Below are 288,358 nucleotides of genomic sequence, written 5' to 3'. Positions count from 1 at the left end.
CTCAGTTAACATTTGAGGAATACGTGACTGTATTATCACAAGTAGAAGCAATATTAAATTCCCGCCCAGAGTATTGTCAACCGACCCACGTGAGTATGACGTTCTTACACCTGGACACTTCCTAATAGGGCGTCCACTTACTGCCATACTCGAGCCCAGTACTAAGAAAATTCGCTTAAATCGACTTAATAGATGGCAATATTTACAAAGACTACGGGACGAATTTTGGAGTAAGTGGAAACGAGCATACCTTCAAACATTGCAAGTGCGATCTAAACAAAAAACATGGCGAATTAACATTCTTAGAAGAGAAGGATTCTCCGCCCCAATCCTGGAAATTAGGAACGATTACAACCCTAGTAACAATTGAGGTTTTATGGTAGTTTTATAGTCACTCATAAAACTTAGATTGCACTTGTAGCATGCAAAAAAACTTCAATTGTTACTTGGAAAGCACCCGATGGATTGGTAAGGACAGTCGCCATTCTCGTCGGTGACACTACCTATAGACGTCCAGTGGACCCTACACGAGGCAGCAATATTGTCAATAAATATACTGATAAGACTGCTTAAATCTAACAATCCCATTTAAATTCTACAGAATCAATATTTTCAAGATGACCTTACACCATCAATATATTGATGAATATATGATTTATTGTCAATATTTCTGCTCGTGTAGGGTCCGCTTCCGATTTACAACATTGCCGTTTTGCCTATTATTGATAACAACTATCAGTCTTCAGAAAAATCTCAACTCGGGAGGAGTATGTTCGCTACCAGCTCTGAAAATATGCATTTCATGTGGCAGAATAAATAAAAGGCCCAGAAGGTTCACGAAATTTGACGAACCAAAATTAGAAACCACTAGAAGCATCGCGTATCACCAGCATTCGATTATCCGTGATTCGATTATCCAGGGAAAATGATTCGATTATCCGGGTGTTTTGAAAAAAAAAAATCAAATTTCAACTAAAATGTGTTATTATAGTACTAATTCGATCATTGCAGTCAATAGAACATTTTTTTCGGGCAATTGGGGGGTCTGGTGTTAACCTCCTCTCAAATTTTAACCTACCTCAAAAATAGCTTATATATGGGTCATTCCGCGCAAAGTGACCTAAAAACAAAACTTGGAATCAACCTTCATGGATTGGAACCAGTTTTGCAGAAATTGTTCGTTTAGAGACAATATATAATAACCTAAATTGTTGTGTCGTTTAAACAGCCCCTCAGTCCATGGGAACACTCTTAACCGTTATGTGTCCGACGCGGTACCCGGATACCTTTTTAGGTTACAAATAATGAAATTCCGATGTTTTATCTGTAGCTGGAAATTGAAACTTTGTGACAACTTAGAACTTCACTAAGTCAAGCTTTTGGGATAATAATGTTTTTGATATAGTAAGAAGGGAGTGAGGAGGGGCTCCTAAATTTTTTACTATGTCACAGGCCGACGTGGATACCCGGGTACTAATCTAAAACATCTAAAAGTGTCAAAATCGGTTAAAGGAAGCCATGAGTATTTTAATTTGTGGGTACCCTTACCCTCTTTGGCCTGTTATTGGTGTTTTTTTTGTTGGACACATAACGATTATTTTAAACAAATTGTTTAAAAAAATGTTTTCTTCGGATTATATCTCTGGTACTGTTTGCACTGGAAGCAATCAGCGAGATATTTTTTTTAAGATTGGTTTCGGGATTCCAAAAAAAATGAAAAGTTTTTAATGCAAATATTGCCAAATATGCAACTTTTTAATTTTACACTAAAACTAAATTTTTCTCGTAATACATCGGTTACTGTAGGCCACATAAAACGTCATTATACCTACATTGCTCGGTCGGTTTCTGGCTATCTCTTGGGATAATGATGACATGCTTCTCAGGATTCTGTTTGGGTACTTTTCAAGATTCTGATCGAAGTTTTCTTAGCATCCCAATGGAATCTATTTCAGAACTTCGATTCAATATTTATTCGTATTTCTACGGTTTTTTCTCTGAATTTTGATGCAGGATTCTAGAGAAAAGCTTCTTAAATGTCTGATGGAATCCTTCTCAAGATAGAATTTCGCTGAAGATTATGATTTATTCCAAATACTGATAGAATCATGGTCGTATTATCATTGGAATCCGGTATAATGTTCTGATGAATATCCTGCTTTGAGTTCCAGTGGACTTTGACACAAACAATATTGCTCTTCTCCCATTATCCCCTCCAATAAATGATTCCTGCTCAGAATTCCAATAGCATCTTTAACCCGTTCGTGCCCTTCTGGTTGATGAACAACCATGTTTCTATATGACTATAACTTTTGGTTTACACAACGTCAAGTAAGGCTAATAACTGCGACTAAGATCTTTCATTTGAGCACTAAAAGTTATAAATATTAGCATTAGAACAGAAGTTATTACAATTAATCTGATTGGGTTCCGCTGAAGCAGTGCTGCCAGGGATAGTTTCTGTCAATGACGAAAATGAAATTTTGGAATATATTCTTAGCCTGGGAATATTATTGAAAACTGCTAAAACTTTCTAATTTAAATTGCCCTCAATTACCTTTTTTATGCAATCGGAAGGTAAATATTGAGCAGCTGCAAAAGAAGCACCTATCTTTCTTAAACCAGGTTTTTCGTGTTTCTTGACGCCAACAGTTTTAATGAAAAATAGTTTTGGGACCCTACACGCGGTAGAAAAAAGTTGGTTCAAGAAATGGTTAACGAGGTTCTGAAAAGAGACCCGGCCGTCACTGGAGATGATTTCAATTCTAGGGTAGCTCAAGCTAAGATGGATGATAGGCTATGTAAAGAGGGCGCCAGCAGTACTTCTCGCTGAGGCGCCCGGGAACGTGGTAGTCCTTCGCTAGTGACAAGTATGAGTGGGCTAGTTTGCGAAGACTACACGCGTAGTTATTACCTGACAATCCAGTATTGGTCAACTAAATGATGCTACAAGGACAAGGATCTCTTTGTGAGTGCGCAACACGCACTCTTCTAATTAGAATGACTAGACCTGTTAGCTGTGATATGTGACACTGCACGTAAATTAAACTGGAGCCAAGAAACAGACGACCCCCAGTTTACTTACTAACTTTATTTTTTCTGGTATTCGAGTAATCGAATCAGTTAACTCGGAAAATCTAAGCCCTGGGTAATCAAGTTTGACTTGTATTGCAAAAGACACACCTAGGGTTCGTCGCGGTTGCGGTAATTACTGCGGTGCGGTGAGACACTTTCCCGCGGATGCGGTGCGGAAAATGAGCCTTTACCGCGCGGTATTACCACAACCGCACTTTATTAAAATAATTGATAAAGTCTGCAGTCTGCATTAAAAACTACAAGGGGCAGCCCTATGGGGTTGCACGAGCTGTAGACGTAGGACTATACTACTTAATGTAAAATATTTATTTTTTTAGTACATTTATAGTAATAATAAATCAAATATATTTCTTACGTATGGTTTAATCACAATCAATCAACATCGAATATTACATATTGATCCAAACCTTCTTGGTCATCAGGTCCTTTAATTTGTAGTAGGTGATCGAATACGATTAAACTTATTTAAGAAGATCTGAAGAAAGAAGACAGAAAACTGTGACCGAACAAATATCTGGAATTAAATCTTTATAGCATAAGATTAGCTTGTAAAAACTTTTCGATTGTGTGTGGTAAAAAACCCGGACTAGTGAAGAAAAACCAAATTTTAGACAATATAATCACATTTCATGTATAGACCAAGCATTCTAGTTATATTTTGCCATTATTGTAACTTTCCTAAAGTACGCATACAAATATTGCGAAAGCAGTGGTCTTAATCATATACCGAAACTGTAAATATACAAGAATCGAAAATAATGTTGTATATGGACAAGATGCGTTTTTGCAACGGTTTTTCAAGTTGCAGTGTATTCATTCATAAATAGGCTTTGTAGTATGTACCTATTAGTAGAATCAAAATACTATAGGCTGAGTGAAAATGAATCACGTGATGGGGAAATGAATCAATGAATTGATCGAACGTAAATAATAAACTTTCGTTGTGCAATTTAGTAACAAATTAGATCTACCTACCTACACATTCGCCTCAAACATTAAACGCAAGCGCACAGAGCAAAATGAATAAACGCTGATGATGATGGGTAGAGCGAAAGAGACAACTAATACCACGACACTATGTTAACCGTGTTTGCAAATGGAGCTCGCATGTACAAACTATTTTGTGTACGAATAATTATACATAAAAGTGTGCTAGAAACGAGCACAACACAAAAGATAGCGTAGTGTTCGAAAGGACAACTGGTCTGGCGAAATCCATCTGTTTAAATAGTCGATGATGACGTCATTCATAGAAGCGTAGCGCGCTAGGTACACAAATATGTCGTGCTGGACTAGGGAAGCGCTAACTTATGTGTGTAAATGCGCGATATTTTGACTAGGTTGTTCATTATTTAAATTTTTAATGCAATGATATCAAAAATCTTTGGGTTTATCTGTTGGAATGTATTCTTAGAAGTATTTTGGGACGATATGCACAAAAAAATTGAAAATTTATCGTGAGATGGCTGAATTATATGCGTTTAAAATTGGACCACTTTTCGTTACATACCATTTTTGTAGAATTTGCAACGTGCACCCCTATATCGAAAATAAAGACGTAGTCCTACGTCAAAAGTGAATTAAAACTATGACTTTTACCATTTGAGAAGGACGCAACTAGATTTATTTTCAGAACGAATGCTTAGCAATGTCATTGTTAGGAACATCTCTCTGTCAGAACGTTCGAGTTTTATTTATTACCCTACAATAGAGAAACATGATAAACTTTTAATCTGCTCTAATTCCCATAGACTTGACCATGATTTGAAAAGAAATCCGAATATAATCTGTATTCGATCTATCGCTACTTGATTTTTTTTACATTCTGGTCATTCAAATATGATAAAACTTACTTTTACTAAGAAATAAAAATGTATAAGCTGTGTCCAATATAATTTGGCACAATTATTTTACGACATATTTTGAAAACTATTTATTTTATACTTCAAAGAAAAAATACAAACGAATCTTTTCAAATACATAAAACGCGAAATTCAATCATCGAAAAACAATTGAATTTTACTGCCAAATCCAATTACAAAATGCATCAATGCATCATTTCTCCTGATTCCTCTTGGCAATCGAGGTATTATGAATCGTTTTCGATGACATTTTCTCAACAGTGAATTTTGATTAATTTGGAGAACTTAGAGATGAACTAATGATACTTAGATTTAAAAACAACCTACAGAATGTAATCATCATCATCAAACCAAACGAATTAAGAGGAATTTTTTTTCGCGGGTCTCCATTGTTCGTCCAACAGGGAATATTTTCTACCAAATTAACAGATAATATTTTTCAGTTAGGAGTATTTTGTAACTTTTTGAAAGTGAAGCTTTCGAAGTTAGTGTAGGGCATTGCGATTTTTTTTGTGTTTCTCAAAGTCTCCCTCAAGGTCTTCCTTCATATTGTGACAAGTGTCAAAGTTAGCCCAGATGCCAAATTTTGCATAGTTTGGACAGTTTTTGTATTAATTGAAAATTTATCTCGAAACTTCAACATAAGGGTTAGGTATTTTTACATAGAATCTGTATACAAAGTTTGAAAGAAATCGGTTAAGTAGTTTTTGAATGGCAGGTAACACCGCAAGTCATGTTTTTCCAGAGACGTTCTACAAAAAGCTTCGTCACCGAGTCGTTTGTCGATATTTTTACATGGAAAAATTACAGTTATTGAAATGAAACACTATAATGTACAGAAGTTTTGATCAGTTCGCTTCACGCAAAGTTTAAAAAAAATCGAGAAAAAGTGTTTTTTCATGCCAAAACACTTACCCCTCTTAGTAAAACTTGCAAAGTTGAATATTTTCATAAATGTTACATTCTGAGGAGTCCGTCAAAGATAATTTTCGTGTAAATTAGAATAACATTTTTCTATAAATGGCTATACAAAATAAATGAATAATTTTTCAGCACAATTTTTAAAACATATGATTTTTACCGCATTTACCGCATTACCACGCGGTGCGGTGCGGTAAATGCAATGCGGTTGCGGTAAGCGGTGCGGTTTTATTTTTTTTTTTGCGGTTGCGGTGCGGACTATCCATTTATCGCCCACATCCGCACCGCGACGAACCCTAGACACACCTTATTAACAAGTTTATCTTAGACATCTTGTACAAATAGCTATAAACAACTGATACATATCGTTAACTCCTTACCAATATGAATAATAAATGAAAACCAACTGAAAATACAAATCACACCCTGAAAGTCTGAAAAATCGACTAGGGCCAAAATAGGTACATTTACATTTACCATAATAGGAAAATTTGTCCTGGTCATTGTATTTCCAATTTTTCCATTAGCTTATATTCATGAAATAACGCAAAAAAAAGTTTGATTCGATTATCCGGGTGATTCGATTATCCGGGGTGAGATTTTTTTCAAATCCCCGGATAATCGAGTCCGACCTGTACTATTTTTACCGGTTTTCTTCATTTTTAATATCGAAATTTAGTAGGTTTAGCAGAAATTTTAACTTCTTACTAAAACTAAACAACTTATGCTGTTTAGAGCCGTCCCTCTAATCTTACGAATTTTATATTATCCCCTCTTGTATACGTATAAGTTAGCTGTAAAGTTTCAGCGTGAAATAAAACACTTTTTTGCGAGCTTTTTTTAGAACTTTGCGTTAAGCAAATTTATCAAAACTTTTTAACATTATATGCATCATTTCAATAACACGCTGTAATTTTTCTATGCAAAAATATTGACAAATGACTCGGTGACGAAGCTTTTTGTAGAAGGGTTTTACACGAAAAAATACTAAACCCCCTTCAATGAAAAATTATTCCAAAAAACTCAACGTAGGGGTTCGGTATTTTTAACATAGAATGTGTATACAAAGTTTGAAAGAAGTCGGTTTAGTAGTTTTGGAATGGCAGGTAACACCACAAATCAGGTTTTTTCCAGAGACGTTCTCCAAAAAGCTTCGTCACCGAGTTATTTGTCTATATATTTGCATAGAAAAATTACAGCGTGTTATTGAAATGATGCATATAATGTACAAAAGTTTTGAAAAAATTGCTTAACGCAAAGTTCTAAAAAAATCGCAAAAAAGTGTTTTTTTTCACGCTGAAACCTTTACCCTTAAGCCAGTTTATTTCTTTATTATTGTTGTTTTCCTGGCGTACCGCCAAATTACTCCACAGCCGGGATCAGGCTATGTATCTCTAATACTGAAAAAAATTTACGCAATGTGCTTTATTTTGAACGATCGACACAAATCAAATAGATACAAAATTAAAATCCAAAAGCACACATTTAGCTACAATGACTTACATTACGAAATCAACTAATCACCATCACAAACTCGATTGATTTGCAGTTGATACCTAAATAATTCAAAAACCGTTCGGATTTGTGGTTTGAATCCAGGTACATTGACTCCCGTTTTGAACGCAGCAACCGCATTTTCATACGTAACCAGCGCTGCCCACGTGCTTGATGTATTTTCTTTAGTCTATCCTGTCTGAGTCTGCTCATGGCATGCTATGTACATGGTAGATTATCCTGTTCACTAGACTCATTAGAGAAAAATAGTCAGGTTGAAATATCAATCTTCTTCTCTTGTTAAGGAGTTAAGGACTAGAGCGACCGAAAATGTTTCATATTTGTCTCATATTGAAAAATCATTCTGTTCGAGTTGATTTTAACATACAGTCCTACGGCTGAGACAACTGCTTTCCAGCATCTTTGTTGGCTAATATGATGGTGATAAATAACAAATGATTATTAACTGATTCCCCAGAAAAAAAAGTTAGCCAAAAAGGTACATGGGACTGTACTGCTGTCATGGGGCAGTACAGTAATGAATTCATTCATTCGTAAAATCATTAGCGGCGAAATCTGAGCCAGAGGAAAAAAGACTCACATTTCCGGCAGCGGGAAAACCGTTTTCCTCAAGATGAGGATTTATGTTCGGGCTTTTGACACACGACGATGCTCCACCCGCCTCCTGTTGTAAAAGTATCCGCAAGTCGCAGCAGCACGCGGCGTGATTTATTTACGAGGCCTTCTCTGTTAATTACTTCCAAGAAAGTTGATTCTTTTGAAAGCCGTTTTGTTTTTCTCTCTTCAAAACAAACATAATGCGACATTTGAAGACGGATCTCATTAAACTTCTAAATCAGCAAGTACTAAGCGGTAAGGGATCTCCGTTTTTATTTCCAACCGGATGGGATACCACCGATCACAGTGTAATTACTGGCGATTAAATATGGATACCACACGATGATGGGGAGAGCTGTCAGGCGACATGTATTTTCTGTTTCCATTTTTTTCATTCTGGTGCGTTCCGATTCACAGTGAGTACTTTCCATACAAAAGGTGGGCAAAATCTCCGAGTTTGATACCGGTACAATATTTATACAAATAGAGCTCAAATTTTCTTGTTATGTGATAGTTTTAAATGACACCCATAATTAATCAATTGATATCCATATTGATGTTGAATGAATTACTTTTTCCCTGCTTCGTGGCAAATAGTTCCGAAAATTACTATAATTTTCGAGTATCATAAAATACAATCGTCTTTCTAATGGATTACATAAACTCTTTGAACATTAGGGACCAAATTTTTTTGCACTATTTTACCCATTTTTGTGAATGTCTAAGAAAAGAGGAAAATATAAAATAAATAGAACGGCTGACCAAAGACAAATTAGCATGAAGCATTTTTGCCCATGCTGTATCGTCGAAACCGAAACAACCGTGACCTTTTCATGCTCCAAAGACGACCATGGGACTACTTGTTGAATTATAACCATTTTGTCACATTTTATTCTGAACGGCCTTCTTATTAGTTGAATTCGGTTCATCAGTTCTTGGTTTCCCACAAATTGAACAAAATCTTTGAATGGTGACGCCAACGCCTACTGAGAACATTTGATCGGTTTATAAACATTCGTTTCTCGCTTCTGCTACGGTTGATTCGAAACTTCCGTTACCCATCAACCACCGGTTGTTTTGTTCAATTAAAGCAATGCTCGGTTCCGAACAACGGTTCAAATCTGTCCGCATCCGCTGTATCCATTCATCCGTGACGTTACTGTTGCTCTTTGAATCCCATTCATTGCTTGGAACCCACCCAAATCATCGGTCGTATCAGCACCGAAAAAGTATCCCATTGTGGTGTTCCCATCCTCCCCTGTACTGGTGGGAGTAACATTGGAAACACTTTTCGGTTGAGGAAAACCCATTCGTAGGGACAACAATTCCTAGATGTAGTAACCATTTCCGAAAATTGTCGACACTTCATCGACGGTTCCACGCACCCCGTGTGCCCTAGCGCAGACACAAATCTACTAAGGTTCTGAGCTGTTGACAAGAGTGTTCGATCAATTTGCAAATTGTGAGCGCTGTATGTGAGAATGAAAGAATGTTTGTGTGTGTGTGGGAGTGTTTGCCAACAAACGAATAGAAGGGTTTGGCCTTCGGTACCCTCTCCACCACGAGGACAATAAAGGGTGGAAAATGTGATTGAAAATAATAACCATTATACCTAAGTTCTTGTTTTCGGATTTAGAAACCCATTGACAACAGAACAAACAAACCCGGATAATAGATATTGAAGTGGTTTCCATTAGCGGATATGGTCGAATAGGGTGGTTCTGCTCCTTTTTTAATCCTATTAGTAAGTTTAACATCTTGGTCTTATCAATTATTTCGGAATCGATTCGTGGTAGAATGACGAAAATGATTGCTTAGTTATAGGTATTCAGAATAAATATCTGTCATTGATTGATTTCAGACTGCTACTGCCAAAAAATCGTAATAAGTTTGATCTACGATTAGTTACCTGTCACATGCACCCTCTCATTTTTCAAAGATCGCAGAAGGCGATGACGCCCTGACGACAGTTGTCAATCGATTATATGTGCTCAGCGGATTCATGGCATGAGATAGGAACAAGTTTCATATTAAAGTGTTACCTTTTCCCAGCAAATTTTCATCACTATCCATAATACCTTGAAAAAGGACCCCGTAGCATTGAATGAATTTAACATCAAAAACACGTATTTATTCATTACATCCAATGCCAGGCACACGACAACAATAAGTAGCTTTTTAATCCAACAGCATGATGAATGATCAACCGTTATACATCCTGCAAAACCCCTTCTCTGTGCTGTACAATAGCCAATTTCGGCATCATTTCCTGAAGCTGAAGAGCGCCACTTGAATTCACCGAAACCGGACAAAAGCTTTCTCCCATTGCATTATTTCTGCTTGTACACTCGACATTGGTCCAGGTTGGCCTTGACTTTTCCAACGCGCGCGCCTGGCCGAGCTGCTGCTGCCAGCTCTCCGAACACACAGCATAGCAGCTCGCCCTTATTTTTTAATTCATTTCCATCTCATCTGAACGAACTTGCTGCCTTGCCATGCCAAGACTGCGACGGCTGGCTGCGCGACCAACACAGGCATGTGCTTAGTGCCGTGCCGGCTCACTATGATTGGAAATGTTTCTGACATTGACTTTCAGAAAATTAAGAAGCTTGACTATCTATTGCGAAGGAGGAAAAATGACAATGACGATGGAACCGGTTCGAGTCAAGTGGAGGGATGGGATGGACGTGATTTCTCTTTATGATTTCGCGAAAAAAAAAGATTTCGCTTGTGTAAATGAGTTGTAGACAGATCATCAGTCGGCTGTTTGGTTGCTTCGCAAAGAGAGATTCAGATCACTGAACTGTCAATGTAAGTTGAGCGGTTTTATTTGTACATAAATACTACAGTGAAACATCTTTCAATCGCTGTTTTTCCAACGGGCTCTGGACTATATTGTTCCAAATCCCTGATGAACAAAATATACACTTTTCGAATACCATATCAATAGCAAATTAAGCGGAAGGTTCTGTAAAATATGTTTTGCATTCACAATGTTTATCAGCGAATTTATTTTCTGAACGAATGTATTATAAGCGTAAGTATAATAGACCGTCCGTGGTTGCTACTCCGTTATTGCAAAATGTTAATTGGAACAACATGCTTGGGAATAGCATGATGAGCCACATTGCACAATCTATATTGATCCCTGCATCATGATCAATACCGACGCCGGCAGATTGCAGATCTTCTGGGAAAGGAAGGAATGTTAGTCCGACACATGTCGCTGCCAGAGACCGAGAAATTCTCTACATCTCCAAATGTATCACAGGAAGGGGAGAGTTGTTAGTAAGTGTACCAATAGCGTGAGCATGCAATAATTGCTCTGGGCAGCCAGCTGTCGAGAATTTGAGAAATTCATAATTTGTCGTATTAAACATTGCTTCTATTTTAATAAATCGGAAACGTTCACTTTGCTATCACGCAACGAATTTTTCGTGGTTCCTATCGTGTTGGTTCTGATTTTACCCGGCGATCGCTTGAATAAAATGTGGGATCTTATACAAGAGGTATTTGTGCGAGTCTTTATTTTTTCTTGTATCAGGCACTATTCTTGTGGATAGTTGGAATTGCACATATCACGGTGTGTTTGGTAGAACAATTTTATTCGAAAAAAATCGACGTCGCTAAAACTTCAGCATGTGATAGAATGGGCTTTTCTCTTTCATTTGAAAGTAAAATTAAAATATTCTGTCGGGAGCTCCAGAAAAACTTTTTATTTTAAAGTTTCTTTGTTTGAAAACTTAGGTTTTTCAATGAAACTGGTTCACATTTTCGCCCATAGGTAGTACCTTAGACATTCGAATATTACCAAAAGTGAGAATCTGATGGACAGTTTCATTGTGTACAACTTTGTAGAAAACTACATCGCGATCTAAAATCGCCAGAGAAAGCTATTATTTTTTTTATCAAAGTTTCTAGATTCGCACGGGGCCTTATTGGTTAAGAAGCTTTATTCCAAAAATATTTTCATTTGTGAAAAATTGGGTTGCCTTTTTTAACAGTGTGCTCAGAAGAACCTGAATGCTGGCAAAGTCCCACCTTTAAGCGGAAAAAACATAATTCCAGATTACACCGTTTTATGCGCACCAATGATATTTTAGGAGCAAAGAGATATAGGAAGAGTAGATAAAAATTGAACGAAATTAGTAATCTTTTGAAGGCGCTGGGTAATACAGCAAAGTGAAACAGTTTTTTTTTTCTGTCACAGATATATTTGTTTCTTCATTTTTATTTCTTCACTCATTCTGGAGTATGCTTGATGTAATCTTGAATCAACCTTTTTGCTCGTTACCATCTTGTGGGATATATTTGGCCTAAACTTTCACTTAATATTTGATCAACCTTGATTAGATATTCAGTCATTTGATTTGATTTCGATTGAGAATCCTGATTGACAGTTTTATGAAGGATGGAAAAATAATTCAATGAGATTTATGTTCAAGTTTGTTAACTTTTGGGGATCGCTGTACATTGAACCGAAATCGCAATAGTAAATGAGAAATAAAGATTTTGTCTATTGTACGAAGATTGCGATCTCAATATAAAAGTAGATATAGAAAGTATCACCTTTACCCGAAAGACGTGTTGCTGTTAATGTCTCCAGATTCTGAACTGAACTTGACATGTGGTCTGTGTTCTTTTCCCATATTATAAGTGAATCTTGAAAGCCTGATATTTTGTTGTTCGTTTTCTGTAGTGATCCGTGTTAAACGACTAACGAATCCGGAATTTCTTCTTAAAGGAAATTATGACATTTGGTTTTGTTCATTTTTCTAAGATTGTGTGAAGTGTGTTCGATTTGGAAATAAAACTTGAGGACAAGCAAAACTCTGCATCTTTAAATCTGATGAAATGAATCTACCCCAAAAGATAACAAACATGGATCCAAAACTCGAAGAGCTTTTTTCTCTTTCAATCATCTTTCTTCTAATGTTGATAAACACAAACATGATTCTCAACCCAAAGTTGCAATAAAATCCGTCGTTTATTACAATGACTCGAACTGTCTACTTTAGTTCATCAAATATAAAGCTTTGAGTTAAAGCCAATTGTATTTTACCAGGCAGGATAGGATCAGGAAGAACGATCATTCTAGTTTACATTAGCTATCTCCTAGAGCGCGAAAAGAAATGAAAAAGGCATGATAAAATCACCTTGACAAGGAAATTATCGAATAAATTTGGACAACACCTTTCCACACCTTGTTCATAAGTGTCAATGTCGCCCAAGAACCGGAAGAATCTGAAAATATATCTTTTCTGCTGAGAATGGGACTTTCAAAACATTGAAATTTATCTGAATTTACTGTCTATTTAAACCCTACATATTTTTGTAAATCCTTGTTAATCGACTTCTAAATCCATAGGCCCCGCGCACCCCTAAAAACTGATTAAATTTTAAAAACTTTTTCGGGTGATTTTATATCGATTTATAGCTTTCTACGAAGTTGTAGACAATGAGATTGTTCATCAGATTCTCATTGTTAGTATTTTTTGAATGTCTACAGTACCAATTAGTAGCAAAAATGCGAATCAATTTCATTAAAAAACTTAAGTTTTCAATAAAAAAAACTTTAAAATAAAAAGTTGTTCTAGACCCCCCCACAGAATATTTTAATTTTACTCTCAAACGAAAGGAAAAAGTCCATTCTTTCATATCCCGAAATATACAGATGCCGAATTTTTTTTGAATAAAGTTGTTCGACAAAGACACCGTGCATATAGAATGGTCTCATAATAAAAGAGGCTTTCATTAAACTGCAAAAATAATAGGAGGGGAATGTAATACTGAGTTGTTTTCGTAGCAATAGTATAACAAAATGCCGATTTTAAGCAATCACTTCCACGCGCGATTTATTTATTGTTATGATAACTACAGGGTCTGCCAAGTAAGTACTACAGAAGTATAAAAACATGAGATAGTTGACAGTTCTACAGTTCTGAGTGAAGGCATAATATACAGTTAATTCAAAGGTTATTCCTACATAAGACAAACCAGCAAAAGAAGAAGCAACAAAAATCTCGAATGGAATAAAATTTTAAAAAAACGAACTAACCGTTTTCGCGACAAGGATATGAAAAAATTTCTTCGTGCTGGTATGACTGAGGAAAATGGGTAACTGGCCCCCAACCGATCCCGCGAATGGTCAAATCTGAACCCACATGCAGAACTGAAGTCATCACTCCACTCAAACAACACCATGCATCCTCCCCACGCATACCTAATGCCCCGTGGACTAGTTCCCTGGTTGGTCAAACAAGCATCAAATAGACACAGAAATCAGTCTGCTCAGTTCAAAGCAATGTCATCATCCGGAACAGCCTAAACACGTTGCATTATAATCACCATTGGTGGACTAGAAAAGCTGAACCTGGGATATGCGAAGAATCAAATTTCCATTTCGATAGCGCTATCCAGAGAAATGGCATAATACTCCGACCGTGATTGAAATTTTTTTAAGTCACTTTAGATCAACTTTTGGCTGTGGCACGAAGAAATACCTCAACTCAGGGACGCCTTCTGTTGTTGGTTGCAGCTAACGTGAGATAATTCTGGTCTTTTTGTTTCCACGAGCTACGCTCCCTGCTAGCTCCAATATTTTGGCAACGAGATATTCCATAGCAGCCGCCAACTAGACGTATGCTCTGGCACCGACACGCTCGGCGTAGTAGCCCTTTCTCAGCAGACGGTGGATTCGGCCGTCAGGAAACTGGAGACCGGTACGAAACGATTGGGTTAGGGTTTTACCTTCACCTTTCCTTCTTTACCGCATCCATACATAGCGACTGTATGTGTGGTGTAACCTGCACGAATGATGCCGCCCTCGCATACGACCCCCGGTTTTGTACTCGGTTTAGTCTACGTTCGAAGCCAAATGGGCTGGCCTTCGAATGAAATCAGTTTACTTCCCTTCGTCAAAGAGGTGGAGTTTCGAACAAAAACTGTTCAAGATTTACGGCTCGGTGCGTGTATTAGCAGGAACCAATCAGGAATGAACTTCAGTCACAGTCTGCTTCTTCATCTCGTACAGATCAGAAGCCAAATAGCGCACCGCTTGCGAACAGCACACAAACAAAAAATACTATCCGCGCCGCGCCGTTCTAACGTGTACGTGTAACATATAGACACAGGAAAGTTCCGTTGCACCTAACTTCGAGTGAAATGAGTGAACAACAAAATAAATTTCGCCCATTACGGGAGAAAACAATCGCGATTGATTTTTCGCAAACCCGTCTTAGACCTTCAGGGCGCGAGGTGGAACAGTTGGTCAAGGTGAAAATGGAACTTGATCTTACAGAGGTTTCACACGTCCAGCTTCACCACACCAGGAATGTAGAACTAAGCTTCGTAGCAAAGAACAACATGCAACATGACGTTGAATATAAAAACGTCAAAACCAAGATCCCCGTGTATATGGATCTCGATCTAACTGAAATAAAACTCCATGATCTGGCACCTCGTACTGGCACGTAATATATTAAAAGATTCATGTCGAAGTATGGAGAAGTGGAATCAGTCTCTAACGACACATGGAGAAACTTTTTCCCTGGCATTCCCAACGGTGTTCGGGTTGTGCGAATGCGACTGAACCAACCTATACCGTCTTATTTAGCCTTCGAGGCCAGATCATCGCAAGGTGTTAACTACATACAAAGAACCCTTTGCACGTACCCTGGACAGACGCCCACGTGTCAGTTTTGTAACAAGACGGCACACTACGGAAAGATGTGCCAAAACAACTAAAGAAAATTCATCTACTACAACCCACACCACCAAACGGTCTTGGACATCTACTGATACACCACCGACAGCCGGTCAAAACATGCATGCCGGACAAACAATATTCCACGGTACCCCAAAGCCAATAGTTAACGTACGCAAGGAGGAAATAAACAAAAAGGAAGACAGCTATACCAGAGTCACACTAAAACACAAAGAGCTCCAAGAATCTAACAGCGACGAACAAAGCTCCAACGATGTAGACATGAACGTAAACACGAGCGACGGAGAGGGCAGACGGACTGAGCAGCAAGCGACAGTAGGTAATCCTGACCATTGCTCACCACCAAGGAAGAAGAGAAACACGAGAAGCGGAAAGCAGTGCGACCAGAAAAGCAGCAATAATATTTGATTATTTTTTTTTAATATTATTTTTGAATTGTATACGAAATCAAAAAGGCGAATAACCTTAATAAAAAACGAAGAAACAAACAAACAAACAAACAAACAAATAAACAAACAAACAAACAAACAAACAAACAAACAAACAAACAAACAAACAAACAAACAAACAAACAAACAAACAAACAAACAAACAAACAAACAAACAAACAAACAAACAAACAAACAAACAAACAAACAAACAAACAAACAAACAAACAAACAAACAAACAAACAAACAAACAAACAAACAAACAAACAAACAAACAAACAAACAAACAAACAAACAAACAAACAAACAAACAAACAAACAAACAAACAAACAAACAAACAAACAAACAAACAAACAAACAAACAAACAAACAAACAAACAAACAAACAAACAAACAAACAAACAAACAAACAAACAAACAAACAAACAAACAAACAAACAAACAAACAAACAAACAAACAAACAAACAAACAAACAAACAAACAAACAAACAAACAAACAAACAAACAAACAAACAAACAAACAAACAAACAAACAAACAAACAAACAAACAAACAAACAAACAAACAAACAAACAAACAAACAAACAAACTAATTTATTTTCTAAAGAAAATGTTTTCTGTGTGGAAGATTTTTGTTCCAATTGGCCCTCGTTAGCCGTACAAACTAATTATTACAGGCAGTCCTAATAATCACCTTCTCTTTCGACGATGAAATTTAGTCTCCGGCCATCCAACAAGGTTGACTAATAGAAACCGACTAAAATCAATAATTTCGTTCAATTTCGGTACACGAAATTAGCGGCAACCGGTTTTTCGTTATGAATGCTACTTTTTAATTATCAGAAATGAAAAAAATTGCCTCCGCTTGTAGTAGGTAACGACAATAACTGATTCATCCACCAGTCGTGTACAGCTCACAAATCTCGGTATTTTCACAATACTCTTTGAGGAGACGCCGCATACGTTCTAAATAACTCAACAAGAATGATAATGAAACAAATCAGTAGCGGACCTATATTTAAAACTTTTCATGATTCAAGTGTTCGGTTGGAGCACCATATTGATGGCTCTGACCGAGATGAGCTGAAAAGTTTCACCGTTTTCGAGTAGTTTTTAAAACAGTTTTTCGTTATTGATACATGTCTTATTAGGGCATTGCAAAAAAAAAATTTTTTTTGAATTCTCTAAGGCCCTCCCTCTCATATTATGACAAATGTCAAAATAAGTTCAGATGCCAAATTTCACATCATTTGGACAATTTTAGACCCCCGCCCACTTCGCTTGAAATTTTTTGAAATTGGTACTATGGGAAAATATAGAGTAAAAATACATTAAATGCTATAACTTTTGAAGTAGCAATCAGAAAATTACAATTTATACCTCTTTTGAAAGAAAATAATCTTAGTATTTGAATGGATGTATTTTAATTTCTATGAAAATACGGGAAAGTGGGGTACCGGGTCATTTTGGACCCAAAATCCCATATATTTAAAGATTTTTCTGCTTCGTGATGCAAATCATACATATTTTGTAGTTTTTCTAATGTGAAAAAATCTCAGAAATCGATCGGAACCCTTTTGACCTTAATCCGAATACGAGAAGTTGGGGTTATAGGGCTTTTTGTCATTCATATTAAATTTTATTATTTTCTTATGCATATATCTCTATTATTCTTCTATCAATTTCCATAAAATGTAACTTGTTGAACGTGTAAAATTCTGAGGAATAAAACAAAATACAAATGTTAAAGGTGAAATTCAGAAACATCAATCTTTTTGATATTTACTCTACAAATCTCATTTTTTTCATTATTTGTCCTAATACCCCAACTTCCCTTATTTTTCCAGAAATGAAACTTTTCTCATGTGATCCCTGAGCTTATTTTACACTAAAAGTATTAAATTAAATAAGAATTTTGTTGTTAAATGGAGTTAATATGTGCGATTTTATGATAAAAATGTGAAATCGACACTATATGTCAGATAATTTGATGTTCCTAAATTTTACCGGTAACTGATCTATTTTTGTTATAATCCTAAGGATTTTCCACGTACAACAAGGTATAGTTTATGAAAATTGAGTGAAGAATAATAGAGATATATTCACGAGAAAATGATGAAGTTTAATATGAATGACAAAAAGCCATATAACCCCAACTTCTCGCATTCGAACAAAGGTCAAAAAGGCTCCGATCGATTTTTGAGATTTTTTCACATTAGAAAAACTACAAAATATGTATGATATGCATCACGGAGCAGAAAAATCATTAAAAATAGGGGATTTTGGGGCCACAATGAACCAGTACCCTACTTTTCCTTATTTTCCTAGAAACAAGAATATACTAAGATTATTTTCTTCCTTCCTTTCCTTCCAAAAGAGGTATAAATTGTAATTTTCTGATTGCTACTTCAAAAGTTATAGCATTTAATGTTTTTTTCCTCTATATTATCCCATAGTACCAATTTCAAAAAAATTCAAGCGAAGTGGGCGGGGGTCTAAAATTGTCCAAATGATGTGAAATTTGGCATTTGACATTTGTCACAATATGAGAGGGGGGGGCTTAGAGAATTCAAAAAATTTTTTTTTTGCAATGCCCTAATGTCATATATACCGAATACCTAAATACAACATTGCTAAAAAAATATTTTCGCCTTCATGAAAGAAATTGATTAAATCCGTGCAGTACAACAAAAGATATAGGCGTTCCAAACCTTACATGGATTTTCTTCCTAAGTTTTGAAAAGTGGTCCCTATATAGAAAGGTAAGTCGTTAGTCACGCCAAAATGCCCAAGTGATTCAAATAAAATTCTCAAAGGATTTAAGTGGAATCATTGAAGCATTCAGAAAGTACATTACAGTCTTCCAGTCTTCCAGGTCTTCCGGAGTCTTCCAGAGTCTTCTAGAGTCTTCCAGAGTTTTCCAGAGTCTTCCAGAGTCTTCCAGGTCTTCCGGAGTCTTCCAGAGACTTCCAGAGTCTTCTAGAGTCTTCCAGAGTCTTCCAGAGTCTTCCAGAGTCTTCCAGAGTCTTCCAGAGTCTTCCAGAGTCTTCCAGGGTCTTCCAGAGTCTTCCAGAGTCTTCCAGAGTCTTCCAGAGTCTTCCAGAGTCTTCCAGAGTCTTTCAGAGTCTTCCAGAGTCTCCCAGTCTTCCAGAATTTTTCAGTGTCTTCCAAAGTCTTCCAGAGTCTTCCAGAGTCTTCCAGAGTTTTCCAGGGTCTTCTAGAGTCTTCCAGAGTCTTCCAGAGTCTTCCAGTGTCTTCCGGAGTCTTCCAGAGTTTTCCAGAGTATTCCAGAGTCTTCCAGAATCTTCCAGAGTTTTCCAGAGTCTTCCAGAGTCTTCCTGAGTTTTCCAGAGTCTTCTAGAGTCTTCCAGAGTCTTCCAGAGTCTTCCAGAGTCTTCCAGAGTCTTTCAGAGTCTTCCAGTGTCTTCCAGAGTCTTCCAGAGTCTTCCAGAGTCTTCCAGAGTTTTCCAGAGTCTTCCAGAGTCTTCCAGAATCTTCCAGAGTTTTCCAGAGTCTTCCAGAGTCTTCCAGGTCTTCCGGAGTCTTCCAGAGACTTCCAGAGTCTTCCAGAGTCTTCCAGAGTCTTCCAGAGTCTTCCAGAGTCTTCCAGAGTCTTCCAGAGTCTTCCAGAGTCTTCCAGAGTCTTCCAGGGTCTTCCAGAGTCTTCCAGAGTCTTCCAGAGTCTTCCAGAGTCTTCCAGAGTCTTCCAGAGTCTTCCAGAGTCTTTCAGAGTCTTCCAGAGTCTCCCAGTCTTCCAGAATTTTTCAGTGTCTTCCAAAGTCTTCCAGAGTCTTCCAGAGTCTTCCAGAGTTTTCCAGGGTCTTCTAGAGTCTTCCAGAGTCTTCCAGAGTCTTCCAGTGTCTTCCGGAGTCTTCCAGAGTTTTCCAGAGTCTTCCAGAGTCTTCCAGAATCTTCCAGAGTTTTCCAGAGTCTTCCAGAGTCTTCCTGAGTTTTCCAGAGTCTTCTAGAGTCTTCCAGAGTCTTCCAGAGTCTTCCAGAGTCTTCCAGAGTCTTTCAGAGTCTTCCAGTGTCTTCCAGAGTCTTCCAGAGTCTTCCAGAGTCTTCCAGAGTTTTCCAGAGTCTTCCAGAGTCTTCCAGAATCTTCCAGAGTTTTCCAGAGTCTTCCAGAGTCTTCCAGTCTTCCAGAGTCTTCCAGAGTCTTCCAAAGTCTTCCAGAGTCTTCTAGAGTCTTCCAGAGTTTTCCAGAGTCTTCCAGAGTCTTCCAGGTCCTCCAAAGTCTTCCAGAGACTTCCAGAGTCTTCCAGAGTCTTTTAGAGTCTTTCAGAGTCTTCCAGAGTCTTCCAGAGTCTTCCAGAGTTTCCCAGAGTCTTCCAGAGTCTTCCAGAGTCTTCCAGAGGCTTCCAGAGTCTTCTAGAGTCTTCCAGAGTCTTCCAGAGTCTTCCAGAGTCTTTCAGAGTCTTCCAGAGTCTCCCAGAGTCTCCCAGAGTCTTCCAGAATTTTTCAGTGTCTTCCAAAGTCTTTCAGAGTCTTCCAGAGTTTTCCAGGGTCTTCTAGAGTCTTCCAGAGTCTTCCAGTGTCTTCCAGAGTCTTCCAGAGTTTTCCAGAGTCTTCCAGAGTCTTCCAGAATCTTCCAGACTTTTCCAGAGTCTTCCAGAGTCTTCCTGAGTTTTCCAGAGTCTTCTAGAGTCTTCCAGAGTCTTCCAAAGTCTTCCAGAGTCTTCCAGTGTCTTCCAGAGTCTTCCAGAGTCTTCCAGAGTCTTCCAGAGTTTTCCAGAGTCTTCCAGAGTCTTCCAGAATCTTCCAGAGTTTTCCAGAGTCTTCCAGAGTCTTCCAAAGTCTTCCAGAGTCTTCCAGAGTCTTCCAGAGTCTTCCAGAGTCTTCCAGAGTCTTCCAGGTCTTCCAGGTCTTCCAGGTCTTCCAAGTCTTCCAGGTCTTCCAGGTCTTCCAGGTCTTCCAGAGTCTTCCAGAGTCTTCCAGAGTCTTCCAGAGTCTTCCAGGTCTTGCAGGTCTTTCAGTTCTTCAAGGTCTTCCAGGACTTCCAGGTCTTCCAGGTCTTCCAAGTCTTCCAGAGTTTTCCGGAGTCTTCCCGAGTCTTCCAGAGTCTTCCAGAGTCTTCCAGAATCTTTCAGTGTCTTCCAAAGTCTTACAGAGTCTTCCAGAGTCTTCCAGAGTCTCCCAGAGTCTTCCAGAGTCTTCCAAAGTCTTCCAGAGTCTTCCAGAGTCTTCCAGAGTCTTTCAGAGTCTTTCAGAGTCTTCCAGAGTCTTCCAGTGTCTTCCAGAGTCTCCCAGAGTCTTCCAGAGTCTACCAGGTCTTCCAGGTCTTCCAGGTCTTCCAGGTCTTCCAGGTCTTCCAGGTCTTCCAGGTCTTCCAGGTCTTCCAAGTCTTCCAGGTCTTCCAGGTCTTCCAGGTCTTCCAGAGTCTTCCAGAGTCTTCCAGAGTCTTCCAGAGTCTTCCAGAGTCTTCCAGAGTCTTCCAGAGTCTTCCAGAGTCTTCCAGGTCTTGCAGGTCTTCCAGTTCTTCAAGGTCTTCCAGGACTTCCAGGGCTTCCAGGTCTTCCAGGTTTTCCAGGTCTTCCAGGTCTTCCAGAGTTTTCCGGAGTCTTCCAGAGTCTTCCAGAGTCTTCCAGAATCTTTCAGTGTCTTCCAAAGTCTTCCAGAGTCTTCCAGAGTCTCCCAGAGTCTTCCAGAGTCTTCCAAAGTCTTCCAGAGTCTTCCAGAGTCTTTCATAGTCTTCCAGAGTCTTCCAGTGTCTTCCAGAGTCTTCCAGAGTCTTCCAGAGTCTTTCAGAGTCTTCCAGAGTCTTCCAGAGTCTTCCAGAGATTTCCAGAGTCTTCCAGATTCTTCCAGAGTCTTCCAGAATCTTCCACAGTTTTCCAGAGTCTTCCAGAGTCTTCCAGAGCCTTCCAGAGTCTTCCAGAGTCTTCCAGAGTCTTCCAGAGTCTTCCAGAGTCTTCCAAAGTCTTCCAGAGCCTTCCAGTCTACCAGTTTTCATTCAAGTTTGTTATACCAAATTCGTTTCTGATTTTTTTGCATGTATGAGGCAACTAGTTGGAAAATTGGATTCTGAGATGATTATGACTTTCATTGCTTTAGTTTTTGAAAAAAAATACGCTGAAAAAAATCAGTGTGGGCAAGGAAAACTTTTTTTCAAATAACTTATTTTGCTTGAAAGTACCCAACATGAATTTTTGACGGTAGATAGGGTACATAATTGCATATCTTGAAACAAAATTTCATCCAAATCAAAGATGAGTTTTTTTGTAAATCAACTTTAAATTTTTAAAATCGATTTTTTTTTTCAGTGTAGGAGTCGTTGAAGAATTTTTTCAATATTATTATTCAAAAATTTGATTAATTTTGGGAAAAAATGGTAAAAAAATGTTGACTCTTTTCAAACGGTTTTTTGTGACAAAGTACTCATGTACAGTAAGTTTCGTTAAAATCTGAGAGAGTGCTGCCAACATTTGTTCGAGTTGGCGCGAAATTCGTCTATGGGATGAGAGCGAATAGTTAATCCAAACTTACTGAAATAGGTATGAACAAAATGGTTTCAACCCATTATCTCCTTATGGAGTGAATTGTCGAAGCTAGCTCACTTGCTTAATCATTATAATCGAAAATGTCTTCAACTCCTGTTCGATAACTTGATATTTATATTAAAGAACTGTTTCCACAATATCATCTCGAAACCATGAGATGACTGCCCGATTCCTATAGTCATTATACGTACATTCCCAAGCGCCCATTGTACTCTACCTACCATGATTCAATATGGCAAGAGAATTTCCCTCATCGAATTCGGAACGGGAAGCATCTAATTCGATTAATACGCTGCCTTCCATTGTCAGAATGCCGAAGACAAATTCCGCCGGACGGAGCTATTGTGGTCTGGATGTTTTCTTCCCTGCGGGCAGCCAAGCAACTATGTATATGCAAAGAGCAGTCACGTCGCCCCCAATGAAGCCACTGATGAATAATAAATTCACTATGCCTCGCCCTAATCTATTTTTCTATCCCCCCCCCCCCTTTTGGATAAGGGGGCCTGAAATAGCAAAACAAAACTTCCTTGCCATAGTAGTAGTAGGCATTGGTTGCAAGGCACTGTATGATTGATGCGCGGGATGGATGGGCGCCAAAAGTTTTGAGCTGACTGAGCGCTTGGCATACTGTGATCGTTCACGCGTGTCCTAATTCCCTCGTCGGCAGTTTCGCATCTCTAGTTTATTGGTTGAAACTTGAGAAACAAGACACGTGCTACATCTTTTCCTAAAGCGCAAAGCAAAGGTTTATATCAATATCATCGTTCTACGGTTGATTGACAACTTGTGATTTTTCCGGCATTTTCTTTGATATCGAAACAAAGACTAAGTTACATACCTACCGATTTGTTCACTCTATCAAACAACTCAATTTACACAACTGAAAAGATGCTCTCTTGCTCACGTACAGCGTCTTTACCGGATTCCAGTCAATTTATTGGTTGCTATCGGATGAACATGACTGAAAAAGGGATAGAAAAGAAAACTTACTTTCCACTTTGCTGCCGGCTGTAAGTGATGGATGAACTTACACTCGCTACAGGTATAGCGGGTGGAAAAGTCCTTGTACATTCAAATCTTGTTTCGTTTTCTTTGACTAGAAGCTTTTTGCTTCATTATTTGAATTCGATTTACTGGCATTCGATTCCTATGGTAGACTACTCTCTTTGCCAAACGAAGTATGTGCAGGCATCTATCAAGTGGATGGCATACACCAGGAAATATTTCAATTTTTATTCGCATCCAGCGAATGGAATTGTGCGAGAGTTTTTGAAGGGAAACTCCGAAGAAACAACGCATAAAAAATGGGAAAACGACTCACGACTCGTTTCAATTTTTTGAAACGTAGTAAATTGATCTGAAAAACGGCATCGTTCGAATTCGGTTTCATCTCGTGCTCAATGAATCACGTCTATCACAAAATAGCAGAAATTTCTTTGCTCATTTGGCATCACAGGAAAAGGAATCAAATTCAGTCAAAAATCAGGAAAGTTTCAATTATTAATACGCTTTCACCTTCCCCTAATTATACTGTTTACTCGACCGATTACTCGGAGCCCCTTCCGTCCAATAAAAGTTTTCTTCGCGAAAAGGATAATTGAATTTAGATTACGATTCTAGCAAACTCGAAAGTTTTTATATTTCAACAAACTGAAGCGAAGTTTTTCGATGGAAAGAATCCAAAGATTAAAGCGGGTTGGTTTGAGTTTTTACAATCCCCCTCTTGCTTTCCGCCGCCGAACTTGTCTATGGAAGATTCCATCAATGAAAGGCGTTATATGGCTGGTGTTTTGCGTGAGTTTCCAACCATCCGAACTGCGTTATCTACGCCTGAAATTACCTATTATTCCATTATGTATTATATATCTAATAAACACTCGTTCGCAAGTTCTCCAAGCGCCGGCAGGCTCAGTACGACACGCTTCGTCGTAGGAGGCCGATGATGCTGCCATTGTTTCGATGATGGACAATGTTTGAGTAGCTGGGAGTGTCACGAAATTGTTCTCAGAATCATTCCGACAGACACCATGCAATATAATTCATTCAGCTGCTTCAGGGTGCGAAATTAAAGGTTAGGAGTGATTCGATTCACTATTCAAGAGATCCGCATAAATTACTCAAAAATATGATCAATGACAAAGTTTGTTTCCTAGCTCTGGATCAACTTAGGGAAAATGAACAATAGCTCTTTTAACTTCTGGATAGGATGTTTAGTTAACGCAAAGATCGCACTTTGTTTTAAAAGGATGGAAAATGTAATCATATGGAGTGATTTTTGGCCCTCTGTCGCTTACTGGCTTCTATCACTCCTTTCTTAGAAAGGAACCCTTTTGGAAACAATAATGTATTAACTCGCGTCCGTTCGGTAACCGGCAACCGCAACTCCCCTGTACGTGCAATCAAATCGTTATACCACGACTCCATTCCCCATTCAGTTATGAAAAACCTACCCGAGATCTGCGCAACGTTCAGACACCGTCCAGCTGTACCAATGGCCAACTCACACGTAAGAACGTCATTAGTATAAATAATTAAATAATTATAATCACTTCACCGTATACTATCAAAATGTAGGAGGCATTAACATACATATTACCGACTACGCTTTAGCTTGCTCCGACGTTTGCTACGACGTCTATGCTTTTACCGAAACGTGCCTCAATCAAAATATCTTATATTCGGCCCACTGTGCTCCATTATCCAATTGGATTGTTTTGAGGAAATCAGCAACAAACGCTCTGGTGGAGGAGTGCTACTTGCAATACCTTCAATTTTCAAAGCCTCTCAACTATTTCCTCCGAACTGCAGTCTTGTTCAACAAGTCGGATGAGTGTGGTATAGCTCCCTAGTTGTGCTTTATTTATAGGTTGGATTAATATACATCCAGATCAAACAAACGATGTAGAGTTGTTAGATTCCTGTTATGAGTAACTACAATAATGAAGTTGAACGACCGCATGCTAGTTTTTAGAGACTTCAATTTATCCAGCAATAAATAGACTCGCGGCTTCTCGGATAACTTTTTTTCCGGATTCATCAATATCTTCCATTCGCTCATGGACATCAGCTCTTCTAGATACCTATAGTGTTGCCGGAATATGTCAATTGAACAGCGTATTCAACAATACTCAACGCATTCTCGATCTTTGTTTTGTGAGCTACGACATGTTTCCCTATTTCTCAGTTTCCACAGCTCATTCTGAGTTTGTAAAAACTCGTGCCACCACCTACCCCTTATGATGACACTCACAGAAAGTGCCTAGTGTATGTCCCATGATATTTCTGCTTGGACTACAAAGCTTATTTTCAATCCATGAATCAATCTCTGGAATTATATACATACTATCAGATGATGACGTCTGCTGGGCACCGTCGGACTTTTGAAATGTTCTGCTTTATGTAGTTGATCAATTTGTACCAAAGAAACGGCGTAAATCTGTTGTGTATCCTTCCTGGACCAATCCAACTTTTCAAGGATTGAAATCTTATAAAATGAGTTACTAAAATCCATCTATATTTCCACTAACAACAAATATCAGAATTTCTACTCCAATCATCTGCACCGTGTCCAAGAGGAACTCGGGGGTTTTTGAAACTTTGTCACCGAACAAAGGGAACAATTTGGACTTACCATCCTTAATGGCTCTTGTCGGCAAGGAATGCTGCATAGAGATGCAGTTTGTCTCGTGACCAATTCAGCAGTGTGCTCGTCAAGTACACTTTGGTCCATTCGCGAGTTATATTGGCTGCCAACAATGTCCCTAGGTACACCCTTGTCGGACTTCATCCCACGAATTGTCAGTAAAGACACAAAAAAAATCCTGGTCCTGATGAGGTACCCTCAATCGTAGTCCAAAAAAGCTCAATAGTTTGCCGCTGCCCTGGTCTTAATTGTCCTTTAGCGACCGAAATAGCAATTGAGTTTTTATGGCACTCTTGAAGCCCTTCTTAAAACTTAGAATGCACTTGTAGTGTGTTATAAAACTAGAATTGTTACTTGGGTATAGTGTTTTCCCAGCTTGTGGGAAAAACTATTCTATATTTCCTGTATTTAACCCCTTCATGCCCATGTTGTTTGTGGACGACAACGTTTTTGAACAGCTATAAATTTTGATTGAGGCAAGATTTACTCACAAAAACAAGTAAGGCTAATAAATTTGACTATTGCCTTTCATTTGAGTACTAGCAGTTACAAGGATCAGATCTAGAACTGAAGTTATTGCAATTAGTCTGGTTGTATTCCGATGGAGTAGTGCTGCCAGGGACAGTTTAAGTTGACGACGGAAAATGATTTTTTCATATATCTTCGTTATGTTGCAATATTATTGAAAACAGATAAAACTTATCAATTAAGACTTTCTTTGGCTACGTTTTTCACGTAATTGGACTCTTGTAAATATTCTAGGAGAATTGTATTGAGCACTGCGAAGGAAGCACATATCTTTATGAAAAAAGGATTGAAATGTTTGAAAAAGTTCAAAAACAATGTTGGGAATTACTGTGAAGTAGCAGCATTATGTGCTTCTTCAAAACTTCTTCTTGTTAATACTCGCTTCAGCTACATAGTAACTGAACAACAAGGGTTTGTTTTCAACATGTACAAAAGATAATGTTTCATCGTTTATAATTATACCGCAACAGGAAAGCCAACAAGTTGATACTATCTACATAGACCTCTCAGTAGCGTTTGATAACATTAACCACCATATTGCTATTGCCAAACTTGAACGGCTAGGTTATAACGTTTCTTTCTTATCCTGATTTCGATCAAATTTGATTTGGCGTGAAACGTGTGTGAAAATCAGCGATAATATATTGATTCCTTTCGCCATATCATTTGGAGTTCCATATTTGTCAATAACTTCGAGTGTACTATAGAGATTTTTGGTCTTCAGTAAAAATGTTCGCAAAAACAGGTTCTTTGGCACTTCTAAATACTTTATCTTATTTTTCATACTTTGGAAAAAATTGGGCCAAACATCTCGCTTCAAGGGAGTTTAATCACTATGACTATATCGTCAAAATAAAGATCTTGGATCATCTTAAAACATTCTAGAAGACATCATTGCTGTACGCTTTACCGTTTTCGCGTGAATTATTTTTCGCACGCTTTTGGCGAAAAAATCACTGTGGGATAGTAGGAAAATATATGGGGCATTCCACGCAAAATTTGCCACAAAATTTTTTTTGCCCGGATCAATTTTTTTCTCGGTTTAGTAGTCAAGAATATTCGCCATGTATTTTTTTATTTCAACATAGTAGGCGAGACTTTCGAGATTTTTTGTGTTGAATTTCACCATTTGAAACATTGAGCATTTACCGCACACTCGGTCGGTAATGAAGTGAAACTAGGACCAGTCTACTTATGCTAAGCTTTGTACATGACGCAATAATTAGTCTACTGAAAAGCCGTGAGTACAGATCTTTTAATAGTGATCTTTATTGACAGTAGTTCGCTTGAAACAGCCTCCGTTTTGTGATGATTTGAAGATTTTTTATGAAGAATGCTTCGGCATGGAGTATGACATCGCCATTTCGGATCCGGTGAGAAATTTCCAATTGGAATTTTTAATATATTTTTCAAGATGTAAACGACCTATCGTCTCTATCCTACTGGACTCTTTGTATAGAATGTGAATGTGTTCGGGTGCGCTTCGTAGCAATTACATGAGTCTGGCCGAAGCTGCACCGGGTTTAATAAAAGGCGAACAGGCGATGCGTCGGCTTCAGTCGACGCCAACGGAGCGTCACCATTCCGTCAGGATAAGTTGAATGCGTTTCTCTTGTGCCCGTTCACATGTGCCGTACGTCAAGACGTTCCGTGCCGTTGATGTTGTGTGTGAATGCCTCCATCTAAATGCATGTAACTAATCTTGACGTCCCGTGCCGGTGACGGAAGCCTGATGTATCGTGTGAATAATCGTACTTAATGCTGAAAATTCGTTCGGATCCGCAGTCGGGCTAGCTCAGTGCAGGTTTGCTGTCTGTATTTTCGTATATCATCGAAAACAACACAAACACAGGTTTATTATTCTCGTGTAATATATTATACCTTATGCTGGGAAAGGGCAGGGGTATATATTTATTGTGTTTCGTTTTGCGCTTAGCCATGCATCTTGTTCATATAATATAGGTTTTAGCAAATGAGGGAGAAAAATCGTAACTGATACTGAATGTGAATGAAGTGCGTCGGTCTATCTCTTTCAGATATTGGGTCCATTGGGGTGACATTCGGTACTTTGAATACATGGCCGACTATTGAGCCCTGGTGTACTGGAGCGAGATGAACGATTGAGAACAGTGCTGGTTGTCTAGTGTTGCTTCTAGCTGATATTTTAACATTGGGTTCTATCCACAGCTGGGGAATTCTCTTTGGAGAACTACTCGGTCGCAATTACGTTTGCTCCTTAACTCATTACATAATAAATAAGTTAAAGACACAGCCTTTCAATATTTATTGATAAAAACCATCTAAAGTTTTTTAGAACCGCAGTGGATTTCTAAAGAGAGGGTGGATAGTGAGAAACCTAGCAGGGGAAAAATCTGCATGTATTTTTTATATTAGTACCACACAATTCATTTCAAACAGGCCTTACACGATCGTGAATATTTCGAGAATATTTAGTAGCCGGCTTGCTTGGTTGTATTTTTCAAAAACGGATGGTGGGGGCGTAGAACGAAGCACAAAATTTGTTTCTTTTTCATTAATAATTCCGTTGCGAGTGTCATAATATTAACTACATTATTAAATGTTGTTTTCATTCATTAACAAGTATATGTAATGCAGTTATGCACTATTTTCAATATATTCATTACATTTTTTTCTCCAATATATAAATTACCTTGTCTTTATTATATCCATGATGTTATTAATTTAAATTATATTTAAGATATACATTCTACTTGATAAGTTTATTATATATACACATCGCAATGATTATTAAAATTTAATCTATTAAATTAATTAGACACGTGGGTATTATTTTCATTATTTTCATTACATGCAGATATGTTCAAAAACCAAGAATGGTTGAATACGGTAGCAATATTGATTGGGACTATCGAACATTAATAATTGTGTTATTATGCAGTTTTGTCAGATAAATGAATCGCAACAATTTGATTATTTCTATTTACTTATACTCTATTACATTCATTTTTTTTAATTTATGGTAATAATGATGATAAATCACTCTTTTATAATCATGATTCATTAATTTCTCTAGAATTCATTTTCAGATTTATATACAGGCACATATTACTGCATGTAATCTTCGTTTGGTAGAGGAGATATTTTTTCATTTCATTTATTCCTTACTTTACTTATAGTTATAATTAAAATGTCGGTATTTTTTACATATTTTACAGTGATGCTGAATTTATTGAATGCAATATATTCATTATATGCCTTTAGTATATTGATTGCATTCTTATTAAACTATATATTAGCATTATATTTTTTTATTCGCCATTACTTCTGTTATATGTTATATATTTATTACATGCAATATATTTATTATTTATATAAACATTAAATACCATTGACTGGGAAGGGAGCATCAGGATATCATTTAAGTTACATCTTGGACTAGATGTCGTGGGTCGCCAGCATCTAGTCACAAGATAAGAATACTCTCACTCATCATATAATTCATCGTAATAATGTTGTTGCTGTTGGTGTTCTTATCCGATAAGTGGTAATAAGATTGACGCGCCCTTTTCGCACAAATCATCAGGTAGTGCCTTAAGAAGCACTGGAAATTGCTTTATTCAAATAGTTGGAACCCAGCCTGTATATATTATTTAAGAATAATATTTTTTCAGTAGAAGTGTTGCCGAAACATACAATATAAAACATATATTTTATTTATTACGTCACATTATTATTCTTATGAACAATTCAGTGAAGACCCGATTTAGTCAACCCCCTCTCCAGATTTGTAGGCCTCACATCGAAATCTGTTTGATGGGTTCCGGCAGGCGAGTATTATATTATATTATATTATATTATATTATATTATATTATATTATATTATATTGTATTATATTATATTATATTATATTATATTATATTATATTATATTATATTATATTATATTATATTATATTATATTATATTATATTATATTATATTATATTATATTATATTATATTATATTATATTATATTATATTATATTATATTATATTATATTATATTATATTATATTATATTATATTATATTATATTATATTATATTATATTATATTATATTATATTATATTATATTATATTATGCATATGCTTTACGGGGTGAGGAGGGTGCATCAGGGCATCATTGAAGTTGCAACTGGACAATGAAGTGGAAGCCAATCGGAGTCAAGGAGGAAAAGTGTTCGTCGTTCGCGACAGATAAATTTCTCTCCAACAGTTGTAAACAATTTGACGCGCTCTTCTTCAAACAAACCATCCCGTGGAAAGCTTGACATGTATCGCGAAATTCGTTATTCAATCTGTTGGATCTTATTGTTGGAAGGAGACTCTTTGATTCCCGCGGATACTGAGTAGGTGCAATTGCCTACGGGTCTGCCACCCCCCTTTTGGCCCTTTATACAGCGGTATGCTGAATTCAGAATGGTAACGAAATTTGAGCGTACTGTTAAGTGGAGCCGCATGCAGAGCAAGACTCAAGCTAGGATGGTGGCTACCCACATACATACAATTTCACCATTTGAAACAAACCTACTTTTTTCAATCGCTCGTACTGTCAAAAGTAAAGAAGATACCAAGACACAAAATGTGCGCCTTTTTCACCGCTTTCGAATGATGTATACTAAGACTTACTCAACGTATTGGTTTCATGGAAAATATTGAAAAGTTTAAAACAAATCGGTTTTTTTCAAACTTGGACATGATTTTTTTTCCTTTTTTATTGTATAAAGTAGTAAAATCATTTTTCTTGATACCATAAAAATTTCGGAGTGGGTAGTTAAATACTTACGGAGATATGAATTTTTCAATCGCGCCTTGCGCGCGAAAAACGTACCGCCACGCGCTTTGCTCGTACTCCGACTTGGCTGTAAGAAGTTTTACACACCAGCGCGTTGTGTAAAACACACTTCCGATTAACTTTACTATTTATTGCATTTAGATGTACCTTTAATTTCAGATTTATATTGACTTAATCATTTAAAAGTGTCACCGGAAGAAAAGATCTTCAGTTTTAATTTCTCGACGAACATATGATTACGGCCTAAAAGCCACCTTGAATAGAAATTCCATACAAATCGTTACTAGTCGAACACAGTTCACAACAGTTTATGAAAGAGAAAACTTTTCTCTTTCGTTTACTACCAACATTTGTGATTGGCGTGTAACAGTTTGTCTGGAATTTCCATTCAAAGTGGAATTTTGACAGTTGGCTTTTAGGCCGTAATCATATGTTTGTCGATATTTGAAGTCCACGTTCGTCTCAACATAGTGAAATGATTGTGTTCCAGGTATGGTTTGGTATTTTTCGAAACAATTCTGTGGATTTTTCCCTGCTCTTGCATCAGAATAAATTGGTTCGATTGGCACGTTTCCTATGTTATTCTGAGATTTGAACTTGAAACATTGCGTAACAAAGAAGCTTTCCTTGCCACATCGTACGACTCAGTTGCGGTCGACATTTGATCATCATTGATCATTTGTAAACTGGCTTCGACAAATAATGGCTTCGTCGCAAGCACCTTTTCCATGGACTGTTGCGCGAAAATGCCACCGTGTGGGGTGAATGCAGTCAGATTTGCGATGAAAAAAAATAGTACAACGTTTGACATTTTTAAAATGTTGACGAACACCATCAGAAAAATTAACGCAAACATTCAAGGTATTCAAAAAGAATGGAGTTAAGAGTACGATGTACAAACGATACGCAACTAAACTGAAAACAAGATTTAAAAACGTCAGAAACTTAAAAAGCATTCGTCTAACATTTTGCAAGAATCTCTCTTCAGCAATCATTTATCGCCGGAATGCAAATATCACATATTAAAAATTTTAAAATTTTAAAGATTTTTAAAATTTGGACTAGGAGTTAGTCGATTAACAAAAAAAAATTGTAAATAGGAAAATAGCCTTATAAAATCTGAAAAATCTGACATTTTTTAAAATTCACTCACTTTTCTTAAAAATAATAAGAGAAAAAAAATTTATTCAGTTTTCCGTGGTTCATCGACTGGCTACACATATTATGTATCATCATAAAAAATCAAGTCAATCCGTTAAATAATTATTATTTATTTTTATTTATTTCTAATAAATAATAAAGTTAATGCAAATGTGTTTTACATAACGCGGTGATGTGTAAAATCTCATACAGCCAAGTCTGAGTACGAACAAAGTGCGTGGCGGTACGCTTTTCGCGCGCAAGGCGCGATTGAAAAAATCATATCTCCGTAAGTATTTAATTGCCCACGTCGAAATTTTTATGGCATCAAGAAAAATGATTCTACTACTTTATACAATAAAAAAAACCAACTTAATCCACCTAGCAGTGAGATTAGACATTTCTTACGCATGTCACTGTTGAATCATTCATGAATTTGCAGATCTCGGTTATTAGTTTGCAATCAAATGAATCAAATGAATCAAATGTTCTTTTCTTGGCGGCGTCGTTTAAGATTATCTGGTGTTTCTACCTTATTGATGGACCTTAATTAGTTATCAGGAACATGGAACGTTCAATTTCTTTTGGAATTCAAAGTTGTCATTTTGGTCACATATTCCCAAAAAAAAAAGATTTTTCTGCAGAGTACATAAATATGCGCAATTCGAAATAGCAAAGTAAGACAAGGTGACATATGCTTTCAAACCCCTTAAACAGCGTGCGACTGAGAAAGAATGCGATTCGTGAATGAGACAGGTAGAATTTTCAAAATTTTCATTTGCATTAATGTAAATAGTGTGAAGTTTCTAGGCCATGTCTATAGGACAAAAGCCGTGCATTCAGGTGATAATGATGTACAGTAGGATTCCGTTTTTGGAAACAATTTTATTTTTTTCAGTTGCCAAAACCGGAACCGTGCCAAAAACGGAACCTTATTTTTGAAGTTTGGAATTTTAATTTTCTAACAGAGGAAAATGTTGAATCATGAAAAATCCAAAATAAAATTTTGAGGTTTTGTACGGCTAGGCGACACTTTGCGTTGTCCAGTAGAATTATCACAATCTTCGCGCACTTCTCGAGTACAATGCCCAGTGGCGTAGCCAGGGGGGGTTTTGGGGGTTAAAACCCCCCCAAACCAAAATTAATTGGATTGAAAAAAAAATTGATGCTGGCGAATTTAATTTAATATTCCACAAAATATTTTTGGAAAAATATTCTCTGATCACTACATTGAGAACTGTGTTTAAAGCGTCATGAGAACTTTTGGAAAATTGTGGGAAGGGGATCTTGTAACTTATCTCTTAGCCAAAATCCCATAGTTGTCAAATTACTTCAATGTAAAATAAAATAACTGTCTGAATTATTATGAGCTCATTTTTGGAAAGATGCTTCAAAATATGGACTAGAGACAATTTTTCGAATGGGAATCTAAATTTGAATAGGTTGATTGCATATTAAATATAAGCTTATTTACCGAAAACTTACATACATTTCAACATTTGCTGAAAATGTATTTTTTTAGATTATGTAGAGTTTAGACAACAATTCAATATGGTTAACAACAAGAATAACATTTCAGAAACTAGTTGAAAGCCGATGTAATTTTGTCTTTAGCAGGTCAGGATCGGTTTTATGAGCATTGGATTTTTGTTGTATTATCAACTATATGAATAGCCTCTTAGCAGGATGCAATGAATGGCGTACTAAAATTTTGTGTGCTACGTACTAGTACTGCAAGTTGTGAGGTTGACTAATGAAGAAAAGTAAAATTAATGCTCGATAAATTTTTAACGGTCACGATCACATTCATTCGAAACTGCCAAATTTCGATGTTAAGTAACATTGAAGAATTTCAAAATGTAAAACTGTTCATCTGCTGATAGAATAATTTTGATGGTTAATCCTTCTAGAAGTAATTATAGAGAAGAATTACTCTTCTAGCAAATTTGAGTCGAGACATAATGTCTCCAGCAAAGTTTTCGAAAGTGCTATTTCAAACCACTTTGTCAAAGACATAAATATCCCACATATTCAGAGTATCGAAATATAGTAGTAGAAAACCTTTTCAACAAGCTATTCTGAAATTACTATATTTGATAAATCTCTTCTGCGGTAATTAAATAATAAATTCACATTGCGTTCAAGGTGCCTTTGAAGCTTACAAAGAAAGTAAGGGAACTGGATTTAAAACAAATAATTCCCAGATATTAAAAGGACTCAAAAACACAAAGAGTGATTCCATTTTCAGGAGCTAGCATCAATTCGGCGCTAGCTTAGTCCGCCCACCAAGTTAGTGTCGGATTCTGATGAGATGAAGTTGAAACGCAAGTTTCAGTTCCATCCATCCATAATTTATAGGTTTTGTGTTCTCAACTCGCAATGATTGTTTCAAACAATTTTATCCGTAGCGCAGAAAAAAATAGTTTTCACCTAAATTTTTCTTCACTAAGAAGAAATATAGCAGGCCCAGTCCATTTAAATCCCTATATGTTGAATTCATGTAGCCTTCATATTTTCAATAAAATTGTTTGAAATGACATTATCAAAAATTTTGCTGAAGGCACCATGTCTCTTAATATTTTTGAAAAATTAATTCACCATAATTACCTCTATGATAGTTAATCACTAAAAGTTCTATATCAAAGCAGGCGCTGTTTTATGTTGATATCTTCCCGAAGTTGTCAAACCTTCAAAGTCAAGGATTATTATATTAGGTGATCTTGAACGTTGAAAATTTTTTAGATCATTTATCCCACTTTAAAAGATCGCAATTTTTGACTTCATTGACATATTATACAAGAAAATAATCTATAGAGGTTTGAAAACTGTTCTATGTTGATCCTTCTTGATTGTAGACTGGAATGACATCTGTTAGACTACTTATGTTTTTGAGTTTTCAATAATTTATCAAACTCATGTTAAATTTTTGCATTTTTTCAAAAAAAATGCGATTTTCATCAAAACCCCCTCCAAACCAAATTTCTGGCTACGCCACTGACAATGCCCCTCATTACGGATGTGTAACATATCATTGAATTCGAATCGCTTTTCTTCGGCCCACCGGACGTAAAAACTCAAACAATTCACTGCATGGTAGTGTTGATTTCGCTACTGGGGCTGTTATCTCTTCTTTCTGAAAATTAATGAACAATTTTTCAAGAGCCACCCTACCCGAAATCTTTAAAAAAATCATAACAAATTAAACATTATAGATAGCCATGTTTATTCAGCAAACTTGCTTCAATCTATTTTTGTTATTATATTGTAGGGCATTGCCCAAGTAAACTTCACACATCTAAACAGTCGATACTTTGAACACCCTAACCACAAGGACCACCCTAAATCCATTCATTTGAAAAAAAAATCGCCAAAAAACTAATAAATTTGCCAAAGACATCATAAAGCTAAAACAAATTATTTGGAAGCTATCAGTAGTGTACTCCTAAATATGGGCTTTCGATATGTCCTGAAGATTTAGATTTGTAGTGACCTCGTAATAATCGAAATAGAAAGAAGCTCACAATGTTACTAAGGTTCTATTGAAAATTTTCTCCATAACTAGTCTTATTATGCAGTGTAGCGAATTCCTCTGTACTTGACGCTTAAAGTGCACAGGCTCTAGGTCTTACTATAAAAATTGGTTCCATTAGACACTAGTTACACTGTTATCAGTTATATTATACATAAATACTTATTGTAATTATTAATTACGACACGTATAGTGTAAAAAATAGTTAACCCTTAAATGTTTAACGCTGTTTTAATACAACATTGCAAAAACATCTCAAAATTATCACAGTAATGTATTGAATCTACGAGACAATTTTGACAAAATTAAAAAAATTGATTTGCGCCTTTGAGGGTTAACATGACTCCCATGCTTGGAAATAAAGTCAAATGTGATGTCAATTGATACGAAAAAAATATCTACTGCACATTTGTCAAAGACTTATTATGTACAACAAGAATGTTGCCAAAAACGGAACCCATTTGTTGCCAAAATCGGAGTGTGCCAAAATGGGAGCATGCCAAAAATGGAACGTGCCAAAAACGGAATCTTACTGTACTCTCTTTCCAGTCATCCTTATAGCGTGTATATTAGACTGGTTCAATTTTTGCCTTTCTCAATAGAAAGGTATTGCAATTGCTCTGAAAACCGACTTTTTAACGGAGGCCCGGAGGGCCGAGTGACATATACCATTCGATTCAGTTCGTCGAGTTCGGCAAATGTCTGTGTGTGTGTATGTATGTGTGTGTGTATGTATGTGTGTGTGTATGTGCGTCTGTGTGTGTGTACGCGAACACAATCTCACTCACTTTTCTCAGAGATGGATGAACCGATTTTTACAAATGAAAGGTGCAACGTTCCCATAGGCTGCTATTGAATTTCTAATGGATCCGACTTCCGGTTCCGGAATTACAGGGTGATGAGTACGATCACGCAGAAAACGTCGATTTTAAGAAATTCTGCAATGAATGTATAATGGTGAAAAATTTTCCAAAATGTGACCACAACTGCTTCGATTTGTAGTACTAGGTCATTAACAGCCATTCAAAGTCTCTTTGGTCACATTGGCCACCATCATCGGTTCCGGAAGCCCCGGCGGAAGTATCCAAATTCAGACTAACAGTCACGTCGGTTTCTCGGAGGTGGCTAGACCGAATCAACCAAACTTAGTCTCAAATGAAAGATGTTGCGTCCCCGTAAATGGCTATTAAATTTTATCCCCAACCGACTTCCGGTTCCGGAGTTACGGGTTGTGGCGTGCGATCACATAGCAAATTGTGATTCAAACCGATACCCCGATGGAAGCAAAAAAGGTAAAAATTTCGCTAAAATGTCTCTCAAATAACTTAACTTTGCAGTTCTAGGTCACCTACGGCCAAACAAACTTTCGTTGACTACATTGACCACCATAGACGGTTCCGGAAGTGCCCGGGAAAAGCGGCCATCTTTCATAACTAGCAAACTCATATCAGTTTCTCGGAAATGGTTGGGCCGATTTTCACAAACTTAGTCCCAAATGATAGCTCTATTATCCCCACAGATGTCTGTAAAATTTCGCACGGATCGCTTGTATGGTTCCGGAAATATAGACTGAACGGTCCGGTCACACATGAAATTCCCATAAAGGCCGGAACTCAAAATTTTTTTCAAAGGGGGGACCCCATGAAATTTCAAAAATCGAATTCGTATTTTTGATGCCAAACATCTTTAAAATGCATGAAACGTCGAGATTTGATGTTATCTCGAAAAAATTTTTTTTTATAAAAATCGACTTTTTGGGACTTTGCCGATTTCGCACCTTTTTTCAGTTCAATATTACCGTGGCTGTTTTTTCTTTTTCAAAATTTTAGAACTCGAATAATGATTTATTTTCCTGTATATAGTTGTCATGTGATGTATAATAATAAAATGTAATATATGCATTTAAAAGTTTTTAATGAATATAAAAAACGCACACATTCTCGTGATTCATGATTGAGAAAGGCACAATGGCACCGCTAGGTGGATTGAAATAGGTTTTTACTTTTAGCTCCACCAGGCTCCACTGATTCCTTTTATGGCCCTTAGTAATTGTGCAAATTTTGGTACCGATCGGTTGTGTCTACGGACCAGGGATGCCAAAGGTACTGGTAAACTACATTTTTTTCGGTATATTTACATTTGCACAAGCCGTACAGCCCGCTACAGCGACACATCACTACAGTTCTTGCCAGAACGGTAGCCAAACCGAGTACATTTTCCCTTAGAGTAGTAGAATACATTTTTGTTTTGCTGCTGTACTCCGACTGCTCGGTGAGAGTGTGGCGTAGTAAAGTTTGTTCTCTCGCTTTGAACACTTTTCTCTGCGTAGTCAAAGGGAGAGGCCCGCACACGAAAGCGATGATGCCGGTCGTGGCGTAAACGAACCGCATTTATTGCCGTCGTTTGTGATTGAAAATATTGAATAGATTAAAAATATTAAAAGTGTAAAATAAGGAAAGAGAAGCTGTACCGCTCGCGTCTGGTGGTTGTAGTGGGGGCAGTGTTTCTTTGTCATGTTACTGCTTTGCTTACAGACTGCCATACAGCGCTGGGCGTCCTGCAATAGCGAACGACAGCAGCGTCAAAAGAGAAATGAGAATGTAGGCAGAAAAATTACAGCCGCAGAAAAGGTAGGCATTTGGCATCCTTGCTACGGACCCTCCAAAAATTTCAAAGTTTATATGGAAATTAGTATGGAAAATCGGGTTAAATTGAAAATAAATTCTTCAAAACTTACCTCATCAATCAATTCATCAGAACGCTATATATTTCTAAAGGTATTCGTCTACTGAACACATTCGTGGAACAGTGTAAGTGCATGACTTTAAAACAAGTGGATTTTATTATTAATCATAGCAACCCTGTTCGAATAGTTCCATTGTTATACAAGTGTAAATTAGGCTTATCACCCACCGCTCCCGCATGGCAGATGCAGCTATTCAAACAGGGTTGCTATGATTAATAATAAAATCCACTTGCTTTGAAATCATGCTGCTTCTTTAGTTAACAACTTTTCTCAATGAATTTTCACAAACTTACAATGTTCCACGAATGTGTTCAGAAGACGAATACCTTTAGAAATATATAGTGGTCTCATGAATTTATTGATAAGGTGATTTTTTAAGAATTTATTTTCAATTTTAACCGATTTTCCATACTAATTTCCATATAAATTTTGAAATTTTTGGAAGGTCCGTAGACACAACCGATCGGTACCAAAATTTGCACAATTACTAAGGGCCATAAAAGGAATCAGTAGAGCCTGGTGGAGTCGAAAATTTATCCAGTCTAAGTGTATATTGTTTCGTTCGGAATTCTCGTTCAGGAAATGTGGATAAATGAGTCCTATACAAACCAATACTACGAAAAAGAAATGGTTCAAATTTTCAGGATAAGTATTTAATTTGTTGGAAACGCAAGCGCCATTGAAAGTGTCACTTGATATAAAACTGCTCTTGATGGAGGGGCATGCTTGACATTACAAGACTTCTTTTCTCGGATCTAATTCGTGGATATTTTTGGGCTTTGATTCGTTATTCTTCATAATAGTTCATACCAATACAATGAATATTTTCAATAATTTCATCACAAAAAAAATGTTCTTATTTTTCACATGACATATTTGAGCATATTTATTTAAAATTCAATTCAGATATGAAAAGTTTAAATAACGCATGTTGAATGTCTGTTCTTAAAATGTTCATCTTCAAACATCCATATTACCCAGTTAAGTCAAATATTTTTCTAGATAGCCATGAATTTACTTAATTATAGTGTATATAAAAGCTCTGAATAGAACTGATTTAAATTAGAGTTGATGTAGTTTTCGAATTTTGGTCGCCTGCCAACCCATAGTTCAACATTTCAACTTGCGGGTGCGAACGTTTGAAAATAGTTATAGTTTTCTCATAATACAAACATTTTGCAAATTTTCTCAGTACTATAAAATAATTTATTTACCAAGTAGGATGTAATATTAAGCTTGTTTTCATACACTAAAATGTAAAAATCTATTTACAGAGTAACGGCAGACAAAAAATAGTATTGTCTTCTTAAACCTCCACACATGATTGGACATTAATAAAAATTTCAGGTTATCAGAAGATCTTATCACACAACTTAGAAATGGATAGAGAAACAGCAAGAAATGTGTGAGTCGTGACAGTTACCACGAACACGAAGGAAGGGAGAGAGAGTGAGAGAGTAAGTGAGAGAGAGAGAGTGAGAGTGAGAAAGGGGGAGGGAACCTGTGAGAAATGGAAAATGCTGTTATGTGACCTTTCGTTCACTTTTCGCAGGTTCACTGTACTTTATCATGACCTTACGGATTAATTTAAATATATATGGGGTAAAACCACTTAATATTATTTAACTAGATAGGATTAAAATAAATATTAAAACAAACTACTAGATATATATGTCAAATTTAAAATCAATAATAATAAAATAAATTAAAAATAAATTCAAATAATAAAATTGCTTTAGCTAGATAGACGGCACAACGATCAAATTGAAAAAACTCTACACACACTAGGGTTTATAATCAGCTCATACAACACTACACGACACAAAACACCCACTAACACCCATACTCAAGAGAACTGAAGTTGATTCGGTAACCGCGGCTGGGAAATCGGAGGCAAGGTTCCGGGAAACTCGGCAACCGACTCGATCGTCACTTGGAGTTGGAACAGCAAACCATCCACACGACTCAAACTTGGACTCTGCTTTCGGAAAAAAAGTTTATAAGTAAAACCCGCTATCATCGATTGGTGGCAATAAAGTGAAAATCCACTAAACCGTTAAAGTCGATGCAACCGAAATCAATCAGGTTTCGCAACGTTCGCAGTATCGCCAACTACGGGTCATATTTCGGATCGAGACCAGTGACGACGTTCTCCGAAGTCCAGGAGACCTACCCACGTGCTTTTCCGGGCCAACGAGCCGACAACCGGCCATCCGATTCAACGCGGTTGAGCGTCCGAGTTCCAGAACGTACGACTTCCATTAGACCAGCAGGGATCCGGAAGAAGATCGCCTTGGCTCGAGTTACAGTCACCGGTAGAGGACATCGGCATCGGCAGGTGCGCAACGGGCCCTACACTTTACACACCTACAAGCGTAAGTCAATTTCTTTGTGATTTTTAGTAGGGTATTAGGGACGTCAGGGACCTTCAGGTTAGAGTACCAAATAAAGGATCAAAAAAGTGATTTTCCCCCTTTGCACATTGAGAAACCACACGGCGAGGGTTGTGCCGACCCTGGGGTTAGGGTAGAGTTTCCGTGCTACTGAGCGGGCGGTAACGAAGGAAGTTACAGTTTAGTGCCGTGACCTTATATTTAAAGGTATATTATGTGATATATTGATTCCTTACATCGTTATTATAAATAACAAAAGTAATAATTTTTACGCATAACCAGTAAAAATAACCTAAATCTTGCAAAAGAGCTAAATTTTCGCTAGAGTTTTGGTATTTAAAAATACAGTTACTTTCGGTGATGCCGCGAGTATATTTATAACAGAAATCTTTTATCTCACTACTAGGTGAATTACTTGATGATCTATGTATTAATATGCCATCAACATTTACCTCACGATTGAATGCAACGTCTAATCTAAGGGATAAATACATACATAAATACAACTCTAGAAAAAAATTGTCTTTGAAATGAACTTACATATTAATTTTTGCGAAATAGTTAATTTATTATAGAGGTAATTCACAAGATTTTTTCAATATCGAATTTCTTGAATCACGTAGATGTGTTTTCATACCCCGATATTCAAAATCGGTTTAGTTTTGCCCCTAGAACACCAGTAAACTTCATACTCTGTATGAAAAGGTCTTCTTTCTAATTAGTGAAAATTGATAAGCGAGAAATGAAAACACAAAATGTTTAATATCTTCTCCACTCGTGAACGGATTTTGACAATCTATAGCTTGTTAGAAAGGTATTTTCATAAGCTTTTTATTTCTATTTAGTTTGAGCAATGTGCACGATTTGTTCAAAAGTTATTCGCTAAAAACCTGTTTTGTTTTGACAAGATCACTCATATCTCAGAAAGTAAACAACATATCGAAAAACAAAAATAATAGTGTTAAATGGTAACGTTAGACCTTTCATTTGAAACTAGTTTCATTAAGATCGGTTCAGCCATTGCTGAAATTACATGACATTTTGTACATATATACATACACACATATACCCACACATACAGACATTGCCTCAATTTGTCGAGCTGAATCGATTGGTATATGAGACTTGGCCCTCCGGGCCTCGGCAAAAGTTTTAAAAGTTTGAGCGAATCCTATACACTGAAGTTTTTTTTTATGTGGGGGATACGTACCGCATAAAAAACCGCATAAAAAACCGCATAACTTTGAAAATCCGCATAAAAAACTGCACAATTTTGAAAATCCACATAAAAAACACATAATGTATGAAATATTTTTCAATATTAAGAGCCATAGTACTCAAGGAAGAGCAAGGATTTGAAGTAAGAAAGTTTAGAGAAAAGCGTGGAGTAGCGTCATATAAGCAAACTTAGAGTTTCATGGCCACTTAACTCTTTTTCTTCTGCAACACAGGAGTCAGGATCTTTTGGCATTAAATGCGAATCACATGAGTCTGCGGCATGTCCAGACAAGCGTAAAGTCACTTAATGACTTATACTGTCGGAACCGTGACTCCTTGGAATCGCAGGACTGACCTCGGCACCTAACCGACCAGCATCGAGATAACGATTTTGGGAGAAATTTCAACGTCGGGAAATTTCTCCGTCGGAGTAGACTAGGTCCACCGCCGAGGACTAGTTCGAATAGATCAGGAAGTAGCTCCGGTAGATGCTCGTTTGGGGCGCCTGTCACCTGGAAGTCACCCTCCACCCAGAATCGCAGGACCGACCTCGGCATCTGCCCGGGTAGTATCGGTTTCGGAAGATCTTCCACTGCCGGGGAACTCTTCGTCGGAGTAGGAAAGATCCACCGTCGGGGACTATTCCGAGTAGTCCGTAGCGAATCGCCGGTTTGAATCATCGGGGCACCAGTGAACCGGACGCAATCCTCCGCCGGGAATCGCTGGACTGACCTCGGCATTCTGCCGGACTGCATCTAAGGAAGAATAACGCGTCCGTCAACGGTAGCGTAAGACGGGGCACCAGTGAACCGGAAACCACCCCCAACCGGAATCGCCGGATAAGCCACGTCATCCAACTGGTCAACGTAGAGAGGAGGGCATGTAGGATATAATGCCGTGCAGGACTGATATGACGGTTATGAGACAAGCGAAATCTAGCACGACCAGCTAGACCTGGAATCAAGTGAAGTGCATTAGCACGCCTTCCCCCAAAGTAGTCATGTCAAATGGAATCCGGGGGATCAGGCAAATGTCGGACTTCTTGGTGGAGTTTAGAGGAATGGGGTTCAGAGTTATCTTCTTTGTTCAGAGTCCCTCACTCTGGCACACGATGGACGAAATCGGTAGTATGGTCTAACTACTGAACGTGTGCCGAGTCGGTGTAAAAGCTTTTCACCAAGTAAAAAAAATACACGCTCAGAGACTTTTTTCCGATCTCGCCGAACTGAGTCAAATGGTATAAGAGATTCGGCTCTGCGGACCTCGGTTAAAAAGTCGAAATTCCGACCTATTTCATTATGAGAAAGGTAAAAAGGTATTCAGTCATTTTCTGTTTTTATTTTCACTGTATCAAGAATGCTTCTCATATCCTTAACCCAAAGACTAGTAATTTATAACCTAAAATAAAAATATGAACATTTTATGTCTTTTGTTTGAGCATGTGCATTCACGAGGATCTATCTTTCGATAAAAGTCGCTTCAGGTGATGCCCTAGAAATTAAAAGGAAGCTGCACAAAAGAATCGCATAACTTTGAAAATCCGCATAAAAAACCGCATAACTGAAAATCCGCATAAAAAAATCGCATAAAAAAACCACATAAAAAAACTTCAGTGTACATTTCTTTTGTAAGAAATGTAAAAAGAAAAAAAATCATGTCCAAGTTTGAAAAAACCTATTTGTTTTAAACTTTTCAATATTGACCATGAAACCAATACGTTGAGTAATATACATCATCCGAAAGCTGTGAAAAAGACGCACATTTCATGACTTGGGCACTTTTTGGTATCTTCTTTTCTTTTGACAGTACGAGCGATTGAATAAAGTAGGTTTTTTTCAAATTGTGAAATTCAACGCAAAAAATTTCGATAGTCTCGCCTACTATGTTGAAATAAAAAAATACGTGGCGAATATTTTTGACTACTAAACCGAGAAAAAAATTGATCTAGGCAAGAAAAAAATTGTGGCAAATTTTGCGTGGAATGCCCCATATGTAGTTTAGCGGCATTACCTGATTCCACGGCTGGAAACTGGTTGCCTCTATACGAAGCAATTAGTTCCAAATCGGACATTTCGAAAACACAAAAAATGTAAATAACACTACTTGTTATGAAGTAAGATAATATTTGCACTGGAACGCAGCAATGGGGATCAGTTTGCGGCCATATTCATAATTAAGATGTAAAATGACCGCATACCAGTCCCATTCAGGTTTATTTTCAATATAAAGAAGTGCAAATTTTAACGCTCATTTTCTCAGCTGCAGGGAAACGCAAATAGGACTGATATGCGGTCATGGGCAGTATAGGCCAGTCACAGCACATACAAAGGCAACATGCTGAATCTGCTAAGCCTTGCAAAAGAAGGAATGCATGATATAAATAAATGAAGCATGCTATTAACTTCATGAAAAGGTGCGTATGGCCGTATAAAGTGCGTTTATATGAAAACAGCTCAGCAATACTTTTGCTTGATATCATCTCAGTATTCAAAGGTACTTCGTTTTATTTTGTTTTGCTAACTAACACTCACTAAAAATTCATCATTTAAGTGCTTTTTATATTCACTAAGCACGAAACAGTATCATCGTTTGAATCCAAACATCTTATTTGTAAAAACAAGGACGAGAGAGAGCGAATGCACCGTTCGTACCACGAACCAGAGGAATAATTGTTAGTCTGAACAGGATTCCACAGAGGTAGAACTTTCAAGCCCACCGGCAATACATTATCCACTGGCAACGCATATGGTTACACCTGTTGGAATATGGTACTTCCTTGAATTGCTGGTGCTTACTGTCCCGATATTTCGAACCGAGTACCCAAATTTCCCCCCACCCAGAGCAGTTTCTTAGATACCGAACACACCCGCACTCGCAGGCCTCTCATTTTCTGCTCAGTGCGCAGCAGCGCTCACTGTTTTCCATTCCCACGCGGAAATGAGTGGTGCCTCCATCTGGCTGCTGCTGCTGCTGCCGAGCGTGATTTCAGTAGTAAACATTGGACACTCAGCAGCGCGTCGTTTCGTTCCATACTACTCGGCGCCTACTATGAATCGCGTCGGAGTCTTTCTTCTCAAAAGCAAGAACTACCAGATGGACCCGCCATCAGTCGACTTTGGTGTGTTATCGCGAACGCACGGAAAGTGCTGAGATCGCTTAACCTTCGGTTTCTATTCCTTCACACAAGTTCGGTTTTTGTGTGGCTACTGGTGTGGTTTTCCCTGGCGTGGGAGTGAGTATTTGAACGAATTCGGCGAACGCAAATGATAGCCAGACCTCGAGTGTATCGAATTGATTTGTCTGCTACAGTTTGATACGTTCGCCGCAATAAAGGGGGAATAAAGCGTTAACTCCGGAACGGGGGTGGGGAAGCGTGGTGTTTTTCCCACGCTTCATAATCCGGTACCACAACCGACGCCAATTAAGACTGTGTCCGTTAGGAGTGGCACAGCGCAGCGGAACAATTTATTAGGAACAAAAAGTGACGAAGATGAACAGTGTTTAAAGAAGAGTGAAAATTAGTTTCGATGGGCGAGCAAATAGTGAACATGCACAGTAGTGACCATGGCATGCAACGGCCGGTGGTACAGTAGGCGAAGACGGCATGGCACTTTATGCCCGTATGTCCTGTGTAAACGATGGTAGTGCGAATCCCGACCGGCAATGATGGTGATAACGATGAAAAATTGCATTTGCCTCTGGAAACTGTGTCTAGCATAACGGGGAAGCTTTTAGAGTAGTAGCTAATAGCACGGCCGACGCAACGGAAGTTGATTTTGCGAAACAAAACTATGCAAGATAGTTGGGAATAATTGTGTTTTGGGCCGGGAACGCATGGTGGTTTGTAGCACATTTGCAGTCGGAGTAGGCTTTAATATACTGGCTGGAGCCGATCAGATGAGTTAGTATGTGATGACACACCGCATGCTATTTCCGTGTAATGTCCATCAAAATAACACATCAGTGACAAGCAGTGGTCGCAGCAAACATAAAAATAACCATTAGTTCGCATATAGGAACGACGTTTTCTTTTTTCTGCTAAGCTTGAGAAAGTAAACCGCGTTAAAAGTGTGAAGTAAAATTGTTGTTTTACGTAGAAAAAGATTGATCTTAACCAGAGCAAAACATCAGCTGAGGAGTAAAATGAGGTGAAAACATCAAGCGTTGAGTGTGTGCCGACTTCCCAAATAGCGCATTGGACGCGGAGTGATTTTTTTTTGCAATACCACAGACGGTATAGGTATTATTTTTACGGATAAGACGATCAACGCGCAATAACGAATCAGAAAATCACGGCCAACTGCAATCACGATCCGGGAATCGACAGGCAAACAACAGGGGTCAGCCAACACGGTACGGCACGAGGGGTGAGTATGTGCACATTTGTGTACCAAATATAAATAATCCCATTTTTATGACCCCGAAAAAACATTTCTGTGCGTCTTTGAGTCACGGAAATCGGCGGATGCTGAATATCTGAACCGTTGTAACGTCGTCGTCGTCGTCATCGTCATCATTGCCGTCATCGTAGCCATTGGCCGGCGAAACACGAGGAAAAGTAATAAATTGCTTCAAGGGGAATTTTCTGAGCCGTACCTACCAGTAATTCAAATCGATTGGATCGATTCGATTCGGTACATAATTTCGGCAACCGACCGATACTCCGACTAGCATTTCGTATGCCTCGTTATTGGCGTTTGCAACCTGTCAACAGACGTTCGGAAATAGAAAACGAGTTGGACTGTCGTTTCAGAGCGACACTAATTAGTTGCTTGGTGGGGCCAAAATTTGGTGAGAATTGGCTGCAGTCGAACTTTTGACAGTTTTGCTGAAATTTTCGTTTCCATGTCCAAGCCGCAAAAATTAATCCAATTTGTATTTGTCGTTTTGCTTAATGGGCTATTCGAGGAATGGCTCAAGTAGAATGTCTTGAGGGGAGCTTTTCTTTATCATCGTTTGCCTGGTGTTGATAGATAATATAATAATAAAGACAAAGTTACCACATCACAAATCTGGCCACGTTGGTTTTTAATTAGAGACTCTAGGTGCCGCAAGCCTAGAAAAAAAAGACACCAAAATGTAATGAAAATGCTTATATTATATTCAAATTTGAGGTGGGCAAACTTCGCCCAGACGTGTTGACATTTTGTTTGAACGTAAGAACAGCACGTTCCTGCCCACACGCCTACACCGCAATAAAAACGGGCGTTGGTTTTTTGTCATTTTTGCTACGAAGCATCCATGTTAGCGTACAGAGTGCGCCACGCTCGAAAACTCCAACGAATTCGTAGAACAGTGCTTTCTTGTTTTGGGAACTATTAACGCAACTTACGATGCTTCAAGAAAACTCACCACAATCACAAACAACCAGTCGTCTCCATTCAATGGAGTCATATCTAAACATGAGCAACTGATGTCTCTTTTGTTCAAGCAGTGAGTGGATGTTGTTCTTTTCCGAAATGGGTCGCTAGCGGATTGTGTGAATGGTGGAACAAATCAGTCGTGTGGGATACGTCTAATTGATTAGCAATCAAATTAGGAACAATCAGAAAACAGAACTACGAAAAACTATTTAGTTGATTTGATTGGACTGTCCAGAATTCGAATGTCAGTTAAATTGAATTATATTAACAGAATACAATAGTGGTTAATGATCCATCCAAGGAATAAATTCTGTTAAATTCGAAAAATTTTGGCTCACCAAACAGGCAACAACTTTGCCAACCCTATGCGTCTGTTTCAGTGTGACATGCTGGTGTTAATGAACAACAATGAAACGCGGTGCCGCGTTCTGATCGCAGTGTGCTGAGCTTTTATCATCATAAACATTGACAGTACACCATTTCAAGTTTACGATTTTTTTTACTGGCGAAGCCCACCATGAATTTGCTTAGTTATTTGACCGCTGTCCATTCATCAACAGTTGGAAGTCATTCTGTGTATATCTGGTACGTATTTCTTTGATTAAAAAAATGCAGATAGCGCTAATTTAATCATAAATCCGACAGTACCCATGTCCATCACGACAGGCTAAAATGACAAAAGATACGAAAGTTTACAGCTTTTTACGCACCGTGAAATTCCCCTGTCTCACGTCTAAGCCCCGCATTTGTGCTTCCTAAAAGCTCGAGCGGGTGGTAAAATCTCCTTGGAATACCCGTTAGTTCCCCACTGGAACAAAGACAAAGTGTGTAGAGATTGTGACTAAAAAACGAGTGTAAACTGATTGAGTTTATAGGAATGGTTTCGAATGGAGTCACTGCTTGAACAGAACCGCACAAGCGACAAATTAAACAAGGGGATTGCTATATGAATTCAACACATATGTTCATTAGACCGGCTCAAAAATTGTTTTTTTTTTCGAAATACCACTCAAACGAATAGTAATTGGCTCCAGAAGCCCCATTTCAAATACAAACTTGATCGGATGCTTCTGGTTTACTCACAAGATTTTTTAAGTTTGTAGGGTTACTGTGCCCTAGTTCATATTAGCTCCTGTATTCATTCCACCCATTTGAATACATTAGTTAGTGCAGTGTTTGCTATCACTATTCAACGCATTAGATCAAATGATTGGATGAATAAGGGTGCATTGTGCTGAACTTTTTGTTTAGCTCAAACGCGAGTATTTTACTCTTTCCAAACCAGATTTTTTATGTTACTGCTTCTTAGGAACGAAGCAAGGATGCCGATACCTATTTACGCGAAATCTAATCACTGTAAGTCGAGTTACACTCGAAATTGTGTGACACTCTGACTAATGAGACGAAATAGGGGCTCGTCTACCCTATGTAAAAATATACGAAATAACGGAAATGGAAATAACTAATTCCATTAAAAAATGCCAGCATAATCTTATGTATACTAAAAACTTTAAAGACGTCGATAAAGATGAACGGATCAACACTACAGAAAACAGCAAATTGAACCAACTTTGTGGTAAAAAGACATTCCAATATAATGTTATGTGCTGCCTTTCTTTCTGGCACATGTTTAGAATAGGACATTTTCAAAAATTCTTTTAATTTTCGAGGTTAAATAACCTTGTTCGCCAACCTCCAATCATTATGCAACTCAATAAAATTGTTCGCAATTAAAAAAGCTACACTACCTTACGTTTTGAGGTAAGTAGAGTAACTGTAGGAGTTTTTATTGGTTTTTTAAGTGCACTTCCGATTTTCCATAAATTTTGCGATAAAAACTTTTAAACTCTTGTAAGTAAACTGGAGACGAAGTATTTAGATCTATTGTGGTATCATAAATTTGCTTATATGCAAGGCCGGCGGAACACCTTTTACCCGAGTGGGTAGTAAGATTCGAAATGATTTCTCCCCATACTGACAAAAGTTCAGATATGGCGTGTGTAAGTGAAAATGAAAATTCCCTGATAATATCTGGTGGCTATTTGGAAACACTCTTTGTTAGAAAGGCTGTATGTCCAACGGCTTAGAAAATTGAGTTTGTTTCAATACTACACCCAAAATCCGACGGGCATGTTTCTATTACTTTTGGGTAAGATTCTATTGCCTTTTTGATAACAGACCGCACAATTGCACATTGCGGTATTACCTCATATTACCGCAACGGTGGAATTCCGGTAGCTGTTCATGTATGTGCATCAAACAACCAAACACTTTTTCAGTATGTGTCAACTTCGGCTCTGTTCTTATATAGGACAATTTGGTCGATTTCTATAATAGTATTAGTATCGAGTCAAATCAGCCGAAATTCCGATGGATTACTGCCCGAATTCAGGCTGGAATCTGCACCATTATTGGCAGAAATAGGTGGAATTACGGATTTTCTTGAAGGGTAAGTTGGATAGTAAAACAAAAAATTTTAGTCAGTTTCCGGATCCGACGCAGCTCCCAATACGGACCAGTTCCCAAATTCGGACCTCCCAGATCTGGATCAGTTTCCGGATCCGGACCAGTTCCCGAATCTGGACGAGTACCCGGAAATGGACCAGGCCCTGGATCTAGCCCATCCCAGTGTCTAGATCCGGACCCTCGGTTCGGATGCGTGGATCCAAATTATATTCCGAGTCGATTTTTTCTGACTGTGTTTTGAAGCTAGCCGAGTGTGAGCCGATTGGTATCTCCGGCGAACGACATCCTTTCAGGTTTAGTGGAGGTCGATTTGAATATTTCTCCGATGGCAAAAATAATACCGATAAGTCTCATTTTCGATAAAAATTATATCTAATACAACCGGCCCCTGGATGGTTTACTTCCGGTCCAAAGACAAGCCATTTCACGTTATCGATATATCGCGTGATCTAACTAAAGCACACTCGACCGTGTACAAAAAAGAGTTTTGTCGACGTATCCGCCCGGGAAGTAGAGATTGATGGTGTAATCTCCGAGAAGGGCCTTAATTGTGGTGGCTCCTTCCAGATCCCTGTGCCTCAGTCAGTGTAAATTCTGATATGCAAGCAATTGTGCTCAGCAAAAATCGAAGAGTATTAGGAAACTTATTTTCCATCAGCCTCATTTCGAGCCATTCGCCGGATTTGTTCATCCAAAATTTGTTCTTTTGAACGGGGCTCATCTACTTGTTCGCCTTTTTGCACCGCGGGGCATGAACTGCCGTCGTTGTGAACAAGGAGCCCAGAAATAAGGCGCGGTATGCAAAATGCGGAGAGGATCAAAAAACTTTTTCGTCTGTGGAGAGACTTCGAATGAACTATCGACATATCCCGCATATAAATTATACGGAGAAAAATTGAAGCATTCTTTTGAGAAAGCACCGGCCACGACTAATTTCTACGCTTCCTTGTTCACTAAATAGCGAGATTCTGAAAATCCCGTTTAGGAAACATTTTCTAATGTGCCTAATAGTTTTCGAAAGAGAAGAATCATTTCCTCCGCAAAATTTAATCGTAAAGGCTTGAAAATGTACCTTGATAGGTGCTGTTACAAAACCGAAGTAAGTCTCGGAAAATCCACATGGGACATCCAAAACTTCAAGTGTCTCTATATTTTTGTCATATTATTTTTCTAGGTTTGCATTGCATTTGCATTGTGTAAAACCTAGTTTACTTCCGACGTAGATCTTCCTCAATTTTAGCAATATTCGCCATGGCCGAGAAAACAATATTGAGGATCGTTTTGGGGATCAAAACGTGCTATTATTTCAATCGGATTAGCCTTTGCTCGATACCAGGTATTGCAGTTGTCGTTTGTTACATCCGAATCATAGTCAAAGGTTTATTGATATTCTTTCCATATACATCGCATACCTCAACTGGTTCGAGAAGATTTCAACTCCCACGGTATGTCATGGGATTGTCTCCATTCTGATAACCGCTCTGTCTTACTGCATGATATTCGCGACCATTTCAGTATGACCATCTTGAATACAGTGGAAATGACACGAATGCCTACCAGCGCGGCCAAGCGCGTTAGATTTACCGTTGTACTTTACCTCATTGATTGAAAGAGCTACGCGTCCACTATATCCGAAACAATCGAATCAAAATAATCTTTCGGTGGCAATGTACAACGTTTTGACTGGCTTGTTTCTTTACACTGAGATTAAGGGTAAGACGAAACGAATACCCGGTGCGAACAATCGTGGACGGTTTCCGACTCCGTTGTGGGCAGAGAGTGCTCAGAATTGTGTGCGAAAAGGTCCTATGAGAACTTTTTGAACGTCAGATCGCCCAAATTTTTCCGAATATACGCGACGTTAGCAACGCAAATGAAACTTGATGGAAACTGAAAAACACGGTTATTGGCACCGGTTCGTCAACGGATTAACGAGAGAAACTATAGACAAAATATTTGGAAATACGTCTAAACTCTAGATTTGGTTCCAATGATTACAACAAATAAAATTGCAGCAATTTTGTTTAAACGCTTATCTTCTTAGGTCATCTTAGACAGTTTAGTGTAATATATTCGCCGGCGAAACTTAATTCTGAATCCTTTAAGCCACAAGAAATTTGGAGAACTTCTACGTTTTCGTGTTTCATCTAATATTTTCTTTACGTTATAATCAATCGAATGAAGACCTAGTAAATTTAGGGGCCACTCTTTGCTGGGAAATAATCCCGTAACATGAAATTTGCCACCTCGTTCGAGTAAACGTTCCGATATTACAATGAAGACGCGTAACAGAAAAAATATAAATGCTGCGATCCTAAACGATATTAACATCATGCACGAATCAAACACCCCCCGTTTCCAAATAGTACGTACTTATTCTTAGCTCAGTATAATTGACTGATGAGTTAATGGACTAAAAGTAAAGCATTAAATATGACCATAAAACATTTGTTCCTCGTGCTGAAATGATTGCCGCAAATTGGTAATTGGATTTGAATTGATCTTTCGAATTGTCAATTCTACACCCTCATACATAATTCAAAAGTCATTCACTCAGACAAGACCATGCGTATTTACCACCCGCATTAAAGACCCAGTGGATTCGTTTCCTAGTTGCTCAAATAAACACTAAACAAACAAATAAATTAGTTTGCTCAGTCTAAAGAAATGTCAGCTCGATTGGCATCAACCGACGGATACGTATTCCCTTACAATGCCAACAAATGAATGTACATTTCAAATTACATACGACAAAATATGTGCAATTCAGAATATAACGAAAAGAAGATTGCTTTATTATCTGCATTTAAAAAAAGATCGGAAAAAATTAGTTGCATAACCAAGGTGGTTCATTTTCAAAGATAGCACTGCTGATGAATCACTTTATAAAAATTGGTGATGAGGTGCGCGGACGAAAATAGCTCACCACCGCCAAAACATTATACATCTCCTATGTAAGGTTAATACTAGAACGTTGAAGTATAGTGTGATCATCTTTTCCAATTACACATGAAGAAAGAATAGAATCAGTACAAAAGTTTTCAGTAACGTGTCCAATGGGAAATAGACAAAGAATGACTGGAACGGTGAGAATGAAGATACGTTGAAAATTCACTTTTTTTATTGGACACACTGAGAAAAAATGTCCTCAAGTATGAATGGAACCTGCGATCTCCCAGTCGCTAATTGAGTGCGTTAACCACTCCGCAATCAAGGAACTGTTATGACGCCATCACAAATTCCCAGCAGTATCATGATCCTAATGTCTCCTATAAACAAATCGTCACCGCCCCTTCTCTTCGATCGGCCAAATCTCTATTTTTAGCTCCAGTTAATTACATTCAGGCTTGAAATATTATTATCACTGTTTGCGTCCCATTAGCTAGTTCAGACACAACCTGACTTTGGTGGTAAATAGAGCTATGGAGAAGCATATTTTTATTGTTTACAATTCACAAATAAGGCTCGACTTGATTTCCTTTCCCATCTTATAAAGCTCGTTGTATGCTAATTAACATCCAAGCACTAAAAGAGCGCCGAGAATATGCAATGGTCTCATTTGTGAACCATATCGTTTCGTGTCGTAGCGATTCAGTTGAACTTCTATTTTAATTTCTATATACCTTTCCGGCAATTACATTTACAACAAACAATTATCGCACAATTTTTTCCAAGTTTAGACCATTAAATCAGATGAAGGCAACTTACAACATGTGAAGCTTTTGGCTTAATTTAGTTGAATGATGAAATCTTATTGAGGGAATCCTGCTCATCTCTCAAATGGAATTTTAGTCGTGAATTTGATAAACTCATGCCAAGAATTCTGATAAAAAATCTATTCAAAAAATAGCGAAAGATCCTAAGGTTAAAACCTTTATAATCGGAATTATGGTGGAACTCGACTAAGAATTTTAACGTAGCCTTCCCAGATTTAGATGCAAGTCTGCTATTGTGATGTCAATTTGTTCCATCAGAATTCCGATAAAAATTCCTTCGAAATTCGGAGCAGAATTCCATGAATAAGATAACGTCAAAATTCTTACCAGGGTTCCCTCACAATGTTGAATGGCAAAAGCCGGATTACGTTGATATACTGAACAGAATTCTTTATCCAAATCATGCTGAGAATACTTCCAGAATCCGTCGGAACTCTAAGCAGCATACCATCATGAGTAGAATTCTTTTAAACATTTTATGTTTCAAAAGGGCTGATCGGCTACACGGTTAAATAAACGTATTCAAACCCGCGAAGTTATAAACACACTAGCATACGCGACACAGAAACGTCCACGCGATCAAACACGTTAGCATACAAACGCTCGTGGCTTTCGTGATAATACAAAGCTGGCCAGGCATGCGATAATGTATGCATAGAAACGGCTCGGTGATCAAGTCAATATGTTAGCACTTACTCTTAAGTGCGATTATACTTAAAGCCCTTTCCTATGCCAGCATGAATTGGTCACACTCGGAAGCCTCTGTATTTGGTCCTAGCAGCCTAGGTCCATGTCTTCTAATATAATCTCAAAAAAAAAAAAATCAAACCCACCTACATTAGAAATCTCATGGCGCCAATGATGGATACCCTAGTGATATGGGGTACCTTCCTTCCTTCTTTTTCAAGAAGATTCAGAGTGGATTTCCTCATAGAATCTTGCATCGAACAACCGCTTCAAAATGTCAGTGTCTGATCAATTTATCTACTCGTTTATTAGTCCGAATTTCTGCTAAAGCCAGTTACAACTCTCATTCTTCGGAGAGAATCAGACGATGCCATACCGATGCGTTTGAAATGGGCACAGAGAAGAGAAGAGTTTAGGCTATATACGCAAAGTTACATACACGCGATAATACAGACACGGTCTCAAACTCGAACATTCAATTCTTATCATTCACGCAAAACTACCCTCGCGATCGGGTAAACATGAAAACATCCTTGTGATCAAGTGAACGTTTCCATATCAACATTTGAATAGGGCTAATAAGATTTGTAAACAAACTTTTGTTTTGCTGATTTCTCTTAATTTATTATAATTTCAACACAGAAGATATTTGAAATTGTTTCTACCAAGGGTAAAGATGTTGATTCATGTGAATCTTTCATGAAATTCAACTCGACAACGGAATAATGAGCGAAATAAGTTTGTTTACAAAAATCTCATTAGCCCTTTTGAAGAATTGATATTGGTTTATCACCTTCAATCCATAAACGCGGTCGCAAGTGCGATTATACAAACGCGCGTTCCCGCGCCATCATGCATAGGTCACTTCTGGAAGCCCCTACCTTTGGTCCTAGCATACTAAGTCAATACCTTGTAATGATTCGCGCTACGAGTCCAATTAAATGTTTGTCTACTCAGCGGCTTAAGCGGCGCTCTCGCTATCGAGAGATTGTCGAGAGGCCTGAAAATTGATGTTCATTTGAAATTCAAAATTAAGAACTTAGACTTAATACGGCATGCTTTGCGTCACAAAGAATCATCTGAAGCGGTGTAAATTGAATATTTTTGCTATGGAAAAATGTTAGGAACTTTGCAAGTTTAACATTGATATCAACTGCTGTGCAAAGATACCGGTACTCAACCGGTTTTTTCACACCTCTGAGGTTCACGCGAACATTCAAGTACACATGAAAATATGCGAATGGCCGTGCAGTTATAAAATCGAATTTATACACGCAAAGTTACATACATGATGGCACACGCGACATACAAACGCCCAAGCGATCGTTAACATACAATCGCTCGAGCTCTTCGCGATGATACATCAAGACGAACATGCAATCGCGATCATCAACCCACAAGTACGACCAAGATTTCACCAACACCGAAACTTCCCGATCATTAAGGGGTACTATACAAAGTTGTGGCGAAAAAGTGAGTAAGATCTATAACTATAATAACGACTAACTATAGTAAAGGCAATCTAGTTGAAGTTCGACATGTTTTTATCACAATATCTTCAACGTCTTCTAGCGAGGGTAGATTCATAGTCTGTCCGTCATTGTCAATCTTTTTTTCTGTGTTTTCATTCTCTGTTTGATTGCCCGTTCTAAAACAACCCCTGGCAGTTGTCTTGATTTAATCTATCAACAGATTTCTCATTCCGATCCAATCTGATCCCACAGAACTTTTCTTTTTTGTGCTGATAATCGTCTCATCAATTTTTTGCAAATCTTTCCAGGAAAAGTTTACCTCGGAAATCTGTCGTGTGGAACACACGATTCTTACGTCGGTGAAATTTTATCCCGGCTTAGGCTTGAATGTGTAAGTTGCCTGTGTAGCCGCTGCAAACATTCGACTCATAGCCTGAATATTCTCGTTTATCGCTATTGATTATTTAACGTTGATCCAGCCTTTCCACAGATGCCCTTATGCGGTACTTAACAGTTTGTATTGTAGTATTGACCGACTCGTGAACCTGACACCTTGCTGTATTTCGTTTATCTCCGGTCAGTCGATCGTCTATTCTTTCGTTGAGCTTTTCAGCATATTCTTTTACAGCATCCTAATTCAACAGTCACTATTTGTCCAGGAACTACTTCCTGTACCAGCACATCATGGTCCGAATCGATGGTGTCCGGAAGATACTAACATCGATGACATCAACCAAATAACTTCTCATTATCTTCAACAAGCATCGCTATCGTCTGGAAACGGACACGCGATCATTCTTATCTTACCTCGGTTGCAATCAGCTATTAGATCAACGTTGATTTTTAGTATGACCTTCGACCACAGTTGACTGTTAACGGTTCCACTCCGACACTCGGGTTGCACTTAATGGGCAATTGTCAGAATTTCCTTCTACTTTTGAATCACTCGAATCAGAATTTTTTCCAGCTTGATGAATTTTTGAGTAACTGTGCATTATTTTTTCTTCTCCTACAGGAGAAATCTGGATAAACATGTGAAATGGGAATATTGCAAATGAGAGCCTCTCTGTGTTTACTTTCTCTTCCGTCATTAACTAGGCCGCTTTTTCGTTTGCTCCTTAACTCTTAGCATGATATGCTAGACGACTACAGAGTCTTTATTGAAACACTGTTGGAAAGTTTTATGATGCCGCCGTAATAATCGAAAGAGAAAGTAAACACAGAGAGGCTCTCATTTTCGTTATGCCCTTTTCACATGTTTATCCAGAAATATATTGGAGCTACTGTAAAATAAATAGACCGAGCGGAACTGTTTACAAACATCAAACAACAAAGCTTTCCTATTCGACCGCTAGAGGCGCTGTTATCGCCAAAATTAAGTTTCCCATTTCTAAATGATCTAGCCCAGCTTTTCGATCTAATGTAGATTGTTTCAAGTGCAAAGATCATATAGTAGTATTCGAAATAGTGCTGATCCAACCCAACACCGTGGTCATTGACTTCAAATTTGTTTCAATATGACTAAATCTTCGTGAGTTGGAGTATTTTTTAACGGTGGAAAAACTGAAAGATTAGTTTTGCAGAAACTTAAAACACGTGGTTAAAAGTGATAGCGTTGCAAGTAGGATTTTCGTGTCTATGGAAAATGACAATTCGGAGAAAATGAATGCGTTACTACTGATACTAGGAGAAACTTCTTCCCGGGTATGGTCCTTGGTGAGGATGCAGGTCGAAAGACCTATTATCACCTACTTCATCATAGAATTCTAACGTCACGGAACTACTATTGAACAAACTATGCTACGCACTATTAAAAGCAGAATCCGAATCATGAGGCGAATGCATCACGACCGATTGCCCACTCATCTAAGATACTCCAATTCAGAACACAGACTTTAATACCATTACTAGAACAACAAACGGTTGCCAGCTTTATGGCAGCTCTTCAGGTTATAACGTTGAGTCCAAACGCAGCATCCAGCACTCCAACTTCAACAGCCAGCACTATTATTGAGTAGGCGACTGAACGAATGTTGTCCTATTGCCAGAAGCGTAGTCGAAAGCTGCGAGCCGTCGAACATAATATTTGTTTTTATTTCTTTATATTCTTAGTAACGTATTGTACATATTGTAAAATTTGCGCGTGCGGTTTCAGTTTAGTTCATACGGTAAATGAAACCAAATCTTCAGCCGAGTCTCGGGTTCGAAAACATATTTTTATGTGGGCACCAGTTTCGGTAAAACTTATACATGCAGCTTTCAACAATATTTTTACAAGCAGTCTTCAACAATAATTTAATTTATACATGCAGTTTTCAACAATATTAGGGGTTTTAATGCCTATACATTTGTTTGAAACATGATTTGCACGAAAAGTCACAGTGGAAAAAGTTATTTTAAAAAAAAAAACTAAATTTAAGAGTGTTGCCATGGAAAACGCTTTTTTATAAATCGATAACTTTAAGTTCAAGTTGTTTAACAAAATTCCTCATTACGAGCATTTCTAAAACTTTGTCGAAGACTTTCTACCTCGTCAGCATTAATAGTTTTTTTTTAGTTTGATCGTAGTAAGTCATGCCACATTTTAATTTTTATCAGGTTGTGGGAAATATTCTTAAGAACAATTCGTTCAAAAATACCCTGTGAATATATTTGATGGTTTGGCATCTAGTGAATTAAGTTCACGTTTTTGGGGTTTCCGACCACTATGCAGCGGTATCTTTTGATGACTCCTTCTCGATAACAAACATTTACCCAATTTGTTGAGCTGAGTCGTTTGGTTCACAAGACTAGGTCCAGGCCTCTGAAAAAATCTTGAAAGTTTGAGGGTTACTGTACATTAAGAAATCAAACCCCCTTGAGAATTTTCTGCGCGTGGGCCTGACGGAGGCTATTAACCTTTGTTGTACTATCGAGTTTTAGACAATTTCATTTTTCCAAAATACTCATATTACATATGATATCCTGTGAATAAATAACCGGGATGTGGCGGCTATATTGAATTAATATCAGTCATTATTGATTTTGAAATGACAACGAATATCAAGCTTGGGTACAGGCAAGATGTCTGAAAACAATGTTTAAACAACCTAAAAAATACTCAATATAGCATCCAAAGAAAATTATCTAAGAATTTTCAATTAAAATACTGGTACCTTTAGCACACCGATTAATATCAAACCGAATTTCCAATGGTAACACAACCGAAGTTTGGTTTCGTATTTTTTGTGTCTGTGAACACACGCAAATATGCGAATGGCTACATAGTTATAAAATCGAATTTATACACGCGAAGCTACATGGCACACGCGACATACAAACGCCCACACGATCGAACACGTTAACATACAAACACTCGAACTCTTTGCTATGATACATCAAGACGAATATGCAATATGCATCTACGACCAAGATGACAAACCCTGAAGCGCCCCGATAATTAAGTGAACGCTATAGCACTACAATCTGATCAAGGCGGCACGACGCGCGAACAAATAAACGCTCATTCCCACGCAATCGTGAAGTTCGTACGCCCGCACATCTGAACCGTACACTCAATATCACAACCAGAATCACGGCCCGCTGCAATTGACTTTAAGCGGTGTTGTAGTGGGTGAAATTTCCCGTCTCGTCTGCAATTGTAGTGAGTGATGCTGACAAGGAGCCTTTCCAAAAGTCAAGCTCTACAGCTCGCAGAAGTATTTTGATGCAATCAACGAATTTCGAGCTACGCAATTTTTACGTCGTCGTTTTTTTTTTCATTTTCACATTTAGTATTTCCAGTTTAGTAACAGTCAAGAGATTATAAACTTCATTGGATTTAACGTGTATGGAAATATATTGTTGTTACGAAACGAAAGAAGATTAGAAAAAAAACTCTTTTGCATTTTCCTTAATGCGACAGCGATTTCGTCAAATTAAGTCAGACACAGATCAGAAGATTCTTTGGCATGTACAGTTTCGGAACACCTTGATTTGATAATAAAAGTTCGTTTATGATTGCAATATGAAATTAATAATCGGTATAACATAACATTTGGCTATGATACTAAAACAAGTTCTGTTAAAAGAGAACTCCTGCCGTGATGATTCGCAATGATTCCAAGTTGCCACAGGACTGGAAACATACGAATCAACTTATATTTTTTGAGTTAATATTCATGCCATCTGAAAAAATACTAGAGATTGATTTAGGCATTTTCCAGTCATAACCACGGAGCATTTTTTACACACGATCGTTGATGAATGAAGTAAAGATCAGTTGAGCGAGCGATGCCCTTGAGTGAAACCTACAGGCATTTTAAGAAAGATTGACTCTTGTAAAGTCTGATAACCCTACTGACATGTTGTAACACTATTTTATATCGTAACTAAGGTAGTCTGAATTTACGGCATAGAATGGCCAATTGTAATATACGATGGAATGGGTTTAACACGTATCCTAGCTACATACATGCCAAGTAAAAACGCCAAGAGCTTTTTTGGTACAACCACACCAACTGAACTGGCTGCCGTTGACACAGTAAACCATGTTTGCATAATTTCTCTATCATTGCAAAATATGCACGCAAAACGTCAGTTGGCAGTGAAATACATGGTAACATTGGATTTGATGAAAATGTAGTGGAAAAGCTAGAAGGCGTCCATTGTAAAACACTTCCCGACAGTGTGTCGTTTGAGTATGAAAGATGCTGCCGTACGTGGCAGGGATTAACTTTTCCTATTATATTTTGTTCACCACGTTTCAAAACCAAAACTTTTCGATTGCTTTTTCTGAACTCATTTCAGTATTCGACCATTTTGTTATGCATCTTTTGATTACAAACCTAAAGTTTTATTAAAATCCTTTCCCTACTGTATAGTACCCAAAAAGTGACATCATTTTTTTCACGTCCACACAGTAGCCATTCTGCCGATATGCCAAGTAGAGTAAATAAACTAGTTTATACCGTATAATACATTAAAGTGGAGTCACTTCTACAGCTAGCTACGAGCTAGCTGAAGCTGCATTCACGCCATCCGAGCAAGCTATCTTGTACCTCTGTCTTCCAGGGCTGACTTCGTTCGATCAACCTGGCATAGCATGCTACGGTTGAGAAGCTGGTTTATCGTCATCATTAGCAACGGCTGGCGCACTGGTAGAGGGTTGTCTATTAAATTAAATTTGATGGAATTTTCAAGTCTATTTTCTGATCCATGAGTTTTTGCTTGTTTGTAAAAGTTAGCAAGAAAAATACCGTGCTGGTGATTGGATTTAGCTGGCGGGCTTGTTGATTGTTTTGCGAACGAAATGACTTTCCATTTAGTTTATTAGTGAAGTTTTTCCATTGTTATAAGTACGAGACATTACGAATCTAATTAGTGGATTAAGACATGTTCGAGTCAAAGTTCAACATTTTATGTTAGTAACCTTCAGGTTATGCAAAAACTTTTCTCGATTTTCAATAATGTTTTATTAAGGGTATTCATAATGAAAGAAACCTCATTATATTTCTGTAATCAACACTGTACCCTCCGTACTATCATTATTAACCTGCTATTCATACTGAACGGTCCGACGGGTATACAATTTCTAAAAAGTTTTTAATCTAAACATAATTATTGCATCCAGAAACTCAAAAGGCTCCAGGAACTCTATCGACGATAAAGTGAATAATCCTAATTTAATACTCTGATTGGCGCCTAGATGGCACGTGGAATGATAAATTTGTCGTAGCAAATTCAGGAAGCCAAGCATCATAGCAGGCGCCACCGTGAAACTGTATAATCACCGCATCGCATCCAGCTCCACTGATTCTATCGTCACGTCTCTATTAGCAGCATGATACCAGGTCGCCCACACAGTAGTAGGCCATGCCATAGTGACAACCATACTACGGAGCCCGAGGGGCAATTGCCCGTTTAAAGCCCGAAAAGCGTCTTCTCTAATAGCCGCCCTGATGGGTAGGGCGAGATAAAAGTTTGACTAATGTTTATATTGAAACCTGCAACGTAATCTAGTGATGTTTCAGGGTGTAATTTTAAACGTCTTTCGTGAATGGAGTGTCATTGACCAACTGGAAGGGCATTACGTGTTGAACCCTTTTATTAGGTAAAATTTGCGGTAGTTTGGTGTCATTGGTTTTTAGGATTTTTGAGATTAACCGAACTTTCTGGCATATCAAAAAAAGTTTTTCTTCTAGTTTCTCCCAACTATATCCTTAAGTTTAAAAACACGAAGTGTACTACCTCTTACCGAACTCCTTTCGGGGTGAAGCACATTCACTCCCATTAAAGACGAGCTGCCTCCCCGGTTAAAGAAAAGTGCCATTATTTCCCTCTCTGACAGTAGCCTCCTCCCGTCCGCAGCTGCTAAAAGCCTTGTGATGCATCCGACACTTCCTCGCCGCCTCGCGCCGTTTCTCCCCCATTGAACAAATCCGACAAAACTTCCGACTCGAGTTCTTTTCCGGGGCGGAAGTTGCAGAACAACAACAGCAGCAGCAGCAGCAACACAATATGCAGTGCGGTGGTGGCAAAAATGTCCTGCAGCGACTTATCCGACCTGCTGTGTTTTTGTCTCCCCTCGCCGTGTCTTATCCGGTTTTAGTACGCAATCTGGCACTTGAATGGACATTCTTTTTCCCACCGTCCAGCGTTGTCCAACCGCTAGGATGTGCGCTGCACTGACAGAAGCAGAAGCAGAAACGGGCAACGGCTCGGATGAAGCGAAATAAGAAGTGCTGATCATAGCAAGCTGTGTCCGTTGTTTTATCTCGCCATAGCCGGAAGGGAGTAAAGGTTTTTTAGTGGACCGTGTTTCTTTGAAATTGGAACTTTTTCCACGATGGCAAGGTGTTTCATCAGCATCAAGTAGCAAATTACATTTAATGTGTTTAGCTTTTTTGTAAACTACGGCCATTTGAAACATTAGTAACCATCCGGTTATCAATTCGGTACGGTTGAAGGCACGATTTTTTTTTTCGTTTCTAAAAGTTTTCCATTTTTCAGCGTGGATAGTTGGGGTTGATAAAATGCCATTTTCTTGTCGCTTCTGCGGGCCCTCGAGCACTCATTTGGACTTTCCATGGCGGCAAGGCTTAGATTAAAAATGAATTTATTCTCTGCATAGTCAAGCTTGCATAATATCTCCCAGAGGCGGTGAGAGCGAAGTGTTTGATTAATTTTTTTCAGAATGCTAAATTTATTTTATTTGGCTGGTCATTTTATATCATTCGTCATCGCTTGAATGAATGTATGCAAGTGCAAATACCATTAGCTGATTAAATTTTTTGTCGTTATATCACGCTCCAATCATGTCGTCTGTGGAGAACGTGTTTCCCAGTTTTTTTTTACTGCAAGCGTAGATTGTAGTTTATTTTCAGTTTCGTAACACATTTTTTTTTCTTCCAACTTATTAGTTCATCAGAAGGTTCTCCATTAATGCGGAAGTTCGGAGAAGCTCCTGACCAAAGAAATTTATCATCAATTCTTTAGAAATTTCCAGCACACGCTGGTCACTGCTTGTCTATAGTTTCCTACTTACTGATAAGTTAGCTGCAAAGGAGAAGAGCTTGCTGCAGTAAAACTTATCGTGACTAATTAAAATACCCTCAGAAGAGAGTTTTTAAGTTTTTTTTCTATCTTAAAAGGAAGATTTTAATAAAACTGTCACCGGTCAAATTGAAAACTTGGCACGAGCACAAAAATAGTTGAAACATTTTGCCGCACTTTCTGCTGGTAAACTTTCCAGCGCAGTAGAATAAAGGTGATGAGACGCCGCAATGACGTTTTATTTATGAATTGAACGTGTTGAATAGAGAGCAGCGCCTACTAGTTGTGGTGTAGACAGAAAACTTTTGGTTTGTAGGCAGTGTGGCCACTTTTACCAGAGGTTAGCTCCGTAGATTTTGAATCTATATCTACCAATATAAGTTTTGAATTTCTATGTTTTTCTTCATCGATTTCATTTAAAACTTTGCCTTTTCACATCATTAAATCGTTAACATTTTGTTTTTGAATCAGGAATAAATTCCGTACAATTCATTATATGTATTACCGCGATAGTTTGGAAAAATTCCCTTATATTTTCAAACGTGTTTTCAAAACTCAAATATTTGCTTCAGATTCCTGAATTAAAAAGATGGGTGGGTAATGTCTAGGACATAACCGGAGTGTCGTGACTACTCGTTTGACTTGTAATTCAAATCGAATGATACTCAATGAAATATGTGGGAATGTTTCAAGTTATTCTTTATAATAATTATGGTGGTTTTGAAAAGAACCTTTATTGTTGGCGTCTGCGTTGATAGGGGATGCGCTGGATTCTAAGCTGGTTGAGACATTCATTCATGAAATGAACAATTTTCTTGCTTTGAAATATCAATGTTAAAATCTCTCGAAACAACCATCGGAATCTTTTTCGTACAGAAATGAACACACTTAGCAAAAAACTAGGAGCGGGTAATGTCCGGGACATAACCGCGATGATCATATTCTTAAAATTCTTCTTGTATCTCTTTCAAATGGCTAAATTTTACGCATTAAGTTCGATTCACCGGGCTCAGCGAAATTTTCCTGGGGATCCCGTTCGTTAGTATATTCAGCAAAACAATTTTATTACCGAGTTCTCCGCATTGAATACAGGTCAATAATTTCATATAATGATTTCAACAAGCAGACAATGTGCATGTATGACAGGTGGGAGTGTTCTGAAGTGGTTTTAGTGGAGGTAACAACATAAAATCATGTATTGGACATTTTACAATGATTCTCCTTAACCCTGCAAAACCACGGGGTTGGCAGCAGAGGGTTAAGTTGTTTGGAAGAGATGACAGTTAATATATGATAACTAAAAATATAAAATTGTTCTATAAATTGCAAAGTTATTGCCGCGTTGACCTGAAAATTTGTCATTTCATTCATAAAGGAACAAGCATTGAAATTATGTCAATTTATGCTTTGCAAGATTTGAAATAACTTCGAAGTGTGGTCACGACACCCCTGTTATGTCATATACATCACCAACCCATCTTTTCATCATTCGTTTTGGTGTAGCTTTCGCTTAGTGGCAGAGTTGCGACATTCACTGATTTTCTTGGAAGGATTTGCAAAAACCTTCGGGTTTGTAGATTAGAAAAACATTTTCTTATGATTCACTGGTAAAAGTACAGAATTACCAAGCGCAAACTTAATACTAGTTAATAAAAGAAACTTTCTAATTAAATTCTTTTTCCATTTTGCATTCGTCCTGATAAGGACGGTTTGTCTATGCTAATACAAGACGGGAATCTTTTAAAACAAACATACGATCTTTCCCCTTTCGCAGCTCACACCGAATGAGCACAGTTTTCATCATGGTGTTCCTATTTATAGACTTTACAATGCAGATGGAAGGCCGTCCTTTTGTTCGATAAATGAAAATATTTTCATCATTCGTTTTGGTGTAGCTTTCGCTCAGTAGCAGAGTTGCCACATTCACTGATTTTCTTGGAAGGATTTGCAAAAACCTTCGAGTTTGTAGATTAGAAAAACATTTTCTCATGATTCACTGGTAAAAGTACAGAATTACCAAGCGCAAACTTAATACTAGTTAATAAAAGAAACTTTCTAATTAAATTCTTTTTCCATTTTGCCTTCGTCCTGATAAGGACGGTTTGTCTATGTTGATACAAGACGGGAATCTTTTAAAACAATTCAAACCTTGCCGACGATTGTTTTTACTGCGTACATACATCTTTCCCCTTTCGCAGCTCACACCGAATGAGCACAGTTTTCATCATGGTGTTCCTATTTATAGACTTTACAATGCAGATGGAAGGCCGTCCTTTTGTTCGATAAATGAAAATATTTTCATCATTCGTTTTGGTGTAGCTTTCGCTTAGTAGCAGAGTTGCCACATTCACTGATTTTCTTGGAAGGATTTGCAAAAACCTTCGAGTTTGTAGATTAGAAAAACATTTTCTCATGATTCACTGGTAAAAGTACAGAATTACCAAGCGCAAACTTAATACTAGTTAATAAAAGAAACTTTCTAATTAAATTCTTTTTCCATTTTGCATTCGTCCTAATAAGGACGGTTTGTGGATAACTATGTTGATACAAGACGGGAATCTTTTAAAACAATTCAAACCTTGCCGACGATTGTTTTTTTTGCGTACATCCATACGATCTTTCCCCTTTCGCAGCTCACACCGAATGAGTACGCTTTGCAGTCTTCGATGTTTTGGTGGCATTTTTAGTGGCAGTTACTACCGCTTTTTCAGTGACTGCGTTTCTTAGCCTTTGGCTTTTTGGCCTTCTCACCGCCACCACCTCCACCAACGTTTTTCTGCTTCTCTCCGATAGTAGCTGATTTGATTGGTCGTCCGATGCAGCTTCTCACGACCACGCACGTCTGTTATGCACTGCGTCTTACACACGTCTGGTTTTGAGAAAAGCTGCGACACCCCTATTTATAGGTTTTATCATTAATGTTGATTCTCATTTAAAGTAGTTTTTGAACTATTTAAACAAATTTTATATAGCAAACAACGTATCGGTAGCAAGCGTTGAACGTTTTCCTTCCGATTTATGAAACAAGATTGGCAATCCGTTTAGTAGAAGAAAAGTTATTAAGGTTCAAAATGTACGTAACGCTTTCGCTAATATGCACTACTATCGCTTTCTCGCTCGTTCTCGTGGCGTGCATGAGCCTTTCCTTTCCGTCCGGCTTCTAACGGCATAACCAAAACTAATATGCCGGCTTTCCCCCACCAACTGCTCTCGTCAAGCAACCCAATACGAATAATCAAAGGAACAAACATGTAGTGAACCTATATATAAACTTTTCATTATTTTATTGTTCATTTGCTGCACCATTTTGACGGCTCTGTGCGGGATGGGCTGAAAATTTTCACTTTTCCGAGTCGTTTTCGAAAGATTTTTCAAAACACTATTTTTCCGTTGATAATGAATGTCCTACATATTCCAAAATTTAATACAACATTGGTACAAATATTTTCGACAAAATGCCGAAGAAATTGATTAAATCCATTCAGTACAACAAAAGATATAAGCGTTCAAAATCTTACATCATTTTTCTGCCGAAATTTTGAAAAGGGGCCCCTATATTGAAAGGTAAGTCGTTAGTCACGACAAAAAAAATAAATTTAAAAAAAGCAATTTCAGCAATTGACAAGCGGTTCAGAATGAAGATAAATGTAAATTGTAACCATTGTACTGAATGGAATGACCTTTTTCACTATTCGTTCGTAAATAGTTTGACAAGTATGCCAACTTTGGGCAGTACCTTGGCTCCATATCGAATTATCCAAAAAAGACCTAGCATCAAGAGATTCGGCACACGACCAAACAACGTGCTCGATATCTTGGTAACCCTAGCAAAGATTTCTCTCAGTCTAATACTAAAGAAATAAGCGGCGAACGTAGAACGTAGAAATAGGATATTTCATTGCGAAAGGCGTAGTGGTATATTTTTAAATTTCTTATAAAAGAAATGTATAGAATTCGCTCAAACTCAGCTCGACGAATTGGGACAATGTCTGTGTGTGTATGTAACGGACAAACTCTCATTCGTGTTTCTCAGCAATGACTGAACCGATCTTACCCAAACCAATTTTATATTAAAGACCTATCAGCCAGACAGAACGCTATTAATTTGTTTTTGATTATAATGTTTAGTTTCCAAGATATGAATGCTTGAATGTATGAAAATGGCGTTTTTTACAGTTTTTTTTTTAAATTATCTGCCGAAATTGACATCATAGATTAACGCTTTATACATTTTTAGACAGCTTTAACGAATGCCCTTCGAACAAGCTGTAGATTGTTGACATCGAAGTATTATCAAAAGAGATATTTAACATTAAACACGGGCGAAATTTTTTTATCATTTCGCATTGCCAGAAATATGACCAAAAATATGTAATCTATTATTAACGCCAAAACGGCTAATTTTACCTCAATATTATCTTCGGAGAATTTAGTGGGGGCAATATGCCCTTTCTGATTTACTGATTAATCCCTCTACGAGTGAGATATTTTCATAAACTTTCTTAGAAGTGATTGTATTGAAATGATGCCTTCAGCAAATTTGTAGCTCTTACTTTTGCGAATAACTTTACTTTATTAGTCTTATACACCAACAGGCATACCAAAGACCCAATGGTGTTGGTCTTAATAGTTAACTTATTACTAACAGTCAAGTAATATACACAAATAGTGGTCATACAATAATTCACAAAAACGGTAAAAAAGTCAAATGTGGTTAAAAGATTGATTAAAAAGTCTAGAAAATCGCTGACGCAGAGTTTGTCTAGACACGTTAAAATCGAAAGCTGAAGCAACCTGGTTGAAAATCCTTTGTAGACCAGTGATGGCTCCATGCATACTATAATTAGTGCGTCTGAACGGTAATCGAAGCATAATATTGTTGCGTAATGTTCGTGGTGCGACGTTTATATTAATTTGTTCTAATATAGCTGGGGCATCTATATGACCTTGCAAAGTGTCGGCGATGAACAAAGCTCTTGCTGTATTTCTTCGAACATAAAGGGGTTCCAGTTGAATCAGCTGACACCGGTTTTCATAGCTAGGTAATCGGACAGGATCTCTCCACGGCAATCTACGGAGCGCGAAACGTAAACGCTGTACGCTTTCAATTCTCTCAACGCCGTTATTGTAGTTTGGGCTCCACACTTCAGAGCAATATTCTAGGATTGATCGGGATAAAGCGCAGTACAGCGATTTGAGACAATAAACATCTGTAAATTTTTTGGCTATCCTGAAGATGCATCCTAGCGCTCGAGACGCTTTACCGACTGCATAGGAGACGTGTTGTTTGAACGTAAGTTGAGAATCCAGAATCACTTCCAGGTCCTTCACGTGACTGACGCGTTCGATTTCTGTTTCTAGAAGACGGTTCTTAAAATAGATCGAATCCTTTTTCCGTGAAAACGATATTATCGAGCACTTCTTCGGGTTTACATACATGCGGTTCATGGTACACCAGTCAACAAAGGCTTGAAGCTGTTGTTGGAGAAATCTGCAATCTTCAATTGTACGAATCATGCGAAAAATCTTGAGAACATCCGCGAAGGACAATCGGGGAGTCTTCATAATTAGATGTACATCATTGAAGTATATCAGAAATATCAACAGTCCCAAGTGGCTTCTTTGAGGTATTCCTGACATAGTAGTGAATATAGGGCATTGGCAATCTCCTATGACAACCGCTATCTCTCGGTCTGTGAGGTAAGATTGAAACAACAGCAAAACACTACCATTTATTCCAAATCTGTCCATTTTTGCTATTTTGATATCGTGGTTTAGCTTATCAAAAGCGGCAGATAAGTCGGTGTAAACGACGTCAGTTTGAGCGCGACATTCCATACTCTCTGTTATATAGGATGTTAAGCATAACAGGTTAGATGCAGTTGACCGCCCAGACGTGAAGCCATGTTGATCGTCACTTAGGTACTGCTTACAGTGAGCCTGAAGTGGTTCCATAATCACCAGCTCGAACAACTTCGAGACAGCACTCAATGAAGTTATCCCACTGTAATTATTGACGTCTCGCTTATTGCCCTTTTTATGAACTGGGAACATGTTCGCTGATTTCCAGCAAGATGGAAAAATACATCTAGTAATAGATGCTCTAAAGATCTGAAGACTGAAATATTTATTTTGAATACTTTAACAGTTATGGCTTGTTGTTTGTGGATTACCTTTTGTCGCCTATTTATTGCTCAACATAGTAATCCATTTAAATAAGCCAAATATTATTTCGATAAAACGAATTTTCTCTTCCATTTTTTATCTACAACCGCTAACAATAACCACCGAACAATTCCAAGTTGTCTGGATGGAACTTGATTACTTATCGGTGCAAACATTTTCATTTGCGTGAATCTTCTGATTGCAAATTTCCTAGCTTATAACAATTGAATCGATCTGGAACATATCTTGGAAAATGAGAAGCGAAATAAATAACTACAAGCAATGGCGTAGCCAAGAGGAGGCTTTTGGGTTTAACACCATACCCCCCCCCCCTCGATCAAAAATTTTGGATTGAAGTTAAAAATTTATTGTTGCAGACTGATTTAATTCAATACTACAATAAGAATTATCTGATTCGTACATTGATAACCTGTTGTAAACATCATAAGGACTTTTGAAAAATTGCCGGAATGGGATCCTGGTATGTTACTGATCTATTGGTCTTGATTTCACAATGGTCTAATAACATCAATATTAAATACCTGCCTGAAAACATTCCAATAGAAAATTCCAGAGTTCTAAAATCAATCATAATCCTCAGATTTCCTTTTATATTGAGCTCGCTTTTGAAGAGATGTACTGTAATATGGGTCTTGATCTAATAGGAAGCGAAGTTGGAATTGATTTAATGTCTATGAAACATAGAACTGCTCACCAAAAAAATTGCATAACTTTCAACATTTGCTAAAAAAGTTTTTATTTTTTTAGGAATGCGTCGAGTTGAGATGAAAACGTAATATGATTAATAACGAGGATAACACTTTCCGAATGTAGAGAGAAATTTATGAAAAATGGCGTTTTCCATTCGACTTTAGCTGATCGATTTTGATGAGCATTTGATTTTTGTTGTATGACCAATTATATGAATAGGTCAAATCAATGTTCCTAAACAGTAATTTAAGGTCAAGATAACATCATTTTGAAACGCCAATTTTGGAGGTTTAGTATCTCCGATGAGTTTTACAAACGTTAAACAGCACATCATTTGATAAAATAATTTTGACGTTATATTCTCCAAGAAGTATTTATGGAGAATTTACTCAGGTTAATATTCATGTCTACAATAAAGTTTTTTTTAAATGATAGTCTCAACAAATTTGCTAAAGACACGAACTCTACTACTTTTTGAAAAATTATTACTCTGTTACTAAAATAACAATTCTATTTCTATTTTTTGAAAAATTAATTCTGTATAATTTTAAAGCTTAAAAAATTACGGTTTCGGAATCAAGCCGTTTGGACAGTAAATTCGATTTTCACCAAACCGAATTTCTGGCTACGGCGCTGACTTTAAGTAAGTAGAAACAAAGTCGTACTACATTCGTTCACAAGAAACTTCTTCGAATACTGAATATCTATTATAATACATTGAAAACCCGATTTTATCAGCCAAATATAAACATATGTTTGATGGGCTCTAGCAGACGAACAAGACCCAAGTAGCAATTGCAACTTGTTGAAAGTTTAAAATGTTGCACAATTGCTACACAATATTTTTTATTGTTGGATATATTTGAAAAGAATTTCCACGGGTTTTTAAACTGATTGTGCAATTATGTAACTATAGAGCTGACCAATAGTGTTAAGTATGCAAACATCAATAACAGTTGTGAAACTAATCAGAAACTTTGCTACCTTGCACAAACAGTCTAACAAGTTGCAAATATCTCTTTGCTTACCATTCCACCCTAAAACAGAACTATCCAACTACCCAGTGCTCGACAAATGGCACAGCTATTGTTTTCAGTATTTTGTTGCAATTAGGAACATGTTGCACAACATACAAACAAAGTGCGCTTTTTCCATAACACAGTTGTTACCAAGAGAGTTACAAATACTATACAGTAACAAAGTGTGCTACTTGGGGACTGAATTCGAGTAAATCCTTTCTTGAGCATGTTTTCCTTATCATGAAGATGCAAATAGGCAAAAATAAAAAGCTCAGATTTTTAGTTTTATGCTAGAAAAACTCTTGAAGAGAAATTTATATTAAATAATCAGAAATGGTTATCAGACTACATCAAGGGACGGGAAGAATATTTTAACAGCTTCAGTTCATTACGAAGAAAAAGAAAAATTGCCCGATTTAGTCAATGTTGTCAATGACCAATAAAAACGGGTCTTTACTGTATGTATTGTTCACTGTGTCCCACATTAATAGGTACATTCCATTTTGAGTTTTCTCATATATAAAGGTTATCACTCTAAAAATCGTCAACCTAATCCAGGCGATTTTTTTGACTTTTTAGGCGTAGGTAGAAATATCCAATTGAAACTAGTTCAAAATTTCTTAACAAGTTGAAAATTTTCGGCTGGGTCCGGACCCCCCGGATCCTCTTCCTTGATCCGCCGCTGGTTTTAAGCGATGTTTCAGTGTCGATACATAGCATCTCGAGATCGTGGCTGTCGATCCATTGTATGTATGTGCAAATCGTACTGAATATGTAATATACATTTCCACCGTTGTATTGAACATAACCAGCCATGGAATCGTAGTTTAGACAAATGCGAAAGGCATAATTGTACCACTAGGTGGATTAAAACAGGTTTTTTTTGTCGTGAGCTTTAAACTTGCTGCCTAAAACAGTGTTCCATTCAAATATTCAGAAACTCCATTCGAATTGTCCTGAAATCTTAATTAATATAATTGGTGTGATTGGTGTGCATATTGAATTTGATTTTTATTCTCATTCCCGGGATAATAATCAAAACACATGTTACTATCCATCCATGTTGTTTGTTTCGAATTAATACTGACCCAAACTAGCAATTTATCTTCTAAGGATCTAAATCTTCAGTCAGATTTTCCTCGAGTACGGGGTCTGCACCGAAGTCGATAAGCTCTTCCAGGTCCTCTGCTGAACATTCTTAAGCTGGTCTCCCTTTCAGCATGAGCGCTGCATGTCCATCCCTCTAAGTGACACCGTTCTTTATTCACATTGCGATGTCAGCATATTTGTACAGGTGGTACTTTTCGTGGTTCATGATGTGTCTGTGCCATTATCCGTGGTACCGCCGAGTACTGAACGCATAATCTCAAACACATCGAGCACTCGATAGGTTGTATCCTTCAACGACCACGCTTCGTGATCATACAAAGCACCACGCAGTATCTGCGAATTGTGTAGTGCAAATTCTGTGGAAGTCCGCTGACAGCGCAGCTCGTAGAAAGCCCTATTAGCAGCCGCAAAACGCCATTTCACCTCGCGGCTAACACATGTAACTAGTGTTCTTAAAGTTATGAACTCGTACGAACTGCCTCGTTCTCCACCAGCTACCAATTTTGGAACTTCCCTTTTAAAGGACACAGATACCTTGCGCGCTTCTCCGAGATTGACTCCAATGTTGTCCGTAAGCGCGTGATATCGCGTGATGAAAGTCTCGTTCCTTCAAACAACTCACCTTCGTATCGTATCCATCAAACCAGTCGGATATCTCTTCGGCTATTCTGACACAATTTTGAATCCATCCAGTGGCATCAGTTAATCAGTCTTGTCGGGAAGCTATGTCCAAGCATTTTCTATCACCACATTTTTTTCGTTGCACTGAATCGTACGCTGCCTTGAAATTAAGAAGCAGATAACCCGAGCAGAGTCTGATAACAAATTGAGAACTAAACTTTATGTTGTGATGTAGTAGGGAATGATTGCTCAGGTTGTTATCATTTTGGTCGTTTTATTGGTTAAAAGATCAAAATCGAAAGCAGAAAAATTGCACTATGACATCAAACAGAAAACTAATTATGCTATCAGCGAAAGCAAATTGAAAACTTATTGAGATGGTGAAATATTTCATTGATAACAAAATAAGTAATCAATTTGATGTTTGTCAAAGAAATAGAAACAAACATATTTTTTCTAAAAATGTAAGCACATCAAATCGAGATCAAAATATGATGTCATATCTGAAAAAGTTTAAACTGATATCAAAATAAGATCTCAATTTGATGCTTGATATCAAAATATGTTGTCTATTTGCTGTAATTTTGATGTTGGACTTTGCTCGGGAAGGCAAGCTATATTTCCAAAATTTACTCAGGACATGCATTCTGAGGAGAATCTTTTGAAACCGAGAGCCATGATCTTGTTGTATTCTTCTTTATAAGGTGCTATAATGAATATCCAAAACTGTTTTTGCTATATATCATCCTAAGGAGAAAAATTGGGTAAACACCAAAATTTCTCACTTGGGCGAAATTTTTTGGTAAAACCAGTCTTTTTACATGAAGGGCACAAATTCTAACTTATTAAAGTCACGGGTGCGTTTCGACTTCGGCTCTTCAGAAACCGACATTTTGATACAAAGACTCTCTTGCGCAACTGAAATGTCAGAAATTATCAATTTTCAGCGGCTTATTGATTGGCTTTTACTTAATTAAGAACTCTTTCCTAAAAAGTGGCAGCATTTGATAAATTTGCAATATTGACAGACCCCTTCTTTGCATTTAAAATTTCCAAAACTGCATTTTGCTAAAAATTCTTTTCTGAAAAGTTGAAAAATTCACTATTTTACACTTAGCGAACCTAGTTTTTTAAGCGCATATGCCTTGGTGGATATCGATCTGTCCCTCGAGACAAATTTTGCAAAATCGGACGAAGTGGCGACTGTCTGCCAGTTAAATACCGCTCTTCAGGAGGAAGTCAAAATTTTGTGCATGTGTGTCTCAAGAAGTGTGATGTTCTTTAATTTGTCGACTTCTAAAAAATGTTCTTCTGTCAACGCGTTTGAGTCGTCTGTCTCTAAATTTGATTAAAAACTATTTTCCTGATATTCAAAAATACGCGATTTTCACACATTGGCGGACCATCTCCATTTGCATTGCAAATATCCAATACCATTTTATTTCAGCTGCTATTACTAAATGCCTATTAAAAAGAATATTTTTTGGCACGGTTTTTCTTCACGGGATGATCGTATTATTAAACTGGTATATCGAAATAGGTATTTTAAATACAAAAAAGTCATGCAAAAACAGAATCCGGTGTATAGCATTGAAGAAATTATTCACGATGGCAACCAAGAGAAAATATATCTTGATCAGTCCAAAACGGGTTACAACAGATTTCACCATTTATTTTCTCGAAAGAAATACTGCACCGAGCATTCTAGGAAATCGAGTTGGTTTGTATTACAAAATAACATGTATCTTTTCGAATCGTACCTTGACAAAAATTCCAGTAAAATCCCGCTGGAAAAAAATTTCGAATTCTGGTTCATTTCTATCCAATTATCTGTTTAAATGTTTTGACCGATTCCGACTTAATTGGTTTCGGATCCGGTACTTGCATTGGACATTGTACCTTCACAGAAGCCCAGAGAGAAAGCTATGACTGGAAGGAAACGGATACTAGACCCTCAGTAAAAGTAAAAGCCAGGCCGAATAGAATTTGAAGAATCCGAACGAGTTGAGCATGCGTGAATGGCTACTTATAGTCGTTGTTAAGGAACACCATGAAAAGTTGATCTATCTTGAGCGTGAAAAAGATCAGTAATTATTAGGCTGATAGAAATTCGACAGAAAAAATCGATTATGAATAAGTTTTGCTAAATTTCCGCTGACTTCAGTAAAAATAATAAAAATCCGTGGATTCCATGAGTTATTCTGAAGATCCGAAGAAAATATAGGAATTCGTAGATCTACGGGAAAATCCTTAGGGTTGACCACCCTGTTTGTTGATGCTATCGAAAATTGATGGCGCAGATCGTGCATATCCCTACACATTCCATATCCCTACACATTTCAAACCTGCTCTGACTTGAATCCAAGAAAACAACAACACCGTATCAATATTCCATTGAACTATCATTTTCATTTGCTAAAAAATTTAAAATTGCAACTTGCGATCGGAAACTTTTTAGCATACGTCCTTTCATGAATATCACTGCATGGAGAAACGCCTAATCCCACCTACTGAGAATTCACAAACAAATGTTTGAAAACCGTCCTACACGGGTCTCAACGGAAGTCCTTCGTCGGACCACTTTAAAACAGACATAGAGGGGAGACGTAAAGAAGCTGAAATCAGTGGTGCCAAAAAAACCAATATGGAGATTGTGATAGATTTCCATTTCATAAATTTGGTTTAATAAGCTATAGTTAACAATCAAAATTTTCTATGGGTCAATTATCGACATGCTGTTGGAAATATTTGTCGGAAATCAACAATCGTATATATCGCTATGGCAACATTGTGCGTGCTTTTGAGTGTGTGAAATTAGTATTTTGAGATGAATTTAGGAAAAATCGAATAAAAATTTAAAATCGATCTCATTTTTTTAGCATGAAGAAACTATATTAAATTGCTGAAAAGAGTGATTAATTCGGAATTTAGTGAAGAATCATTCTACGGAACAGTAGAAGTGTTTAAAGTTTCAATTGTTGTGCCCTTAGGTAAAAGATGTCGATCTGTATTGCGAAGATTGTGCTAGTAATGATAAAGAAATTCGTTTCATCGCTATTTTAAGGTAAGAAATTTAAAAAAAATAATGAGTGCTTTAATTTCAAATTACAATAAGTTTTCAAGAAAGTTATAAATGCTAAATTATTAGTTAAACTCCAAAAAAAATGCTGTTGAAATGATTGATTCTGTAAAATCGTGTTGTTGTATTTTTTGTTCAAAGTTGAGCAATCAGGAAATGAGATGAATGGAAGAGTTGAGATGAATTAGGGAGCGTGTACCCTACAATGTTTGGAATCCCTGAATTTTGTTCCATTTAAAACGTTCTTCTTAACGGACCACTTCAATGAAAACTGTGGTTATGTGACGTCTCCGCAAAACAAATTGTTTCTCCGTTAATATCGCTCCAAGTTCGTTGAAATCTTCTTACTACCTAAAATGAAGTTGAAACAATATTTAGGAATTTACCGAAAAGCGAAATATGCATTTATTACAAAAATTTCCTGTCCAGAAAATTGTTGGTCCTGTAAAAATCCAATCAACATGGCTCATTTCCGTAGCTCAATTTTCTAGTCAGGTTATCTCCGTAAATAAATAAAAGAGAATACTGGACTTACCTTGATCCCTTTGTGACATTCCAAAGAAACCTTTTCAATTCACTGCTTCCACAAAAAGTACTCAAAAATCGGAATTTCCTGTCCGAAAGATTTGGGTGAAGGGATGTTTATTTACATCCTTATCGGCAACACTATGGTATTTGCAATAGTTTGCATGCACAGCGTAAATGTGGATAATATATGGTCAAAAGAAAATGTTGAATATTGTAAAATGTGCTTATAAGCATATAATCACATATCTCAATAAAATAAGCATTGTATCTAGCTTATTTCATTTTGATCATCAATATTGATATGAATTTATCCCAATTTATAATGTAGAATGTTCTGAAAACATCGTTCCATAAATGACCATTCGTAACCGAACATTTGTTACATTGTGAAAACATTTAGCGTATGATGATATTCCATGGCCATCTAGCTTCAATTTGGCTCGTTTGTTGACTCAAATGACATGACTTCATTGACATCAATGCTTTTATCTAGCATGCTAATTGAAAAGTGTTTATATCAATTTTATAAAATATACACTGCGAAAAATATCGAAATGCTTGATATGTTGATCTTTCCCATTCTTCAAAAACGCAATACTGAGTAGTGAACATGAACACTAATGATAGAGTATATTGAAAATGTGGAGCTGTTTTCAAGATAAATTAGTGTCAGAAATACAACTGTTAGCAGTTGATTATTCGGACCATCCACATCCGTCTTACTATCCGGTCAATGACAGGCGGCTTTTAAATCTGTCTTCAACAGTCGAAACAAATGTCCAAATTCAGTTCAGCTAACAAAATGTATTGAACGCAACTTTCAATATCGATGAACACCTTTTTGAAAACATCTGCATTTTACCACGAATAGTTAATCTTTTTTCACTAAAGGTGTTCAGTTCAAGGTGAATCAGGAATCAGAATTTATTGGCTCAAATGCTCTGTTCCTTGCCGGAGATTTGTGCCTAACTGTGAAAGTTGTTAAATTACGTGTTCAAATTTATGTTACAGCTATTATTGCAACGTGATTTCCCCTATCACCAGTTCATAGGACAATATCAAGTGGATTTCATATAGTGTCTTTTATGAATTTGGATGTTTAGTGGGTTCTAGTTCTCAAAATGTTCAACCAATTTCAACCAAACTTTCTGCAAATCATCGTGCATTTATTCATGTTGCAAAAACTCTATTTATTATGGTCAGCTCAGACATAGAATCGATGGTAAAGCTAGAACATATTTTTCGGGAAAACCTGTGTAAGCATTCGTTACATGTCAACATTGCCTTATATGCAAGATCCGTCTGCCGATTGCCGGAAGTCTGCTAGCCGATCGTAGCACTGGTAAGTTGATTTTACTGATGCCATTTAAAAATGACAGATATATTCCTTACACACATTGAAAGCTTCATGTTCAGTTATCAGTACCTCCGGTATCTGGTTTCGGATTTACACTGAAATTTTGTAGAATCATGTTTTTCCAACGTCTCTCAGGCATTTGGTAATATTGCAACATGATCATAGTCAATCGTATATACAAACGCTTTGAATTCATTTCGAACCATATTGATCAGTTTTTTATTTAGATTCTCCAAGAAGCATTGTAATTACTTTACACACAACCACTAACTAAATATCAATGGGCTTCCACTGAACATTATCTAAGAAAGCATCGATTTTGTAATATAAATTTTTATTTTTATAGCAGGGTTGAAAACCAAACTTAGTGGATGAGTTCCATCGTAGCAACCTTCGATGATGAAAGTAAAAATGTTCACTGCCATCATGGTTGTTTTGAAAAAAATTATATGTTTGAGATTGAAAATATGAACCCACAAACGTACATCTACATCAACTATAATTTGTAATAAGTGCGTACGGTATTCAAATTCTGATGGAAAGTCTTCGATGACTCCGAGTAAACTAGGTAGCAACATGTGTGTCGAATGTTTTAAATCGGTAACTTTCCAGCTTTCTGATGCCGTAACATACGATTTTCCTGGAAATTGGAGACTGAAACTGAAGAGTTCAAAATAGATCCGAAAATTGTTATAAAACCTGGAGAGCGGAAGTACAGGAACAACAACCACGTGACAACTGAGCGTATTACTTAGCCGCAAGTTGGAATATCGGGAGACCCGAGACTACCAGCATTTTACTGGTAGTTATGAAGGCACCAGGAAGTTGTCAGTTAGATTTTTCCATTTTATTTTAACCATATTGTTTTCAGGATGGCTGCGTCTATATTAGTAATTCTTATTAGTATTAATATTATATAATATATATATATATATATATATATATATATATATATATATATATATATATATATATATATATATATATATATATATATATATATATATATATATATATATATATATATATATATATATATATATATATATATATATATATATATATATCTATATATATATATATATATATATATATATATATTCGCTTCGCCTTTTGTTATCTCCGTCGTCTATGAAAACTGTTTCGGTTTCGAGCGTTTTCATGAAGTGGCTGATCGGCCTATTATGAAAATAAAAATGCTTGTAAGGACGACCAATTTGTATCGCAATACCGACAAAAATGTTCCCCAATTCGGAAATAAAGTGCCATGAATTCTGAAATAATCGTGTTTCTACGTTCGGAAACAAGAAACGGAAATTCATGTGTTTTATAAACGTGTTCATTTTCCCATAACGCCTGCTTTATTTTTGGAGACATTTGATTTTTTATGAGCATCACGGGTTCCGCTTAGTCATTGATAAATCGTTTTTACTGTCTGTGAGCTAGTTGATGAACATTTTTTATAAACCATGTGTTGATTAGTGAATTTATTCACAAATTTAAGAACATTGTTCATGGTTTGACGTGAACTGATTAATGATTTATTACATCTTGATCATGATCAGGTTTTGTGGTTGTGGAGGAGGTTATAAAACTACTGCTTTAGTTTCACGAATTAATATTCATGGATCCCTTCAAGCTTCGTAAACTGATTCCTGATTCCGAGTATGTTAGTCACGATAATCCCTTCGTAAAATAATTCACAAAATCAAAATACGTTTCCAATTTCATGATATAGTTCATGAAATGTGCAATTTTGTGCATGATATGATTCATGCTTGTGAAATTTAGAAGATATCTCTAATCATTTGCACTTTCATGCAACTCTGCACCAGGTCTGGAAATTGGCACGTGGACAATTTCACAAAATTTTGGAATATTATAATTATAAGTATATAATAATTATAAATTGTACATATAATATACAACGAACGCAAAACGAATATTAAATTTGTGACTAAGCTCCTCAAATTATAAACGTGAGTGACATTATTATGCCCGAAAAATCAGATAAAAACCTCATCAACTAATATAACGAAAATGTACATAGTAATTGCGAAAATCGTGACTAACCTCTTGACATCATGAACATCGTTCAATATTCAGCTCTTTTGGTCAAAACAGTGTTTCTTTAAATTATGAACTAGATTTGTATGATAAAACTAAACATATTTGGCACACAACCGCAGTGATCTTACTAAACATTTGAGTGGCCATATGATATTTGGCGTGAAATAGTTTCAGGGCCGGTGTTGGGCTAAAAGCGTGGTGGGACTAGAAAAATACCGCATTTCTGCAATACTCATACTAGCATAACAATCTGATAAAATTACCTGCGGTGCGTTTGTAGCACCTGATTTCAAATTTGAGATTTGTTGTAAAAATTCCAAGTGGGTAATTACTCTCTCAGATATATTCGAGTGGGTAGTACTACTTATACTACCTAGGTCATCCGCCATCTCTACCTAGTTTTGTGAAAAAATTCTATGCAGTAGTAAAATACAGAATTAGAATCATGCGTCACCGTAGTTATCAAATAGAGATTACCTCAAAACGCCATTTATCTATGCATTCACTGGTTGAACAATCTGTTTCGCTGCGGTATATCTGATTTCTTTGTATCCACAAAAATTATTGTCAAACAGGCGAGGTTTCGACCAGTGTTTGCAATGCCACTTTAGCAACATTCTCTCTAGAGGTTGTAATCTCTTTTTTGCAAACCATTCCAGTAAAGTTCAGCTGGAAAATACGCCGGCATTATGGCTGGTTCTGGTAAGTATTCCGACACCAGTAACAAAACGAATACTAATTAGAATCGATTGTGTCCCTGGAGATTGAAAACTAACCGGTCACCAACCAGAATTCCGGCTCATTTTCCGGCTGGACTTACTAGGGTGTTCAGTATACATAATATACTGAAACTTTATTTAGTCATCGATAGCATCTTGCCTCTTCACCTGTGAATTGCTCTTCCCGTCATTGAATGCTTCCTAAAAGCACATGCTAAAAATGCATAAAAATTACAGCAGAATAAAAGAGACGGAAACAGGAAATATGCTAACTCTGCATATCTTTTTTCTCAGTGTACACAAATTTGTAAAAAGTAACTTTTTCAAATAAACCGCTAGATTTTTGCTTGGTCTGTCTTGTCAGAACCATCAAAGTAATCAACAGTGTTCCTAAAATATTTTCCGTGACCAAGCATTTTTTTCCATTGATGTGGTCCCTTAATTACTGTGGTGTCTCAAGCTGTCATGGTAAGAAACTAATGACAGCGGTTTGATTGAAATGGCGGTTTACTCAGTGTTTTAAAATTCATCACGCTTCATTCAATAGTTGTGACATAGGTACAGTCTCCTTAATCAGGAGAATCAGTTGCGGAGTTCACTATTTTCCCAAATCGATTGTTTTACCACATTCCTTCAATTTTCGATTGGTAATTGTCCAAAATTTTTCGATTGGATAACTTGCTATTTTTTCAATAAAATCTACATTATTTTTATACTATTCTATGTAAGACATCCCAGTTGTAATTTTAGTGTACTAAGTCGGACCACCAGATTAACAAAAAATTGTCCCTCTATTAGATCGTCAGTTTTATACTCGCCAAAAGTGTCAATTGAATGCACACGGCACGGCTTGATGCCAGCAGAAGAAGAAAATAACGCCCACTTAGCAGAAGGCAAAGTACTCTTCACATTTCGTTTGGATCATGTCCATATGAGCCTGCCTAGTCCTAGTTTTCCGTTCTAAGTTTATAACTAATTCACTCTAGAATACCTATCCGTCTTTCAATTTTCATTGCTTTCATAGTCTTAAATTTTTTCGAATATGGCCAACAAAATCGAAACAAAAGTGTAACTAGTATTTCTCCCTCGATTTTTGCTTAATGCAATTGCAATCCAAAATCTTAACCTGACCTGTTGAAGTGAGGGGTCGTAGAAACAGCCAACCTCGTGCTTCAACAGGTTTTCGCAGCTTAGACTCAGTTCAGATACCTCGCCATCAATCTTCACTGCCACTGCAGGTACTTAGACTCGAAGACCGGGACCTTCAAAAAAGCAATCTAAAATTGTGACTTCAAGAAGCATCGCTCCTAAGAGCCAATGAAATCAAAAGACTTTTTTTTGTTGTAGTTTTATCAGTGAGAGAATCGTAAGCCTGAAAACGTTCGATCATTTGTATTTCAAATTACAAGTTTATTGAAACTAGAGAACTGTAACTAGCTGAAAGTTAAGCTGATATCTTTCATTTTGAAAACATTATATCTAGATTTGAATAAGACGTTTTGAGTAGTGATAAAATTAGCTAATTGGTATGTCGTTGGAATCGCTACCCCATGGGAAAGATAAAGGAATAATACATTTAAATCTTTAACATTGAAACCCGCTATCATAAAACCCCAATTTCTCGTACTCTGATATAGACGAAAATACTTCCTTTTTCTCGCTAAGGTTCTTTTTACGGAACAGTCGATACAATTCATGTATGATTTCCAGCGTGAATCAGAGATGTAAGCTGTTGCGAGGCTTTGCTCGCTGTTTTTCTGCTTCAGCGGGCTTCTGATATGAAACAAACGCACTGTTCTGCGTATCAGCTTAGAATGTCATTATTTTGCGGATTTGATATGAAGAAGATTCGTAAAGAAAGCGGCGATAGATTTTGGAAAACATTGATGACATTGAGTTTTATGTTTGCGCGCATGTGGAAACAGTAACAATGGTTTCAAAAAAAAAAGGGAAAACGGAAAAGATTTGCTGCCGACTGTGAGGTCGTAGCTTGGATTATCAATTGTGTCGTAAAATATGGGGTACAGGCAAACAGAACATGCTAACATGAAGTATGGGAATACGTTGGGTTTGAGATATTTTCGAATCGACAATTCCCATTAGGCTGACCGCGATTTTGCATACACTGTGATTGGCTGTATACTGCACCATCTACTGATGAGGCTGTTTGGGAATTGTCTCGCTTGGTTTTGGTGGGGATAACCACGGGTATCAATTCGTGTCCCGCGGTAGTTATCGTTATACGCAAATGGTCTTTTATTGTAGCGTTGATTATTTTGAAGGACGCCACGGAGTGTGAAATTATTACCGCTATGATTCATGCCTCGTCCCCAATTTCCTCTTTTCTGACTTTGATTTTGATATTTTCTTTGATTAGAGTTTACGTTGAATACGAAATTTTTATGGTCGCTATTTTCTGTACCATTAGGTAGCTCGTTCAGTTTTTAGATTGCCTTTTAGATTGATGTAAATGAACGGGCTTACAGTATAATTTTTGTATTTTCGTTGGGTACGTGACTAATCAACATATCCAGACCGGCCTAGTTTCTAGTTTTGAGCGAATCCGTGGGTTACGTTCTCCCTCACTTATTGCAGTATTTTCCTCAGTTTCGCAACTACCTACTCTGTGGATATTTTGCTTTCACAGAAAGTTTTACTAAGTTCCAACATCTCGTCAGTTGGACAGCTAACGTCATCATCTGGCAAGGTAAGGACTCTTCCAGATATTCTTGTTGTTAAATATTATTTAAGGGTTGGATAGTGTTCGTTTTTGGATACAGTTAATAAATATTTTACGCAATCTTAAATTTCCAGAAGGAAAAATTGGACTGAACAATTTTGCGCATTAAGGGCACAAAACCTAACTTAAATTAAGTTTTATTCTCGTGTTTCGAATTCATCTCGTCAGTAACTACCGCCGTCTGGGTGTCTAGTTAGACGATGTATCTAAACTAGTACCCAAATTAGCCGACTTGTCCCGAGTGATGACCCGGGAAGCAAATACAGAAGCTCAGGTTTGCTAATAAGAAAGCGAAAACGAACTTTTGTCTTTTGGCTAGGGAGCCAAACGCCTGGCATTATGCAATTTTAAATTTCCATAAGGGAAAATTGGACTGAACCACTTTGCGCATTAAGGGCACAAAACCTAACTTAAATTAACATCGTCTAACTAGACACCCAGTTGGTGCTAGTTACTGACGAGATGAATTCGAAACACAAAAAAATAAAACTTAAAATATTTTACTCCAGCAACGACAGCTGACAGCAACAACAACAAATGGTATCGAGAAAAAAGTTTTGATAGCGCGAAATTATATAGATCAAAGATAGTATTTCCTTTTCTTCATACCGGTGTCGAGGGGACGAAAAGATTGAAGGGCAATTCCTCCCAATTGACTTATCGACCCCCAATGTCTCCTATAAGCAGATTGTCACATCTCCCTCTTATCGATCGTGCAAAATCTCTCTCGTTATCTATTTTTAGGTCCAGTGGACTGCGTTCAAGGCTTAAGATATTTGTTATCACTGTTTGCCCTCTACCTAACTCTCCATAGCTTCTACCCAATGCCAAAGTCTGGTGGCGACTGAGTTATAGGTCAATTGGGAGGAATTGGAAGCTGCAGCGGTGAGCACGATACTATTGGGATGTGATGACCTCATCACAGTTCCTCGATGGCGGAGTGGTTAACGCACCCAACTAGAGACTGGGAGATGGCAGGTTCGATTCCTGCTTGAAGACATATCTTTTCTCGGTGTTTCCAATAAAAAGGTGAATTTTTACCGTTTCTTCATTCTCACCGTTCCGGTCATTCTTTCTCTGTCTGTTTTCCAGTAGACACGTTCAGGTTCAGTTCAGTTGAACGATAATTTCAACTGTAACTGTAGCTTGTTGGACCTCTGCTTTGCCAAAGACGCAGAATTCTTGCCCCCCCCCCCAGCTGGATATATTCACCAATTGGTGCTATGCCAATAGGATGATGTTAAATGCCTCCAAGTGCTCGGTTATATCTTTTACTCGCAAACACTCGAAGGTTCATTGCGACTAAAATATCTCATAAATCGTTTTCAAACGGGAATCATCCGTTAAATATTTGTGATTCTACTTAGATCCCAAACTAAACTTCAAGCACCACATTGTGTACACTATTTCTAAGGCCTCTAAGCAATATAGTCTGGGCACCTTATTACCAAAATGATATTCAACGCATTGAAGCTATTCAGCGCAAATTTGTTCGCTTCGCACTTCGTCGATTCCCATGGAGGGACCCACTGAACCTACCGAGCTACATAGATCGCTGATGTAAGCTTATTGACCTCGATCTCCTGTCTGTATGCCGGGATTTTTCGAAGTCCGTTTTTACTGCCGATCTACTGCAATCTCGAAGCGACTACTTCGAACTTCTACAACTTTTGAACATCGACATTCGTCGTCGTAGTCTTCGAACCCATCCTTTCTTTCGCATCCCGGTAGCCAGAACAAATTATGGTTATAACGGACCTTTCGTCAGTATGTGTCGTCTTTTCAATCGTCTTCGACTTCCATTTGTCCCGTAACGCAGTCGAGAAATCGTTTCTAAGATCATTATCTTGTTAGCTGTAGTCTAGTGCTAGTTCCTAGTGATTAAGATTATGCTATTACTTTTAATTATAGTTATAAGTGTCGAAATGTATCATTTGGATGTCTGTTATCTGTTGATATAAAAGATTAGTAGATTTTATGCCTACTGGAGAGAGAGAGTTAAAATAAAATTCAGCTTCAGTGTGTCTTTTCCTGCTCCCCAACTAAACAAATAAATTATGGCATGGCCTTGGAGAGTGAAAATGCCAACTCCCGGTTGATAACGTGTAACAGAGAGAGGAAGGGCTCTTCTCCCCATCTATTGGGCTTGTTCACCACTTTGACGGCTTTTATTAAAATTGGTTCTCACGATCTAGCCTCTGGGAGGAGATTCTCAATCTCCTAACCTGCTCCCTCCTGCTAACCGGTCATTCTAATCCTTTTTGGCCTTTCAGCCAGTTGATAGTGAAAATCCTCGATGTAAAACAATTGCATATTTTTATTCAGATACAAATTTCTTTGCTTTGCAGTTTAAATTACTTGAGAATAATTAGGATTTGTTTGAAATTTGAAATTATATATTATAATTATACTTATGGGAATACATTTTGACACATCTTCATCTTAAAACAAGGAATTGAGATCGTAGATAAAAATATTAATGCATACAATTTTATGCAGATTAATGGATGCAGTTAGAAATACTTTTAAGGACAATATAAACAAATTGTAATTTTTCAACATGAATAATCATTGGATTAAAAAGCAAGGAGAAACAATCACTAGACTTTTTATAAGGAAGCCAAAAGACTGTTGATTCCAACATCAGTAGCAGAGACCTATCAGAAAACAATCAGAGAAAAATGACAGGGAAAAAATGAATTTAAACTTGTAGCTTTGTGGCAAACGGAAGATCACTATCAGGACATTCTGAACCGGATCGCCAACTTGCTTCCTTGAATCCGCTGGGAACTCTTGGGATCACATTTGCAGGTATCTGTTAGTAAGTCAACAAAAAGAGTAGATATAAATAAATTTGGAGGATAACCAGCATATTTCGGACTAAAACCAGAATGAAGGGATTCGTTTAACGCAGATCTGGCGCTACCCGACAAAGTCGAACATCAAAATTACAACAAGTAGAAATCAAATTTTGATAATAGCATCAAATTTAAATCTTATTTTGCTATCCTTGTTTCTTAGAAGAATTTTCTATGTTTATATTTCTTTGGTGAAACATCAAAGTGAATACATATTTTGTCATCAAAAAAAAATTTGAACATCTCAATGAGCTTTCAATTTACTCTCACTGATAGCAGAATTAGTTTTCTGTTTGATGTCATAGGACAATTTTACTGTTCTCCATTTTGATCTTTTAACCTTTAAAACGACCAAAACGACAACATCCTGAGTAGTCAATTGCCGAACATCACAACATCAAGTTTAGTTTTTATTTTATTGCCAGACTCTGCTCGAGTACACAACTAGAAAAATCGTGTAAATTTACGTCTACTGACCATGACATATACGAGCATCAAAAATGACATAGTTTTACGTTTGATTTTAATTTTACATGTCGCTGAATTTTGCGAGTCACGTTATTTTATTCAGCATATGACGTTTGTTTAAATGTGTAATTTTAAGACAGTGCGCTTGGAAAGTACATCTTTCATGTAAAATTAAACAGAACACGGTTATATTTCGTCGTTTCGTCAATTACGATTTGTTAGATTGTGGCAAGTTTTGAAATACCTCAACGGTAAAATTCAGTTTTGTTTGGTGTGTAGAACACTAGGCGTACGATCAGACAACATGTTTAATGTCGTGATAGCCGTCACCGCAAGCGCAGAGAACGTTCTATACGACCCCAATACGTCGAAAATGCGCATTCAACGTATAATAAGTCCGAAGGAAGTCACGACGTTCATCCTTCCTTGTTACCCAGGGTTGGTTGATGCCTTTGGGATTCCTAAACATCCATTATCCCACAAAATTTGCCAATTTTCGAGCCTCCTCTAACAAGAAATACTGAAAAATTCGTTAAAGCTGTGCGATCTTCAACAAATATTACCTTCTAATGCCTAAGTGTCCGTCTTCTTATTACCATTTTTATCTAAGTGTTACATTCTTATTACCCGGAATAGAATAAGGCGAAAGAACTTAAACTAATATTTGTATCATGCAATTCGGAACGATTTCAATATAAATAATCTAGGAACACCCATATTCTCTCCGGGAAAATTAGGAGTGCTTTCCATGCTCCATCGATCGAAGTGCTTACTTGGAACTGAAACGATGTGGACGTGGTCGTAGGTAAATATAAAACCTTAAGTTTTCTGGGGAAAATGCTTAGCGCGAGTATCTTTGCTGTCAGATAAATTTGTATGTTTGAAGAACAATTATTACGTGTATATACATTATTACAATTTCATTGCGAAATGTCATTTAAATGTGATTCTACGTGGAATGCTGTTGTCACCAAAAAAGGATTCTTAGTTCCATTTACTCCGATCAAAGGTCGAATCGAGTACACAACGTAGGGCTTAGCTACTAGACGAAATATTGTTTCTCTCGTTAATCCGTTGACGAACCGGTGCCAATAACCGTGTTTTTCAGTTTCCATCAAGTTTCATTTTTGAATTCTAAAATCGCGTATATTCGGAAAAATTTGGGCGATCCGACGTTCAAGAGGTCCTCATAGGACCTTTTCGCATACAATTCTGAGCACTCTCTGCTTACAACGGAGTGGGAAACCGTCCACGATTGTTCGCGCCGGATATTCGTTTCGTCTGACCATTAATCTGAGTGAAGAAAAACAAGCTAGTCAAGACGTTGTACACTGCCACCGGAGGAATTTCTTATTTTGATTCGATTGTTTCGGATATAGTGGACGCGTAGCTCTTTCAATCAATGGGCACACAAATGAGGTAGAGTATGAAATGTACTTTCATTTGATGGCATTGTAAGGGAACACGTATCCGCCGGTTGATGCCAATCGATCTGACATTTCTTTAGACTGAGCAAACTAATTTATTTATTTGTTTAGTGTTTATTTAAGCAACTAGGAAACGAATCCACTTGGTCTTTAATGCGTGTAGGAAATACGCATGGTCTTGTCTGAGTGAATGACTTGAATTATGTATGAAGGTGGAGAATTGACAATTCGCAAGATCAATTCAAATCCAATTACCAATTTACGGCAATCATTTCAACACAAAAAACAAATGTTTTATGGTCATATTTAATGATTTACTTTTAGTCCATTAACTCATCAGTCAATTATACTAGCTATGAATAAGTACGTACTATTTGGAAACGAGGGGTGTTTGATTCGTGCATGATGTTAATATCGTTTAGGAACGCAGCATTTATATTTTTCTGTTTCGCGTCTTCATTGTAATATCGCAACGCTTGTGATTATTAGGGCATTGCAAAAAAATTTTTTTTTTAAATTCTCAAAGGCCCCCCCTCTCATATTGTGACAAATGTCAAAGCTCAGATGCCAAATTTCACATCATTTGGACAATTTTAGACCCCCGCCCACTTCGCTTGAAATTTTTTGAAATTGGTAGTATAGAAAAATATGGAGGTAAAATACATTAAATGTTATAACTTTTGAAGTAGCAATCAGAAAATTACAATTTATCCCTCTTTCGAAAGGAAATAATCTTAGTATTTGAATGAAAATATTTCTGTTTCCAGAAAAATACGGAAAAGTGGGGTACTGGGTCATTTTGGCCCCAAAATCCCATATTTTTAATGATTTTTCTGCTCTGTGATGCAAATCATACATATTTTATGGTTTTTCTAATGTAAAAAAATCTCAAAAATCGATCGGAGCCTTTTTGACCTTTATCCAAATACGAGAAGTTGGGGTTAAATGGCCTTTTGTCATTCATATTAAACTACATCATTTTCTCGTGCATATATCTCAATTATTCTTCACTCAATTTTCATAAACTATACCTTGTTGAATGTGGAAAATCCTTAGGATTATAACAAAAATAGATTCGTTACCCGTAAAATTTAGGAACATCAAATTATCTGACATATAGTGTCGATTTCACATTTTTATCATAAAATCGCATATATTAACTCCATTTAACAACAAAATTCTTATTTGATTTACTACTTTTAACTTAAAATATGCTTAGAGATCACATGAGAAAAGTTTCATTCCTGGAAAATAGGGGAAGTTGAGGTATTAGGACAAATAATGCAAAAAATGAGATTTGTAAAGTAAATATCAAAAAGTTTGATGTTTCTGAATTTTAACTCTAACGTTTTTATTTTTGTTTTATTGCTCAGAATTTTACACGTTCAACAAGTTACATTTTATGAAAATTGATTGAAGAAAAATAGAGATATATGTATGAGAAAATGATAAAATTTAATATAATTGACAAAAAGCCCTATAACCCCAACTTCTCGTATTCGGACCAAGGTCAAAAGGGTTCCGTTCGATTTCTGAAATTTTTTCACATTAGAAAAACTACAAAATATGTATTTTTTGCGTCACGGAGCAGAAAAATCTTGAAAAATATGGGATTTTGGGGACAAGATGACCCAGTACCCCACTTTCCCATGTTTTCCTAGAAACAAAAACTTCTCCATTCAAATACTAAGATTATTTCCTTTCAAAGGAGGTATAAATTGTAATTTTCTAATTACTACTTCAAAAGTTATAGCATTTATTGTATTTTTCCTCCATATTTTCCCATACTACCAATTTCAAAAAATTTCAAGCGAAGTGGGCGGGGGTCTAAAATTGTCCAAATGATGTGAAATTTGGCATCTGAGCTTACTTTGACATTTGTCACAATATGAGAGGGGGGGGCCTTTGAGAATCCAAAAAAAAAAATTTTTTGCAATGCCCTAGTGATTATACCAATAAGGACCATTTATAAATTCTGCCACGCTATTAGGAGGAAGAGATATGACTAATTGTGACATAAATGGGAAGGAAGCACGTCAGGTGCTTTGACGCAATCGGCCGTTTTACGCACGATTGCGCCATGTTTATAGGAAATTCCATAGAACATGAACACTTGCGAGCAGCGGCATAAAAGTGCTACTGCAAAATGAAGGAAAAACTAAAAAGAATTTTATTCGTATTAGACCAAGGTGAAAAATAACGTAATAATATGACAGAGAGTTAGTATTGGGTACTCTTTGCGTGACATAATTTATGAATGTTCCACCATACCACTTTTAAACTCATTGTTTACGGTCCATTTTACATTGTCGACAACACTCCCGACAGCCGGCTGTCCGGAGTTCAAGTTGTTTTCGATGAAACAATCTCGATAAACGATTAGCCAGAGTTTAAACGCCTAGAAGATTTACGTATTCTACAGTCAATCAACTATTCAAACATGCACGAAAATATATTCTCAGTCGCATCGCTTGCTTGAAGCGAATCCTGACTAACAACCCACCCACTATCCAATCCGTGGTACTTATGGAAGTGTCACTGAGTCGGGGCCTTCCGTTAAGTAAGTACCACATCAACACTTCCTTTCTCATCCCAAGTTACGGTAAAGATGGTCGTGGCCCGCAATGGGCTCTCAGGCGAAATTCTTGCTTGGACTGGATTCATTGTTATTCCCAAACAATGCGCCTCAAGTAGTCTGGCTGGAAATGAGAGTCATCAGTCTGCAATCTATGAAGTATACCGTGCTTACGCAACGCAACGCAACGCAACATAGGGGATATATAATGTTTTAATTGCATACGGATCATTAGAATTGTAGCTAAAATGTTTTATAAATCCAAACATCTTATTTGCTCTGTAGATGATTATGCTATAACGGTCTGTGATCTAAAATAGCTGCCGAATCTTTGACTCTTTCACACTTTTGTACTAATTGATTTCTTAGAGTGATTGAAATATTAGGTGTATTTCGTTTCCTGTTAAAAGTTATTGCATTATATTTTTTACGTTTAGTCGCAGAAGGCTTTTGATATACCAGATATAGAATTTCTTCCTGTAACATCTTTCTTGTACGGTTGCTTATTTCTAAAAAGAGCTTCATGTAGTCGGCATAGATTGTAACTTTTATATTTTTAAGAATGAATGAAATGTCATTCACGAATAATATGAACAAAAGAGGGACTAGATGAGAGCCTTGAGGGACTCTTGATGAAACTTAAATAGAACTCGATTTCTACCCTTTGAGTCAATTTGTTGGCGGTTAGTTGAATAAGCTTCGAGACATTCAAGAAGTCCTGGCTCTATTACCAAGTTTTCTAATTTGAATTATAGCAAGAGTTACGATTAAATGGCTTTCTAAATACTGTGAAGAGAGCTTCAATGTGATTTCCATTCTCTGTTGCAATCAATGAGTAGTTGACCAATTCTAGTAAATGTATACTAGTTGAACGTCCTTTGAAGAACCTATGCTGCATGTTAGTAATTCTGTTCTTGATTTGATAGAACAGTTTTTCATTAACGATTGCTTTAAAGAGTTTAGGCGCACAAGAATGGTAATTCCATCGTAATGGATACTATCAGATTTTTTGTCATTTTTTAAAAATTAGTACTAGATAGGAGCTTTTCCGTAAATTAAGAAAAATGTCAGATTCAAGCGACATGTTAAAAAGCCAACGAGGAGCTGTGAATTTTAACGCTAGGCTCTTTATAATTACTAGCGGAATCCAGCCAGATCCAGAGCCTTTGACGCTTTTTATATATTTAGAACTTTCATAATGTCCTGCACACTGACGACAATTTGTATGATAAATTCTGGGATGAAATCAAAATATTCGTGATCACAATCTTTTTCGGCAAATGTGGTAGAGATTTCTTGAAAGAAAGTTGCGAAAAGATTGCAGATTTTGCAACATTTTTCCCCAAAGGAAAACAACATTGGATAAACCAATTTGCGCATGAGGGCACAAGACCTAACTTAGAAAAGTTGAAGTGTTCCACTCATCAGTAACTGACGCGAACTTGCTGCCAGATAGACGATATATTCAAACTAACACAGCGGAATTATCCAAAGTACAAATTTCACAACTCATGATGTTTATAGTACACAAGCGAAAGCTGAGTTAATAACAACTAAATAAAATATCTCACGCGGACCCCAGGGAATGAACGCGTGAGAATTTATCGGCAACTTGAGCCGTTCTGTAATCCAGTTTAATATGTTGTGTAATGATATGGTATTACATTGTCTCATATACCATTGCAGAAGTAACTAATATCTGTACAAGAATGGACGTAAGACCAGTACCGTCTTTACGCATTGGCACACTGGGCCAGGGGCCCCGTGACTTTGGGTGCCCCACAATAAGTACCAGACAAAAAAATTTAGAGAAACTTAATTGTAAATTTTAATTTATTGAAATCATTCGTGGATCATTCGGAGCAACACTCAACAAGTCGTTCAACGAATGATGTTCGTTTGCTCATGTTTTTTTGAAGGATAGAGAAACAATACGATTTTAAAATCCCTCTAAGAAAAAATCGTTCAACGAAGATATCTTCATTTCCACTAAAATATCTGTCAGAGTTCCAGCTAATACCAAATTTTAAAACTAGTATCAGAAGTACAAAATTTATCTTTAGATTCCAGCGGTCAGAAACTAGGTGATTTTCGATTAAAGAACTGAGATGATTATACCCATTCGCTGCACCCGCTCAGTATAGGCAAAATGGGTAAAACATAGTTAAGCTTATAATGGTTGAAAAACAGTTTGCGCTTTTTGAAGTTTTAGTTTGTGTGTATATTGCAAAGTCACGAGGTATAACACTACTTGTTTAGTGCTTTAACAAAACGGTCAACTGGAGTCTTCAGGTATTAATATTAAACATACTTCAATATATCTTAAAAAAATAATTCCATTTAGTCATTAACTTGCGGGTGCTTAGCAGTTTACGAAGGTGACAAAAATATGTTCCGATTCTAGGAACACGGGTCCAAGTCCAATAAGAATGGAAAACAGGAGAGCCGTCTCAAAATGAATATTTTTCGCCTTTGAAAGTTTTTATAAATGAATTTCTACCCATTTTCGTCTGTTTTTTATATATCAGTCCAGTTAATTATTTCCTATTTCTGATGTATATAGGTTGTACTCAATCTTGAATATGTGATGCATACCCAATAAATTGATTGTCCCAGTTTTATAGGAGATAGTGTATTACTATACTTATTAATGGGTACTTTAATTGAAGCGTAAAATGTATATAAAAGGAGCGTATATCCAGTAAGTGTCCAGTCAAATCCTTTCGAAGTTATAGCTTTATTCCGCCAGAGTTAGGGCTAAAATGGAGCAACCGATTCTGACCATGAATCGATTTTTCAATTCTGGAGGAATTAACGGGGTTGCGACTTTTTTCTGCGTTCATAATCTTTTTAAACCGGTTTTGGATTTCTTATAGTGCTACGGAATTTACAATTTTTGAAGTTTTGATGTATTTCTATGAATTAATTCAGCGGAAATGAAGCGAAATTATACCAGCGAAGCACAAAAAAGAAAAAAAAGCTTTAGTAAAAATTAAAGAATTAAAAAGTCATCCAAAGCTAACTACTTGGTTTAATTCAGAATTATCTTTGATCGATTGTGCCAATTCGTTAGATTCATCTGAATTACTACCATTGCACAGTGGTCCAGAATGCAAATTTAGCAGGAATTTTGAGATTTTACTAAAACTAAATAACTTAGCCTTATTAAGTTTTTGGAGAAGTTTTCGTAGTTTATGAGCCCCCTCTTTTTGTTAAAACAACAGTTAGGGCGGTTCTAATTTTACCAAGATCAAAAAATTAACATTTTAATCATTCTAGCTAGAGCCAAACGGCCTTCAGCGAAGTTTTAGAACGACAAATTTTGGAAAAGTTTGCTGAAGACAGGTAAGCTCTATCTGTCATACTTTTTATTTTACAACAAATTTTAAGTCGGAGCTAAGGGTGTTTACAGTTTTATTCCAATAACTTTTGCTGTATTCATTTAACACTGAAGTAGTCTTCAGACAACTTTAAGATTGTTTCAAGGCGAATAATTTGTTTCATGGCACCATATATCTAGCTATTTCCGTTTAAAAGTTATGAGCACTTTTTCGCCAAAAATGGGGTTGTTTGGAATAACAATATCACTCATTTGGGGCAAATAAAAGATAATTCTTTTTGAACTATAAATAAGGTCATGATTAGAGTTATAATTGAGCAAAAAATGGCGAACACGATATTTTTTTAAAATTTCATAAAAATGATTTAAAAAAATCTATTTTTGAAATATGAAGTGCTTATATCTTCTGAACGATAAAAGCTAGAGTTTTGATGCTTTAGAAGAAAATGTTCGTCTTCAAAAACTCTTTTCATGGATTGACTCGTTGTAATATGTTTAAATTACTTTCACGGTGAACAATATAAAAAATGTAGTTCCGTTTTCATGATAAAATATTGCACTTTACAATACTTTTCTATTATTTTAAATAGTGGGTAAGGTCGTTCTAAATTTTTTAAAATCAGAAAATTAACTTATTAATGGTTCAAGAAAGAGTTTCGCTGTCTTCCAGAAAATTGAAGAAAATGAAATTTTAAAAAACTTTGTCGAAGGCACTTAAACTCTATGTCGCGTACTTTTCATTTTACAAGAAATTCACCAAAAAAAATTTAGGGTGTTTCTTAAAAAATGGTTTTCTTTGTATAACTTTTGCAGTTTTGATTTTTCATTAAGATCACTTTAGAAATACTTTCAGATATTTTGAAGGCGAACAATTTGTCTTAATGTATTGAACCTCTAGCTTCGCTCGTTAGAAAGTTGTATATACTTTTTGCTAAAAATAAACTGTTTTTTGAGTAAATATTGCAAGATATAAAAAATATCCTATTTGCCATTTTTGGTGATTTATACTACAAAGCACGCTATTTCATATGAAAGCAACAGTATTTAATGTTCAGTGCCCGAATCGAAGATAAATCTAATTGAAAAAGTTATATTTTTATATAAAAATTCTTATAACTTTAAAACGAAAAAAGTTGAGTAGTTGGTGTTTTAAAACAAATTATGCACCCTAAAATAATCTTCAAGTTGTCCAAAGGGTACTTTAGCGTAAATTAAAAACTTCAAAAGTTATAGAAATAAAACCGTTTTTTTAAGGAACACCCTAAAGTTTACATTTGAATTTCTCGTGCAATGGAAAATATAAAAGCTAGAGCTTGCATGTCTTCAGCAAATTTGTCTAAAATATGTTGCTCTTCAACTTCATCGAAGACAGTAAAGCTCTATCTCAAACCCTAGCATCGGTTTAAACAAAAAGCTTTGCAAAGTACAACAACTTTGCCAAACATGTTGTAAGGCTAAGTCATTTAATTTTAGCAAAAAGTTAAAATTCCTGCTAAATTCGCATTCTGGACAACATTCAACTTAGAAAGTATCGTAAGATAATTTAGTGGGTGACTCATCGAAAAACGTGAATTACAGTACAGGTTCTGGATTATGGGACGTACAAAACATCAACACTGTGGATTATTGGATACGTGCCGGACCATCTTCTTGACAGAATCTGAACTATGATTTTTCGGCCTCGCAAAGAGTTTGTACGGGAATCAGAGGTGAGATTAAGAGACGGTGTTTATCTAAAAAAGTTTTCAGTCGTCAAATGCATAACGGAGAAAATGTTGTACGTGAATGGTTATAAGACCGGCAATAATTTCGACTTTTCTTCGGAACACTGTTAAATCAAACGGAAAATGTTAAATAAATATGAGCTTTTTCTGAAAACTCAAGTTCACTCACAAGAGTTTTAAAGTTTGTATGTGAAAATATATGAAACACAGGCAAAAGAAATTCAGTATAAAATGCCAGTATCATCTTATGCATCCCATAATCTGCAGGTATATAGCTTAGGATCAATATTGCGGAAGACTGCAAATTTTGCAGTCAAAAGATATTCTCATATAAAGTTATATGTGGCCTCTCTTTCTCGCACATGCTTAGAATACGAAATTTGAAAAAAATCGGTTGGTCTTCAAAGTTAAATAACTTTGTCGGGGAACCTCCAATCAATATGCAACCTTCGACAAAGCTGTTCGTTACGAAATTGATTTTAAGGTTTTATTTTCGAGTTTCCATATGATCGGTGTTAAGTCAGACCGGACTAAGTGACAAAATATTGATTTTGAGAAAAATGAGTATAAAGTTTTGAATCGCAGCATCCTTAACATTATGATTGGAATTAATTTTTGCCATAGTTCTTGTTTATTGTTATATATTTCAAATCTGGCCAAAGTCGAATGTAGCTGACGATGTTCTATATTCAGTACTATCATTAACTCATTTTTGATGTTTTGCGACTTAGTCCGGTCTGACTTAACACCGACCATATATATAACTATAGAAACTTGAAACCTTTTGTGGGTGAATTAGAGAACTCGGAGAAAGCTTATATTTTGCATATGATTTGTACATCCAATTACCATTTGAATAAGCAGTGTTCCCAAAAAAAAGTCAAAATTGTTGCCGGTCTAATGATTATTGTATTCCCCATCCCAATGTCGCTTGTATTGTTACGCATGTCGATTGTTATCCAAAGGAAATTGTACCTTTACTACTATTGGTTTCAATGATTTGAAACACACTAATTTAGTAGCAGAGCATGAGAATAGTACAGAGCATAACAAATGTATGGCATCATATATAATTCGTCATAAGGAAATAAGATGCGTAGATTCTCAGTTCGTCAGTAATTATCATACAGAGCGACAATATTGGCGTACGGTGTTAGCACGTATAGTTTCTGTAGCGCGGTTTTTGGCGTATGGAGGGCTTCCATTTCGTGGAGAGAATCAAATCATAGGGTCGTTAAGAAATTGAAATTTCTTAGGTCAGTTCTATTATTTTTGACTACAACGAAACTTACAATTTTCATATTATTCTTTTAGGAATGTTGGAGTTATTGAGTGAATTTGATCCCTTCTTAGAACAGCATCTCAAAACACATGGCAATGCTGGTCGAGGCAATCCACCCTATTTGTCCGCCAATATTTTTCGAAGAATTCATCGAGCTGATAGGGCAGCATGTGCTCGACGTTATTTTGAAAGAAGTGGAAGAGTCGAAGTATTTTTCGATCAGTCTAGACCAGGAACAGATCCAGAAAAAAATTTCGGAGGGGGTCCGAAATTTCGATTTTGAAATGTTCGTTGTACAATACGTAATTTTTAATAACCTCATTTAATTAAAATCAGTTTCGCTGGTTGAATCTGATTTGGAATGATTTTGAATTTAGAACGAATTTAAAATAGAAACTATTTTAAAATCAATCAAGAAGTTAAACATTTTCGGGGGGGTTTCACACGTCGATCAATTGACATTTATCATACATTATGTTCAGAATTGTCATCCTGTAGAACGATTTCTTAAATTTATTCTGATTTTTTTCTCATAAACACGAAGTGTGCGCGTTACAAGATATGATGGTTCAGGAGACGAAATAATTCTGACGAAGAGCGAAAAATTTAAAGTGGAAACATGTGTTGTTGTCTTGGACTCCCTGATTTCTGAACTCAAACACCGTACGCAAGCATACTCAACAATAGGCGAACGGTTTTCTTTTCTAAGTGAACTTAAAACAATGCTACTTGACGAGGTAGATAAAGTGTGAAAATTTATCTAAGATATATCATGAAGATCTGAACCACAAATAATTAACAAATGAGTGTATGCATCTTAAATACTTTATTTCTGGCGTTGAAGAGCGGAAGAGTTTGCCAACGTTATACAAAAGGATTGAAATCTGTATTCCCCAATGTTGAAATCGCACTCAGGATATTCGCGTGCATGATGGTTACCAACTGTACCGGAGAACGTTCATTTTTAAAACTGAAGCTAATAAAAAGTGAGCTTCGCAGCACGATGAGCCAAAATCGTTTGAACTGGTTGTCACTTATGTCAATTGAAAAGGATATTTTGAAATCCGTAGACTTTGAACCAATCATAAATCGATTCGCAGCTACTAAACTATTAAAACAGCCAATGTGGTGAAGTATATAAAATATTGTTCTCAATAAACTCTTCCTGTATTAGACTGAAACTCGTACAAAAATTTGCTCTTGGCAATTTTTAATATCCATGTAAATATTAGAGGTCCATTCACAAAGTAGTGCCCAGGGGCCCCCAGTTGGGTTAAAACGGCCCTGCGTAAGACTACGCAATAAGGGCATCGGGTACAGCATGAATCGAGATTTGTCCCTCTTTAAAGCTCAACCGATGCTGTCAACATCAATCACCTCTATGGCTACACTATGGCACTCGTTGAAGACCGTGACTTACTGCCTAAAATCAGTATTAAAATAGGATTGTGTCCCTATCTAGTAGTACCATCATCGAGACTGGGCAAAGCAAATTTTTCCGACCCATAAAACAACGGAGTCGATGCGATCGTAAAAGTCACATTCTGCTCTGAATTTGGGTCTTGATTTAGGTTGTTTCTTTTTTGCTCATCTCCAAACGTCATATTTAGTCACACAGGTTCACAGGAAGGGCAATTCTTCTTTGCCACCGAACGAAGACTGACCAACCGACCGGGGCTAATTTTCAATTATTGACCGGCGTGGGTTTTTTTGTCAGGCAAAATCCTCAAGCTGCGCCTACTTTGACGATGATAAAATGAGAACAAAAAAAGGCCGAACGTGCGTTGGTTTTGTTTTCGTGCGTGGGTGTGTTCAATTCGTACGTACAGAGCACAGAGAACGGTCAGAATTACCGCACACTTTGATGAGTGACAGTTTCATGTTGCAAACGTGAAGAATAGGACTATAATAGCAACTTTTGTCATGCATTTCTTAAGCTTCCATTTTTTTCAATCCCATGACGTTATCTGAATCGATATGTATTAAAAAACAGTGGACCTTCGAACGTTTGAATGTCTTCTAAATTTCGGTATGTTTATATCTAGAACAAATCATTGAAATTAGAATAAATTATTGAAATCATAAAATTGATTTTAACTTGAACATTCTTCGATCATGTTGAAATGGAATGATTATTATTCAACCATTTTCCAGAGTTTAAACTCAAAGAACTTCACCCGGTTTACAGCAAGAAAAATAAATTACTATGAACACAAAAATCACAAGCAAAATCTTCGCAACACCTCTCACGTTGAATATCTTATATGAAAAAAAACAACCAGCTAAGGCAAGGTAAGGCGACTAGGAGCAAGTATTTAGGTATTAGGTAGAATTTAAAATTTTCCCACCATCCTCACTCACGGTATAGCAGAGTACTGCATTCCACAATGTTATTACGCTACCGATGAAAGAGAAAACCATTTCCCAATAGGGACCATTCATAAATTACGTAACGCTTTTAGGGGGGGGAGGGGGTACGACAAGTTGTGACAAGTTGTGACATAGGGGGGAGGGGGTGTTAACTAGATCGTTACGTAACATGTTTTCGTCGAAGAAAAAATTTTTTTTCTTGGAATTTGTTACGTAACAGGGGAGGGGGGGATGGAAAAATTTGTGACAATTTGTTACATAGGGGGAGGGGGGGGTCAATTTTGGGCAATTTTTGCGTTACGTAATTTATGAATGGTCCCATAGAACCTCCAACCATTTCTCTTCCAGCTGTTCCACATTCCACGTTAAAATCAACTCCATGGCACTTTTCATCGTTTCAGTATGTACACAAGCAATTCATTGTGAGCAAGGCAGCAAAAAAATAATCCTCCCTCCCCCCATCTACCCGGGCAAACTGTCAACACTGGTGCGACCGACTGATGCGCAGAGAAAAATTTGCTTTTCAATGGTTGCTATACGATACACTAGGTAGGTAGGTAGGTACCAGTCGCATCGGTTGCTGTGTAAACACTACTCCATGTATGTATATCGAAGAGATTGAATCTTCCCTCAGGCATCCTGTCCGTTGAGATAAGAACAACTAGAAATCGAAGTGAACGTTGGTGAGGGGGGTGGGGGGGGGGGCGTACTGTCATGATTTCAATCGATCCCACCATCATTTCCATAACCAACGTCAAGGATAAGTGGGGTAAAACCCTCCCACTATATAAAAAAGCCGCATTCGCAATAACCATTCGGCGGAAATTCGGACAGTTTCCGAAAATGCGTAGCGCACTAAAAAGCGATGCTACTGCCAATATCTATGTCAGCTGATTGCAGCGATTGAGGAAACGATCCGTTTTAACTGCCATTCCTTTCCGTATAGATAGCATGTGGAGCGTACAGAACAACCGGATTCGATTCGCCCTACGTTCAGCACAGCCTGCTTAGTTTTATATCAAGTTGTGATAGCGAGCGCGGCGGGAAAGTTATTTCATGACGCGACACTTGTTAACCTCGTTGTCAAATGGAAATTTGATTCGAGTGCTAGCAAAATTGAATGATTCGTACTTGCCGGGGAATGTATTTTACGGGGAAATGCCAGTCTGTTTGTTAGCACCCCTCCCCCCTCTTGCTCGGTGGAGTTATTTTTCATGACTGTCCACATCGTTTCCTTTATCTAGTGATTTTATTCAGGAACAAGCGTTAACGGTACAACTTGATATTTTGTTTCGAACGTCACTATATTCTGGACGGTCCGCTTCATTGCAAGTTTTTGATTTAGTTCTATTATTTGTTTTGTTAGTCGTGCGTCATTTTCGACACGAATAAACTGTTTCTCCTTAACGGGTTCGTAGTGCCTCAAACTGACTCCCCGATCTGATGTCCTCCAAGCCCGCTGCATTTCGGATAAAGTGATGATAAACTGTGAGTTACAAGTGTGTCATTATTTTATTGTTTACGTTAAGAATTTGTAATTCTTATAAATTCAGTACGAAAGTCTGCGCATAAGTTAATCGCAGTAAACCATTTTATTAAATATTACGCCGCCTCAAACCGCTCTCTCTTTTAGGTAAATTACCCAATCTAGTCGCCGATCAAACAAAACTTCCGAATACCACGTATTTGTATCATTTGTATGCGTGCTCCGCAATATGGGTGGATAACGAAAGAACAATAGCCTACAGGCAAGTGCATCAACACAAGCAGGCGGTGCCAATTCGCAAAATCTGATTCCACCGGATCTGCTGTAGCAGGTTGGGTGAGGAAAATATCAGATATTTTCAGCACGGTTGAATGTTGTTGAGATTGCACATGAATGGCAGCCGGGTCGTGATTTATCATCAATTAGCTGTACAGTGTTACCGATCGATATGGGAACTATGGTTTGCGAAAGCCGAGGTATTTAAAAACGATGTATTTTCGTACCGGTACAGGCCAGCATTTAGAAAAAAATGCTAATTTCCAAATCTATTCATGCTTGTGTATTAACAAAATAATCTTTCAACACCACAAGTACAATACATGTTGCATTGTTATCATTTGGAAAGCTGAGATATTTCTTTATCTCCTATCTTTAACAAGGAAATTCCAATCTCATTGACAGTATCAATGGCCAAATAAAAAAAATAAAGTTAAAAAAAATTTAAAAAGTTTTCAATATAAAATGAAGAGAATGATTAATATACATCAAATGAGTAAAATAAACCAAATTAGATTAGCTCATTAAATAAAAAAATAATCAATATTTAAAAAATAGATATAAAGTTAATAGAATAAATTAAATTGACCCCAATTGACTAACAAATTGAACTAAATAAATAAAAATGACTGAACATGCAATGATTAGAATGAAAGAAATGAATAAAAATAATCAAACGAATCAAATGAATCAAATGAATCAAATGAATCAAATGAATCAAATGAATCAAATGAATCAAATGAATCAAATGAATCAAATGAATCAAATAAATCAAATGAATCAAATGAATCCAATGAATTCAATGCATCCAATGAATTAAGGCGAATGGCCTATGAGGTAAAGCCTTTAAGGGGGGTAAGGGCTTCAGCGTAAATTTTTTTTTTGCGATTTTTAGTAGAACTTTGCGTGAAGCGAATTAATTACAACTTTTTTACATGATAGCATAGCATTTCAATAACTCTGTAACAAACAACTCGGTAACGAAGTTTTTTGTAGAACGTCTTTGGAAAAACATGATTTGCGGTGTTACCTGCCATTCCAAAACTACTTAACCGTTTCCTTCCGAACTTTGCATACACATTCTGTGTGAACAGTACCTAACCCCTACGTTGAGTTTTTGAGATAGATTATCAATTAAGGGGGTTTCTTACTCATTTTAGTGAAAAATTATCTCAAAAACTCAACGTAGGGTTTAGATATGTTTTACATAGAATGGGTTTGCAAACTTTGAAAGAAATCGTAGTAAGTAGCTTTTGAATGGCAGGTAACACCGCAAATCATGTTTTTTGCAGAGACGTTGTACAAAAAACTTCGTCACCGAGTCGTTTGTCGATATTTTTGCATAGAAAAATTACAGCGTTTTATTGAAATGATATACTATAATGCACCAAAGTTTTGATTTATTCGCTTCACGCAAAGCTCTAAAAAAATGAATCGAATGAATCACTTAATAGATAAGCCACCACATTTCCTTTCCAGAATTTTCTGCCTTCGTTTGTAACAGATTTTGCAACATGCAAGGCTGATACTACTGACACCGAAACTCCTTCCTGGGTGAGGCTCGACCACACGACGAATAACAAGATTAGAGAGTAACTCCGCCATCTCCGCGTCCAAGCGATGCAAAAAGTTTGAATCATTCGTATGATAAATATTGTTGACACACGCATCTTCATCTAGTCTAGTCTACACATACACAGCCAATACATGTAGAGAACCTGGAAAATTGAAGACGTTCACCTACAATTTTCCTTATCTATATTAATGTTTGTGGCACATATGGTATGTGACACAATCATTAAATCGGCCAGGCCAACTGTGCAGCGTACAAAATGAAGATGATCAAAAATTATACGGCAATCAAATTATTCATTTAATGAAGAATTTAATCAACGAATCATGTTGAACCTTGAATAAGGAAGAACCGTGGACAACCGTACCGACCATTTCACTTTGATAGGGGTTTGATAAATCGTTGCGAGTGGCTTGACTAAGAGGGTTAATGTCACTCTTTGGTCCTCCAGGGATGGGACAGAGGTATTAGCCTTGTCCATGCTAAACATGAAGACAAAAAATCACCTAACCAGCTCCAAGAATCGAAAAAATTAAAAATCTAACAAAAGTTCTTACATAAAACAAAATTGCAATGATTTTGCTGTTTAGTGGGTGTTTGCGGAATTCCCGAATATTGAAATAGTTGAGTACGTAAATACTTGCATATTTGAGCTGGACGAAAACTGAGAAGCTTATAAGTTGGGAGACGATTTATTGTCCTCGCCACACTCCATTTTATCACCTTGCTTTTGACAATGAACTAGGGACGATAGCGATAAACAAATCAAAACCGATTAGTTGCTGCAACCCGAGCCCATCTCGAACATGTCTTGCTATCACAATGACGAACAACAGTCAAAGTTTCGTGAAATTGATCAAATAAAAATATTGAGATCATGCGCAAAATTGCATATTTCATAAACTAAATCATAAAAGTGGAAACGTGTTTCATAATTTTGGAAACTATTTCAGGATCACGAATCATGCACCAGTTCACAAGTTGATCCATGATTAATATTTCGTGTGTCGAGAAATAGTTCATGAGATTAATTAAGTTTTTTGGTCCAATTCAAAACTACGAAAATGAAAACGATTCGTAAATGAGACAGGTAAATATTTCAAAGTATTGATTATTAAGTTGATAGCAATGCAGTCTCTTTCCAGTCATCTTCATAGCTTGCGAATGGTTTCGTTCGGAGTCTCGTTTCGAAGATATGGTTAAATGAGTCCTATCAGGCCCGCGTGCAAGAGGAGAGTTTTGGGGGTTCAAACCCCCATCATGAGGGTTTTGAATTAATTTTAAAAATTTATTAAGCTCCTTTTCAGGAAAAAAATTCAGCTCATAAAATGCCATTTGAGTTCCAGTCACTCTAGCAACAAGTCGATGGAGAAACCAAGAAAGAATCTTTTCGAGGGTGGCTGGAAAGGGATGTATGCTAAGTTAATCGACTTCTCTGGATCAGTTCATGTTTCGATATCAGCGATAATTATGAGTATACTAGTTACAAAGCAAAGGACGTTTAGCGGGCTATAGCAACGGAAGTTAAGGAGGAAAAACATGAAGTCGGAGAAAATCGGAATATCCTTGGTCTGCTGCAGAAAATTTACCGCCGATGATTTCTTCGTCGACGTGGCTGCCACTAAATGGCTCATGAAAATGGGCATCGGTATCGGGAGAAATACTGCCACCGTGGAACTCTCAGCACCAACTGGGAGATAATGGCCGGATATGTGCAACAGCATGTCAGGTATACCTCGAAGGCTAGACAGCAAGCAAAAAAGCAGCAATGGAAAAAACATGTACGACTACCACAAAATAAAAAGCGCAAGAGGACAATCTCTACTGAAGTACTACCTAACGGAAGGATGAGTATTGCGAGATGCAAGAGGTTTAGGTTTAGTCAGTAGGCTTAACTACAACAAACCAATTGAACTATACCACGAGCCAGCCGGCAGCGATGTCTGTTGAAGATTCCTTCTCGATAACATGACATTTACCCAATCTGTTGAGCTGAAAAGATAGGTACACAAGACCTTTCTCTTATTAGAAAAGTGAAAAACTCAAAACCCTGCCATTGAGAATTTTCTGCGCACGGGCCTGAGTTCTGTACAAACCAATACTAGGAAAATAAATGGTTCAAACTATGAGGATAAGTATTTTAATTCCTGGTAAATCAAGTGGCCTTTGAAAATGTCACTGGACATATAAACTGCTTTTGGTGTTTGAAATTACAAGTGTTATTTTTTACGAATAAATATGTTTCTAGTCACATTGATCATGGTCATGAAAAAGGTACGTTGGTGTTTTCAGTGTCATTTGTTGCTACACAGTAATATATATATGGCAAAAATATCGTCAGATCAACTATCAGTCCAATGCATAAAATCTGATAGTAATCCTCGCTAATTTATTTGTAAAATTCGGAAAACTCGAACAAAACGTATACTAAATTATCCATCGCATCTCTACTAATTTTGACTACCATTTGCGTCCCACCCCCTACCTCATCCACGTCGTTTGCCAGAAACTCGCAGCGACACTCCTGATCAATCACCACACGCGTTAATTTATTCGCTTTGTCCCGGAACCGTTTTTACACATGGGCGCGGGATTTTGGGCACCCCAAAATTAGGATGAATATGAAATCATTGTAATGGCTGTATACAAAAATAGTTGCACTTAAGGGAGTCCTTTTATATAATTGTGGCAAAAAGTACCTAACTTTTAATATTTTTTTTGAAGAAGTAAAATGACTTAAACATGTGCGCTATTCTGCAAAAGGTTTATTAAGGTTTCATCTAAAAAAAATCCGAGTGTAAGGTGTCAAAAATGGCGTCCAAAATGGCGGCTTTCTCGGAGCAAGATTTTTTGAATCTGCGGGCATTCTCGATTTTGAACCATTCAACCAATCAACTTCGGATTTTTCCCGCCTAAAAAAAGACAACATCCTCGGGCGCTGTGACCTACAAAATCGCAATATTTTGATCATTAACGATTTTTTACAGACCTGTTTCGTGCCCGCAGATGAGGTATCTCCTTCCCAAAGTGATCGAAATGGTGAGTTAAGCGAAAGCAATTATGTGAAAAAAGTTCCATCAGAAGCAGGATGCGAACCTGCAACCCTTGGGACTCCCGCCCAATGTACAAACTCTTATGCTCGCGCTGAATAGTTGTCATGTGATATTTGAGTTTGCAGTGGCCGGTTAAAGCCCTGGTCAGCATGCCGCAGTGGAGCTTCGAAAAATGTAAGATATTTTTCGAAATCACTGGGCACGGTTGTTCTAGAAACGCCTTTGTTTGGCGACACGTTTGTAGATTTCTCCAATAATTGCGGTGCTCGGACGAAGCCCAGGACCGCATTTTTTTCCCTTATCCAACTTGTCGAAATTGGCAGCGCGATGATGGCATCTGAGAAAGAACACACGATTATCCCATTGGTGACAATGATCGTACCCTGCCTCTAAAGCGAGATCGCACACAACCGCAGTTGTCACCCAACACATTTGATCTATGTAATTTCCGTGTTTATTATTGTCTGGTGCTAATTTTAGCTCATTAGCCATCGTACTTCGGCAGGTGACAGAGCTAATGAAGACTGTCGATTTCTGGTTCCTTGCCCAGTTAACAGAGGTGTGGGGGAGCGAACCCGCCTTTCGAATTAATCATTTAAAATTTCTTTTAACGGCTTTGTCAATTTTTTGAGAAATAACAGAACGAATTTTAATGTTTGTCCGACGTTTCGATGCTTTTTAGCATCATCTTCAGGAGAAACTAGTTTATAATGTCGTGATTAGTTTGGTTTTGGGTTGTTACATAGCTCTTGTACTTAAAATATAGTTCGTCCTTTGTCTGAATGCTTTGATAAGCTGGATGTCAGAGATATTGTTTGTTGTTCGTACATCTGTGCAGATGTGAATAGACACTAATATGAATCTTATGTAATATATGACATAAGTTGTAAATTTTTTTTTTAAATATTACTTAATAACGTTACGTTATATCGACTAATTATCGATGTCCAAAACCATTACTGCCATTGCACACACAGTATAGATACAACAGGGCGCAAAAATTAGATACAACAGGGTGCAAATAATTTAAATAATAGGTTCACCCAAAATTTGTATTAGGTGACTCGTAAGCAATATTTCAAAATTTATTTTTTGCAAATTACGGCATATATTACGTAAGATTTATATTGTTGTCTATCCAGATAAGCTGGATGTCTGAGATATTGTTTGTTGTCCGTACAGACAACAAACAATATCTCAGACATCCAGCTTATCAAAGCATTCAGACAAAGGACGAACTATATTGTAAGTACAAAAACTATGTATCAACCCAAAACCAAACTAATTACGACATTACAAACTAGTTTCCCCTGAAGATGATGCCAAAAAGCATTGAAACGTCAGACAAACATTAAAATTCGTTCCATTATTTCTTAAAAGACTGACAAAGCAGTTTAAAACAATGTTATATAAATCATAACAGTCCAAATCTTAATTTACAATTAATTAAATGATAAAAATTAAAATTCATTGTTTTGGTTTTTGACCCCCTCCTCCCCCTTTGTGGACCAGAAGGGACAATCTCTGTACTCCTACCCACGATGTCCACATGGCCTTTTCTTTTTTCTTCATTTTTTGTTCGGTAATTTAATAAAAGAGTTTTAAATTCCAGAAAATTATGAATTTGTTCAATGTATTGGACAACTTTGATGCTGAATGTTATCCCAAAAACAAATATTTCTTTTAAACTTTGTCCATAGCATTTAGGTTTTTTTTTACTTTTGTTAAAATATCTCATTTTCGAATAAATTTTTTTTAAAAAAAAGTTATTTAGCTTTTTGTATTTAAAAGACACGTTTTTGCATTTAATATAAGAACGCAAAATGAAAATAATATATCAATTCTTGTATTGGAATGTGCATCGAGTTATCAAATCCAAAACAAAAAAATAATGGGAATTAACGAAATTACAGAAGATTGGATCAAATGTTTCTGCGAGCAAAATGGGTTGATATCAGTTACGGAACTGCATGTGCGATTATGCCAATGAGGGTGCAAATTTGTTTTACATTCTAAAAAAGGAAAAAATAATCAATAGTCTACGTGGACAATTCTCATAACCCTACCCCGTGTCCATGGACAGGCGTGGATTTACTCGTACCCCCTCCCGTCCCTTAAACTGTCTACGTAGTATATGGACGCCTCCTGTCACAGGAGTCCTGTGTATATTTCTCATTGTAAGCATTCAGGATCACTCGACAAATCCATCTAAACCGAAACTGAAAAGTAAAAAGAAGTTGTATCATTTTGAAAATGATACTGCCTGGTGCAGTTACCCGTTTGGGAAATAATCAACATAAGCAGATAAAATCTGAGCTGTAAGTTAATGATTCAATGGAACAAAATAATTCGTTTAAACTGGTAGGTGTTGCAACTACAATTTTCCTATCATTTTCCAAGAACCATTCAAAAGACCTCTTGTCACGAGCACCTGCCACACTTTTAGCGTTGCTTGAACCCACTCTCTCTGGGCACAAAAGTACAATGGACCGTTGGAAGAGAAACTTTTCCACCCGCGAGCAATGTGCAGGAGTATTATTTCGATATAATTATGTTCTCGAAACATTTTCACGAACGATACATTTTTACCCTCGGGCTATTATCGTTCGCTTCTTAGTCTCTGATTCGACCAACAATCCGGCAGCAGTTTCGGCGAATCTCATAGCGAAATATTCCATCTCTCAAGCATGTTTCATCGAAACAACCATAAACTTTTGTGCTGAGTCTAGCGGATGCCTGCCATTTATGTATAGCTTGCAATGAAAACTTTTGTTATGAATAGTTCATATTGTTTATTTCCAAACCAACTGGCCGAACAACATCAAATGAACGATACTAAACGGACACTTTTCCCCATACAGTAGATGACAGTTGACCTTTTCATTTCTCATTTCAGCACTGTACTCATCCTCCAACTCTTCTTTCAATGGTACACTAAAACAATGAAAAGGAAGTTGCTAGATGAGGTACTTGTTTCATACTTTGGTTGCTTACCTAAAGACAGCTCGAGCAATGTCCATTATCATGGATTTCCCTGGTGGCAACATAAATCCACGTACCTCGCAGATCGATCTCAGAATGCAGGCTTTCATTGGAAAATCGAATCTGAAATGCATTGTTTTGTGCTGGTTTTAGTGTGTTTGCATGGCCTCCTACGATGTTTTCCGCAAGCTTCAAACCAAACTCACCTTTCGCCAATCTCCTTCTCCAACGTGTGGAACAGTTCCCGCCGTTCCCGATAGTGATAAAAATGTTCCCAATCGCGATGCTGGTTGATACCGAATCGATCTTCTTCCTCATCTAGCAGATAGTCGAATCCACCACCGAGTGACCGCTTTTTCCGTGGGAAATAACGCTCAACATATTCCGTCGGATTCGTGTGCCACATGTTGATTGCCTGAGTGTGATCATCCACATCATGGAAATTATTCCAGGATTGCTCATCGTAACCATTTGGTTTGACGTACGTACGGTTGTGCGATGGCTGAGATTCAATCGAGTGGATCTGATCTGATCTTTCCTTACCGTAACCAGGAGGAATCCACGTTTCCGGGTGGTCTTTCAGGTACTGTTGAAGCTCCGCCGATGTCAATTCATGACCATAATGATGATCTGGCTCATCGTGGTGGGTGGTGGGATCATCCACCGAGGTCTGACTAGAATCCATCTCCATCGGAATCGACACTGGTGCTGGTTGCGGGACAGGTGGATTCGGTTTCGGTTCATTTGGTAGCATTGCGATTTGTCCTAACCGCAGCGATGAAATTCTGTAGCGGTAGTCTGGCAGTGGGTAGTACATATCAAATTCCGAGATCAAATAGTTACCGCCGGGACCTTTGAAGATTAGTAACTTGGCGGCGGCTAGTGTAATCTACGAAACGGCACATCAGCAATCAAGTAACGGCTAATTTGCAGATCGTTTCACTTACCACAACCTGAGCATTAATTGGAAACAACAAAAGTCGCTTTCTCCTAGACAGTGTTCTGTTATTGGTACCATTGCCACTCACAACCGAAGCACTGAAGCATCCCTCAACCAATAACAGCAGAAGAATGTAGGAAACACTAACCATAACTGACACTGTGACACCCAGTCGCGCTTTAAGCCATGAACGAACTGAATGAGGAGACACATAGCAGAGTTGAAATATTTTGACTGATTTATCGATCACATTTTCAGTCCGTGATTTTTGCTTTATCATACCGATCGAAAACAACGTCGTTCCCAAAAAAAAGATATTCCGCATAATTTCTATTTTAAAGAAAGTCAACAATTAATTCACCTAGCAGGTGAGACGGAAACAACTTCAGAGGAAATAATTCGTAGCTATTCTGCGTTAAACCGCTTTTGTTCAACCGAAAGTGTGCTCAGCTCAGCGAAGCGAAAAGATCACGAGTTTCGGACCTATCCTTTTGGTATTATAATTATGGTTCTAAACTTATTTAGCGAGATACGAGCAAGCGTGAAATTTACATTGTTCAATCAATTAGTACCTGATTTTGTCACTACACCTTATGCACATATATACTCAATTCGTTAAGTTTCGTACCAGAGAATGAATGGAAAAGGAATGTCAAAAATCTTTATTAGATAGCAAATCAGATTCCTCTTTCACTTTTGTATCACATTTTTTATTTATACACTTGTGTTCATGGAATTGTAGTGTATGCAAGTTACAATTATCACCGCTACAATAAGAACAGGCAACAGTGGTTGTGCAGGTGAGTTTCTAATACACTAAGTTTTTTTACGCGGTTTTTTTCACGTGGTTTTTTACGAGGCTTTTTTACGCGAATTTTTGAATTCACGCGGTTTTTTTCGAGAGCTGTCCAACTGGAGCTGTAGAGCTAGGTTCTCGGAAGGGCTCCCCGTCAGAATCACGCACTACAATTGCAGACGAGACAGGTAATGGTGCCTACTAAAACACTGCTTTAGGCCAATTGTAGCGGGCCGTGATTCTGAATGTGATATTCATTGTACGAGTCAGATGTGTGTGGTCGCAGGGACTTTACGATCGCTTGTATCATCGCGAAGGACTCGAGCATTTGTACGTTAACGTGTTCGATCGCGTGTGCGTTTGTATGTCGCGTGTTCTAACGTGTAACTTTGCGTGTATAAATTCTATTTTATAACCGTGTGCCTTTCACATATTGGCATGTGTTCTTGGATGATCGCGCGCGGACCCGGAATCAGATAGTTTATTCTTAGTGTACGCCTCAGATGCTAGAAGAAAGTGAGATCTTCCATATCTATAGAATTTTCGGTCATGTCGCCATGGAACGTGTTGTCTTGTGGATATGAGCTTTATTTTTTATTGGTCCTACTGAATGTATAGACCTAAGTTATTAGGACAGATGTAATGGTTCCGGGCGTGATCGCGTGAAAACGGACGTTTGTAGGTTCGCGTTTGAATCTTCGTAAGTGCTAAAACGTTCACCTTATTACCAGGGTGTTATCAAGTTTGCGCGATCGTGGCCGTAGGTGTGCATTCTTAATCGCGAAGGGCTTAAGCGTTCGTATGTTAACGCGTTTGTGACTTCTCGTGTACAAAACTGGTACCATTCTTATATTCGCGTGCGTTCTGAGATGGTCACTCGGACCCTCATTCTGATAGATAGTTTTCGGTGTACAATTCACATTCTGACAGGGAGTAAGTTATCCCATATCACTAGAGTCCCCGGTCATGTCACCATGTCCATGTGTTGTCCAGTGGATATGAGAGCTTTCTTTTTTTAATTGGTCCAATTGAAGGCATGGACGTAGTCTGTTGATATCAAAGATAGAAACTTCCGGAAGTAACCGATTCATGATCGTGCGAACGGGAGTTTTGAGGTTCACGCTTGAGACCGCGTTTGAAAATTCAAAGGTTTAGGTTATCGCGAAGGAAACGAGCGTTTGTACCTATATGAGTATAGATAGCGTATAGTAAAGATATGCTAATAAAAATAATCATAACATGCCGAATATAGAAAAAAACGATGCAAAGAGCTTGATTAGAAGTGTTTAAATTGACCGGTACTATTTTGGTATACATCAGTAATGGAAAAGCAAACTAATACTAATAGTTGAACAAAAGAAACAGACCAATGAAACAGAATAGAGAAACACATGTAACATACAATCAAACTCATCCAAATGCAGTATACGTTGTATATTTACCATTAACGACAATTGCATTCTGTTAGACTCTCATCATGCTATGCTGCCCGGGAATGGATGATGCACGTGCATAAATTCATTGTACCCTAATTTATCCAATCCGACCATCCAGAATGAATAGAGTCAAATGCACAAATTTAACACCGGAAGTATTAGCCACTATTCTATCATATACGCCAATTGTGCATCCATTGCCTGACCCAACTGTCACAAATACTCAGACGAACACATCCACAGATAGCACACAACAATTGTACACTAGTACGAAAAACTACGACAATTACAAAACAACAACTAATAGGTTTCTACTTATGCATTATTAAATTAATTTAATTAGTCTATGCACGATGAGGAAGTCAACCGATAAATGAACACACACTGATTCCCACTGTGAGCCCCGTCCCCGAATACCGCCATCAAATTGTGGAATAATATTTGCAAACACGACACACACAGTAAAAGTCAATCCACGTCGACCCGCCAGTTGGCCACGTCACCGCGCACAGACTGGTGGTTGAGCGTTGGTATGCGCAGGTGCAGAGTATGAAAAAACATAGAACATAAAAAGGCGCATAAATCCTCTCGGTCTCCTCGATGCACCACTATTAAGGCGTAATGCAATAACCATCTTAAAACAATTGTCCATCAGAGATTCTATAGCTCTGATGCACGCAATATGCTTGATGATGTTTGCAAAACCGTCAAACCCCTCAACTTTGGGGAGAGATTTTCCAGTTAACGCGGTTTTCGCAAAAATATTGCTTTTAAATGCAAAAGACTTTTTCCTGAAAAAAAATTCAAAGTCCTTTTAAATGCAAACAACTTAGAAAAATTTCGGCAGTTTTTTTTGCGCGGATTTCGCAATTAACACGGTTTTGGCAAAATATATTCTAAGTCCTACTGAATGCAAAAGACTTAGAAGATTTTCGGAAAGATGGAAGAGACGGGTCTGGAAGACGCCTTATGGTCCGCACCTCAACAATATGGATATTTTCGGAATGGTCCTGAAGAGTAGGTGCCAGAAACAGATTTTTGGCGTCATTTTGAAATCGCTAAACTTCCGGTTTAGCGAAATTCGCCATAACCGAAAACTGCATATCAAGAAGACTGGCAACTCTACCCAGAATCTGGAGACAGTAACAGCAACGCCACTTGCGGGTAAAGGTGGTACTTCCCATAGTGATGCACATACACACATATACACTTTTACATTAAGCTTCCTACCATCCTCCAATAGAGGCGCTGTAAACTCTGTTACTTCTCGTTTGTATGGGGAAGGAAAAAGATATCAGTCTTCTTAATATGTAGTCTTCGCTATAACCCAGTCAATATGGGTATTTTCGGAAGGATCTTAACGAGTAGATTCCAAAAATTGATTTTTGACGCCATTTTTAAATCCAAGATAACGATTTCCGGTTTAGCGAAATACGCTATACCCAATCAAAATGGGTATTTTTTGGAAGTTGAAGTTGTAGTCAGGGATGCCAACGGTACCGGTAAACTACATTTTTTTGCGATATATTTACATTTGCACAAGCCGTACAGCCCGCTACAGTGGCGCATCACTACAGCTCTCGCCAGAACAGTAGCCAAACCGAGTACATTTTGCCGTACAGCAGTAGAATACATTTTTGTTTTGCTGCTGTACTCCGACTGCTCGGTGAGAGTGTGGCGTAGTAAAGTTTGTTCTCTCGTTTTGTACATTTTTCTCTGCATAGTCAAAGGGAGAGGTCTGCACACGAAAGCGTTGATGCCGGTCGTGGCGTAAACGAACCGCATTCATTGTCGTCGTTTGTAATTAAAAATACTGAATAGATTAAAAATATTAAAAAGTGTAAAATAAGGAAAGAGAAGCTGTACCGCTCGCGTCTGGTGGCTGTACTGGGGGCAGCATTTTTTTTGTCATGTTACTGCTTTGCTTACAGACTGCCGCACAGCGCTGGGCGTCCTGCACTAGCGAACGACAGCAGCGTCATATGAGAAATCAGAATGTAGGCAGAAAAATTACAGCCGCAGAAAAGGTAGGCATTTTGCATCCTTGGTTGTAGTACAAATAGTTTTAATTAAACAGTTGAATTTCCTTGAATTTTAGCAATGTTTTTAATTTGAATCAATTCAAACCCCCAACTCACACCACATACGTCTCTTTCTTCTCTCACTTCCATTCTCACCGCACTCTTCTGGCTGAACACATAAAAATATTTTGCATTTCGGATAATTCGCTAACTCGAAAATTGTTGACTCATAATTTTATCCTCAAAGCTAGGATCATTGTCTCTGGTCCAAACATACGTTGTTAACTGATTCATGATTTTTCACATCTTGTATTTGCGAATTAGATCACAAAATTAAAATAGTTTTGATATACATATAAGGTACAATTCACCATTCTTGTGCATGAAGTAGTCCGCAAATTCAAAAAAACACTTCCACTTGCAGGATATAGTTACTGAAATTTGCGATCTTGTACCTGATCTTAATCTTTGCATGTAAACAATTTCACGGAACTCGTGGATTTTTTACCCGGTTCACGATTAACTTTCTGTATAATCTTGATATATTTACGTTAACAATTTCAAGGAACTCAGGTTATTATTCATGGATTCGAGAACTATTTCTTGTGTGCTTTTGAATGTCAATCTACTCTCTGGTCTTGAAACTTCTACGTGAGCTATTGTGTACAACTGTTAGCAATCAGTTTCATAAGCGCGAGCATTAGGTACAAGAAAATTACTAGCACCTGTAACTTTTGCCCCTCTCCTGTATCAAGAATCTTATTTCTTAAGATAGCTGTAAATTAAAAAATTCTCTTTTATAAAAAGAATATTTCAACATTGTAACCTCCTAGTTTTAAGATATCTAAAATGTAAAAACAAAAGAATTTGGCACCGCCAAGCTAATGCATTTGTGCCTGTCAGATAAACGAAATGAATAAAAAAATACTAGCACCTGCGGTTTTTTTGTGGATTTTCCAATTAACACGGTTTTTTACGCGGCACGTATCCCTCGCGTAAAAAAACCCGGGTGTATATAGTTGAATCATATTTTGGTTGTTTTCATGTAATAATACAATATCGCCTTGATGTCATAGAGAAAGTTATAGGAAATGTTATGGGCTTCTAGAAAAACCTATTGTTGATAGAGAAACGCGAATGACTTATTAAAAGGTCACAATAAAACAAAATAATTGTTTTGTTAAAACAAAATTTAAAATATCTCGAGTGTAGTGCGCATTTTGATTTAAAATGACGTTTAGAATCATATTCAAAAATAAAATTATATTTTTGACTACATTTAGTGTGAATTATAAAAATATGTCAAAAGTTGTTGTTAAGAAAATTTTATTATTGAAAGCTTCTCCATCATCCAAATACACTGAAAAAGTTTCTTTTACGTTTTTAAAATGATAAACATTAGATTTTTGACATTTTATAATAGAGTAACGTGAATAACTTTTAAAAAGGGCATATTACACGAATTTATTGTTTTTGTTGAAGCAAAATTCCAAATATCTCGAAGGCTACCGCATTTTGAAAGATATTCTCTAAATTCGTTTTGATTTAGAATGATACTGGTGGTATACAACGGGAAAACGATCGGAAATGGTGAGTGAAGCTAAGCAATCATTTGAAAAAAAAAATTCCTCAAAGGCGAGATTCGAACTCGCAACCTTTGAGACTCCGGCCCAATGCACTAACCCTTATGCTATCCCTGGGTATGGTGACATCCCAGAAAGAACATATGATTATCCCACTGGCGACGGTGATCGTACCCTGCCTCCAAAGCGAGAATCACACACAACGGCAGCTGACCACCCTAACACATTTAATCTATTTAATTTCCCCGCTAGATACCAAGGCCCGGGTTTTTATTATCGTCTGATGTCTAATTTTTAGTTCATTACCCATCGTACTTCGGTGGGTTACAGAGCTAATGAAGACTGTCGATTTCTGGTCCCTTGCCCAGTGAACAGAGGTATGACGGGAGCGAACCCGCCCCGGGGGATCATATGTTCTTTCTGGGATGTCACCATACCCAGGGATAGCGTAAGGGTTGGTGCATTGGGCCGGAGTCTCAAAGGTTGCGAGTTCGAATCTCGCCTCTGGGGAGAATTTTTTTCACATGATTGCTTAGCTTCACTCACCATTTCCGATCGTTTTTCTCCGTTGGATACCACCAGTCCTATAGAAGGTATTGGCACTTAAGCCAAATGACCAAAAATTGAATTATTAGTTTAGAATGATACTTTCTGTAATAAAATTACAGTTTTGTATGTCAATTAGTATAAAATTATTGTTAGAAAAACATTTTCACTCCATTATGCAATCACATTCAAAATGTTTCTTTTCTTTTTAAGTTTTTGTTGGAAAAATAAAAAAAAATATAAAATGGGTTTTTTGCAATTTTAATTTTAAAACATTCGTTTTTGTGAAAAATAACTCAATTTTTTTCAGTGTATATTTTTTTCGTGAAGAAGTATTCATTCCCTGTAACTCGTTTTCAGGTAGGTTTGCTGTATAAAATAAATTCACCGAACAAAAAAATGAAAATTATGTGCGTAGAAACGTCTACCTCCTTTTAGAAAATTGCGCTTGAGTTAAAATTATCTTATTGGCTGCGGAAAACGTTTAATCTTCCATACCTGTGAAACCTGTAAAGTTTCATCGGAATATAAGATGGTCGGTCACGATTTTGAAGATTTTCATGTCCAAGGTTTACGACACTACCTGGAGATGTGGAATCCTAAGCATATTTTAAAATAATCGAAGCTCTGTTTTGACGGCCGAAAATGAACCTGATGCGACTCACGGTGAATAGAACAAATATTCATTCAAGTATCCATGTTATTCATTCAGTTGAATATCGTACATATATTCATTTCACTAATTATCTAGGAAAATGTTTTCAAATGCCGGTAAAGCATATCAAACAATAATCATCATCGCGCACATTATGCCAGGGCCTACTTTGATGCGTTTGATTCGTTGATATTCGGTCGCTTCGTGCAATCATCGGAGACGAATGAAAATCTGCATGGATGAATGGGCGATTTGTTTGTTTGACGTTTTGCAGCTGCGTCACTGAATATTGAAAATGAATGCGGCTGAATATGATCAATCTTCATTCAATGAATTTGAATATTTTTAACTCAAGAAAGATTGCGAAAGCAGAAAACAGTTGATCCGCACTATATGGTCGCGGCACACCGAATATAACAGCATCAGCCAATCACTAATACACTAGAGGACCTCCATCGACAAAACGATCTGGCAAACTCAATCCGAGATGCACTATCAAACGACCCGGTTCGGGAGGAAGTACTTGTCTCATTTCTAAAAGACGTGCTTCTATATAACCGCATTTGAATCACTCAAACGTGTACACCGCCTGCTTTGATTCGATTTTTTCCGAGAGTTGTCCTACTGGAGCTGTAGAGCTAGGGTCTCAGAAGGGCTTCCCGTCAGATTCATTCACTACAATTGCTGATATTTCTTCCACTATAACACTACTTATGGTCAATCGGGCCGTGTGGCCATATAACCGTGTGGCCATTCGCATATTCATCTGTGTACTTGAATGATCGCGCGGACCCAGGCACGTAGCCAGAGGGGGGGCTAGGGGGCTAAAGCCCCCCCCCGAAATTTTTCAAAAATAAATTTAAAAAACCGGTGACTTTTAACAAAACTTGTTGCTTATTTGGTTTGAACAAATTATTGAGAAAAAGTTAAAGAAGGCTATTTCTAACCACCGAAGGCAATGGTCACGAAATTCAGTGTGCTTTATGCTTTTGCTCGAGCCAGTGCGAAGCGAACAACAAAAAAGTAACTTTTATATTGTGTGCCTTGTCTGAAGAATACAAGAGACTGTTACTTTAATTGTAGCTGTAATAATCTGTCGAGATTAGTGATTAGCAGAAGCAAGAATTGGTGCTCCAGCCAAATGCGGTGATTATAAAATTATTGATCATTCGCATCCTGAAGGTGTAAATAGAGATTAGACTTTCGGAAACCGGCTCTATCCAGTTCTACCATGGCAGGCATTTAGCGCTCAACAAATTAGTGCAGACGAAACCATTCATTTCGCACAACTTAAAGCACAAGGTTGTGTGTGACAATGCTATAATTAAGATCCTTCTGTATATGGACTATGAGAAAATGAATGTTCCGCTACAAGATCGGATACCGCTTACTCGCAGATTAATGTCACATTTGGGAGAAATGGAATCTATTTGGAAGGGCAATTATTGAGGGCGAAAAGCAAGGAAGATATTCGCGAACATAAAGGCAGCAACTACGATGATGACACGGAAATGTACAATAGCGAGATAGAAATGAACTACTCCCCCCCAAGACAGGTTTCCACGTGCAATGGCTAAGCGCTTGCGCGAGATCTGTAGGACAACCACATAAACTCGTTATATTATTTTTATTGTTTACATAAGGAAATATATAAAAGACCCACGACCCAGTTTGTTATTTTTAAATGATAAGTTTTTGAATTGCACACAATTTTGAATTTCTGTATTAGGTCAGTGCACACTGTACACTCTGTTCTCTGTACACTACTCTGCGCTACACAAAAAGTATTTCAATTTATCTGAGAACGATTGAGCCGAGAATAGAATTTTCATTTCGCGTCATTTTAACGCAATACCATTTTTATTAACGCTTCATTTCATTGTTACGAGTAATTCGTTCCGTACTAATACACTGTTAATCCGTAAATCCGTGATATCTTCGACAAACGTGCAAAAAAAATTCTTTTAAAAGTGGACCGGGCAAAAAGTGGTAAAATAATAGGCAATCACGAAGAGGGACTAAAATGTTGGGACTGATTGAATCTATAAGTCAATAAGTTGGGATAACAGTTTCGATTTCATGTCTTAAGTATGTGACAGTCTTTCGTTCCGTTTTTGCTCGTCATGGAATAAAATGAGAGAGATAATCTTAAATAAGAGAGCAAAGAGAGGAAAAAATCAACCAATCTAAATCGACTCAAGATCACTCTTCTATCTTTACTATACACTCAACACGAGTTCTTTCCGAATTGCGCTCTGATCTTCTCATTTCGTCTTCGTTGCGTTAGGTGCAACAACTTTAATTGAAACTTTTCCCCAAATAGTGATAAAACAAACATGTAATCAGACAAACATTACAACTTTCTTCAAGAAATCATACATCTCTTCCAATCTTGATGATGATTGAAAAAAATCAAGAGCTAATTATTTTTATTCACAAACAAACCTATTACTAAACAGATTAGTGTTCATATTTGTTTAATGAATTGGCAAAGAGTTTTGCAAAAGTTTTACAGGAGACGGATAATTTGCTGTAATTTAAAACAGACAACTCTAAAAGAAAGCCTCGGCAAATTAGGTGCAAGTGCGATGTGTTCTCTTCCATGTGTCGGAAGCAAGTGATGCTGAAATTATTATCTATGTTTATAGTCTCTAGTTATTTTGGTGGTGTCATCAATGTTATATTTACCAAATTTTATGTAAATTAGAAGCATTGAGTAATCAGTGCTAAGTAATTTTCTTTCGATTTGTGAATAGATTCTGAGCAGTTTCGCTCAGTAGATTAAATTCTGGGTAGTTTCCATTAGTAGATTAAATCATTGAAATATATATTTGACATTGTCCAAAACCCCACGAATTCCGAAATAAAACCTTCAAATAAATAAATAAAACCAAAATGTTCAAATATAATATTTACTTAATCTAGGTAATCTTCTCAAGTTACAACGGTTTTGCAAGATTGTCAAAAGTCAATAGAGCTAAGGCATTCTTGCTTTGTAGTGAAATCAGTAGTTTTTGAACTCACTTTACATTTTGACTTTTACTATAGTTTTAGGGATCTAGGAAAATCAGTCTACGATATTTTTAATTCATAAGTACAATGATATAAAAAGTACCTAAAAAGAATCAACTTAAATAGATAAAAAGATAGTTATTCTGAGTTGCCTGATAATGTTGTCGAAGATAGTCTTTAACCCATTACCTATGAGAGTCAAATGAAAAAAACATGTGTTTTTTCAGGATTGTTTTGATTACGACATGATCAGTATCATTTAAATTGAAAATTTCATAAAGTCGAGTTAACGCAAACTTCGGATGAAGTCAAAGAGCTAGTAATAGTAGAAAGAAACCTGATCATGAAAATAGGAGTTGAACCTATTTTCTGAATCTACAAATCGCCTGCCTTATCAGAAGATTTGAAGCAAATTTCGACATTCACTTTGTTCGGACATTCTTTGCAACGGTAAACTTTGATTTCACACTGATATATTCCTATTCATGGGGACAACCTTGACGTTGGTTTCGTTCTTCTGATTAGCAAATGCGTGTAAAGTTTCATGAGACGGGTTTTTGGATATTTTTCTACTCATTCCAATTTAGCGTCTTCTACAAATTGTAAAGGTGTTTCGAATGTGTAGCATTTTCAAGCAGCGTAGCATTTTCAAGCAGCCCTTAATACTTTGAGCTCTTGACTATTCATTTTTGTAACTAGAGAAATTTCTAACTTGTAAATCAAAAATAATCAAATTTAATTCGTCGATGCACTATAGCCTTTCTTGTAACAGGCAACATATTATTAGAGTTTTTAGTGTCTATTGTCTTATTTTTGGAATTGTTTTCACTAAGAACTTTTCATAATTACGTTCAGTTTCCAGTGATTGTTTCAAGTCATCAGAATTAATACATTTATGCAATAATTTTTAAGCCCCTCCCGAAACAAAATCCTGGCTACGGGCCTGCGCGGACCGTGAATCTGATGCTTAATGTTCAATCTTCAGAAAATAGAGAGAGTTCCCTCATATCAGTTCCCGATCATGTCGTCATGTTGTGTAGTTTAGTGCATGTGAGCGTCATTTTTTATTGGTCCAACTGGAGGCATGAGGCTAAGCTGCTGGACCAAGACTTCCGAAGGTGATCGATTTATAAATTTTTATAGGTGCCAATACTTAATTACCGGTGTGTTTTAATGTTATCGAGATCGCGGGCGTAAGTATGTGTGGATGATCGCAATTGCGTTTGAGACTAGGTTTGTGTTATCGCGTAGGCCACGAGCGCTTGCACGTTCTGAATAAGAGAATTAATTTGAGTGTATGAGAATTTAATTTAAGATATTGCAATAAAAGGAAAAATAACATTCCCAATAAAGAAAAAAATGATGTAAAGAGATTAACTAAAAGCGTATAAATTGGCCGATCTTAAGGGTTTACACCACCGTAAAATTTAAAAAAAAAATCGATGTTCTATTTATTAGTCTAAAATGTGCTTTAGGATATGAGAAATGGTATCCCAAAACTTTAACCGCGTTTTTCTCGAAATCACTTTTTTGAGCTGGCGGGAACTCGAACAAATGATTTTTGATCGCTTTGAAATTTTCAAAACATATTCAAAATTTATTTCTCCAGCGACGTACGTAGGATTTTATTTTTTATTGCTTAACTTTTCTTTAATTAACAATTTTGTGTCAACTTTTATGTCATTTTCGACATTTTTTCACTCAAAAGTAAAATCAAAATATCGAGATATGGACAAAATATGGCTGAAACGTAGTTTAGATGAGTAGAATTGCTTGCTCTCTTTGCAGGTGTGGTTCATTTTTTCATTTGCAATATTAACCCTTCGGCATTCGCACCAATTTTTTTTTAACACGTCGCGCGTTGTACTTTATACAGCACAGATAGTTATATCGCTTGTCTTTAGAATACCTCATGATCCTGAACATTTGGAGCACTGCTCTCTTCTGAAAACATGAGTATCGTTTTGGATGAGAAAATGGATATGTTGGAATTATGCCACTTGACCGGACTAATGACCGTTACATTTTTTCGACCAGTTGCATCTGAAATTCTGCCACTAGACGGTGCTAGTAAGCAGGTAATTTTGCGATCTACGTTATCTATTCTTGAGATCGTGATTTCTTAGTAGGCATAGTTGTTCAAAAGATCAAACCCAACCAGGTGAGAAAGTAATCTTGGAGTCTCACTGATCATGCGATTTTTCAACCAACAGTATCTCCTATTTTTATATGGTCGGAAAGTAGCTCATGAGGTCAAAAGCTATGAGGTGGTACGTCGAAAGGTTTGGGATTCTGTCACATGGCGACATCAGTGACTACACCGTGTGTTAAATCTATTCTACATAAAGTTTCTGATTTTAGCAGGTCGGCGTTTTCAATAAAGTTGGTAAGGATATCAAATGCTACGAAAGTGTATATCGAATAGCTTATGGATATACCAGCGCTAGCGAATGTTTATTAATTTTGAATTACAAGATTGCGACTATTATGGCAGTACAGTGCCTTTGCTGGTTCCAGCACGAGTATCCGATGTTACACGAAGGTTGCAAGGGGTATTACAGATTTCAAATCTAAATTGATGTTTATGTTACAATATCATGAAATTACATAATTATATGAACATTCTATTACTGCACAGTGGTCCGAATTCACAATTTAGGAAGACAAAAATGTTTGTGGCTAAACCTTTCATTTTAGAGACACGATGTCTTTAGGACAAATGATCAGTATCGAATAGGCTATCTCCAGATGTAGATGGTATTAGGGTGACTCTTATCGTTAGGGTGCTTCAAAAGTTATTTGCTAAATGTGAGGAGATAGAATATTTCAGTCTTCAGCAACATTGTAGAGGAACTTATACCAAGCAACTTTGCCGAATACGTCACGCGTTGTGTCTCCAAAGGTTTTTATTTTATAGCTATTTTAATTGAACAACTTAGGGTGTTCCTATCAAAAACAGTTTTTGCTCTTACTTTCTTATTTTTTATTTCTCATAAACGGTATCTTTAGACAACTCATAAAGCTCATCGAGACAAATTTTTTGATAATAGAAGAATTCAGATATCACATTGAGAACCGAAGTTATGAGTAATATTGAATAAAAAATAAGCCATTTTACAATATTTATATCCAAAATTGGGGCAAACAAAAATAATTTCTTCTTCTTGCACTTCAAAGAGAATACTTTCAGGCATGTTAAGAAAAAAAAAATTGCGAAGGTGATATTTCTGAAAAAAAATTAAATGGAGTTTGAAAATTGTGATTTTACTACTGAAAAATGCATCACATAGAGTCAAAATTTCTCAAATGGGCCACCCAAATTAAGTGGTATCGCAATTTCGATGGAAGATCCAATTTTTTGGAAGAATGTGGCATTTTTTTAAATTTTTATCGTAGAGGTTTTAGCCTTAAGATCATTCGCCTATTCGGGTTATAAAAATCGCTTATGAAAAATTTCTAACCCTATGTGCGGTGTCGGGACTCGAACCCAGGTGCGCTGCGTACAAGGCAATCGATTTACCAACTACGCTATGCCCGTCCCTACATTTAAATTAGAATAATGTAGTTACAAATGGCGGACCATCTTTTTTTCTCGACGACATGTTGTTAGGCTCTAGAAGTAGTATATGTGATGTATTTTTCGAATAGTTATTTAATTTTTTTATGAACAATTGTTTAATAAATCTACAAAATAGAAATTTTTCGGATTTGAAAAAATCACGAATAATCTATGACAATTTTATTGCTGATTAGTTTGTTAGAATTTAATTAGGCCGCCTGTAGTAAAGTTTTAAAAATAAACGGGCTAAAAATTTCAAATGTCAATATTATCATAGCCTAACAGTTAGTCGAAAAAAATTCTTCACCCGCTTTAGCGGTCATTTTAAATATATTTGGGACTGTGGTCGCATTTACGATTATGGCGCCACTGATATAGCCTCGCTGTTGTGCTATCCTTTTGCAAATGAATGGTTGGGACCGTGTATAAAAGGTGGAGCTAGTTTTTTAGAAAATTCACGGATCAATCTCTTTGAAGGAATTTCCTCAAAGTGTTATGTCTGTTTAACATGTGAAAAAAAAATTATTTTTTTTGTGTGTCCATCTGAATTTGGTGTTGAAATGCCACATACTACCAAAAAATTGGATCTTCCATCGAAATTGCAATATCACCTAATTTAGGAGGCCCATTTAAGAAATTTTGACTCTATATGAGGCATTTTCCAGTAGTAAAATCACAAGTTTCAAACTCATTTTAATTTTTTTTTCAGAAATATCACCTTCACAATTTTTTTCTAAACATGCCTGAAAGTGTTCCCTTTGAAATGCAAGAAGAAGAAATTATTTTTGTTTGCCCCAATTTTGGATATAAATATTGTAAAATGGCCAATTTTTTTATTTATATAAAGGTCTTCGACTATTAATCGCACAGACTGGCTTATCAAGTAATCCCTATACTAAAAGTACATCTTGCAACATTAAAATCGAAAAAACATGAAGCTTGATTAAACACACGACAACAAACATTTAACGGGTTGTTTCGTCCGAATTGAGTACGGCACAACGGTAAACGGAAAAAGTCCACTTGGCGTGTTTATCTTCTAGGTGCATTGAAATTAAGTTGACCCAAGAGTTGGCTGCTTTCAATGTTCCCGTCCAGTATGTCGAAAAAAAGCATTCGTCGATGTTTGATTCTCCTGTCAGCAAGCGTAGGCAGGTGGATTAATGTTGCACATACGGCGGTAAACGAACTGGGTCGGTCCAAGGTAAAAAGCGAAGAGCATACCTGATGAAACATTTCTGCACCCTCTCAATGCTGTTAATGTGGACACCGTGATAAGGAGCCCAAACAGGAACGGCATACTCCAAGATCCTGCGTACAAGCGAACAATAAAGCGTTTTCAAACTGTACACATTCTGGAACGACTGAGTGTTTCGCCTTAAAAATCCTAACATGCAGAAAGCATTGGCGGTAGTAGGATCCGAGTGAATGTAATCACGCTGCATTTTTCTATATTCACCTCCATTCCGTTGATAGTGCACCAACTTAACAAAGCGTCAATGTTTAGCTGAAGTAATTTACAAACGTCCAAAGATTTTATAAGTCGGTAAAATTTCAAATCATCGGCAAACATAGATTTCGGATATTTCAAAACCGTGCCAAGATCATTTATAAACAACATGAAGAGCAATGGTCCAAGATGACTGCCTTGTGGCACACCAGAACAGATATCAAAAGGCGTAGAAAGTCTAATCGAACAAAAGCGTTTCGTCCTACGAGATAAGAAGCAATCCAATCTGTTAACCAGTCCGGAAATCCAATGCGTTTAAGCTTCTCGACAGCAAGGCGATGCGGTACACGGTCGAAGGCCTTTGACAAGTCAACATAAATGGAATCAACTTGTTGTCGCTTGTCAAGTTTGTCGATGATGGTGGATACATACGCCATAAGGTTTGTGGTTGTAGATCGTTTACTGGCGAAGCCATGTTGTTCCTCAACGATGATATGAAGCACGGACTGATAAACAATGTCGTATATCAATCATTCAAATACCTTCGGGAGGCAGCTGAGAATCGATATCGCCCGATAGTTCTCCACATCATGAACGCTACCACTCTTGTGCACAGGTGTGATAGCAGCAGATTTCCAGTAACTAGGAAAAACAGCGTCAGTCAACGATCGATGGAAAATAACGGACACTGGCAATGCGAGAGAGTCCGCACAGTTTTGGATGAACGATGGTGGTAAATGATCGGGTCCCGCTCCCTTGGACGCATCTAAAGACTGTAACTTGACGAGAACATCCTCACGAGAGAAAATAATACGAGATAAATTCAGGTTGTGCAGCGGCAAAGTGCTCAGGTACGATTCCAACAAAGGTGGTGAGTTATTACTTAACACGCTTTGCAAGAAGGTCGAGCATATGTTTGCGGCATCCAATGACGTAGCAGCCGAACTTCCTTTATAGCGAACATTAAGGGGTATTCCTTTCGAGCTCCTACGACGGTTGACGAACGACCAGAAGGATTTAGGATCACGTTGAATATTGATTTCGATGCGTTGAATGTAGTTGCGACAGCATTGTGCATGCAAATTGTTGTATTGACTCTCCAAATCACGGAGTTCGGCTTTGTGCAATGTGCTTCTGGACTTCAGGTATCTTTTCCTCGCTTTCTTACCCGGTTTTTTAAATTCTTCAATTCCGCATCAAATCATGGCTGATTCTCCCTTCGCCTAATACGCGTTCTAATTGGAACAATTCGTCGCATTATTTCGTAAAGTGTGTCATAAAACACAGTGACAGCATCATCAACCGAACCAGCAGTAAGAATTTCGTCCCATTGAATATTCGCTACCTCAGAATTCAACGCTCACACCGATTGAAGTCAAAACCGCAATCGACTACAGTATCGACACATTCCGTATCCAAATCTAATATCATTATGAACGGTCTGTGATGCGAATCAACTCTCATCAACGGCAAAGGGGGCTCAGTTAGCTCAAACATGCTCGGCTCATTAACAAAAGCAAGATCAAGTAATCTATTGTTGTCATTTTCGAGATAATTGATTTGTTTCAATCCGGAAAAAACAACAAATTCAACAAGAGGCACTTCTCGTTCAAAGGTTGCATTGCTAGGTAGAAACGCACCTATATCATTGTCATATAACCAGTTCAGACGAGGAACCTTATAATCTCCAACCACGACAATAGTATCACACTCAGCCGCTCGATCGCTTATTTGCTGTATGCATGAAGCGTGCTTTTCGTATAAGTTGGTGTCAGAGTTGGGAGGAATATAAACGGTACATATATAGAGACAGCCGGTATTTAGTTTGACTTGGACAACTATTTGTTCCAAGCTATCATCATCGATGAGGGAAATTGTGCTGCTGTTTAAATGATTTTTTACACCTACCATAACACCGCCGCCGCGCTGGTGTGTGCTGGTACGAGGGTTACGATCGCATCGATTAAGCGTATAGTTAGAAGTTAGTTCAGCATTCAAAAATTTATCATTCAACCAAGTCTCGGTAAACGCAATAATATCGTACTCACAGATGGAAAGTGCCCCATATAAGGATCTAGTCTTTGTTCGGAGACCTCTCACATTCTGATAGAACAAAGTAAACGGATGGCGTATGGGTGTATTGATAGACAGCTGATCCGGAGTCAGAATGCGGGCAGAACGAGAGAGTTGGCCAGGAGTAATTTGACTATTATTGGCCGATTTTTGGTTGGATACGAAACGGGGTACGGTGGTTTGAGGGACGAAAGTCAAACTGCCTGAAATCAATTCCTCTTTGCCATGTTGACGCTGAAAGGGCAGCATCTTTCAGGTGCGGTCCGATTCCGACTTTGAATGATATGAAAGTCAATTCTTCAAGCTTTTTACCTTTTGGAACTAACTTCGTCACATCCACAGTCTCATCGGAGTTCAGATTCTGCTTCACTAACTCGGCAATTTGGATATCCGTAGCTTCTGGAGAGAACCCGGACAGATATAGCCAAAACATTTCTGCTCCATTTTTCTTGGTGACGAGAGGAATATTAACGGATGGCTCGAATTCTTTAGTGCCAACTGACGCACGCGGGATGGCACTAACATTTTCATCCATTTCGAGTCTTCGTTTTTTTCGCAATCCACTAGTGCCAGGCAGAGGAAAGGAACGCAGTGGTGTTGTCTCCGAAGAGCGAGATCGCTGTAGAATGGCATCGATTTTAGTTGTATGTTGGTCAACTGTTTTCTTCAGTTCTTAAAGTGTGTTGTGATGCTCCTCATTCATCAACTGCAGAACGCTGCTTGTTGACGACACTGCGTTTCTAAAGCAGGCATGAGACATCATCTTAGTACACGCATAACACATCCGAAACAACTGAAAACTGCTTTTCATTAAATTTTTCATTCAATATTGCAACTATCGAAGACATTGTTGAACTTCAAGATCTTGAGGTACAACAAACTGAAAAAATACATGTTCACTGGCACTATCTAGAAACAGAATTTTAAGCCATTTGGTTTTCCAAAGAGAGTCTTGCTTAGAACATGTTATCTGAGGAATACAACGTGGTTTAGTTCTCCTCAGATAACATGTTCAGGGCGCAAATGCTCGGTGGTTGACACAGAGTCATTGATGAATTACAACAGTCTCTTCGTGAAATAATTGTCTAGAACATTGATTGTAAAATTATAATAAATCTATTATTACATCCATTTCACTAACCGTGCCATTTTTCCTCATCTAACAAATTTCCCAAATAACAGTAAGTAAACAATACTTATAGGACACTTTTCCCCGTATAACTTATGACAATCCCGATTATTTTCCCTCATAGCGGCACTGTACTCATCCTGTAGCTCTTCCTTCAAGGGCACTCTGGAAAAATGACCACATCAATATCTCACATGTTTCAAATCGCTCACTAAGCTCACCTGAAAACGATTCGAACAATGTCCATGATCATCGATCTTCCAGGCGGTAACAAGAACGCGCGTACTTCACAAATCGACCTCAGAATGCATGATTTCATCGGAAAATCGATTCTGGTTTTTTGAATAGTAAGAATATTAACCATCGGAATCTTTTAAATATAATGATAAATACCTTTCCCCAATCTCCGTCTCTAAAGAGTGGTACAGTTCCCGCCGTTCCCGATAGTGATAGAAATGTTCCCAATCACGATGGTGACTAATGTTGAACGGATCATCCGTTTCTAGCTTGCCATAATCAACTCGTTCATCAATCCATCTTTGTCTATCAGTCTCATAGTCGAATCGATTGTAATTCTCCTGCACCGAAGACCAATCGGACCGGTCTTGACCGTAACCCGGAGGAATCCACGTCTCGGGATGATCTTTAAGATACTGTTGAACCTCCATCGAGGACAGTTCCGATCCATCCGGGTGCATATCCATCGGAAACGCCACCGGTGACGGTGGTGCTGGTGGGGAAGAAAATGGCGGTGCATTCGGTAGCATAGCGATTTCACTTAATCTCAACGAAGAAATTCGATACCGGTAGTCGGGAAGAGGATGATACATGTCCAATTCAGTAATCACGTTGTATCCTCCTGGGCCTTTGAAGAGGAGACCCTTTCCCCCGGAAATGGTGAACTACGAATAATCAATGATTGATTAACTTTTCAGGGAACGGTTATCTTACCTACCAATAGTTGGGCATTTATGGGAAACAATAAAAATCGCTTGTGTCTGGATAGTGAATTGTTGTTCGAGCTAGTAGGCCAGGAATAAGCACTACATGTGACGAATGATGTGACCGTGGTTAAAAGGAGAAACCAATGTGGCACCATGCTGATTTTGTTATCTGGAACCTCGTTGGGCCTAAAAGTTACTGAACCGCCCAATTTAAGGTTCACTGATGTTAAAGCCATTCGTGATAATTAAAGTTAAGGTACGAGGTGTAAAGCGCACCTTTTGAACCTTATAGCTTAAAAATTATTTTCAAAAATTCGGTCAATGATGGACAGCGAAATTTCAAACTTAAACATTCGTTTTGAATAATAACAAGATACTGTTTAACATTTGTATAATTATTCATAAAAGAATAATGCGTAATGCTATGCTTAACACGGCATTACTCTGAAGTTAGCAACCCAATTCTCAAAAAAATCAAATCATATCAAATTCCGTCATCTGGTACCATTCAACGTTGCACGTGATAATTTTGTTTCGTTTAGTGCCTGATATATCGCATCTTGTGATAATAGAAAAGATACACACATTCGTTCTACGCCAATGATAGTTCGGAGAAAGTGCGTGTAACCGTGTGTCAATAATTGAACGCTTAACTGGCTGGATGATAGACGTTAATGTTTGCGTGGTTGTTTGATTCTTCATTCGTTTTCTCTTTACGGCTATGTTTAAATAAATAGTTCAAGACGATATCAAAAAAAATCAGAAATCAAATTGATTCACTTCAAATGACATGTGCTTTCGAATAATCGTAGTAGTTTTTCAATGTTTTGCGGATATTAAGAGGAACGAAGAATATAATATATAATTAATGAATGATGTTGTTGTAGTTTATTAACGACACGGGTTTCATTTGTGTCGGAAAATGAACTAGTCCAAACAATGGTGAATTTACATAGTGGCAATTTTCAATTGACAGTAATCTATTTCTTCTTGCACAGATTTGTGTCACTCAGGACTTTTAGCCTTTTCTCCACGTTTTCCCTATCATTGCATAGAACAACGGGTTAGCCGAACTTTCGCGATCAGTCTACTTCACCATGTCGAATTTAATTTCGGATAACTTTTCTGAAGTAAATTAAGGCAACCGATTGACCCGAATTAGGTTTCGAATTGTTGATTTGTTTCGGACAACAAAGTCTGTGCTCAAAACGGATTTATTCAATGGACTATGGACTCTGGTTTCATCTGTGAGTCAGCCTGTTTCTTCGTTCACGTGGATACCAGCGTGGTCTGGAGTCAATCTACTGAATGCACGGGTGCTAACCATAGGCGTGCGCAACCTTTTCCATTAGGGGGGCTAACAGCTTAAAAACCTTCAGTTATGTTAAGCCTTCACTATTAGTTGAATTTCTGGTAGATATTCGATTGTAAAACAATTATTTTATTTTGTTATTGAATTTTACGTTGTTTCATTTATTTCCTAAATATAGAAGAAAATCACATAAAACATTTTCAACTTCCTTGAAAAAAATCCCTCATGGTCTTTAGCGTAAAATAATCCTCACGTTTTTTACATTATGATTTTTTTGAGGTTTATAAAATTAAACATTTTTCAATCGCAGATAACATGTGAACTATTGATGCAAGGAATTTTTATACAAATAATTAAAGCTGTGTTTTGCTATGATCAGTCTAGAATTTTTTTTAAAACTATCGTTTGACTTATGTATCCTGCAATACACAATGCCAATTTAAAATCGCTACGCTTTTAATTGGAAGTATGATTTAGCATAATACGTTATCAGAAAAAAAAAAATGATGCTTATTTATTGTGGCTTAAAGATGTGAACTTTGCGGTTTTTATTCCTCTCGAATGAAAATTTGAACTTTGGGCATGATATCTGCCTTTAATTTCTGCACAAGCTGCTGATCAACATCGTCGGCTGCTTTTCCAGTATCTAGTCATTGAAATAACATCCTTAGCCATGTTTCCATTCTATATATTTATAGAGAGCATATACTTCGATTGTGTGGAATTCCGGGAGGTTAGGGGGCTCAACCCATTCCACAGTGACACGACTTAGAACAAAAGGTGGACTAAAGTCCAAACTTTGCCGTATCGGTTCAAATTGGACGGTTTTATGTAATTTTGGTACGCTGAATTCGTTTTTGATATTAAAACATTTAAAAAAAGAACATCTATTAGTCATTAGGGTGTCTCAATTTTTTTTTTCGAAATCGTTCTTAAAATTTGTGTATATTAATTTTCGTGTGCTAAATCGCTTATGATATTAACACTTGTAAAAAAAGTCATTATGCATTAGGGTGGCTCAAAAATAATTATTTTGTTGTGAAAGTTCAAAAAAACGTTTAAAGAAATTTTTGTGCGCTAAATTCTTTTTTGGTTATAAAAATAGAAATTAACTTTACTACTTATTAGAGTGGCTCAAAAGCAAGCATTTTGTCTTTTATAATGATTTTTTCAATAGTAATTTTGGAATTTATTTTCCATATTGAAACGAATTGATTGACATCTCATTATGGTGCTTCAGAAATGATTATTTTGTTTCTACGGATCAAATAAGATGTGTTTGACTAATATTGAAACGTTTCATTCATTAGTGGGTTACTTGATATGGAAACTAAATTTTCTTTCATTTTCAAAACAAACATTTTGAGCGTCTTAACGGAATGTTTAATTACATTCACTAATCAACAAGATGGGTAACGATTTTTTTTCGCAGGTATGTTTTAAGTTATTTAGGTTGCCTATTTCTTATCTTAAATAAAAATAAATCCAAAACCTTTCTCGCGCATATGGTACATCTAAAAATGGTCTAATTTTATTTGGATAATGTTGTATAACCTTAAGCTATACCAGTGCTTTACATAGCACTGATCAAAATAGTCTCACCAAATGACTAGAACTGTGTTCACTCAATTTGACAGTTATTGCGTAAGTTGGTAAGAAATAGTTCCAAAAACATTTTATGACATATTTCAGATGATTGAAAATATTCAATGATTTTTAAAAATTCTCAAAACTTTTGTACATTATAGTGTATTATTTCAAAAGGACGCTGTAATTTTTCTTTCGACAAACGACTCTGTGGAAAAGCTTTTTGTAGAACGTCTCTGGAAAAAACATGATTTGCGGTGTTACCTGCCCTTCAAAAACTACTTAACCGATTTCTTTCAAAGTTTGCATACATATTTTATGGTAACAATACCTATTTCAAATTTAATTTTTCTTGAAGATCCAAAACTCAACAATGTGAAAAATTTTACAACTGAACAAAAAACAAAAAATAAATAAAATCAATAACAAGTACTAAGAACTAGTGGAAAAATCCATAAAAAAATCATATTGATATATAAAAAACAACAATAACTTCTGAGCATCTCCAAGAATCAAGAAGAAAATAGAAAATCCTCTTTCTGTAGGAAAAAATTTAATATCACTTTTCGGGGAATGTGAGCGGTCCAAAATAGATTTGGAAAACAATAGTTTGGAAAGGAATTAACTTTTTTTCATAAACCAGTGCTATTTATAACGACCGAACAATCCGGTTATTTGATGCAAACCATGGTCGAATGCATAAGAGATTTTCTGGAAGTGACTTTCCAACCACGCTCCACAAACACCAAGAAGCATGTGATTATGGTTTCGTTTCTTCGTACACTGTATCGTATCGTATTTTCGAGTGCATCTCCTTTAATTTATCTTTTAATCTGATCACCAGCCCGCAAGTAGTATTATTATAAGGCAATGGTCCGTAGTTTGTCTTCTGTTAACCCGCTGTGGTAATAACTGATAAAATATTCTGTCAATGGGCGTTATTTGCTAAACAGAACACGGAAGAGTAGCTTATAAGCGGTATTGAGGCGCTTTATGTCTCGATAATTATCACAGTCGAGTCTGTAAATTCCAAAACATTCCGAATGCAGTTTTTTTCCATCCATCATCACGATCGCGCGGAGGATCACTTCGTGTCGTTTTTCAACTCCTGAATATTTTTTTACACTACCTCTAACATACTAGTCCATAATTCTCAAACCTTATGCACCCCTGTCATGATTGTCTTTTTCAGCGGCTCTCAGTTCACTACACTGTTCCAACATATAACCAGTTTGAGCAATAAGCTCCTAGTATGATTTTTCTCATCTGTTGCTCGTTGGCATTCCACATCGAACCAGTTTCCTCGTGTGTCATCCAATAGTCATGTGACTGCTGAACTGGTCGCCCTATGAACGTGCTGCTACGTTGTGATCAGCTGATCTCTTATTGGTTATTCCTCAAAACTTTTTGTCCTAAAGCCGGAGTTGTATATCTCAGGCTTACATGAAATAAGAAATTTAAACGTGCGTTTTTTGGTATTGGACTATGTTTATTAATATATTTTTTCAGTTTCCTAAAGGAATCTTTTCATATGTTTCATAAGCATTTTTTCTATAAATAATTTTTTCTATAAACTTCAATATATGGACTTCATGCTAGGGCAAATAGCGCAATAATTATGATAGCAGATACTATCATGATGCATCGCTTTTTCAGTAGGTCACACTCAAAAAAATATAACAAATTAGCATAAAAACTATAAAATGATTAAAACCGTTTTTGAACATGCATCCCATGAACCATATTTCATATTTCTCATTCGTACAATGAAGAGTTCTCGCACAGTTTCTGTTTTCCGTTTTAATGATATTAAATTAGCAAGACATTACTTAGTAGGGCAAGCTATGAAAATTTAGAGTCATAGTACTCAAGTGAGAGCAAGGATTTAAAATATACACATCGGAAAAATAGAAGTGATAGGGTCATTAGGAAATCTTTCGGACTAATTATTTATCTTCTGTTGGTGGGAGTCGAACTTAGGCAGAGTTACTACGAATTAGTCAAATCTATCAACATGTCTCACGGCAACAGCAGAGTTGTCCCTCTTTACCATGAGAACCGACAGATTTCCTATCTGTATATTCCAAATCCTTTCATAACTAGAATTTGTATAACTTTTGCTACTTGCTGTCGTTTAAATGAAAAAATAGAAGTAGAATACGTTGTTATCCAAACAAATAACATCTATATAATTCCAAAAGTTCATCTGAAACTATATTACTGTTAAGTTTTAGAAGAAAGTTGAATGTTTCTCTTGTTATCGCTTTCCTTGTAATACCTCCTGGAATTGCCATATTTGCCTTTGTAATAATAAGTTTATTATTTTTAGTTAATGCTAAAAAATGAAATTGATCACGAGCACTCTTATATTTTTAAGTCGATAGCCGAATTTTTGCTGCAGTTACCGCTTCTTCTCAGTAACCTTATCTTGTTATCAATAGATATTCCTGATTTCAACGAACTTGCGCCAACTATTGATTTTAACGAGGCGTTCAAAGGTTACACGGCTTGCTTAAACAAAATAAGTTTTGCAGTAAGCTTAACATGTTTCTCGTAAGTCTTCAACAATATAACCATACCTCAAAAAGTTCTTAAAATTTCCAGAACATTACCTAGAGCCCCCCCCCCCTAGCCCCTGCCCCCCTCGCACGCCAATGGTGCTGAGATGTGTCAGCTTCTATTCCAGTTAAACAGCTGGCTGAATCCGAAGATTCGTATGCGCTCTCTGTCGGCGTACAATGTATCGTTTAAGGTTAAGCAAACGATCGAGGGCGACAAAGATCGTTTCCAGCAGTGTTTGTCTCGATATTGCTACTGTATCTATTCTGATCGGCGGTGGTCAGTTATTTTCCTTCGAATCTCTTATCATCTATTTTCGTAGGATGATTCATCAACAGTGCTATCTTTGAAAATGAACCACCTTTTTTATGCGATTAATTTTTCCGATCTTATATTAATGCAAATGAGTAGTAGTTTTCATTTTACTATTGAAGTTGATTGAAGGCATTGTAAGAGAACACGTATCAGCCGGGTGATGCCAATCGAGTTGACATTTCTTTTGAGTGAGCAAGCTGGTTTCTTTGTTTGCTTAATGTTGATTTGACCAACTAGGTAACTTATCCACAGGGCATCAATGTGCTTGGGAAATACGCATAGTCTTGTCTGAGTGGAATGATGACTGTTGTATCGTGTAAGAGGGTTGAGAATTGACAGATTTTTTTTCTGGACAAATTTATCCTTTAGAGTTTGCAATAAAGTAGAACAGGATTTTGAAAGGTCCCGTGCTTCATCTCGAAAGATATTCAGAAAAACATTGCAGCAACTACGCTTACGTAAACCTGGGACACAAAATTAGCCAGCATTTTCGATGAAATATCAGTTTCCTCTACTACTGATGTGTTCAATCCCTTGCTTTAAATGCCATTCGAATGAATTTTCCCAATCGATTATAAATGTTAGGTTAGATAAGTGTTTTAGCAATATTCCCACGGCGGGTTATTTGGAGTTCAAATTGCTGTGTTTAGAGCATAAGTAAAGCACACTCGGTGGTCGGCTATCTAGAGTTTAAACGTAAGAAAAACCTAACTAAATATCTTCCTACTCTGAATATTCGCATACTCGGAGACTAACCAACCCAACACATAAAAACATTCATTTCGTGGTCGCGTAGCCTTCTTGCGGCGAATTCTAGACCAATACCTGTCCTCCAACTCAACTCCGTGATATTTATGGAGGTGCCGCTGAGTCGGGGGCCTTCCTTTAAGTAGATATCATATCCAGATGGGCGTAGCGTAGTTGGCAAATCGACTGCCTTGTACGCAGCGCACCTGGGTTCGAGTCTCGACCCCGCACATAGAGTTAGAAAAATTTCCTAAAAGATTTTTCTAACCCGAAGAGGCGAATGACCTTAATCAAAAAAAAGATATCACAAACATTTCCTAACCTGCACACCTAGAAAAAACAGTGTAAATTCACGTCTCCTGACCCTGACATATACAAGCATCAAAAATGACTTAGTTTTACTTTTGATTTTAATTTTACATGACGTTTCATTTCGTAAATCATGTAATTTTACTCCACATACAGCGTTTGTTCTGAATGGTAGGAAGCGTAATTTTATGTTATTGCGCATGTAAAGTATATGTTTCATGTAAAATTAAATGGAACACTGTAATGTTCCGTCATTTCGTAAATTACTGTTTGTTGAATTGTGTCATGTTTGACAACGATAAAATTCAGATTTTTTTGGTGTGTATCCTAAATACCGGTGAAGATGGTCGTGACCGGCAATGACGATTCTCGTGCTATTGGTTTATAGGACTCGAATGATATAATACTCATTCCTGAGTATTGTTCTTACAAACAAGATGAGGTAGACTACCTATAGGCAGCATTTTACCTGGAGTAAAATTGGATGGGAAAAAAAATTGTATTTATGCAAAAAAAAACATTCGTTTTCAAACGCCCAACATCATGAATAATTCATTTTGTATTCATGAATCTGTTCACGTTACTGCAAAAGGAGTTCATGGCAACAAATGTGTGGCTCTAACTTTTGGTTGGGATGATGGCTATTATTGCATTCTCTGTATTACGAGCTAATGATTAGAATAACCCCTAATTTGAGTTTGTCCGTTTTACACTTTCAGTAGACATATTTTTAGTATATAAATGCAAAGAACAAACGATTTAGTTGATGCAAAAGTACACGGTTCATTGAACCAACCAAATACATACGCGCTTGTAACCTAGTATGCCCCAAAGGCAGAAACATCATGTTAGGCAACCCAAGAAAAAAGCGTTCGACCAACAGCTATGAACGTACGGCACAAAATCTGACCCAGTGTTTTGGTTTTGATGCCAGGGCTTTGGGCATGGCACAAAAAATGTCGTTTGAATTCCAAATGTATGATCTGTGGTGATAATTCGCACACAAAGAAACCACAGAAAGTTTCAAATGCGCAAATTTTTGCGAAAGCCATAAATTGAATTTCTGGTCAAGTTCTACTCGAGAAAAAAATATAAATTCTCGTTCAAAGCAACAAATAAATAAACAAAGAAAAAAATTACCTACTTTATTAGATGCACTTCAAAAAAACAAGTTTAAAGATGTTAATACGTTTCAAAATAGAAATACAATTTTTCTGCATATAAAAGGATCTTCTATCTCTGTCATACCATCCTACAATGGTGCATCATCTTATGCCTCAGTGGCAGAAAACACGGCTAAAAGAACGATGACGACCACACATCCAATTTTGTTTTCACACAACGCTTCCTATGCTCCAACCGATCTAGGTAGCATAACGGATGGAAAAAAATCTTGCAACATTCAATGTTTCAATTGATGACTGCAATGCTAAATTTTACCTACATGTTTGAACACTTTCAAACTGGGTGGGAATTTGCTAAAATACATTACAATACAATCTATGAATAATATTCCGAGTTTTGTGCCATATTACATGTGAAATTATTAAAACCAAACGCTAAGTTTCTTCAACTATGAACAAGATAATGAAAGAGTGATTTTCTAAACTCCTGAGCCTATTCACGATCAAGTAACACACGTTTAACGTTTCACGTCTCGGCATGTTTCGATATTAACAGTTGTGAGTAGATCAGTTACACAGAAAAGGTCGGTCAGTGAGATAGCAACAGCAGCTAAGGAGGAATGGTAACGATTGAACATCATGAACTCGGAGAAAATTGTGATATCATTATGTAAAGAAATTCGATCGTAGGTGATCTCTGCGTCAGAGTGTCTGAGAACTAAATAGCTTACGAAAGCAGGCATCGGTATCCGGAGAAATTCCGTCGTCGGGAAACTCTCAGCACCAGCTAGTAGATAAATAGGAACTATGATAACAAACTCTGCGAAGATGGTTCTAAAGAGATGTATGTAGCTATGTTCGGCATCTCTGGATTGGATCGCTGGACAGCAAGCATGAAACAGAATAAATGGAAAAATACACAAACGATTAACACAAAATTAAAAGAACCAGAGAACAGTCCCTTCTGAAGTAATCCTTTATGGTGGCCCCGAAAGGATAAGGATTGGGAGGAACAAGATGTTTAGGTTTAGTCGGTATGCTTGCTACAAACCACCACATGACATGATCCAGCAGGCGGGCGGTGGTGTCTGACCAAGATTCGTTCTTGATAACAGACATTGTCTCAATTTGTTGAATCGAGTTGACACAAGACTCAGCCCCCCGGGCCTCGTAAAAATCGTCAACGTTTGAAGGTTTCTAACCCTCCTTATATAAGAAACGAAAAAATCAAAACCTCTCGCTTGATAATTTTCTACGCACGGGCCTGCCATTGTTTGTTCGTCCTTAATAGTTTCTGCAGTTTTCCGCGGTTGCTGCGTGAGCAGTGATGCCTGCTCTGCTAGTTATGTATGAAGGAATTGTTTTTGTCCGTAACAGTCTCGGGAATACAGTTAAGAACGCCCGGGAAGAAGTTCTTCAAAATATCATTTGTAACGTAGTCCACCTTTCCGTATCTTTGCGTGAATCTTTCAACCATGCCGGTACGCAGTGACAAATCATGTAAACGAACTTCTATAGTATAATCCTCTTTGTATACTGGGATGCTGTATGTAACGTTGCCGAATTCGGTAGTGTGCTTTATCATGGTGTCTTTGGCGAAAAATTTTATTCAAATAAAATTCGGCATCCGCAACACTTTCATTTGCAACCGATCGCAAAATAATCGGTCGGGGGGTCTAGAACTACTATTTATTTCAAAGATTTTCGTTTGAAAACATAGTTTTTACAATAATACTAGTTCACATTTTGCCACTAGGTGGTATTATAGACATTAAAATAATACTAAAATTGAGCATCTGATGAAAAATTGTATTGTCTACAACTTTGTAGAGAAACATAAATTGATATAAAATCATCCGAGAAAGTTATTAACATTTTATCATTTTTTAGGTTTGCGCAAGGCCTACTGGTTAAAAATTCATTTGGCAAGGACTCACAAAAAATTGTTGGATTTAGTTGAACAGTGTATTCAGATGAATTTAAGTGTTTAAAAAGTCTCATTTTAAACGGAAAAAATATATTTTCAGATTCCATCGGTTCTTGGGCGCCAATGATATTTTATGAATATGGAAGTAAAGAGAAATGTTGACCACATTTATTCGATACTCTTACCTTTTAAAGATGTTAATTAAAATAGTAAACTGATTTAATTTTTCGATCATGTATTTGTGTCTTCTTTATAATATATATTTCCATTCTAGGGGATGGCTACAGGCACGTAGCTAGAGGGAGGGCTAGGGGGCTAACCCCCCCCCCCCCCCCCCCCGAAATGTTTTAATAATAAATTCAAAAAAGAAACATGATTATCAGCGACTTTTAATAATTTTGTAGCTGGATTGGTGTGAATAAATTATTGAGAAAATGTTAAAGAAGATCAAAAACAATGTTCACGAAACTCAGTGTAGCTTATGCTTCTGTTCGAACCAGTGCGAAGCGAACGACAAATACATTTATTATAGAGTGCCTTGTCTGAAGAGCAAATGAAACTGCTACTATACTTCTTGCCCTAGTGATCTGTCGAGATGAGCGAGTCACAGAAGCAAGAAGTGGTTCTCCGGTCAAACACTGTGATTATTGATGTCTCGCATAAGACCGAGTATTCGCGATGAGGAACATTTTGTGAAGGTAAAAATGAAGGTTAGACTTACGATAGTCACCACTATCGAGTTCTACCATGTCAGGTATTCTGCGCTCATAGCGTTCAACAAGTTGGTCCAGACGAAACCATTCATTTTGAATAATTTAAAACACATGACGTAGTGAGTGACAATGCTATAATTAAGAGCTCATATATATATGGACGGTGAGAGAATCAAAATTGGGTTGCAAGATCGAATACCGCTTACTTGCAGTTAGATGTCAAATTTGGGAGAAATGCAGTACAAAACATATTGTGATAGTACAATTACACACAGTATTTTAGCACATATCAAAGACAAACTTGTATGTTCCAGTTCTGTTAAAAAAGCGGTACATTATGGTTTATCCTGGTCAGAAACCGCTGAACACAAACAATTACCAAATGTTGATAACGGGAAAAGCTGCGTCAAGTATCTCAAAATCTACAGCCAGCACGATCAGTGAGGAAATTCACACTCGTAAAGGCAACAAACAGGGAAGAAATCTGACGTTCGTGAACATAAAGGCAGCAGCCACGACGATGACACGGAAGTGTTCAATAGCGAGATAGTTATAAACGACCCCCTATACGCAGTTGGCGAGTAAAAAATATTTCCCCGCCTTATTAACAGATATCCACGTGCAATGGCTAAGAGCTTACGCGAGATCTGCTGGACAACCATTAAAACTCGTTTTGTTATTTTTATTGTTGGAAATAAATATAAATACATAAAGAACCACTGCTCTATGTATATTTATTGAGAACGATAAAGCCGAGACGACAGTTTTGTTTTCGTGACATTTTAACGCAATATCATTTTCATTGGCACTTAATTTCACTTTCATGCGAAGAATTCGTTCCTTATTAAAACACTGTTGCGACTAAAATGTTGTGACTGGTTGAATCTATAAGTTCCATAATTTTGATTTCATGTCTTCAATATATGGCAGCCTCATGATCTGTTTATTGTTCGTTTTGGAATTAAATGAGAGATGATCAGAAATCACTGAGGAGGAAAAAAATCAGCTATTCTAAGCTGTGCACTCAGAATGAGTGCTTTCGGAATTCGGCTCGAATAAAACGCCATTTTCGAAAGTACCTTACGTCTTCGTTACCCGCACAACGTTCAAAGTTATGTGCAACAACTTTAATTGAAATTGTTTCCCAAGTTTCGGTAAAACAAACCTGTAATCAAAAAGCATTACAGATTTCTTTAAGAAGTCATGCATCTCTTCCAAGCTTGATGATGATTGTAAAATACTATCAATTACTGACGAACTAGGAAGGCCTTACACAGTGCCGCTGAGAAAACTTTTGCAAAAGGTTCACAGGAATCGGATATATTGCAGCAATTTAAAAACAGAGAAATCTAAAATAAAGTTTTCTTTAGCACAGGAGAAGCTAGTTCGTCTCTTTGATTTTTGTCGGAAGCAAGTTTGATGCTAAAATTAATGGCCTCACCCTTATTTATAGTTTCTAGTTATTTTGGTGGTCTCATCAATGTTGCATTTAACAAAATTTACATAACTTAGAAGATAACAGTAATCAGTACAAAGGGTCTTTCTTTCGACTAGTGAACAGTCCGTTAGTAGATAAAATTCCGGTTAGTTTAGTAGATTAATTCATTGTAACATATCTTTTGTATTTTCAAAAAATCCATGAATTCCGAAATAAAACCTATAAGCACACGGCTTAAATATAATATTTGCTTAATCTAGGTAATCTTGTCGCGTTCCAACGGTTTTGCAAGATTGTAAGTAAAAAGAGATAAATTTTTTTATTTATGCTTCGTAGAGAAATCAGTAGTTTTTTGGATACACTTTACATGTTAACAAGTAAAATTACTGGTGCGCTTGTTGCCGTAGTTTCAAGGATCTAGTAGAAGAATTGTCTAGAAAAATCAGCCGGATATAAAAAGTATCAATTTCACAAAAAATAGGTTCTGTTACAAAATCTGAATACTTAAAAAGATAAATAATTAGTTATTCTCACTTGTCTGATAATATCGCCGAAAATATTATAAATTCGAGTTAAATAGGAATTGAACCGTTTCTCCGCATCTACAAATCGCCTGCAGATCAGAAGATTTGTAACGAATTTCAGCATTCTCTTGTATTTGTGTTTGTATTTGTATTTGTAATTGAAGACCAACTGACACTGCGTCTTAATGCACTAAACTAAAATGAAAGTCGAAGAACTCGCTATAATCGTTAAAGTGACGGGTCATCGAGAATGAATAACACGGGTTGATGCGTAGAGGTTAATTTGAAATAAAATCGGGAACATCATAATCAGCCAGAAGAAGCTTAGACACGAAGGTACGCGTGTCTACGATCTTCTAAAGTGTGCAGTCCTAATAATCGACAACGGTCATCGTATGGTGGCAGGTTCAGCGTATCGTTCCAAGGCAATTAACCCATTCCCATTCATCATAATATAAAAAAGTAGGCACACAAATCGCATTTTATTTCCAAAAGACACACATTTTACAAAGTCTTAGAAAAAGGTATCAAAAACAAGTTACATCATTTTCTTTAAAAAGAAATAATAATAATATAATCTACCCTTACGTATAATAGTTTCAACTGCTCATAATGCATAAATAGATTGAATAATAGCACATTCAGGATACTTAATCCAAGCAAGGGCATTTTTGTCGCAGTTTTTAATTCCACTTTCACTTTGGCCTACGACAGATACGCGTACATATTTCGTAACACTACTTGTGTGTACCATCAGTGTCATATTTTGAACTGATGCACACAATTAGTTTTGCCCAAAATTCGCGTAGCTGTCGTAGATAAAAATGATAGTGGAATTAAAAAGCATGACAAACAAAGCCGTTACATCAGGATTAAGTGAACATATTCTGCTAAACCGCCCGTGGAAAAACAAAACATCCAAAAGCGTTTGTGCGCTTCATAAATAGCAATTTTGATTCCGGCAAAAACTTCTTATCTAGCTTGCAACAAAATTTGCATGGAATTTTTGTTGCAAACTAATTATGAAGGGGGTGCTGCAATGAAAATTGCTATTTGGGCAAAGCGTAATCTCAGTCTCGTGAGCGAAGAATAAAATAGTACCTCACTTATTCGTCATTCGCACATCTAGTGAGACAGCTGATAGCGCTCAGTAGGCGCTGGTCTAAATACCAAACATTAGCAATAGACTGAGACTCACGTGGAGACGTGAGATAGGAAACTTTGTTTATTGTCTTATCTCATCATTCGATAGTCGTTCCATAGTATGACATTTACTTCTTTCGAATAAAATCGAAGCAAATCTTGGATTGGTTAGTGTTGACATGCCCAATTAAGACACTTCTGCGTGGGGCGATTTTCTACCAGTTTACCACTTCAGCATACATAAAAAGTTAAAATTCCTAGGCAAGACATTTGGTACTTCATTGTTGGGTTGTAGTTAGTTTTTTAATCGTTTCCCTCTCTCGATTTATGTAACGGCTGATCTCCATAGGAAGCAAGTATAGACTACATCGGTGATTCTTTGGAATTGGTCTTAAAATCCTACATCTTGCGAAAAAGTTCCTAACAATTCCATAAACGATTTCACGTCCATCATAACGGGAGCTCTGTACAATATTTATTATTTTTTCTGAGTGCACCTATCCTCAAATGATGAAAAGATGTGGACATAGTGATATATAGCGTAATGTTTTCGTATCTTCTCGCGTCGCTATAAATAGTCTTCCAAAACTTGTATTTCTCCTATCAGTATATAGAATAGATGTACTATATAGAATAACTTATAGACATTTTGGCTGATATAAATCTAACTTAATCTTACTTAACCACCGTGTCACAAAAATTTATCGCCAGTTTTCTTCTAAAGTTGAACACCATAAAAGTCCCTTCCTTTCCTTCTTTTAATCGTAATAAGAAATCCGTCGCCTACTATGCTTATGATACGAACGTGATAAAAACGCTCGGTAGTATTATCTGCAAACCGCCCAACCCTGCTGGGTGAAATACTCATTATTCCTTTCGCACCCTGCCCACTGATCTGTCCATCCCGGGAAAGGTGCACGGCATGAGTGGTGGCGGTATGAGAGCTGGCTAGTTTTCTACATCGATGAATATTCAATTCCTCTCGTCGTTCCCCGTTGGCTATGGCTAACAGCTAACAAACTCGCCATCCCATTGCCCGCCTCGTTAGATGCTGCGATGCGCTTGTTTGCTATGTACTTGAAGTGCAAATTGATCTCGTTATTTCCAGACTGCAAATACTCAGTCGTTGCTCTGCCGTGGAACAGCATAGGAACCGAACTTCTAATTGCAGAATAGTGCTGCACCGACCATTGCGCTTAATGGTAATGCCCAGGGTTAAAGGTTAAAAGTCGTTTGGCAAAGTTTGGAAAATGGTACATGTTGGATGCAGTACAGTGCAGTTTATTAACATTTTTTTTTAAATATTTTAGAATGTTTGGGTTCAATTGCTTGTGTTTTGGATTATCTCCTGTTCAGCGTTTGACTCGACCATGGAGCGGACTGACCTCACTACGGAAGAAAGTGAACCATCGAATAGGATACTGTCCCGAAGAAAGCGGTATGTCGTTTTCCCTGAAGGTTCCAGCTTCTCGGTTGCAGTTTGTATGACGATCGGAATGATCGGTAATCCCAACTATCAGATGTTCAGTTGGGCATTGAACTGGGGCATGGCGTACAATTTGCCGAATCAAACCGTCACCTTCGACCAGGAGATAAAGGAACCGAAACCGATTGCACAGAGGCGGTACCGGCGTGATCTCTACCATCGGCTGGAAGTGGCAATGAATGAGTAGGTTTTTTTGTTAGTTTTTTTTCACAACAGCTTCGTCATCGAATGGTTTTTCAGTATGGGCTACGACGGACGAGGCTGTGTTCTGCGAGCGCTGTGCGAAAGTTCGCAGTATTTTGGCCGAAAAGGAAACAACATGATTGCGGAAATGCTACGCACCTTGTTTAGCTTTCCAAAATCCAAAGTGCTTTCGTTCGAGCATCATGATACGAGAATCTATGACGAAGCACATCGAAAGGGCAAGAATAAGGTTATGTGCCAGTCGCTTTTTCCCGAGTGTGGATTTTCGCTGCTAGAACTGGCGCTGGGCAAGTATGCTGATCCTTACAGTTTTATGTGATGGAAATCGTTGGATGGAATAATGACTGTTACTCGCATTTAGACTGATTATGTTCTTTGAATAAAGAATTTTGTACGGTTCTGTGGAATTTTTGTAAATAATATATGAGCATAAAATAGCCTACAATGTTTTAGAATGATCGTGGCATTTAAAAAATAAAAATTAGACGAGCAATATTCTTCAGGGATACTTTTGTTTACCATATTTCACCACAACAAAAGACCAGCGCGGATGTATTCCCAATTAGTTGCTGGAGGAAGTTTCAGAGGAAATTTTATCATAAATCACACCCAATTGCGATAGGTATTAACATTATTCGACTTCATGATTGTAGTTTTAGAAATCATTTGGCTTGAACTTGATTAAAAGATTTTAGGTTTCAAATTAAAGGACGCAAGACCGAGCATCCACAATAGTAAGAGTAGTAGGCCATGCCTTCATGAAATGAAACTTCATGAATCGCACAGGGAGCTGAAGCAACAGAAAGAAAATTAATGAAGTCTTGTGTAGAATTTGAAGAATTATTGCTAAACATTGGTGGTTCTACGTCTTAAATTATTATTACTATAGGTTTTATTCACCCAGTCCTTCAAGTTTTACTAAATACGTATTAGAATCCGAAAAAAATCTTCTGGAACAACAAAAGGTCCGAATTGGGCGAACGTACAGCATTCAATTTTAACACTTCCGCCGTTCATTCACTCACTGACTGAACATTAACGCAGAATCGAATTCGTTTAGTTCAGTGGGGAACGTGCCATTTAAGCCAATATATTCTGATTCCTGATTTCGGGTGAGAGCAAGGATGTGAAGCATACAGATAGGAGAACTAGAAGCGGCAGGGTCATTAGAACAGGTTTAATATCTTACGGGCTTGACTTTTGTCTTCTGCTGATGGGGGTCGCGAGCTTAGGCAGCATAACTACGAATAACTCAAGTCCACCAGCATGCTTCCTGGTAAAGACAGACTTGACGCTCTTTACCGTGAGAACCGACAAAAGAAAGGCCACGTAAGATCACGAAAATTTGACTACATATAATCGAAACAAAAAGGGAAAAAAAGTATTCATTTGTTATATGTGGAGTTCACAGTTGTGAACAAAATGCAGGCAGAAGTTGGTATCTTTGCATTTTCCAGCATTCGTGCACTGCGTAATCTTTTTGCACACAAATCCCATTCAGAGTCAGAACTGAAAGAAAATCAGTTTACAGTTGAATTCGAAGCGAAATAATTAAAAGACTGTGGTGCACCGAACGAATGAGTGAAGATGCAAACAACCGACATATGACCTTTGACGACGTAAGGCATGAATTCTTTCGAGGTTACCCAGGTATGTCAATACCTCGTCAGCCAACGCATATTTCACAATTCCCATACCGATTAGATAAAAGCAGTTTATAGTTTCATCCAAGATATCAGATGAAATAAATTAACCAGCAGTTTCACAAACATGATAGTAATAGCATAATAGTACTTGATTCAACTAATTGTTGTAACCAACAAAAATTTTACTGTTTGGCCTACAAATTTTATGAAAAACGCTCAGAATCAACACGTGCCAAGAATCATGTCCTTCTACAAAACATCTCCAGCAGGTTTTTTAAGAGTTATTCTTCGACTATTGAGCTTGAGCTTGTACAGCTATCCCAAACTGCTATTCCGTTATTGATCTAGAATAGCTGAAGATGGACAGAGAATACCAAAACAACTTTTAATGTACATCTTCTGATAATCCAAAAGTAGTTATTGATCAATACAGGGGTCGAGCAGGCCCGACTGCAGATCACGGAAGGAAATGAAAGGAATATTAGTCCGATGCTTGCTTTTGCTAGAAGTTGCATATTCTACTACGCACTGCTCATGTATCACATAGTACCGTTTTTACGCATGGGGACATGGGGATTATGGGGGCTCTGCACTGAAATGTAGGTAAAAGGTACATTCGACTATCTGTAACTCTTCAGTGCGTTGTTAAAAATGGCAGAAATTTGAATTGAAGGTCGTTTATAATGCAACGGTTATATTAGCAATGTTTTATCAATATCCCAATGCCTCTTGCCGATAAATCAGTAACAGAGTAGTTCGGAGCCGCACATTGGTTCGTATCCTATGTAGTCGAAACGTTCTAAGAATATCAGACAACCAAACGGAATTATATTAGCGGCAAGATACGCATCACGCAGGATGGCATTGAACCAATTAAAGCGTCGCTCAAACAATTCGATTCAAGCTTCAATTTATGTTGAACCAAAACAATCTCAGGCTGAATAAAGTAAGTAAAGGCGAACCAGCTACATTTTTACATGCAATTAAATGAGAATTTATTCGAATTGGGATGCTCCTTCTTGTAAGAGGTAAAGTTACAAGGCTTTTTCACCTGTGTAAATGTTCTGCGGATGTGACAAAATGATTCAGGGGTGACATTGCGCATCTCGAAACGAAAGGTTTATTGTATGCAAGCTTGTACGAAAAAGTCGATTTGAAATGGTTCCATAATGTCGCCCCAGGTCTTCATTACAGCTACAAAAGCAAACCCCATCGAATTCTACTCCTCCACAATGCATGAACCCTTTTAAATTGGTAAGGCACCAATATTGTTGCTTATTTAACAAAAAGATCAACCATTCCCGAAATTTACCCTATCGAGAAAATTTGAGCCATCTTAAAGCCGTAAAATCCCAAAAGCGTTTAAAAGTGAAAACGAACATCACAAAATTGGTTTGAATTTATAAAAATCTTCTGATCCTGAATTAAAATGATTTTAATTTTTGAATGCAGTTTACATATGATAAATTCAAAACATTAATTTCCAATCGGTTAAAACCCCAATAAACAATAATAATAATAATCAATTTACGATCAAACGATGAACGCAAGGTCAACTTCCCTTACGAAGGAAGGCTGAAATTTTTGACCTCATAAAAACCTCAACTGGGATTAAACGTAGACACGCAGTCAGGTATATTAATAGTTAACCACCGCACAGTGGGACGAAATCTAATAAAAAAGGACATCGATTTTTACGACGAAACTATTAGTTATTGAACTTCGACGTCTTCGGAAAGGTTTCTTAATTTTTTGAGCACTTTAATAAAATGGTAACAAATTTTTATTTAAAGTAGTGTATTAGATTCAGATGGAAAAAATGACTTTTTCATTTATTGTTTAAATAGTAGGGTGTCTAAGAAAAACCTGTTTTAATCCACCTAGTGGTGCAATTATGCCTTTCTCATTTATCTAAACTATGATTTAATGCCCAGTTGCGATCAATATAAAAATGTGGAAATGTCTATTACATTCTTATCACACTGGATAAGCATATATAAGTGCACGACTGTCATGAACCTGATAAGCAACATGTCGACGACACTGACGTACACGAAACAAACAAAAATATAATATTTATATAGCTTAATCAGCGTGAGTTCAATGCTGTCTTCATGTTGACTTCATGGTGGAGAAGGGAAGAGTTATAATTAGTGGGAGGGGGAGGATGCGTCGAAAATCATCTAACTTATTTTAATATACGGGGTGGATGAAGGGTATGCAGGTGGGTGGTTGGTCTGAGCGGGGTGGTGAGAGAAGGGGAAAGGTGGTTGAGAGGTAGAAGGTGGAGGAGTAGATGGAGGGTTCAACTTCATATTATACCATCCATTTGGGACTAGGTAAGTGAAAATTGGTACAATCTTCACTGAAGTGGCTTTCGATCTGAAATATGCCCGCAACCCGGGGCTTCCGGAATTATCGATAGTGGACAATATATTCCAATAATCTTTGATTCGCCATCACTGATCTAGGCCTGTGAATCGAAGTAATTTGAAGTTCATTTCAATAGATTTTAAACCTATGAGATATTACGATTGTACCGGTTCATATGAGAAATTACTATGTGACCGCAATAACGAACCTATAACTCCGGAGCCAAAAGTCAGAGCTGAATGAAATTCAATAGCAGTCATTGGGAGTATTATATCTTTCCTTTGAAATCAAGTTTGTAAAAATCAGTTAAGAGTTTGCTGGCAAATAGGTGTGACATTAGCTCGAGAACTTGGCAAGTTCCCAGGGTGCATGAAGATCCGTCATAGGTGACCAATGTTGTCAAAACTACTTTGATTGGCCATCAGTGATCTAGACCCGCAAATCCAAGTAATGGTGAACGTATTTGAATATGCATTACATCATTCGGACATCATAGGGTTACCAGTTTATATGGGAATTCGCTGTGTGACCGCACTTTTCAGCCCGTAACTCCGGAACCGAAAGTCCGATCAACAAAAACTTCAATAGCGTTTTATGGGAGCGTTAAACCGTTCATTTGAAACTAAGTTTGTGTAAATCGGTTCATCCAACTCTGAGAAAATTGAGTGACATTATTTGACACACACATACATACACACACAGACATATTGCGATCTTGACGAACCAAATCGAATGGGATGTGAAACTCGCCCCTCCGGACCTTGGTTAGAAATCGATTTTTGGAGTGATTGCATAGCCCTTCTTTATATGAGTTATCTCCTAAGAGAAAAAAAGTAAAGTGAAACAGATATACATATCCACATACCCCCTCAAAAGGAATTTTTTTGCAATAACTTTTTTATTTAATTTTTGACAATGTTTTGAAAAATAGTAGATGCTTTAAAAATACATTTTTTCGAAACTGTTTTAACCGTATTCTCGCCGCTGGATCAATCTAGATGGGGTCTTCAATTTTACGTTCCTATTGGAGAATACTTGAAGTATATGAAGACAGATCGCGCGTTATTTTTAGTATCACGACCATAACATTATTACGCTTAACATGGCGTTTGTTGTTACGAAAAACAAAGACTTATGTTAAGCCGTTATTGTTGAACCGAAAACATTTACAATAAATGGATCAAAAATGAATTTTTAACATGTCTTTGAAGCAAGTGATGTCAAGGATTTCTGTTCAATTCAATTTATATTAATTATAAATAGCGATATCTCAAGAACAACACGGCCGATGGGAGTAGTTTTGAGTTCTTCATAAAGAAGAATGAATGTGCTAAACTATAAATGTGAGCTTTTTTTTTGCAGAAAGCATTAACGTTTGTTCTGCATCAAGAAAAATCAATTGAGAAAAATGAATGCTATATCAGTAATTCATCTTTACACGTCTTACAAGTTTTGAGATGGTATCCTATAGCTTACTTATTATGGATTCGACTCAAAATTTAATGCAGTTTCAAGATATATAGGTCCCATCTCGCGCATTTTTGCGCCATAGTTTTTAAATCTATATTTTTGAAAATACCCGTACGGAGACGCCTTGTAGTTCATAAACCTTCTTACAAAATGGTTGCCTAAACAACTTGCTATCCGATGTTATTGACTATTGGCTATTACTATTAACGTGTATATTAAACTTTAACCCATTCATGCCCATGTTGTTTGTGGACAACAACGTTTTTAAACAGCTATAACTTTTGATTGAGGTAAGATTTGCTCACAAAAACAAGTAAGGCTAACAAATATGACTACTGCCTTTCATTTGAGTATTAACACTTATAAGGATCAGTTCTAGAACTGAAGTTATTGCAATTAGTCTGATTGGATTCCAATGGAGCAGTGCTGCCAGGGACAGTTTACCTTGACGACGGAAAATGAATTGTTCATTTATCTTCGTTATGTTGCAATATTATTGAAAACTGATAAAACTTATCAATTTAGATTGTCTTTGGCTACGTTTTCCAAGGAAGTGGACTATTGTAAATATTCTAGGAAAATTGTATTGAGCATTGGAAGGTAAAAAATGAGCAGCTTCTAGCACTGCGAAGGAAGCATCTATCTTTATGAAAAAAGTCTTTTCGTGTTTCTTGACCCCACCATTGTCAAGGAAAAATAGTTTTGAAACTATACATACACTAGAAAAAAGTTGGGCATGAAAGGGTTAGCGACCAACGCGTTCAAATGAGTTTACATAAAATAGTCGAAAAAAGTGTTATGGAATTAAAAAAACTGATAGCAGAAATGGATTCAGCGACCCAATATTAGTTAAAGGCTCAATTTGTGCCACATAAACCAATTTTTATGATTTTGTCACAACTTTGTATGGAGAGGTGCCACTGTACAACGTTTTATATATGGTGGACCTGTTTGGCAAGAAATTTATCTTTCAAACACCCATTGAACCCTTCGGCAAGGATTTCACACATCCGTCTAATTTTGCAATTCCCGAAGCCCACAACGCACATTGGTCCAGAATATAAATTTAGCAGGCACTTTAACCTTTTGCTACAACTATTATTATAATATGGTTAGGAAAGTTGTACTTTGCAAAGCCCTTATTGTCATTTGAATAGAAGCTAGGGGGATTTAATATTAGAAAGATTTAAAGTTAAGTTTTCTAATGGTTCAAGATAGCGACCATTCATTAATATAACTTTTTCAAATGTCATTATCTTCTATTAGGGTACTTAAGGCTCAAGTTACTTTCTTTGAGAATGTGTAAGACTTGAACGCTTGGTAGTATGCGTAGGAAAAGATGTGTACAGCTTTGCCGTTTATCCATATAAAGCATTTATTAAACTCTAAAATAAGAATATCAGATGATTTATTAGATTATCATGATTCAATTAATGCAAAATAATTGGTGGAAAAAAATTGACCAGACAGAATGCTGTTTTTGAATAAGTAGCTGTGGTTTTTTCATTACACAGTTGTGTTGCGTAACCCAGCATAGTGTGGTGGAATGACCAAAAAAATTACTGCCACATTTTCAAAAGCATCATCCGCCCGCTAAAATCATCAAAAAGTATTTCCAAAGTCATTTTAATGAAGAATCAAAATTGCAAATGTTATATAAATAAAACAATTTTTAAAACGCCCTTATTTTTTTGGAAGATTCCTTGCAAACCTTGGCAAAAAAAATGATTTTCTTCAATTATCTGAAAGCTCGCGAAATTCTTCTTGTACCATTTAAAACTTAATTTTCAGATTTGATTAAATTTGGAACCACCCTACCCACTATTATATTTTCCGTGAGAATGAAACTATATCATTAATATTGTCCAGCATGAAAGTAATTTAAACATATTACCAAAACACATTTAATGAAAAACTAATTTTTTAATATACGTCAGATTTACTACCAAAATTTTAATTACTTCCAAAAAAATGTCTTGCAATCTTTAGCTGAAAATAATTGACACGTATTTTTTGTTTTGGCTGAATATGACATTTTTTTTTAGTTTTTGAGCTTTTGAAATAAGAATAACAATAATAAGAAGAATAATATTAAGAATAGGGTAAGGTGGGGCAAATTCGACCTAGTAAATGGTTTTGGGTGTAAAATGCCCGTTTTACATCGGATCATGTCGTTTTATATACCAAATTAAAGGACTTCTAGGCAACTTTCTAAGTATAGCATTTTATTCATTTCTTGGGAAAATTTTGAGATTCAAGCGTTGTACGAAAACGTTCATTTTTGCTGTTTTTAAAAATAGTGGGGTAAACCCGACCGCCCATGTTTTTGGTTAATTTTGTACAGATATTACCCTATTTCAAGGGTTTTCAAGGATAAATCAATGAATGTTACGCTATTGAATTGTAACATGAAGAAAATGGAACTGAATGTCAACCTTGGAATGTCAAAATCACGCGCAGCTACACGTAAAGATATTCCCATTTGCATCGGAGCAATTGCTGGACGAATACTATATTCATTACGTTTTTGTGTCTTTCGTTTGTAATTATGAAGCATTGTGCAAAAAAAAAGAATAATAACAAAAAAATATATTTCAATTTGATAAATAAACATTTTCCTAGCAAAAAAGCGGTCGGATTTACCCCACTATTTAGAGGTCGGATTTGCCCCACCGCGTCATTTTTCATTACGATGCAATTAAAAAACGTTATGAAAAAGGTTGAACCAAATTCATCTGCGCACTTCGTAGGACTTTAATCAAAGAATTTAAATCCACTTACATTTTTTATGCAATCACTTTAACAATCAGAAATATCCTGTAGGCAATAATGCACAAAAATCAAATCAAAAGTTGTAAAAACACACTTTTTGTCGTTAGAGCATCTCAATGTAGATTAATAAAGTGCTGTCATGCCACCATTATGATTATTTTCGATGCTCTACACGATACCATTGATATTAGTTCGCGTAGTGCTTCTGATTTTAGGTAACAGAGGGGGGTCGGGTTTACCCAACGGTCGGATTTACCCCACCTTACCCTATACTCGAATAAATCTGAACTCAAATAAAAGAAGCAAACCGATTGCGTGGTATGCGGGAATTCAGCTTGCCTTAATTTCTCTACGTAAAACCTATAATTTGCAAATGACTGAAATAGAAATTTTCTTTAGACTGATATGAACACTGAAGAAGACTATAAGTAATAATTGAAATACTAGTATCTGATTGATGTTGAAAAGTAATTGATTTTCATTATTATTAGGATAGTGGAATTAAACGGAAGACATTTGTCTTAAGAAGATTAATTGTGACATTCCGCCAAGTCGCTCAAAAAGTTTTGAATTTTGTAAAAGAAATTGTAATTCATCTTGTTTTTTTCTATCTTTGATAGTACTCCTAACGAACTGTCTTTCGCATTTTCAAATAAAATCACGAACTTAGCTCATTTTATCGTAACAACTTTGTATATAACCCCTTAATGTATGAATAACGCACATCAACTTGGATTAGCTTTTACATACATGTATGGTGCAATTGTCCAGGAAGAAAATATGTGCTATTGAAGAACAGCTCATGAAAGAAAGAATGATGTTTTTCATTATTTATTCAACGAATATAAGCATATTGCTCCTTCAATATTGATTATCTCCTATATTATTAAGTTCAATTATTGTAGTCTAGAGGCCATCGAAATAGAACTACGGAAACTGTCTGATACGAGGGAGAGTTTATTTGTGTACTGTAACGAGGTACCAAAACGAAAGAGGTATCGTCACAAATGTAAAATCTATTGCCTAAGGCTTATGCTGTGTATAACATTGCAGCTTAATGTTTTTTTCATTATTTGGCTTTTTAAATATTTGGATCCAACTGTATTAGCTATATATATATAATAGGCTTGAAACATACTTGTACCAAACTGTAGAACGTTGCACTTGCGTTTTCCTAGAGCGTGGGTACAAATGTACCCCCACGCGTTTGATCGCAATTTTCGCAGGTAAAAATGCAAACAAAAGAAATGTATAACATAATTTTCTTCGTTTTTTAATAGCGAAAACAGCTGTGTAAGTGAAAGTACAGAATTTATTGAATCAGTGATACATAAATTGGTTTGAACAAAATAAAAAGTGAAAAAATCGCGGTTTTTTACTATAACTTTGCTAATTTTCAACCGATTTGAAAACAAATCAAATGATTCTAAAACTTGAAACAATGGTCTTGAAAGGGAATTTAGATATTTTTGAAAAGGTGCAATTATTTTGAAGAGTGAAAGTTAAAAAATAGGGTTTTGGAAAATACCAGGAAGTGGGGTGTAAATTGAAATGAAAAAATATTTCTGACCAGTAATACATTGGTAAAACGCAATGTTACTGCAACAACAGGTATTGTGCGCAAATTATACTTGCGAGCCATTGCTTTGAAAAGCTATAAAAAATAAACAATAAAACAATAAAAATCAGAAAAAATGAATCGATTTATTGCCCCGCTTCAAAATTGAATTAAATTAACTAAATAAATGATTAAAATGATTATATAATACTAATGGTTAGTTACGTAATAAAACAAGCAGTATTTAAACTGGTATTGTCATGAATCACATTTCCACTGACAGCACGAAACCTGACGAAACACTAACGGCAACCGTACACTGCCCCAGTAGCATTTCTAGTCTTATAGCTCGCTACAAGTGCGTTGTTAGTTTTAAGAAGGGCTTCAAGAGCGTCATAAAACCTCAATTGTTATTAGGGTGGGGTACAAATATACCCCACGCCAACTTTCATACCTGGTTCCACGAAGGCTATAAGCAAACTGGCTATACCATCTTTTCCTACTCTTAGGGATCATCCATAAATGACGTAGCATTATATGGCGGAGGGGGGAGTTTTGTATTTTGTGATGATGTGTGACGACAGGGGGGTAGGGGGTCACGTCATGCTACGTAGCTTTCTTAAAGGGGAATAGAATAGAATTTAAAAAAAAAATTGCGGTGACAAGGGGGGGCAGGGCTACCGTCAAGCTACGTAATTACCAGGGGGGGTATTTAAGGGTTTATGACGAAATGCTACGATGGGGGAGGGGGGTGTTAAAAATCACTCAAAACATGCTACGTCATTTATGGATGATCCCTTACTAGGAACTCTAAATTGAATTATGGTTCGGGTCCCAGGTCGGTAAATGCCAAATTCTCGTTTTCACACGGCTCCAAAGAAGGCGTGGGTTACATTTGTACCCCAGTGCAACGTTCTAGGGTTAAATCAAGGGATACTTTCTTCATCTCGTCCACGGAAAAAATAGGGAAAAAACCCTACACTTACAAGGGATAAATATGTCGCATGGCATTTTTCATTTTGGAGTCACTGTTAAACGGGAAAAAAATAATTGTTGGTTTGATATCTCTATAATAACAAAAGCCTTACGATTACTTTTATATTTTTGTGAATTATGCCTAACGTATATTATGCCAATCGTCCATTATATCTAACGTCCATCATACCTTATGTATTTATGCCTAACGTATGTATGCCTAACGTATTTATGTCAAACGTCGCGCACCCTCCTTACCTTACCTTAACACACCATCAAGTTAAAATTTTCTTGAGGAAAGTTTTTGAAAAAAAAAATCTGAACTGAACTGAACGAATCCAAAAATTAATTTGAAAATTGTACATGAGACAGGAACAGTACAGGATTGTAAACAAAAGGAAGATCACTTCTCACGTACTCTTTGAAAGGGACCTATGTGCAAAAGAGAGCCTCTCTTTGTTTACTTTCTCATTCAATTATCACGGCTTTGCCATTAATCTTTCCAATAATGATCCAGTACATATTGGAAGAGTATGATTTCAACTAGCATATTATGCAGAGTTAAGAAGCAAACGCAAATGCGACCGTGTTATTAACGGAAGAGAAAGTAAACAAAGAGAGGCTCTCATTTGCACATAGGACCTTTTCAATAAGTTTGCTTGACTTATCTGTTTACTCGATATACGACTGATCCAATCTGCTGCAGATGCAACCACGTTCAGTAGGAAAAATCACAGATCACTTTATTTAACACGCACTAAGGATGTGCAAAACTCGTAGCATTCGCCGTCCACGGAACAATCTCTCGCGTCTTCCGAATGGACAGCGTTGTAATCAAATTTCTTTAGATATTGATAATCGGAAAGACTAATTTTGCACAATTTTTTTTTTCGACACAAATGCTCACGTCAGATTCAGGCAAGGCCTGCTTTGTGACGTGATGGTGCGTTCAATGATAGAGTCAAACTTTCTGCTCTTCTTCGACAGTAACAGCGAACAGAGGTTCGATATTGAGGAGGAAATTGTTATCCAATGGAAATTTTTATTAAATGAAAATCAACATTTACTTTTATTCTCCTCGCTGGCTTGTATGCTATTGCGTGGGGTTCCTTGATAACTTCGAGTCAAAATAAGGGCCACGGCTATACGCAATATAGACGTGATTGCACTTTCGTGCGTCACACACATGTGATGCTTAAAATTATTCTGTGGCCTGCATATTAAAATTAATTAAAATCAATTTTCTGTACACGTGGTGCAAATGGTGCACAAAAAATCCCTTGTAAATTTATTGCACTTTCAAAAAGTGATCTGTTCTTGTTTCCTTATTCCAAATAAATTCCGTTAAATAACAATTTATTTGATGTAACGGCCCGAATTCTACGACACTTCCAGTACGATGAAAATCAGAACATGCTTAGTCACGCCTTCACAGTACAAAAAACTGTCACAGATACCATGAGAAAAGTTCCACCGCATGTTCTTTTTTATGGGGAGCACTCCTCCTTACAGTAACATTTTCTTTTTAATAACTCACAAAAGAAAAAAATCATAACAAGTCGAAATGAAGACATGCCTTCATGAATTAATTAAAGACATGTTTTCACAGTAAACCAACGTCTTCGAAGTGAAAAGCTCCACATGTCACTAACATCACTGATGAAGACCGTCACATCTTGGTAGGGTTCTTGGTAGGGTGATGATAAGAATAGGATGAAAATATGCTGAACACCCCTTATGTCACATTTTCCGAACGCCAAACGCAAACCACACCAGACGAGACGAACAAAAAATTAGTCAATGCTGATTAGATGGGTCGTAGCTATCTCATCAAATAAGCATAGACTTTTTTTTTCTCCGCCTCCTCTTTTTCGTGCGGGAAATATCACGACCTACAATTTGAAAAAAAAAATTTAATTTTACCTTTAAATATCGATCACATCTCGCCAGCCTATCGGAGAGACCAGCCTACTTGTGAATACGCTTAAAACCGAAACGATAACCTCCCAGCAGGGCCGGCATCACGCTTTTAGCCCGAGGGGTAGTAAGATAAGTACAGGGTGGGGGTATATTACCAGCGATTTTTTGAATTTCAGTAAAACACGCTTGCATTGCATTTACATAAAATCACTTGCGGAGGGGGTTTGTGTAAATGGCATCTTGGCATTTACATTGAGGTTTTCAAACCCGCGCCTTATCTGCCCGTGTCACATGCGTGGCAGATTTCAAATTGTAGGTATGTTCCGAATTTTCAAATGAGTTATTTTTCAGTGGGTAGTACAACCCATCATACTACTCACGTCATCAGCCGGCACTGCCGCCCAGCCGCGTCAACCAAGTCGGCGCCTACTGCCTTTAAACGCAAATAAGCCAGTCACAATCAGAGCTTTCTAGTTTTAAACACGAACAGAGTGAGAGAATATTAAACGTCTGGTTAGTTCATTGACCCTCGAAGTGCTAATTAGCAACCTTCGACCGTTTCCATGGCTGCTTCTGAATCATGCATGAAAGTAGGTTGAAACATGAGATAAAGGTAGGTATTCGATTAGCATGTCGTCCATAAATAACCCAGAGCAGAGATGCTGTATGTAAGGTAAATTCGATTTACAGATTTGCGCGCTTTGTTGGACGGGGTTTTTATTGGAAAGGTACGAGCACGGGCTTTTTTGCGGAAAAGGAACGATCAATTATTCATGCAAAACCGGAAAGGTGTTAATCGGTGATGGCATCTGAGAAGTTCCTTTATTCCGACGATGTACTTTTTTATCAAATCTGGCAAAGTGTAAATAACGATTTTTAGACTATGTTTAAATCTTCCTTTGTAAAAAATCTTGAAATCTTTTTTTTTTTTTTGCGCGGTTCTTAAATTCAGAACTTATTAACGGTAAATATCTCACGCAACCTTTCTGCCAAATAATTGAACCGCTTCCCCATTATTAAAAGGTTAGATTATACAACAACAAAACACCAGAAAACACCATTGATGCTTGATAAAGATAGGTGTTGCTTTAATTGACTAGATAACGAGAGCAGTTTTAAAAACTCAAACCCAAAACTCACCCTTTTGTCCTAAGGTAGATCGTAATTTAGAAAGAACAACCAAAAATTATGTTTGTGATTATTATTACTCTGCTTTTCAGAGCCTTCAAAGGAACTGCCAACAAAATGGGTTCCTGTTTATTTTTCATAGCACCCCTCGAAAAAGGCTGAATCGGATAGCAAATTTAAAAAAAAAAAAAAAGGAAGATCAATGGCTCTTGCCCATGTCGAAAAAGTTTTCCCATTAAACGAATCATTTGTTTTCTGGAAGCATGAGCAAGACTTTCCAGTTTCCATAGTCACCCAGAAAATTAACGAAAATTATCATATCATCCGAAGACAACGGAAGCAGACATGCGAAACACCTGCCAGCAGGTTTACCCTCGCGGCCAGGTCAACACAGAACATCCCCAACCGAGTGCGACCCTCGAAAGACATCCTAATTAATGGTAATTTTATGGTAAAACCTTGCCGATAAAAAATTAAAACATTAAAATTGCTCCCGTTAAACCATCACCGTCGTCGTCGTCGTTGTCGTCGTCGCGGCGCGGCCTACTTTGGTTGCGACTTTTGTCCCTCCATCTGACGGCAAACACAGAAACCCCTCGACATTCTTCATTGCTACAGCAGAGCTGTCTGTTGCTGGATGCTGAATTGGTTAATTATGCATGTTGTGAGGAGGGTTATTAATTAATAATTATACTCGATAAGCACAGCGGACAACGGTTGAAAAGCACGTAACCGTGGAGAGAGAAAGAAATGCTTTTCCAGGTCGATGGAGCCGGTTTCGGTTGAGTTTCAGCCATCAACCGAAATTCCATCTTCTAATTGAGTATTGAAATTCGAGCAGATTTGTTGATTTTTCCCTTGTATTCGTATTCGTATTCGAAGACTCCCTCACTAGATTCGCACTTCTGACTGAAGGACTTGTGTATATTCCAAAAAGGACCGAATAGCCAATTTAAAAAAAAAAAAATCATTCTTCAGCTGCAATTCCAAACGAACGAATACTCGCCGAGCACAAATCACATCAGTATACATAAATGCAAAACTGCTTCTTTTAGGGTAAAAGTCAACAAGCTACACTTAGCGCGTAACAACATCATCTGAAATGTTCTGTTCAAAGTGTATTTTGATGGTTGACTTTACGGCTCTTTACATAATTACTCGAAAAGTGGCTATGAACACAATCCCAGGGACGTTAAAGCCCGGGTACGGGTAATGCAGAATGAGGACGCGCGGCAGACCAGTTCTACTTTATTCAATTACTCTCCGCAAAAACCATCAATGGGACATCATCGTCCGTGAACGGTACTTATGTACATGAAATCCATTTACATTTTCTGGGAAATCATACAGACGAACAAAAAAAAACGGTCATTTCCTTTTCGGATGAAGCGTCTCCAGGGACAGCGCCTGACGACGACTGCTCTATACGGAAATGGTGTTCGGCTGTGCTGAAGGCATAATATGTGCTGCAGTAGAGAGAGAGACAAGAGCCGACTGTATGAAGCGGTCGCAGTGGAGAAGAGAAAAAAAACATGATTCCAACCATAAGTCTAGTGGGATTCAGTGATACGATGATTTTTTCATTTACTCTGTCAGTTGGTAAAAATGAAAATGTAACGTTTTCGCAACGCAACGCTATGTTTATTTTATCATTGAATCTGACTTCACTCGACTCTGCTGATGAAAAAAGCAATGCGGAAACGTCCGCATTTGTTAATGGGGATAGATGAAATATTTGGCCTGTGTTAAGCCAAAGAGGACCAAGCGCCATTTTGAGGTACTTTATCTAAAATCGCTTTAACATCCAATGTAACATCAGGAACTCTAATTTCTATTATGTTTTGGGAGCTCAAATAGCAAACGAAAGTAAGCAAGTGTTCTTTGACTTTCTACGTAAATGGTAAGTTACCGAAAAATGAATTTTGGTACGAAAAATACACGAAAAAAATTATGGCGCTTAGCTCGGTTTGGCTTAACGCAGGCCATTTGTAAAGTACGCGTCTTATTTCAAAAAAAAAAAAACGAAACGCCATTCCAATGTACAGAAACGTCTTGATGGAAAAGCGCTATATAATAATAACCACGATCAAGTTTTATTCGCTTCAGTATCACTAAGGGCTACCATTCATAGCCTACTGTGTGCTTTTTGATTAGCATTCATAATGAAACCATTCTTCACCGTAACGTGATTAGATTCGCTTCTCGTACCGAGCGAAAGCTCTTGTTTGCTGGTCGTATATTGTCAATTCATTCATTCGGATTGTATATGACAGCACTCAGTACAACAATAAAGGGCGAAATATATCCTCGTTTAGGGCTGGGTGGTGTTGAATGTACAATGTTCTCCTAGCGTAATGTCTTCCGAGAAATAAGAGAAAAGAATAGCAACACCATGGACAGATGATTGAAGTTAATATCACTGGGCGTCCTGCTTGTTGTATATCTTTATCGGTCTAAAGTTGCTTGGTTTCAAATAACATTACTTACCGTAATTGGAAGTAAAAAAAATACAGAAATTTAGTCTTATAGACAGTTATTTGTTTTCATTGCTATCATTTTTTAATTTTGGAAACTTTAGTGAATTTTTCTAGATTTAAATCAAATTCGGAAACAAAATAATTTCCAAGTTTGGCAAACAGCGAGCAAAGAATTGTTTCGTTATTCCGATTCAAAAATTGATATTGCATTTTGATATACTTTATTGCATACTGAACAATTTCACGAATTGTGCAATTATTCTACTGATACCAAGAATTTTTCTTCATTGGTGCCCAAATATTAGAAGAACCCCAGATGATATGGCCGAAAAGATGATTTGACCAAAAGGATGATTTGACCGAAAGGATGATTTGACCGAAAGGATGATTTGGCCGAAAGAATTATTTGGCCGAAAGGCTTATTTGACCGAAAGGATGATTTGACCGAAAGGATGATTTGGCCGAAAGAATTATTTGGCCGAAAGGCTTATTTGACCGAAAGGATGATTTGGCCGAAAGGATGATTTGGCCGAAAGAATTATTTGGCCGAAAGGATTATTTGACCGAAAGGATGATTTGGCCGAAAGGATGATTTGGCCGAAAGGATTATTTGGCCGAAAGGATTATTTGGCGGAAAGGATGATTTGGCCGAAAGGATGATTTGGCCGAAAGGATGATTTGGCCGAAAGGATGATTTGACCGAAAGGATGATTTGGCCGAAAGGATGATTTGGCCGAAAGGATGATCTGGCTGAAAGGATGATTTGGCCGAAAGGATTATTTGGCCGAAAGGATTATTTGGCCGAAAGGATGATTTGACTGAAAGAATGATTTGAAAGAAAGGATAATTTGACCGAAAAGATAATTTGACCGAAAGGATGATTTAACCGAAAGGATGATTTGACCGAAAGGCTTATTTGACCAAAAGGATGATTTGGCAGAAATGGTGATTCGACCGCAAGGGTCATTTCACCGAAAGGGTCATTTCACCGAAAGAATCATTTCACCGAAAGTGTGATTTCACCGAAAGTCATTTCACCGAAAGTCATTTCGCCGAAAGAGTCATTTCACCGAAAGAGTCATTTCACCGAAAGAGTCATTTCACCGAAAGAGTGATTTCACCCAAAGAGTCATTTCACCGAAAGAGTCAATTCACCGAAAGAGTCAATTCACCGAAAGAGTCATTTCACCGAAAGAGTCATTTCACCGAAAGATTCATTTCACCGAAAAAGTCATTTCACCGAAAGAGTCATTTCACCGAAAGGGTCATTTCACCGAAAGGGTCATTTCACCGAAAGGGTCATTTCACCGAAAGGGTCATTTCACCGAAAGGGTCATTTCACCGAAAGGGTCATTTCACCGAAAGGGTCATTTCACCGAAAGGGTCATTTCACCGAAAGGGTCATTTCACCGAAAGGGTCATTTCACCGAAAGGGTCATTTCACCGAAAGGGTCATTTCACCGAAACGGTCATTTCACCGAAACGGTCATTTCACCGAAAGGGTTATTTCACCGAAAGGGTCATTTCACCGAAAGGGTCATTTCACCGAAAGGGTCATTTCACCGAAAGGGTCATTTCACCGAAAGGGTCATTTCACCGAAAGGGTCATTTCACCGAAAGGGTCATTTCACCGAAAGGGTCATTTCACCGAAAGGGTCATTTCACCGAAAGGGTCATTTCACCGAAAGGGTCATTTCACCGAAAGGGTCATTTCACCGAAAGGGTCATTTCACCGAAAGGGTCATTTCACCGAAAGGGTCATTTCACCGAAAGGGTCATTTCACCGAAAGGGTCATTTCACCGAAAGGGTCATTTCACCGAAAGGGTCATTTCACCGAAAGGGTCATTTCACCGAAAGGGTCATTTCACCGAAAGGGTCATTTCACCGAAAGGGTCATTTCACCGAAAGGGTCATTTCACCGAAAGGGTCATTTCACCGAAAGGGTCATTTCACCGAAAGGGTCATTTCACCGAAAGGGTCATTTCACCGAAAGGGTCATTTCACCGAAAGGGTCATTTCACCGAAAGGGTCATTTCACCGAAAGGGTCATTTCACCGAAACGGTCATTTCATCGAAATGGTCATTTCACCGAAACGGTCATTTCACCGAAACGGTCATTTCACCGAAACGGTCATTTCACCGAAACGGTCATTTCACCGAAACGGTCATTTCACCGAAACGGTCATTTCACCGAAACGGTCATTTCACCGAAACGGTCATTTCACCGAAACGGTCATTTCACCGAAACGGTCATTTCACCGAAACGGTCATTTCACCGAAACGGTCATTTCACCGAAACGGTCATTTCACCGAAACGGTCATTTCACCGAAACGGTCATTTCACCGAAACGGTCATTTCACCGAAACGGTCATTTCACCGAAACGGTCATTTCACCGAAACGGTCATTTCACCGAAACGGTCATTTCACCGAAACGGTCATTTCACCGAAACGGTCATTTCACCGAAACGGTCATTTCACCGAAACGGTCATTTCACCGAAACGGTCATTTCACCGAAACGGTCATTTCACCGAAACGGTCATTTCACCGAAACGGTCATTTCACCGAAACGGTCATTTCACCGAAACGGTCATTTCACCGAAACGGTCATTTCACCGAAACGGTCATTTCACCGAAACGGTCATTTCACCGAAACGGTCATTTCACCGAAACGGTCATTTCACCGAAACGGTCATTTCACCGAAACGGTCATTTCACCGAAACGGTCATTTCACCGAAACGGTCATTTCACCGAAACGGTCATTTCACCGAAACGGTCATTTCACCGAAACGGTCATTTCACCGAAACGGTCATTTCACCGAAACGATCATTTCACCGAAACGGTCATTTCACCGAAACGGTCATTTCACCGAAACGGTCATTTCACCGAAACGGTCATTTCACCGAAACAGTCATTTCACCGAAACGGTCATTTCACCGAAACGGTCATTTCACCGAAACGGTCATTTCACCGAAACGGTCATTTCACCGAAACGGTCATTTCACCGAAACGGTCATTTCACCGAAACGGTCATTTCACCGAAACGGTCATTTCACCGAAACGGTCATTTCACCGAAACGGTCATTTCACCGAAACGGTCATTTCACCGAAAGGGTCATTTCACCGAAAGGGTCATTTCACCGATAGAGTAATTTCACCGATAGAGTAATTTCACCGAAAGGGTCATTTCACCGAAAGGGTAATTTCACCGAAATGGTCATTTCACCGAAAGGGTCATTTCACCGAAAGTCTAATTTCACCGAAGGGCTAATTTCAACGAAGGGCTAATTTCACCGAAAGGCTATTTTCACCGAAAAGAAAATTTTACCGAAAGGCTAATTTTACCGAAAGGGTATTTTCACCGAAAAGGTATTTTCACCGAAAAGCAAATTTCACCGAAAGGCTAATTTCACCGAAAGGCTAATTTCACCGAAAGGTTAATTTCACCGAAAGGGTCATTTCACCGAAAGGGTCATCTGCCAAACGGCATACTGCCAAACAGCATACTGCCAAACGGCATACTGCCAAACGGCATTCCGCCAAACGGTATTCCACCAAACGGCAATCCACCAAACGGTTTTCTGCCTTACAATCCCTTCGGCCGAATTACTCATTTGACCAGTTGAGCCTTTCAGCCAAGTGTCAGTGTTCGACCATATATTTCAATTATCGTTGTTCTACATTGGTACCCAATAATAGCGTTAGTACTGCAGAAAACAAATTGTTAATCTCTACACAGTAATAGCACATTGTGTCGCTTTTTTGGCATTATATCAGTTTTGAACAACGCAATAATACTTTAAGACTTCTCTATATGTAGATTTAAAGACTGTATAAGGCTTTGGTTTGGCTCGTTTGTGAAATTTTCGCCTTCATGGCGAGTGCAACCATCCTATTGACAGTAAGAATCCTTTTCCTAGTAGGGACTCGAACATGTGATGACTGAGACCAGCGCCACACTTTCTGAACCACCACGCCAGGCTATGCTCAATTTAATCTACGTTAATTGTCTTTTAAATTTCAATACTTAATTGGAATGATTGATAGAGAGTTTCTCTTCAATGCCATGATCATCACTAAACAAATTTATGGATAAATCGAAAAAGTACTCGTTTAAATAATAATAGATAGCTTAAACGGCTGTAGTAGCTGAACTGAGCCGTGAGAATATTTTCTATTTGCAAAAATAAAATCAATAGTGTACGAAGTTTTTCACTTTCCTCTAATGATCCATTTGATCGATGTAGACCCATTTGCTGCCGAATGTTCTTGTTGGCTCGTTTTTCTAATCGTATGCTTTTCTACTGGTTGTGCTGACTGTTGGATTGGAGGTGCTAGGCGCAATATTGAGTATAGCAGAGTTTGGGACATTGGGGTAGGTCTTCGAGTTTGTAGGAAATAACTCCTTACTGGTTTCGCACTATCGTACGTAATTTTAAAAGTTTGTTGATCTGCCGGGTGATGCAAACGACTATTTATTTGCAATGAGCAAGCTAATTTGACCAACTGGGGAACTACTCCATGGGGCATTAAATGTGCATGGGGGAAGCGTATGGTCTTGTCTGAGTGGAATAATGACTTCAATCATGTATGAGCATTAATAATTGACAATTCGCTAGAAGGATCGAAAACCAGTTACCAATTTCCTTCAGTTCAGTCTGTACAAAGAACAATTGTTTTATTGTTATATCCATGGTTTTGCGTTTTGCCAATTAAAATCGTATTCATTATATATTTGACTCATTGCATTGCGTAATTTCATATAGTTTTGAGTAGCACATGCACTATTTTATTTATTGCCATGTAAACAATATTTCATCATGAGCATAATAATATTATAGTTTGATTTTTGTATTAAGAGGCGACAAAACCAGTATTCCCTCCTTCATTTCTTGTATTTCGTTTTTTTTTTTTGGCATATTGTTATTTTAAATTAGTAAATTTGGGTCGTCAAAGGGTGTGATGGTTCTCACAAGTCTCCTATATTTAATGCCTCCACGAGAGCCTAAACCTTTTGATGACATTTGGTCTTTAGATCGGCGACGACTGGGTGCTATCAGCCTTCTACCAATAGTATTAGAATGAGCTGATGCGAATCGGATCTAGGCGTGAGTCGAATCTAAACTGCTAACAAATATACGTATTCTTAAATCAAAATTTAAATTGGTAATAACACTTCCGATGGTCGACTGTACGAAATTCTAGTTGATTTTGACGGAATTTAATCTTGGTAATTTTTACATAAAACTGTATATATTTATGCTAATCGAACAGCAAACTATCGGGACATAAGTAGAACCCAAATTTCAAAACAAAATTACATTTTCAGTCACATAGCTTGCTTGGAGTAAATCCTGACTAAACACCTATCCACTACCCACCCCGTGGTACTTATGGGGCTGTCACTGAGCCGGGGGCTTACGTTAAGTAAGTACCACATAAACACTTCCTTTCTAATATCCCCAGTTACGGTAAAGATGGTCGTGCCTCACAAAATGGTGGATCTCAGGCCAAGTTCTTGCTTGGGCTGGGACGCTTGTTATTCCCAAATATTGTTCCTTAAGTAGTCTGTCTTCAGTCTTTCTAAATTTTGAAGCTATTCTAGTTTCAATTCAGCCCTCAAATATTTTTTGAAACATCCTAATTTGAACCGGTTCAAAAAAGATTGCGTTCAAACTTTGTTCAAAGCCGAAGAATTGAAAAAAAGTATAGAAAAAGCAGCGATCAGGACTAAGAAGGACAAAATCAAACATTATTTATTGAATTTCCTTAGATAGTTTTCTGCATGAACAACTATTTCGCGTTATATTTTTCACTCCAAAGAGCATTGGATTTCTTTAATTTTGGCCAATTCAGAATCACTTTTGTTTGTTCAATTTTTTAAGTGTGGAATTATTGGATTTTAACACATTTTTTGATTGTTTTGCTCAGTGTGCGTTACTTGTTTAAGGGACGTTTGAAACTGTGTGTTAGTTTCAATTGCTATTAATGAACCAATCTTAGGTTTTCCTGGGAGTGTCGTCTGTTTACAGTACAGGCACGTTGTGATTTGGTCTCGATACACACTAAGCGTTTTCTGAGTAATAATGGTAGCTGGTATTTGAGTTCACTCAGTCACACTTCGAATCTGCTATCTTTTACGTTCCCGAATAATTCAAGAAGCCTTTTTGGTCATACTTTCAGGGGGAGGGGTAAAGGTTTTAGCGTGAAAACACTTTTTACGGTCCTTTGATCGAAAAGGGTCCTTTGACCGAAAAGGGTCCTTTGACCGAAAAGGGTCCTTTGGCCGAAAAGGGTCCTTTGACCGAAAAGGGTCCTTTGGCCGAAAAAGGGTCCTTTGACCGAAAAGGGTCCTTTGGCCGAAAAAGGGTCCTTGGCCGAAAAAGGGTCCTTTGACCGAAAAGGGTCCTTTGACCGAAAAGGGTCCTTTGACCGAAAAGGGTCCTTTGACCGAAAAGGGTCCTTTGACCGAAAAGGGTCCTTTGACCGAAAAGGGTCCTTTGACCGAAAAGGGTCCTTTGACCGAAAAGGGTCCTTTGACCGAAAAGGGTCCTTTGACCGAAAAGGGTCCTTTGACCGAAAAGGGTCCTTTGACCGAAAAGGGTCCTTTGACCGAAAAGGGTCCTTTGACCGAAAAGGGTCCTTTGACCGAAAAGGGTCCTTTGACCGAAAAGGGTCCTTTGACCGAAAAGGGTCCTTTGACCGAAAAGGGTCCTTTGACCGAAAAGGGTTCTTTGACCGAAAAGGGTCCTTTGACCGAAAAGGGTCCTTTGACCGAAAAGGGTCCTTTGACCGAAAAGGGTCCTTTGACCGAAAAGGGTCCTTTGACCGAAAAGGGTCCTTTGACCGAAAAGGGTCCTTTGACCGAAAAGGGTCCTTTGACCGAAAAGGGTCCTTTGACCGAAAAGGGTCCTTTGACCGAAAAGGGTTCTTTGACCGAAAAGGGTCCTTTGACCGAAAAGGGTCCTTTGACCGAAAAGGGTCCTTTGACCGAAAAGGGTCCTTTGACCGAAAAGGGTCCTTTGACCGAAAAGGGTCCTTTGACCGAAAAGGGTCCTTTGACCGAAAAGGGTCCTTTGACCGAAAAGGGTCCTTTGACCGAAAAGGGTCCTTTGACCGAAAAGGGTCCTTTGACCGAAAAGGGTCCTTTGACCGAAAAGGGTTCTTTGACCGAAAAGGGTCCTTTGACCGAAAAGGGTCCTTTGACCGAAAAGGGTCCTTTGACCGAAAAGGGTCCTTTGACCGAAAAGGGTCCTTTGACCGAAAAGGGTCCTTTGACCGAAAAGGGTCCTTTGACCGAAAAGGGTCCTTTGACCGAAAAGGGTCCTTTGACCGAAAAGGGTTCTTTGACCGAAAAGGGTCCTTTGACCGAAAAGGGTCCTTTGACCGAAAAGGGTCCTTTGACCGAAAAGGGTCCTTTGACCGAAAAGGGTCCTTTGACCGAAAAGGGTCCTTTGACCGAAAAGGGTCCTTTGACCGAAAAGGGTCCTTTGACCGAAAAGGGTCCTTTGACCGAAAAGGGTCCTTTGACCGAAAAGGGTCCTTTGACCGAAAAGGGTCCTTTGGCCGAAAAAGGGTCCTTTGACCGAAAAGGGTCCTTTGACCGAAAAGGGTCCTTTGGCCGAAAAGGGTCCTTTGACCGAAAAGGGTCCTTTGACCGAAAAGGGTCCTTTGGCCGAAAAAGGGTCCTTTGGCCGAAAAAGGGTCCTTTGGCTGAAAAGGGTCCTTTGACCGAAAAGGGTCCTTTGACCGAAAAGGGTCCTTTGACCGAAAAGGGTCCTTTGGCCGAAAAAGGGTCCTTTGACCGAAAAGGGTCCTTTGACCGAAAAGGGTCCTTTGGCCGAAAAAGGGTCCTTTGGCCGAAAAAGGGTCCTTTGACCGAAAAGGGTCCTTTCACCGAAAAGGGTCCTTTGACAGAAAAGGGTCCTTTGACCGAAAAGGGTCCTTTGACCGAAAAGGGTCCTTTGACCGAAAAGGGTCCTTTGACCGAAAAGGGTCCTTTGATCGAAAAGGGTCCTTTGACCGAAAAGGGTCCTTTGGCCGAAAAGGGTCCTTTGACCGAAAAGGGTCCTTTGACCGAAAAGGGTCCTTTGACCGAAAAGGGTCCTTTGACCGAAAAGGGTCCTTTGACCGAAAAGGGTCCTTTGACCGAAAAGGGTCCTTTGACCGAAAAGGGTCCTTTGACCGAAAAGGGTCCTTTGACCGAAAAGGGTCCTTTGACCGAAAAGGGTCCTTTGACCGAAAAGGGTCCTTTGACCGAAAAGGGTACTTTGACCGAAAAGGGTCCTTTGACCGAAAAGGGTCCTTTGACCGAAAAGGGTCCTTTGACCGAAAAGGGTCCTTTGACTGAAAAGGGTCCTTTGGCCGAAAAAGTCGTTTGGCTTAAAGCGTTATTTGACCGAAAGAGTCATTTCACCTAAAAGGGTAATTTCACTGAAAGGGTTGTTTGACCTAATGCCAATTGGCCGAATACTATTTGACCAAAAGCAATTAATCAAGTGTCACAATTTTATGAATGTTTTCGTTTTTTTGTGTCGTTTCTCTGAGTCTATTCTAGCGGTGGACTCAAAACAGTATCGATATCGGATGGAAGAAAATAGAATAATTTCAATTCGAATAACTGATATTAGCACGATCCATATTATTTTGACAATAAAAGTACAGTAGTTTTTTGTACAGTAATATACACAGTGTATAGCAATACACCTTAAAAGCAATTGAATATGTCATGAATAATAGTTCATGTTGTAAAGAAAATAATATACAATTAGAAACACATTGCAATATATGAAAATCTTGACGCAAGAGCAGAGATCACCTCGATGGATGCATGTCAGTTTTTTTGGAATGAGGATTATGTGCCTGAAACAATAAATTTCAGCGAATACTGACTAACGACGGTTTTCGAAAAATCTTAAAGAAATTTTAATAATTGATTAAATTCACATTTATGAGTTCCACGACGGCAGCATAGCCTCCACGCTTCGTTTCATTTTCGCATCAATTCCACAAGGAAGCAAAATGGGATCATTACATTTCAAGCTCTTCTTCGAGGTTCTATACTGCCCATGATCGCAAATGAGTCCCATAAAGATAGGAAATTCTATTGAAAACGAGACAAATATGCGATCATGGGCAGTATATTTGTGGACTGGTTTCTGTTATTTACTTTTGCATTGTTAGTTTTGATATTTTTAAGTCTTACGAAATAAAGTATTTCTTCGTGCATTATTGGTGACAGAAAGAACCAATGGCGAAATCAATCCCCTGAAGATAGAAGCGTATAGAGCTCTCTACATATGAACCTTGCTAGGAAAGCAGTTGCACAAAATACGAAATTTAGTTTTTTTAAATCATGAACATAATTATGTTTGCCAGAATTGTTAGTGAGTTGGAGCCGCTTATGTGCAAGAGATTTCTATGTCGAAGATAGGGAATAAAAAAATCACACGGAAAAGTTTTACTGCCTCATTCACTTTAACTCCAGCATTTGCAAACGTTTGATCGTTTCTGGAGATCTATTATTATTTGCCTTCGAAAATACTAACGTCAAATTTATTTTTCTTTTTTCAGATCAAGTGCTATTGCTCGATAACCGACAATTCGATCTCTTAAGGTGAGTTTATAAAGATTTTTTTCATAATTCTTTATAGCTATGGTTAATTGCAAAAAATGCACTAACTTAAACGGATTTTTTATCGCCTATATCGTAAAATTAGACTCGATGTAACATAATTTGAAAGCTATCTTGACGAATTCTAGAACCAGCTATCGGATCCTATCATGTATTTATCACGAAATACTTTACCAATAGAAGTACCACGTCGCAAATTGCAAGTTTGGCAGAAGTTTATCGTCTCAGTTTCTGATATGATATGTTGTACCAGATTCTATAAAAATCCCATAAATACGAACCCAAGCTGGCAGAATTTACCGGTGCCGCTGTACCAAACAAGCACTAAACGCCAAGGAAAGTGACTATTATTGGAATCTATATTTTTTACCATCCAATAACGGAGTCCAACTAACGAATACAAAGCTGAAGCTGAGCATATACTTCTGAAGCAATCTTTTGCATTCTTCTCCCAGAAAACAATAAAATCTACCGAAAGCGAGCTTACATCACGTCTCTAGCAGACATGCCTCGCGCGGATACAGTCGTATCCGGAAGAAGAGCAGCATATTGCTTTGTCAGAAGCAAAAAAAAAAAACAAAAGGTCGGCGATTCGTGTTATGGAAACCGGGCAAATGTCTTTCCGATGGGCGGTAGAATGTATAGTATGTTAGCTTGCTCCATTAGAAAGACGGTTCCAATAGGGAAGAGTAGGGATATAAGGATACGTAGTTGATTGCCTGTCCATATCCCATAAACTATTTGAGGGAAGTTTTTATGTTTCGATTCTTATCGTGTCGAAGTAACATTTTTAATATGTTTATCTAGTTTTTTTTAAGAAATATGTGATATACTTTAATATCATCTGATTGGTTTTTGCGAAGTTTTCGAAACGTTGTGTGTAACGATCATGATGATGTGGTATGCCATAATTGTATCAGCACTGGGCAATCAGAGAGGGTCGACATATGCCTTTTTCCAGCACAGCACTTTCTGAGCTTTTCTCAGCGGTCCCAGATGACTGTGTAAATTTCGGGGGTGAATGGTTCGGGAAGGCAGGGCCCTTCGCTTCGTGTTTAATGTTTGCATGGAAATTAGAAAGGGAATAACTTTTTTGCTTCGTTGATTCTAATCGCTATTTTATTTAAATTGAAAAATCAATCCTATGGGAATATGTACTTAATTCTATAGATGGGACTATTCGAGGAAAATGTCATGTTTGGGTTCTTATAGTGTACGAGGAACGCTAGTTGGCGCAAAGATATATGATTTTCTTTGAACGATGGGTTTGAAAACATTGAATTCCATTATATATTTTCATTCATCGTCACAACATGCCTGACCGAGACACTCTCTTCAATAAGTAAAGATGCTTAAACCAAATTACAATCTTATCGAAAGTGGACTGTACGTCAAATTAAATTCGATTGGTGGAATAATTTAATGTTAGTCCTTTTTAGGGGAAAGCCAGTATAACTTAACCGTTTAGTTCAAATTTTTAGAGAAGAGATATTTGTCTCAATTTCAAGCGCGTATATTCTATCAAAAATGTTAGAGTTTGCTAAGTACCGATTATTTTATTATGTAACTGATGTGCTATTATAGCCAGATGCTACCTAACGTGATGCATTGGCTGGGTAACAGATTTGTTGTGCAGAACAGGGATCCCTTGTGATTAATGTTCCTATTTTTTCGGATGCAATAGGGTCCATAAAACCTTAACGACTTTGACCTTTTATTGCTTCCTTTGTCACTAAAGGAAAATGGCATAAACGAAATGGAAATAGTTGGTGGTGAGATAATGGGTTGAAGTTTTGCCAAATCAGCATATCACTGCACAACATGCAAATTTGCATTCAATACACACAAAAATGTAATACAGCGGGTAAAGTAAAAAAAAATGCAAATACATTAACCCTTTCATGTCCAACTTTTTTCTAGTTCAGGTAGAGTTTCAAAACTATTTTTCCTTGAAAACGGTGGGGTCAAGAAACACGAAAAGCCTTTTTTAATAAAGATAGGTGTTTTCCGTGCAGTGTTAGAAGCTGCTCAATTTTTACCTTCCAATACTCAATACAATTCTCGAAGAATATTAACAATAGTCTAATTGCGTGGAAAACGTAGCGGAAGAAAGTCTAAATTGATAAGTTTTTAATAATATTGTAATAATATGCAAAATTCATTTTCCGTTATCAAAGTAAACTCACTGGCAGCACTGCTCCGTCGGAATCCAATCAGACTAATTGCAATAACTTCAGTTCTAGAGCTGATCCTTGGAACTGTTAATATTCAAATGAATGGCAATAGTCACCTTTATTAGCCTTAATTGTTTTTGTGAGCAAATCTTGCCTCAATCAAAAGTTATAACTGTTTAAAAACGTTGTTGTTCACAAACAACTTGGGCATGAATGGGTTATTATAATTAATCCGTGTATCGAAATATTGCGAAAATAGACATGTGTTAGCACATTTTTAATTATATTGAACAGGATTAAAATGTACGGGGAAATGGATCAATTCGGACGCCCAGCAGCATGTCATGTTCGCGGTTCTCAGTTTTCCTGTGCGTGCGCTGCAGGCGAATGTTTTTTCGGAGCGCTTTTTTTGAAAATATTTAAGCCGAAAAACAAAATTTTTGTTAACAACAACAATTAATTAAGGGGTTATATACAAAGTTGTGGCGGAAAAGTAAGCCAAGTTCGTGATTTTTTTAAAGTGTTTTATGCACATTTTATTTGAAAAAGCGAAAGACAGTACAATTGAAGTCCGAAAAAAACAGATTGAATTAAAAAAATTTTCAAGGTTGGTGAAGTTATAGCCTATCTCCCGAAACGTGTTTTTTTGGCATAGGTTTGCGGTGAACGCTCTCCAAGCCGAACAGCTCAAAATAAATCAAAAAAGTAAAAAGATTATTGAAGCAAAATGGATTGTAGCGTACTTGAACGAAACGGCTTCCCAATAAATTTTTTTTGTCCAATAAAAAAACATATTGACCAAAAAATCGAGTTTTTTGGTGTTTAAAATTTTAAACAAAAATTCATTACGAGCAATCGAAAATTATTGGATGAAAAAGGAACCATTCAAGTACACGAGAATATGAATACAAACAATTAAAAAAAATTATGAAGACCGGATGAATAGTTTTTGAGATATCACGTTCACCGCAACGGTACTTTTCAAAAAACATAGTTCCGAGATAATTGCGTTTAAAGTTTTGTGTTAACTTCAGTCGTGGAAGAACCTGCGCGCTACGAACGGCTGTAGTTTGAAATCTGGTGCTCCGATCTGGATGAAATTTCGCCCAGATATTTTCAAAAGTATGTACTTTCAGAATATTCAATAATTTTTTTTTTTCGGTTTTTTAAGATCCAACTTTGTATATAACCCCTTAAATCAAGTGCATTATCGTGATTTTGAATCTGCCGGATAAGTTTTTTTATTTGATATCTTGTTTTGGGCGAGAATATCAGCTGTTTTTGTTTATTCGGTTTGTGAGTAACACGGTGCTATAAAATTTAAAAAAAATGTACTTTTAAAGTGGTCAGTTTAAGGTTGTAGATCTCGTGAAATGCAACACTAAACCGCGTTTGATCAATTTAATATATCCTGAAAATCTTGATTTATAGAAAAAAACATTCTTTGACCGAAAGGGTCCTTTGACCGAAAGGGTCCTTTGACCGAAAGGGTCCTTTGACCGAAAGGGTCCTTTGACCGAAAGGGTCCTTTGACCGAAAGGGTCCTTTGACCGAAAGGGTCCTTTGACCGAAAGGGTCCTTTGACCGAAAGGGTCCTTTGACCGAAAGGTGTAACTGGCCAGCCTAACGAGCTTCCGAGGTAAGTAAGTGGGTGGTTTATGCGCCACTCTCAGTCGAGAGACCACCCACCTGGTTTAGAGCTGCCCGGCCTTGTGAGACCCTTCAGGAGAAGGTTCTGGTTTTCCTCAATGTAGGAAGGAAGCAAGCTAGCTGATCACAACCATCCGAGCCGCGCGTATAATAAACCCGAGAAATATCCGAAATGATCAATACAAACTAGTTCCGAAGCAAAGATTCTGTTCGCGGGGGTTTTTCATCACTGGCAGAGTCCAATCCGACCAATTGACGAACAAGCGTTCGATTCGAGAGTGGTTCCGGTTGGTATCGGGGCCAACCTCCCCAGCAAAAGACAAAAAAAAGACGAGAAAAGAATACCGACCGAAATAAACTAGACCCCAAAGACTTCACCAAATCACAATTACTACATCTACCGTACGGGAAACCTCATTAACACAGAACAGAACTTTTCACTTCATCAAAACATTTATTCCTATTTACAATTGCGATTTTATTCCCATTCTTCGGTTTTCTCTATTCAAACCTAGCTAGACGCATTTCCCTTTCGGTTTCCCTATCCTCTAGTGTGGCGATATACAGAGCATTGTGCGTGCTCTCGGCGTGGGTATTGTTTGATATCGTGCGGTGCTATTTAGTTTGCAAGTTCACTGCGAGCCACGGCTGGCAAATCTGACGGTAGGGTAAGGCCGTCTAATGTGACCCCATGCGCATGGACAATCACAACATATATTTCACTCTACTCACGACCTAGGATTTACGTGGACATGATGGCGGGAGACGGCGATTCCTTCTGCTGCTGTTGCTACTGATGACACCACGTGCGATCACCCTTGATCGGACTGGGCTGACGACGATGGTCTTCACCGCCGGTTCGTGGAACTTACGCAGACGGGGTACTTCCGTCGAAACTTTCGGTCGTCACCGGAAAGCGTAGATTGCTGTTGAGGTTGCACTTGCTGTCTTCGAACGGTCCTGCCAAGGCGCGATTTGACGGACGCCGCCTTCTTCCGGCCACGTGTACCACCGGGACCAACCTTGAACCGAATCGTGGGGTCAAGAGCGGTCACTAACGAAGAGGTGTGATGTGTCGGACTTTCGACGGCTGCCACGAACCTGTGAAGTAAATTGCCGTCGCACGAGGACAAATCAGCACGCGCACATTTGGGGGTAACCAAAAATTACGGGTTTACCTTATATTTTTCTAGCAGCGCACACACTAGAATCGCCAAGCTACTTATTGCTATACTTTGCAATGCTTTTCTATTGGGGAGGGAAACTTATTAGCAATTTGGTGAAACAATTAAAGTCGAGTCAATTTACCACACTAAACACATCACGGCGCGAACAAAATTGAACCACTCTTGCCTCTTCCACTGAAACGATCAAAGTGGTTTATTGGGCTCTGGGAATCCTCAGAATAACCGCGATTTGGAGATCTTCGTCAGCGGATCTGACGCAATTTCCCCGAAGTGGACAATAGAGACATTTCTAATATCATATTGATCATCCCGAACTTCCCCAGTTTCATGACCGCATCTCATTTCTGCGGACGGTGTCTATCATGCACGGCTGCTGCCTGTCCAAACATTAGAGTGAAACAAAACGCTCTCCCAACAGTGCAAATATTCGTGAAATTGACCAAGGGTCGATGGCCTCTTTCGGCAGCCCAATCCCTTCCCTCACCGGCGGCATCGCTAGGCCAGCAAATTAGTAATGGGCAATTGCGAAGAACTACGGGCACTCATCAAGTGCGTATTATAGCAAGTCTCTTGATGAAGTCTCTCTCGCGCTACCGTAGCAACTCGATTTTGCGAACATTTCTCCATGGTTTAAATTGATAATATGGATACCATGCATAATAAACAATTTAGAACAAATAACAATTTACGCATACGTACTAATATTTACAAATCTATATACATTTAATTATTTACAATTAACGTACTCGTTACATCATTCCCTGCTAAAAGTACGAAAATTTGATTGGCCTTGAAATGGACATTGCAATAACCAATCAAATTTTCGTAGGTCAAACAAGTCATATTCGGAAACTATTTTCAACATTCGGGGTCATATATGGTCATCGCCAATAGGGATTGGCTCGTTCTCTGTTTACAGCACTTCGCCTATTACGGATGAAGTCTGCTACTGACTCTCATCGACTTTCGTCTCCAGTCTCCAGCAAAAATTTACTTGTAGCTTCACAGAATATAACTCAATGCCTAACAAAACTATACTGTAACGCCTTCAATAACCAATCAAGAAAAACAGAGACGCGAAGAGTGTTCTGACCGACAATCGTTGGTGACTGTGAAATCCATTCATACTCCTCACTTATTCATCCCACTTATCCCACATTCAAAACATACAACATTAAAATGGCTTAAATTCAAAGTTGTCGACAAACTTTGAACAAGCGCACGAAAATAAACTGGAACATTGTCGTCTACACCAGGACGAACCGATTAACGAAAACAATGTTCACGAAATAATTCACCTAAGTGAAAAACATAACTAGTAGGTCCAGATTGCTGCCCTTACCCCAGCATATTGCGAGATCACAGGACACAATTTTCCCTCCAAAATATATACTGTCCAAGTTTGCAATTCACTGCCACAGAAATAAATCTCTGCGATTTTAGCTTACTGCACGCTTGGAACGAAACTTGCTTCTTGAGAGAATTTTTAAACGCCAGACTTACTCCGACAACAAAATTCTCCAAGAAAAATTAAACACGATAGTAACAAAATCATTCACTCGCCCCTTGCACACTACGCGCATCAGAATCCAACTACGCGCTGAATTCCGACACGCGAGCTCAACCGGTCTATCATACATACGCTTTCCACAGCACCTTCAACCGAAACGTCAAAATGAAACAAAAGAACAGAAATGAAAAAAATTGTGGTAGAATCGCGTGCGCGACGTGTTCGTATTTCCCTTATCGGGAAATTGAGAAAAAAATCGGTCGTCAGCTAGTTCGATTCACGGGAAATCTAACGGGTGAACATTGACGGAGGAGAGTATAATTTTATAATCGTTCCCTATCGGGTGTAAAGTTGTGTGTTGGCTTTTTCATTACAGGTAGACGAACCATCCGCTATTGTGAAGAATGGCACTAGCTAGCTAGGAAAAGGAAGGATTGTGTAGGATGCCATCGATCGGGAATTGAACGTTAAGGAAGGATCTCGGACAATGAAGGATGAGTAAAAAATAACATGAAATGAAGGATGCAAACTAAGAATCAAAATAGAGGAAGTTTTTAACTGGTCGAAATTAACAGAGGACACCTATTTAATGGGATGACTACTGATTTAAAGCAAAAAATTCAAGGAGGATCGGATGGGAGGTATGGATAAGGAACTGGAATTATAGGGAAGCTGTAACATGATGCAATTGGAAAGGCTAAGGAAAACAAAATTCAATCGAAAAAATCAATGATGGAAACGAGGAACTTGACTATTGGATTGGAAGATATTGGAGGGTTTCAGGACAAAAAGGAATTGGATTTGTGGGATGTAAATCTACAAAACGGAAGGATAGGATCGTAGAAATGCGAGAAAAAGATTTGGTCTGTCACCTACCCGAATAAGCTGCTGCGTGGGACGCGCTCAAAATAAAGAAAAGGAATGAAGTAAGTATTTGTGAATGAAAACTAAATGTAAATTTTTATATGTACAGGAAGACGAAACTATCAGGAATCAGAATATATTGGCTCAAATGGCACGTTCCCCGTACATAGTCGGGGATTTGTGCCTTGCCGTGTGTTTTCATCATTTCCTGAGTGGAAGGAAAGGACAAGGAGGAGTGGGGAAGTAGAATTGGAAGGGTGGGAAAAATAACAGCACAAAACAAAAATAAACAACAGGTAAGTTAAACTCACAAGTAGTTCAACTTGCCTGCGAATAATCCTAAAGCTCTTTACCACATTGGATAAGAAACTTTAGTATGTCTCTGAGTTTCAGTCGACCAAACATGGTTTCGTCTATATAAGGACGGCTGAAGACTCGAAATCGCAATTGCGCTACCGCTGGACAGTTGCATATCAGATGATATGAGGTTCCGTAGTCGGATTCACAAAGATCACATGAAAAAGACTCAGCGCGCTGAATAGTTGCCATGTGATAATTGAGTTTGCAGTGGCCGGTTAAAGCCCTGGTCAGCATGCCGCAGTGGAGCTTCGAAAAATGTAAGAGATTTTTCGAAACCACTGGGCATGGTTGTTCTAGAAACGCCTTTGTTTGGCGACACGTTTGTAGATTTCTCCAATAATTGCGGTGCTCGGACAAAGCCCAGGACCGTATTTTTTCCCTTATCCAACTTGTCGAAATTGGCAGGGCGGGCTCAGGACCAACGAAGTCAATCGCTGAACCTGCCCTGGCCAATTCGTCAGCCCATTCATTTCCAGTAATACCGCAATGTCCGGGCACCCAGACAAGGTAGATAGTGTTGACAATGCTTAGTTCTTCGATTTGGGTTCGGCACGCGATCACTAGCTTGGACCGGGATTTGTCTGAGCTAAGGGCCTTGATTGCAGCCTGACTATCGGAGCAGAAGTTTATAACTCTGCCGGACAAACTCAGTTGAAGGGCCGATTGCACCCCGCACATAATCGCAAAGATTTCTGCTTGGAATACAGTACAATATCTACCTAGTGAGTGAGATTGTTCCAATCTCATTTCACGACAGTAGACACCAGCACCAGCACGTCCCTCCATCAGAGAACCGTCAGTGTAACAGACTACTTGCGTTTGTTGTTGTCTTTCCATAAAGCCAGACAACCACTCCTCTCGAGAGGGAATCTTCACATGGAATGTCCTGTAAGGAAAACTACAAGTGAGTGTAATATCGCTGGGAGCAAGAATATCTTCACCCCATGTAACCATTTGTGACCACAATCGTATATGACTGGTAGCAAGATCAACATGATTACTGTTCCAAAGCCCAGTAACCTGCAGTCTGTATGCACATGATAGTGCTTCTTGTTTTAAGTGTATGTGTAATGGTTTGATATTTGGAAGTGCCTCAAGAGCAGCAGTCGGAGTCGTGGTGAAAGCACCAGTCAACGCCATGAGCGCCATTCTTTGCAGATGGTTTAGCTTTGACTGGACTGTCACCACCTCTCCCCTCTGCCACCACACAAGGCATCCGTATGACAGTATTGGACGTACAATTGTCGTGTAAATCCAATAGATGTATTTAGGTTTGAGACCCCAGGTCTTTCCAAAAGTTCGTCTGCACTGCCCGAAGGCCATGCACGCTTTCTTGACTCTGAACTCAATGTGAGCAGACCAATTCAGTTTGGAATCCAATATGACTCCAACGTATTTGACTTGATCCGCACACAGTAGCTCAGAATCAAAGAACTGCAAGGGACGAACCCCGGTTGTTATTCGCTTCTTCGTGAAAAGAACCATTGAAGTTTTGCTTGGGTTAACTGATAGTTTAACTTGTCGACACCACTGTTCGACAGCTCTTAATGCCTGTTGCATCAAGTCAAAGATTGTTCCGATGCAAAATCCAGTAATTAGTATTTGGTAATCGTCAGCAAACCCGTAGGTTGGAAATCCAAGCTCATTGAGTTTCTTCAACAAGCCGTCAGCTACTAAGTTCCATAACAAAGGTGACAGAACGCCGCCCTGAGGACAACCGCAAATACTCAACATCCGTATCTCAGCCTGTCGCAGTGACGAGCAAAGCATGCGGTTACTAAGCATTGCGTTTATCCAACCTGAGATACATGCAGGTATCCCATGACCGCGCGTCGCTTCCAGAATAGACTGGAAGGACACATTGTCAAAAGCACCCTCAATATCTAGGAATACACCCAAGCTAGATTGCTTGAGCGAGAAGGCTTTCTCAATGTTGTAAACAACATCGTGAAGCAGAGTGATCGTGGATTTCCCACACTGATATGCATGTTGCATTTTGTGCAGTGGATATTCAACTAAACTAACGTTCCTGATGTGATGATCGATTATCCGTTCCAAAGCTTTCAGAAGAAAAGAACTTAAGCTGATTGGCCTAAAACTCTTGGCTTCTTCATAGCTTGAGCGCCCCCCTTTGGGAATAAATCTAACAGTTATTTCTCGCCATGCTTTCGGGATATACCCGGTAGCAAGACTGGAAAGCAAAATCTTTTTCAAGACATGTTTAAGAATATCAAATCCCTTTTGCAGTAGCACGGGAAGTATCCCATCTTTTCCGGGTGATTTGTATGGAGCAAAGCTGTCAACTGCCCACTTGACCGATTCAGTGGAAACCAATGTGCGTGCTAACGCCCACGAGTCCGAATCACCAGAATGAGATCTGTGAACGTTGATCAACTCCGGATCGATACAGCCTGGAAAGTGTGTGTCGAAGAGACAATTAAGAACATCTTTTTCGTCCGTCACATAAACACCATCTCTGGTTTTCAAGGAGTTCATCTGAAAATCATTCGATTTGGAGAGAATTTTATTTAATCTGCTAGCCTCGTTCAGACTAGAGACATTAGTGCATAGGCTTTGCCAGCCAGCCCGTTCTGCAGATCTAAGACATTTCTTATATGCACTACGAGCTGACCTGAAAGCCCTGGAGTCATCACGCTGACGCCGATTCCAAGCTCTTCTCATAACTTTCTTCATTCTTTCAAGCTCAGCCCTCCACCAAGGGGTTCCCCTAGTCGATTTAACAGTACGAAGTGGACAAGCTTCTTCGTAGGATGCTAATATGAATGAGTTTGTCGTATCCACGACGTCATCTAAGTCGTCTAGTTGACTAATTGTTGGAAAATATCCATGAAATTTAGTCGCCAAGTTTTCCAAAAAGAGGTCCCAGTTTGTAGATTTAGGATTACGATAGGTCACCACATTGAAGGTGACATCAAAATGCTCGAAAAATATATATTTATGATCGGATAGAGACGGTTCAGTTTCATTTGGAACCTGCCAATTTCCCAGTTCATGCAAAATTCTATCAGAGCAAAGTGTTATGTCTAACACCTCCTCCCTCCCAGACCTCGCAAAAGTTGGTCGGTTTCCCACATTCAGAATATGGAGATTTGTACTACTTATGTACTCCATCAGTTCAGAGCCTCTCAGATTGATGTCTGAGCTGCCCCAAATGATGTGATGAGCATTCGCATCACTGCCGATAATGAGCGGAAGCCCATTTCTGCTACAATATGATACAATGCTTTTGAAATCATCAGAAGGAGATGATTCGTTATGCGGTAGGTATGCTGAACAATATATATATTTTTTGTCTACGTTTTCGACAGTCAATGTAACTGTGACAACACAGATATCGCGAGTTGTGAGCTCCGATATGAGACACGCGTCAATAGCCTTATTTGCAAGAATGCAAGCACGAGGCATTTCACGTGGGTTAGTCATGCCTGTCTTGTTGTAAGCAATGAAGGCAGTGTTAAGTAACTTTCCAAAATAGAAGTTTCCTTTATGGAAATACGGTTCTTGAACCAATGCTATGGAAGCTTTACCTTCCTGCATGAGTCGAGATAAATTCATAGTTGCTGTACGTTTATGTTGGAGATTGACTTGTGCTATTCTAACCATTTTTGATTAGAGAACTGTACATTTCATCTCCAACACAAATTGCACAACAACTAGAGGACACCAAGCGAGTTGGGATGTTAACGCATTTAGCGAGCCATATCAGGTTTAAATGGGACATGATCATTTGATTCCCACGATTTGCGAAGAAAATAATGGTCCACTGTGTCAGAGATTCGCATAACACAGCAAGGGCAAAACCCAAAATGCTCCGTGCGCGACTGGCATATTTTAGACCCTCCAATCATTAAGTCCTCGGCACGGAACTACACCTTGACTTAGGGTCTCCTACTTTCAGTCGCCTCCTACGACATGGCAGCAGGACTCCAGTGGCTCAATTCTAGGCCGGATACCACACGGCCTCTGGGCAGGTTCATCTGTACACATCGAAATTTGATAATCGAAACTCAACAAAACTTCACCGAAGTACCATCAGCCGAGAGTCTCTGCAAACCCCCAGCCAACAAAAATTCGGCAAAATTAAGTGGATCATCGGTGAAAAAAATCGGTGTGTAGAGTGAACGTTCCGCTGCGTAATGCAGCATACTGGGGAGTTCGCCCGACTTTTCCCAGGCTCCGTTCGCCATTGAGAATGTTTTAAACCCCCTCAACAATTTTACCCATAGCACGGGTCGCATGACACTATGGAATTGGGGTTCCCTGTTTGGTAGATTTTTACCACTGAAACAGGTAGTCCGTAGTGTTATTCTTAGCCGGTTGAAACAACCACTACCGACACTACACGGCTTATCTAGGCTGTTCGGTGAAAGAAGCTGACATTGAAGAACAGCTTCCATATTTAGATGGGCGAACAGCCGCAGAAGGAAGGAAGGAAGGAAGGATAACGGGAGGAGAGGGATTTGGGCTAAGCGCTTATTTAAAGGCGGCGCTGACTCGCCTTGTCAGGGCTGCTTTAGGGCATGTGGTATTTAGGCCTAGGACGTATAGGGCCCACTACCTCGTCCTACCACACCCGCAGTCAGCCCCCGCTGCTGGTTCGGGTCGCGAATCACAACTAGTTGCTATCGCGATTAAGCATTATCCACCACCTATGACCCGCCCGGTTGCTTGCAGCTCAGCTTCCCACGTAGCGTTCCTCCACCACCACGGGGCCCGGGAAGCAATGGAAGCAGAAAAAAAACCCTCAACCGAATCATATACTACTAAATACAAATATACATCGATGACGTCATCAACAAGCAATCCCTCAGAAGGAAGGATGTGTATTCTTTTTGCCTGCTTGCAAGTATTCCCCTCCGAAGGAAGGAAGCAAGTTAACAGGGTTTCGACCATCGTTGGAAAACTGTGAGTGTATAGAATTAATGACTAACTTAGAATAAGGACTAATACTAGCATAAGGGTTAGGTAATTAGGCAATTAACTATTTACAAATTAATTATTTACAATTGACCATCGCTGATGTATTATGTTTCGCGATTCGCGGTTCTAAACCGGTTTGCTATGTCGGTTTGTTTACCCATTTTTGGTTTTTTTTGTGAATCATCCATTCGTTGTCACTTCGCAGAAGCTTATTCATAGCTGAGAGGATTTTCTATTTGTTTAGGCACAATCTTGGTATCTCAGTAGCAAGTCCGTCCGAGGACTTCCTTGAACGAGTTCATCAAGATTGGCCGTAAGCTGCTTTTAACCTGAAGGGTGTTTTCTTACTCATCGTATAGTGTAGTTACTCCTTGCGGAGGTACATAGCTCGACTTTGTTCATTTAATTGTTTAGATGAGAAGAGTGCAACTTTTTCAGACGGTTAGCGAAGTAGACCCCAAATCTTTTTCCCGCAAGATCTTCCAATTCATAGGTATTGGAGCCAAGTACCTTCCGCACGACAGCCGGTTCGTACTTGGGCGCTAGCTTTTTGCAAAACCCTTTCCCCTTGTCAGAAAGGTCAAAGGTTTGCTTCAGCACCTTCTCCCCCACTGTATAAGAAGCACATTTAGCATTTGATCGAAGGTTGTATGTTTTAGCGTGTTTTTGGTACGCCAGGGTCAGATTGGTTCGCACTTCCTCGAACAGTTTCTTCCGTCTATCGGAAACAGAATTGTCGTCATCCGCGCTTGGCTGATAGTTGTCCCTTACGTAACCGTACTCCCTTCCGTCCGAAATCTTGTTCCGACCAAAAACGACAAAGTACGGGCTGTACTTTGTGGAGTCATGAACTGCGTTACGGATTGCGTTGGCGATTTCCTGAACATCGTCTGCCCAATGATTGTGGCCTTTTTTTAAAGTTGCCCGTATTGCCGTCGTAATGACGCGATTCACCCTTTCGGTGTTGTTGACCTGAGGGTGGTATGCAGGGGTTAGCCAGTGGGACACTTGATAAGCCTCTAGCAGACTCGTAAAAGTTTTTGAGACGAACTGCGATCCATTGTCCGTGAGCATGATCTCTGGTACCCCGAATAGTCGGAAAATCATGTTTTCCACGAATTCGACCAGTGAACTTGCTTTGGCTTCCCGGAATGGCTGGACCAGAACAAATTTGCTGAAGACGTCCGTTGCGACAAGAAGGCAAGTGTTCCTATTTCTGCCGGACGCCGGTAGTGGGCCGACGTAATCCAGCGTTATGAACTGCCATGGGTACTCTACCGGTTTCTGTGCTCCCATCGGTGGGGTGACGTTAACATTCCCTGATTTGCTAACCTGGCATTTCAGACACTCCCGACAAAACCGACGAATTTCCTCACTCATTCTGGGCCAATGGAAGTGTTGTTTCACGGCGGCCAAGGTCTTTTCGAACCCGAAGTGGGCTTTTTCGTGTTCCTTATTAATGATTTCCTTACGTTTTGCTGTCGGTGGGAAGTGTTTCCAAGCAAACCTTGGGTCACTCTGCCCGCTATTGGTTTTCTCATATTGGAACACTTTTCCATCTACAATTCGCTTGTCGCTGTGTTTGGCTGGGTTCGCTCGAATCTTTTCAACGAGGTCTTCGTATGCTTGATCGGCCTGCAGCAGCGTGATTGAGTCAACCTCTATCGATCTTGACAAACAGTCTGCCAGAATGTTGCTTTTCCCCTTTCGGTACTCAAGGTCGAAGTCATAGGCCTGAATGCGGAGCGCCCATCTTAGCAACTTCGCATTCCCCGTCTCTGTACCGAGATTGAATAACCAGAGTAAGCTTCTGGCGTCCGTTACCACCCGAAACTTCGTACCTTCAACATAGTGACGGAAGTGGTGTATTGCAGATAGAACACCTAAGCATTCCTTTTCGACTGCTGAGTACCGTCGCTGTGTGCGGTTTAGCTTTTTGCTAAAGTAGCTTATTACTCGCGTTTCCCCGCCTTGCTCTTGCACAAGCGCTGCCCCGACGGCTCGGTCCGACGCATCTGATTCGATAGTGAACATACGACTGAAATCTGGGTTTCCAAGGATTGGTGCTGATGTCAACACTGATTTCAGTTCATTGAATCCACTTTCGGCTTCTTTCGTCCACGTAAACCGTTTGTTTTCCTTTGATAGGAGGTCCGTTATGGGGGCCGTGATCCTGCTGTATTCTTTTATAAAGCGTTGGTAAAAGCCGGCCAGTCCCATCAGCCTTCGAATGTCCTGCTGCGTTTTGGGACGTGCATAGTCCAAAATTGGTTGAATCCGTCCACTGTCGATCGTCAACCCGTTTTCACTCAGTAGGTAACCCAAGTACATCACCTGCTTGCGACAAAATCGTGATTTGTCGAGTGAGATGGTTAATCCTGCTCGGCGGAGTCTTTCGGCCACCCTTTTGAGCAGCTTCAGGTGTTCTTCAAACGACTCCGTTGCGATGATTATATCATCGAGATATACAAACACACGTGGTTCGAGGTCAAACCCAATCGCCTTTGCCATCAAACGCGACATTGTGAATGGCGCATTCATCAAACCGAAGGGCAGTACTTTAAATCTGAATACCCCCTCCGCTGTACGAAATGCTGTTAAGTTCCTGCTTTCTTCTTTCAGTGGTATCTGAAAGTAGGCATCCTTTAAATCTATCACTGAAAAATATTTTGCTTTTCCCAGACGCCGAAATATGTCCTGCATATTTCGCATTGGGTAAGTGTCCTTTACTGTCAGTTTGTTGATTTTTCTGGAGTCCAGGCACACTCTAACCTTGCCGTTCTTTTTCATCACCGGTACAAGCGGATTCGTCCATTCCGAATAGCATTCCTCAATGGCATCGAGCTTTTTGAAGCGTTCAACTTCGGCGTTGATGGCATCTTGAACGTAGGGTGAACATTTGTACATCGGGGGATTTCGTGGTACCGCTCCTTCTTTGAGGGTTATACTGTGTTCGATTAGGTGTGTTCGCCCCAGTCTGCCGGTAGAAGTCAGCTCGAAGCCTTTTATGACTTCCGTAAGTTGTCTTCGTTGGTCTGCACTGAGAGCATGTTCAGTCTCTATCAATTCTGGATCTGGTATTGATTCGGTTGGCCCTTCATAGACTGGAATGTCTAACGTGTCGTCTTCGGTTTCCACTTCCGCCTGCGATGGAACCTCCGTTGGCTCGATTGTGAAGCAAATTGTCGAATCCTCTTTCGGGTTTACGGTTTCCAGTTCCTCCGGGCCATGGCCCATATCTATCATCGGTTTAATTTTAAAGTATTCCCAAAAGTCTGCCCCAAGGATCAATTTCCTCGAGATTTCTGGAACAACAATTGTTGGAATTACCTTTGTAACATTTTTGTAGGTGAAGGGAATGTTCAAACAGCCGAGACACTTATAATTTGTCCCATCGGCCGTCGAAACGCGTATTGGAGCTGGCTGAATTTTCAAGCCGTATTTTTGTACCAGTTCGAGGGAGTTTAGAACACTTATTCCCGCCCCGGAATCTAGAAGAGCTTCGATTTCAGTGTCAAAAATTTTTACTTTTAAATGGGGACATTTGCTGGCGCGTAATTTAATATGATAAACCTGCAATAAGGGGTCGTAGTTTAGGGTTTGGAACATTGATTTGGGAACATCTACTGAAGTTGGGATGCTCGAATTCCCAGACTCACACCCCTTCATTCGTTTCCCTGTAATCCGTTTAGAGCTGCACCCGTTGCAATTACGCAACGTTCGCAGTTTCGAATCGTTCGTCCCAGACTCCCGCAACCATAGCAAAACACTAGTTTGGGTTTCGTGCACTGTCGCCAGCCGTGTCCCTCCCCCTGACAATTCCAGCATTTTATCGTGACCTGTCCCTGAATAGGTCGTTCAACTCGTTGCATTGTAGCCCCTGACGATACTTGTTGTCCCGGTCTTGTAGTAGGAAAAGAGGAGTCTCTACCTGGTCGACTTCTAAGTAGGTTTAGCGGGACGGAACGATCGCTTTCGTAGTCACTTCCGTCGGCCTCGATTTGGTTAATGGGGCGGCGAAATTGGTTTTCCGTTTGCTGATGTAGCTGCGGGTCCGCTGCGTCGATTCGGTAGTTTAACCTGATCAGTTGTTGGAGATCGTTTATTTCGACAATTGAAGTCTTAGATCTGTAATGCTGGCGCATGTTGTCCCAGATCACTTCAAATTTCCTTCGTTTGGATAGTGGTCGAGACAGCATGCGGTTCAGTTTTTCGATTTCGGTGACGAAGGCGATAAAAGGTTCTCCGCGCTGTTGTTTTCTTTCCTGGATCTTTGAACGAATTCCCTGATCTTGGTTAGGGTTCCCAAACCGATACGTTATGCTCGTTTCGAAAACGTCCCAAGAGTAGAAATCATCCACGTACGTGAAAAACCAATCTGATGCTGCTCCATCTAAGAGCATGTGAATATCCCTCAACAGCATTTTTTTGGGCACTCCCTCTCGTTCTGCTAGTTTCTTGGCTTTGTAAAGGAAATTTTCGACTGTGATGGACCTTGGCTCTCCCGTAAATCGTAACTTCCATTTCTCTACCCGTCCGTGCGCTTCATTCCTTCCACAATAGGATCGTCTTTGTTCCTGATACCGAGGTTGTTCATCGGAGTATCTGGAAGTTGAGTGTCTTCCGAAGCTTCTGTGGGAGTCATCTGTGCTGTCCTGGTAATTTTGCCGGCCTCCAGGAAATCTCGTTAATAATCGACTATCGCGTTCATCTTCGCTTGAATCCGTGTTCTGGTCTCGTCCTGGCAAGTTTGACAATGTTGGCCGTGGTGGTCTTTCCGTTGAAGTCGTCTCGAAAGTATTGAGTTCGTGGTCCCTTCGCCGTTCGACTACGTTAGGCTGAATGTTCAGTTGAACCCGTTTCATCAGGTCCGATAACGCCCGTTGCATATCCTCCCATTCTTTCTTGGTCACCGTCACTGTGGCATCTGCACCTTTTTCTAGAAGTGGCTCTGTTGGCCGTTTAGGCACGGCTCCTTTCCCTGTGTCTGGTGGAGGATTGACGGAAGGCGCCTGATTAAAATCTAATGGCGTAGGAGCCGGAATGGGAAACCTCTGATCTTGCGTACCTTCTGCCCCTTCAGCTTCTTGGATAATGCTATTTATCTTGTTCTTAAACGGAGACAGCGGTGGCCCAAATTGAAAATTCTGCATGACCTTCTCGATTCGCCGAGTCAGGTCCCGACGAATCTTTTTTTCTTCGTCGTTGTTAGCCAAACACCTTTTTACCCTGTACCAATAATGAAGAACTCTCGATTCCAGTTTTTGTTCCACCTTTCTTGATAAAGCTGTTTCTAACATTGAAATTCTTCCCTCAATATGCGCAACTTCATGCATAATGTTAATCGTCGACCGATAATTTCGACCTTCGGCCTGATCTGCCCTGAACAAACTTCGCAAATGTCTCTGTTTCGCTTGAAGATCTTGTAAGAATGCATCTTCTGGTTGCTCCCGAATCATCAACTCATAATCGACCTCCTCTTGGTTCAAATCTTCGGCATGTGGGAAGAGTCGATTCATTTTTTTTATTTTATTTTTTTAATCGATTGTATTGTATAGACGTTATAGCAAATGATGTAACCGATATAGCACGCGTTAGACGAGTATGAATAAATAACAATATGATAATTGGAACGATTTCTTAACAATATTAATGAACATGCAATAAATAAATAAATAATAAATAAATGAGCGAAATCAGCGAATAATATATCACCGTGTATAGATAAAGAATAAATATAAATGTATATAGAATTTATTTCGAAATTTTATTGAGAAATGTCCCTTAGTAGAACGGAAAAATATTTACATAAAGACTGCCAAATTGCGTTGGATGACTGTAAAGTCGAACCGACGTTTGACCAAAAAAAAGTAAAATGCCTGGTTTTGTTGGGCGCCAAATGTAACTGGCCAGCCTAACGAGCTTCCGAGGTAAGTAAGTGGGTGGTTTATGCGCCACTCTCAGTCGAGAGACCACCCACCTGGTTTAGAGCTGCCCGGCCTTGTGAGACCCTTCAGGAGAAGGTTCTGGTTTTCCTCAATGTAGGAAGGAAGCAAGCTAGCTGATCACAACCATCCGAGCCGCGCGTATAATAAACCCGAGAAATATCCGAAATGATCAATACAAACTAGTTCCGAAGCAAAGATTCTGTTCGCGGGGGTTTTTCATCACTGGCAGAGTCCAATCCGACCAATTGACGAACAAGCGTTCGATTCGAGAGTGGTTCCGGTTGGTATCGGGGCCAACCTCCCCAGCAAAAGACAAAAAAAAGACGAGAAAAGAATACCGACCGAAATAAACTAGACCCCAAAGACTTCACCAAATCACAATTACTACATCTACCGTACGGGAAACCTCATTAACACAGAACAGAACTTTTCACTTCATCAAAACATTTATTCCTATTTACAATTGCGATTTTATTCCCATTCTTCGGTTTTCTCTATTCAAACCTAGCTAGACGCATTTCCCTTTCGGTTTCCCTATCCTCTAGTGTGGCGATATACAGAGCATTGTGCGTGCTCTCGGCGTGGGTATTGTTTGATATCGTGCGGTGCTATTTAGTTTGCAAGTTCACTGCGAGCCACGGCTGGCAAATCTGACGGTAGGGTAAGGCCGTCTAATGTGACCCCATGCGCATGGACAATCACAACATATATTTCACTCTACTCACGACCTAGGATTTACGTGGACATGATGGCGGGAGACGGCGATTCCTTCTGCTGCTGTTGCTACTGATGACACCACGTGCGATCACCCTTGATCGGACTGGGCTGACGACGATGGTCTTCACCGCCGGTTCGTGGAACTTACGCAGACGGGGTACTTCCGTCGAAACTTTCGGTCGTCACCGGAAAGCGTAGATTGCTGTTGAGGTTGCACTTGCTGTCTTCGAACGGTCCTGCCAAGGCGCGATTTGACGGACGCCGCCTTCTTCCGGCCACGTGTACCACCGGGACCAACCTTGAACCGAATCGTGGGGTCAAGAGCGGTCACTAACGAAGAGGTGTGATGTGTCGGACTTTCGACGGCTGCCACGAACCTGTGAAGTAAATTGCCGTCGCACGAGGACAAATCAGCACGCGCACATTTGGGGGTAACCAAAAATTACGGGTTTACCTTATATTTTTCTAGCAGCGCACACACTAGAATCGCCAAGCTACTTATTGCTATACTTTGCAATGCTTTTCTATTGGGGAGGGAAACTTATTAGCAATTTGGTGAAACAATTAAAGTCGAGTCAATTTACCACACTAAACACATCACGGCGCGAACAAAATTGAACCACTCTTGCCTCTTCCACTGAAACGATCAAAGTGGTTTATTGGGCTCTGGGAATCCTCAGAATAACCGCGATTTGGAGATCTTCGTCAGCGGATCTGACGCAATTTCCCCGAAGTGGACAATAGAGACATTTCTAATATCATATTGATCATCCCGAACTTCCCCAGTTTCATGACCGCATCTCATTTCTGCGGACGGTGTCTATCATGCACGGCTGCTGCCTGTCCAAACATTAGAGTGAAACAAAACGCTCTCCCAACAGTGCAAATATTCGTGAAATTGACCAAGGGTCGATGGCCTCTTTCGGCAGCCCAATCCCTTCCCTCACCGGCGGCATCGCTAGGCCAGCAAATTAGTAATGGGCAATTGCGAAGAACTACGGGCACTCATCAAGTGCGTATTATAGCAAGTCTCTTGATGAAGTCTCTCTCGCGCTACCGTAGCAACTCGATTTTGCGAACATTTCTCCATGGTTTAAATTGATAATATGGATACCATGCATAATAAACAATTTAGAACAAATAACAATTTACGCATACGTACTAATATTTACAAATCTATATACATTTAATTATTTACAATTAACGTACTCGTTACAAAGGGTCCTTTGACCGAAAGGGTCCTTTGACCGAAAGGGTCCTTTGACCGAAAGGGTCCTTTGACCGAAAGGGTCCTTTGACCGAAAGGGTCCTTTGACCGAAAGGGTCCTTTGACCGAAAAGGTCCTTTGACCGAAAAGGTCCTTTGACCGAAAAAGTCGTTTGGCTTAAAGCGTTAGTCATTTCACCGAAAAGGGTCATTTCAGTGAAAGTGTCTTTTGACCTTATGCCACTTGGCCGAATAGTATTTGAAAAAAAGCAATTAATCGAGTGTCACCATTTTATGAATGTTTTCGTTTTTTTTGTGTCGTTTCACTGAGTCTATTCTAGCGGTGTACTCAAAACAGTATCGATATCGTATGGAAGAAAATAGAATAATTTCAATTCGAATAACTGATATTAGCACGATCCATATTATTTTGACAATAAAAGTAAAGTTGTTTTTTGTACAGTAATATACACAGTGTATAGCAATACATCTTAAAAACTATTTGATATGTCATGAATAACACTAGTTTACAGCATTTTTGAACTAAATAAGCTGATGGTCATTTTCGATATAAAATCGTGTACTGAATCCGAAAATGAGGTCCAAAAAATTTACAGTAGAACAGTTTTCGAGTTACAGTAAAAAAATTATTTTGACCTATATAATTAAAAGTACGTTCAGTAAAATCCAAATATCTTCGGTTCTAGTGCATAGATATGAAATATTATAATGTTTAATTAATTGTTATTGAATGCACTTTCGATCGCTAGAACATTTTGTTTCAGTGCGGTTACTGGTTCTGGCATTATTTACGAATTTATTAAACTTTTTCTTAATTTTTCGTCATTTTTTGAAGAAAAATGAGCGTTTGGTCAATATTTTGGGCAAGATAAAGCAATCCTAAAAATTATATTTTTATGGGAAATTAAAGCCTGCTAATAACCAATGAAAATAAGCACGTATTGGGTTAAATTGGGGATGGAAATTGTGAAAGTTATTAAATTTTTTGTAGAATGAAGATTTTTAAGTTTCTCTGGGTAAACTTATTGAACCGTCTCGATTCCAATTTTTTCTAGGGTTTGTTTCATAATATATGAGTAATTCTCTGTCAGAATTCTATTAAACAAGTAAATTGAATAATTTTAAGAGAATTTAATGTGGGGTAATATTGGAACTCGTTTATGCTAAAAATGCACGCTCCACAACGCCTTGATACACAAATCGGAAGCTTATGATGGTGTAAAATGTTAAATTCGGAGACTAGCTTTACGAATAATGACTTATCCACCGATTTCGTCACGTTTTGTTCTACTAAAAGTTTATTTTACGTTATTAAAATGTCTTGAAGTTTTTAATTTGAAATTATATTGGATTCACATAGGCTTCCACGATGTATCGATTTTACTGTACTGGTTCACAAAACTTCAGTATACTACAATATAATGCGTAAAACATCTAAGTACAATTACAAAATATTCTACGTTCTTCAAATCATTCTGAATATCAGATTTTGAGATTTCAAACCTAAAATAAGTCTTGTTCGATGTTTTAAAACACGATTTGCTAGTTGTTCTATGAAGGAAAAGAAATTAAAAGTTTTACGTATTATTAATTTTATAATACTTGACGTATGTAGTATCACATACCTCTACTGATTCGTATAGTTTGTATTAACATTGTACAAAACCCAATTGAGCAGCTAGCGTTTCAAAATACGAATTTTACAACGTGTGCGGGTTTAGTTTACAACGAATTTTGTATCATTAGGGTGTTATTTTATGTAATACACTTGTAAATATTACACGCAGTATTGCATACCAATCATTCGATGACTTATAATTTCATTGAGCCTGAAATTATTGTTATCAGAAATCTTTAATCATTTGGATAAACGAGTTCGAATATTACCCCACATTATTGTTTTCAAAATTCTTCCATTTACATGTTTAACAGAATTCTGACAGAAAATCCCTCATATATTATTAAACAAGCCCTAGAAAAAATTGGAATCGAGACGGTTCGATAAGTTGACCCAGAGGAATACAAAAAATTGCATTTTACAAAAAATTGAATGACTTTCGCAATTTTCATCGGATTTAAACTAACAAGTGCTTATTTTCATTTGTTATTAGCAGGCTTTAATTTTCCATAAAAATATAATTTTTAGGATTGCTTTATCTTGCCGAAAATATTGATCACACACTCATTTTACTTTAAAAAAAAGACGAGAAATTAAGAAAAAGTTCAATAGATTCGTAAACAATGTCAGAAACAGTAGTCGCTTTAAAACAAAATGTTCTAACGATCGAAAGTGCATTCAATTACCTTTAATTCAACATCATAATAATTCACGTCGATGCACTACAACCGAAGATATTTGGATTTTACTGAATGTATTTTTAATTTTAAGGGCAAAAATTCATTTTTTCACTGTAACTCGAAAACTATTTATTTTGTAAACTTGTGTAATAGTTAATGTTGTAAAGAAAATAAGACACAATTAGAAACAAATTGCAATATATGAAAATCTTGACGCAAGAGCAGAGATCACCTCGATGGATGCATGTCAGTTTTTTGGAATGAGGATTATGTGCCTAAAAGTTTCGACTGAGTAAATAGTCGAAAAATCGTAAATAAACTTTAATAATTGATTAAATTCACATTTATGAGTTCAACTAGGGCAGCTAATATACTTGTGGACTGGTTTCTGCTATTTGCTTTTGCATTGTTAGTTCGATATATTGCGATTTCCAAATCGATTAAGTCTTACGAAATAAAGCATCAATGGCGAAATCGATCCCCTGAATGAAGATAGAAGAGTATAAAGCTCTCTACATATGAACCTTGCTAGAAAATCAGTTACACAAAATATGAAAATTAGTTTTCTAAATCATGAACATAATTATTTTTGCCAGAATGGTGTGCACCCCTTTGTTAGTGAGTTGGAGCCGCCTTTGTGGTTTCTATGTCGAAGATTGAGAACAAAAAATCACACGGTAAAACTTTACTGCTTCATTCACTTTAACTCCAGCATTTGCAAACGTTTGATCGTTTCTGGAAATCTATTGTTATTTGCCTTCGAAAATACTAACGTCAAATGGAGCTCAATCTACTGAAGGTTAACACTTGTAAGGTGCACCATATTAAACATAGCGTGCTGATTACATTCGAGAACATTAACCAAGTAGTCATTCATGTCGCGGAACAACATGCAGCACACCGCCGAACAACGACGCTATTGAAGTACGCTTAAGTAATTTACCTCCGCGAACCCCTGACATCATGACTAAGAAATTCATATTAAGATGAGGAGAAGTGGATTCCGTTACAGCTAATACGTGTAGGAAGTTCTTCCCGAATGTTCCTAGCGGTATTCGTGCGGTGAGAATGCGTCCGATAAAACCAACCCCTTCATACGTAACTATTTTATGCAGATGAACCGAAAATGGTACGATAAAACAGACAACGCCAACTGTGCAATGAGACACTACATTACAGGACTATGCATCGTTGTTGCAGTTGTTCAAAATCCTCCCGCAACCTAAATGCTTATGCTAAACCACAAATGGCTACACAATAACTATCTACGGACCTAACAGTAAAGGATATTCACTTACCAACGATAGAGCCCATTATCTCCAAACCAACAACCAGTGCCATCCATAGATCGAGGACAGGCTCCGCCGCTTGACTTCTTTTTCAAGCAAAAAAACATTTTCTAATTTTGTTGATTCCAGTGAAAGTAACACAACACTGTTGCCACCCGATGAGAATAAAATAACAAGATTATAACAGAACGCAATTTTTGTAACATCATGTGTTATAAATTAGGTCTCGTTAATAGTTAAAATAACGGAAATTTATATCAAGTAACAATGCGAGATATAGTTTTATAATATTTCTGTTATGTGATCGGTAATTTGATGGTTTTGTACTGCACTTAACTTGTTAAGATAAAAAATTAATCCATTCTGGACCAATTTCACGAGAATTGGCTTGAATATTCCAATCGGATTAGATTTGGCTATATAGAAGAGTCGAAACTATTTTTGAAGTGGTTTTAGAACTGTTTGGAGACGAAAGCCTATTTCCCATCAACTGATTTCTGTGATCCGGAGAGAAAGCATTAAAGTTACGGAATAAACGAAGTCGTCATTTCGTAGGGTGCCGTAGTTGCACTTTGTGATAGACCGAATAAGCGAAAATGCACAATGGATTAACAAAAGACTTGACGGGCTTGGGAGAAGCACATCATGTTCGCTGTGCATGTTGTACAAATAGAAAGACGAAAAAATATTGAAATGACTATTTTTTTGGGTGTATTAAAGATCCATCGTTGCTAACGTTTGTCCTCCAACATTTATGAAGCATATCGATGGATATTGATGTGATATACATGATTTCGTGCAAAATAATCAGTGTTTCTATTTTAGAGAATGTAATGTAATGTAACATTATGCGAAGAATTCGGATTCTTTACAAACTTAACGAAATTTAATACAGTAAACACTTGTTGTTTTAAACCAAAACACTTTCGGGATGCCCTTAAGTACCTCCCGTTTCCAAGCCAAACGCCAATTGAAGCAAATTTTATTCAATCACGATCTAGTTCAAGATTGGTTTAAAGCAGGGACAAACTTGACGGGACCTAGCAATAAATAAGCGGAAGAGGGTAGATACAATGAGAAACTCCTTAACGTTCAAGCCTTCAATATTAAACATATTAATATAGGAATTTCTGGAATTGCATGGCTAAATTGTATGTGAATTTATAGAAGTGTCGTTGTAAGTATTTTTTTTTAATAATAAATTATAATTTTTTGGATTAATGGATTTAAAAAAGTCGGCACAGAAAAATTGAAGGCAGCCGTAGAACTCTGGTCGACTTTTTATCCCATCCACCAACTTCGAAAACTATCTTCTATTTTTAGTTCAAAAATTGTGCTTATTCTAAGCACCGTTACGTTTGAAAGATTGTAGCAAAAGACAGTGGGGTGTTGTGAACCGGGTCTTATCCTCAAAACAGAACTACCACAGATATCGGCAAATTGTAGGTTTAAAATGGTTTTGAATATACCTCTAAATACAACAACCGATGATAGAATTTACTTTAACTTACCTTCATATTGTTTCGATTTGCGTCGGAGGCATAAAATCGGCAGTCTTGAGTTGTGAATCCTAAAAAAATAGAAAGTGGTAGTGTTACAGTTACAGACAATGAAAATAAGGTAATTTGTGAATTTCATTAATGACAAAACGTCGATTTTAACGCGCTAAAACGATCGATTGGAGTATACTTCTTTTGGACTTATTTCATACTTTCACACTGAAACATTGAAGTCGCACGATGCATGATTCATTTCAAATGCACACCTTCACAATTTATCCACTTTCCTGTCCATGTGCCTACAAACCACATTAATATTTTGTTTTACACCATTTTAATTGAAACACGCAAAAGCTTATAAATTACTATTTGGGTTTTGATATGAAACACAGTTTTTATCATTTTCCATATGTTTTGATGTAGTTTTTGGTGGTATGTAGAACTAAAACATAAACTTCGTGTTTTTTATTTTACCTGGTGCTACACCGGTGTAGTACAAAAAAGAGATAAACCGATTACATAATTACTAGTTTATTGTATAACTTGTAAAGGAACGCATTCTAGAATTCATATTGTATACCTACCGCATATGATAATTGTAGTGTGCGTTAGAGTGAACCAAAAAAATATTTTTATTTTACTATAAATTGCAAAATACCAAAATTTTGCTGCGACTTGTACGTCTGAATGTTTATTTAAATAATAGTTTCAAATATGTCGTGTTTGCTAATAATTTTAAAATCTGGATGGGACATACCCGCGCCAGAAAAAATATGGTTGTCCACTCTGATGCGCATATATGGGGCAGAATTAATTACCCCATTACAGCAATGCACCTTTCATCTCACGCATCATAGGAGCCCTGGAGATTCCTGGCATTTCTTCCACCGACAAAATGTATGCACCAGCAGACCGTTGTCTGTTGAAATGGTGATGAGGAAGTCAGTCAGTGCTAACGAGCAGCAGTTAGAACAAGCTAATAACGCACCGCAGCACCGTCTGCTGTGTTTCCGTGTAAAGCAAGAACACATATGTATATGTATAACAACAGGACGAATGGGTATGTTCCGCGCTCATGGCCTTCTAGCTCGCGTGATGTATAACGGGGGGGAAGAACTTCCTATCTCCCTGCAAGCAACACCCAACAACAAACGGAACGTTGGCGATTGCCTCTCATTCGGGAGTGCGGCAGAAAACGGGTGAACGTTGGGGGTATCATACAACACGTCTGCCACGTTGTTTTGCCCCGGTGTTAGACGAAACAAGCCGGGATGTATTTATGAGCGAGCTGTTTTCAGTTTATTATTTTTGGGGTGTAGACAAAATATCCGTAATGATGAGGAAGTGAGGTAAACCAACAGTGAAATTGAGGCTGGGATAATCATTTTGATTAGGAATTAGCTATAGTTGATGTATCGAAGAAACTTCGGGTTATATCTCCCGGCATGGCAGGAGCGTATCGATGAAGGCAATGATTAATGCAACCAATATCTAACCGCTTCGCACAACATTGTGGTTCTGATGCTCAAAACTGGCGGAATGAAAGTAAAGCTGGTACTTATGCAAGAATTCAAATTTAAAACATTATATTACATTATATTATATTGCGTGTTTGTTAAGAGCTTCTTTTGAACTTTGCATTCTCACTGTAAAAATGTTACATAGCATTCAATTGCAAAACAATTTAGCAAAAGACTTGTTAAATTCAAGACAGAAATTTTAGATGAATTCAACTCCGTGCTACACCACCGGTGCTTGGCATACTGTTATTCGACAGAAAAGACTCTAAATTCGAAAACTTTCGTTGTGATAAATTCCGGCAAACGTTGATGAGTCTCAGTAGCCTGTGGCACCAACTACCCTCACATATGGGTAAGCAAAAGACAAACATTTCGTACAGTAGCTCTCCAACAGTTTATTTTGCGAGTCAGGTGATGCTACATATTTGGGAAATTCTCATGCAACAATAGGCTCCTTGGATGCGATGCGATGACTAACCCCGCAAGGAATGCTCTCTCGTTTGTTTTTTAGCTGACATAGGCCTACTGCCGTCTTGCCATTCACCGGCTGTTGTGTATGTACCTACTATCCCTTGCAGCCCTCAGGGAATGACACAAAGTGTAAATAATGGTAGCACATCCACGCGTTACTTCCGTTTCTGGGCAGGCTGAAAGCTGGAGAGGTGCAGGAGAGGTGATCACGTGGGACCAACCAGCAACAGATTATTTCCATTCACTGGCTGTCACGCTCTAGGGTTTCGTGGGATACTGGGCAGCAGTGCCGTCGTGTGTCGGAGACGGACAACATCCTAAATGAAACCTTTTTGTGCGTTGGAGCTTTTATCATTGTCCGCAAAATAATATCATTTTCCTGGGGTGTTGGTGGCATAAAACTCTTGTCAACGCTTGGAATACTTGGTTTTTGTCACTTGTCTGGAAAGCATCAAATAAGAATTTCAAATTTATGAACGCAAATGGTAAAATAAACAGATTTAAAAACATCAAAGCAACAAACATTAGAAAACACTTACAGTAGGTTCTGATGGATATGATACCTGACAAAAATCCGTCGGCAACGTAGTAGGCGATGATTAACAGCATTTATTACAGGTCAAATGCATTTGTGCTCAAACACGTTTTTCTGTTTTAATTTTAATATTATTTTAATTCCGGGGTACGCCTGTGGAGTTTTATAAAGGTACAGAGATGAACACACTCTTAGATCTACTCTAAATCAAAGAATAGGGTACTTAGTCAATAATCTATGAAATAATAAATGCCTAATATGGTAATGATTACAGTGTATATCTTTTCTAAATAGCATCTCAATGCAAACATATCTGTGTGTTTATAAAACGAAATAATGAAATAAGATAAAGAAAAGACAAACGAAAAGGGAAGAAGAAAAATAAGGGGGGAAATGAAACAATGAGAAAAGAAAAAGCAAAAAAAAATAAAGAAAGAAAAAAGTAAACATGAAGCAAATAAAAGAACACAGATAAAAAAGGACAAATTCGAAAATAGAAAAAGTGGAAAAAGGAAGAGAAAAATATCCTGATTTCGAACAAAAAGAAAAATAAAATATGAAAGAAGGAAAAAGCAGAAAAAGTAAAATGGGGTAAAGGTAAAAGGATTAGAAGAAAAAAATAGGAAAGAAGGAAAAAATAATAAAATCGATTTAAAAGAAGTAACAAGGGCAAACCAGAATAAGCAAAAAGAAAAAAATAGGCAAAATGAAACAGGAAAATGGGAAAACAACGGAAAAAGGTAAAAAGGAACAAAAAAAGGTGAAAAAGATGAAGAAAAAAAACACAGCAAAGAACTGAGATAAAAAACAAAAGAGCTAAAGAAAAGTAACTAAAAATATGAACAGAAAAGTGCAGGGGACATAAAATAAAAGAGAAAAAGGAACAAATGAAAAAAACAATTAGAAAAAAGAGAAAAGGGAATCACGGAAATAACAAAAAAAGATGCCAGGAAATAAAAAGAAAAATTGCAAATAAACGAAAAAATGAACAAACAAAATCAGTTCAAAAAATGCGCATGAAAGAAAATGTGTTAAAATGTAAAAAGCAAAAACCATAAAATGTAAAAATGAAAGAATAGAACATGAAGAATAGGTAAAACGGAAAAAATGAAAATGGGGATGAGATGCTAAACAGGATAAATGAAAATAGAAGAAAGGAAAAAAAGAATAATAATCATAGGCAAAAATGTTGAAAGGAAAAAAGGAAAATAGCAAAAAAGGGAAACAACACAAAATATTAAAAATAAAAGGAAAAGAAAAGAAGAAATGGTGAAGAGCAGCTAAAAGTACAGTAGAATAAAAAAGATAAGAGGAATATAGGCAAAAGAAAACAAAAAAAATAATTAGAAGAAAAGAGGAAGAAAGAAAAAAGGAAAAAGAGAAAAAGAAAGTATAAATGAAAATGCTAAAACGGAAAATAACGCCAAGAACAAAAAGGAGAGTAGAAATGTAAGATAAAATTAAAAAAGCAAAAAAGAAGAGTAATAATAAAACAGATAAAAAATGAAAGTGAAAGGAAACAAAGGACAAAAAGGGAACCAAGTTTCGATTTCGGTGAAAAAGGAAAAGCGAAGAAATACGAAAAAAAGAAATAAGGTAAAACAAACTATGAAAAGAGAAAAAGCGAAAAAAAACGAAATAAGGGGAAAAGCATGGTAAAAAACGTAAAGAAAGGGCACCGGAAAAAGAGGATACAAGAAAAAAACAGAAAGGAGCAGAGATTAACAGGAAAAAAGAAAACAGAAAAAAATGAAAAAAGGAAACAAAGAAAAAAGAATAAAATGGACGAACGAAACAAGGAAATTATAAGAATAGGGATACTGAAAACAGAAAAAATTAAAAAAAAAACACTAGATAAAAAAATAGGAAGAGAAGAAATGAAAAAAGAAAAATTGGGTATAAACGGAAAATAAGACAAACAAAAAAAGAAAAATATTAATAACTAAAGAAGAAAAATGTCTCGATTTCCAAACAAGGAAAAAAATGAGGAAAGCAGAGGCACTGAAGCGCAATGAAAAAATAAATGGCAATAAAACGGAAAGAGAAATTGAGAAAGAGGAAAAATGTAAAAACACAAAAGAAACCAAGGATCAAAAAAGCAGAAAAAAAACAAGAAAGAAGCCAGAGACGAAACTAACAATGGACACGCAAATATCACAAACAGAAAATAGGTGGGAAGATAGTACAGGAAAAACATGCTACGATTTCCAAAAAAAGAAAAAATAAAAAAATTGTTAAAAAAATGAAAACGGAAAGAAGTAAAAAGGAAAGAGGTAAAAAAATATAAAAAAGAAAGATAAAATAGGGAATAAGTAAAAACCAATAAAGAGGGAAAAATAGAAAAGGGAAAAACGAAAGAAAGAGAAAAACGAAAAAAGGATAAAAGAAAAAAGCGAAGTGAAAAATAAGAAAACGAAAAGGAAACAAGAAAGGAACAATGAAAATATAAAAATATGAAAGGTAACATTCAAAAATTGAAGAATAGAACAGGAAAAAGGGGAAATCGGAACAATAGAAAAATGAAAAATAAGAAATGTAAAAAGGAAAATAAGGTGAACTAGAAACATAGCAAAGTTGACAATAAAATGGAAAATGGAAACTGTAAAATGGAAATGGGAAAAATGAAACTGAGAAACTGGATAACTGAAAAATTAGAAAACTGGCAGTGCCAGAAACTAAGAAAATAGGAAACTGAGAAATTTAGAAACATGAGAAACTAAGAAACTGAGAAAATGAGAAAATGAGAAAATGAGAAAATGAGAAAATGAGAAAATGAGAAAATGAGAAAATGAGAAAATGAGAAAATGAGAAAATGAGAAAATGAGAAAATGAGAAAATGAGAAAATGAGAAAATGAGAAAATGAGAAAATGAGAAAATAAGAAAATGAGAAACTGAGAAACTGAGAAAATGAGAAAATGAGAAAATGAGAAAATGAGAAAATGAGGAAATGAGAAAATGAGAAAATGAGAAAATGAGAAAATGAGAAAATGAGAAAATGAGAAAATGAGAAAATGAGAAAATGAGAAAATGAGAAAATGAGAAAATGAGAAAATGAGAAAATGAGAAAATGAGAAAATGAGAAAATGAGAAAATGAGAAAATGAGAAAATGAGAAAATGAGAAAATGAGAAAATGAGAAAATGAGAAAATGAGAAAATGAGAAAATGAGAAAATGAGAAAATGAGAAAATGAGAAAATGAGAAAATGAGAAAATGAGAAAATGAGAAAATGAGAAAATGAGAAAATGAGAAAATGAGAAAATGAGAAAATGAGAAAATGAGAAAATGAGAAAATGAGAAAATGAGAAAATGAGAAAATGAGAAAATGAGAAAATGAGAAAATGAGAAAATGAGAAAATGAGAAAATGAGAAAATGAGAAAATGAGAAAATGAGAAAATGAGAAAATGAGAAAATGAGAAAATGAGAAAATGAGAAAATGAGAAAATGAGAAAATGAGAAAATGAGAAAATGAGAAAATGAGAAAATGAGAAAATGAGAAAATGAGAAAATGAGAAACTGAGAAAATGAGAAACTGAGAAACTGAGAAACTGAGAAACTGAGAAACTGAGAAACTGAGAAACTGAGAAACTGAGAAACTGAGAAACTGAGAAACTGAGAAACTGAAAAACTGAGAAACTGAGAAACTGAGAAACTGAGAAACTGAGAAACTGAGAAACTGAGAAACTGAGAAACTGAGAAACTGAGAAACTGAGAAACTGAGAAACTGAGAAACTGAGAAACTGAGAAACTGAGAAACTGAGAAACTGAGAAAATGAGAAACTGAGAAACTGAGAAACTGAGAAACTGAGAAACTGAGAAACTGAGAAACTGAGAAACTGAGAAACTGAGAAACTGAGAAACTGAGAAACTGAGAAACTGCGAAACTGAGAAACTGAGAAACTGAGAAACTGAGAAACTGAGAAACTGAGAAACTGAGAAACTGAGAAACTGAGAAACTGAGAAACTGAGAAACTGAGAAACTGAGAAACTGAGAAACTGAGAAACTGAGAAACTGAGAAACTGAGAAACTGAGAAACTGAGAAACTGAGAAACTGAGAAACTGAGAAACTGAAAAACTGAGAAACTGAGAAACTGAGAAACTGAGAAACTGAGAAACTGAAAAACTGAGAAACTGAGAAACATGAGAAACTGAGAAACTGAGAAACTGAGAAACTGAGAAACTGAGAAACTGAGAAACTGAGAAACTGAGAAACTGAGAAACTGAGAAACTGAGAAACTGAGAAACTGAGAAACTGAGAAACTGAGAAACTGAGAAACTGAGAAACTGAGAAACTGAGAAACTGAGAAACTGAGAAACTGAGAAACTGAGAAACTGAGAAACTGAGAAACTGTGAAACTGAGAAACTGAGAAACTAAAAAACTGAGAAATTAAGAAACTGAAAAACTGAAAAACTGAAAAACTGAAAAACTGAAAAACTGAAAAACTGAAAAACTGAAAAACTGAAAAACTGAAAAACTGAAAAACTGAAAAACTGAAAAACTGAAAAACTGAAAAACTGAAAAACTGAAAAACTGAAAAACTGAAAAACTGAAAAACTGATAAACTGAAAAACTGATAAACTGATAAACTGATAAACTGATAAACTGATAAACTGAAAAACTGAAAAACTGAGAAACTGAGAAACTGAGAAACTGAGAAACTGAGAAGCAGAGAAACTGAGAAGCAGAGAAACTGAGAAGCAGAGAAACTGAGAAGCAGAGAAACTGAGAAGCAGAGAAACTGAGAAGCAGAGAAACTGAGAAGCAGAGAAACTGAGAAGCAGAGAAACTGAGAAGCAGAGAAACTGAGAAGCAGAGAAACTGAGAAGCAGAGAAACTGAGAAGCAGAGAAACTGAGAAGCAGAGAAACTGAGAAGCAGAGAAACTGAGAAGCAGAGAAACTGAGAAGCAGAGAAACTGAGAAGCAGAGAAACTGAGAAGCAGAGAAACTGAGAAGCAGAGAAACTGAGAAGCAGAGAAACTGAGAAGCAGAGAAACTGAGAAGCAGAGAAACTGAGAAGCAGAGAAACTGAGAAGCAGAGAAACTGAGAAGCAGAGAAACTGAGAAGCAGAGAAACTGAGAAGCAGAGAAACTGAGAAGCAGAGAAACTGAGAAGCAGAGAAACTGAGAAGCAGAGAAACTGAGAAGCAGAGAAACTGAGAAGCAGAGAAACTGAGAAGCAGAGAAACTGAGAAGCAGAGAAACTGAGAAGCAGAGAAACTGAGAAGCAGAGAAACTGAGAAGCAGAGAAACTGAGAAGCAGAGAAACTGAGAAGCAGAGAAACTGAGAAGCAGAGAAACTGAGAAGCAGAGAAACTGAGAAGCAGAGAAACTGAGAAGCAGAGAAACTGAGAAGCAGAGAAACTGAGAAGCAGAGAAACTGAGAAGCAGAGAAACTGAGAAGCAGAGAAACTGAGAAGCAGAGAAACTGAGAAGCAGAGAAACTGAGAAGCAGAGAAACTGAGAAGCAGAGAAACTGAGAAGCAGAGAAACTGAGAAGCAGAGAAACTGAGAAGCAGAGAAACTGAGAAGCAGAGAAACTGAGAAGCAGAGAAACTGAGAAGCAGAGAAACTGAGAAGCAGAGAAACTGAGAAGCAGAGAAACTGAGAAGCAGAGAAACTGAGAAGCAGAGAAACTGAGAAGCAGAGAAACTGAGAAGCAGAGAAACTGAGAAACTGAGAAACTGAGAAACTGAGAAACTGAGAAACTGAGAAACTGAGAAACTGAGAAACTGAGAAACTGAGAAACTGAGAAACTGAGAAACTGAGAAACTGAGAAACTGAGAAACTGAGAAACTGAGAAACTGAGAAACTGAGAAACTGAGAAACTGAGAAACTGAGAAACTGAGAAACTGAGAAACTGAGAAACTGAGAAACTGAGAAACTGAGAAACTGAGAAACTGAGAAACTGAGAAACTGAGAAACTGAGAAACTGAGAAACTGAGAAACTGAGAAACTGAGAAACTGAGAAACTGAGAAACTGAGAAACTGAGAAACTGAGAAACTGAGAAACTGAGAAACTGAGAAACTGAGAAACTGAGAAACTGAGAAACTGAGAAACTGAGAAACTGAGAAACTGAGAAACTGAGAAGCAGAGAAACTGAGAAACTGAGAAGCAGAGAAACTGAGAAACTGAGAAACTGAGAAACTGAGAAGCAGAGAAACTGAGAAACTGAGAAACTGAGAAACTGAGAAACTGAGAAACTGAGAAACTGAGAAACTGAGAAACTGAGAAACTGAGAAACTGAGAAACTGAGAAACTGAGAAACTGAGAAACTGAGAAACTGAGAAACTGAGAAACTGAGAAACTGAGAAACTGAGAAACTGAGAAACTGAGAAACTGAGAAACTGAGAAACTGAGAAACTGAGAAACTGAGAAACTGAGAAACTGAGAAACTGAGAAACTGAGAAACTGAGAAACTGAGAAACTGAGAAACTGAGAAACTGAGAAACTGAGAAACTGAGAAACTGAGAAACTGAGAAACTGAGAAACTGAGAAACTGAGAAACTGAGAAACTGAGAAACTGAGAAACTGAGAAACTGAGAAACTGAGAAACTGAGAAACTGAGAAACTGAGAAACTGAGAAACTGAGAAACTGAGAAACTGAGAAACTGAGAAACTGAGAAACTGAGAAACTGAGAAACTGAGAAACTGAGAAACTGAGAAACTGAGAAACTGAGAAACTGAGAAACTGAGAAACTGAGAAACTGAGAAACTGAGAAACTGAGAAACTGAGAAACTGAGAAACTGAGAAACTGAGAAACTGAGAAACTGAGAAACTGAGAAACTGAGAAACTGAGAAACTGAGAAACTGAGAAACTGAGAAACTGAGAAACTGAGAAACTGAGAAACTGAGAAACTGAGAAACTGAGAAACTGAGAAACTGAGAAACTGAGAAACTGAGAAACTGAGAAACTGAGAAACTGAGAAACTGAGAAACTGAGAAACTGAGAAACTGAGAAACTGAGAAACTGAGAAACTGAGAAACTGAGAAACTGAGAAACTGAGAAACTGAGAAACTGAGAAACTGAGAAACTGAGAAACTGAGAAACTGAGAAACTGAGAAACTGAGAAACTGAGAAACTGAGAAACTGAGAAACTGAGAAACTGAGAAACTGAGAAACTGAGAAACTGAGAAACTGAGAAACTGAGAAACTGAGAAACTGAGAAACTGAGAAACTGAGAAACTAAGAAATTGAGAAACTGAGAAACTGAGAAACTGAGAAACTGAGAAACTGAGAAACTGAGAAACTGAGAAACTGAGAAACTGAGAAACTGAGAAACTGAGAAACTGAGAAACTGAGAAACTGAGACACTGGGAAACTGGGAAACCGTGAAACTGGGAAGCTGGGAAACTGGGAGATTGGAAAACTGGAAAACTGGGAAAAGGGAATAAGAAACTGAGAAAAGAGAAAATGTAAAAGGAAAAAGAGAAAAGGGAAAATGGAAAAATAGGCTGACAAATAGGGTCTTTACTATAGAACGAAGAAAGACAAAAAAGAAAACAGAAGAAAATTTGAAGAAAATTTTAAAAAGAAAATCGAGAAAAGAAAATAAATAAATAAGAAGACGGGCAATATAATCAAATCACCACCTATCCCCCTCCTTTCTGGTGACGCCAACGACTTTTCTCAGAAAAAGTTGGGTTTAGATTTTCGATTTTCAGAGTGATTTCATAACCTTTCATATTTTATATGTGAAAGGCATAGAATAATGAACATGCACATACCAAGCCAATTACACATCAGGATCCAAACTCGACCTAATGGATTCTGGGAAAACCGTTAGCACTATTCCAACCCGTCAGGAATACAAGTCATTCCGAATACCAGTAACAATCAATTTTACGAGTACACGGTACGGTGCATCAACTGTGCTCTCTTTCCGTTTCCAACTGAGTAGGCACTGACTAGCACAATGAACGACAGAAGCAAACATCACAGATCATCATCCGTGTGAGATCGGCCTTTCCTGCGCTGTGTTTGCTTGCCGTGCCATGCCGTTCCCTTCCCGCCTACTGCGATTAACGTGTTGCTGCTGTTTCTGCCGTTGATGACACTTAGCTATGTAGGACCGCACACAAGTGAATTCTTGATTGACAAACAATAACTCACAATCGAGGAAGTAGTAGGAACGTTGTGCCTGCTGGGAAATATATGCCCCCGTGAAAATGAGTTTAGTGGAAACCAATGTTGTTTTCCGGAATAAATTTATTATTCATGAGGGGTACCCGGGAACGCGGCATACTCGTTTGTTCGAATCTTCTAAGTTTCTCACTGACTTTTCCCTGCTCATTCCACGAACAGCGAATCTCACGTGAATCACCATCGCAGTAAGCGTGTAGCAAAACCCGAAACCCAACCAACACCCTGACAAGTGGCAAGTTTCAATTGAAGCGGAAAACAGCACAATGTGGGGGGTGGGAGGAGAAAATTTTCACTTCATTTAATATGGTGACGTTTTCCGGAGAAAGCGGCCCAAGTGTCAGGTCATATCCGGTGGACAAACAATACTCCCAGTCTGTGTCCTACCACCACCAGCAGTGCTATGGATAGGAACCGGGCTGGGGGCATTAAAACGTGAATAGTTTTATCGTTTGCAAAATAATTAATTTGGCAGTAAACTGGCAGAGGGGGAACACTTTTACGACAGGATTTAATGGGGCACATTGTGGGTCCCGCTGGGCGACAAACTGGGCCCGAGACGGAAATTGACTTGCAAAGAACGTGGAAGGCAAACTTAATTCAGTCGGATCCGAGCATGTTTAGTGGAAAACGTCAGCCATATATGCTGATTTCTAGCTAAACGTTTGGTTCACCAAGTATTCAAAGTAGGAAATAAAATCGGCAGATCCTGCAAACGTTTCTAATGGTTCAAACAGTAAGCTGTTTGAGGCAGCATCAGACTAAAATTGAAAAGTTTTAAAGTTTTCGGTATAACACCCCCTCACTCACTAGAGAAAGTAAGCTAGGATTGGACAGAGTGCTCAAAGCAGGCATTGGCAAAGCATTTGGAGCAAAGAAAATATCTCGGCTTGCTTAGTTTAATACAGTGGTATGTGGTAGCCTAGATTTTCGTTTATTTTCATTTTACTGTTTTTTTTGTGATGCGAGGCTTCTCAACTGGAAATAAAAACAACTATTTCTCTTGTGTTTTTCGCTCGATACAATTGGCCAGAGCTAAATGCGAAGAAAGTAGAAAGCAGTAAGCATAAACGGGGAACAATTCTCCTGAGGATTAACTTTAATTGGACATTTATTGATGTTGAAAAGCAAGAATGAAGCCAGGTCTGGTAAATTTTGCTTGGGATGTTGGAATTTAAGTCAAGGATATGCTTTAAACAAATCACATTGGAAACACTAGGAATCCCTTTTTTCGTGTGGTTATAGGACAAATACGTGCTTTTCATCCTTTTGAATGTATTCTGTACAAATGCAAAAAGTGTGCTTAAACGAAAAGCAAAAAAGTCATCGTAAAATGATGCGCCCTTCTGCGATTTATCGCTATTTGGTTATCGTTATCGTTTGGGATTGCGACTTTTGTTGGTCTGATGTAATAGCATTTTTTTTTTTTTGCATAACCCTCTTCAAAAACATTTCCCAGCTTCCATCGCATATTTTTCACATCTCGTACTCCATATTATAGCAATCAGATGCGGAACTGTCTGAGCTGAATATCTTCCAATACGATTCCCGCTCTTCGACCTTAACCAAATTTGCGCAAAATTTGTTAGGTTAAAGTTTTCGTTTTATGCGGATGGTGTTTCCATTATGGATGAATCTTCTTGCTGCAAACTTTTGCTGGACGATGATGGCAGTGAAAAAAAGTTTACAGTTTCCAAATGGGTTGAGTTCTGTCTCGTTTGCACCTCGCGCTCATTGATTGAATTTATGGGAAAAGTTGGCTTCCGGAGAAAATCTCCAGTGGAATTTATTCAACACCGATGGTACTTAGGCACGATAGATGCTTAAACTTCAAAATTGTTTGCTTGTTAAAAATATTGTGGTTTATGGTTAAGCACTTTTGACATCATGTAAATTATGATGGTAGATTTCGAAATACAACAGATGGCCAATGAATTAAAATTAATTAAAAAGTATTAAAAGCTGTTGGTAGTTGTAAAGAGTAACGATACTTTACCATCAGCATCGAATTCTTGGCAAATCCTTTTATTCTCCTTCAAAACGTGTAACTTCTGGTCGGTTTTATTCGTGGTTTTAAAGTATTGTAACATTATTGATATTATTTTTAATACTTCAACTGATCACAATCATTAACTTTGAAAAAATAAAATACATGTCCCAGTTTTTCCTAGTCTATATATCATTCCAAAATTATTTTTCCATAAAAATTTTGGGGTCGAAAAATTGTTTTGATCAAAATAGCTGCATAAATTCAATATGGCGAATATTTTTGGTAATTTTTCATCAGACAATATGATATTTCGCACAGTGTCGTAAATAACCCAAACTCCTGGCCAAAATTATTTTGCGCGTTTCTAACCCTTATTATATGTCAAAGAGTGGTAAAAAGTGATTTCTTATAGTTTTGAACAATATAATAGTAAATAACTATCATCGAATCGAAATAATATAAAAATAAAATTACACTTTATTTTGATTTTTTCAAATCTAACTATGCTATTGGAGATGATGGGCGTCAGTTACAGGGTGATTTATTGAACATACCACAAAATAAAGTATATTTTTCGCTCTTAAAATTGGTTGATTTGTGATCAATCGAGCCTAGTTTTTGTTTAATGCAATTAAGCCCTTCCGTTAGCTCCTTTTCTAAATTGCCAAACGTATCTTAGATAAGCATAGCAGGAAATTGTTCTAGCATTTGAAGACGATATCTTTTTGAAAACCCCTTGACGCCTTAATCGGTATATGGCAAATAACCTTGTTATGGTTGGCTCAAAAATATTTAAAAAAAACGCTTTTAATCCACCTAACAGTGTGATGGGACATTTCTTATAACTCTTATCACTCTCTTCGAATATTATATCGTTTGAGAACATTTAGAACTTGATGCTTCGTGGGATAGTGGCAAGTCTCAGAGAATCGCTCAAATTAGCATAGGACAATATCAGTGGAAGAAATCTCAAAGGTTAAACCAATTTAATGGAAAAGCGGAAATAGAAATACAAACAAATTTTTGCTAATGCTCCGATAATAACATATATAAAATCTTCAATGAATGCATTGTGTAGGGAAAACTGAATTTTCCTAAAGGTGTTATATATGTTGTGCTGAGTCAAAAAATTCGAAAAACAAATTTTCGAATGGATTTGAATTTCATACTCAATATCGTTTACTGAAATTCCCAACGCGGCTGAGAACTAAGCACTGAAATTTCAGCTCTTGATATCTTGCTACCTCTGAAGTACATGCGTGCATAGTTCAAACTTTATTCCGATATCGACTTTTTCTAAAAATGACTTCCCAGCAGTATCTTTGATCTGAATTATTATCCCTAATCCTAATGCAAAAGAACAAATAAAAAACTCTCGAAACCCGTTAGGGAAAATCATTATCATTACTGGAATTTTCTTTTTCACGAAACTTTTCGATAACCTTCCGTCACTTCTATGAAAATTTTTTCAAATGCTTTATAATTTACATAATCTTATTACGAACATATAAATGGGGTTTTTTCGGTTATGCAGTCTATGGTAGCAGCAAAAACGATGTATCGCTTCAACTCCGACGTATCGCTGGTTTATTCCGCCTTTTTCAAGGAATCTAAAATTAATTTCATTTTTATATAATTTTCGGTTTTTGTTTCATTTTCCGTTAGGGAGAGTTTACTGTGTGTTAGACTTACAGAGGCTATTTCGTTTTGTTGGTAAGTGTGTGTATCTCTAACATCAAATCGTGTTGGTAAAAATGTAATGACGGGTGAAAAATTTGCGAGTGTGTCGATATTTTTGCGGTCGATTGTATTTTCTCTTTTTGCATCGAATTACTAGTCAGCTGGTTTGAAAAATTTCCTGTCTATCTGTTTGCCTAATCTCTTTCTGCTAGTTTTGTCACATTGGTGTTTGTTTTTCAAGTTTTTATAGCAACTATGACATTTCTCGGGTTGTCATTTTCTTGTCTATCGGGATTGTGTTTGTGTTGATTTGAGTTTTTTAATATGTGTATAATTCCTGCGTATATAGTACTTAGTCCCTTTGTGTCGGTTCATTTCTTTATGCTATTTTCGGTGGACATAATGTGGCAAACTTCAAGATATGCTAGTGACTGTTTTCTGTTGTGTCTGTCTACAATCTTGCTTCGTTTTAAATCGAACCTGTGATCAAATGCTATGCTGTGGTCCATAAGTACTGTCCGTTCTCTTAGTGTTATGATTTGTGGATCGGTGTTGCTGGTGCCTTGAGAAAGAAGTTTGTTCCACACATTGTAGAGTTTTTTGTGTCCGTTCATTCTTGTTTTTAACCTGTTTGTTGTCATTCCTGAGTAGCATGCGTTGCAATTTGAACAGGGTATGATGACGTTGTATTGGTTTTCCTCGGAGATGGTGTCATTGATTTTGTAGAATAAATATCCTACTGTATTGATGTTGTATGTTGCTAGTCGTATGTTCGGTTATTCTTTTTTCAGGTGTTTATCGATTTTGCTTGTCAGCTGTGGCATGTATGCAATAGAACAATAGGTATGCTGCGGAATATCGGATGGTTGGTTTGCTGGTGTAACTCTGTGTTCATTCATGCGATTTATGAGTCTGCGGCGTAGACTCTTAGGGTAGTCGATAAGGCTTAGTTGTTGTTCAATTATTACAATTATTACAGCTTTTTGCGATGTGTTTAGTTTGATCGATAATCGGTTTACACGGCTAAAATAGCTTTTAGCCACATTTAGCTTTTGATGTCGTGGATGATGAGAATGATAATTTAGAAACCTATCACTGGCGATTGGTTTCATGTACCATTCCGTTTTTATTTGTTGATCTTCTTGTCGAACGAGCATTGTATCCAAGAACGGTAATCTTTGTTTGTTTCCAATTCAGAGGTGAACTGGCCAATTTTTTTGAGAAATGGTGGTTTGAAGTCTAGTAACCGGATGACTGAATTAAGAAGATTTTCCATAATTAGTTCAGCTAAGATTGGCCATAGAGGATTGCCCATAGTTGTACCGAAAACTTGTTGGTTGTGTTGGTCGTTGATATTGAAATAGCTCAATCCATGCCAAATTCTACTATTTCAAGAAAAAGGTCCAAATTTATATCAGTTTGTTCTTTGATGTCGTTCCTATTATTGGTGATAACGTGAATGACTAGATGCTTCGGAATAGAGGTGCAAAGTGAGGTAACGTCTAATGAGATTAAGATGAACTCAGGGGATAGTTTTACAGAATTGATGAATGTGCAGAATGTGAACGAGTCCTTTATGTTGCACTGGGTTTTGATGAAGTTTTGGATGATTTTCCCGATGAATTTCGAGAGTTTATATGAGGGGGTGATGTTGGGCACATCGGACCGTAATGGAAGTCCTGGTTTGTGTGCCTTTGGTTGTCCGTAGATTCTAGGACAAACTGTGTTGTATGTTGATAAGTGTCTTGCTGTTTTCTGTCAATGAATTCTTGGTTTTGGAGGAGTTGTACTAGGTTATTGTTTTGTTTCTCACAGCGAGATGCTGGATCACGGGAAATTGGTTGGTAGGTATTTCTGTCATTTGTTGAAATATTCTTTCCTTCCCTTGATGTAGTGTAATACCTATTTCTGATTACTTAATATAGTCTTCTAGCGCAAAAATTAAAAAAAAATGATTTTTTTATTTTTGCATATTTGCATCTTTAAGACAAGCAAAATATGCTCAAGAAAGGATTTACTCAAATTCAGCCTTGTTTGTCGGCAAGAGCCCATCAAACATATTTTCATATGGAGCTGATAAAATTGAGGGCTGATAAAAACGGGTCTTCAATGTATTATAATAGATAGGCAGTATTCGAAGAAGTTTCTTGTGGACGAGTGTAGAACAAATTTGTTTCTTCTTATTTACGAAACTGCCATCTTTGAAGTTTTAAAATTATGGAGAATCAGTTTTTCAAAAAATTGTAAGAATTCCTGTCTTTAGCGAATTTGTTGAGATTTTCACTTAAAACACCTTTATTGTAGTCATGAATACTACGTACATGGAGTATATCGAGTTATAAAATGATATTTACGAAGTGTTCCTTAATCTAGTTATTTTTCTGAAATAACTTTCTATTGTGAGCTTTACATACTCTCGCTGTGGATAAAATGTAAATTTTATCGTTTATAAACAATAGAAGAGATTTATCATTAACAGTAAAATCACAATAATTTAATTTAAAATTAAATAGAAATAGGCTAAAATATGTTAATACGTTGAACACATGGAGCCTTCATGTCATCAACAAAGTGTTTCGTAATAGCACTCCCCAAAATTTTGCTGAAGACATTAAGTCTGGGACTAAATTTGTTTGAAGAGTAAATTCGCCATAAATACTTCTTGGGGGATATAACACCAAAATTATTTTATCAAATGATGTGCTGTTTAACGTTTGCAAAATTCATCGAAGATACTAAACCTGCGAAATTGGGGAAACGGTAAACGCCATTTTTCATAAATTCCCCTATTTTTGGAAGGTGGTTTTCTCGTTATTAATTCTATAATGTTTTCGTCTCAACTCTACGCATGCCCAAAATAAAAACATTTTCAGCAAATGTTGAAAGTTATGCAATTTTTCGGTGAGCTGATCTAAGTTTCATAGACATTAAAGCAATTCCAGTTTCGCTTCCTATTAAAAAAGACCCTAATCCATATTACAGTACACTCATTCAAAACTGAACTCAATATGATCGGAAATTATTGTTATGATTATGATTGATTACAGAACTCTGAAATGAGTTTGAATTTGAATGTTTTTAGGCAAGTACTTGTTATTGATGTTATTAGACAACTGTGAGATCAAGACCAATAGATCAGTTACAGATCAGGATCGCATTCCCACTTTTTTTTGAAAGGTCTTCATGATGTTTCAAACAATAGTTTATCAATGTACTGATCAGATAATTATCATTGTAATATTGAATTAAATCAGTCTGCATCAATAAATTTTTAACTTCAATCCAATTATTTTTTGAATGAAGGGGGTGGCATCCTCTTGGCTATACCAGTGCTTGGAGTTATAAATTTAGCTTTTCATTTTCCGAGATATGTTTCAAATCGATCCGATGGTTATAAGTCAGAAGGTTCGCGCAAAAGAAAATTTTTGCACCGATAAGTGATCAAGTTCCATCTAGACAACTTCGAATTGTTCGAAGGCTACTCAAGCGGTTATAGATACGAAATTCGTTTTATCGAAATAATATTTAGCCCATTTAAATTGATTATTACTATATTGAACAATAAATAGGCGACAAAGGGAAATCCACAAACAACAAGCCATAACTTTTAAAGTATTCGAAATATGTATTTGATGTCATCAGTGAAGTTATTCGCAAGAGTAAGAGCTACAAATTTGCTCAAGGCATTATTTCAATACAATCACTTCCATGAAAATTCATGAAAATATCTCACTCATAGGGGGATTAATCAGTAAAATTACAATAACAATAGAAAGGGCATATTGTATGCTTTAAATTCTCCGAAGATACTATTGACCCAAAATTATCCGTTTTGGCGCTAACAATACATTGAATGTTTTTTGGTCGTAGGAAATGATAAAAATCTTTCGTCCGCATTTAATGTTAAATATCTCTTTTGATAATAGTCCGATTTCAACAATCTATAGTTCGTTCGAAAGGTATTCGCATAATTTTTCTAAAAATATACAAATTGTTTAGTTACGTCATCAATTTCGGCAGAAAATTTCAAAAAACTGGAAAAAGCGCGATTTTTGCACCTTCAAACATTCATATCTTGGAAACTAAACATCAGAATCAAAAACCATTTAATAGAGTTCTGTCTGGGTGATAGGCCTTTCATTTAAAATAGGATGAGATCGGTTCAGCCGTTGCCATTGAGCCAAAGCCATTGAGAAACACGAATGAGAGTTGGTCCGTTACACACACACACACACTCACACACAGACATTGTCCCAAATCGTCGAGATGAGTCGATTGGTATATAAGACTCGGCCCTCCGTGCCTCGGAAAAAATCTTGAAAGTTTGAGCGAATTCTATACATTTCTTTTCTAAGAAATGTAAAAAGATTCTAAAAAAATTATAAACAATTTTTCATAATATCGTTAGTTAGATATTTGTGAGCGAGCTACATAAAAACGTGTATAAACTTTCTAATTAACCCTCAAAAAGGCAAGGGGTCTGTGAAGCCAGGCTAGTTACAGGTATCTAGTTTCAATGAACTTGTGATTTGAAATACAAATGATCGAGCGCTTTCGGGCTTGAGACTCTCTTTGAAAGCTCAGCTTAGGTTAGTTGACTGAGTTTCCCGTGCTTGATCAAAGTTTGTTGAAATTGCATATTGAACCAATTGTATGATACTTGGGAGTAGCACATCATACTCAACGTGCAACCTAAAGAGACTAAGATTATAGTATGATCAAAAACTCCAGTAGAAATACGACTGCCATTCGAAGAGGCATTTCAAAAATTATTCTTCCACGGGAATTGCTTAACAGGATACAGCCGCGTGGAATATAATACAGGTATCTATTCATCTATAGACGATATGATCTTAGCAATATGTACCAAAGTCGCTCGCGATAAATTTCCGATAAATCGAAACGAGCAATTTGAACTCCGAACTGCCAGCAATCGAGAGTATTGCTTTTTATTAACCCTTCAATGTTCATTTCATTTCCGAAGTTTGCAGTACAAAGCAAGCGTACAAAAAGTATAAAAGATATCCCAAATGAATGTGATGAAATTCTCTGTGAAATGTTAGTGATAAGTTGGCATCTCCACTCTCCCTATCAGACACGTTTCCATAATTGAGTAAAATTCCAAATTGCAAACGGCATGTTTATTATGCTTAATGAATATAACAAACACAACGACAAAGGGCTTTTGATCCATCGGTGGCCCAAAAGAAGAATGAATGGGAGAAGAGCTATACATACGGTTCAAACTCGAAAGAGTGACACAGAGTATTGCACTAGATGATTTCGAAGAAATGACCAGGAGTGCGATTTTACGAAGTTTTAGCTTCCGATGGCCCTACATTTTCTGACAGAGTAAAGTTCTGGAGTGTTGGAATGTTTACCACTGTTTAGGAAAGCTAAAGTAGTACAAAGCTAGTGTCAGACCTTCATGAGACCTCAAGAAGTCACTTTTGGAGGTACTCGTCAATGCAGATTTGTCGGTAGACGGTTCCAGATTTATTAAAAAAGCTAGCTTATATTGACACATATATAGATCGATTGCCACACAAAAACCATTTTATGTAATTCGAAAGCTTAATCTTAGGCCAATTCAAAAAATTTCCTACTTGAAAGTTTATTTAAATACGGTTTTAAAGCAAAGTGTGGAAGAGCCAGTATATTAAAATATGTTTACAATTTATTTATTATTACATCTTCGATATATATATATATATATATATATATATATATATATATATATATATATATATATATATATATATATATATATATATATATATATATATATATATATATATATATATATATATATATATATATATATATATATATATATATATATATATATATATATATATATATATCGTACAAATTACACTGAATTCTATTGCTAGTGTCAATGTTAAAAATTTCTAACTTATAATTAGATTCAGTGGTATGGAAGTCATAAACTAAAACAGTTTCGTTGAATCTGCTACAACATCTGTCTAGCGGATTGTTCTGGCCATTTGCTGTGCGGTGCCTGGGAATCCACAGAAGCGGACGAATCCTTATATCACGAGGGGGAACAAATAAATGAATCCTTGAGAGAATGTCGGGACATTCAATATTGTTCGACAACATATCGAAAATGAACGTTCTTTGCAAGAACGTGCGGCGAGACTCCAGCGTTGGCAAATCTAGCAACATGCATCTATTATTATACGGCGGAAGACGGATAGGCAACTTTCTGAGAGCAAATCGTACAAAACTTCTCTGAACGCGCTCCAGTCGGCTACTTTGAACGGCGTTATATGGCGCCCATACTTGTACAGCATACCCCAAAGTGCTCCGGACCAGTGCGCAGTATAAAGATTTCAGTGCGTAGAAATCCACAGCGTTACGTTTTAGAAAACCCAATGTTGCAAAAGCCTTCGCCGTTGTTGCAGTGATGTGGTCGGCGAGACGTAGTTTTCTGTCGAATAACACTCCCAGGTCACGGATAGAATCCACCCGCTCGATGACACAGGCTTGAAGAGTATATTCGCAACGCCTTATATTTGCCGAGCGTCCGAAACTTATCATCTTACATTTATCAATGTTGATCCTCATACCGTTCAGCAAACACCATTTCTCTATATTGGCTATATCGTCTTGGAGCACAGCAGAATCGAGTGCTGAAGCAATTGAACGAAAGATTTTCAGATCATCAGCATAGAACAGTTTTTCAGAGTTGATGCGGGTGCAGAGGTCGTTCATGAATAAGAGATAGATCAGTGGCCCTAGGTGACTTCCTTGAGGCACACCGGTTGGCGTTACGAATGCGCTTGAACATGTAGTGCCAATTCTAACAAAGGCAGATCGTTGTGAGAGGTAAGAATGCAGCCATCTGGTAACCCACTTAGGAAAGCCTAGTCGCTCCAGCTTCAAAACAGCAATGTTGTGGGGCACTTGTCGAATGCGTTTTGCGAAATCAAAATATATAGCGTCCACTTGTTGACGCTTCTCTACAGCTGGAACTAGAAGGCTCGTGTACGTCATCAAGTTCGAAATGGCGGAGCGTTTTTTCATAAATCCGTGTTGTCGTTCGTCGATTATGTTGGAAGAAGCAGCGTACATCGCATTGTACACAAACTTTTCCAGAAGTTTAGCTAGACAGTTCAGCATCAGGCTTCCTCTGTAGTTTGTTGTTACTTAGAGTAGCATTTTACTCTACCCTTTACGGCTATCTACTGATAAAATTACAAAAAACCAGTTTTAATCCACCTAGTGGTGCAATTGTGCCTTTCTCATCAATGTCATTCACGTAAAAATTGTAGAGTAGGGGACTTAGACATAAGCCCTGGGGAAGACCCATGTACTCCGCTAGCGAATGACGGATCCCAATAGTGGCATGTCTGTAATAACATACGTACATGGAACTATTGAGATCCAGAGCTACAGGTCCAAAGCCCTGGTAAAGGAGGATGGTTGTGATGATCCGGGCCGAGATCACCACGTAAAGCAAGGTAGGGCATAACCCCAATTCCAAGGCGTGAAGCGACCCGTGCCGAGGGATGAGTGATCGAGGGGGTGAAAAAGATGCTCGATCGTTAACGGAGCCTGTGGGGTACCTGGGCAACCCCCACAGTAAGCGTCCCTTACCACGCTAATGCGGAGCTCTGGCGTGGCGGACATATATTTCTCGCGCTACTCGTGGGACTATACATGGAGGCAAATAAAAATAAAAATAAACAGACGGAGGTGCCAAACCCCTTCGCAAGAGGTGGTTTGGCGAGGTCTCCCCCCCGTGGGGAGAGTAGTGGAACGATGAGTGCTGCACTCGAAAGCACCAGTGACCCCCCAGCAGCGGTAGGCAATACCCCTACCAATGCATCGGAGGGGCCAATAGCTGCGATGCGCAAAGTAGCGAAGCAACTCGATGCTATAATCGACTTCGCTAGCGCAAAGCAGAACATAGCCAAGGAGTTGAAGTTGAGCCTTCTGGAGCTCCGGAAAGCTGTTCGTGTCGCAAGACAGGAACAGCAGGCATATGTTGAGAGGGTGGAATGTCGGGAGAGGCCCGACAGAGAAACCCAGACAGTGGCCTCCAATAGGGAGGAAAGAGAGAAGGTTAATAGAGGTTCACAGACAGTGGCCTTTACCTTCTACGGAGCAGCCACGTCGATCGGAGCGGCGACGGAGTTCCCCTCGAAGGGAAAGGGAAAGGGCAATCGCAAGACGGCATCGAATGCGAAGCGCCCTAGGAAGTCGCCAGGAGAGGGTGCCAAAACCGACACCACTCGGCGTGCAACCGTCAAGGTCAAACGCCGCCTGGGTGAGGTAAGCGAGGGCGAGAGTGACCTCGCTGTGGAGAGCGATGGTACCAGCAACCCGACACGACCGGGGCAGGGGGGCTCAAACCCCTGGACGCTGGTTACCAAGAAAAAGCCGGCACCGAAACCGGAGGTACCGCGGCCTGCGAGGAAGGCCAAGGACAGAGGCGAAGCCTTGTGGTTAAAAACCGACAAGGACAAATACGCCGATGTCCTTAAATCGATGAAGGCGGCCGAAAGCCTCTCGGCCCTTGGGCAGGATGTGCGTAGCGTAAGACGCACCAACACGGGAGAGATGCTCCTGGTGCTGAAGCGAGGCGCACAATCAAGTGCAATATATAAGGCCTTGGCTCAAGAGGTCCTTGGCGAGGGCGCCCAAATCAGGTCGCTAGGTGCGGAAACAACTCTCCAGTGCAAGCACTTGGACGAGTTCGCGACCGCAGAAGACGTCGTCGCAGCCGTCAAGGAGCACTGCGGCGTCACAATCGAGCGGGCCTCTGTGCGATTGAGGGACGGACCCTCTGGCACCCAAGTAGCCTACCTCAGGCTACTCAATGCGGATGCCAAAAAGGTAACCGAGAAAGGGAAGCTGAAGATCGGCTGGTCGGTATGCCCTATTAGTATACCCCAGCCGCCTTCAGTGGACAGGTGCTATCGGTGCCTAGAATCCGGCCATAAAGCTTATGAATGCAAAGGCTTAGACAGGAGTAAGCTATGTCGTCGATGCGGCGAGGAGGGGCATAAAGAGCGGGGGTGCACTAAGGCATATAAGTGCCTTATCTGCACCTCTAAGAAGCAAGCCCATAAACATGCTATGGGCGGACCTTCGTGTTCCTTCGGCGAGTTAAATAAGAAGAAGCCGTGAGAGTCACACAGCTAAATCTTAACCATTGTGCAGCAGCCCAACAGCTGCTGTGGCAGTCGGTCTCGGAGTCGAGGACAGATGTCGCCCTCTTATCAGACCCGTACAGCATCCCTGCCGGCAACGGCAATTGGGTGTCGGACGGGTCTGGAATGGTGGCAATCTGTACAACGGGAAGGTTCCCGGTTCAAGAGGTAATACACCCCTCCGCCGAGGGTGTGGCGATTGCCAAGATCAATGGCGTGTTCTATTGCAGCTGCTACGCCCCACCAAGGTGGCCAATAGAACAGTTCTACCAGATGATCGACAGGCTCTCGTCGGACCTCGTGGGCCGGAAACCGGTAGTAATAGCGGGAGACTTCAACGCTTGGGCAGTGGAGTGGGGCAGCCGCTGTACAAATAGCAGGGGTCAAGCGCTAATGGAAGCGTTTGCGAAACTCGATACTGTGCTAGCTAATGATGGCTCCGCTAGTACATTCCGTAGAAACGGAGTGGAGGCGTGGATTGATTTGACCTTTGCCAGCCCGAGTCTGGCTCCAGGCATGGAATGGAGGGTAGACGAAGGCTACACCCATAGCGATCATTTAGCAATCCGCTTTAAGATCAACTATGGTGTGCAGCATCCGAGGGCGGGAGATCCCTGTCAGGTACGCGGGTGGAAGTCCAATCACTTCGACAGCGAAGCTTTCACCGCGGCCCTGGGACTGGAGGCCAACACCGACAGTCTAAGCGGGGATGCGCTGGTAGCTGTTCTATCACGCGCGTGCGACGCCACTATGCCGAGAAAAACACTGCCAAGAAACGGTAGATGCCCGGTATACTGGTGGAGTGCCGAGATTGCAGCTCTACGGTCAGCCTGCCTCAGAGCTAGACGTAGGGTGCAAAGAGCTCGCACCGAGGATGCAAGAGAGAACCGCCGTGAAGTGTTTCGAGCTGCGAAATTAGCCCTTAACAAGGCTATTAAAAGCAGCAAGAGAGCGTGTTTCGACAACCTGTGTGAGAGTGCCAACGCGAATCCGTGGGGTGACGCCTACCGGATTGTGATGGCCAAGACCAAAGGGGGCTCCTCACCCCCAGAACGGTCTCCGGACCGGTTGGCAACGATTATCGAAGTACTCTTCCCGTCTCGAGCCACAAGCCCCTGGCCACCTGCACTACGAGACAGTGCGGGCACGGTCGAAATGGTGGCTCCAGTGACGAACGAAGAACTACTCGCAGTGGCTAAATCCCTAGCAATGAACAAAGCTCCAGGGCCGGATGGAGTCCCGAATAACGCTCTCAAGGCAGCGATCATAGCGAACCCGAACATGTTCAGGCTAGCTATGCAGAGATGCCTTGACGAGTGCCGTTTCCCCGATAGATGGAAAAGGCAGAAACTGGTGCTGTTGCCGAAGCCCGGGAAGCCGCCAGGCGACCCATCGGCGTACAGACCAATCTGTCTGATAGACACGACTGGCAAACTGCTTGAGAGGATCATCCTCAACAGGCTCACCCCGTACGCGGAAGGTACGGACGGTCTGTCAAGCAACCAGTTTGGCTTTCGGAAGGGTAAGTCCACAGTGGACGCTCTCAACTCAGTGATAAATACTGCCGAGATAGCGATCCAACGGAAAAGGCGAGGCATTCGATACTGTGCGTTAGTGACACTTGACGTGAAGAATGCATTCAACAGCGCAAGCTGGGATGCCATCGCGCTCTCGTTACACCGGCTTAGCCTACCGGTGGGTCTGTACCGGATCCTGGAAAGTTACTTCCAAAACCGCGTACTGCTATACGAGACCGATGCCGGTCAGAAAAGGGTTCCGATTACCGCCGGAGTCCCGCAGGGCTCGATCCTAGGCCCGGTGCTATGGAACCTCATGTATGACGGGGTTCTGAGACTGAAGTTCCCTCCTGGGGTCAAGATCGTCGGCTTTGCCGACGACGTAACCTTGGAGGTCTACGGGGAGTCAATTCCTGAGGTAGAACTAACCGCAGAACACGCGATTAGCACGGTGGAGGAATGGATGAGCGCGAGAGGCCTTGAGCTCGCTCATCATAAGACGGAGGTAGTTATCGTCAACAACCGCAAGTCGGCACAACATGCAGTTATCCATGTGGGAGAAGTCGCGATCACTTCACAGCGAAGTCTGAAGTCTCTCGGAGTCATTATAGACGACAAGCTGACCTTCGGCAGCCATGTCGACTATACGTGCAAGAGAGCGTCGACTGCTGTTGCGGCACTATCGAGAATGATGTCCAACAGCTCAAAGGTGTGCGCCAGTAGACGTAGGTTACTGGCAGGCGTTGCCGTATCTATCCTCAGGTACGGCGGCCCGTCATGGTCAAGAGCACTGAGGGTAACCAGTTACCTACAGAAACTGGAGAGCACCTACCGCGTGATGTGCCTCAGAGTGATATCTGCCTACCGCACGGTATCACACGATGCATCCTGCGTGATAGCGAGCATGATGCCAGTCGGGCTGGTCATTCGGGAAGATGAGGAGTGCTTTGAGCTACGTGGAAATAGGGGAGCCCGCGAGCGCACCAGGGTGACCTCGGTCGCCAGATGGCAGCGTGAGTGGGACAACTCCTCGAAAGGTAGGTGGACCCACCGGCTGATACCTAGCATATCGAGCTGGGTGGGAAGACCCCATGGGGAAGTTCACTTCCACCTGACACAATTCCTGTCAGGCCATGGCTGTTTCCGTCAGTACCTCCACAGGTTCGGACACGCGGAGGTCCCAGTCTGCCCGGACTGCCCAGGTGTAGATGAAACTGCCGAGCACATACTGTTCGTATGTCATCGGTTCGACGTCGAAAGAAGAGCAATGCTTGACGTCTGTGGCTGGGACACAACCCCGGATACCCTTATTCAGCGGATGTGTCAAACGGTGGAGAAGTGGAACGCAGTCTCGGCTGCTACCATCCAGATTGCCAGTAGGCTACAGGTAATCTGGCGAATCGAGCAACAGACGGCGGGCACGGCTAACTAGTGATTGGTTAGCTGGAGCGAAAAAGGCTAAGCGCAAAATAAGAGAGTGAATGGTCTGTTCATGCTGAGGCAGGTTTGGCGCAGCGACTGGCAACCGCGTAAGGGGTAAACCCAGCCACCCCGAAGCAAGACAGAAGAGTGAGTGTATAGGCGTATAAGTGGACTGCCTCATGCCAAGACGGGAGGGTCGTAGCGTAGTATGTTGGAACTAAGCTATCGATGCCTCATGGCGTGGCAGAGGAGTGAAAGGGTGAGCATCCAAGTCAGTCTCACACTGCATGTTAAGGGTGAGCATAAAAGTCAGCCTCACAGGTTGGTAGAGGCTAGCACAAAAGTCAGCCTAGCAAGGAATGAAAAAGGTGAGCACAAAAGTCAGCCTCGCATGGTATGTCAGAAGTGGGGCCTAAGAAAAATGTCCCACATGGGATGCCAGAGGGAGTGACAAAGGTACAATAGAGTGGCACGATTGAGAGTGAATCAGGTGATAGGGTGAGCACCCAAGTCAGCCTCACATGGATGGGTAGGGCGAGCATAAAAGTAAGCCTAGCAAGGAATGAGTAAGGTGAGCACACAAGTCAGCCTCGCATGGAACGTAAAAGGTGAGCACAAAAGTCAGCCTCATGTGGGAGTGTTTGAGAGTGAATCAAAGTGTGATTGAGAGAGCACCCAAGTAAGCCTCATACAGGATGTATGATCGCGCGAGTGAGAGTGAATGAGTACATTGAGTACAGCCATCCCCCCAGAAGTAATACCGAGAGGTAGTTCCTGGGAGGAATGATGGCGGAGCCCAATGGAGTTTAGTCGGTATTAATGGCTGGTCACCATTCGAGTCCGACACGCCCCCAGTGCACCCCGTGTGGTAGATTGGACCCTACCGTTAGCACGTGTACTGGGCTAGGACATAAAGGTCTTCTCCATTGTAAAAAAAAAAAAAAAAAAAAAAAAGACCCATGTAGCTAAATCGCCATGCGAAAAGTGCATGACTTTTCAGACAACAAATTTATTTATGTTTAAAATCGGTGAAAGACCATGCTGGTGCAGCTTCTCTGACAGAATGTTGATAGAAACTGAATCAAAAGCCCCCTTAATATCCAAGAAGACTGAGGCCATCTGCTCTTTGTCAGCATAGGCCAATTGGGTTTCTGTAGAAAGCAACGCAAGGCAATCGTTTGTCCCTTCGCCTTTGTGGAAGCTTGTATCTGACAATAAGCCATTTACTTCAACCCAATTGTCGAGGTGAAACAAGATCATTTTCTCGAATACCTTCCGAATACAGGGCAGCATTGCGATCGGCCGATACGAGTTGTGATCGGAGGCTGCTTTTTCTTGGTTTTTGGATGACGAGGATCATCACGTGCCTCCAGTCATGAGAGACAATGTTACCCTCAAGAAACTTATTAAATATTTTCAACAGGCGTCTCTCGGCAGAGTCTGGCAGATCCTTCAACAAGTTGAATTTGTTTCTGGGGCTTTATTGATACACGATAAGAAAGCGAGTGGAACTCCACCATCGAAAAAGGTGCTTCGTTCGCACTATCGAAAGGGAACACGTCGCGGTAGATCTTCTGTGCCGGGGCAGAGTCCGTACAAACCTTCTTGGCGAAATTGAATATCCATCGGAGAGAATATTACACGCTCTCATTGGTACTGTTTTGCTTTCGCATACGTCGGACGGTGCCCCAAAGATTGCTCAATGCTCATCGATGTTTCTTGCGTTAATCCGTCAACGAACCTGCGCCAGGAACCACGTTTTTTAGCTTTCATCAAACTTTTTATTCCCGTTTCTAACGTCGCGTACTGTCGATAGCTAACAGGTAAACTGTCATCCCGGAAGGCCTTACTCACTCAATTCGATTGCTGAATTAGTTTGCTGATTTTCGGTGAAATATTATCCGAGTCGCAGCACTCAATCGTCACTTTTACTGAGATCTCAACAACAAAAATTGTTTACTGCGTCTCAGCTTTTGAGATTTCGGCAAAAGATGCGAAAAAGCTGAGATTCCGCAGAGAAAGTAAAGTGCGTATACGTGGCGGCCTTCTCCTGTGCATTAAGTGTGCCAATGGCTTGTATGAGAAAAAAGTGACTATTGAATCGAATAACCGGATACACCTCCATGCAAAATTTGAGCTAAATCGGTCATGATTAAGTGTCGCACAAAACAATTGAAGTGCAAAAATTTTCATTTGTAAATAGCACAATAAACACACATGGACTCTTTGAACACTTAAAAATCGAAGTCTTATTTTTAATGCTAAATATCTTAGAATGTCATCACACTTCGAGATCTACTATCATCCTGAAAGAATTTTTTTAACCCAGCTAATGCTTAAATAAATGTCGAACCAGATGCTTCATAAAAGACTCCAACTTCCCTTTTAAAGTCAATCCGTGAAATCTTCTAACGTAGATATTTTCAGCTGTGGCAGTTATCTCGAATATTCGCCAAGAGAAGTTCATAATTGTGATAGTCTGTCTAAAGTAAGCAAATAACATTACTGGCGACAAGCTTTTTATGAAGAACTTCCGTACATACATGACCGCTCAAAATGTTGAGATCGATGGTGTAGCTACCGATTCGAATTTGCATTTGTAGATATACTAAAGGACGAGATTGGCTGTTTCAAGAACCGCTTGCTTCAGTATGCGAAGATTTAAAACAGTGGGACTGCTTTGCATATAATTACGCCTTCTTTCACAAGGATCGTCTGCCTGTTCGGCTGTTTGTATCGCTCGTCATACAGTGCAGCATTGCACCAATTACGAGCAAATGTGCCACTGAAGCAAGCTCTTGGTGACTAATGTGGGAAGAGTTCACATGATCTAGTACCATGTCGCGTACAAACAGAGCACGTCCCTTACACGACGCTCTAAGTACTCATTTGCAGAAATAGTTTAATAATGCTTCGTCACTCATCATGACAAAGCAATATGCTCGCTTGGCTCAGGAATGTGACCCTAATAATCCCCATGAGAGGACATCGTTTACTGCTCCCAAAAACTATAGGCAAAAAAGGCTTAAATTTCTTTCTTATGCCAGCACGGGGAAGCTCTGATACAAAGCAAACAACTTATTATCTCGGAAATTTAAAAAGAAACACGGAGTTTAACGCGCTTCCATGAACACCAAAAATCTAGATTTTTCGGTAATGTCACAGATTAATTTAACAATTTCTGGTCACAGATTTTTTCTCAAATGGCAGATTTGTGGCATTTTTATGAAAATTACACAGATTTCTACAATTTTTTTGGGAATTTCACAAAGATTTTCACATCAATTAATCCTATTTATTCTACTGAACACATTCAGGGAACATTGCAAGTTTATCAAAATTCGCTGAGAAAAGTTATGAACTGAAGAAACAGCATGACTTCAAAACAAGTGGATTTTGTTATTAATCATAGCAACCCTGTTTGAATAGCTGCAATAGCTGCATCTGCTGCGAGCAGTTGGTGCAAGTCTAGTTTACACTTGTATAACGATGGAGCTATTCAAACAGGGTTGCTATGATTAATAATAAAAATAATAAAAATATCCGAGAATTCGGGAAAAAAAGTTTCAGTTGCCCATTTTATGAATTTTATAACCGTTTTTTTCATTTTTTTTTCTTTATTAGATTTTTAATTTCATTTGCGTTATTAATTTTCTATAATTTATTTAGTTTATTCATGGTTTTATTCGTGCAGTACTCGAAACTGTGTACATCTCACCTCTAGTTGGGCGACCTTTTCGCATGAGTTCTGCAAACTAATTAATGATCTAACAGTGTTATGAGTAAGAAATATCCCATCTCGCTGCTAGGTGCCTATTTTAGTCATAACAATGCACGTTTCTTATTGATTGTACTTCAACTAGTAGAAGGCGGAATATTGCATCCATCACTGACTTGAGAGACTTTTCGTCCCAGTGGCAACATTGTGCGCGGTGTCGCAAGTTAGCGAGATTTCTGCGCAACATATTTATGAGATGCAGCCAACAGCCTGGCCTTTAATGCAACATGTTTCATTTTACACGATTTGCCTAAACTAAAAAGATATTAAATGAAACGTAACATCATCGCCAACTATCCCCGGACTCCCCTACCATGGATCAGAATACTAGAATTGATCGATCAAAGTACTAGAGAAATACTCCATATAGTTTAGGAAATTTTGCTAATCTGGAAATTTTGCTGATGATAAATTTGGTAATGATAAATCCTGTAAATTCTCGGCAGTAGGCTACCCAGAGCGCTTTTCACATGATAAAAAATCTCCCCTTCCGGAGATACATGTGGATATACAGAGAATTCCTCGGTCTGTATGAATGGAACTAACATTCCTTCCTTTCCTCGAAGATTTACGTTCGAACGTAGCTGGCGTCAACATTGATCAGTATTTTATTCCTAAAATGTTGTCAATAACGGAGTAGCAACACACGGGCGATCTGTTATGCTTATGCTTGTATAAAATGTATCATATAAGAATTGCTGATAAGTGAATCTTATTCCACATGAGTGCGACACAAATAGGATTTGAATGTGTTCATATTGCTGCTCAGGATTTTTTTCTTGTGACCATTTTAGTATCAATCGTCTTGCCACTGAAGTATTTTTTTCTTATTGTTGTAAAGGCTTTACGACCTAGCTTTGGATGTATTAATATTGAGAGTATTGAGAGTTGTAGGTATAATTCAGGCATAGTGAGGTTATGTGTAATGAGATGATTAACTCACGTTTACTACCCTTATTTGAAAAAATAATACACCCCTCCAATTATCTCAGTTTCGATTAATTATTTTATAATAAGATATTTGTCGTAAGATAGCGTTGGATTAAATAAATTATATAAATTACTTAACAGTGTTATTAATGATTTATCTTGTGATACAACTTACCTGGTAAATTTCACTTAATTCAATATAGCTTCAAGTTTTAGATAATCAGCATTAGTTTAGGCTACTCGATGTAACCTAACTTTCACTTGTTTTTCTTCAACATCTAACTCACCCCAGTGACACGTGTTTGTACATGTCACACGTAATTGCTCAGCGGATTCGTTCGTTGGGATTGACTTTTAGTATGTGACCCAAGGTATGCATTAGTACGTTAGATGCAATAGTTAAATCGATTCTTAGTGAAATCCATCAACCTTGGAGGGGAATGACTACTCTCGATTCAAGTGCATTCAGGTATGTTATTGCACCGGGACCTTTGCGGTTCTCCCTGTAGGAGATTGAATTTATTCAATGACATTTGCGTTGAAATTGTTGAAAGACGTTGGAGTCGTCGGAAAAATGGATGAAAATCTAGAATATAGAGAAGCTGTGTTTTGGATAAACAACAGTGAGTCACAGTCTACCTTCTCATCTCAGCCAGAGCAGAAGCCAAAATCGCACTGTTATTATCACAAGTAAAGCACTTGCTGTTTTTTACCACAGACACAGTATAATGTCATTAAGCCTGTTGTAAGTTGAAAATAATTCTACCACAGAAGAAAAAAGGATCCTGATAAGTGAAGATCAGATCTTCACTTTAAATCCGTAATTCAAGTCATTTACATGTACCTATGTACATAAAATCATGAAACCAGTTTTTTATTCAATTCGCAAGTGGAGATGATTAACGAAACTTAAACGTAATTTCCACAATTAATTCTTTTGCCATTCACGTAGTTGTATCCAATTGTCTCCTTCCACCCAAATTTGTGTCCTTAGGGAAAAATATGGCATAATCAAAAATTAGTTGTTCGTTATTTGGGAATATGTGATATAAAACAATTTTCAAAAAGTTTTCAATTTCAAGGACCTTTAACGGCCATAGAAAGGACCTGTACTACACTTTCACGCATCACAGAATAGAAAAAGTTGTAACAGGCTGAGTTGAAAATGTACCGTAAACATACCCTCACAGTTGGCTGCACCGTGAACCAACAGAGCCTACCGAGTCGTACTCACTGTAACGTGTCAGTAGGCGTAGAACCAGCGGCGAAAGGAACAGGTTGAAACTAGACACTGTGTAAAAATTTCCTGAATCGTGCACCACATTCGTTTTTTTGTGCAGAATAGGGCGTTACAATGTTCTGTGTTGCAAGTACTTTGTAGGCTGGTTCGTTGTCTTCTCAACTATCCTTCCGGCTAGGTACCCTTAGAAGAATACAATTTTTCGTACTTCTTTACTGTACGTGATGTTACTTTGAATTTATCACGAACGATTTATCAAACAACCGTGAATTCAAAGATGTATATCATGACAGAATTCATCTGGCATAATAACACATTTTTCTGAGCAGCCTTATGCCCAGTTTACATTAGTGCTGGTTGCCATCTGCTGGTGTCAGCATGCTGGCAACCAGCACGCTACCAGTATAATGTAAACGCTTGCCAGCAGCTGGCACCAGCAGATGGCATGCGTTTACATTATGCTGGTAGCATGCTGATTGCCAGCATGCTGGCATCAGCAGATGGCAACCAGCACTAATGTCAACGCTACATTAACGTATTATACTTCAGTGAAACAAGTCGTTGAAATTCAATGCATGCACATTAATTATGACTTGGCATTTGCACATTTAAATTTTGTATCGAAGCAGGCGTTGCCGCAAAACATTCGTCCCTTCGCTATAGCTGATTTGACAATAATTTCCATTCGATTCGCAGACTACTACGACAGGAAAAGGTTCAACGTTTTAGCTTAAAATAAATTCCACCAGTTCACCGCCCAGTTATTAAATTGGGTCACCCGTACAAACTCATCGAACCGAAAGCAGTCCTCTATATAGAGTAATGGAATATAAAAGTTTCATGATGTGATCTCGAAGCGCTGCCCTGTGTTTACCGTTGGGATGAAAAATACAGCTAGCAACCGAGCTCGTCACGTTTTGCTTCCACCCAACTCCCACAACTCATTCAATTTTTTTTAACGACTGTAAAATGCTTTCAGTCAACAAGTCAAATGAATCGAACGGAGTTTATTGAGCACTTTGGAAAGTGATTGGAACAATTGATACTCCGGTACTAATCCACCCACAAGTGAACATCGTTTCCGTTTCGAGACGCCCTGGCATACTGCAGAAGAAATAAAAAAATGAATAAACACCATCGTAAAGCAGAAATGGCAAACCGTCAAATGTCACCGACGTGTGAAATTGTGGCAGAAAACGGTGCAGAAACTACACCGAGGTGGATTTTTTTTTGCAAGCTTGAGAACATTTATAGAGAGAAATAAAATTAAAAGCTCAGGACAAGTTTTTTTTTCCAGATGTTACAAGTTACCAGAGTCGCTGGTCAAGTTGGCAGTGGTTTACCGAGTAGTAGCGTGTTTTTACTGCTTCGTAAGTCAGGTGTGGAAACATAGCATGCGGTGAAAAGCGTTGCTTTTCGGTGCATGTTCGTTTTGTTCTTTTCAAGAGTAAGGTCAAAGCTAAAACAAAAACGAAGTAGGACGTGACTAGCGCCGACAACCACAGTCTGAGTGTAGGTATTTGCGGTTACAATGTTGGTAGGACAGAGTAAAATCTGTAATTCTATCTAGTATCATAGGGAGCTAAAAATGTTTTAAGTGTAATCCACTGACAGCGATACGCCGACTGCATTTAGAAATTTCTATGGTGACGGAGGAAAATTGTTTCCAAAACCTATCGGCGGTTTGGATACGCGGTAAATGGAATTTTTGGAATGCTATCTTCACATGTATTTTACCCGCTCCCACAGTTTTACAGCTAGATTAATCTCGGAAACGTCTATAGTTTGCAAACTAATGCTCCTCAAATGCTGAAATGTGATTGATGAACTAGTGAAATTCCAATTCGGTGTGTAATTTTACGATATCCATTCATAACCTATTTCCTGTTTCCTATTTGCCCTCCCCTCTCTCTCTCTCGTGAAAAAGCCCCAAGCGAAATACCGCCGACGGCGGTGCCATGATCCTGGAGTAAGGAATTTCACAATCCCTCAACAATCCTTCAATCCGAATCGAAAATGGTTTATGCAATTCAATTTCTCATAATTTCCCTTCAAATCGAATCGCAAAGGAAAAAGGGAGGAAATTGCCAGCCCGTGTATTAACCCCGGGTTCGACGCGTCTGCTCGTCAGACCGTGACTTTCCTTTCGGCGATGCCGGATATTTGGTTCTGATACCAGCTCCCGAAATCGGTGCAAGCGAAAACCTGACTAAGAAAAATATGCGAACGATATCGAGACGAACGATAACGATCTCGCTTCGATTGTCATTCGAATCAGGAATTCGGCAGCCATCCGTCATCGGGTACCCGACATCAACTTCTTTGCGTAGTTAGTAGTAGGCTGGGTGGCATTTTTCCCTGATACCGGGGGTTCGAAACACTCCATCAGCCTACTCTGATGGCTTTCTTCGATACGACTTAATTCCAGATGCTGTCACGATGAAGGATTATAGAAATCAGTTTTTCGTTTGCTTCGGGTATGATTGTTGGGGGGCGGGGTCAATTTGTTAGGTAAGCTTGAGTTCCATTCAGAGGCTGAAATTATTTATTAATTCTGGCCTTATTTTGGCCGTAGGAGGGTACCGTCGTATTAGGTAAGTTACCAAGGAATGTTCAGCAGTTGGTATCAATCTCTTAGAATTGTTCGTATAAAAATAAATGATTACAAAAGCGACCTGAAAATGATTAAAAACTAGTGTTTGAGAGAGAAGAAAACTCGACACGAAAGCTTCAATTTTTACCCTGTCATTTGAGCCAATGCGTTGAACAATGTTGACACTACTCAAATCATCGGATTCAAATGACAATATTTTTTTTTTTTTGCAAAAATGGCTACAATTCCCAATTTATTATTATACAATACTCCATTTACATTGCGACTAACATGATGATGAACCTGTCATGCTTACAGTGTTCATAGAACATAGAAATAGATTGAACTGTGCAAAAAGCTTCATCATTTTTGACCTGTCATAACAATCTAGTGATGCGATAAATGAGCGCTCAAACCACCGTTAAGTGAAATAATTTCCATTAGAACTTATCCGATTCACCTATAATTGCAGACTGCGGGCAGCTTTGTGTTTTAATGCCTACCGTTATTGAAAACTGATTCCAGCTAAAAGCATGTTTCACCTGAGTACCTGTTCACCAACATTTAGATGATACTATTATTTCCACCACAATTCAAAATCCACAACACAATAAACTCTGAAATAATGCAGTTCCATTAATTGCGGATGCCGTCGGTTCCTGAACGGGCGCGGTTATCACTCGGTCGTGTCATGAATATTGTTGTTTCATTCCCGGAGATAAATCATGCGGAGCAGCACGCCAAAAAACTACGCCACCACTACCGCTACCATAGGTTGACCATAATGTATTGTGAGCAAATTTTCGCACCAGACCATTGCCATGAAATTCCGTTATCCAGCAGCAGCAGCAGCAGCAGCAGTAGGGCGGCTGTACGCACCCGGGAAATGCAATTTCCGCAATTGTGTCGCTTTCGCATATATGCAAGCAACGCTTGCTGCGACTACAGCTGACAGTGCACGTGCCGTGGTTTAAACGGACGTACTATGCCTGTAATCGCATGCCAGTCCCATGTGGATAGGGAACTTCATAGAAAGTGAGGCTAACTTCCGAGCATGACTTGCATATATATGAACGGGGTTCTGGGCTGGTGGTACCTACTGAGGTCATAGTTCAGCCGGCATACGTTCGAGGCCCGCATAGGCCGGGATTCTTAGTGTTAATTAATGCACCGTACGTTTTGACGCACGGATTCGAAACAGGTGGTCGTGTTCCGCACCGGAAAGTATTACCGTATTGCATTTTTTTTTTCATGTGGACGAGAAAAATGCAAGTCTTGCTCCATGCACGCAAGGACTATAGGTACTCTATTGTCTTTGTTGCCGATGTTGACAGCGTGGAAATGTTCGGGATATGCCGATGCGGCTATTAGTTTGAGTCATGTATTTCAGAGGTCTTACGCTAGGCATTACAACAATACAGGGCAGGCTTTGGGTGATGTACATGCGTAAACAACTGATTCTTCCTAACAAGTTGATATTGACATTGTGTGCATCTTTGATATAAGTGCTAAATAAAACAAAGTGCTCCTAAATTCGAGAACAAAAATCATGTATTCCGCGACAGTATTCAGTTTTTCTTTTTGAAATGATACGTGAAATTAATTAATAATTCTAAAATGCTGTTCCAGATATTTGGAGTTTTCAGCGTTAGCAACATGCAACATGAAATGTTCAAATCATACAGTAGTAAAAAAATTATTGTAAGCGATTCAATTATTGTTTTCAAAAAATCGCATAACTTACATGAAGAAGACACATGTAACCACGGAAAAGTGCGTTTGATTGGTTACATCGGTACAGTAAAAGCAGATTGTGTCTGATTTGAAAGTTCTGACGATACGAGATGGCGGGTACTTGGAAACTCCGTTAGCCTGTTAAAGGTGACGATAGTAAAAAAATACAACAATTTTAGTAAATTTCGCCCTAGTGAGAAATTTTAGTGTTTACCCAATTTTCTCCTTAGGGTGAAATATAGCATAGTAAAGAATTTGAGACTTCATATCAAACACCTCAAGAAACGCAATCTTTTGAAACTATTCTAAATGCATAGTTTCATAAATCAGTGCATTAGGATTAATTTGTGTGCAGCTATGAAACCATGGCATTTATTTTTTACTGTGGAATTGAGATGGTGTTGAACATTCGTAATCGAGCGCTCGTTCGTTACACACGCGCGTTGTTTGGTGTAACTTTACCTTGAGCTAGGCGATATCGGCGAAGGTGCTTATTCCAGCAAGGGCTGGAGTATAAACATTATATTTTGTCAGGCAGTGCAGTGTGGTGCGGTATTAAACAGTTTTCTTACCTGAAAGACGACTTTGTTTAGTCGAGAATATCAGCTATATCAGCTCTCTATTGTGTGAAGGTCACGCGGGTAACGGATAAAAGGAACGAGGGATCAATTCACCTACCAGCTCGTCAAAAGCCAACTGTTAAATAGTGCGGTGGAGTGTGTTGGTCCCGCAACAAAATGAATCAAGAAGAAGGATATCCCTCCAAAGATGAATCTTATGGGGAAGAGGAACGCCTATCTGTTTCGGAGACCGATGATATTATCTACGATCCACCTTTCTCACCTCCCCCAATGTCTCACAGCCCCCCTCCCGAGTCAAGGTTTACCAGGATGAATCCGCTGGTCCTTGGGTGATATACTTTGGGCCCAAAAATAAACCGTTAAACAGCACAACTGTTGCGTGGGAGCTGACAAAACGTTACTCGGCCGTAACCGAGATTAAAAAGGTTCAGTCAGATAAACTGCACGTAGTCGTTACTGATTTGAAACAGGCCAATGATATCGTTAGCAATAGCCTCTTTACGATGGAGTAACGCATCTACATTCCTTCTCGCGATGTGGAGATGGACGGTGTGATGAGTGATGTGGGTCTAACTGTCGATGATCTGATTAATAATGGGGTTGGCCGCTTTAAGGATCCTAACCTTCAATCGGTTAAGATTTTGTAGTGCAAGCAATTGTTGGAAAGTACTACCCGTCAGATTCGTGTCGCTTGATCTTCGCCGGATCTGAACTTCCGAGCTACGTTGAAGTGGGAGGAGCTCGTCTATCTGTGCGTCTATTTTTACCGCGGGTCATGAATCGCTCCAATTGCAAGCAGTTAGATCATACGGCCACCTACTGTAGCAACTAGCAACGGTGTGGCAAATGTAGGGAACACCATGCGAATGACGCTTGCAGTAGGACCACTGCGAAGTGTGTTTACTGTGGGGGAGAATCCGCGTGCACTTTTGACATGCCCAACGTACAAACTTCGCTCGGATAAACTGAAGCGATCCGCCAAAGATCGCTTTAGACGCTCTTACGCAGAAATGCTTAAAAGAGCTACTCCACTTATCTCCGAAAACCCATATACTCTCTTGCCAACTGACGATAACCCCATTAACGACCCTTGCAAGGGGCATTCTTTGGCTCCGCTTGGAAACTCTAGGAAAAGACCTAATCAGTCATGCAACAAACCCGACCATAATACCTCCTGGTTTTGGGAAATTGAGATACAACCAGCATTCTCCGGGGCACCAAAAATCCCAAGTGCTCCCATTTTACAGTCAGAAACTCAACCGAAAACGGGATTTCTTAAATTTTCTTACATTGTGGACTGGATATTCACAGCTTTCAACATTACCGATCCTCTGAAAAGCTTGCTGGTTGCTATTCTACCAACAGTAAGAACATTTTTAAAACAGTTGACTGAACAATGGCCCCTCCTTGCAGCGATCATATCCTTCGATGGCTAATTTATTAAACGGAATCACGGATCTGATCACTGTTTTACAGTGGAACTGCAGAAGTATTATCCTCAAAATTGATTCATTATCCGTTTGGATCGAGAAGACTCAAATGGAGGGGTACTTTTAGGGACCAAAAATGCTACTCCTTCAATCGAATCAACCTCCTTTCGACGCCAGGCATTGAAGTTGTCGCTTGTCAAACAACAATCAAAGGCATTGCTTCTATTTATAGTCCTCCTAGGGCCATGATGGGATATTGAAGATTCTCCAACGTGATTGAACACCTTCCTTCGCCTTGCCTGCTTCTTGGAGACTTCCTCGACAATTCAAGGCCTTTGTGACAACTTCAATATGACAATTCTGAACACAGGGGAAATGACATTCCTAAATCACCAGCGCAAGCAAGTGCACTGGACATATTTCTATGCTCGAAATCACTACGGTTAGATTGCAAGTGGAAGGTAATATCTGATCCCCACGGTAGTGATCACCTGCCGATTGTAATTGCAATCACCACTCGTTCAAGACCTTCGGAACCAATCAATTTTTCCTATGACCTCACGAAACATTGATTGGAAGAGCTACGCTGCTGGGATATCCAAACCTATCGATTCAACACAGGTGCTTCCCCCGGAGGAAGAGTATAAGTTTTTGTCCAACTCGATTCTCGATATCACGATTCAAACTCAGACGAAACGAGTACCCGACGGGAACACCCAAAAACGTTCTCCCAACCCGTGGTGGGACAAAAAGTGCTCAGACGTGTACGCGGAGAAGGCTGCCGCGTATAAAGCCTTCCGGAACGACGGGTTAGTCGCTAGCTATCGACTGTACGCGATATTAGAAAAGCGAATTAAAAATTTAATGAAAGTCAAGAAACGCAGTTACTGGCACCGGTCTGTCGACGGGTTAACAAGAGATATGAGTTTTCTTTGGGACACGGCCCGACGTATGCGAAACCGAAACAGTACTAACGAGAGCGTGGAATATTCAAACCGTTGGATATTCGATTTCGCCAAGAAGATTTGTCCGGACTCCGCCCCGGCACAGAAAATCTACCGCGCCGCGTCGCCTCACAATACCGCGAACGAAAAACCGTTTTCGATGGTACAGTTCTCACTTGCTCTCTTATCATATAACAATAAAGCCCCAGGGTCAGACAGAATCAAATTCAACTTGTTAAAGAATCTGCCAGACTCATATCATTGCCATCCAAAAACCAGGAAAACCAGTCTCCGACCATAACTCGTATCGACCGATTGCGATGCTGTCCCGTATCCGGAAGATGTTCGATAGAATGATCCTGTTTCGCCTCGACATTTGAGTCGAAGCAAATGGCATTCTGTCAGATACACAATCTGGCTTCCGCAAAGACAAAGGAACGACGACTGCCTTGAGTTGTTGATAACAGAAATTCAAATGGCCTATACTGATAAAGAGCAAATGGCATCAGTTTACCTGGATGTTAAGGCGGCTTTTGATTCAGTTTCTATCAACACTCTTTCTGAGATGTTGCACTAGCATGGTCTTTCAACAACTTTGAACAATTTGTTGTTGAATTTGTTGTCGGAAAAGCACATGTTCTTCACGCATGGCGATTCGTCAAAGTTGAGATTCAGTTATATGGGTCTACCTCAGGGCTCATGCCTAAGCAATCTTCTATATAATGTTTACGTCATCGATAAATGTCTTGGAAATTCATGCACATTATGGCAACTTGCAGTCGACGGTGTGGTTTCTGTTAAGGGACCCAAAGTTGTCGACCTACAAGGACCACTGCAGAATACCTTGGACAATTTGTCTACTTGGGCTATTCAGCTGGGTATTTTCTAGTAGGCGTGATCCAGCACAACTATAGCTTTTTAATGGGTAAAACTATCGCTCAGGCTTTCACAGTAAAATATCTAGGGGTCTGGTTCGACTCAAAAGATATCTGGGTGTGCCACATTAGGTATCTGAAACAGAAGGGCCAACAAAGGATCAATTTTCTCCATACAATAACCAGAACATGGTAATGGAATGCTCCTCGTATTTGTTGGGGAAAATATGGGGGATGCAACTGAGTGCTTTTTTTGACATATCTTTCAAGATTACCTTGGTTTGAGTTCCTCCTCGTTGTTCCATTCCGACCAATGAGAAGGCGGACTCCGTAGCTAAGGTGCCCTAGAAGGTGACATTTATGAAAGACCAATTTGCTTCAACGAATTTTTCAGTACACTCATCAGAGAACCCTCGAAAGTTGGTAAATTTCGTGGAGCAATGGTGAACTAGAAAGGTGGCTAATTTCAATAGTCCCTAAGGTATCGACGACACCTTGGTTCAAGGGGAAGGATGTGGGTCGTGACTTCATTCGTATGATGTCCCGATTCATGGTAAACCATTTCTACGCTACGTGTCTGCGCTTTTGGCGACGGCTATCACGACATCGAACACACTGTCTGAGCATGCACCGAGCATAGTTTCGTCAGGTCTTAGCTAACGGATACCCTCCAGTCCTAGGGAATACCACCTAACGTCCTGATTCGAGATGTTATGGCAAACCGTGATCTCCCTTATATGCCGCAACTATCTCTTCCTAAAATCAATCAATATAAGACTTTAGCTTCTCCCTGTCTTTTTTTCTCATTCTCAGAAGTCCCCTGTTCTGCTTTTGTGGCGCCAACTCGCACCAGAACGCTACTACGTGATCGTCTACACATAATGGCATAATGGACGTTAGGCATAATGGACGATAGGCATATTTCACAAAAATATAAAATAAATCGCAAGGCTTTCGTTAGAGATTTCGCTTGTTTTTCAGGTTACGAAAAAATGACGCTTTGCTATACCATACCCTCGTATAACTCTAGCGAGGGACTCCAAAATGAAAAATACCATCCGAGATATTTAACCCTTTTTTTCTATTTTTCTGTAAACGAGATGAAGAAAATATCCCTTCACTTTTGATACAAGCAAATTTTTAGATATATTACCAATACAAATGCAACCAAATATTGAAAAAAAGCAAAATAACGAACAGGCATTTAATTGGCAAGTGACTAGAAGGTGCAGAATATTTTTCAACATTAACAGCCATAGTACTCAAGGGAGAGCAAGGAGTTGAAGATTGCTTCCGACAGCATGAAATACAAAGTTACTTTACGCTCGTCCGGACATGCCGCAGACTCTGGTGATTCGCATTTCTAATGCCAAAAGATCCTGACTCCTGCGGCAACATACAATGGGTTAAGTCGCCGGTGAACTCTAATCTTGCTAATATGACCCTTTCCACGCTTTCTAAACGTTCTTCCTTCAACTCCTTGCTCTCCTTTGAGTACTATGGCTCTTAATATTGAAAAATATACTTCACCTTCCAGTCCCTTGCTAATCAATAGGTTGTTAACAAAAAAAATGGTGAAAAAAATAATGAACAGATATTAAGTTTTGGATCCAATGGAAACTGGCAGCGTTGTGTACATGATCTACATTTGGCTACGGATTCGACGTTTGTGACGATACCTTTTTCGTTTCGGTAACTCATCACAGTACAGAAATAAACTCTCTCTCACATCAAAGAGTTTCCATAGTTCTATTTGTGATGGCCTCGAGAATACAGTCACTGTGCTTAAGAATATAGGAGATGATCAATATAGAACTAGCAATATTCGTATATTCGTTGAATGAATAATAAAATGTATCATTCCTTATTTCATGAGCTGTTCTTCTAGGTTATATATTTTCTTCTTGAACAATTACACCTTGCATGCGTGAAGAACTAATTTAAGATTTCTTGAGGTATATACAATAGAATAAAAAGTTGATCGAGTTTTATCAGCTTCCAGAGTAATTCAAAAAATTTCAAACATTTGCGCTCTTACCACCCGAGGCTGTCACCACCAAAAAGTTATTTCCTTACAGGATACTTCAATATGATAATTTATGCCTAACGTCCATTATTCCTAACGTACGTATGCCTAACGTATTTATGCCTAATGGGGTACACCCACTAATAACAGTCGAAAACAAAACGAAGTTCTGACCAATGTGGAGGCCAAATTGTCCTTATCGGCCAAATTGTCCTTATCGGCCAAATTGTCCATTTCGGCCAAATTGTCCCTTTCGACCAAATTGTCCCTTTCTGCCAAATTGTCCTTTTCGGTCAAATTGTCCCTTTCGGTCAAATTGTCCCTTTCGGTCAAATTGTCCCTTTCGGTCAAATTGTCCCTTTCGGTCAAATTGTCCCTTTCGGTCAAATTGTCCCTTTCGGTCAAATTGTCCCTTTCGGTCAAATTGTCCCTTTCGGTCAAATTGTCCCTTTCGGTCAAATTGTCCCTTTCGGTCAAATTGTCCCTTTCGGTCAAATTGTCCTTTTCGGTCAAATTGTCCCTTTCAGTCAAATTGTCCCTTTCGGTCAAATTGTCCCTTTCGGTCAAATTGTCCCTTTCGGTCAAATTGTCCCTTTCGGTCAAATTGTCCCTTTCGGTCAAATTGTCCCTTTCGGTCAAATTGTCCCTTTCGGTCAAATTGTCCCTTTCGGTCAAATTGTCCCTTTCGGTCAAATTGTCCCTTTCGGTCAAATTGTCCCTTTCGGTCAAATTGTCCTTTTCGGTCAAATTGTCCCTTTCAGTCAAATTGTCCCTTTCGGTCAAATTGTCCCTTTCGGTCAAATTGTCCCTTTCGGTCAAATTGTCCCTTTCGGTCAAATTGTCCCTTTCGGTCAAATTGTCCCTTACGGTCAAATTGTCCCTTTCGGTCAAATTGTCCCTTTCGGTCAAATTGTCCCTTTCGGTCAAATTGTCCCTTTCGGTCAAATTGTCCCTTTCGGTCAAATTGTCCCTTTCGGTCAAATTGTCCCTTTCGGTCAAATTGCCCTTTCGGTCAAATTGTCCCTTACGGTCAAATTGTCCCTTTCGGTCAAATTGTCCCTTTCGGTCAAATTGTCCCTTTCGGTCAAATTGTCCCTTTCGGTCAAATTGTCCCTTTCGGTCAAATTGTCCCTTTCGGTCAAATTGTCCCTTTCGGTCAAATTGTCCCTTTCGGTCAAATTGTCCCTTTCGGTCAAATTGCCCTTTCGGTCAAATTGTCCCTTTCGGTCAAATTGTCCCTTTCGGTCAAATTGTCCCTTTCGGTCAAATTGTCCCTTTCGGTCAAATTGTCCCTTACGGTCAAATTGTCCCTTTCGGTCAAATTGTCCCTTTCGGTCAAATTGTCCCTTTCGGTCAAATTGTCCCTTTCGGTCAAATTGTCCCTTTCGGTCAAATTGTCCCTTTCGGTCAAATTGTCCCTTTCGGTCAAATTGTCCCTTTCGGTCAAATTGTCCCTTTCGGTCAAATTGTCCCTTTCGGTCAAATTGTCCCTTTCGGTCAAATTGTCCCTTTCGGTCAAATTGTCCCTTTCGGTCAAATTGTCCCTTCCGGTCAAATTGTCCCTTTCGGTCAAATTGTCCCTTTCGGTCAAATTGTCCCTTTCGGTCAAATTGTCCCTTTCGGTCAAATTGTCCCTTTCGGTCAAATTGTCCCTTTCGGTCAAATTGTCCCTTTCGGTCAAATTATCCCTTTCGGTCAAATTGTCCCTTTCGGTCAAATTGTCCCTTTCGGTCAAATTGTCCCTTTCGGTCAAATTGTCCCTTTCGGTCAAATTGTCCCTTTCGGTCAAATTGTCCCTTTCGGTCAAATTGTCCCTTTCGGTCAAATTGTCCCTTTCGGTCAAATTGTCCCTTTCGGTCAAATTGTCCCTTTCGGTCAAATTGTCCCTTTCGGTCAAATTGTCCCTTTCGGTCAAATTGTCCCTTTCGGTCAAATTGTCCCTTTCGGTCAAATTGTCCCTTTCGGTCAAATTGTCCCTTTCGGTCAAATTGTCCCTTACGGTCAAATTGTCCCTTTCGGTCAAATTGTCCCTTTCGGTCAAATTGTCCCTTTCGGTCAAATTGTCCCTTTCGGTCAAATTGTCCCTTTCGGTCAAATTGTCCCTTTCGGTCAAATTGTCCCTTTCGGTCAAATTGTCCCTTTCGGTCAAATTGTCCCTTTCGGTCAAATTGTCCCTTTCGGTCAAATTGTCCCTTTCGGTCAAATTGTCCCTTCCGGTCAAATTGTCCCTTTCGGTCAAATTGTCCCTTTCGGTCAAATTGTCCCTTTCGGTCAAATTGTCCCTTTCGGTCAAATTGTCCCTTTCGGTCAAATTGTCCCTTTCGGTCAAATTGTCCCTTTCGGTCAAATTGTCCCTTTCGGTCAAATTATCCCTTTCGGTCAAATTGTCCTTTTCGGTCAAATTGTCCCTTTCAGTCAAATTGTCCCTTTCGGTCAAATTGTCCCTTTCGGTCAAATTGTCCCTTTCGGTCAAATTGTCCCTTTCGGTCAAATTGTCCCTTTCGGTCAAATTGTCCCTTTCGGTCAAATTGTCCCTTACGGTCAAATTGTCCCTTTCGGTCAAATTGTCCCTTTCGGTCAAATTGTCCCTTTCGGTCAAATTGTCCCTTTCGGTCAAATTGTCCCTTTCGGTCAAATTGTCCCTTTCGGTCAAATTGTCCCTTTCGGTCAAATTGTCCCTTTCGGTCAAATTGCCCTTTCGGTCAAATTGTCCCTTTCGGTCAAATTGTCCCTTACGGTCAAATTGTCCCTTTCGGTCAAATTGTCCCTTTCGGTCAAATTGTCCCTTTCGGTCAAATTGTCCCTTTCGGTCAAATTGTCCCTTTCGGTCAAATTGTCCCTTTCGGTCAAATTGTCCCTTTCGGTCAAATTGTCCCTTTCGGTCAAATTGCCCTTTCGGTCAAATTGTCCCTTTCGGTCAAATTGTCCCTTTCGGTCAAATTGTCCCTTTCGGTCAAATTGTCCCTTTCGGTCAAATTGTCCCTTTCGGTCAAATTGTCCCTTTCGGTCAAATTGTCCCTTTCGGTCAAATTGTCCCTTTCGGTCAAATTGTCCCTTTCGGTCAAATTGTCCCTTTCGGTCAAATTGTCCCTTTCGGTCAAATTGTCCTTTTCGGTCAAATTGTCCCTTTCGGTCAAATTGTCCCTTTCGGTCAAATTGTCCCTTTCGGTCAAATTGTCCCTTTCGGTCAAATTGTCCCTTTCGGTCAAATTGTCCCTTTCGGTCAAATTGTCCCTTTCGGTCAAATTGTCCCTTTCGGTCAAATTGTCCCTTTCGGTCAAATTGTCCCTTTCGGTCAAATTGTCCCTTTCGGTCAAATTGTCCCTTTCGGTCAAATTGTCCCTTTCGGTCAAATTGTCCCTTTCGGTCAAATTGTCCTTTTCGGTCAAATTGTCCCTTTCGGTCAAATTGTCCCTTTCGGTCAAATTGTCCCTTTCGGTCAAATTGTCCCTTTCGGTCAAATTGTCCCTTTCGGTCAAATTGTCCCTTACGGTCAAATTGTCCCTTTCGGTCAAATTGTCCCTTTCGGTCAAATTGTCCCTTTCGGTCAAATTGTCCCTTTCGGTCAAATTGTCCCTTTCGGTCAAATTGTCCCTTTCGGTCAAATTGTCCCTTTCGGTCAAATTGCCCTTTCGGTCAAATTGTCCCTTTCGGTCAAATTGTCCCTTACGGTCAAATTGTCCCTTTCGGTCAAATTGTCCCTTTCGGTCAAATTGTCCCTTTCGGTCAAATTGTCCCTTTCGGTCAAATTGTCCCTTTCGGTCAAATTGTCCCTTTCGGTCAAATTGTCCCTTTCGGTCAAATTGTCCCTTTCGGTCAAATTGTCCCTTTCGGTCAAATTGTCCCTTTCGGTCAAATTGTCCCTTTCGGTCAAATTGCCCTTTCGGTCAAATTGTCCCTTTCGGTCAAATTGTCCCTTTCGGTCAAATTGTCCCTTTCGGTCAAATTGTCCCTTTCGGTCAAATTGTCCCTTTCGGTCAAATTGTCCCTTTCGGTCAAATTGTCCCTTTCGGTCAAATTGTCCCTTTCGGTCAAATTGTCCCTTTCGGTCAAATTGTCCCTTTCGGTCAAATTGTCCCTTTCGGTCAAATTGTCCCTTTCGGTCAAATTGTCCCTTTCGGTCAAATTGTCCCTTTCGGTCAAATTGTCCCTTTCGGTCAAATTGTCCCTTACGGTCAAATTGTCCCTTTCGGTCAAATTGTCCCTTTCGGTCAAATTGTCCCTTTCGGTCAAATTGTCCCTTTCGGTCAAATTGTCCCTTTCGGTCAAATTGTCCCTTTCGGTCAAATTGTCCCTTTCGGTCAAATTGTCCCTTTCGGTCAAATTGTCCCTTTCGGTCAAATTGTCCCTTACGGTCAAATTGTCCCTTTCGGTCAAATTGTCCCTTTCGGTCAAATTGTCCCTTTCGGTCAAATTGTCCCTTTCGGTCAAATTGTCCCTTTCGGTCAAATTGTCCCTTTCGGTCAAATTGTCCCTTTCGGTCAAATTGTCCCTTTCGGTCAAATTGTCCCTTTCGGTCAAATTGTCCCTTTCGGTCAAATTGTCCCTTTCGGTCAAATTGTCCCTTCCGGTCAAATTGTCCCTTTCGGTCAAATTGTCCCTTTCGGTCAAATTGTCCCTTTCGGTCAAATTGTCCCTTTCGGTCAAATTGTCCCTTTCGGTCAAATTGTCCCTTTCGGTCAAATTGTCCCTTTCGGTCAAATTGTCCCTTACGGTCAAATTGTCCCTTTCGGTCAAATTGTCCCTTTCGGTCAAATTGTCCCTTTCGGTCAAATTGTCCCTTTCGGTCAAATTGTCCCTTTCGGTCAAATTGTCCCTTACGGTCAAATTGTCCCTTTCGGTCAAATTGTCCCTTTCGGTCAAATTGTCCCTTTCGGTCAAATTGTCCCTTTCGGTCAAATTGTCCCTTTCGGTCAAATTGTCCCTTTCGGTCAAATTGTCCCTTTCGGTCAAATTGTCCCTTTCGGTCAAATTGCCCTTTCGGTCAAATTGTCCCTTTCGGTCAAATTGTCCCTTTCGGTCAAATTGTCCCTTTCGGTCAAATTGTCCCTTTCGGTCAAATTGTCCCTTTCGGTCAAATTGTCCCTTTCGGTCAAATTGTCCCTTTCGGTCAAATTGTCCCTTTCGGTCAAATTGTCCCTTTCGGTCAAATTGTCCCTTTCGGTCAAATTGTCCCTTTCGGTCAAATTGTCCCTTTCGGTCAAATTGTCCTTTTCGGTCAAATTGTCCCTTTCGGTCAAATTGTCCCTTTCGGTCAAATTGTCCCTTTCGGTCAAATTGTCCCTTTCGGTCAAATTGTCCCTTTCGGTCAAATTGTCCCTTTCGGTCAAATTGTCCCTTTCGGTCAAATTGTCCCTTTCGGTCAAATTGTCCCTTTCGGTCAAATTGTCCCTTTCGGTCAAATTGTCCCTTTCGGTCAAATTGTCCCTTTCGGTCAAATTGTCCCTTTCGGTCAAATTGTCCCTTTCGGTCAAATTGTCCTTTTCGGTCAAATTGTCCCTTTCGGTCAAATTGTCCCTTTCGGTCAAATTGTCCCTTTCGGTCAAATTGTCCCTTTCGGTCAAATTGTCCCTTACGGTCAAATTGTCCCTTTCGGTCAAATTGTCCCTTTCGGTCAAATTGTCCCTTTCGGTCAAATTGTCCCTTTCGGTCAAATTGTCCCTTTCGGTCAAATTGTCCCTTTCGGTCAAATTGTCCCTTTCGGTCAAATTGCCCTTTCGGTCAAATTGTCCCTTTCGGTCAAATTGTCCCTTACGGTCAAATTGTCCCTTTCGGTCAAATTGTCCCTTTCGGTCAAATTGTCCCTTTCGGTCAAATTGTCCCTTTCGGTCAAATTGTCCCTTTCGGTCAAATTGTCCCTTTCGGTCAAATTGTCCCTTTCGGTCAAATTGTCCCTTTCGGTCAAATTGTCCCTTTCGGTCAAATTGTCCCTTTCGGTCAAATTGTCCCTTTCGGTCAAATTGCCCTTTCGGTCAAATTGTCCCTTTCGGTCAAATTGTCCCTTTCGGTCAAATTGTCCCTTTCGGTCAAATTGTCCCTTTCGGTCAAATTGTCCCTTTCGGTCAAATTGTCCCTTTCGGTCAAATTGTCCCTTTCGGTCAAATTGTCCCTTTCGGTCAAATTGTCCCTTTCGGTCAAATTGTCCCTTTCGGTCAAATTGTCCCTTTCGGTCAAATTGTCCCTTTCGGTCAAATTGTCCCTTTCGGTCAAATTGTCCCTTTCGGTCAAATTGTCCCTTTCGGTCAAATTGTCCCTTTCGGTCAAATTGTCCCTTACGGTCAAATTGTCCCTTTCGGTCAAATTGTCCCTTTCGGTCAAATTGTCCCTTTCGGTCAAATTGTCCCTTTCGGTCAAATTGTCCCTTTCGGTCAAATTGTCCCTTTCGGTCAAATTGTCCCTTTCGGTCAAATTGCCCTTTCGGTCAAATTGTCCCTTTCGGTCAAATTGTCCCTTACGGTCAAATTGTCCCTTTCGGTCAAATTGTCCCTTTCGGTCAAATTGTCCCTTTCGGTCAAATTGTCCCTTTCGGTCAAATTGTCCCTTTCGGTCAAATTGTCCCTTTCGGTCAAATTGTCCCTTTCGGTCAAATTGTCCCTTTCGGTCAAATTGTCCCTTTCGGTCAAATTGTCCCTTTCGGTCAAATTGTCCCTTTCGGTCAAATTGTCCCTTTCGGTCAAATTGTCCCTTTCGGTCAAATTGTCCCTTTCGGTCAAATTGTCCCTTTCGGTCAAATTGTCCCTTTCGGTCAAATTGTCCCTTTCGGTCAAATTGTCCCTTTCGGTCAAATTGTCCCTTTCGGTCAAATTGTCCTTTTCGGTCAAATTGTCCCTTTCAGTCAAATTGTCCCTTTCGGTCAAATTGTCCCTTTCGGTCAAATTGTCCCTTTCGGTCAAATTGTCCCTTTCGGTCAAATTGTCCCTTTCGGTCAAATTGTCCCTTTCGGTCAAATTGTCCCTTTCGGTCAAATTGTCCCTTTCGGTCAAATTGTCCCTTTCGGTCAAATTGTCCCTTTCGGTCAAATTGTCCCTTTCGGTCAAATTGTCCCTTTCGGTCAAATTGTCCCTTTCGGTCAAATTGTCCTTTTCGGTCAAATTGTCCCTTTCAGTCAAATTGTCCCTTTCGGTCAAATTGTCCCTTTCGGTCAAATTGTCCCTTTCGGTCAAATTGTCCCTTTCGGTCAAATTGTCCCTTTCGGTCAAATTGTCCCTTACGGTCAAATTGTCCCTTTCGGTCAAATTGTCCCTTTCGGTCAAATTGTCCCTTTCGGTCAAATTGTCCCTTTCGGTCAAATTGTCCCTTTCGGTCAAATTGTCCCTTTCGGTCAAATTGTCCCTTTCGGTCAAATTGTCCCTTTCGGTCAAATTGTCCCTTTCGGTCAAATTGTCCTTTTCGGTCAAATTGTCCCTTTCAGTCAAATTGTCCCTTTCGGTCAAATTGTCCCTTTCGGTCAAATTGTCCCTTTCGGTCAAATTGTCCCTTTCGGTCAAATTGTCCCTTTCGGTCAAATTGTCCCTTACGGTCAAATTGTCCCTTTCGGTCAAATTGTCCCTTTCGGTCAAATTGTCCCTTTCGGTCAAATTGTCCCTTTCGGTCAAATTGTCCCTTTCGGTCAAATTGTCCCTTTCGGTCAAATTGTCCCTTTCGGTCAAATTGCCCTTTCGGTCAAATTGTCCCTTTCGGTCAAATTGTCCCTTTCGGTCAAATTGTCCCTTTCGGTCAAATTGTCCCTTTCGGTCAAATTGTCCCTTTCGGTCAAATTGTCCCTTTCGGTCAAATTGTCCCTTTCGGTCAAATTGTCCCTTTCGGTCAAATTGTCCCTTTCGGTCAAATTGTCCCTTTCGGTCAAATTGTCCCTTCCGGTCAAATTGTCCCTTTCGGTCAAATTGTCCCTTTCGGTCAAATTGTCCCTTTCGGTCAAATTGTCCCTTTCGGTCAAATTGTCCCTTTCGGTCAAATTGTCCTTTTCGGTCAAATTGTCCCTTTCAGTCAAATTGTCCCTTTCGGTCAAATTGTCCCTTTCGGTCAAATTGTCCCTTTCGGTCAAATTGTCCCTTTCGGTCAAATTGTCCCTTTCGGTCAAATTGTCCCTTTCGGTCAAATTGTCCCTTTCGGTCAAATTGTCCCTTTCGGTCAAATTGTCCCTTTCGGTCAAATTGCCCTTTCGGTCAAATTGTCCCTTTCGGTCAAATTGTCCCTTTCGGTCAAATTGTCCCTTTCGGTCAAATTGTCCCTTTCGGTCAAATTGTCCCTTTCGGTCAAATTGTCCCTTTCGGTCAAATTGTCCCTTTCGGTCAAATTGTCCCTTTCGGTCAAATTGTCCCTTTCGGTCAAATTGTCCCTTTCGGTCAAATTGTCCCTTTCGGTCAAATTGTCCCTTTCGGTCAAATTGTCCTTTTCGGTCAAATTGTCCCTTTCAGTCAAATTGTCCCTTTCGGTCAAATTGTCCCTTTCGGTCAAATTGTCCCTTTCGGTCAAATTGTCCCTTTCGGTCAAATTGTCCCTTTCGGTCAAATTGTCCCTTACGGTCAAATTGTCCCTTTCGGTCAAATTGTCCCTTTCGGTCAAATTGTCCCTTTCGGTCAAATTGTCCCTTTCGGTCAAATTGTCCCTTTCGGTCAAATTGTCCCTTTCGGTCAAATTGTCCCTTTCGGTTAAATTGTCCCTTTCGGTCAAATTGTCCTTTTCGGTCAAATTGTCCCTTTCAGTCAAATTGTCCCTTTCGGTCAAATTGTCCCTTTCGGTCAAATTGTCCCTTTCGGTCAAATTGTCCCTTTCGGTCAAATTGTCCCTTTCGGTCAAATTGTCCCTTACGGTCAAATTGTCCCTTTCGGTCAAATTGTCCCTTTCGGTCAAATTGTCCCTTTCGGTCAAATTGCCCTTTCGGTCAAATTGTCCCTTTCGGTCAAATTGTCCCTTTCGGTCAAATTGTCCCTTTCGGTCAAATTGTCCCTTTCGGTCAAATTGTCCCTTTCGGTCAAATTGTCCCTTTCGGTCAAATTGTCCCTTTCGGTCAAATTGTCCCTTTCGGTCAAATTGTCCCTTTCGGTCAAATTGTCCCTTTCGGTCAAATTGTCCCTTTCGGTCAAATTGTCCTTTTCGGTCAAATTGTCCCTTTCAGTCAAATTGTCCCTTTCGGTCAAATTGTCCCTTTCGGTCAAATTGTCCCTTTCGGTCAAATTGTCCCTTTCGGTCAAATTGTCCCTTTCGGTCAAATTGTCCCTTTCGGTCAAATTGTCCCTTTCGGTCAAATTGTCCCTTTCGGTTAAATTGTCCCTTTCGGTCAAATTGTCCCTTTCGGTCAAATTGTCCCTTTCGGTCAAATTGTCCCTTTCGGTCAAATTGTCCTTTTCGGTCAAATTGTCCCTTTCAGTCAAATTGTCCCTTTCGGTCAAATTGTCCCTTTCGGTCAAATTGTCCCTTTCGGTCAAATTGTCCCTTTCGGTCAAATTGTCCCTTTCGGTCAAATTGTCCCTTACGGTCAAATTGTCCCTTTCGGTCAAATTGTCCCTTTCGGTCAAATTGTCCCTTTCGGTCAAATTGTCCCTTTCGGTCAAATTGTCCCTTTCGGTCAAATTGTCCCTTTCGGTCAAATTGTCCCTTTCGGTCAAATTGTCCCTTTCGGTCAAATTGTCCCTTTCGGTCAAATTGTCCCTTTCAGTCAAATTGTCCCTTTCGGTCAAATTGTCCCTTTCGGTCAAATTGTCCCTTTCGGTCAAATTGTCCCTTTCGGTCAAATTGTCCCTTTCGGTCAAATTGTCCCTTTCGGTCAAATTGTCCCTTACGGTCAAATTGTCCCTTTCGGTCAAATTGTCCCTTTCGGTCAAATTGTCCCTTTCGGTCAAATTGTCCCTTTCGGTCAAATTGTCCCTTTCGGTCAAATTGTCCCTTTCGGTCAAATTGTCCCTTTCGGTCAAATTGTCCCTTTCGGTCAAATTGCCCTTTCGGTCAAATTGTCCCTTTCGGTCAAATTGTCCCTTTCGGTCAAATTGTCCCTTTCGGTCAAATTGTCCCTTTCGGTCAAATTGTCCCTTTCGGTCAAATTGTCCCTTTCGGTCAAATTGTCCCTTTCGGTCAAATTGTCCCTTTCGGTCAAATTGTCCCTTTCGGTCAAATTGTCCCTTTCGGTCAAATTGTCCCTTTCGGTCAAATTGTCCCTTTCGGTCAAATTATCCCTTTCGGTCAAATTGTCCCTTTCGGTCAAATTGTCCCTTTCGGTCAAATTGTCCCTTTCGGTCAAATTGTCCCTTTCGGTCAAATTGTCCCTTTCGGTCAAATTGTCCCTTTCGGTCAAATTGTCCCTTTCGGTCAAATTGCCCTTTCGGTCAAATTGTCCCTTTCGGTCAAATTGTCCCTTTCGGTCAAATTGTCCCTTTCGGTCAAATTGTCCCTTTCGGTCAAATTGTCCCTTTCGGTCAAATTGTCCCTTTCGGTCAAATTGTCCCTTTCGGTCAAATTGTCCCTTTCGGTCAAATTGTCCCTTTCGGTCAAATTGTCCCTTTCGGTCAAATTGTCCCTTTCGGTCAAATTGTCCCTTTCGGTCAAATTGTCCCTTTCGGTCAAATTGTCCCTTTCGGTCAAATTGTCCCTTTCGGTCAAATTGTCCCTTTCGGTCAAATTGTCCCTTACGGTCAAATTGTCCTTTTCGGTCAAATTGTCCCTTTCGGTCAAATTGTCCCTTTCGGTCAAATTGTCCCTTTCGGTCAAATTGTCCCTTTCGGTCAAATTGTCCCTTTCGGTCAAATTGTCCCTTTCGGTCAAATTGCCCTTTCGGTCAAATTGCCCTTTCGGTCAAATTGTCCCTTACGGTCAAATTGTCCCTTTCGGTCAAATTGTCCCTTTCGGTCAAATTGTCCCTTTCGGTCAAATTGTCCCTTTCGGTCAAATTGTCCCTTTCGGTCAAATTGTCCCTTTCGATCAAATTGTCCCTTACGGTCAAATTGTCCCTTTCGGTCAAATTGTCCCTTTCGGTCAAATTGTCCCTTTCGGTCAAATTGTCCTTATCGGCCAAATTGTTCTTATCGACCAAATTGTCCTTATCGGCCAAATTGTCCTTATCGGCCAAATTGTCCTTATCGGCCAAATTGTCCTTATCGGCCAAATTGTCCTTATCAGCCAAATTGTCCTTATCGGCCAAATTGTCCTTATCGGCCAAATTGTCCTTATCGGCCAAATTGTCCTTATCGGCCAAATTGTCCTTATCGGCCAAATTGTCCTTATCGGCCAAATTGTCCTTATCGGCCAAATTGTCCTTATCGGCCAAATTGTCCTTATCGGCCAAATTGTCCTTATCGGCCAAATTTTCCTTATCGGCCAAATTGTCCTTATCGGCCAAATTGTCCTTATCGGCCAAATTTTCCTTATCGGCCAAATTGTCCTTATCGGCCAAATTTTCCTTATCGGCCAAATTGTCCTGATCGACCAAATTGTCCTTATCGGCCAAATTGTCCTTATCGGCCAAATTGTCCTTATCGGCCAAATTGTCCTTATCGGCCAAATTGTCCTTATCGGCCAAATTGTCCTTATCGGCCAAATTGTCCTTATCGGCCAAATTGTCCTTATCGGCCAAATTGTCCTTATCGGCCAAATTGTCCTTATCGGCCAAATTGTCCTTATCGGCCAAATTGTCCTTATCGGCCAAATTGTCCTTATCGGCCAAATTGTCCTTATCGGCCAAATTGTCCTTATCGGCCAAATTGTCCTTATCGGCCAAATTGTCCTTATCGGCCAAATTGTCCTTATCGGCCAAATTGTCCTTATCGGCCAAATTTTCCTTATCGGCCAAATTTTCCTTATCGGCCAAATTGTCCTTATCAGCCAAATTGTCCTTATCGGCCAAATTGTCATTATCGACCAAATTGTCCTTATCGACCAAATTGTCCTTATCGGCCAAATTGTCCTTATCGGCCAAATTGTCCTTATCGGCCAAATTGTCCTTATCGGCCAAATTGTCCTTATCGGCCAAATTGTCCTTATCGGCCAAATTGTCCTTATCGGCCAAATTGTCCTTATCGGCCAAATTGTCCTTATCGGCCAAATTGTCCTTATCGGCCAAATTGTCCTTATCGGCCAAATTGTCCTTATCGGCCAAATTGTCCTTATCGGCCAAATTGTCCTTATCGGCCAAATTGTCCTTATCGGCCAAATTGTCCTTATCGGCCAAATTGTCCTTATCGGCCAAATTGTCCTTATCGGCCAAATTGTCCTTATCGGCCAAATTGTCCTTATCGGCCAAATTGTCCTTATCGGCCAAATTGTCCTTATCGGCCAAATTGTCCTTATCGGCCAAATTGTCCTTATCGGCCAAATTGTCCTTATCGGCCAAATTGTCCTTATCGGCCAAATTTTCCTTATCGGCCAAATTTTCCTTATCGGCCAAATTTTCCTTATCGGCCAAATTGTCTTTATCGGCCAAATTGTCCTTATCGGCCAAATTGTCCTTATCGGCCAAATTGTCCTTATCGGCCAAATTGTCCTTATCGGCCCTATCGGACAAATTGTCCTATCGGACAAATTGTCCTATCGGACAAATGGTCCTACCGGGAAAATTATCCAATCGGGGAAATTGTCCTATCGGCATATTTAGCAAATTTGCTTATATCGGCCAAACGAAAAAGAATCACGGTCTCCGGTGAAAAGAGCGGATCGAAAAATAATTATCACGTTGTTTATGGAGACGAATAATTTTGCGACACATATTGTCCTGGAACAGTTGGACATGATAAGCTACTTCTCGTGAGATTTAGTGGTCACAGAACATTTAGTACTTTGTCATACCCGGTGTATTCTTCACAATTTGATCAAGCACTTCGGTGAAAAAGTTCTCTTAAAATTAACTAATTGTTCTCAAAATCTCAACTTAACAAATCAAACGCGTAATAATGTTTAAAGAATGAGCTTCAGGATATGCAATTCCATAAATTTTGAAGATGGGGCTGGTGTAACCAAATTAAACAATACACATAATAATAACACGTGATGAAAGAATGAATAAATAAATATCCTTTCTATTATTTTGAATTGATTTATGTGCCATTCTCACGAAAAATAAGCTCATAGATCACCACCAAAAATTGAAAAATAAATTCCCACCGTTCGCTGAAATGTTTTCAGCCAAATAAAGAATTGAACTTGAATTACAGATCAAATAAATCGAATTGTTGAAACATACACTGCAATCTCGGGATGATACAATGTTCTATATAATATAAACTCAAAGCTTTCGGTAAATCTCGGAATGAATCTCTCTAATACCACCAGAAAAAACTGCAGCGAAAATGAATATAATAAACAAAAATTGGAGTGAAAAAACAACATGGAAAGCACGAATTTGACGATAGCAAAAATTTCTGGAAAAAAAACATTCATACCCATAATGTTGGCACGAAAAACGGGCATACTATCTATGTTTTACAGTACAAGCCAAAAGTTAGTACATACTTGAGAACCATCGATTCCTGTGGATCAATCAAGCTTTCCGTACCAACTATTAATCAGATTTCAATGTTGTTTATACGCATCTTGATAGGGTTTTATTCGTACTTTTCAAAATCGTCTAAATTAGAGATCATAGCCAGCATCTCGTAGTAATAAGCTACTAACCTCTAAAAAATTGATGAGTAATTTTAAAAATGTTAATTTTCATACACCGGGCGGAACTACCCATCAATGATTTAAACTAACATTTTCAGATAGATTTTGAATACCTTGTTATCTACGCTTTTTCTACAAATGTTTTCTACTAGCTAATACCCATCGCGCGTTGCTGCGACCTTCAACTAAATAGGAGGAAAACATAATTTGTTCCGAAGCCTAAATGCTTTATTTTCTAATTTTTAAAAAGTACACAAACATGTGACCAACACTGTCGGTAATCGATGCCAACCACAATCGTTTTTTATTTTCGCGTGATCAAATAAATGAACTGTTGTGGTTGCACTCGATACTCCACAACAGCGTATCCAAATCGGAACATGCACGTGTCCATTGTAGACCATGGTTTCAAATTTTCTCTTTCTGCGCAATCTAGTTGAAAACTATTTCAACAAGCTTACGCTTGATTGCATATAGCAATTGTACGTAATTACATACAATATAAACGTAAAATCGGTAACAATTTCTAGATTGAACTGAGTGATAATAGTGTTTGCGGAGAATGGAAAGCACAGCAACTCTGCATCGGATAAAACCGATCAACCAACTGAATACCACCTCCAAATCTTTTAGGCTACCAATTTTGGGCACACTCGTCTTGTTTTCCACTTGCTTGGAATGCACGCTGAGCTCTAATTTATAGTTATTATGCTTCCTCAGTTGTGTCGAACAACGACAGACCTCTGTCGCTTTTGCTTTCTCACTAGATACAATGTATTTTATATATGTACGATGTAAAATCATTTGGTTAATTCCCATCCACTCACACTCTGATGAGCATTGGCAGCCTATTCTACAAGTGATAAATATTCCCTTTTTGTTTGCTTCTGTCATTTCAGAAAGTCACCATTATCACCAACGGCAATGACAAGGACTACTACAATCAGCTTCCGTGCGTGGGCAACCGTTGGTATGTAGTAAGCCATTGAATAGCAAGAACGAATCAGCGCCTACTGATGCTGTAACTGGCTGTGGCATTTGTTACCAAACGGACCGTACTTCAAAGCGGTTATTTTGGTGGTTTTGTGCACCGTACTTGCAGTGAGAATAATGTTTAGAGAATGGCAATTGTATCAGTGATACCGGTGGCCAACATTACACACTCCAGTGACAATGGAAATGGGACGGCGAATGGAACTGCCGGCGGAAGCGGTGGCATTGGTGACGGAGAGGGATCAGTCGGTGGCTGTCCCCGGCCTGATGACACACTGTACCCGAGTATGTTTGGAATTGACCTGGCGGTACCGCAGTGGGAAGCGATTGCAACCGCGCTGGTACTGACGCTCATCATCATCATCACCATCGTCGGTAACGTGCTGGTGATTTTGAGTGTGTTTACGTACAAACCGCTCCGGATAGTACAAAACTTCTTCATTGTATCACTGGCTGTGGCCGATCTGACTGTGGCCATCCTCGTGCTGCCCTTTAATGTGGCCTACTCGATATTGGGCCGATGGGAGTTCGGTATCCACGTCTGTAAGATGTGGCTTACTTCCGACGTTCTTTGCTGTACGGCTTCTATACTAAACTTGTGTGCCATAGCACTAGATAGGTACTGGGCTATAACCGATCCGATTAATTACGCCCAGAAACGTACCCTGGAGCGAGTACTGGCATTGATTGCCGGTGTGTGGATATTGTCGCTGGTAATCAGTTCGCCTCCCTTGATCGGCTGGAATGACTGGCCGGAGGAATTTTCCAGCGAATTCCCATGTCAATTAACGAGCAATCAGGGCTACGTCATCTACTCATCGCTCGGGTCGTTCTACATCCCGCTGGTCATAATGACAATTGTGTACATCGAAATCTATATAGCGACCCGGCGACGTCTCCGGGAAAGAGCTCAGGCTTCCAAGATAAACACCCTGGCCAGTAAAAGCATCGGGGTGATAGGCGATAAAGAACTGGGCACGGCCCAACATCATCCACCGGATCGGGAATCAATCAGCAGTGAAACGAACCACAACGAACATCCAAACAATAGTACCAGCAGCAGCAGCACCGACCACAGATCCCAGCGGAAACGGAAGAAGAAAGCAAAGGAGAAAAAGGAAGCCAAAGAGGCGGCTAAGCGTGCCAAACAGGCGGCGGAGACTCAACTCCGAATGGCTCTACGGGACGAGGATTCCGTCACGGAGTATCCGGAAAATTCGTCCATGGGTAAAGCAAACTGTGATATCAAATTGGGCACCGATCCGAACGGGATCGCGGCGACTGATGCGGACGCAGCGGATGATGGTGCAACTAATCCAACTATCGCTAATACCACCACCAACACCACCACCAACGGCAGCGGAACCGTTGGCGATACAACGTCCAAAAAAGCGCTGGTTGCCCGGGGACACATGAAACAATCGTTCCGGAAGGCTGGTGGCCTTAATCAATTTATCGAGGAGAAACAGAAAATCTCCCTGTCGAAGGAACGGCGGGCAGCGCGAACGCTCGGCATCATCATGGGAGTGTTTGTGGTTTGCTGGTTGCCCTTCTTCCTCATGTACGTGATCCTACCGTTTTGTCCAACGTGCTGTCCGACAAATAAGTTAATTAATTTCATCACATGGCTCGGTTATATCAACTCTGCTCTAAATCCTATTATTTACACAATATTCAATTTAGATTATAGGCGTGCATTCAAACGGCTGTTGGGAATCAAACCGTAGCTAGGAGATGTACAATGGGGATAACTACCCGTACAAAGAAAATCTATGTTTCTGTCTGGTAAGATAAATCGCTGCAGCAGTAGGCTGTGATTGCCTGCTCGGGGATGACACACATGCTCTTGCTTTTTTTTTACCATTAGAACTATCCAAGATAGATCTAGACACATCGAACAAACTGCCAAAGGCCTACGATAGTTAAATCTGATTATTTCTTCACAAAATCCATCGGCAATCATACGCCACTTGCACAAAGCTAATTGAATTTGCAAAACAAGATTCACAGATTGGATTTCGTCTCTTCGGAACACGAGCAAACACTGAAATTGAAAAGTTCCCACGCAAACAAGTTACAAAATCGAAGCCTCCTACGATCGAGTCAAATTCAACCGCACACATTGGATTGAATCTCCCAAAGAAGAGCCAGAACCGACAAATAATTTTTCTCTTAGCCCTCCAGTCAGGAGAAAACATATTGCGTGCGTTCAATTTTCCGCCTTCAAGGCAAACAGTAGAAACAAGCTTCAAACGCCATGTCTAGCACACAACAAATCAACAGGCCGTAGCCCCCCCCTGGAAAATGACAAACCGTTTCAATATTTGCTTTGCATACGCAAATGGGAGAAAATGATTTGTCCCGCAGTTCTTTGCTTTGATGGCGGCTGCTGTGTTGTTGGGGACGGTTAATGGATGAAATTGATATACTCTCGTTCGTTTTTTGGCATTCTCGAGGGAAATTATTTACATCATTGACTGGGGAGTGGGGAGGGAGTTGTTTGTTTAAGTTTCATCTCTGAGCAGAAAGTTGCCCACCCTAAGCACTTAGTGACCAATCTCAGTTGGCGGGCGCGTTTCCAGAGCAGTAAGAGTCCCCTGAATTTTGATACGTTTCATCAATGAGGGAAACTTCTTAAAATCTTAAGACGAAAACAGTTAGAATTCAACGGAAAGGTTCATTCAAGGATATCGATTTCAAAAGATAGAAATTTTATATGAATATGGGTAATCTGTAAACTGTATCTGTAATAAACGTAGAATGGCGCACACTATTTTTTGAGCAGCTCTATTTTTCTGTGCTTGATAATTTCTTTTTTTTTCTTCTAATTTATTTGACACGGCTTAATGCGTTAGAATAACGTTTTTTACAGAATGTTAAAATAAAAAAGTAACTAAGTAACAGCCTGTCCGACGGATCTTGCTGACGCAGCTTGCTATTGCGTGTTGAGATCCTTTTTCTTGGCGGTGATGCACTATTTGCGTTATCCTCTGCAACTCAGGGGTCAGTTCGTCTGCCTTCAACTCCTGATGTCGTTCACGTCCATGACGTCATCAGTACTGCTTTCATGCTGTTCATTGTCGGAAGTTCTAGTTTGTTTCTTGTTCCTACAGGACGCTGTTGTAAATCCGTCTTCATTGGCATTTGATTCTTTATAGGTGGTATTGGTTGTTGGGTTGGACACATTTCATGCGCTTTTTGCTAAAGCAGTTGGTTAGTTTAGCCTACCCGATCCGCAGTCGTTAGTTTAGCCTACGACGACCGTGTATCGGTCTGGCCTATAATAGATAGAATTTCCCTAGCAGCGCAATGCGTTCCATGGTGTAGCGTCTGATCACAGAATTGGCACGTAGGAATCTGCCCTGGATACGTGACTAATGTTCGCTGACTATATGATACACCTTGGTATGACTTGAATCGGATGGTCAGGGAGGAGGGGATAGCTTTTGTCGGGCGCCAGGTACGTAGCAAGAGGAGGGGCTAAGGGGCTAAAGCCCCCCCCCCCCCGAAATGTTTCGAGAATACATTACAAAAACATGATTATCAACGACTTAACAATTTCGTAACTCGTTTGGTGTGAACAAATCAGAAATAGTTAAAGAAGATTGTTGTTTTCAACAATCAAAAACAACGGTCACGAAACTCAGTGTGGTTTATGGTTCTGCCCGAGCCAGTGCAAATCGAACGACAAAAATAGTTACTTTTATATTGTGTGCCTTGTCTGAAGAACAAGGGAATCTGCTGCTATACTTCTTGCCCTGGTAATCTGTCTAGATGAGTAAGTCGGAGAAGCAAGAAGTGGTACTTCGGCCAAATACTGTAATTATTGTTGACTCGCATAAGACCGAGTATTCGTGATGGGGAAAATTTTCTGAAGGTGCGCCCATCGCGTTCAACAAATTGGCCCAGGCTAACCCATTCATTTTGAATAATTTAAAACACTTCGTTGTGTGTGACAATGCTTTAATTAAGAGCTTGATATATATGGGCGGCGAGAAAATCAATGTTCGGTTACAAGATCGGATACCGCTCATTTGGGAGAAATGCAATACAAAACATAATGCTATAGTAAAATCACACATAGTATTCTTTGTACATATCAAGGACAAACTATTACGTTCTAGTTTTGTAATAACGGCACATTATGGTTTACCTTGATCAGAAACCGCTGATCACCAAAAATATTACATTTGTGGCACCTGTTCAGTTGCAACGGCAAAAGCTGCATCAAGTATCTCAAAACCTACAGCCAGTAAATTACTGAGGAAATTCACTCATCTGTTCGCGAACATAAAGGCAGCAAACACTATGATGACACGGAAGGGTTAAATATCGAGATAGATATGAACGACCCCCTTTACGCTGTTTGTGAGGATACAATATTCCCACGCCCCTTCACGTGCAGTGCCTACGAGCTTGAACGAGATCTGCTGGACAACCACTAAAACTAGTTTTATTAGCCGAAACGACAAGCTTTATTTTTGCGTAATTTTAGCGCAATATCATTTTTATTGACATTTAATTTTATTTGCATGCATTCGTTCCGTATTAAAACACTGCGCCTAAAATGTTGTGACTGGTTGAATCTATAAGTCCATTAAATTCGATTTCATATCTTTGGTAGAGTAGAATACGGTCAATTAGGTATGGGGGTACAATAGGTATAGGGCTAATAATATAATGTAGGGATCTACAAATAATGTAGCAAAGATAAAATTACATCCTTGCAGAGGTTGCTCATTTTGTGTGAATTAGATACACGGTAGAGAACATCTTTGACGACAGTCATATCGGCTGTTACCATGGATCAGCTGTATTAGTTACGGCCTCGTTTATGTTTTCGCATGTTGTTCTGCGAAAACGCATTGTCTTTCGTCCTCAGTACAGTACATTTAATCAATGTAAAAAAATGTCAAGTGGGTTTTTTCTTACGTAAAAATTAATGCTGAACACGAGTATTGTGTCAGTTTCTTGATATTTTGTTTTTGAACAAAAATACGGACATCAACATGAAACATACGCTTGGGGGCACAACAGATCAACCGTTTGGGGCACTATAGGTCACTACTGATCGTCTCACAGTTAAACAACCAAGTGAGCCGAAATTAACAACTTCAATTACACACTCTGGCGACGACGACGACACCGAAGAGCTCAAAAGTACAAAGCCAGACGCAGCTGCCGAAAGAACATATTTTTTCAACATTTCCTTTCGCAGTTTCATGATTGTTCACATCATTTGCAACATCTCATTTTCTTACCTAAATGACGTAAATTTAAGTTTTAAATAACCTGCAGTACTTATTCCCTTCAAATAAAAGTTAAACCGTTGATTTTCTAGGCGTGTAAATTGTTTAATTTTACCTCGAATATAGAGTGACCTACCGTACCCCCACATTTTAAAAACATCGAAAAAAGTACCTTCGTCTTATTGGATTTAGCTTGAAAAATATTTAGCCAAGCGTAAAACCATTATTGCCAAAACGTTGCCAGATTTATAACATTTCCAACGAGTGCTTGTCAGTCAAAATCAGCGCAAAAGTACCATCGCACCAGCTTGCCAAAGAAAACTGACCTACTTGACCACACTCTACTCTATATGGCAGTCTCTTGATCTGTTTTTGTTCGTTTTGGAATAAAATGAGAGAAATAATCAGAAATCACGGAGGAGAAAAAGAGAATCAGCTAATCTAAGTCGCCTCAAGAGCATTTCTTCCATCTTTTCTATGCACTCAGAACCAGAGTTAAAAATAATCGAAGCTCTTTTTTGACGGCTGAAAATGAACCTGTTGCGACTCGCGGTGAATAGCAAAAATATTCATTCAACTATCCATCTTATCCATTCAGTTGAATATCGTACAATATATTCATTTCACTAATTATCTAGAAAAATGTTTTCAAATGCCGATAAAGCATATGAAACAACAATCATCATCGCTTACATTGTGCCAGGGCCTACTTTGATGCATTCGATTCGTTACTGCACGGTCGCATCGTGTAATAATCGGAGACGAATGAAAATCTGCATGGATGAATGGGCGGTTTATTCGTTTGACGTTTAGCTGCGTCACTGAATATTGAAAATGAATGCGGCTGAATATGATCAATTTTCATTCAATGAATTTGAATATTTTTAACTCTGCTCAGAACGAGTGCTGTCGGAATTGCGCTCTAATCCGCTCAATTCGGTGTGAAAAAATGGCAAAGAGGCGAATGACTTTAAGGTTAAACAGGTTAAACCTCTATAATCAAAAAAATAAATAATTGAAATTGTTTCCTAAATTTTGGTAATTAAAAAGCATTATAGCTTTTTTCAAAAATTCATGCGTCTTTTCCAATCTCAATGATTGTAAATTAAAACTAATTACTGAGCAGATTGTGATAACATATTTGAATTTACTTAGAAAGTGCAACTGCAACCATCATAGCAAATCCAACTGCCAGAAGGAACTAGACAGTAAGCCATGCATACTGAGGCTGACAAAAAATTTGCAAAAGATTCACAGGAATCGGTTAAATTGCAGTAATTTAAAAATAGAGAAATCTAAAAGAAAGTCTCTTCGGCACAGGAGAAGCAAGTGCGATGTGTTCTTTTTGAAGCAAGCAAGTCTGATGCTAAAATTAAAGAACTCACCCATATTTATAGTTTCTAGTTATTTTAGTGGTGTCATCAATGTTACATTTAACAAAACTTACGTGAATTAGAAGATAACAGTAATCAGTACTGAGGGATTTCCTTCCGATTAGTGAACAGTCTTTTAATAGATAAAATTCCGGACTAAAGGACTGGCACATATTTTTTGTATTGTTCAAAAATTCATGAATTCTGAAATAAATAAATAAATAACCTTTTCGCACTTGTCTGATAATATTACCGAAAATCGTCTTTAATGTATTTATATTATTGAAAATAATATAAATAAGCCATTTCTACAAATCGCCTGCCCGATCAGAAGACTTGTAGTGAATTTCGACATTCTCTTGTATTTGTATTTAAATAATTGAAGTGCAACTGACACTGAGTCTTAATGAACTAAATTAAAAAGAAATGACCTAAAATGGCAACAAACGGTTACGAAACTGAATCACGAAGTCGAAGATGTCGATATAATCGTTGAAGCACACGGGTTGGTGCGTATAGGTTAATTTTTGATGGGATATCGGGAACATCATATTCAGTCAGAAGAAACTTCACGACACGAAGGTAGCCTGCGACGCGTGTGTACGATATTCTAAAGTATCCTAATAATCGACAACGGCCTTCGTATGTTGGCAGGTTTAGCGGATCGTTCGAAGGCAATTGACGTAGCGCATATCGTATGAATCTGCGCTGGACAGCTTTAATTCTTTGGCTCCAAGTTGCATGATAGGGGCACCCGTGTAATCTGACCTTCATAGTTGGAAGACGTTGTTTGAGGATTAAGGGTGCTTCCATCAAGAAGGAGGGATGTTTGGGTACGGTGTCTTAAACGTCCATTATTCGAACGTTATGTAGTGTAGCAAAAATTTCATCGCACATACTCCACAATGTGGAACCATAAACGCAGCGCACTGCTGATTATAATTTCTGGAATACTTTATGTAGTTTACACATGGTCAGTTACACTGAATCGTGTTGTTCCTGGTATAATATGGAGTCGACTTATGACTTTGGAAAAAAACACATTTTTTTTTTAATGAATATTCTTCACTCACATACTGATAGAATATATTCGTAAATCACTAGGAATTAGATTCGTACAGAAAATATTCATAAAATATACGAATTTTTCGTACATATAATGAATCGTTCGTATTTCTACTGAAACACTTTAATTTTTTATTACGAGTTTTTCGTGAAAACCACGAAACGACTTTCGTTGGCTTTATACGAAACAGCTTCATTCGGCAAACGAATTGTTCGTTGCTATATACGAATATCTTTGTAATATTTACGAACACCATTCGTCAAACCGTCAACATCAAAAGAGCTTCAATATGGAGTCATTGTTGCTATACGTCAGATGATTGTCGATCATCACTACGGTCTCGGTCTGACTATTTAGTAGCCATATCGGTGTCCGCCGGTTTCAGGAAGATTTCCTTAAACTCTTTCTATTGAGTTGAGCCATCGCGAACTGCTCGTTGGTTTTGAATGAAGAAGTTTGAGTTTTTCTCTGCCGGAGCAATGTCAAAACAATATGCTTTTAAATACGAAAACTTTTCTAACATGAACAAAATGCATTCGTACGACCAAAGGCGTTCGTAATATACACAAACATTTATTGAAATAAACGAATCATTTTGTTTCATTCACGAAAAATAATGTCGTTATCAACGATAACATTCCTGCAATGTACACTAAATATGTAAAATTTACGAAAACTTTCGTTCTTCAAGCGGCCATCTTTCTAATCCTCAATAGAGAAGATTGAAATACAATCGATTTTGCCAGATCGATCCTTTTAGTTAGTTAAAAAGTCGTTTTTGACAAAAATCGATCCTAAAATATCGATTGAAAAAATAATATGCTAATGAATACGAAAACTTTCCTAAGATGAACGAAATAAATTCGTGTGAGCAATGAAATCGTTCGAAATATACATAAACGTTCATTCGAATAAACGAAACATTTCGTTGCATTCACGAAAAATAATGTCGTTCTCAATGATAACATTCGTGCAATGTAAACTAAATAAGTAAAATTTACGAAAACTTTCGTTCATCAAGCGTACAATTTCTTCGTACCACAATAGAATCGATTTGGCCACATCGATTTTTTTAAATCAAAAAAAAAATCGATGTTGTCAAAGATCGATCCCAAAAGATCGACTGAAAACAATAAGAGGCTAATATATACGAAAACCTTTCTAAAATAAACGAAAAGAATTCGTGCCACCAGCGTAATATACACAAACGCTTATTAAAATAAACAAAATATTTCGTTTCATTCACGAAAAATAATGTCATTATCAACGATAATATTCGTGCAGTGTACATTAAATGTGTAAAATTTACGAAAGCTTTCGTTCACCAAGCATGCATTCTTGTTCATGAAATGAACGAAACCTACTATTTGCAACGCACGAAAATACTTCGTTGCAGAAAACAACGAATGAATTCGTGCATTGCATGATCGATTTCATTATATTTACGAATTTATATTATCAGTGCAGATGGTCGAATTTGGGAATCTTTGAAATCAATCGCTATTATTTAAAGTCTAAGTGCGCGAATCGTCACAAGGTTCGTTCATTTTGTTCGTATTGCTTTCTGCCGAAATATAAATAACGGTGCTTTGCAATATTGTCTTTTTTTGAACGAATTGTTGGTGACGTAAATTTTTGTTATATATTGCAACAGACGTTTTGTTCATTCAATTATTATGACCAGTTCGGGGAGACATAGAAAGCGAACTGGTAATAGCAACAGTATCCCTATTCAATTGGTAGAAGGTTCACTAAAGAAAAGTTAGATGTGGGCTTACTACAAGAGCCCTGGATAAATAGCGGAAGTATTCGAGGAATTGATAACAAAATAGGAAAACTGTTATACGATGACTGTCATCCTAACCCGACGGCAGCAATTTTGGTAAGTAACAAGGTCAAATTCAGTTCCAATTGAAATGAATGTTCCGACTGCTAGGGGAAACAAAGAAGTATACATTGCTTCAGCATATTTCCCAGGAGACGTTGGTGAAGTGTCTCCGTCTCAAGTTATGGCATTTATTTCGTATTGCAAAAAAAACAAACATTTTATACTGGGTTGTGATGCAAATGCCCATCATACTGTATGGGGTAGTACCGACATCAACGACAGGGGGAGGATCTCCTGAACTATATAACATCTAATAATATTATTAACATAACATTAACATTAATAACATTTGTCACGGCAGCACGACAAGAAGTGCTAGATCTCACGTTATGTAGCGATATAGTTTCAGAAAACATTGATAAATGGATTGTGTCAGATGAAGAATCGTTGTCCGATCATAAACAAATCAGGTTTGAGTATAAAGCCGGAAAAATTATATCTGAAAAATACAGAGACCCAAGCAAAACAAAATGGCACCTTTATCGTTTTCATCTCAGCAATCATACCTTCATTCAAAGTAGCGAAATCAAAACTGCTGAGCAATTAGAACATGCTTCAAACCAAATTATAAAGAATGTTGTGGATTCCTACAAAGCCAGTTGTCCTATAAGAAAGCAATTTCCAAAAAAAGATGTTTCTTGGTGGAATAAAGACCTATCAGTATTAAGAAAACCTATTTTAATCCACCTAGCGGTGCAATTGTGCCTTTCTCAATCATGAATCACGAGAATGTGTGCGTTGTTTATATTCATTAAAAGCTTTTAAATGCATATATTACATTTTATTATTATACATCACATGACAACTATATACAGGAAAATAAATCATTATTCGAGTTCTAAAATTTTGAAAAAGAAAAAAACAGCCACGGTAATATTGAACTGAAATACCTTTCTATTGAGAAAGGCAAAAAGGTGCGAAATCGTCAAAGTCCCAAAAAGTCGATTTTTATAAAAAAATAATTTTCGAGATAACATAAAATCTCGATGTTTCATGCATTTTAAAGATGTTTGGCATCAAAAATACGAATTCGATTTCTGAAATTTCATGAGGTCCCCCCTTTGAAAAAAAAATTTGAGTTCCGGCTTATATGGGAATTTCATATGTGACCGGACGGTTTAGTCTATATGTCCAGAACCATATAAGCTATCCGTACGAAATTTTATAGACATCTATGGGGATATTATAGCTATCATTTGGGACTAAGTTTGTGAAAATCGGCCCAACCATTTCAGGGAAACTGATGTGAGTTCGTAAATTTTGAAAGATGGCCGCTTTTCCCGGGCACTTCCGGAACCGTCTATGGTGGTCAATGTAGTCAACGAAAGTTTGTTTGGCCGTTGGTGACCTAGAACAGCAAATTTAAGTTGTTTGAGAGACATTTTAGCGAAATTTTTACCTTTTTTGCTGTCATCGGAGTATCGGTTTGAATCACAATTTGCTATGTGATCGCACGCCACAACCTGTAACTCCGGAACCGGAAGTCGGATCGGGATGAAATTAAATAGCCATTTACGGGGACGCAATACCTTTCATTTGAGGCCAAGTTCAGTCGAATCGGTCTAGCCATCTCCGAGAAACCGATGTGACTGTTATTCTGAATTTAGATATTTCCGCCGGGGCTTCCGGAACCGATGATGGTGGCCAATGTGGCCAAATAGACTTTGAATGGATGTTAGTGACCTAATACTACAAATCGAAGCAGTTGTGGTCATATTTTGGAAAAAATTTCACCTTTATACATTCATTGCAGAATTTCTTAAAATCGACATTTTCTGCGTGTTCGTACTCATGACCCTGTAATTCCGGAACCGGAAGTCGGGTCCATTAGAAATTCAATAGCAGCCTATGGGAACGTTGCACCTTTCATTTGAGACTAAGTTTGTCAAAATCGGTTCAGCCATCTCTGAGAAAAATGAGTGACATTTTTGGTCACATACACACACACATACGCACATACACACACATACATACATACACACACATACATACACACAGACATTTGGCGAACTCGACGAACTGAATCGAATGGTATATGTCACTCGGCCCTCCGGGCCTCCGTTAAAAATTCGGTTTTCAGAGCAATTGCAATACCTTTCTATTGAGAAAGACAAAAAGGTGCAAAATCGGCAAAGTCCCAAAACGTCGACCTCTAAAAAAAAAAATTCGTGATAACATAAAATCTCGACGTTTCATGCATTTTAAAGATGTTTGGCATCAAAAATACGAATTCGATTTCTGAAATTTCATGAGGTCCCCCCTTTGAAAAAAAATTTGAGTTGCGGCTCATATGGGAATTTCATGTGTGACCGGACCGTTCAGTCTATATTTCCGGAACCATACAAGCGATCCGTGCGAAATTTTACAGACATCTGTGGGGATAATATAGCTATCATTTGGGACTAAGTTTGTGAAAATCGGCCCAACCATTTCCGAGAAACTGATATGAGTTTGCTAGTTATGAAAGATGGCCGCTTTTCCCGGACACTTCCGGAACCGTCTATGGTGATCAATGTAGTCAACGAAAGTTTGTTTGGCCGTCGGTGACCTAGAACTGCAAAGTTAAGTTATTTGAGAGACATTTTAGCGAAATTTTTACCTTTTTTGCTTCCATCGGGGTATCGGTTTGAATCACAATTTGCTATGTGATCGCACGCCACAACCCGTAACTCCGGAACCGGAAGTCGGTTGGGGATAAAATTTAATGACCATTTACGGGGACGCAATATCTTTCATTTGAGACTAAGTTTGGTTGATTCGGTCTAGCCACCTCCGAGACACCGATGTGACTGTTAGTCTGAATTTGGATACTTCCGCCGGGGCTTCCGGAACCGATGATGGTGGCCAATGTGACCAAAGAGACTTTGAATGGCTGTTAATGACCTAGTACTACAAATCGAAGCAGTTGTGGTCACATTTTGGAAAATTTTTCACCATTATACATTCATTGCAGAATTTCTTAAAATCGACGTATTCAGCGTGATCGTACTCATCACCCTGTAATTCCAAAACCGGAAGTCGGATCCATTAGAAATTCAATAGCAGCCTATGGGAACGTTGCACCTTTCATTTGGGACTAAGTTTGTAAAAATCGGTTCATCCATCTCTGAGAAAAGTGAGTGAGATTGTGTTCGCGTACACACACACAGACGCACATACACACACACATACATACACACACACACACAGACATTTGCCGAACTCAACGAACTGAATCGAATGGTATATGTCACTCGGCCCTCCGGGCCTCCGTTAAAAAGTCGGTTTTCAGAGCAATTGCAATACCTTTCTATTGAGAAAGGCAAAAACGTCGGTAGGTTGTTCAATAGAGCAAAAGCCACAGGTGCCTGGGATGATTACAAAAGGGCCCTAACGGATTATAACAAAAATATTAGGAAGGCTAAACGTAAAGACTGGAAACTCACTTGCGAAAAAATTGGAAGTGCTCCGGTAGTTGCTGGGTTACATAAAGTGCTATCAAAGGACCATTCAAATGGTTTAGGTAGACTTAAAAATGAAGATGGGATTCTTACAAAAGAACTCCTCTGAAACGTTGGAAGTTATGATGAAAACTCATTTCCCGGGTTCGATTTCTATCTCTGAGGAAGATCATCTGGTATCGAATAGAGTAGGTCCAACACAAGATTGGTCGGCGAATGCCTATGCTAAAGGCAGTGAAATCTTTACTCGATCTAGAGTCGAATGGGCACTGGGTTCTTTCCAGCCTTTCAAAGCTGCGGGGAAGGATGAAATATTTCCGGCACTTCTTCAACAAGGAAAAGAGACAATAAGTACATACGTAACTGAATTATTTAGAGCCAGTATTACTCTAGGCTATATTCCAAAAGCCTGGAGACAGGTACGGGTAACTTTTATTCCAAAAGCTGGAAAGAAGGACGAAAGGTCCCCCAAAGCTTTTCGTCCAATTAGCATATCTTCAGTATTACTTAAAACAATGGAAAAAAATCTTAAATGATTTCATAAAGTCTACGTGTCTCAAGCGATTTCCTCTAAGTAAAATTGAATTTGCTTACCAAAGTGGGAAATCAACTGTAACAGCATTACATTTGTTAGTAAACAAAATCGAAAAACCATTTCAATTCAAGGAGTTATGTCTAGCAGCCTTTCTTGATATAGAAGGGGCATTTGATAATGCTTCATATGGTTCCATGCGGACAGCTATGGAAAATAGAATTTTTGATAAATGTATTATCGATTAGTTTGAGGCAATGCTTGCTACCCGAGAGATCTCAGCTGATTTAGGAGAGGAAAGATTAGTAATCAGATCACAGAAGGGCTGTCCTCAAGGAGGAGTTTTATCGTCCTTATTGTGGTCTTTAGATGTCGACGATCTCCTGTGTAAACTAGAGGGTCTCGGTTTCGAGGTAATTGGTTTTGCTGATGACGTCTGCATCATCGTGCGTGGGAAGTACGAAAGCACAATTTCCAGCCGACTGCAAGCGGTACTAAATTTTACACTTAAATGGTGCAAAAATCTCCATCTTAACATTTATCCTTCAAAAACAGCAATAGTTCCATTTACTAGACGAAGGGCCATTTCATTAACACATTTAGCTCTAGATGGAGTTCTAATTGAATTCTCAACAGAAGTTAAATATCTCGGTGTTATTTTGGACAGCAAGCTCAATTGGAACTTACACCTGGAACAGCTAATTAGTAAAGCTACAAATGCCTTCTGGGTCTGCAAAAGAACTTACGGCAAAAAATGGCGCCTTCGGCCTAAAACGATTCAATGGATTTATACGACAATAGTAAGGCCTAGAATAACTTATGCTTCATTAATATGGTGCCCTAAAACTAAAGAGGTGACCGCTCAGAAAAAATTGAACAAACTGCAAAGACTAGCTTGTATTGCTACAACTGGGGTGATTCGGAGCACACCTTCCGTGGCCCGGAATGCTCTTCTAAATCTCCTACCGCTTCATCAGTTCGTGGAATTGCAGGCAGAAAAAAAGTGCCTTGCAATTAACTCGATCTACAACAATTGTAGAAGGAGATATGACAGGACATCTAACGATCTTCAAAAAATCCTATTCACATTCAATAATAGACTGGATGCAGACGAAGGCAAACCAAGAAATTCCCTATAATGTGACTGTAACAAGCAGACATGTGTGGGAAACAGGTGGGCCAAACCTACGTTCAGGCTCTATTGTTTTCTTTACGGATGGTTCAAAAATGAATAGCACCACAGGAGCCGGGGTGTTTGGACCCGGGATAAGAACAACTATTCGGATGGGACACTACCCAACTGTATTTCAGGCTGAGATTCAAGCAATTCTCGAGTGTGCGTATATCTGTCTCAAGAGGAAATATAGATTTGCAACGATCTGCATCTTTTCAGACAGCTTAGCAGCTCTTAATGCGTTGAAAGCCTCAACTTGTCAGTCGAAGTTAGTATGGGAATGCATTACCTTACTTAAGCAACTGTCAAGGAATAATGAAGTAAACTTGCTTTGGGTGCCCGGTCACAGTGGAATTCAAGGAAACGAATCAGCTGATAGTTTGGCAAGATAAGGTTCCGAGACCGAGTTTATAGGCCCAGAAGCTTTCTGTGGAGTCTAAACCTGTACTTTAAATATGGAACTTAGAAAATGGGAAATGTCTATGGTAGGAACGCCACAGATACTGCAAAGCATGCAAGGAAATTTATAAAGCCGCTCAAACTTTACTTAATCTAAGTAAGAGGAACCTTAGAATAATAACTGGTTTGTTTACCGGTCACTGCCCTAGTAGATTTCATCTACATAAATTGGGAAAAATTCAAAGTCCGAGTTGTCGTTTCTGTCAATTTAAGAATGAGACGGCGGAGCATTTACTTTGTGATTGCAGCGCTCTTGTTAGTTACAGATATTCAATTCTTCGAAAAGGGTTCCTACAGCCCTCTGAGATTTGGCAATCAAGTCCTAGTAAGGTAATCAGAGTATGAATCAGATTCATTAAACGAGTTGATCCTAACTGGGATAATATGCAAAATCAGACAAGGCCCTTCGTATCTCAATTATGAAGGGAAAGCTGAGGCGCATAACATCAAATTGACTCATCCCACAATAGCTTATAAAAAAAATCCCTATTCAACAAACTGGTGTTTCGAAGACAACCATTAACATGCTCACTATTCGATATAAGAAGTGTTCAATAGCCTAGTTGTCGCGTAAAGTTTGTTTAAAATTGCTTTAAAAACATCAACAAAATTACTCGAATCTATCAATATGATCGGAACAATTTGTTTCAATTGCAAGAATGTAAAACAGTCGAAATATAAAAGACGCCGAGTGCACGTTATCCTCAAACGCATTGTCCGTGACTAATTTAATCAAATCAAGGGTAAAGCCAGGGTCGATATGTGTAAACACTTTCAAAAGAGTATTTTCTTACTTTTTATTGAGATTTCATGAACGTGTCTTCAAGATGGCTTATTTTTTTAGATAGGACAGATGCACTACGAAAAACCATTTTTGGTTTTGTGCCAGTATAAGACTGGCTAGGTGGAATGAAACATGCTAAATCCGACCAAAAAGTGTCGAGTCTTCGTAAGACCTCAAGAAGTCACTTTTGGGCGCATCCATGTGGATTTGTGCATTTACAAACTCAGATATGACGTAAAAATCGATATTTTTCCACATCCACAGATCGCTCGCCATACAAGGTTGTCTAGCCCTGGCTCAGTGTGCCCATGCGTAAAGACGGTACTGCGTCCATGACGTCATCAGTATTGCTGAAAGTTCTAGTCTGATTCTTGTTCTCACGGGACGCTGTTGTAAATACGTCTTCATCGGCAGTTGTTTCTGTATTGATGGTATTGTGTAGCGGCTGGTCACAGAATTGGCACGTATGAATCTGTCCTGGATACGTGACTAATGTTTGCTGACTATATGTAACAACACCTTTGTATGATTTGAATTGAATGGTCAAGTAGGAGGAGATAGGTTTTGTCGGGCGCATTCTCACCACACGCACGCCGTTGCGAAGCCCCGAGAAGAAGTTCCTCCAAGTATCTTCCCTAATTTGAATCCGTATTTTGGCATGAGTTGTTTGATAGCGGTGAAATTAGTAAACGGTGTCAGGTCATGTAGCTTAACTTCAATAGTATCATTGTCTATGTATGCTGGGATTCTGTCATTACTATCGACAACGTATTTCAAATTGTTCTGCGTAGCAAATGATCCTGCTTGGTTCATATTTTTGAACATAATCAGTACCTCATAACCTAGATGGTGGGAATGCACAGCATTAATTTCTGCTATGTTGAATTCCATTTTCACTTTCAACAATTGGTCCACTTCACGAATCGATGACCTTATCGGACATTCGAAAAGACAACAGCACCACAGTTTGACCGAAACGGGAAATAAACTAGCTTTGCATTGTTACTCATTTTTTTTTCACGTTTCACACCTAGGTAGAAGGAACGAAATTTTGCGTTGGTTGATAGACGAAGCAGCACACGGGTAAATTTAATTGCATGCCCTGCAAGTACAGCGACAAGATTTTTAGCGTCTGAACTGGGTAAGAAAGGAAACCAGACCAATGATACTTTCTTATTCGGCTTTGTAAGGATAAGCTGTCTTAAAAATGTGTATGTTTCAAATGTGAAAACAAAATAAACAATACGTCTATTTTGAGAAAAGTATTGCGCTTTAAAGTTGTAATGACACACTCCACTGAGCGCTTGCAAAATAGTCTAGTCTAGTCTACACGAACACAGCCAACACATGGAGGGATCCTGGAAAATTGCAAACGTTCGCCTGCAATTTTTCTTGTCAGTATTAATGTTTTTGGTACATATGATATGTGACACAATAATTGATGCGGCCAGGCCAACTGTGCAGCGTACAAAATGAAAATGATTTAAAATTGGACGGGAATTAAATTATTCATTCAATGAAGAATTTAATCAACGTACCATTTTGCACCTTGAATAGGGAAGAAACGTGGACAACCGTACCGACCATTTTAATTTGATGGGGGTTTTATAAATCGTTGGGAGTGACTTGAGAAGTGAGAATTTAATTGCATTGCTAGAAAATCCCTCATCACGGTATTACACTTAAATAGCAGCGACTGCAGCACGTCTTACATGTGAGGCGATCGGGAGCAAAAAGATGGCCGGTCAAGGTTGCTGTGATCAATGAGCCCTTCGGCTCGTCGTTGCTAACGCTGGTGTGCGAGCGGAAGCAGTCCTCCCAATTCGTGACATTGAACCAAGAATAAGTAAGAGGTTATGTCAATCCTACACTAGCGTTAGTGTGTGCCACACAGTTACCAAGTCAAACTCATGCCGGAACAAGCTCGTTATCCTGAAAGAACTCAACATGAACTCTAGCTCAAATGCAACAGCCGATTCCGACTCATTCGGTGCCGAAATCAGCTGCTGCATCCGCGCCAAAATCCACACAGAATCCATGCAAGATTCCGAATCGATTTCAGAATGAATTTTCTGGGTATCATCATCTAGATGGGCTCTTCTGCAGCATATATAGGAAACTAATACGATAAACAAGTTAGATCTCACCGAATCATCTGCTCAATGTCCACTGAGCGTTTGCAAAATAGTTTTAAAAAAGGGCAAAATAATCTGTTTCCAGATTGGAAAAAAAACTCTCCTTGTTGTAGTTCCGTTATTGATCGCGATCCCCTAGAATTACACAAATACAATCAATCGACGAAAAAAGCAGCCAATCCTCTTTCGATCTACAACTCTTGTTAAACTTATGGTCTTTAAAACAGATAGCTTCAGGAAAGGAAACGAATGTTAGTCCGACACTAGTTGCTGGACGCCGTATAGACTCAGGGTCGTGGCTTTCTTGTTTAGTTCGACTTTCGAACAATAATTTGTTGCTTTCATGAAAATTGCATACTTAACCTGACTTATATTATGGCTTATTCTCACTTGGTTTATAAAACAGATCAAGATTTCAGCACTCTGTGAAGGTTAGCGTCCTTGGCGGGTGCAAACCCAACTAACAGTAGACTACGAATTTTCGCAGGTGATATGATATTATTGAAAACTTTGTCAACTCTACCTATATAGTCAGCGAATCCACTGCGGGGAATGTTAAGGGTCTGTAAGACAATTACGCCATAATGTGTATAAAATCCCCATTAAGAAAGACTTCAGGTTTAAAAATTAACAATTTACATAAACATGTGAGTACAACAGAAGTTGTATAACATTCCACTGACACAAACTGGATACGAAGCACCAATAGAACACTAAAGTTTTTATGAAATTTTAAACATAAATTCACTGCAGATTAGTCTGTAATATCATCAATGCAGCGTTTGAAGGCGTCGAACGGGAGATTGTACGTGTAGATCGGTTTACTGAGAACACAATCATCCTCTATCATACAAAAAATTGAAAAATTCATTTGAATTTATTTACCAACCGAATCGATGGGTGGAAACTTGTAAAAATACCGAAAAACTCTATTTCCAAAAAATTTGACCGAAACTCGTTTGTGTCTGTCGCTCATTTTAGGTAAATCCCAGCTGCAAATTTTGAACTCTAGAATCGTGAAATCAGTTGATGCTAGGTATTTTAAGGGAACGAGCGCAATATCTATTCCAGAGGAGATTATTAGACCATTAGATTTGAATTACTAGTTCAAGGGCCGTATCAACATCTATTACACCATATTTTTGCACTAGTGAGTGAAACAAAAATGCTGCTACTTTAGCTTTTGACGTTTTTTTAAACATTCTTTTATCATTTGTCAAGAAAATCGGTAGCATTCAGCCGCACATCGAGTAAAAATAGGTGACCATACTTTTGCTCTACTATCCCTTGACTTGTCTTTCAATTTTTTCAATATCACGCAATTTCTTTCTCTTTTTTAGTAGTCTTAAAGTTTTCCCTTTGCGCTTAGATGATGGTAAACTTGATATCGAACAAGATTCGTAATCGCAGAACTCAGACTTCCCGTCTAAAATCAAATACATTAAATTTGGTCGAACCATATGTGATCTTGTTTTCGGATCACAGACAATCCGCTAAGTATTCTAAAGAATTCGAAAGAACTTAAGCATTCAGCCGTGACAGATATTTCGAAAGTTTTCGCAGAAAATCCCAGAATTGTAATATCCTGTATAAAGCAAACGAATGACATTTCATGAAAGGCAACCGCGTCCACATGCCTGCCCACAAAGTGGAGATTGATGGTGTCATCACAGATTCGAGTTTATTATGCGTAGATCTAAGTAAGTTGGCTTGCTTCAGTGAACGAATATTTTGAATGGTAATTGCGCAGAACGGGACATAATGGCATGTCCCTTCAAACTCGTATCGGCTCTTTGTACCGCATGCATCACACTAAATACAAGCAAATCTATGAAAACTATGAACTATGAAAAAAAAGGTTACCATGGAAGGTTTTCGTCTGTACACATGTTCGTGCATCGAAACCATGGATTATTATCAGGTCTGATTTGGTGATGAGTGTTAATTTTGATGAAAATGACATCACTGGATGGGATTCTTTGCAAAAGTTAAAAAATTCCTCTTGAGGGACCGCCCCATACAACAGCTCAAGGAAGGGCTGACACAAGCCCCAAGGCAACCAGTTGGTCTTAAAAATTAGAGGAATAAGATATCAAATGAGGAGTTTACAGCGCATCAAGGAATACCAAAAATCTCAAGCGGTTTAACATTCCAACCAAACCTTCAACTTAGTACAGGACTGATGGGGTCTAGGTTGAGCACCGGCAACTTTGGGTTATTGCGAAACTCCTCCCGGCACCGAGGCTAACTTAATTCACTGTCTTTTCGATGATAATCTAGTTAGCGTAACCTACGATAATTGCTGGACTGTTCATTTATGTTTCCATGAAACATAGAAAACAAGCGATAATTTGCAATAATTTTCGCCATTTTTTTAGTTGAAGTCTAAATAACGTTCGTTACTTATTATTTTATCTACTTAACATTTGAGAACAATACCAGCTATTGAAAATAAATCTGAATGGGATTGACGGAACCGTTGGGTGTTCGACTTTAGAACAGTAATTTGGCGTAACCTAGAAATGGAACACTTATCCTAATTTATTTCATTACTTATCCTTAATGACTTAACGTTCAATTCAAGACGATCGGAATCAATAAAAATTTATCACATCGGCGCTAAAATGAAGACCATCAAAACAATCCAAAAACTTTTCATGCTGATCCTGTGGTGGACAATCTCGTACAGTTGTTGATTCTGAGAAAACAGATTTCGTGATCAAAACATTGCTTCCAGAGACTTTAGGATTTACTGATTATCTAGCTTGGTAATAGCTGAACTAACAGTATCCAAGAGATACTTGTCCCAGTGTAACAACAACTTGAAAATTTGGTAGAACCATTCTAGCGTCATAAAAGATAAAATTAAAATGACATCTGAGCCAGATTTCTAACCGTGTTCCACTATTTTGGTTACTTGTTTTTTTTTCAATACTTTAAAACTTGACTCCTACTCAAAACATAAAAATTACTTGAATCTATAAATAAGGGTAAGTCCTATTGCACGTAAAGAAGATAACACATCTGTCACTCTGATTCTAATTGGAGAAATCGTGCAAAGTAATTCAACGTAGAAAATATAGAAAGTTTTTCAAATGGTTCTGAGGATCAGGCCTGGATTCTGCCGCTTTTACAAGGGACTGGACACAGGGTGGCCAAGTCTACGAATTTTCCTGTATCTATCTTTTTACGGATCTACGGATCTATTCCTGGTATCTAAAGAATATTCATTATGTAGAAATCTGCGGAAATTTAGGAAAACTTATCCATATTCGTCTTTTTTCTGTTGAATTTCTATCATGTAACGTAATAACTGTTACACTTCCTCCCTCTCAAGATTAATTAACTTTTCATGGTGTTCCTCAACACTGACTACAAATAGTCATACATGCATGCTTTACTCAGACGGATTCGTCAAATCCGATTCAGCCTAACTTTTACTGAAAGGACTAGTCTCGGTTTTCCTTTCAGTCAGAGCATCCTATCTGGCTTCTGTTAAGCTACCGGTTCAAATTCAGGTGCCGATTCCGTAACCAACAAAGTACAGAATTCGGAATCATATTCCAGCGGGTTACTACAAGTTAATTCTAAGTTTTAAGAAAGGCTCCAAAGGTGCCATAAAACTTCTATTGTTACTAGGGTAAACTTCTAACCTTCATACTACCATTATCGTTGGAATCAATTTATACCAAACGAAAAAGTTCGACATAAAATTACTGACGAAGAAGATGAAACGTGAAATCAATAATATACTAGGTGCAAATTGGTTGCTTCCAATCATTCCATAACCCTTCCACTCTTTTTTACGAATAAAATAACGCAATACATTTTCCAAATGTTCATCAGGCAAACCCTACTGTGTGTTTGCTTTTTTAAATATTCAAATCCTGATGAGAGAATTCTATGATCTCACTCAGTAGTTCATTAAATGCTTAAATGACAAAGCTCAATGTAGTGAGATATTATTTCATCAATATCATCTTCTTCATTGTGCTACTCCTTCTTCAAAGCTCTTCCCCCTCTTGGAGTGAGAAACAGATGTGAGACCTAGAAACGCTTCACCTCATACTGGCATGCTCGAATGTATGTGGATTATTGAATATATTCGCCCATTAATAGGTTGAACACGAAAAAATGAGGACGTCATAGATTGAAGTTGTGTTTATTTTTGAACTGCATTCATTTCACGATACTCAATTAACTTAAGAATACATTGTCGAAATTGATATAAAAAATTATCTGTACCTCCAGCAGTAGATGGTGATCCTGCAAATGGATCTCCTGGAAAAAGAAGCTCTCCACGCGATATAGCAAGCAATAATTTTAATTTTTAAATTCAAAATTTACAAATATAGAAAAGATATCACTTATTAAGGTGAAACAAGGTAGAGTCTGTGTAGAGGGTTTCCACATGCTTACCATTGTCCATTGCATTTACAGCAAATGTTACAAATTCTAAAAGGTTTGATATTGTTGAGTGGCCTTTATAAAAGTTGATTTTTGATTAGCTGATTTGTTATTTACTAGTTTTTAGAATAATTTTGAAATGCATGATATGATGGCAATCCCACGATGGTTTCGGATGTGCCTAACAGTCACTAAAAAGAATGATTGCCACATTTCTGGGAATGTTCCATTTTTCAGTGACATGTTGAAAATACGCAGTAATGGTAGAGTGAATTCTTCTACTAGATTTTTTAAAACACTCATGCAATACCGTCAGGTCCTGGTCCTTATGATGCATCATGGGTTTTTTAGTGCAATGGTAATTTTGTGTTTCGATAGTTCGTGGACGGAAATGTCATTTGAAAATTCAGGTATTCTATTCTATTCTATTCTATTCTAACCCTTACACAGCCAGTATTGAAAAGTATCCTGGAAAACACTGCAGTTATTCTGTAGTGCTTTTCTTGTCAATATTAATATTTGAAGCATATTTTCATATGTCGCAAATATTAAAACGGCCAGGCCTACTGTGCAGAGTTGGGTTTGAAGATGTTTCAAAATTAAACGGCAATTAAATTATTCATTTAATGAATAAGTCAATTAACGAATTGTTTTGAATCTTAAAGGAGGAAGAAACGAGGACAACCGTACCGACCGTTTCAGTTTAAAGGGGAAATAATAATAATAATAATCATAAAAATCGTTGGGAGTGACTTGGCTAAGAATGTTAATGTCACTCCTTTGGTCCTTTGAGATGAGACAGACGTATTTACACCTTGCCCTGGCTAATAAGCCTTGGTTAAAGCGCCTTTACTCGCTCTTAATTTGCGGCAGAATAATCCGGATGTTTTTCCGAACTATTCTGGCTGCTGTTGAAAACTGGAAAATCTGACCAGCGACAATCGTATTTCTTTTATTTTAAGCAAGGGAATCACGTCGGAAGTATTGCGCATTATTCGTACAATGATGCGCTATAATACGCACTGTCTCCGAGATGAGGCATTAGCACTAAACAAGCGAAAAAACGACTGTCGCTGGTCGGACCCTCCAGCGCTCAACTGCCATAATAATACTAACGAACGAACCAACGAATTTTAGAAACAATCTTTTAGAAAATGGCAAATAAATCTGACTTACGTGTAATAAGATCATCCAGAATGCTGTTATCTGCATCTATCGTGATGGCGGCCTTGAGTCCCACAAACAGAATACTAACGATTTTCTGGATTCCAGTTGTAGTTGATGTTGCATTCAATCGAGCTCGGGAGATCTCTTCTCATGCCAGCCATCGCTTCAAACATTTGCTTGAATGTTAAACACTCCGGAGTGAACGGCTTTGTCGGGTTCAACAATACCTGCAGGAGGTCACCGGAATGAACCAGTTCCGGGTTTGCCAGCTTTGAGAGGATTGCCTGAGGTTGGGCCGCTTGCGAGTGGTCTGTGGTCGTATCTCCTCGAACTCCATCCGCTTTGGACACGAACTTTTAAATTCAAAATGGTTCTCTTCATCAGCTGAGTTGTTGAAGAGCAGCGAACGAAAAACTTTATTTTCTTAAAAACGTGTCAGGAGCGAAAAAAAGCACCTTCGTCGTCAGAGGTTGCTGTCAAAATGTCATTTGAAAATTCAGGTATAAAAGAAAAGTATTCGCGATCACGATCTATTTCGGAAGATGGAGTATAGGCTTCTTGAAAGAATTTTCCAAATAAATTGCAAATTTCGGTACTGTAATTTCCTACATGACCGTCCAAACGTATTTGAGATGGAAAGTTGCTACTTTTCAATTTCGTTTTCATGTAGTTAAAGAAATTCTTTGGACATGTTTTGATTTCGTTTTCGATTTTACGAGTATATTCTTTATGTGTAATGTCAAAGGCTATGTCGAGTTGGGAGCAAATGTCCAAACAGTTATGCCGATTAGTAAGGCTATGATCTTTCTGGTACATTTTATGTGTCTTTTGTTTTCTATTTTTTAAGTTTTCACACGTTGGTTGGAAACCACACAGGCTGCTGACTGTCATAAGTTTTTGTTTTTCTTTTTAGGGGCCATACACTAATTACGTAAGGGCATATGGGGAAGGGGGAGTTTCAAAATATCTTACAAATTCTTATCTATGGGGGAGGGAGGGTTCGTCCCTTCTTACGTAATATCATAAAACATGCATGAAAAATGAAATCAATAAGAAAAACATTCTTTTCATAACAAAAGAAACATAAGCACATATTGTACATCATGGTCAAGGAAAGGCGGACCTCGAATTGAAGTGTTTTGCAGCGACAGAATATGATAGTTAAATTAGTTAGGGATATTGTTGATTTTTTTCCAATGTGAGGAGCGGATTAATTGTCGATGGTTTTGGAGCAGTTATAGCAATTTCTTGACTCTTGGTGGTACATTGTTCTGATCAAGAACTGGAGTCACAATCTGTCTTACAAGTTAAGAAGTGTTGACACCCTTATAGTTGGAATAAATTCACACCTGAAGAGGTTATAAATTCTTTTGAGTTCTACATCACAAGAAAATAGACTCAAAGAAAGTGGAATATAGCGAAGCAACTTATGTTGACCAGATCAAAGTTGCTGAATATCTACAAAAAATTAATCTGAAATTTCTACTGGGCGAGATTAGTATGCAAATAAAATTACTGCAGATGATTATAGTTAAATTTTGTCCAGAATTTTCTTTTAATGGTTCTATCAGTATCGCTTTCGCTATAATTTTATGAACAATATTATTTTTTAATTACACAAATCATGATAAGATCTTATGTAGGGGGAGGGGGAGGACACCAAAATCTTACAAACTCTTATCTGGGCGGGAGGGGGAGTTTGAAAAGTTCTAAAAAAAGCCTTACATAATTAGTGTACGTTCCCTTACTGGTACTGTTCATTACAATTAAACAGAACTTAGTCACTGCTTCGTTGACATTTCCTTCTATACTCAATACATTTCACAAATTGATTCTACATAGTCTACGTTTAACTTCTTCGGAGCCAATTTTATGGTATTCCGGCACTTCCTCATAGTCCCGGTCATTCGGGGAAGAGTTTTGATACATGAAGAATAAATTTCCGATTGCTGTGTGAAATGCTTCATTTTTCCATAATGGAGTTAAATATGCATTACCACAGAAGTCTTCTGTGCAGTTCGTGAACAGGAGGTCTAAAATGAGTTCTCGCTATTTTTAACAAGGTTTATTAGGTGCAGGGCAAATTCTATTATTTTTGCAAATAAGTATTGAAATGTTTCGTTTTTTCCTACGACTAGGGGTAAGATAGATTTGTTTTCAATGTTTACAATAAACTTGGATTTACGTCGATTAACGTTGCCATAGATAAGCAATTTTACTTCAGGTTCCATGTTTGACATGGTAGATTCCACAGTTTGAAAAAATAGTTCAAATGATTTTTGTGAGCATTTTCAGATGGAAAGTACACAGAGGAGAATATGTCCTGATAGTACTCCTTACATATCCAAATTCTTTATGTTTAATTGCGTCTATTTCTTCTAAAGGAAAGTCTGCGTTTATGGTTATGATAACTCCACCCCCAGACTTTTTCTGACAAAGAGAATACACTAAATTGGTTTCCAAAAATTTCATCGCTTCTTACATTTTCATCCGAGCTAGTTTCGGTTCCAAGAATTATATTAAAAGAAGAAGAAATTATTTTTTGATGGATTTCTTTCATTTTCGCTGGGTTTTTCATTCGATTAAAATTTTGGCAGCAGGCTAAAATTTCAATCGAATTATGTTGGGGATGCGAAGAAGATTTCAGAATTTCAGTCCAATTCAAAGTGGCTGTCTGTGTTCGTATGGTTGGTAGGTGTCCTTTCAATACTATAATGGTTAATTGTGTCTCCCTTATGAAAATTTATAAATGTTGAAGTAATATTTTTATTTAGAGGTCCAGAAAATTGAATACGTGCTGCTGCCAGTAGGTTCTTGTCCGAAGGTAATTTGGTGATTTGGTCGTTAAAGTTGAAATTCTGATTATTGTTGTTATTGTTCTGACTATTAATGTAATAGCTGTTGCCGCTATTTGCATTGCATGTTACTATTGTTATTATTGTTGTTCTTATTACATGTTGATGTAATTTTTCATGTTGTTCTGATGTTTTTGTTGTTCTTATTGTTGTCGTTGATATTGTTTGTATTCTCCCTCCTTCGTCTGCGACTTGCCTTTTCGGCTTCTTTTTCTTGTAGGCGTCGTTTGTGTTGTCGAGAGTTATATAGACTCCAGTCACGTTCCCATATTTTTTTTTTGGTTCCAAAAAATCCCAAGCCAAATTAAGATTCAAAGGCGCACGTCTTCTATGCGTGATTCCATAACGTCAGTTTCGGACTCTATATACGTAAATGCCTTTTCGAAGCGTTATTCGGCGAACTACTGATTCGCTTTGTTGATGTCGGCCATAAGAGAGTCATTGTCATGCTCGTTTAGAAGTGATATATACGATTTATTATTTTAGTAGCAGTTAACCTTCAATTCCGCAAGCATAGATTCGACTTTCTGAGCATTAATTTGCGCATATAGTAAGTAATTGGCTTCAATTTGCGCCTTGAGAGAGATATTTAATTCATACTGCAGCTCCATTAGCTTCCAAAATTATAGATTTGCATGCAGCTGTTCCGTGAATTCAGCTTGACATTCATTGCAAAGAGGCAACATGAACGTCAGTAGCAGCTCTTCATTATTTCATTGAGTGCCCACACAAGCAGCATGAAAGCACATTTCCACAGGTAGTTGTCACTAATTTCGCACTTGCTTACTCCATTCTCACTTTCCGTTCTTACGTGACGATACATGGTCAAATGTCTCGAGAAAAAAATGTAAAAATTTTGCCCTCTTGCACGTTTGTGGGTCAAAATAAAGAAAGTTAAAATAAAATACGCGGCGATGCTGCAGCGCGAGTCTAAGGAAGCGTGCAGTCGGTGGGATGGTTACTCAAACATTTTGAACATAGTAAAATCCTCTATAATCCAATCAATAAGTGTAATAAGAGGAATCTTGGTGAGACGAAAGTCTCAGATATTGAAAGAACATCAGAAGTCTACTTTCGGCATCTACACATCAGGCCGTTAGCAAAAATTACCACTAATATGACGTTAAGCATATTATTGGGCCACAGAAAAATTTACTGAACAGAAAATCGCCATCTTGGATTTCAAAATTGCGTCAGTAACTACTCGTTAACTCCACTATTAATACGTATATTAAATAGGATACAAAGAATCCCGCTAAATATTAAAATGAATATTAAAATGGCGCCAAACATCGGACTTTGGCACATACTCGTCAACCTAATTCCGAAAGCACCCATATTCATAGAACACGGGAAATAATCAATCTTAAAGCCCAGTCGTTGTCGCTTCCCTTTTTCTGAATTCGTTTATATTCAAAAGCATTTTCGTATTTCTAGATCGTGTAAATACACCGATGATTACGTGTTGATTTGCACGGATTACACAATTAACGCGATTTTTACACGATACGTATCCCCCGTGTAACAAATCGTAACGTATAGCTATTTTTATATTATTTTTGTTTAATTCTATAGCATTGCAGGATTCACTTTTCTTTGCTTTTTTATTGTTTTACCCAATTTCAATAGCAACAACTCGCCAAGTCAGGTCAGAAAGGACAGTTTCAGCTGCTTCGTTCCAATAGCGTCATTCAATAACAAATAAAAAATTCAATTCAAAATTATTCATCTCAATGAAAACTATAGAACATAATTTTCTGATGGATGCTATCTATCAAGTTTAAAAGATGATTAGGTGCAATTTTAAAGCAATTACAATAACGTGAAAATAAAACTGAAGAAAGTTAACTTTGCCCGGATTTTTCCGTTTTCAAACTTTATACTGTACACACCGACACCGGCCAGTTTGCTGCATGAAATCTCAGCAGGCTATGCTTTTCATGCATACTGAATAGTAGTCTTCCCCGATGTGACCTGCATTGTGAATTGGTATTAAAATTCCATTATCGACAGGATAACCAATATTTGCGAACATATGGGCACACTATTGAATCGAGTATGCCTGGACATGGCAATTATTGAGCAATGTTGCCCTCCGGTTGTTTCTATGGGAAGCGTATGGCTAATGTTTGTTGCACCACTATAGACACTCTGCACTGGTGGAAGAGCTGATAAAATTTTACAACAGTCTTATGTTGATGAAAAATTAATATACCGTTCCGGTTCGAATGCGTCGAAATCCGGACACTAACTTACTTCCATATTCAAATACGGATTTGAAAAGAGTAAGATGGGTTTGGATATGCTTGCATGCAATAGTGATTGTTGAACGAGCCCGTACCATCTTTCAAATATTTGTTGAGTTCAAATGCTCGAATAAACACGTAGTAGGCTGAAAAAGATTCAAACAACTCGCAATTTTATTCATGTTCACCATTTTTGTCAATAGATCGTCTAACTTGTCTTCGTCGTTGTCAAAGATAATAATATACTTGTGCATTAACGTCAAAGTAAAAAAAAATGGTAAGTGATTTTTGGGTATCCAAAATAGGAACCAAACCGGTTGGTCTTGGTTTATCATGATCCACTTGTTCTATCTGCCAACCTTTTCATACTTATTGAAAACAGGTTTGAATTAGCTTCTAAAATAATTCATTACGCGTTTTTCGTAGAGTTACCCTCAGCATTAACATTATCAAATAATTTAACTTTAAACGAAAAGCCATAAATTTTATCAAAGTAGAGCAGAATGGCTGAAATTTAATCTTTAAAGGACGAGCGAAACAATTTCTCTTATCCAGCTCTTTCCCGTTTACTATTCTCGCCCCCAAAACAAATCGTCCATGGCATTCATTCTCTAACCACAAGACCACAGCATTGTAGAAGCTGACACTATGCTGACGGCATCTTAACTCCCCTATCACACCCAATAAACCTATCTGTCACTCGCTTACCCGCTGGTATTCCGCGTTTTTATCGTTTTCGTTCTATTTCGTTTCCCTCGTCTGCTTCCAACTGCATCGTGTTCCATAAAGCAATCTCGATTTATATTGCTTGTTTATATCGTTCACGTGACAGACATCTGGGGAAATGATCAGATATTTCTTCAGAAAATCGTGGAGACTTAGGTGCATACTCGTAGATGAAAGCTTCAATCATTTTCGATTCATTAGTCGCAAGACCACTTCAAACACCACGGATCTGGCAGAACGTTTTGTAGTGAAATTGTATCGGGTCCTTCCTCTTCATTGAGTGCACTTGGAACGCACAAACCGTAGCGCCATCATTTGATCCATTTTCAAGTAGCGCTCCGGCGGCCCGTTTTCCAGCTCTATGGATTAAAGTTATGTTTGATGTCGAACGGGAATCGCCGGTCGGTGCATCGATGGATATTTTCCAATAACCGCCCATCAATGGATTGGATCAGCTGGAGCGTTCCCAAACGCAGTATAACGTATTCATGGAAGCATAATCAAACTTGATGCGATTGACTAGAATATATGACGTCGCCAAATTTCTCAGCACTGCGGAGTCAGTTATCCAGTGACCATTAAAATTTTTCACTCTGTGCCGCAATATCAAATATTAGAACAGGTAAATATTTACGCGTGTACTAACGTTTTCCAGCTCTCTCTCTGTACATTCGTTTGTTGTGAAAATGTTAAACTCCATCGTCGTGAAACAGTAAACAATTTTACGTTTTCGGTGAATAATAAATGCAGTGCGCTAAGGTAAGAATTCTACGATATCCGGAAGATGCACGGCAAATGTGTTTGTACAACAAATACGCAACGATATGACAAGGTACGCCGAATGTACACATAGCGACGTTTCCTTTTCTCACGGTCCGGTGACGAGTGGCAGGATACAGGATCCACTGCCCACACCAGAACTAACGGCTAAGAGGAAGGGAAAAATATTGAAGTGGTCGACCGTCATGAAGGATAGGGTACTTCCGGTATCTCGAACGACCCTTCTCTTCAGAATCGACGAATTTGTAGTATCTGATAAACGGAACCAGTTCGGTTCTGAAACGACCGGATAGGACGGTATTGCAAATAGAATGCGAAGGCAAAAATCAATATTTAAATTGATTTATGACTCTTAGAAGGAACTGGTATTTTCCCTGTGTGATGCGGAAGGGTTAGCAAATCAAATATATGAGGTTGGTTTTTCCGCAATGAAGAAATGGTTATCTAGAAACGATCTCCTTGAATTGTTGCTTGACGCATCCCGTATTTTTAGTGTCGATGGAAAATGGGTTTATATTTAGCCGAAGGCAGAAAAGATTATCGTCTACACTGGCTCTTATAATGTTTAAGAAATTAAAGCATATCGACGATGTTTGCATTCAGCATGTAGGTTATGATGTTAAACATTTCACAAAAATATGACCTCTTCCAGATAAATGCCAATTATTAGCTATTGTTCCAATATATCTTTATCCGTATACTATCCGTATAATCCAGCCAGCAAATGTTGCCGCTGTAGAGCCTCTTGAAGATCAATGGGTCTAGTGATGTATTTTTTTACTCGATTAATGCAAATAATTGAATTTCTGCAATAATCGAAAAATCAATAATCGATTAGAAGCTTTCGATATAATTGAGTAGCTCGATTCGCTGATATCAATTAATCGACAACATAGTTCATGAAGGGTATGTGCTAACGCAAAATATCAAAATAGACCCTGAAACCATTTTTTTGGTTTACAAACTAAGATTTACAACCTAATCGATTATTGATTTTAATCGATTAGCTTAGCCGATTACTCGAATCAATTATTCAAGCTCTCGTTAATTACTCGATTAACGGATAATCGATTATTTGCAAAAATCAGACATCACTAATGGCATATTCGTTTTTGACAGTGCCCTACACCGATGTAGTCGGTGCTACACTCATTCAAACTTGGGTGTAATCAGCCTATCTCTTTCTTTGCACTACACCGGTGTAGCACCAAGAAAAAACGAAAACGCCATAAGTGTTTTTTGAAAGCTACTCCAGAGAGAAAATGACGAATAAGCGAACGTTTTCAGCACGTATTCAGTATAAGCAAGGCATTAAGACAAATACGAGAAATAATATAATTCAAAACGAACTCACCAATATTTGTTATTCCTACACTCTTCTACTCCCTTTTCTGAAATTTTTTCTTCGTGGTAATTGCCACGTGTTTTGCAGCTTTCATTGAACGTATGACCCATCTACGAGCGGATGTATCGGCCCCTGACCCATCGTTACAATCACTTAACTCTTCAACCATTTATTCGGCAGTTTGATTTTATTACATACAAAGACGTTCACACTTTGATTCATCATTAAAAACTAAGTGAAAATTACTGAACTCGTTTCGAAAACCTTGAGCCGCATAAGCTAGTCAATTTCACTTATTTATGTGCATCTTATTATCGTTCTTATCACATCATAATCACAAAAACAGTTTTCTTCACTTTCACAACGTAGCAAACACTATTGAAATTTTCATTCTATGATTTTAATTTCACTACACGACCGCTATTTCAGTGCTACGCCAACCGGGGACACACTAATACGTGTAATTGATTCACCTTCAGTCGAATTTTCGTGCTATTAAGCGCTGCAATACTGTTTTCCTTTTTTTTTCGTTGGAAACAGAAACCTTGAATATATTTACATGGCGAGATTCATACAAGTAATTATTTTTCTGACAGAGAAAACTTTCCACACGCGAAGCAAACAAAACTTTTCATCCGGGATCGTCGCCTACTGCGATTACACTCTCCACCAAAGTGGAACGCTCTAGGTGGGATGACATGTCAACAGATTTCTTTGTCGGTACTAATTGACGACGTTTGTATGCTGCTCCTACAAAATAGCGACCGTGATCAACGTAGATTTCGGCGCACAATCCATGGCGAGAAACGAATCTACGAAGCGCTTCGATAAATTTGGCCCAACAGTTCAAGATGCACTGCTGTCTTCACTAAACATTCGTAAATGGCGAAACCCATTCGCTTGTCCATAGTGTGTTTTTTAAAGAATCGGTCCCCGGCACCGTACTCTGAGAATGCTCAAGCTGGATGGTACGCTTTTTGCTAGAATTCTCCCCCTGGTGATACAGTAGCGTAAGCGGAACCAGGAAACTGGAGATTTTGTCAACACGTTCGTGGACAAGGCACAGTACGAAGGTGGTTTAACCTTCCTGAGGTATTGGGATCAATATTTTAGCAAACAGAAAGACCCCACGGAGCTCTAGTTACGGAATACTTTGCTCCTGAGAAATCTACCAAGCGGACACTCGTGCCGTTTGCATTTCACCAAAATGCGGCGGAAGTTAAGGACGTTGAAAATAATGCAATCGAGGTTCGACTGCAGGATCTGTCACCAGAAGCACCCGATGGCGGCATTTCCAAATTTATGTTGCAATATGGAGAAGTTCTTAGTGTTAAGGAGGAACAGAGGATTTTTCCTGGAAATTTTTAACGGTGTTCGAATTGTGAGAACGCGGTTGAAACATCCCATCCCTTCTTTCCTGACGCTACAACCTGGATCTACCTCTTCTCGATCTGTACTATACGGAAAACCAAATAAATATTCATTGTCCAACATTAGCTAAACCAACAGTAAAAGTTAAATCAGCAACGTCATTATTCAGTGGTTTAAAAAAAACTACCAGGCACTACCAACGAGAAGACCGGAAAAAGAAAATGGTTTCTACGACTGATGATGTGGTGATTTTGTGATATTGCAGCTCTTAGAGTCAACAATGAAGGTTCGGGTGCTACATTGCCGTTGAACTTGCTATAATGGCTAGATCTGGCCAAAACGAAAAACATCAAGGGGCTTAATTTAGGGTGAAATCTTCTTGCCATGGCGCCCAATTTTTAACACTTCCAAATTCTTATCTGTGACAGAAACACTACTTTTCTTGCCACAGGAACAGATGCCTTGCCATACCATAATAAGTTTTCGTAAAAACTAAATTGAATCTGTCAGGTTCCAGGATTTGTTCAAAACCGACTTCGACATCGTCGCTCAAGACACATCTATTGAGCTTCGTCAGTACTTGGTCGTATAGCACACGGGTTCGGATTGCCACTGATTGTTGTTTGGGGCTTCTTTTATCGGCAACCTTTCTGGCTTTGGATTCGCCAACAGTATACAGTCGGTTCTCATGCTCGCTCGAGAATGTACGAAACTATATTAGGTTTGTTCCAATACACGGAAGTCACTCCGGAGTAAACAGGAGCAAAAAATAGCTTTGAACGGCTCGTGGTTTGCATCGTGTATTCATCAAACACCTCTATTTTGATATCATTTTCTAACGAAAATCGCAAATTTTAAATGACTTGTTGGAAAGTTAATTATTCATCTTTTGTTGCCGATTCGTCTATTGGATACCCGATAACCCTAGTAAGGCTGGTATCCACTAAGAGGTTGATATCAATATTATTTTGCTCCGGACAAACCCAGCCCAGAGTCCGTGTGGTATCCGGCGATGGAAGCTAAAAATTGACTTTCTAATTTAGTACAATAAGTTAATAAAAATATTTCTTATCATTCCTTTTATCTATACGTAAAAAACCTGCTTGCTTCTCTTTTTAGTATTTAGAATAATAATAAACGACGCGCACGTGAAATTACTAGTATGTTCGTCATGCAAAGTATGATTTTCAATTATAGTAAATGCTTATTTTAGGCCGCTCAAAATTATTTCACACTCTCGTCGCGACACCTTACCAGTTATAGCCTTATTTTCATATTAAAACTTGAAATAACATGAAATTGATTTAGAGCTCAATTCGCGTGATGCCTCAGAACTGTTAACAAAGGCAGGACTCCTAATTCTGGCTAAAAAGAAGTTGAACTGCACCACTACATCCACAAATTGCCTGCCAGATCAGAAATTTCAGTACAAATTTCGAAATTCTCTAGTCCAGAACCCACCCTGGAACGATAAACTGGAACATCACGCTGAAATATTCTTGTCCAGGGAGTTGGAGGAATTCGACCTTGTCGTATGATAATTCACCTTAGATTTTCTAGTGACATTGGGTGTTGTCATGATCGGTGGATCATTTAATT

At 38.5% G+C, this 288,358-nt stretch overlaps 6 protein-coding genes across 6 annotated transcripts; 2 read left to right on the top strand and 4 right to left on the bottom strand.

The window, feature by feature from the left end:
- The first annotated feature begins 45,791 nt into the window (after positions 1–45,791).
- Positions 45,792–264,549, top strand: LOC131686055 (tyramine receptor 1). The gene is made up of 3 exons (XM_058970175.1): positions 45,792–47,030; positions 170,861–170,903; positions 253,669–264,549. The coding sequence occupies exon 3, from the start codon at positions 253,891–253,893 to the stop codon at positions 255,487–255,489; it is 1,599 nt and encodes a 532-aa protein (XP_058826158.1). The 5' UTR covers positions 45,792–47,030; positions 170,861–170,903; positions 253,669–253,890; the 3' UTR covers positions 255,490–264,549.
- Positions 109,244–110,758, bottom strand: LOC131681195 (uncharacterized). Its single transcript, XM_058961903.1, has 4 exons — positions 110,381–110,758; positions 109,640–110,322; positions 109,446–109,556; positions 109,244–109,385 (listed from the first exon to the last, which is right to left on the bottom strand). The coding sequence occupies exons 1-4, from the start codon at positions 110,696–110,698 to the stop codon at positions 109,244–109,246; spliced, it is 1,254 nt and encodes a 417-aa protein (XP_058817886.1). The 5' UTR covers positions 110,699–110,758.
- LOC131681192 (uncharacterized) lies at positions 128,660–129,732 on the bottom strand. The gene is made up of 4 exons (XM_058961902.1): positions 129,589–129,732; positions 129,027–129,535; positions 128,855–128,965; positions 128,660–128,798 (listed from the first exon to the last, which is right to left on the bottom strand). The coding sequence occupies exons 1-4, from the start codon at positions 129,730–129,732 to the stop codon at positions 128,660–128,662; spliced, it is 903 nt and encodes a 300-aa protein (XP_058817885.1).
- Positions 144,415–145,424, top strand: LOC131686056 (uncharacterized). Its single transcript, XM_058970176.1, has 3 exons — positions 144,415–144,477; positions 144,586–144,944; positions 145,002–145,424. Exons 1-3 carry the CDS (start codon positions 144,475–144,477, stop codon positions 145,282–145,284), a joined length of 645 nt encoding a protein of 214 aa, XP_058826159.1. The 5' UTR covers positions 144,415–144,474; the 3' UTR covers positions 145,285–145,424.
- Positions 184,010–189,126, bottom strand: LOC131681191 (uncharacterized). Its single transcript, XM_058961901.1, has 2 exons — positions 187,321–189,126; positions 184,010–187,180 (listed from the first exon to the last, which is right to left on the bottom strand). Exons 1-2 carry the CDS (start codon positions 189,124–189,126, stop codon positions 184,010–184,012), a joined length of 4,977 nt encoding a protein of 1,658 aa, XP_058817884.1.
- LOC131681190 (uncharacterized) lies at positions 196,600–252,627 on the bottom strand. The gene is made up of 3 exons (XM_058961900.1): positions 252,617–252,627; positions 250,203–251,661; positions 196,600–196,656 (listed from the first exon to the last, which is right to left on the bottom strand). Exons 1-3 carry the CDS (start codon positions 252,625–252,627, stop codon positions 196,600–196,602), a joined length of 1,527 nt encoding a protein of 508 aa, XP_058817883.1.
- Positions 264,550–288,358: the final 23,809 nt, after the last annotated feature.

This window comes from Topomyia yanbarensis, chromosome 2 (assembly GCF_030247195.1).
Source record: "Topomyia yanbarensis strain Yona2022 chromosome 2, ASM3024719v1, whole genome shotgun sequence".
Lineage (NCBI taxonomy): Eukaryota > Metazoa > Arthropoda > Insecta > Diptera > Culicidae > Topomyia > Topomyia yanbarensis.
This window is presented reverse-complemented; position numbering and strand designations above follow the sequence as displayed.

Bases quoted from the DNA above. Each gene is read 5' to 3' on its own strand.
- LOC131681192 (XM_058961902.1), bottom strand. From the start codon at position 129,732: ATGGTGCCACATTGGTTTCTCCTTTTAACCACGGTCACATCATTCGTC. The intron at 129,536-129,588 runs GTAGGTAAGATA...GATTATTCGTAG, and splicing joins CCATAAATGCCCAACTATTG to TTCACCATTTCCGGGGGAAA. The intron at 128,966-129,026 runs GTATTTATCATT...TCAAAAAACCAG, and splicing joins GAGACGGAGATTGGGGAAAG to AATCGATTTTCCGATGAAAT.
- LOC131686056 (XM_058970176.1), top strand. The intron at 144,945-145,001 runs GTAGGTTTTTTT...ATGGTTTTTCAG, and splicing joins CTGGAAGTGGCAATGAATGA to TATGGGCTACGACGGACGAG.
- LOC131681190 (XM_058961900.1), bottom strand. The intron at 196,657-250,202 runs GTCGATAAGAAC...CTATTTTTTTAG, and splicing joins TGGCCGATAAGGACAATTTG to GATTCACAACTCAAGACTGC.
- LOC131686055 (XM_058970175.1), top strand. From the start codon at position 253,891: ATGGCAATTGTATCAGTGATACCGGTGGCCAACATTACACACTCCAGT.
- LOC131681195 (XM_058961903.1), bottom strand. From the start codon at position 110,698: ATGCGGAATATCTTTTTTTTGGGAACGACGTTGTTTTCGATCGGTATG. The intron at 110,323-110,380 runs GTAAGTGAAACG...GCCGTTTCGTAG, and splicing joins CAATTAATGCTCAGGTTGTG to ATTACACTAGCCGCCGCCAA. The intron at 109,386-109,445 runs GTAAGCAACCAA...TCATTGTTTTAG, and splicing joins ATTGCTCGAGCTGTCTTTAG to TGTACCATTGAAAGAAGAGT.
- LOC131681191 (XM_058961901.1), bottom strand. From the start codon at position 189,126: ATGAATCGACTCTTCCCACATGCCGAAGATTTGAACCAAGAGGAGGTC. The intron at 187,181-187,320 runs GTAATTGCAACG...CCCTTATTGCAG, and splicing joins TTCGAAACTGCGAACGTTGC to GTTTATCATATTAAATTACG.